This window comes from Trachinotus anak, unplaced genomic scaffold (assembly GCF_046630095.1).
Source record: "Trachinotus anak isolate AG129_WGS33_773 ecotype Australia unplaced genomic scaffold, CSIRO_AGI_Tana_v1 ptg000026l, whole genome shotgun sequence".
Lineage (NCBI taxonomy): Eukaryota > Metazoa > Chordata > Actinopteri > Carangiformes > Carangidae > Trachinotus > Trachinotus anak.
The window spans coordinates 2,682,446-2,928,994 of NW_027273877.1; the positions used below are offsets into that span (position 1 = coordinate 2,682,446).

The window sequence follows — 246,549 nt, forward strand, 5'->3', positions numbered from 1 at the left end:
CATTCCCATCCAAACTGGATATTTTTAGATCTATGAACCAAATCTTAAACATTTGTTGACTGTATGACTTTTATTAATGACTGGTAGCACTGATAGTGGATGGATAATGCAGTTAAAACCTGTATCAGATGGTTTCTGTTGTGGTCACTCCCTCCTCTCTTTGCATGTCACCTAGATGTTCAATGTAAACTGGAACCTGGCTTGTTTTTTTTTTTTTTTTTTTTTTTTGTTTTTTGCACATTAAGACAGAAAGCGTTTGCTATTTATATGAAGCAGGAGTTGATTCAGTATCTACCTCCAGAGCTGCAGACCGATCATGTCTGGATATGACTGAGCTGGTCTGCATTCATTCTCGAAATTGAAATGAGCCTCTGGTGTACAGAGTGAAATCAATTTTGTATGTCCCCTGCCAAGAAGCAGATTGCTGTGCACTTCAGTTTGCCTGAAACTATTTAAAAAAAAAAGTCCTGTAAAATAAAGAATAAAAAAAAAAAAAACACCTTGACGTTGCTGTTCCCAATCAAGTTCATCACTACCTTTTGTCCAAGCTGCCTTTTTGACTCGAGCTGTTGTTTGTTTAAAAATTCATCTGTGGATTAAAGATGCAACATTTTTCTATCTGACAAGAATCTGAGGACCAAGGAGAAATGTGAATTCCAGTTTCGGGGGGGGGAGTGCATAAATGTTGCTTTGTGTGCATGTGGGTTTCACTCCGCTGCAGTCTCAAGAGCTAATGGGGTAGTTATCATTGCTGACTGAGCAGATCTGCACCCCCTGTCCTCCCTAACATACTTCAGCCACCCGGTGGAAATCTGCCCTCATGACCTCCTGCTGGCCCAGTAAAATGTCTAAAGCTACCACCCATGGCTAGCTAGTTACTCTAAGTCCAACCTGTCATTTGTAATGTGTAAAAGAGAAACTATGAACACAAATGGTGCCTGGTATGATCTTACCAACCACACTCGAGTGTTTTCACAGCCCAGCAACATGTACAGACTTACAACAGATACATTCACATTGATCTGCTCTGAGAAGAGCCACCCAATTGATTGGATTTGTGTCGTGTGTCTTCCTATGAGTCCGTCCGTGTCCGGCAGGGTAGAGATCGGCATTGAGACAAACATGTAGGGTCAGGAAGTCAGCAGGAATGTTTTTAGATATGCATAGGGCCAGATTAGGAGAGCTGTTGAACGCTGCTTTTGCTGGAGCTGCTAAATCGGAAGAGTTCAGCATGGGTGGTGCAAATAGGACAAACCTTCCTCAACCCAGTGTCTCGTTAGGTGCCAATCACTCTCAAAGGCCAAAGAGATCATTTCAGGCATCTACAGTAGACACTTGTGTTTTTTTTTTTCTTTTTTTGGCTGCATCCATTTCCAGTGTGTTCTTCAAAACGGTCTTTTCAATTGTTTTTGTTGAACAAATAGGAGAATCTTGTCTTAGAAACGATATAGCCTTTACATACATAGTCATGTTGTTTGCGTTCAGTGTGCTATCGCAGTCAGCTAGCTGCTTCGACTTGTGCATTTGGCTGTCCACGCCCCGTCAGGGTGCAAAAGCCAGCGTTTGGCGACTTCCAAACTGTCTCCAGGTTCAAGACGGTGGGGTATTTTTACAAAAAGTTTGCAAAGAGTCAATTGTGCAACAGTTTCTGACAACAAACCGCAAGAGCCAAGATCTCGGAGAGGAAAACCCTCTTAGAAGCCATCAAGCATCTCTCGAGACGCTCGGTTTCATCTGATAGTCTGGGAGATGAACAGTCTTTCCCGGAGTAGATTAGTTAGCCTCATCCAGTGTTAGCCCTCAATGGATGTTGTTCATAAAGCAAGGCAGCCCCCTGCATGACCTCAATCAGTCTTCACAGCACATCAGTGCAACACACTCCCATCTTCAAGTCTTCGGGAAATCCAATCTAATGTTCCGTTCAAACAAGTGCTCCGATGCCATCAAACCGGAAGGATTTATAAACGGATCCAGTTGGCAGATGTGACAGAGGTCAAATTATTGTCTCTCCTATATATATAAGACAATAAACCCTTTGGCGCATTGTAAAGGCTGTGGCAAGTTTGAAGGAGTGAAAGCCAGCTCTCTCGCTTGCTTATCCTGTGAGATGATGCCGTGAAGCTACTGTTGGAAAAGAACCGTTCCCCTCAGCTTAAGAGAAGGAACTTGTGAATATACAAACAGCAGTTCTGCAGCTAGCACGCTAAAATTACTGTACAACTGGTCCAGTTTGGCGACGGTGCACTTGCTGGCGTGTGGAGCGCTGCTGCATGACCAGGGCTGACGTTTTTATTTTGGAAGCGTTTCAGCTGATTGCAAAGGCAGCGAGGACGGCTGAAACAAAGAGCTGCCAACTACAGGCACGTGGTCCACCATTCATCATGTGACATCCCCTCTTAGACACATACGAAGGGTGGGAAGGAGCGTCTGTATCGTCCCCGTGACAACAGCGAGGGAGACATTTGTGAGGTGAGGACGTGTCATAGTGGAATCATGGACCAACTGGTTGAGCACGGATTTACACAGGATCCTCTGTGTGTGTGCCCTCCTGTGTTTCTGTCTGTAGTCAGCGTCCCTGTGCGGTGCCTCTGCCTCCAGTCCACGAATGGCCAAATCTGGTGTCTTTATAGTCCATCCCGCTCTCTCTCTCTCTCTCTCTCTCTCTCTCTCTCTCTCTCACATCCAAGGTGTTGTTTTCCTGCCTCTTCTTCCTCTCCGCCCCTCCATCCTCTTCCCCCTCTCTTCCACTCCCACTGACCTCTCTCGAATTCCTCAGATGTGCCTCTTCATGTGTAGCGCCAAGTGATCCGACCGCGAGAAACACCTGCAACCAAAGAGAGAGAGAGAGACAGAGAACAGCTTGTTAGCTTGTTGCCAGTGCAGGGGGAAAGAAGTTTGTTTTGTCGATTGAGCTAAATGTTGCTGTTAGCTAGTGAGTGCTGAGCCACTAATGCACACGCAATTAGTATATGTGTAACTAATTCATAATCAGCATTTTCGGGAGCACTCCTAATGACTTCAGCTGTGCCTTGAATAACTAGAGAGCCCGCAGATGGATCTGTTGAAACACTGTGGGGGGAGGAGGAAGCAAAAAAAAACACAAAAAAAAAACCGCAGCACGCAAAACATGTGCTGTAAAACGACAGCTAAATTAGATGAATCGAAGCCTCTCATCTGAAATCCGGCTCGTACGATTGCTGGGGCGTAGCTGCACGGTGGAAAAATAAATTGCTCTGGAAGCACACTGGCCTATTTTTATTTTTTTTAACGTCAAGGGTTTAAAATGTTTGATTATTTCAATCTGATTGCCACAAATTGACATAATGTATGCTTTCAGCTGCTGCTTTGTTTATTCCATGCATGCTTACATACAGATGCAGTCATTATATGAGAGCGTTGTTTTCATCACCACTTAGATCAACAGTGTTTCTGTTGCAAGCCAGCTGAACTAATATTACAGCTCCATTCCCAAGAGTGCTTTGCAAATTGTTGCTTTTCTTTTAGGTAATTGGAAGCTGCAAGTTCTAGTGATTAGTATGTTAAGAAACATTTGAGATGGAGGCTTCTTTTGTAGTTTCCCAATGTGGTTCAATTTAATAATGTTTAGGAGAAAAAGGCAACAAGACTCTTAAAAAATTGCTCCCAAATTGCTACATTTTCCGAGTGTTTCTGACATAAGGCTGAGAAATGTGTTTCTGAAAAGAAGATAAGTTTTATATGGAAGTTTCTCCGCTGCTCAATGTGGTTTCTTGCCAAAAGCAAGGTCGCTTCAGCCATCAAGACGAGAGGTTGGAGTAGACGCTCTCTGATGTGCACTACTTCATCCTCCCATGGCGAACTGAGAGCACTGGACACTACAATGAGATATAATATATTTTTAAATGACAAGATTTTGCACTCATTGGCTCTGGGTCTGACTCCCTCAAACTCACTTCTGCAACTGTTGATTTTCTGACAGCAGCTTCAGATTGGCTCCTTCCACTGAGACGCAGACAACAGTCTAAGGTGTCTCGATGAATCAGTGTTTGGCCAAGAGGGGGAGTTACACTGTGATGAGCCAACAGTCATCTGTCTTACTGTCACACCTGCACGTGTGTGTGTGTGTGTTACTCTCTTTGTGTGCGCGAGTGTGTGCACGCCGGCGAACACATGTGGGATCGACCAGGCTCAGGAGACGTGCATGGGTGTTTGTGTGTGTGTGTCTGTGTGTAAATGTGTGTGCGCACTGTGAGACAGATGGTAAAGTATGAGTCACAACTTGGGGGCACGACACCAGCTGGCACACCGTGGGTCTGTCTCCTCCTCCCCAAACCCCCCCACCACCCCCCCACACCCATCCTCAATCTTCTGTGTCTCCCCCGTTTCCCCTCTTCCTTCATCTCGGCAGGGTGTACGTGTGTGTTTTTTTGTGTGTGTGAGTTGGGCTGGAGGGGTTGGGCGCCTTGTGACACATGACGGAGGTGGGCCCGAATTAGGGATGTGCCTGCAGGGGGTGGATCTGGTGGTGGGGGGAGGTGGGAAATCAGGGGGAGGGAGGGATACTGTATTTACAGTCTGTCCAGCTGAGTCCTGATTAAGTTGACACTGCCTGTCCCTCTGCTCCCTCACACACACACACACACACACACACACACACACACACACACACATATATTCATACACTGATGACCAGGACACACACTCTTTCACACACATTAAGGCAAAGTACCTCAGGTGAAGAGGGACTTCTTTTTGTCCTTTCATAATGAACCTATACATGATTCAAGAGGTGACAGATTCTGTATTGTGTCCTTTCCTCTGGCTGTGATAGATGCTGCACTTTTAAAACACATATGCACATACAGAATATTACATCAAACATTTTTTGACATCTAAACTTTCAGCTTCATGAATATCTTAACACTTTTGTATGTAATTTACAGATACATTTAACATTATTTTTATTATTGACACAGCTATATCTATACATAAAAAAACATAAAAATGAAAAGAAATTTCATACAAATATTATGTGGCAAGAAATAGAAATAACATAAAATTTTATAATACACAAATTTCACTTTTTGTAAGATGAACAAAATAAAATAAATTAAATGAATAATAAATCAAAATAAAATGTAATAAATTACTACTTGATATTGAAAAAACATAAAATGAAATTTAAAAAAATGAAATAGATAAAACACTAATCTGACTTTTCTATGTTTTATATGGTAACAAAAATACATTGAGAATGTAGCCACTGCATGGATAAAAATGTGAAATGTATTCATGTTTTATTAAACTATAGATTTGCAGTATAATAACTTCAAAATGACCTTTTCACCTAAATTTTCACCTGGGGTCCCTTCTCTTAAATACTGTGGGGGCTCCTGGAGACAATATTGCTCAGAGATCCCAGAGGTGTCAGCGAGGGATGGACGGATCACAGACAGAGGGATGTAATTAAAATTGAAGAAAAGATTTTTGCGTCTCGAGTCAAGCTGATCCTTTTTTTTTTTTTTTTTTTTTTTGTGAACCGAAATTAACATTTTGCTGTGACTCATAATTAAACAGAAGCCAGGGCGACTAATTAAGAAACAGAGGCAGAGTCGACTCTTCAAGGTGACAAAGGCATGCACCTCTACACCTCAGAGGCTCTTTTCTGCTTTATTGGATGCTGAATGTGAAGTGTCGAGAAAGGTTGGAGGAGGCAGGAGAACAAAGAACAGGACAGTTGACAAATCAGAGATCTATTTGTGAAACCCTGTGAAGGCAACAATGCTGGGAATGATAAAAAGAAAAGTAAGGACATTGAACCGCCACCGCTCTGCTGGTCTGTTTGTGCTGCATAGTTTAGAAATGTTGAAAAAAATACATTTTACAAGCTGGAAACACAAAAGCTGTCCTTATTAATGGGCTTTAACTTATCTATGAGGCTATCTATTAACATGAAAAGAACTATAAACCCTTTACCAAGTGTGATTTACTACAAAGCTGTGCCCAAAAACTTGAGTTCAAATTAAAATTCCACACCAGTGACATGTGGTGGTGCTAATGAGTTCTGAAACCATTTTACACCTCTGTCCATGTGTGAAAACAGCCTCCAAATCAGGGCCGCGTGTCAACATGTGAGAAGATTCACTATTAATATGCTGCACGGGGCCTGATGTGGGCATAGAGCAGGATGAGCATTGCTTTGGATTCCCACTGAAAGGCTGAGCAGGTTGGGTCTTGCGTGTGTTGCAGAGGAGCATACATTAGTAATCCTGCCAGCACACTTTCAAACTGGGTCAGTACCAAACATGTTTGGGTGTGTTGCCAGTATCTTGTAGCTCTTCTTCACTAAACCAAACTGTGTGCACACAATGGGAAAACGTAGCTCACTGTGCAAGTGGAAGTGCTTCAAATAACCCTTGGAAAATGGAAGAAAAACATATAAGGGAGGAAAGGAGGGAAAGTTGTGTTTTGACAGACCTGTCACAGTGGTTGCACTTAAAAGGCTTGGCGCCGGTGTGTTTGCGGTAGTGCCTCGTCAGCTCGTCGCTCCGGGCGAATCGCCACTCGCAGCCCTCCCACGAGCACTTGTACGGTTTCTCCCCTGGGGAATGAAAGCAACAAAAATAAATAAATAAAAACATGCAGAAGCACCTGTTTCATCGCTCATCAACCAATCACACGCCTGTTTGTCTTCTGTGGTTTTGCAAAAAACCTCTGTGGCACCGGTGTGGAATCGTGAACACAAATGTTTGGTGCCTTCGAGTTGATGTTTGATGTTGCAAATTTAAGAGGTTCGATTTAAAAGATTGAATCTTGCATCTTTTTGATTTCGTTGCGGAGGAAAGAGAGCAAAGCAATGTTTAACACTGGGATGGCAAAGCTCCCACTGGTCTCCAATCTTGCTGAACATGCAGAAGAGGAGTGGAGGCTAGAGAGGGAAGAGTGGAGTAGGAGAGAAGTGCTGCAGAAGTGGATTAAGGCAGAGGAGGCTGCAGATATGCCGGCAGGAGTTGGGGAGGGGGTAGGTGGTGGGGGGGCGGGTGATAATTAGGCCAGTCACACGGCATAATGGCAAGGAAGCCACAGTCTGCCAGCTGCGTCCAGCTCTGTAGATGTCACCTGCATCAGTCACATCCCATCTGGACCACTGGCTCGTGGTTGAATACAGACACACTGACACACTGACCAGCTCTGCTTGAGTGGCTTTGGCACAAAAACTGGCTTAATTTGTTGAATGTGATTAACAAAAGGAACACAATCAATGGCTCAACAGCTTTGTGAGGACAGTGAAGACTGAGAAGAGTGCTTGTATGAAGACAGGAGTGGTATCAGCTGTTGCAGAAATCTGCCAGTTGTGTGCAGATTTGTTCAGAAGGGGCAGAAGCTAAGAAAAAAAAATCAATAATGTATACAGTACTACTGTGTTCCAATTAAATATACATTTCTGTGCTTTCAGTGTGTTAAATGCCACCAACATAAATGCAGTTTCATGTCAAAGTTGTCCTAAAATACAAAGCTGAAAGGCACAAATCAAGGCAAATAAGAGAACAATACAAATCTCTCCATATATAACCTGCGGCGTCACATTTTCGATCAAAATCTACTCACAGAGCAGCCTTGTCACAGAGCGCTCCATTAGCAGGAATCATGGAAGGTTTGGTGGTGAGAAACAGAGGTGCATTAGGTTACAGCTGTGATGAGGTGATAAATGAACAAGTGAGAAAAGAATGATTTCCAGTCATGAAAAAAAAACCAACTAAAACACCAATAATGAATTAAAATCAATGACATTTAATAGATTTTGACTTGTTAGCATCACACAGATCCATTCCACACTGTCAGGATTTATTTCACATAGAATCATATTTATGGCAGGTAAACCCTGTTCAGTAAACATTGAAGTTTAAGTCCCTCTAGTTTATAGACCTAGGAATTATCCAGGTCCAGGTCTAAAACCCTGCATGCATGTCCCCATTGTGGACCTGTATCCCTTCATACTGCCTCACTTCCCAGAAACACCCAGAACAGCAGGTCTGGGCCATCCGGCTTTGGCCAATGAGATTCCCGGGAGGCAGGGATGCCTGATTGTGTTGCCTAGCAACGGGAGCAATGGGGGCGGGGTGTATATGTGTATGTGTGTGAGATGGAGGGGGGTGTGTGTGTGTGTGGGGGGGGGAGGCTGAAACATGAGGAGGCAGTAGTCAGTGCAGCCGGCTGGATCTGGCAACGGCGCGCCGCCATGCCACCGGCCAATTACCGAGCACGCTGGTAGAGCACGGAGGCAGTTGCCTAGCGACGGTAACTGTAGAGCTGTACTGGGCAAGAGGTGGGAGGGAAGGAGGGGGGAGATGGTGGTGGTGGTAGTAGTGATGGTGGTGCAGGAGGAGGGGGAGAGGGGCACTAAGAGACCAGAGCCTGCAGCTGTACATAACCACTCAGCTACCGACTCCTCCAACGATATGCTGCCCTCCGTCGCCTAGCAACAGACCCCCCCCACCCCATCCCCCTCCTCCTCTGCTCTCCTCTCCCTCTCACAGGTACACACTTGCCTTCTTAAACACACACACACACACACACACACACACACACACACACACACACACACACACAGGACTGGAACTTTTATAATACAATGCTACATACAATATGACTGATTGGCATCTTAAAATGGCAATCACTAACCTAATCCACTGGATTAGTCCAAACTCAGCAGCATAATCAGATTATGCTCTGTTACTTTTGGATTACTTTGCCTGTAAAACATATAATGTAGATTATGAGGCTAAGTGGATTATTTCCTCTGATTTAAAGAATCAGGGTTTTGGACGTTGCTGCTGCTGAAAACCATTATTTACTCTGCATTATTTAATACGTTTGCCATTAGCTGACACCATTCACTCATTTCAGGAAAAAAAAAAGACAAGCAATCAAAATGCTTTCCCCTCTAAAAATGTTTTTTTTTTTCTCTCTTCAGTAATCAAATAAGCAATAACATATTCCTCGTCTGTAATCTGATAACTGGGTGTTTCCTGAGTCACTGTAATCCCATTATGTGTAATCTGTTACTTCCGAATGCTCTTTCTCTCTCTCTCTCTCACACACACACACACACACACACACACACACACACGCACGCACGCGCTTGCTATAGCCTCTCAGGTGCCAGCGTTGAAGTTAATTGCATTCCCTCCATTAGTTGGAGCTGAGGCAGGGCATCCGGGTCTCAGAGGTCATTAGAGAGGCTCTTGGAGAACGCTTTATAGGCTCCTGCTCACAGCTAACAGAGGCGGCAAGCAAGAGGGAGATGGAAGAGAGAAACAGGTTACGAGAGGAGGATGATAGATGAAAAAGTAAAGTGTGTTCGAGAGAGGTAGGGCTGAAAGATGAATGTCTTTATATCCAAAGTGAAATTTTTTGTTATAACATTTATAGTTATAAGAACCAATGTGACTTTTTAGCCTATATTGGGCTAAATTGCTCACTTTTCAAACAGAAAACATCCTATTCAACATCCACTCAATGGGCCAAAAGTGTTTGGACACCTTTGAATTACACCTATATGTGAAAGCATGAGCATTAATCTGCTGCCGAAACTGCCTCCACTCCTCTTTTCCACAAGACTTTGAAACCTGGCTGCAGGGATTTGCTCCCCATTCAGCCACAAGCGCATTAGCGAGGTCCAACACTGATGCTGTGTGATAAGGCCTGGCCTGCAGTTTGGTTTAGTCCAAAGGTGCTGGATGGGTTTAGGGCGCAGGCCACAGTTCTTGCACACCAAAGGTCAGTATGTAAAAGCATATGGACAGGGATGTTTCAACAGATTCAGTCATATAGTGCAATTCTGTGATTAAGGTGGCAGAGAAGATCAAAAACAGCACAATATTGGTCAGAAAAATCACTGTAAGACATTTTCCTCAAATTATTCAGCCCTTGGAGAGAGAGGCAAAGAGCAGAGAGATAAAATAAGAGCATGAGAGAGAGCCATACATACACAGAAGGGAAACACTGATATACAACAGAAGGAGGAGAGAGCTAGAGAGAAAGATTAGAAACAGAAAGAGTGAGAGAGCAAGATGGATGAGAAACAGAGAGAGGGAGAGAGGGAGAGAGAAGGCAGAATAGCTCAACAGTCCTCGTGTTTTACCCGTTCCCTCACCCTGCCCAAAATCTAATTGTACCATTCCTTATCTGCCATAAGCCTATTCACAAAAAGCTCTACAGGGCACTGTCATTTCAACTCAGCCCGTCTAATTCCAGATTAAATCGTAGCCTTTTCTCCGTCTGTAATTTATGGAAATAACAACTAAGAAAAAGAGGATTTGAGTAATGACATCTTTAAACTTGTCAGGATAATGGCTCACTGAATGGGGGAGCCTGTGGCACTGCTGTCTTTTGCTGAAGAGGGTCGCTCTACTGTACCTCCCCCATTCCTGTCTTCTGTCTTCATCTACTCTTTGTTTCACTCCACGTCAGTCTCTTCCTCTTCCTCTGCCTTGTTCTTCAGCTTTTGTGTTTTCTTTTGTCATCTGATGTCGACATTTCCCCCCTTTGTGATTCTACCTACCCCGGTATGAATAACGAGACAGATGCTTTTTGGGTAGATGCTTTTATCCAAACCACCTTAAGTGACAATGATAAGCTTGAGGAGGAAGGGTTCCTCAAGGAGCCTGTTATGGCGTTATCTGTAACATTATATGTCATTAAATCATTATTAAATGTTACTGGATACCGAAAGAAAGGATGCCTCATTACCTTACAACTATTATAGTTTTTTAATGGTGATATTTAGAACCATTTCTTCTTGTCGACTCGTGTATTCAGATGTATGGAGCAATGTAATGCTGAATCAGAGGCGGAAAGAAAATGCAGACATGCTAAATATCCTCTGGTGGGCAGTAGTGCAGAACCATTTTCTAACATAAAACGAAATGATTATTAATTGGTTACTTGGATTAAAAAAAAAAAAAAAAAAAAAAAAGATATCAAGATAGAAAGAAAGAGAGAAACCAGTTGAGTTTGTAGCTGCCCTAGTGACCCAGTAGTACTTTGAGCTAAATGCTAAATATTATCATGCAACGAGGCTGAGGCTGATGGGAATGCAGGTATTTGATGACAAACCAAAGCACAGGACGGTGTTGACATTTTGTCCTGATGATGAGTCAGAATGATTCATCTTGAGTCTTCAGTAACACGAATTTAGTGTCAAATTTCATCGCAACATGTTCCATAGCCTTTGTGATATTTAACTCTGGATCAAGGTGGTTGACTGACAGACCAAGTCACAAGTTGCCACCTTGATACTTCCCCCCATTTACTCTTCATTTTGGCCATTAAGAGGGTTTTATAAATCTAAGCACAACATAGCATCGAACTTATATTCTGGATCTTTTGGTGATTTTAATGCTGAATACAAATCCCAACATGGGATACTTGAGATGATGAGTGAGTTTCTGTTTTAGCCTTCCTTGTATCATAAGTGGAGTGCATCAGTGGCACTGGTCTCCCAGAGTTAACCCAGTTGGCATGGCGTTTAATCACAGGGGCTGCAGACACGCCGCACTGGGCAAATCAATGATCGCGTGTCTGTGCCCTTTGTTCCAGCCAGGCTGACGCGTAAACCTGTGGTGTGCACCACCGAGGGTGTGATCACACATACAGCGTGTTCTCGTCATCCTGAACATGCAGACATTGACAAGTTGACTTTCTTCAAATTCACACCTGCCCCCTCCCCCCCCCCCCCAAAAAATGAAGAAAAAAAAAACCAAAAACACACAAGTAAGCCAGAGCTAGTAAACAAGTCACATGCAGCATCTTTGTTCGACAGCTTCGGTGATCTGTCAAACAAATAGTGTCGGGTTTTAGATGCTGGGGAGCAAACAAATCTAATTTCAGTCGCTGTAACTTCATTTAGCATGATGGACGCTGTTTGCTGTAGCTCCACCGGTTAAAGCAAGTAAAGAAAACAGCTTTACATTAGCATCAGCCCAGATGGCAGTCCACCACACATTTAATCATTATTCCAGGCATGAGCCACGGCTGCCTATCAGGTGTCAATATTCATCTCATTACACCCCTGAATGACTCTTTAAAGAGAGGAGTGGTGGTGGGGGGGTCTCAGACAATGCAGCTCAATTATTTCCACCATTGTTTAAAAGACATTGCTCTCACCTTCCAAACCAAACCAAAACAGGAAACGTTCAAGACTTCAAACATGTTTGGTGTGAACATGAACATGAGGCAAAAGGTTGCTCAAGTCTCTGCTGATTAATAATGGTGAACACAGACACCCAACATCCACCCGCCCCCTTCATTAAATGGTTTCCTTCATGACCTGCCTCCTCAGATTATAATGCATATATATTTGAAATGTTTCTTTCTTGTCTTTAAAATGATTTTGTTTTATTACTGCCACTGCAAAATCAGACAGTCTCCAAACCTCGGATTGAGAACCACTGACCTAGACTTATAGAACGCACAGAGGACGGGAGGGCCTGAAATAAACCGGGGAAATGGTGGCCTATCCAGGTCAATCCATCCATCACTGTGCAGTTACTCAGACGGAGGACAGCTCCCCGACAGGGGTCTGAGTGGTTTGGGATTGAGATGGAAGAGCGGGAGAGTTATAGCTCCTGAACCCTCCCCCCTTCCTTCTTGAGAAGAACCTTGACAAGGAGGACCTGTCCTGGTTTGGCACAGGGAAGTACTTAGGTAGAAAGAGTGGGATAAGAAAGGTGGGTTTTTTCTTAAATCATCACATTTTTATCTTACATGCTGGTATTTCAATGCGGCACAGAGGAGACCAGGTTTTAAGTCTGTTCTGTGATTACAGAGCTGTTTCTTTTAACATTTCTTATCACTTTATGTGCATTTTGTACGTGTTCCAAGAATGTGGAGCAGGTGGATTTTCCTCAATTATCTCAAGTCAGGTTATCTAGGAATTCAGAGACCAGACTAGCTGGAAGGATGGATAGATGATGGAGTGCTCACATTGACCATAGAGATTAAAAAAAAAAAAAAAAAAAAAAAAAAAAAAATGGTTGATACCAGTCTACTCTGAAAACAGCCCACACTTTATATCTGTCTTATCTCTCTTGTAGAAAAATGCTTACACTGTTTATTTCCCATCATAGACCAAAAGAATAATCCATAAGCAAACTGCCCCCCCCCCCCCCCCCCCGCCCCCCCCCCCCCCCAATATTATAGAGGCTTGAAGAAAACCACTAGTATAAGAAAAAACATCAAAGGCTGGAGTTGGACTGCGTCTAACTCCAGCAAGTAGGAAAAAAAAAAAAAAAAAAAGGGAGTCTGCTTTCAGTTCCAGTCTTCCAGTTTCTATGTGACGTTCTGGCTCTTGCCCTCTTCAGTGTGCAACAGCCATTTAGCTTCAGGATTGAGTCTTTTTAACCTGTCACCAACAATGAGCGTCAATCAATTTCATCACCAGCAGGTGCAATAAGCAGCTACCTCTGGTGACAGAGGCGTCCTCGGAGCCGCCTGGCTGAAAGTCACTTAGGGCCACTTACTGACATTATACCTGCAAAGTGCACCACGTAATATGCTCATATTCACAAACTGTATTGAAATAATGTAACCCTGTGTCTCTGTGCAGCTCCTATCCATATGCAAACATGCACATTTATACAAATTGCTGTATAGTAATGTGAGCTGTGTAGGCAATTCCACACAATTATATCAAACCAGTCCTGAATCTAAACGGCTGTTACACACTGAAGAGGCCTGTGCATTTTATTCCCTCGTGCGGATCATGCAAACGGAGGCATTAAAATTAAAATGGCATTCTGACTAATAGCTGCACAGCTTCCTTTTCAAAAATACATTTAGTGCTTCATCTAAAATCAAATCAATGTCTGCAAACTCCTTCAGGCTTTTGACTAATTCTCACCTGTGTGTGTCCTCTGATGAGCCTTTAGGTGGGAGCTCTTGGTGTACACCTTCCTGCAGCCATTGAACTGACAGCGGTGAATCCTCTTCTTGTTCTCCGGTAGCTCCCCGACCCCGATTACACACGCAGCCCCCTCCTCTTCGTCCTTCACTCGGACCGGGAGGGCATGCGCAGCCACCAACCGGGCCGCGCTAAGCCCCACCTTCCTGGCCACCAGCTTCAGGGTGAGCGTCCCATCAGCTGAGGCCGTCAGCGTCTGGTTGGGCTTGACGAGGTGACGGCCCAGTTCTGGAGACGACGGGGGCGTCAGGGAGGTGACGGCGCTCAGCTGGGCCTGGTGGACCCCCTCCATCCCTTCTGCGTTTTCCAGGCCCTGGGTTTTGGGTTTGAGGTCCCTTTTCATTGCACCGGTGGAGGGGAAGCTCTTCCGTGTTGGGCAGAGGATCACTGGAGGTGGGCTCGGAGGCTCGGGGAGGCTGGGCAGGCTGGGGAGCAGAGCATCTGCCAGCTCTTCCTCGCCGTCCTCCTTCAGGTAGGCCGGAGTTAGGAGACCATCCAGGTCTTGGTCGAAGAGCTCGGACAGACGCTTGGGCTCCGTCTGCAGATAGCGCTCCAGTTCTAGGCAGGTCTGTAGAGAGAAAGAGGGAGAAGAGACTCAATTCAGATTCAGCTCAGGCAAGTTCACACATTTGGGCAACTGCACTGAAAATGCCCATCTTCACTCTCAAATCCCACTTGACCATTTCTACAGCCACCAGATCAACCGATATGCCTTTACACGCCGTGGAGAGCAAATCTGCATGGTGCCATCCTCTCACCCAGACAGGAAACTTAGCAGCTCTGCCAGCTGTCACATGTGCACATGCACAGATAGCCTCCAAGACAGCCCGGATTACCTGGCAGCTCCGGCAAGACGCCTGATTACACACTGATTGATTGCAACCGCTGTAGCGCGGAACGAAAGCGAGGTGAGTGGATAGCGAGAGGAGAAGTCCTAAACTGCAGAGAAGTCCTATCAAACAACATTTTATAGAGCTTTGACAAGCCATGTGTGCACCGGCTTCCACTGAGCCAAGATAGGAAGATTTATTCAGCTGTAGTTATGGTCTGCTTCATCCTTATTACTCCAAACACCTCTCCCTGAGGAGGGCAAATAAAAGCCTGCATCCCCGATTTGTGTGAACTGGCATCCTGAGGAGTCTATTACTTTGCTACAAGCTGGCAAGGTTCTGAAAGGGAGGGAAAGAGATGCTCCATGTCCAAAGATGATGCTATTATGTTTGAATGGACGGCGCCAGCTTGATCCCGGGGATCGTCGTGTTTCGCTTGTAGCCACTAAACCGTTTTGACAGCTGAGATGGAGGCTAGCAGCTCCACTGGGCGCGTGCTACTCGCCACTTCATTTGTGTGTAAATAGGCACTGACAGACAGAGGAGCTAGTTCCATTATCAGGAATAAGGTTGTACAGACTGAACACATCAGAGACATTTACAATCTTACAACCCCCCCCCCCCCCAATCCCACCTTCCCTTGTTTGCACTTTCTAAAAATAAAACTGCACATTTTTTTTCTTTTTTGGAGTGGGTGTCTGTTGCTAAGGGAGTGTGATTTCTCCTCTAAGTCGTCTTCTTCCAGGAACAAAAAAAAAAAAGGGCTTTGGAGTTGTTTTTTGACTGTTTGCGGTATTTGCATACTGACATCAAATTAAAAAGCGGCTCGAGACCGCATCTACAGTGAGAAGTGAAGATAATGTGTTGTGCCTCCTCCCTCCGCTGCACGCCTACGTTTTTTTTTTTTGTTTTTTTTTGTCAGTGATGCTTTAAAAAATAACTTCTTTCATACGCTGTCTGAGAGGTCTCTACTGTCTCCTTGATGGCTGCAGCCAGTGAATTGTGAATTAAATGAGAAGGGTTTTTTTTTTCCTTTATTCTTTCATTCAGAGCTAAATTAAATATCGAAGGCCTCGAGATGATGAAGGGAATAGCATGGCACTGCTGAAGAAAAAAACACACTCTTTTCACTGTTTGCAATATCTCAAACCTCTCGCACCCCCCACACCCACTCTCCTTCTCACTCGTTTTCACCACTACCCTTCTCTTTCTGCTTCATCCCCTATCGATTCCCTAAAATCACGCTTTTTCTCTCCTTTTTCCCCCCTTTTCCTCTCATTGTGGTCTCCTCCTCTCCCAAGGTGAGGACTAATTATCCACTAAAACCAACCAGTTGAAGGGGACTTTATTCAGCCAAACGCTGAGGACTGCACACCAAGGTGAGTGCGCGCGCGCGTGTGTGTGTGAGGTAGAGATAGTTCAAGAGAGCGGAAAAGAGGATAGAAACGGATAAGTGGGGTGGGGGGGTGGGGGGTGCTGAGTGGAAGGAGGAGGAGAGTGATGGAGGGGCAAGGTGAAGGAGAGAGGAGAGGGAGACAGAGCGGAGGAAGGTCTTGACTTCATTTTCTCTGTGGGGGGTGAATCCTTTTTGGAAGTGTGACATTTGGCGTAACAGGATCCTGTCAGCGGGCAAACCACGGGCAACACACACACACACACACACACACACACACACACAGAAAAAGGTTCATGCACACTAAATGTTAGGTTACGACCCACGGTGATGTGCTGGGATGTGCTCAGGTGTCAGCTGTGACACGACAAGACGCAGAGTGTGTGTGTGTGTGTGTGTGTGTGCAGGTTCATGCATGCACCCTGTGAGTGTGTGCATGTGCACACGTGTGCGCTCACAGAATATGGTTTGTTTGACAAAGTAAGACGGATGAAAGAGGCTGCAGGTGAGGTGAGAGGGGGGGTGTCAGGTATGACAAGCTTATCGTGCGCTCTTTCTCTCCATCCTTCTTCCCTGCCATCACTCCATCATGCCCCCCTCCACCGTCACCACTAACCCCTCCTTCCTTCTCCCCCCCTCCTCCCCCAGGTGGTGACATTAACATTGTTAGAGAGAAGGTCATGCAGTTGATCAGCGGGTCCTGTGTGTGTAGTGTAGAGTAGTGTGGGTGTATTGTATGTGCTGTATGTGGCTGCATGTGATTATGCTAGTTTGCATGCGTGTGTGTGTGTGTGCACATAATTTTGCCAGCGCACGTGTATGTGTGAGCCGCATAATTATGCTGCTCCGTGTGTAATTACGCAGCTCTTGTGTGTGTGTGTTCGTGTGAACACCTACGCACATGCATAAACACGTCTATTTCCCGCTCTCGTGGGCTTAAGTGAATGTGCGACTTGTATTTGTGTTTGTGTAGGCAAAGAATCAAGAGCCAAAAGCATCGTCGCACAATAGCAAAGATAAAGGAGCGCTAAGGGCCTGCCTCGACTGTCTGGACAAACGCCAGGTCCTGGCTCTGCTGCACAAAGCCAGGGTCCATTTCCTAAAAGGCTTTCGGGATGATTCCTTCACCCAAACCGGGATAAGCTGAGAGAATCCAGAGGCTGATCCAGCAGCACCACCTCCACCTTCAAGCCTGAGAAAATTGCTCCGGTGGCACAGGGTGGTGGGGTTGAATCTCGAATATCGTCAAGCATCTCCTGAGCAACACAGTCAGTCATCTCCAGCGCTTCTGAGTGACAGCGAGCCAGCAGCAGCAGCTAAATGGAATTCAGCCATCATTAATTCTAATATTTACAGCTGTACATGTTTTCCTACACATCAAGGTCAACCCCGACGTGTTGGGTGTATGAATCCTATTTTTGTCCATCACAAGTCACTTCCAGGTTATATCAGGCGATGTCTCATTGAGCAGTGAAACTGAACTAAATAGGGTCAAAGTTGAAACTGAGGTCTGACTGCAGTGCTGAGGCATAAAATCCAAACTGCAAGGTTATGGGATTATTGCCCTTTTCATAAGATTAAGATTAGTGTGACCCTGCTGGCTGCACTGCGTCATTTTTATTTATTGTCACCAAATGGTAGCAACTAATTTCATTATCAATTAATGTGCCAAAATGTTTTCTGATTAATCATTTGATCTTGTAGCCTAAAATAACAATAACTGTGACAACAAAAATTCCCAGAGGCCATGGTGACAACACACAGTGACAAACTGAAGCAACAAACAAATCCACATACTGCAGATGCTGGAACCTGCAAATGCTGATTATTTTCTCTAAATTAACTGAATTAATGAAAGTAGTTGAAGTTTGTTCTCAGCTGATTTACCTTGTTGATTTTCTGCATGTTGAAAATACGTCGATATATGAAGGGTTTAGGTGCACTTTGATAAAGACAATGCAAATAATAGCTCTGGAACAAGTAATGAGAGAATCTGATCTAGGTTTAAATACCTGGAAAGTGTGTATGAATAAATATTCATCCTATTTCTAGTAGATATACATAGAACAGTCACAGAAAAGTGTTGTAGTGGTGGGGTTAGAGGTCAGATCACTTGAATCTTGTCCTTCTTACCCCAGTAGAAACCCATACATATAAAAAAAAGCCAGTGAAAAGGGGAAAGTGACAATGCACTTTGAATCTGTTTTCTGTACAGACACAAAATCATGACACTGAATCACACGTACTGAACACACCTCAGGTTAGTGTGGCTTAAAATACAGCAGGTGTGACAAATGTTCGCTGATCACAAGACACGCTTCTCGCCAAAGTCAAACAGGCTGAGAGCTGCGAACCGCCCGCTTCTACTTGTCGTTCTCCGACTTTAAGTAAAAACAGAGTCTCTCTTTCTCTCTCTGCTCCTCTCCGTCTCACCCTCTCCTCCCCTCTTCCATGGGGCCCTTGGCCTGGCAGCTGATCCTCTCTCCCCACGTCACCTCCCTCCACATTTGGCCTGCGCCGAGCCGCCTGCCATCACCATCAAAGCGCAGGCTGCCTCCCAACTGTTAGCACCCCACTACGTTGCTAATAAAAAGCCTGGGTTATAAATATGAACAGAAGAGCATGCATAATGCCCTAAAGGAAGGCCCAAAACACCACTAAACAGATAAATGTAATGGGGTGGATACGGCTCATTAATTTTAGGATGATCGTGTTTAGTTTTTACAGATGCCGTGATAGAGACAAGGTGCTATGAATAATATTCAGCAGGGTTGAAAAGGGCAGGACTATAAGGGGGCCCTGAGCTGGAGGGGGTGATGCAGCACTATTGTTAAATGCACTGAGGTTGGGGGGGGTGGGCTGCTGTCACATCCTTTCAGATATGACCCATGATTCCCGGCAGCACCATCCCTGTTGGGTTGTGTGATTCTGGCTGAGTGGAAATCATCTTTTGTTAAGAACTGAGATTTTGGTTCTTGATCTAAATTGTTAGACGCAGCAATTTGGTAAAATAAAACAATTATTTTGTGTCACAGAAAATATTACGATGTCTTGGCAAACAACTGTATAACAGTGGTCATTTGATGGTCATCTGGAAGGGGATGCATTAGAAATGTGTTTTTTATTTTATTTTATTTGCTTTATTTCCAAGAGTTAAATAAGTATGATCTGACGTTTAGCTTAGCTTAGCATTAAGACAAGACATGGGGAAAGCTAACTAACTGTCGAAGCAAAGCTAACAAAATCAACCCACCACCAAAACTCATGTTATATATTGTTTGTATAAATCCAAACAAAAGCCAAAATGTTGTCATGTGTAGCTGTTTCCCTCTGTTTCCAGTTTCTATGCTAAGTTAAGCTAACAAGTTGCAAGGGAATCTCAATTTTTTTCTTTTTTGTTTGACAAGCAGAAATAAGTTGTGTGTTCACCGTCTGTCTCTCGACTCTCTGTCCTTCAACTGATGAAATATCACAGTGATGAAAGGAGTTTTGAATCATTTGAATTGTTTTTAAAGACCTTTTCATCTTAAAACATCAAAAAAAATTATTTATATTTATATTCTTTAATAATCAAGCCATATTTCTTCACCAGAATTGTACTGTTTTGCAAATGATTTGTCAGCCCACTTGCAGTACCTTGCCCACAGGTTTGGGAGCACTGCTCTATACATTTGTGATGTTGTCCTTGAATGCTTTTATAGAAACACAAAAACAGCATAAAACGTGCTTTTGATTGTCATCATTCCACAAATTGGAAAAAAAGAATCCTTTTCAGCGCCGACACGACATTTAGATTACAAGGCTGGGCCATTTCAATATCTCTCAGAGGTTTGATTACTCATTTTAAAAGTGAGCAACATTCATGTCATGGATGACTTCACACCGGCTCCTCTTTTGTTGTTCCACATTCAAGTGACAGTTTGCATATTGCATGTTGCATGCTCTTATTGAAATTGCACAATGCCATTGGTCACAGAAAAATAAGAGGGCCTTGCTTTTAATTCACAGGGTGCGAATGCAATACCGCTGCAACACCAGCTCTGATTAAAACCCTTCTGAGAAATTCATCACGGACAGTTTTACCCTACAGGTAAGGCTGCACCGCAATCACATCGGTTCTGCCATCAACAGGAAAATCTGGCCTGCAATGATCCAGGCAACCAAGAGGTCTTACTCTGTTCATTTTTATGGCACTCTTTTACTTTACTGACTTTATTTACACCCGTCTTTGTTGTTGCTGCTTGTAATTCTGCAACACACTTGGCACTTTTATCCAAAGAAAAGTTTGGGCAGGCATTTAATTCAGAGAGCAGTCGTTCACAAAGTGTGTACGTGCCGATATGTGTGTATGTGTGTCTATGCACATGTGTGTGTGTCTCGTCCTGCCATAGTGTGTTATAGGGCCTATGTCTCTCATTGATCTGCTGAGCCGGGCCGAGCCTTCACTTTGAGGTGACAGCTAAATGACCAGTGGCCCCAGGCAGTGGCCATCTCGCCAACAGCCGCTGTGTGTTTGTGTGCGTGTGAGTGTGTGTGTTTGCGTCGCAGTGCCTAATCGATACGAAATGATACCGTGCAGGAGCTCATCAGCGGTGGCCATCGCAGCTGACAGAGACGGTAATCTATAGCTTGGCTGAGCAATACTTGCACAGCAAGCCCCCCCCCCCCCGCCCCATCCACACACATACACACACACAAAACAAAATCTCCAAAAAGCACCCCCCTCCTCTCTCTAAGCTCCCCTTCAGGGCTTTTAGCTCCTTCCCGTTCACTCACTAAGAGCTCCGGCCCCCAGATTTCAGACTCCTTGGAGAGCAGCATGGCGTCATCGGCGGATCCCAGCTGAGCGGGGAACCTGCCTACGGGGCCGGGAGGAGGGGAAGGGTGGGGAGCGGGTGGGGAGATAATGCTTCATTTTCCTCGACACTGATCTGAATAGCAGAGCGCCCTCGCGTCACCCTGTTATTCTCAGTGGAGAGGGCGGCAGGGGGTGCGGTGTTTGGCCAGGAGGGATCTTAGAGCTCCCGGTGCCCCAGCAGAGAGCAGAGGTGGAAGGAGTAGAGACACAAAGAGAAAAAAGCTAGAGGGGAGAGACTGAGCTAATTTATCAGCCTTCACAGAGAGAAGAAAGAAAGACAGGTGAAAGATGAAGAAGCAGGCCCGTGTACAAGCTATGCAAAGAATTACATTTCATGGCAGGAGAGGAAAGTTTGAAGGGAGTGAAAAGATGAAGGATGAAGATGCATGAGCAAAAATAAATAAATAAATAAAATAGCTTAAGTGGAAAAGAAAGAGAGGGAAAGATATGAAGCTTGAAAAGCGGCAGACAGGAGACAGGAGACCTCCTCCTCCTCTTCCTCCTCATTGACTAACAGCTCCATCTCTGCAGGCAGCCGAGCCTCACCTAGCTTCAGATAACATGCCACGGAAACAGCTTAATTACACACGCGGCCTTATCAGACGACATTAGCCTCACAGTAATAATCAGAGCTGCCGTCAAAGCCTGGCAACGCAGCACCTTGAGGCAGTTTTATACAGTGTGGGCTTCAGGCTGATAACAGACACTGCCAGTTGTTAAATCACAATTTGCTGACGGAGTTTGAGGGAATAATGCACATTTGGTTGTAAACCTGACACCTGCTTCACACACAGTCACTTTTTGTTTGGATGGTTGCACTAATGGACTTGAAAGAGCATTCAAGCAGCATTTTCTTTTTTTTTGGGAGGGGGGGGGATTAGATTTACACATTTTTATTTCAGTATTCAGTATTTAGCATTTCACTCTTGGACACATGATTTGAGTGTTTTCTTTTACACAACAGCACAAGGTTCAGTGCTGGTTTTCAGGGGAGGCGTCTCCCCCACCACCAAACCCTCTGTTGCTGGAGGTTTACATGACACGTGTATGTGTGTGATGGGGGATCTTCAAAGCACCTTTCATCTAGCAGGAAAGCCACAATGATGGAGCACTCAGAGCGCAGAAACCTGGTGACCTCTGCTTAATGGAGTGGAAAGACATTTCCCATTGCTTTCTCAAAAGCAGACACAACAGAAATCGCACATCCTCCTCATCCCGACACCACACCCCACAACCACCCCCCCCCCCACCCCCCCCACCCCCCCCCCCCACCACCACCCCTCTGTCTGACAACAGAACTCGTTTGCAAAATGATATATTTAAGGAAATGCTACATCTAAAACAAAGGTACCTGTCCATTTGTGTTGGATGAGAAGCCCACAACGATTTAGAGATACATTTCCATGACAACTAGCTAACTCCAACCACTGAGGAAGACTGTGTAATGTGATCAAAAGCTCCAGATTCACTTGCTGAATAAATAAACTGAATATTTCTTGCTTTTTTTAAAATGTTGTTTGGACAAAGATCTGAAGCCATTTAAAGATGTCTTATTTTGTTTTAAAAACTGCACATTATTTTTTTTTTTTCTGAATTAATCCGAATAGAAATGGCTAATAATGACATCACCTACATTTTTGAGTGATAGCAATCTTCTCGTCACATGACAGGAGGTAATTATGTTTCATATCCTCCCAAAATGTAAACAGTTGACATATCTGTGTTCTCCGCACACACACACACACACACGCTCACACACACTGCTGCCACATGTGGGTAATCCGTTGCTCTGCGCAGACAGCGCTGCACATGTATCCTCTAAATGCTGAAAGAAGCTTGACAAGTAAACAGCCTGAACTCATGAAGATCTGCTGACCTTGAGAGTGATACAGACATTATTAAGAGGTCTTAGTGCTCGGGATACAACAAGTGAACGGCGTATAAAGACCTCTGCTGCTCCATCTAAATAGCTTGTGACAAAGTGTGGAAAATGTCTTTGTTCTGGTATTAAGTCGGGGGGTAGGAGAGGTGAGGGTGAAATCGGATAGAGGAGAGGAGAGGAGAGGAGAGGAGAAGATGCACCTTGAGACTGAGGAGGGTGAATGATGGAAAGGAGGATGAGACTGAAGAGAAGAGGAGAATTGCAGGGCATGGAGGATGGGTGGAGAAGGAGGGATGCTGGAGGGATGGGGGAGGAGGAGGAGGGTGGGGGGTTATAATCCCGACGACTGGAGCAGTGTTGCACTCGCTGGGGAGGGGAACTCTGTCTCTCTTTAACTGGATTTGGGTGAGCTGCTGTTTATCGGCGTATGAGTCGCCAAGCGCTCCCTCTCAGCTGTCAAAACCATCCTAATCTAATCAGGAGACATTTCAGCCATTTGCTTTCAACACGGCAGAGTGCAGAGTGCATATTGGACGTGTGTGTGTGTGTGTGTGAGCCAGAACATGTACATGTGTGTGGGTGCATTGATAGAGGGGGAGGAGGGGGGGTGCGGCGACAACAGTGGTTTTACAGGGGGCTAGCAGCTTGCAGCAGGATTTGGGGGAGTCTGTGCTCCGGATGTGGGGACCCCATTGTGTGCGGCAGGCTGGCTAATCTTCATTACCGCACACAATGACGGGGCAAGAGAATGGGGCCTTGGCTGGAAAAGGCAACAGAGAAACAAAAGAGTGGCGAGCAGCGAAAAGAGAAAGAGAGAGAGGGAGAGAGAGAGGGGAGGAGGGCCGAAAATAACAGAGAGGGAGAGGAGAGAGGGGAGAGATAAAGGGAACAGTGAAGCGGAAAAACTGCTTCCTTCTCATACAGTGCCAGTCAGAGAGGGACGCTCGGCACCCCAATCACGTCCACAAACCGTGAAGTGCAACTGTGGCACCGTGCCTGCACTGATAAGAGCCAAAATGGTTCGTTCTTACATGCCTCTCGATGGCCGAGGAAGAAGCCACCTCTGCTTTTTGCCTGTCATCTTGTCCGTGTTCACCCCGCTTCACCCGTGCAGGTGCTGTGCAACACTTATTGTCTGTTTCAGGCTTCCTCACTCATTACAACACCGAACCTCAGAAGCAAACGGTGGGGGAAGTGTGTGCTAGTCGCGAGCGGGCGGCAAGAAAACAAGCACGAGCAGCGAAAAAGCAGGTCAGTGGAACAGCCTCGCAAGGCCAAGGTGGATTAGCTCAGGGTCGCAGACGCGTTGGAGTGTGCGCGTGTGTGTGTTTGTGGGGAATCTGTGCAGTTATGCAAGAGGGTGTGCATCCTGGTGACTTTATGTGCGATTTGAGGCCGTGCAAACAGGAGGCGTGGCGCTGTCGTTCTGTCTATTATTCCGGCAGCGCTTTCAAAACCAAACCTGAGCGACAAAGATTAGCCCAAGCTGCTTAAAATATTGAAAGACGTCTTGCGTGCCACCGTTACTGCTGTGGGCTCTCCTCCAAGAGATAGGGCAGAAAGAGAGAGTGCATGGGAGTTTAGGTTGTAATGCAGACGGGCGGATGCAGCCGAACCCGTTCACCCTGCAGTGCAGAGTGGCTGGCACAAGCGGAGTGTGAGGACTTTTCACCCCAATTTACCCCTCACAATGTATGGCTGCTCAACGGAGAGAGGAACAGGGTGGTTAGATGCACTGAGAGAGGTGTTAGGAACTCATTGACTTTGGCCTTTAGCTCTGTGCGAGCTGGTGTGTGTGTGTGTGCGCTGTGACGGCTGTCCTACAAGTAAAGCATTCAGGCCTAAGACGCGGCTGATTACAGGGCAAAGGCTGAAGCCCAGAATAAGAGCTGCATTAAGATTTGGGGTTAAAGTTTAAAGGCTGGCAAATTAACGTGTTTTTAAATTAATGGGAGGTCGTGACAGTTGCAGTGAAACATGTGCAACATAGGGACTAGTGCATGTGTTTGTGTGCATAAACACACACATACAGTACACACACCACCTGCTCCACTGAATATTCAAGGGAAAAGTGCCACTTTTCTTCCTGGTGCACACACGAGTATAAACACACATATAAACCCAATAAACTCTGTCTGTGAAGCCCTCTCTCTTTCAATTTCTTGCTCAAACACGCTCACGCACACACATACACACACACACCAATGAAAATTATTGATGTCCTCTCTTATAAAACAGTGGCTGCTCCCTGAAGTATTCCTGGCAACATCACAGGCTGAAAATAGCTGCCGACCCAAATAACTTTCCCCGCCGGAACAGAGAAGGAGCCAGACCACAGCCACCGGCGACTGGCTTTACTAATTGGCATCATTTTACAATGAAATAATATCTGGGGCAATTGACTGAATAACACATAGCAGTAAACTGGAGAGCGGGAGGATGTGCTGTCTAGCCACACAAATGCTGGCATAGACGAGTGATTTGAGGAAGGGAGGGCTTGGAGGGGGGTAGAGGACGAGGACGGGGATGCCTTCGCTCTTGTTAGCATAAGTTATCAAATCCTCCTCCCTGAAAAAAAAGCAAGGGGGAATTGGGTAGTGAAACATTTATGTGACACCATCAGTTTAGTTAAAAGATGGGAAAAACATCAGCAGCGGGGGCTCTTGAATGATTTTAAGTCACAAACCAGTATTTGTATCACACATCCCCATTTGCTTTTATTTGCTTAGTGCTGATTCATTTCTTGCACATGTGGAGATAAGAGAAAAATCTATGAATAGATGTAGATTCTGTTCCCGAAAAGAGTTATAGTAAATTAATTCACAGTATAATTACAAAGAACTCATTTCTTGTTCATTTTTTGACTCGACGGGCAGATTTTATCTCACTTTCCAGGAAAAATGTGAACAATTTTTGCACCTAGAGTTGCTTGAAACCGCTGCTTGCTTTTGCCCAAGGCTTTGCACGTACATCCACCCACGAGACACCACCAAAACTCCTAGTTTATACCAAAATACCAAAATCACCACCGCTGTAAAAACACATCCCGCGAGCTGGTCCCATACGCTCACGTGCAAACGCATCCGGGGAAACAAGAGAGGGCGTAAGGCATAAACACAGATGTCTTTTGGCAGCCCAAATCTTAATTAGCACCAGGAGATTCATCTAATCAAAGGGTTGCCAGCCCATCATTAAGGCTAAAACACACACTGCTCTCCTCACATACCAGAACAGAACAATGGGAAACAGAGGTGTGCTGTCACGCTGATGAATGGGTCTCCCCACAGGTCTCATTAAATCACAAGAGGGCACTTCCCAGGCTGTTGGAAGAGTTAAGCAGGGTGCAGAATCTCCTCTGTCCCCTCTTTCCATCTAAGTTGACACTCGCAGCCTTTTTAAAAAAAAAATTAAGGGTGCATGTCAAAATAATATTTTTCATATTGAAAATTTGTGCTTTAAGGCTTTGACATGCAGGCTAATCCCAATTCAAGATGAATCTGCCTGGTTTTGAGGATACAAGTTGTGTCTTATTCAGACAACTCAACCCTGCAGGGGCTTGGAACGACTGAAACTACACGACGTACCCAGTTGGCTGGAGACACCAGTGTCTTTAGGGTAATTTGGGGCCCAGTTTAATCTTCCAGTGAATTTAGCATCAGCTGCTGACAATGGAAAACATTCTTCATCTGTTCCTGACCACCAATCTGAGTCCTAACCTCTGGTTTCAAGCAGCAAAATCAGATGTAATACACTGGAACTCAGCTTTGTGAAACAGAAGGAGCAACAAAGAAGTAGACTGAAACTTGATTTCATTGTAAATTTAAATTTTTGTTTCAAAAGAAATAGAAATTTGTTATATTTTGTGAAATATGACCCAGTCTATTCATCCAATTTAGTCTATCCAAGCAGTAAAGTGGAGATCTCCAAGGGCACCAGAAATATAAGGTATTGATTTGTGATAATTTGATTAATTGAGAATTTGCATAATTAAAATGGGTCCTCCTTAAAGAGCTTATATTGTGCCCCTATAAGAAAATTAAAAGCAGGGAAAAGAAGACAAAACAATGATGAGTGATGATGCCAGAAGATACGAAAGGAAAGAAGAAACAGAAATACAAAGAAATGGAGAGGGGGAAGAGGGAGAGGAGAGAAGACAGATGGACTTGATGCAGAGAGAGAGAGAGAGAGAGAGAGAGAGATACTGATGGAAGAGAAAGGCCCTGACTCACTGGCCAACCAGCCGGACAGCTCTGGAGCAGTGAGCCATAGCAGGTGGAAAAACACCACTGGCTTTGCATGTCGGACGACCGCAGCTGAGAGTCGGGGCCCGGCATGCAAAGTGCACACACACGTGACTGCATATGCTCCGACAAAGACACACAAACTTCCCGGCGCTTACATAACACAGCTAAAAGTCGAGCACACACCCCTTCGTCTTACTGTTACTGTGCAAACTTGATGCACTCTCCTAAAAAGTCAACAAGGCCCGATCTGCGGCGACTCAGCTGTGATCTTCACCAGCCACTGCTTTATAAACTATCCAGCCGGTTTCAGAGCGCGCCGCGTCCTTGCTGCTGTCACCACCAAGAGCTTAGGGCCGTGATTGATGGCTGGCTTCAGATGACAACAACAAGCAGCGGTGTTTACTCAGGGCAAATTGCCCTTGTCTCTCTCTCCCCCTTCCACCTTGTCCTCCCCCTTTCTCCCGCTCAGTCTTCGGAGAGAGATGGTCCACATGGCTGGATCCGTGGTTCTGGATGGCTAGGAGCCCCTCGGGGTGGGATTAGCCTCCCAGACTGACAGCTAAACAAACAAATAGGCCAAAGCTGGTCTTCCTGCTTGCCAAGGCTGCCTAGCAACAGGTAGGCAGGAGGATGGGATGTAACGCTTATGTCACAGCCAACAGTGGCTATAAAATGCCTGGACATAGTGTGAATATGTGGCCATTATCAAAGCCGGTGGATTTCCAAATATGTGAGCAGGCTGGGAGAGTAAACAAACTGGATCCAGCAAAATAATCAAGACAACCAGCAGTACTTTCTTTACTAAGTGATCAGTGGTGATTAGTTAATGAAACGATACACACACAAGGTAAAATTAAACTCAGATGAGGTTCAGCCAGTTACTATGAGCAACGTGCCAACAGCTACAGGACAATGCTGTGGTGAATCACCTCTAACAGCAGCCAACACTCTTTGCCAAAGCCAGCTGCTGTATTAGCACTTTGGATTCAGTTTATTGGGGAAATCTGAGCTCATTAGATTATTAAACATCTACACGTGCATGACCGATGACAGGCGGCCGTTTAAAGGAACTGTGTCATTTTGGGAAGTACTATTTCTCCGCTGGTTACCTGGCAGTGTCACAATGACGAGAAGATTCCAGGAAATCACTGCCCCGACAAGAACATAGTCCCACATGTATAAAATAATAAATTGTTGATTTTACCCTTCGTTTTTTGCACAAATGAAAACAAGGTAAAACATGTTAATTCCTGAGCTTTAGAGCTGTAGATTTTGGTACCTTTGGACACAGCCAAGCTAGCTGGCTCCCTCCTTTCAAGTCTTTGTGCTAAGCTAAGCTAACCATCACTTGGCTGCAGCTTTATATTTAACAAACAGATATTTCTGGCTGTACACTTGATCCACTGAAGCAGGCCTAACAGGAACATCTGATATTAGAGCAGCTCCCCTCGAATGCAGGCCTCACTGTCGTCTTGCACTTTTGTGCTGGAAAACTTTATTGAAATAACTGTCTTGAACGAGATGTAAATACTTTTGATGCAACAGTTTCTTCAGCAAATTTTTCTCCATGCCTTTTATTCATGTTGTGCTCTGTAGAAAAGGGCTTGTGTTCAGCATTGTGCCAAATTTTGATTGCATAACTCTCCCGAGTTCAACTTTCTGCAGAGAGACTGACTTTAAATAGGGGTTAGAGCAGGGCAAATCAAACAAGGCAGCTGTGACTTCGTCAAAACTGTCTTCTCTGAATTTGTCAAAGATAGAGCGAGCAAGAAAAAGTCATGAGATAAAGAGAGAGAGAGAGAGAGTCAGTAGTGATTCCAAAGCATAAAATGAGTCCCTGAGACTTCTCCTCTTTTCTCTTTTCTCCCTGCGGTTGCCAAGCCGGATGGCAGAAGCGAAGCATGTCGGATCACTGTAAGGTGCTGTAATGGCTTCCCGATTTCGCCTCAAATGATGTGAAAGTCATTGCCAAGCCATGTGTGCTGGTGTGAGGCAAAAAAAATGACTGTCTTCCTCTTCTCACTGTTAATCAAACCTGGGGTGGCAGAGCGTTTCACAGACGGAAGCCATACATAAAGATGTGCTTGTTCACCACGCTCCCTCGCCCACCCCCCCCGTCCTCGCCACTGCCTTTCTCTCCTCCACCACCTCCCCTGCCTCTCCCTGACGGGCCAGTCACCAAAGCATCAGACAAATGAATACTTCCTCCACCGTCCTGTCTTTCATCAGCGCTTCCCACCTTTTCATCAACGCCCATAAAGCAGTAGCAGGCACCTATCACTGGCAATCGCCTCTCGGCTGCCTGAGTGATGAGACAGAGGTGGCAGAGTTCACTAAGCGCTCTTATGGCAGAATGGATGTTACTGGGTCAGGGGGTCGCTCGCACATCTCGTTACACAACAAACACAGACACACAAACCTGTGCACCTGCATGCGGCCATGTGTGCGTACGCAGGAAATACATCCCGGTCTCAAGAGAATATCCTGAAATGATCAAATTCTGGGGCTGCAAGGAACAGCAAACACTCAGACCTGTGCATGTGAGGGTGCATGCTGCAGAGACAAATGAATTCAGAGAAAATAAAAGGTAAAATAAGAACTCAAATGCGTGCAAAAGTGAAATACGGAGCTCCTAGACAGCAGCGTCTTGTTAAGATAACTGCTGCTGCTCAGGAGCCAAATGGAGTTTTAGCAGTTACAGCTCATTTATCTGTTTATACTAATTAGATGAACTCATAGCTCTTTTATTACAGTCTTTGAGATGTGCATCTCTTCCCAGAATCAATGCATTGATTAATAACCTTGTGTCAGAAAACACTTAAAAGCAGCAGAGATGCTGCATTGTGCACCGGTGCACAAAGGCTTCCTTTCATGCCTCGGTGCGTCACGGGCCAAGTCATGTCAAATAGATTCTACGTGGCATCCATCTTCAAGATCTTCTGACCGCTGTCGGGTTAGAGGTGAGCTAAACAAGGCTGCGGGAAATCACTTTCATATTCGACATGACTGAGTGTCATGAGGTGGCGGCGGCTCGTTGGAGCACTTTGAGGATATCTGTAAATTAACTGCGGCTAGAGGAGAGTGCTGGTGTGTTGTTTTAATACGAGGAAACTATCAGGAATGGCTGTGCTGTCCCATCTGGGGTGATGCTGCAACGCTACTCTCCTACCTTCCATCATATTTCGAGAGGCTTTTTGCAAATGGGACCAGGCATCAGTTAAACTGAAAGGGAATTAACTAAATTTTTCTTTGGTGCATGTCCAAACTTGATTTCAGGAATCCCACGTCTCATACTTACAGTTGATGTGACATTTTAATAAAGCCACAGGCGAGGAACGGAGACACTACCAGGAGCTCTTTGGAGACAAATAAGATTAAGTCCCAGTTTGTCCTTCCTCCTCCTGCATGCAGAATAGTGAGCTGTGCCTGTTACAGGATTGATTTAATTTTAATTTGCATAAAATTATATCAAATAGCAGCCGGGAAAAGGTCACGGAGGAGATACGAGGTGTGTTTTAAGAGCAGTTTGCTTCCTTTTGCTATCTAAACTCATTTGTTCCCATTGCTGCTGCTCCACAAACCAAAGCAGAGCGACTTGGGGAAGATTGTTACCTGGCAGCCACTGTGTTTCAACACAACTGAGCAGCGTACAGCGTGGGGAAAACGCACAACTCCCGCGCTTACACAACAGCCCTGCAGAGATCAAAAATCCATACTGTGCTAATTCTATAAGAGGAAAAAAAAAAAGAGGGGGAGAAAGAGAGAGAGGAGGAACGAAGGATGGAGGAAGACGCAGACAGGAAGGAGGGGGCCAGTTGGCTGCGCTCCCCAGCATGCCTGCTGTGTGTGAGAAAGCAGCTGTGGCCTACTGAGGATTACATAACATACTGAGAGACGTACGCACCGGCGTGCATGTACACAGACACACACGGCTGCGTATGGATGCATATGGATATTCACAGGTTTGCTGCAGATTCTCTGCTCGATCTTTTATCACTTCTTCTTCTTCTTTTGTTTTTATCTTCACCACGGCCTCTCTGGAGGCTGACAGAGATGTCACCATGGTGATGTATCTCTCTGGCCCTGTCCTCAACTTTAACAGCCCAGTGCTGAGTGACTTTTCTAATGGAGGCCTCAGCCAAGATACAAAATAAATCCATCTATCTGCTTCCTCCTGCTCCTCAGGACACTGTCTATGTGCCTGTGCTCGTCGCTCCTGGGGGGTGGGTTCGAGCCCACCGGACTGTGAAATGCGAAACCCTGCAGCGGGGAGAATGTGCATGCTCGGCAACTTCCCCCACTTCTACGCTCGCCCCTACACCCCCAGATGGAGCTGCCACTGCTGCCACCGCTGTTACTGCTGCTCCTGCTTGGGAAGTGTGTGTGTTACTGAGTCGCAAGCAAGAAGTGGATGTAAGTGGCTGCATCTGAGCAGGCATATGGAGGTCGCGCCGGAGTGTCCGGCTGCTCCTTCCACATTTAGAAACACTGAAGCCGTGTACAATCTGTCCACATCCACATATAGAAGCCCATAATGCACCGTGCAGCAACATACAGACATTTCGCTTGGGTAGGCATCAGGCACTCAGTATATATATGTGTGTATATGTGAGTGTGTGTGTGTTGAGTCCCTAAGGCATAATATATGTGTTGGAGGGTATGGAGTGTGTCCTGAGGTCAATGACAGGCAGCCATTTGTGGTGTCCTGTTACGTCCTATCCATCAGGGTCAAGTGCTGTGGATGAGGGCACGTCATCAGCGGAACATGAAGACGGCTGAAAACAATCTATGGCATCAGGCTGAAATTCAATCCAGATGCTTTGTTTTTTTTTCAGCATCTAAATACTCTGAAGAATCTGATAAATGTTTGACAGCGCCGCCAAATGAGGTTTTATCAGAGTGAATGCCAGTTTACAAAGGCGCATAACAAGCACTAGAAATTGCAGCCAAGATAACAAGCAATTTCTGTTGGTATAAACATGCAAAATAACACGTGTACTCTTTGCTTTGAAGGAAAGTGGGTTCTGCGAATAATGAGCAAGTTCTGATCAGCTTTGCTTGTTCCAAATCCAGCTCAGCGCTGCTGTTTGTTCCAACTCTGAACAACCAACTGTACTGGGATTTGGAAGCGAGACAGCACAGTTCAGTTTGGCACCATTAGGTTCAATAATGGAACAAATAGCAGCCTCAAATGTACCATCTGCAGACCTCCAAAACACTTTCCTCCTTTTCCACTCCCCATCCTCCAATAACCGCCTGAATCATCCCTCACAGACACTAACAGGGGACACAGTCTTCATTCTTGTCATCGCATCTCAGGGAGCCATTTAGGGGCCGGCTACAACAGCCTCCTATCTCACCATCACGGCCCATAAAAGCATCAAATTCTAAATTGTGCCTGGAACACAGAGGGGATTGCTCAAACTACGCGTCCTCGGCTGGAGACAGCGCTTTTAAGACGAGTCACTACTCATAATTCCTGTATTCAGGAGGCCTCCGTGGCATCTTCATGTCACTACAATGAACACACAGACCGCTTTGCCAAGAACATGTCTGTGCTGCGGGGGTTTCAAAGTGTGGGGCAACTCATAATCCTTGTGCTCAGAAGGACACAATGCAATCTTCTTACCCCGAATAAGGGTTGTTTCCAAAAAAACGTCTTTGATATTTACTCCAGTGACTTGTAATGGGACGCAAGGCTTCAAATGCTTTGAGTCAAAGCCAGAAAATTGGTGGAAAAAGTGTTTTTAAACCCTATTAATTATTTATTTTCTCCCTTTCTGGAGATTTCCTTAATTGTTGTCCCATTTTGAAATAGAATTATGATTTTTTCTTTTTTTAAATCTATGCATTCACAATGACATGGCACCTTTTCAGTCGCAAAAGTGGCTAAAGGTGCAAGAACTGTGTCAGCTTCCATCTCCAGTGATGTAGATGTATTGATGCAATCAGGCAAGAAATGTGTGGCATCTCTGTTTTTGCATTTACCCGCAGACTGAAGCCAGGTGCATCTCAAAAATCTGATATTTAACATGTAGCAGTGGCATTTTTCTCAGGGACACACAGCGTGCAGCTGCTAAATGAGAGCAGGTGTCTGCTCAGTTGACAGAAATTCAACTAAAGCCTCGACATGGAAGAGACAGTGACTGTTAAACTTGATGATGCTTTTCTTTCCATCCAAAATGGACGTTGTCTCAGTGAGGATAAGCTGCAGACAGTGATTCCAGTCAAAGAAAACTGACATTTCCAGAGCTTTCCCAGCCTTTTGCCTGCACATGCAGCTCTCTCTCTCTCTCTCTCTCTCTCTCTCTCTCTTTCTATTCCATTTGCATTGGGTATTGATTTTGATATGCAGGCTGTGGGTGAGAAACAGAAGAGAGACATGCACTGCATATGGTACAAGTGGGCCCGTGTAATTTAAAATCCACTGACAGGCAGGGAGTTGGGAGACTTGTTATGAAAAGATGCGTCGGTGGCTTAACAGTAGGATGCCAATTAGGCTGCTTGGCCACAACGAATGGATCCGTGGTCACGCACCGGTTTCTCTCTCTCTCTCTCTCTCTCTCCATCTCTCCCTCCCCCTCTCCCTCCCTCCTCCTCCCCCCATGTAGCAGAGAAGTGGGGGAAAACTGGAGCTCCTATTGTGTGAACAATACCGGCATCAAATTTCCATGCAATGATTTTTTTTTTTTTTTTGCCCGGTCAGTCAAGTGCAGCCTGGAAAGCATCATCATCACCACCAGCAGCAGCAGCAGCAGCAATGCAGGTGGGCTGACGGCTGCATGGCCCTTATTTGGGCTTAAGTAAGGGAAGTAGGAAGGTTTTTTTTTCAGTGAAAGGTGCATTCAAGGTGCAACTACACAGATAAAATGTAATAATAGGGTGTGAAATATTGCGTAAGAAGCATTTTTACACCCGAAAATGTTCAAAAAGACAATATTTCTACAAGTGGCAGCAACATTTGTAACAGTTAAAATGTGTGGGAAAATTCACAGCAAACATAAGCATAAAAATACACTTCCCACTGTGGACTGACATCAGTAGGAAAGAGACATGTGAGACTGTGCGGTATAAGAGCAGTAACGGCTGTGTAAAGTGCCGGTGCCCCCCCCCCCCCCCCCCCCTCCACCTCCAGTGCATCCATCACCATGTGGCCGCGGATCCCTCAGCTTTCCCCTCAATATTCATCCACTGAAGTTGGATGAAGGAAACGTGTGGGGGTGGAAAGGAGCATGCAGATGACAGTTCTCCTTCTCCTCCACTGCCTTCGCACATTTTCTTTTTTTCACCACTGCATTTAAAAGATGGTACAAAGCCAGACATGTTAGGATATCTATTATGAATAAGAAAGGGGACTTCTCTCTATGCGGGGGGGGGGGGTTTACAACTCTGTAATCTGAGGGATGTAGATGTATTATTCACGACCAATTCAGTCCCTATTATGGGATTCGGTTCTTCATCTTCCCAAATCGCATTTGACAGCTTTATTACGCGCCGGCGTGCGTTCTCATCTTATCCACTTTGCCATCTCTCGGAAAAAAAAAAAACGTCAGATACATGAGTGATAGAAAATCATTCCACCTCCTCATCTCTCCCTGAACTCCTCACGTCCGCTGCTGTTAGTGGGGTGAGAAAAGTTGACGCCTGCACCAAATCAACCACAAACCGGCGAGAGGAGGAATGTGCGGGGTGAAGCCGCCGCGGCTGAAGGATGCACAGCGGCTGGGATTGAAAGTTGAGACGTGAGCCTACCTGCTGCCAGTTTTCCTCCAGCGACGGCATGGCTGAGAAGTAGCCGGTGTCGTGAACGAGCTGAAGTTCCTGAAAGATACTGTGGTTCGCCAAGACATCCATGCTGACGCTCGGGGATGGAAAACAAGGATGATCCACAAGAAATATGCCTCCTTTCTTGGCTGTGTCAGACCTCTACATCCACTTCTTTCATATTAGTCCAGAAGAGGAGATTAATTGCTCGGTGTAGCGGCTGGAAATGTGGCGGTTAGGCTCCCTGTACCTGCGCGCATTATCGGAGTCGGTGCGTAAAAGAGACTGGAGGTGATGGAGGCTCCATGCGTATCCGTGTTGCCAAAATAGAGACTGATAGGGAGCCGGAGGAGGGGAGGGGCTTGGTAAACGAAGGGGCGTTGTTTGGTTTGTCAATCAACTCCCCTGCTCGTCCATTTAAGGCAAATGGGCGGCGGAGGAGTCATTAGTGCGGAGGTGGAGCATGGAGAGGCGGGGTTAGACGGATTGAGCGGGCCGGATTGGCTCCGGCGCCACGTCACTCATGCCAAATATGGGCTGGATAGGTGAGCTATTTATGGATGGGTATATTAGATTTGGAAAAAGGTCTGAAAGGCTAGTCTGAGAGCAGAAGCCGTGGTGTAAACATCATGTGCTCACAAACAGGAGCTGGAAACAGTAGTAATGGGTTGTTATATTGTTCCACCATGTAAATATTTAATTATGATGAATGCAGGATGAGGCATTAGGTTATAGGAAAAATATCCTCCTGTATAGAGACTCACAGCATGCTTTAATAATGACTTTACACCAAATCTATCATACTTAATCATATAATAACACTATAATGCTGTTGCAGTGTCCCTATATGGAAACTAGTGAGTGCATGTTTTCCATAATAGAGATTTATTTTGAATGTCCTCATAAGTTCTTCACTGAGGTTAAAAGTTGTATTTTTTCATATTAACACGTGACAGGCAAGAGGCTTATTATACTGACCCACATTGATAAAAATCTGCTTCAGCACTTCCTTTATGCAGCTCATGTGCTGTTAGTAAAGAGGGGTGAAAACAAGTCCAGCGTGTGTGTGTGTGTGTGTGTGTGTGTTTGTGTGTTGAATGATAAATAAGTAGCCAAGTCTTCCTCGAAACGTCTTGTTTGGTGGTGTGAGTAATGCTGCTTATTCGCTCGCCCCATGTAAAGCTATTGAAATTGTACGCTTCCACGCAGGCTCACTGTCTCACACACACACACACTTTCTCTCTCCCTCTCTCCCTCTCTCCCTCACACACACACACACTGTGTTGTAGAGGTCTGTAATCTCATTACAGTGCTAGTGGAGGCTGGCCGAGGGCCCCGGCTACGCGATTTACACATGGCATTTTGGGAGGGAGAGCTCAGCTCAGACAGACGATGAAGCTCCCGCTGACATTTATCCATTGGACACAACTCACTCTGTCTCTCTTTTCTTTCCCTGCTTCTTTTCCCCCAGCCTGTCTCTCTCTCTGCCTGTTGTCTTCTCCCTCCGCCCCTCCTCCCCCTTACCCTTAACATCTGCCCCTTTTACTTCTCATCTTTGATATCCTTCCTCTGTTTCTGCCACCCTCCATCCGTCCCTCACCTCCTCTCTGCAATCCTGTACCAAAGGTTTCACTATCTGTGTTTTCAGCAGGAATGACATGACAGAAAGACAGAGACACAAATGCAAACATCAACGGTTGCCATGTGCTTTGCAGGTCAAAAAAACAACAATCCAGCCCGCCTGTGTCCTCTTTAGCCAGCCATTGCGTGGCTGACTGAAGTGTAAAATATTTAAGAGATAAATCCTGTTATTTTTATGCATTGTTCATGCCATCCCTTGGATTATAGAAGAGGCAACAGAAAGGGGGAAAAGGCTTTTATTCCCTGCTAATTGTAACCATTTAAACCAAGTTGTCTAACAGTAATGATTCTGTCCAAAAGTGTCCCATGTGACAAAATCATTTCACTCATGCAGAGCTTTTCAAACAAGCATGGCAACATCTCAAATTATCCTGTAGCTTTGTGTTTGGACTGATGCTCAACATGGAACGAAAGCAAAGGACAGAACAGCAAAAGCAACACATACATTTCACTCATGTTATGATTTGTTCAGTCATCATCATATGTTGGCGTCAGAAAACAACAGTGTTGCATTTATATTTTTTCTCAGTGCATATTTTTTTTTATTTTTTATTTTACTGAAGTGAAGTGAGACTTCAGTGGCACTGTCAGTTAGCAACCTGCCAAGTCTTCACATTTATCAGTGGCAGAGTATGTAGAGTGTATATACATCTTTTTTTTCTATTTTCACCATAGTCCATAAACAGAAAATGACATTATTCAGTAAGAAACAGTTTGGATTTCTACTTTTAAAGTGAAAATTACCTAATATTGAGTATTGAAATTCTTATATTTCTAAACATATAAAGCTGCTTCTGTAGCATCTTAGCAATGTAACGCCACACTAAATATTATTAAGGTCACTACGAACATTATTATGGACTTTAAGAGACTTTATATGGTGCTGTAGAAGTGTTATGGGTACTTTTTTCCCCATTTTGTGCCATAATCTTCCCATTTAAACTACTCTTCCCTTTTATTTTATCACCCACATTCGTTTCAGGCAAGTCCCTGAAGTTGGCGAAGCTGCATCGACAGAGAGGCAGACGAAGAAGTGTTTTCACCCTGAGATATTTTGGTTTGCAGTGTACCACCATCACCACCTCACTGCCATCACCGGGAATTAGCAAAACTGAAAGCCTCATCTTCGTGCCTGTTCTCTGACGCCCCCCCCCCCCCCCCCCCTCCACAAACCTCCTCCTCCTCTTCCTCCTCGGCCTGAAGCCCCATGCATATCATAGATAAAAAATAAGTGCTCACCATTATCCATGGGCACACAGCGTTATATTGTGGATGCTGACATTGCTCTTACCTGGCAGTTGGTGCTTTTACTGTATTAATAATGGAGCAGGCATCATCCATCATGGGGATATGAGGCTGCTAATCATGTCAGCTCCCTGCATATTCACTCCTTTCATCAAAAGAGGAGGAGAGGTAGTGGGAGAGAGGCAGAGGGAGACAGAGGGGAAAGGAGGAAAAGCAGGAGAGTGACGGTGAGAAGAGGTGATAAACAAAGAGAAGGGAAATAAGGGAGGAAAAGAGAGGAAGAGGGAGATGGAAGGGGACAATATCAATGTGCCGAACACATGACAGATGCCCTTGGCCTTTTGCTGAATGGCTTCCCAGTTGGCAGGAGTTAACCAGTGTATTTAAACAGGACAAGACGAATGGGACCTCTGCTCCCCCTGCTCACTGAACCAGCCCATTTCTATTCCAACTCACAGCCTTCCCCCATGTGGGAATGCTAATATGGTTAGCTGACATTGCCAGGGTTAAAACTTCATCATCGTATTCACTTCACTGTAGCGCTCCTATTCTTCAAACCTTTTTCCAAGTGACTTCTGCCGAGTGTGTTGGGTTGACATGGCACAAAAACATGGATTATTAACCCTGTTTGCAAAGCAGTTTCACTCGGTTTGAGAGCAAGACTCTCGTTCGACTCTTATTTTCTTAAACAGGTCTATTTGATTGAAAATGGCACCTCGTGTTTGCAGCAGCTCACCTCTGTACCCACCCGTCCCCTGCAACCGCAGGACCTTGAGTGTCAGTGCTCAGCTTTGCCTCATTCTGCCTCATTTGGTGTAATATGACATCCACATGCCCTGATGTGTTTGAGCATAACATTTACACAGTTATGGTGCATTTTCTTCCAGTTCAGACTGCCTCAGTGGAACATTGTGATAACCTTTACATTTAGAGAAAATAAAACCAGGCAAAATTCGCCTCCAACATCTGTCCTCCAATGTGCCTTTCGCACAGCCATCAGCACAGTGGAGGAAATTTGCTCGTGATTGATGGGCCTGGTTAAATAAAGATAAGATTTTAAAAACGTGGCCATATGTCTACCGTATGCACTGTCTCTTTTGGCTCGGAGCCTGGATGCAGAGCATCTTCAAATATCCTGACGTCTTCTTCCATAAGGGAAGAACCAGGGGAGCGGGGAGAAGGTGGAGGTGGGCGAGGAGCAGGGGGAGCGGAGGGGTGGATTTCAGAGCGACAGGCCGACTGAGAAAAGCGATAATGAGCGCTCGGGGCTGTCTGGGGTGCAAACTCCTTCCCGCGTGAGATAGCTGCAAGGGAAGGGAAGGGAACAGGGAAGGGGGAGGGGAGGGGTTGAAGGGAGTAAAGGGTGTATAGGCAGAAAGTGCCCTCTCAGCTGGGTGATGTTTGATGCGGCGATGCTGCTTCCTACGCCAGGAAAAAGAGAGCGGAAACACAGCCAGTGAGGAGGCCATGAGGGGCAGCTGTTAAGTGCCAATTAGGCGACGACGAGTGGGAGACGGAAATACCCATTTGCACACACACACTCCTGCAAGCAGGCAGGGAGGAGTCCTCAAAAAGTGAGACAAAATGGCCTAATCCTTGTCAGTTTTCCCAGAGTCGCTCTTCTTTTCACCCTCTATCTCCTTCCCACTGTTAGGTAATGTCACATCAGTGTCGGCTAAAAATGTGGGTTATGATTTACTGTTCCATTTAGGTCTGGTCTCTTCTGAAGACCACTTTGTAAGTGTTTTGTAAGAGCTTGTCACACTATGCCAAAGGAGAATGGCCCGTGTCAGGCATCCAATTAGAGAGCGGATTCACTCACGTATTTAGTCTGTGACATAGAAAATGATAAGGTAAGTGAGGGAAGTGTGGCTTTTTTTTTTCTAGTCATAGATAAGCTATTCAAAGGGAAGCATCAAGTTCAGGGTCTTTGTCAGTGAGTCAGTGTGTATATATTTGGGAGTGTGTATGTTTTATACATGTTTATGTGCATGTGTTGCTTGCTCAGGGAGTAAAATGAGAGAAAGTGAAGATTATACAGCTGCAAAATCTTTTATCGTCAAGGCCAAAATGAGAAATGAATACATTGTATTTAGGAAAATAAAGCAGGAACTGAAGAAAAGTGAAGTCATAGTAGTAAACTACTACATGGTAATAAAGCTGCTAACAACACAGCTGCATCATGGGAGCAGGTTTGTGAGGATGTGTGTTTCCAGAAGGTGACTTGGCATCAAACAGGAGCCGTGAGGTCAGGAATAACACACCTTTTCTATAGGAAGCCATGGCAACTGTAGCTATAGTGAAGCAATGGACCGTGTTCTCAGCAAAAGGAGAATTTACATGATTTGAATCCATCACCTACGGGTCCACACGCTGACTCTCTTTCTGCCAGAGAAACATGTAATCAAAATGCTTTTTTCACCCTTTCATACTTTGTTCACATGAAATTGTGCAGCAGTCCAAATTACCTCGATAGATTCACACAATGTAGAAGCGTCATGCGTCATCAGGGTCACTGACGGTGAATGAGCCTTTTCATGTCCGAGCTCCCAGTCAATCTTGTCTCTATGCATGCCGCACATCTGAGGCCGCGGTAATTTTCCCCCGGCTGCCGCCTCAGATCTGCCCGCGCCATACTGTGTTTTGTATATTCATGTGTGTACCTTCCTATCTTAATCCTAGCTATTACTCGCATGGCTGGCCATGTCAGGGGGAGATTTGCTCACTCACAGTGAATGGGCCAATATTGACAGCACGCCCACTGCATCAGCGCTCAGTGTAAGGGCTTAACGTGCACTAGAGTCGCAGGTTTGAAGCTGAATTCAATGAGGAGGGTGGTGTGTTGGAAAACAATCCTCACAGGGAATCTATGCAAATGCTAAATGTTGCTCTTAGACTGTCAGAGGTGATCATTTGACTGGGGATGCTGTTGACTTAAGTGGTGTCCATGTGTCACTGCTTTCAGTGGTAATGCACTGTTAATTATTTCTTGCAAGTGTAGGCAAACAAGCAGGGTAGTAAAGCTATAAGCCAAAATGCTTAATGGTCTTTTGGTCTTATCCCAAGACGTTTCTGTGAATGTGAACACAAATATTTGAGCCTATTGATGCATGATGCCCCAGCACTGGCTCCAGTATGCCTGTCCAAGTCCAAATCCCAAAACTGGTCCAAAGTTTGCCTGAGTGCTGCAAACTACCCAAAATCCCACCCCCAAAAAAATGCTAATTCTGCAGCCATATATAAACAAGAACTGGCTGATATTTGGTTCTTCAGCGCCAGAACTAAGTGCGCCCACATTCAGGCACAGTTAGCCTGACCTGTTCAAATAAAATCTAATTTTGAAAACGTGCATTTTACTCAACCAAAATATCACAGATAAAGTGAGTCCAAGTGATAAAAAGCCTTAAAAAAGGTCAAAGTTCTCCTGTATTTTCTGCATCAACCAAATATCAGGTATTAAGTCTCACAATATGCATCATTTTAATTTCAGTAGTGGTTAACCTGTGCTCAGACCAGTCTTTATTAGTGTTATCCACAGGAGATATTTCCTTGAAGTGGACTCTCTGAGGGTTGATACCACTTGCCACAGAGCTGCAGCTTAGCAGTTGCACCCTGCACTTTACGAATCCCACTTCAGATGAGATGTAGTTCATACTGACCAGTGCTGACAGATGTTAGGGGTTAACCAGGATTAGGTCACTTCATCTTAGGCCAGGTCAAGTGTTTTTTTGGAATAAATTTGGGACATTTATCTCATGGATTACTGGGACAGATGGTAGGGTCAACTGTTCTTCACACGGAAGATCTGGCTCCCCATAATCCACCTTGCTGAAGTGTCCTTGAGCAAGGCAAACCCCTCCCAGTCGCTGCTCTAACCTCTGCGACCCAGCCGAGATGAACTCATCTCCAGTAAATGGATTTCTGTCTTGATGTGATTCAGTTCTGTTTGAGTTTAGCCCAGATCATCTGAGTTCATTTTAACTCAGTTTACTTTTCCTTTTCTCCGCAGTTCGGCTCAATTTAATAAAGTGGGAGAAAACTCTTGCTGTCGTTTATCAAACACGGCAGCAGCGTCTGGAGCAGCAGCTGGCCCAAACCCCAACTGATCTCTCCCATTTAGAGGTCAAAAGTTGACAAGACGCTGACTCCCCTTTCATCCCGCAAACCGGGAGCTTCTCGCTACATTTTCCAGAGGCATGTCATCACTTCAAAGGTGTTCGCGAAATGATTTGCAGACGAAAGCGTCGCCGCCTCCCTCTCCCTCTCTCTCTCTCTCTCTCGCCTGGTTCACAGTTGTCTCTGTCGCACTTTGTTTTGCTTAAATGAAATGATTGAGTCCTGGCTCTGTGACGCCGTTTCAAGGAAAACCAGCCTCACATCATTACCGGTGACATTAGTGGGTGACAGCAGCAGCCGCAGAGCCACCAATGCACTGAGGTTCAAAGCACCTGAGCTGCGTAAACAGATGAGACCAAAGAACGTCAAAGAGGAGAGAGATGGAAAGAAAGCAAAGAGCAAAGTAATAGTTGGCTGAAAGATGATCACACATCTCCAAAATAAGATTCAAAATCAACAATAAAAAGTGAAAATGCATCTTCTGTAACCACAGTACTGTTAAAACCGCTTGATTTTATGCTTGTAAATTAAAGTTATTTAGCCTTAGAGGAGAGCGTTTTACATCAGAAGAACAAAGAGCATCATATATTCTCCCCTGTTTTGTAATACCCGACTTGAAAGCTCTGGATGCAGAGATCAATACTGTATAAAAAACCATGTAGGGTTGCATTTCCTCTATACTTCTCCAATCTCCCAAGTGCAGAGGCCATGTAGTCAGATACTGTAAATTCCCTTAATCGATTCAGGTTGCAGGTCACAGAGTCCAGCTCTTCAACAACAAAGCAAACTGACCTCAGGGCAGGCAGTAAAGTAAAGCCAGCGCTGCTAAGTTGGACGTGAAGTGCTTTAAAAAGTCATACACTGCTGAAAATGTGTTGCGGTAATATGATTTGCTGCAGAACAAGGACGTTGACGTGGCCGTATGATAGTCATATGATACTGAGGTTGCACAGTCAGATAATAACCCTTTGGCTGTTTTGAAGTGATAAATAGTGCGTCTTTTGTGCAAGGGGTGAATGGTGCATTCATTGAAGAGGAGCGAGGAAAAAAGATGATCTTCTCCAACAAGACGGATGCGAAGAATGAGAGACATGTTTCTGGATATCGTCGCTGTGTTTTTTTTCCGATGACGATCGTCATTTTAAGGCCTATTTTCCCAATTAAACTCATTTCATGAAAGCACCTTTCATCCTGTGAGGGAACGGTTATGATGCACCAATGACGAGGAAAGCATGACGCTTACACGGATGCAATGAATTTGTCATGGGGCTTTGGGTTGAGCCAGCATCATCATACAAACAGTAAACAAACTCCTTCTTCTAAGAGCGGGGCGTCTATTTATTTTGCAGAAAAGCGCTCCCCATTAGCGTTTAAATTACTGTTGTAAATAGAGGTAGTCCACATTAACAACCCCGTCCTCTGTGCATAATGCTCCCGGCGTTAGCGTGCCTTGTCATTATGGCCATTTCTGCTCCATTATTTCAACACCAACTCACCGAATCCCCCTTTTCGAATTTGTTGCCCCCCCCCACCCCCCTCCCATTTGCTTCAGTACAGTGGGGCTCGCACTTCAAACTGCTCTAAAATGAGCTTGCTTTGCCAGGCCGGCAGCGAGCCAGACCAATCATCCCTCTGCAATAATAGAAATCTTCTGGCTGATGATAGACTGAGGCAATCACTGGACAGGCTGAGTGGGCTCTTCAGTCTGGCCTCTCCACCCCTGCTGTTGGTTGATAGCAGGGGAGGGCTGGCACGGGTATGTGGTAGAGGCCTCTGAGTGCCCTGGCTGGCTGGCTGGCACACTGTATGAATACACATGAAAAACAACAAAAAAAAAAAACAATAACAAAAACTAGCTAAAAATACTCAGGTCAGGGGGGATGGAGCACAACATGTTCATCATTTAAAGGGACAGTTTGTTTTCCCATAATATACTTACCTGTTAGACATTTTTATTTCTTCTTTCTTAGTAACCTAAGAACTTACTGGAAGTCAATGCAATAGCAGCTGTGTTCAAAAACACCTTTAAAGTTCTTCAAAGGCCCTACAGTAATCTAACTGTCCAATTTTGTCTTGAAAATCCTGGTGTGTAGCTTTAAATTTTAGGAACTAAGAAAAAGTCCCAGAAAAAAAATGGCTTGGTGTCAGTTTATTTCTGACAAACACCAATGTGGTTTGAAAAGGTTTTTATAGGAGGAAAATTCTCTCAGCCCGCTGAAGAGCAGGTCATCCAGCTAAGAGGCACTTGAGTATGATCTAGTATTGCCCTTTCATCATGTTGGAGGACACACAAGAGATATATTTTTTAAAGGAACGGTGAAAACTGTGGCAGCAGAGGCTTAGATATCCTGGCTTTTAGTCCCTAGTATGAAGTGTTCAGGATCTAGCCCTCCACAAACATTAGATCCTACATTTCCCATAGTGTAACTGGATAGCATCTTTTGTTAGACCTTCCCTGTATGGTTAAGACCAAGCGACTTCCTCCAAGTATGAAAAATGAAGCCAGTACAGAAGTGCCAAAAGCTTCAGTTCCTCTAATGGCCACTAGAGTCTGGCTCCAACAGTGAGTCAGTCCCCATAGACTCCAATGTTAAAATGTCCAACTTTAGAAATTTTTATTAAAAAATGTTTTATTAAGGCTTAAAGTTATGCAAAATTTTTATGCAAAATTGAGGGCATGGCTGCTTTGAGTGACAGTGACTTCACCTCTTCACCTCTTAGAGGACTCTGAATTAGGCGGAGTCAGGGACTGGCAAGATGCCGATGGTGGAGCAGCCCACTCTGAGCTTCTCACAAACCTGTGAGTGATGTCACAAAGGTTACATCCAGTCCCACGTCGTTCACTCATCACTTTCCCAGTGGACCTCCATTCAGTTTAAAATCAGTGCAGTGGCCCTTTAAACTTAATGAAAACAGTCAAGTACAAAACCACACAACCCTAAGAGTTGGAGAAACTGAGGTCTTTGATTGACATCTAGCAATCAATTCAGCTAATCTTTCTGTTTGAGTTCTGAGCCCAACAGCAAACAAACTTCCTCAAACAGATCCTGGCCTGAAGTTAATATGATAAAACATCAAAAACCTTTCCCACTCTCCGTTTCTCCCCTTCTATTTTCCTTTCTTTCTCACCCTAACCCTGGCACATTGTTCAGAGTCAGACTGTGAACATTAAGACATTAACAGGAGCAGTGTAGCTCTCCCCAGCTGCTGGTAAACCAGCCGGCCATCAGGCACACAAACAAGATCTGTAAACCTCTCCCCACTCATGTGCATGTGAAAATGGTTCTGAACCCAGCCTGCGTCTAATCTGTCAAGCCCATTGGTCTTGGGTGAGGTTGCAGACCTCTAATTACTGCACAACAAACTAACAAACTGCACACAGGCATTAAAAGGCGTTCAGAAAAGACTTTGGATAAGTGGAAAAATTCCCCAGAAACTGAACTTCTCATTTAAATATTCCTTCTACACATGAGCAAATCCTTCAGAAGACGCAGTAAACTGTAATGTTTTCATGGAGACATAAAGAAATATTTCAACTGCTGCTGCGAGTGTTCGTGGCTGCTTGACTGGAAGGCCATGCAGGCCGGATCGTCATCCAACCACCAAGGCTTCTTCACTTTCTACCACCCTTCCTCTCTTTCATCCCCTCATTATTTCTCTCTCAACCACCTTCCCTCCCACCGCATCTCGGCTCTCTTCCTGCCCCGAGCACCTCTGTCCCTCAATCATCCAGCACTTCCCCAGCTCTCCACACCTCCGCTTCGACCCCCCCCCCCCTCCACTCTCCATCCCTTCATCCATCCTTCCACCTCTCCATCGCGTTCATCTGCATGGAGAGTGTCTCATTCTGCCTGAGCTAATTGGCTCTAATTAGAGTCATTCAGCAGGGGTTAATCAAGGATGACTTACGGAGATTATGACTGGTGGGGGGAGGAATCGGGGGCAACAGACAGCCTATGTGCCACGCCGGCAGGCACGTATCTCTCCTCCCAACGTGGCCTGGGGACTTAGCACAGATAAATCTATGCCATGATGTGACGTTGTCGGGCATCCACCCACTACATCTGTGAAGATGTGAGTCTGGAAAACTTTGGTGATGTATGTGATACGCCTCAGAAACACAATATTATCTTTCTGTTCCTGGATGACACCTGTTAACGTTAAAAAAAGACTTAATACTGTCACATTTCCACCCAGATGTATACTTCTGCAAATGAAGCGGGCTTGTGGGAGATGAGATTTGAAACGCGTGATTGCTTCACAGCTGGGCAGTTTTGTCAGAAAATAAGTTATTGGTGGAAAAGAAATTAAAATCTGTAAGACCAATATTTGATGTGTTTGATTAATCATAGAGTTCCAGGCACAGGTAATAACTAGATTAAGTATTTCAGTGGTCATATTTCAGTGTGGAGCATGTCCAAACCACACCTCAAAAACCAGTCATTAAAATGCTGTAGACTTGGACTATATGTCTCTTTGACATCAACTTTAAAACCAACTTTAGCCCAGATATATTACAGATATTCAAAACTTCAAAAAGCAGAGTTTTGATATAGAGGAGGTAGAGTGTCAGCTGATAATGCCCCTGAGCAATCAGCTGACACACCTGGAGCCTGTTACCTGCTGAAACCCCAACATCCCCCCCCCCCCCCCTCCTCCTCCTGACATAAGATTTAAGCTCTAACCAGAGGCCTCTTCCCTTGTGCTTTCCCTCTGTACAACATTGAATTACCTGTCACTTCATTCTGGAGAAAGGAGACTCAAATGTTTGTCCAAAAGGCAGACGCAGCATGTGATGATACACCGGGCGCAGTCATTTAACATCGCTTCCATGTTTTCATTTCATTTCAGTGTAATTACCAGCTGACGTGTTTCTGGGGCGTCTTCTTCACACTGCTCATATCAGTGCAGCATGCACAATGCAATATCGCAGGTCTCTTTATTGCCTTCCCCTGTTCTTATATAAAGAGGCCTGTGGTAATTATTTAGGACGGCCGTACTGTACTGAAATCCCTCTGGGAATGGAAACATTATGGCTGGGTCTCTCTCTCACACACACACACACACACACACACACACACACACACACACACACACACACACACACACACACACTGGCATACTGGACAGAGAGTAATGGCCCAACCCCTGGTGGTAATGGCCTCTCCTTCTGCGTGTGAGTGTGTGTGCACGGTGGCATTCGTGCACTCATCTGAGCATGCTCCTACCAAGTCTATTTGATGTGACTAGTCCATTAGATTTTCAATGGGCTCCTACACCATAATCCTGAATACACCGAGGTTTTTTTTTTCGATAGGCTCTTCATTGGAACTGCCCCACAGTACAGATTGCTCTTGTCACTGCTGAAGCAGACAAATTCCCCCTCATATCCTCTGCATATGGGATGGGATTGTCTCGTTATGGCCCTGTTACACTCCCCCACGGCAGCATTAGCCAGTGGCTGTAAAAAGACTATTAGGGCCCAGGGAAGAAGACGTGGAAAGAGATAAAGTAAGAGAGCGGTAGATTAGGTGGTTTGATTTGAGAGGGCTTCTTGTCAATGCAGAGACCTCCAGTGTAGCTGTAGCTCCACGTGCACACATGAACCCTCACATATCCTCACATATATAGATATAGATATAGACATATACATGCACCGCACGCTCACACTCTGCAGCAACGTAGCCATCCTAATCCACCGCAGCCAATCAATAAGCACTTGACAGGTACTGAAATACAATATAGAGAACAGCACTGGCCTGCTGGTTCCTCTGCTCCATTTAAACTGCAGTTTGACAGCTGAGGAGGGAAGCAGGGGAGGGGGGGCGGAGGGAGGAGTGGGTGCATTTGGAGATGTCTCGATTGGCCCAGACACAAGGCTCCAAAACATTTCAGAAAACCTCTTTTTAAAAAGTTGGTTTTGTCTCTTGGAAAGCCACAATAGTGATTTTTTTAAAAATATGGCAGTGAGCAACTTGTTTGACAAGCTTGTAGAGGAAATGGGTTAAAATTATTAACTGTGCTGGTAGATTCTTCACTGTGAAGGAAAAAACCCAAACATTTAGGGCTCAATAAGATTCAAAATTACACGAGACAACAGAGAACACACACTAATCTATCTGTGTACACCTGTGTGGACACCAGGTTATCACCAGTTTGGTTTTGAAGCAAGAAAGGAAAAAAAAAAAAAGCAAAAGAAAAGCATCCCTAATTGTTTTTCCACCCTTTCCTTCCCTCTGTCTTCTGTGGCAGATGAGGATCCGGTGCTAATGTCCCTCTTCCATCACAGCGCCTCTCCAGCTGCAAAACGCTGATTGGAGCTAGAACCACCTCATGATTGCACTCTCTTATTGAGAGCAAAAAAAAAAAAAGAGTGAGAAAGAAAAAAAACCTCATTTAATTCATTCTGCCTATCTCTCCCTCCCCATCATCTAGTGTTTTGCGAGGTGGAAATTGGAAACGCCCAAACGGCAAATGCACCGAGGAGAGATCCCAAACTGAATCGAGGTGCCATTACCCCGACGGGTGAAGCACAGTGGGGCTGAAAAATCTCCGGCTTGCTCTCTCTTGCTCAATGATTGTCTCATCAGCAGGAGTAATTTGGGTTTCTGGTTATCACGTCATTTCTGATGCCGATGAGGGGGAGAAACGGGCAGAGACGTAATTACTTCTCTCTGCAGACAGAGAACAGATGAGGAATTGGGGAGTAATTAATAACTGGCTGGTACCCTACTGGAGAAGATGCTACTTCCCAGCCCCGCCGCCTCCTCTGAGAGAGACTTTACTCACTGTGAGAAACGAGTGGGAACATACTCTAGTAGCAAGCCTGATGGATCAGCAACAGGCATTTCAAAGGAGAGAGAGAGAGAGAGAAAGAAATGAGATAGCAGGGTGAGAGTGAAAGAGGCGGGGGAGGCAGCAGAGGGAAGAAGATGAGATGGAGGAGTGATAGGAGCTGGAGGAGAGAAGAAAGAGTGGAGATGGGGGATGAAGTGGATGGCGAGGGGACAGATTGGCCCCGGCTTTAGTGCACCTGAGAGGCAGGAGGAAAGAAATGAGGGAGGGTGGCGGCAGGCGGGGGAGGGGGGAAGGTAGCAGAGGAGGGGGCTTGTCGAGTACATGCATTAAGCAAAAGTGAGGCTAACAAATGGGCCTTTTCACAGTCACTTTCCAGCTCGTGTGGAATAAATCAAGAATGTATTACAAAAGGATACACTTCTGCTTTTCTTACTGACCGTTTTCATTTCCTCACCTGCGTTTGAATAATGTTTGGCTCTTCCGCTCCCGTCTCCGGCATGCATAGATTATTTCATGAAGCTCCCTGGCAACCGCATTCACAACGCTCCCAGGGCTTTCCCTATCTTATCTCCTCCGTCTGAGGCGTGTCGCTTCGGCCTTGACAACATATTAGCCTGCACTTTGCTGTCGAACATGCATCTCTTTCTCTGTTTTTCCTCACAGCTAAAGTGTCACCAAGCAACCCTCAGCGAAACTGACCTCCTAGTGTAATTTTTTCTTTTTTTTTTTTTTTTTTTTTGGTATTTTTATTAAAATCTACTCTCCCCCTGCCATCTCTTGTCTTTCAGTGCTGATGTTGAAGTCTGTTCAGTTTCCCATTTTCATTCTACACCACTTCCTCCTCTCCATCTCCCCTTCTATTTAATAAGATCTCGGCGGCGGCAGCGGCGGCGGCGGCATCATGTCTGGTGTCAGGGATGCTAGGAATGGAGCAAGATGATCGGCGCTTGTCAAGGTACAATCTGGAGGCTTAGGTGAAGTCAACAAGATGAGAGACGATATCTGAGCGGAGGAGAAGGACCTCTGATGATGTTTACCTGCCTGTCTGCGGTGTGACACACAAAAACCCTGCACGTGCACACACACATGCAGCGATAGTGATCTACAAACAAGCACAATTGCATGCACACACACATACACGATGATGGTTATCTTCCACAGAGCAGCACAAACAGATGCTGATAAGGATCCCAGGCTTGCACACACACACACACACACCCTGACTGTCCATGTTCACAGGAGCTGAGTGTGATACAGTGATGAATGTTGTGTTAGGGCTCCATAGCTGCACTCTCATATTCAAAGACAATACATGAAGGATTGGCGCGGGCAGCCGGACAAAGAGGAATTAAAAAGGCAGAGCCGGTGAAAGGTAAATGAGTTTGAGTGTGCTGAAGAGGCTCATATTGTTACAGGCCAGTACCAATCAATCACACTCATCAGGGTCTCTGAGAGGGTTTATTAACAATTCAGCAAGCAGCCGGCCCCATTTTGACCATTAGCGGACTCCTGCTCTGGCTCTGTGTCGTTCTACATCTAGTTTTCCTGCCTTGCTCTTTCGTTCTGTTGCACACGCAGCAGTCTTTACAACCCCCCCCATCACCAAATCCTCTCCACCAATCAGAGGGCCTCCTGTAGATGGGAGATGATGGAGCGAATACGATCCTTTACTTTCTGTTGGTCCTGCGCTGCATCACTTCCACAGATATAAAAAGCACCCACTGGCCCTTTTTTTTTTTTTTTTTTATATCCTGCAATTTGACTGTATCTCAGGAATAAAACTACCACTCAGAGATGGTTTCTGGTTGATGAAGATGCTATCCTGCTGGGGCTTTGAGTGAGTCTTCCTCACCAAACTGTTTCCTTTTACTCTCAAAACTGCTGATTCAATCTAAGTCAGTCCGGTGGCTTCATAGCTGTTAAGCCACCGCTTGTGCACAGCCAATTCTCCTGGGCCATGATGATGATGATGATGATTATGCCAGGTGTGGTTGCTAGGCAATTTGTGACAGCAGAGCCTGTAAAAGTGAGCAGGTAGGAGTTTTGGAGCCTTGCTGAAAACAGGCAACCATCGCGGGGATCTGCAAACCCCAATGAGCCGCACTCCGTCAGGTGAGAGGAGGTCTGTCTGTTTGTTTCTCTGCCACCTCCTCCTCCTCCTCCTCCCTTGTATCCTCTATCTGTTGACAACACCTGTGGAAAGCAGCTGGCTGGGTAGCAGGGTGCTTTGCATGGTACGCGCAGGCAGAGGGGGCTGGTTAAACCCGCTGGGGTTACAGGGATGTTACGCACCACGACAACAGTCGCAGGCTCCCGCTGCTGATGCAACTGCACACATGGGACACAGAGACAGGGAGAGGGAGGGCGCACAGAAAGGTGTTTGCATGTGCGAGTAGGTGTGTGTTTGCATTGTTTTTGTGTGTTATTGTGCGCTGGAAGACGTGTGTGTGTGTGTGTGTGTGTGTGTGTGTGTGTAGGTGATATACCTGAATCTATTCAAAGAGGAGAACTGGTTGTAGCCTCATGCAAATAAGGAGTTTTAGAAAAAGAATATGTTTAAACTGTGAAGACAGTGCAGGAGCAGTCTGTTGCTGTTTTTTTTTTAATGTGATTACCATGAGGGTCTCAGCAGCTAATTTGTGCTACCTCCTCATTTTCGTCTTCACTTCCCCATTTTTCTAAGCTGTTAATGTTGCAAGTGCACCCTGTTTGCTATAAACTGCAGTGACTTCTTGCAGCAGGAAACACAACTTTGGGGTAACTGGGTGTGTAAAATCTGTAAATAGATTGATAAACGGCTTTAACCTGCGCTCCTAAATACAAATCACCCGACTCACTTTCATGAGTGTGACAGGACTTCAGCCTTTCCCAACAAGCCCACGGTATCTGATGTAATATTGCTACTTCACCAGCGCCATTAGCCTGCAGATTTAACAAGTGATTTCAGTGGCTCCAGCTCTTACCGACAACATGAGCCCAAAGCTGGTCTCTTTGGCAGGTAAATCAAAGGCTGTTATCAGGTTTCATATGCAGCTTGAGGATCAGGGGTATGTAATGTAATAAAACAGGTGCTCGGTGGGAGAGCTCTGATGGTATTACCACTGGTGCACTGGGTCAGGCATAAGCCTCACGGGCTCAGACGCATAACTTACTCGCATGTATGCATGTAATAATATAGATGCTGATACACTGAAACGGACACACACATGTAAACATACACATGATCCATATAAATCCACCTACATGCGCGCACACACACACACACACACACGATATTGCTATAAGCAGAAAATTTGCCATGATTTATTAGATTTTCTTGAAAAAAAAATGTAATTCATGATGGTTTCCAAAACTCTGGAAACAATCCTTCTGAATCCTGCTGAAGTATCGCTCAATTGCCCCCCCCCAATCCCATGCACCCCCGCACAACACGACAAATCCCCCCCCGGCCAGAAATCCAATCCTGCCTCTGTGTGACCAAGGAGGTACCATGACGGATAGCTTGTAAGCATCCCACCATGTTTCATCAAGCCTCCTTCTTTCTTTGTCAGAGCCGCAGACTGAAGACTTCCATGAGGCGTCTCACCTTGGGGACGCTGTGGTGTTCAATAATTCAGCGGCTGTTGCTCCAGTCCTGTGGAGAGCGCTCATCAGTGACCGATGAACATCCCTAGTGGGTCCTGGCTCCATCTCGGAAAGGGTTTTTTTTTTTTTTTTTTTCTACAGTAGGCCAGAGTGGGCAGTAAAATCTACCTGTAATTATCATTTATTTGAGTGTTTTCCACTTATTTTGGCTGGTTATACCTCTCAGACCCTGTTTGATTGACATCTTCTCTTTTACCTTCCTTATTCATCATTGCAACAACACCTGTGCAGATTGTGTTCTCTTGGTTTGCTTGAGTCATTGTCTCTCACTCTCTTATGTTTGGGCTGATAAGGGGAAATTTTGTTTGCAAATGTGCAATTTTGGTTTGACAGCAAAGAGTCAATCACCCAGCGATCAGCGATCGGTATGCCTGCTCTCGGAGGTTTTACGCTGACGGGTTGCCAAGCCTGACAGTAAGCTAAAGTTCATCCTCCCCATCTCTTCTACTCCCTGAACCCCCAGCAGCCTGATTCTCAAGCTGCAGGATTTGGTTTTTGTGGGAAAAAGCGCTGGAGAAGGGAAGGCATCAAAGCTGACAGGCAGCTGGGGTGGGGGTGGAGGTAAGACCAAAAAAAAAAAAAAAAAGCCGGGCAGACTGGCAGAGGCAGTACGACATAGAGGTTGACCAATTAATCGCAACTGGTGAGGTTTGAGTCCTCTGGGGTTTAGGAGTATTTCAAAGAGAGCTGGAGGTTAATGTGCATCTGTGGAGAACACAACAGATAAAACCTCACCCACTGGGCACATCCTAAAAAAAAAAAATCAATGCTCTCCTTGCATCACCTCCGGTGAATTCCTCCTTCATCACTGTTTGACTGGCAAGGTGGTCAAAATTTCTCCAGAAAAAGTTTGCTATACGTTACACCTTATTCCCACTGCTGGGATATTGAACATGCATTACATATGGGATGGGAATTGCTGGTGGCTTTGAGTTATATATATTTTATAAGTCTATTGGGTTGTTTTTCCCTCCTCAAGTCTTCAAAATGGCCACAGTGGGAAAAAGATTAATTCTTAATGATAGTGTCTTTCTTTCTTCATGCACATAGAAGCTGTACATTTTGTGATCTTAGCAGTAACAAGTCCTCCTCATTCTCCCAATGTCCTGTTGGGGATTTAGACAGCAATAACTTCTACCTCTGCCACAGTTGTATGCCTTCCCTTTAACAAGGCCAGTGGCCAGGGAAACAGCCATCGAGGGAAGCAGTCAGGAGTCCTGGATGACATGTTGGTGGTCTGCTTCTGGCATCATTAGCAGAGAGGGAGGGGAAATGGGAAATAATAAGGAGAGACGATGAAAAGGAGGAGGTCTCTGAAGGGTATAACAAACCAGGGTTGAAACCAGCAATAATCAGCCCAATCAACGATGAATCCTTACAACTTGGATTCAAATCGTGGCTCAGTGCTAAAACTGTCCACCTTAACACGGAACAAGACAGAGCAAGTTTAAGAAGAATAAACTTCTTTTAGGTTTTAAGAGAATCATCCCACCTTTCAGGCTGCAGAAAATCATGCAAAAAATAAAAAATAAAAAATTCTATGAAGCTGAGGTTTGGAGAAGCATGATGTTTTGTTTTTACTGGACAGCACTGAGGACTAGAGCCAAATGATGTGGCTGCTGCAACGCCTGAGCAGCACTGCCCATAGCATTACAGCAGGAGTCAAAAAAAAAGCTTTGTTTTCACATTACTGGGCAGAGAAAGGGGTTGCGACCCATGTCAAGCATTTGCGCCGAACAATGCGTGAACAACTGCACGCGCATGATAACCATTTTCCCCCGCTTTGTTCCTCCTCAGCTGCCAATCTCCCTCTGCAGATCTATAGGAGACACATAAAGCACATAAAAACACACAACCACACAGGCGTGGGGGCTCTTTTCTCCCTGGTCCAGCAGAGTTTTCTCAGTAGAGAGCAGAGGAAACAGCATGATCTAAATAGCTCATTAACTTTTGATGACTGGGTCCTTTGGCTGTAGATCTTGAAAGCAAACGGGAGCCAGACTCCTTATGGCTATTGATTCAGCAACAACCCCCCCTGCACGTCCCAAAGAGGTCTGCCAAGGACTCCAAATTATTCATGCCAGGATCTGTGCGTTTCTTAAGGACAGACTGGGACAGTGTGTGTCCTGCTCTGTCATAAAAGCACAACATCACAGCAGTAACACATCATTCATATGGTCGCACTGATCCTAAAATAACCAATAAGGGCAAACTACAACTATTACAGAAGGATATTAGAGTTTAAAGTAGAGTAAAACCTGAACTGAGGACACCAACAGAGAGATGAAGAGACCATCAGCTTTGAAGGATGATATGTGGCTGGGAAGTAGGCCTGCAAATGTGGGATTTATTCTGGATGCACGGGGCTAAAGTGAGTCATATTATAAATGCTACACAGTCTAGGTAACTTTTTTTTTAATGCTTTGTTAAATTACTGAAGCGGAAACTAGTGCTGTGCATTTGCAGAATCAGTTCCCTTCTGCTCACTCTGATAGCAAACAGTGAACACAAGATTTGCACAGGAAGTGGTTATCTCTGTGGCTGCCTTGTACGGCGGCCACGTGTGTCGTCTCATTAGCCATGCGGTAACTGCATGATGCACTAAGCTCAATCGTATCCAGGGTTTCACAAGAAAAAAAAAAAAAAAAAAGCAGGATTAGAAACGTTTTCTGTACTAATCGTGCAACCCTGCACATTTATCTTGTGAACCCGTGCATCTGTGACCCTGATGTTGAGCACCATTGAACTATGCTACTGTTCTCCTTCCTGCATCTACATTTAGCTTTCAGCAGTTCCACATCTTAGCCCTTTAGTGCACACACAAAGCCCCACCAGTAGCAGTTTGGACAATGAGGCTAATGTTGAGGTTATTTGCACTGCAGAGGGAGGGGGTTAATGCTTTTGTTGGAATACCAAACGGAAGTGGTGTATGTAAATTTGGATTAAGCGGATAAGGCCTCTGTCGGCTTCAGTAAGTATTGTTGCAAATGTGTGTGAGTGTGTGTCTGTTTGTGTGCATGTGTGTCAGCTAGTGGCTTTAGGCTGAAGAAATGCATATAAATGAGCTCTTTACCTGCGAGCACCACTTCAATTAATGGCTTCACTTAGGCAAGCTCATAACTGTGTGTGTTTTCACCGGGGATGGTGAAGTGTGTGTTTGTGCACGGGTGTGCTCTGTGAACATGTCTGTCTCTACACGCCTGAGGGGCAGACCAGTCCACGCTTTTAAATCACACCTTGAATTGCTTGATGACTGTGGGCCAGCCGGCTCCGTGTCCGAAGCTGATAGTGCCGCTCTATGACTCAACCTATATCTGGCGTTACGTTCCCAGCGTCACGTTCCGGCGCGGCACCGGGGGGGAGACAGACCGAGGGACCAAGGAAGGCACTGATAAGGCGTGGAGCTGGTCGTGTAGAGGGTCAGTGTGGCGGAGAGATAGGGCAGCTACGTGGCAAAAGGAAGCCAAGCATGACCACTTTCTTACTCTTTCACTCATCCGTCTTTTCCTTTTCGTCTCTCCACCCCTGCGGTCATCCTCAATATGGCCTTGTTATCTCACGCAGCACTGATGGCTGTATGTGTGTGTGTGTATGTGTCTTTAGTTGCTCCTATTTTTGTATGAATGTGTGCACGCCGGCCTGCCATTTTGTCATCCCTGTGTTCAATGCCCCTAAACATCATTTCAGCCCCTACCACGGTCCGCACAGAGCCGTCTTTTCAGCATGAACAAAAAAGTAAGGATGAGACGAGGTAAAGCCCCTGCATTGATTTTACACCCACTCCTTGGCTGCAGCTGTCCTTGAATATAAATGACTGTGTTTCAGCCCACTCCTCTCCGCAAGGCTCCCAGAATTCTTTATGGCTATCATAGCGAGGATCTCCCTCATTTTCTAAGCTTAGCCAAACCTGCTCTTCTCATATCCTCACAGCAACCGGAGGATAGACCTCGACATCTGCCTCATCACCGAAACTCATTTTGACACCCAAGAGGGGGGCAAACTAAGAGAGAATTTGATCTCTGGGTGCGAGTTCTCTAATCTTTCGCCGACCAATCCGGTGGGGCAGGGACACTTACTCTACAACTCACTCATCTCCAGTGGCGGCTTTGATTCTCTCGCTCCTCTCTGCTGATTTCGCATAATCACACGGTAATGAGGTTGGCTGCGGTGCGCTGGTGTGGCCCCGGTGCGCGGCCGGCTTGCGCTCACACGTTCAGGGGCTGCGAGGAGGTTTTAGTTGAGAGGAGGGAGGGAGGGAGGGAGGAGGAGTTGGAAGGAGTGGAAGGAGAAAAGGTCTGGAGCCCCCTACTTTGCGAGCACATTTGTTAGAAATACAATTACACCGGCGCACAGGAGCATACCGGGCTCCACAATGATTTCTCCATTCTCCAGCCGGTGGAGCGGCTAATTTCCTTAGCGGCTAAGTACTTATAGATTGCCCTGTAACAGAAGCTCTCAACGATGGAGCCCAGCTCAACGGACGAGGCCAATGTATCGCATGATTGTTTCTGCCTCATATCTGCCACATAGTGAAGCTTGTTCTCGTACAGGGGCCACACACGGCGTTACACACTCAGTCGGTAAATTCAGGCTGTTTTCAGTGCTTCCTGAGCAGAAACACAGAGGGCTGGATGAAATGAAATGACAGAAACACCTCACAATATAACCTTAGGTCTGTTCCATTGATTTTCTTTGGCACTGACAAACTGGCTAGAGACTGTAGATTTTAGCAAATGTTACTTAAACTAAATGAAGTAGTGCATATGCCTGGGACTATTTGCATCTGCAGATAATTACACATTTGGTACAGTGGTGACACCACAGCTCATAGTAATGAAGGGAGATGTTTCCCAGCGCAACAGCACAGCTCAATGATGAGTTTTTAATAAATCAACAGTGAGGTTTTGGTCTTGTAATAGGATTTGTTGAGAAGAATAAAAATATAGAATCCATAATATCTTCAGTAGGTTTGGGTATTGCAGCTGATTGATTCAATATCGAGTATCAGTTATAGCTATTTTTATTTAGCTTGGATATGAAAGAGATTCTCAGAGAAGTAATGCTGTAAATTGTCCCTCTAACCTGGGGCATTATTAAAAGCAGCAACATTAATACACTTTCTGTTTAACATGACATGACAGTGTGTGTGAACAGGTGCAGACCCTCTCCTGTGGGCTTCTTCTTGCACATGTTGCATATAGATTTGCTTTTGTCCGGCTCTTCTCTGCCTTCATGGTTCTTAAATCATCTGCCTTTAGACTTTCTGGTGACGTCACTGGAGCAGCGTCTGCCATGTTTTTGTGGTCATATGAGAGGGGCGACGGAGTGGCAGCTTCACAGGAGAGTGTAAAAGACACATATTAAAAGACTGATGTTGGGATTTAATGAATCGATATTGGATTATTCGAATGGAGATCAGTTTAATTCAGAGTATTTATCGCCAGCATCACCTAATCGTCAGCCATGTCTTTCTTTAAGTGAAGTCTTGACTGATTATGAATTATGAATGAGAAAACCATGTCTGTACACAGATGTATTTTAAGAAAACATCATAGTATTAAATGATCGCTTATGTAGGTAGCTTATAAATAAGTATTACCTCCATGCCAGCCTTTATTTACTCTGCGTCCTATTTTCCAGATGGTGGCTCTCTTATTTCATCAACTGGACTTCAGATGCACTCTCATCAGTGGAACCAGCAGTGTACGAGCCTGTGCAGGCCTGTGGGTTTTTGTGTGTGTGTGTGTGTGTGTGTGTGTGTGTGTGTGTGTGCATATCCCATAACATCACAAGTGCCAGGCATCACACTGAGAGTGGACATGAGGTGACGGACCGCTGCGAGCTACTGTCAGACTCTGCGGGGGGTGTCGTTTACCCATCATGCAAGCGAGGCATCACCAGTCGTGTCATTAACCCTTTACGTGTGGCTGCGTCTCGACAAGCAGACGTCGAGCTGCATCTCATTCCGACCCCTATAGAAGTTATATTTAATACGACCATATGTTCTAGATTCTTAGCAAAAATGTTTATGCCATGTAGTGTTATCAGATTCATACTGGTCTATATTTAAGTATTGGATTTTTTAACTTTCGAATATCAGTGTGCTTGAAAAATCCAGTATCATTTGTGATCTAATCACATTTTAACTTTATGATTTCAGATCATAGAAGATTGTAGGAAGTTAATTAACTGAGATTAATTAATTTTCATCAGAGATTGTTTGAGCCTTCATCACTGTCACAATCCACCAAATGACTCTGAGCATCACTGACTTCTCACAAACAAACTTTAATTGACTGATTCAGTTGAAAATGCTGATTATCCATCTGTTTTTCTGGCTGGTTTGTGATGGTTTCTGAATGAAACAAGCTGTTAATGATAAAAAACAACAACTTGACTGCTCTGAGAGGATCTATACAAAACCAACTACACATATAGACACATACTGTCCAACCCACCCCACTGACCTGCTTTCCTCAACAAAGCAGATGCACATGATGTTCCCTCTCCCGTCTTTCTTACCCTTCCCTTCTCTCTCTCCCTCTCTCTCTCTCTCTCTCTCTCTCTCTCTCTCTCTCTCTCCACACACACACCCACACACATATATGCACCAATGAGGGGGTGAAGTGCAGAGAGGTCTTGTGGGTGCTCATCACACACACTTGACAGAAGCAGTGCTCTTGGCAAGGAGGAGCTACATGATATATGAAGATGGCCACTTTGAGCCCACTGTCACACACACACACACACACACACACACACACACACGCTGCTCATCAGCGCCCTGCCCTACAACCAGCTCTTGAGACGCTGATGGTGACATATATGGAACACATGCAGACTGAAGCCTCTTAAATATTCATGTCTCGTCTGTGTGGCTGTACATCGCCATGTGCATCACAGACAGTGTGTGCATGTTTGTGTGTGTGTGTGTGTGTGTGTGTGTGTGTGTGTGCATGTACACCTTTGCAGACAGTTGTCAGTCTCGACTTGTGGGTGTATGTGTGTAGATGATTACGTACTGACTGTGCAGCTGTCGTCTATCGTCCTACATTTCGACTGCCGGCTGTAAAACCAGGCAGTCTACTGGAAACACCATCTCAACAACAGAGACATCAAATCTGATTTTTGCAAACTAAAACTCTCACATCACAGCAGCCATTTTGAACAAACATCATCTGACAGGTGCACTAAAAATCCTCACTGAAGATCATAACAGAAACACATTAATCTCCCCACTTGATTTAAGCTTAAACTTCATTTTAAGCAATTTGGCATGAGCTCACTTATAGAACAGATATCCTTCTTTAAATCTGTTATTGAGACTTAGGGATTACCAAAGTAGCTACAGCTAAGCTAAGCAAGCACTTAGAATCACCCTGACTGCTCATTTAAGTGCTCGTGTGTGATTTAGGTGCTAAAGTGTGGAAGTATGAACATATATTCACTCAGTTTTCAGCTGTCTTGAGGATAACACTGGTCACTATCACAGTGACCCATCTCTCCTACAGGATTGTAGGACTTTAACACATTGTTATGACTCCAAGAGGTGACAGCCAAACAGCCATCGGCTTTGGACATGAATACCCCCACTCTAACTTTTGCTCTTTCCAAAACGACCTCTGGGTCCATCCGGGTTTTTACAAGACACCATTTTAGTGAAAGCCTTGGATTGGAGGTCTATCTCGATGCTGTAATGTATGGTCGAGTGCCGGGGCCTATTTGCCATTATAACACTTGAATCTAATCAGAGGATAGGCCACTTTTAGAGTGTTTGGAGAAACCACTTGTGCCCACAGGCAATCAACACCTCATCAGAGGCCTCCCTCTCACATGGAGAGAAGGGGGCACGAGGCCCAGCAGTGAAGAGCACAATTTTACCTCCTTGTCCTTCCTCCCCTTTCTTCTTGTTCCTTGTCTTTTTTTTTACCCTTTGTTGCGTTACTCCTCTCTTTAACTGTGTTTTTCTTGCTCTTAAGTATGGGAGACAGATGCAAAGAGGGAATCTTTCCACGGAGTAAGATGCAAGAAGCAGATGCGCACATTCACACACACACACACACACACACACACACACACACACACACACACACACACACACACACACACTTACTGGAAGTTCACTCACTTTATCTGATTTTAACCACCGTCATTTCCTCATTTATTACTTGTCATGAGGCCAGGAGGAGTCGTCTGCAGCCAAGAGTGCTCATCAGCAGCAAATGAAACGCCACAACTTATCATCATTTGCTGAAAAACTACTCCTTGTTGCTCAGAATTAAAGTGGGATCAACAGACAGAAAACAAGAAACTATTTGCTGCTTCTGCTTCAAGAGGGTAAAGCACACGATAGCAGCTGCATCCGAAAGGTTAGACATATGGTTGACATATGGATTGTTGTTGCGTATGCAGCCAGTAAGTGGAGGGCTAGAATTAGCCACGTCACATGTAACATGGCAATAAGATGCGTGACTGAAAGCAGCAGACACTGCCTCACAGTCGTGGGATGAACACTTAGTGTGAGCTCCACTGGGGGAAAACAGTGAACAATCTGAGCCCTAGACTTCGATTCACTTCTCTTCTGCACAGGGAATAATCTATCTACGCTTTCCCCATTGTCACCCAGTAGCGGTGCATATCTCCACCCCAGCACATTGATCTGCTTCTGAGACATAACAGAGGGAATGTATGATGTCTGTTCTCTGTGAATACTCTTCCACCTGTTTCCCCACGATTCCCGTCAAGAGAGACAGACAGAAAGAAAGCGTGGGGAGAGGGTGAAAGAGGTAAGAGAGAGAAGAAAGGAGACATAATACACACAGACAGAGACACACTAATGATGTTGTCAGACAGCCTTCTAGTCTTTGAACACACTCCCAGTTGTGTTTGCGGGTTTGCCTCTGCGTGCACATGTATGGACTAACACATTATTGTATTAGACAGGCACTCCATCACTGTCAAGTGGCAAATTTGGAGGGAGAGGCAGCTTCCTGCAGTTGCAACAAATCTCAAAAAGCCCTTTTGTGTCTGTCAGTCTCGAAGCCTTTCATTTTGACGGCAGAGAGAACCAACAACATCAGACTTAACAGCGTTCTTTTCATCTTGCCGAGGATAAAGGAAGACAAACAAACCAGTTATGTTCTCCTCCATCTCTGCGTCACATGGTCCAATTTTTATAGGAGCCACATAGAGGTACAATATTAGGTTGGAGAGACCTGCTATTTGGATCAAGTGGGATTATCCAGCTTGTTTTAGCATCTAAAGTGGCGCTTAGTGGTCATTATTCAATATCATATCACCATCCTCGTGTGGTTCAATGACACAGTCAATACTAACAGCAAAAGATTAGGACATTCAGATGTAGTGTTATTGAATACATGTTGCATAAACACTGTTTTTCTGTGATACTTAAACTGCTTCAGCAGCCACCACCAACTTTATACCTACACGCTCTCAGTAATGTTATTCATGGCCTCCCTGACTGACACATTAATCAAAAGCCCAATCTACTGTTATCCGACATGATCAAGTGCATGGCTCTTTGTGTCAGATGCCCCGACCGCTTAATGTAGATTTTATAGTTTAATAGTTGCACTGAGGACGGGGAGAAGTAAACACAAAATCAGTTATGGTGATGGCACACGGCTCATACGCTGACAGATCTGTATCTGCTGAATGAGATAGTCTGATTCTGCTGCTTCTGGCACACCACTACTGCTACTGCTATGTCTACTCCTCATACTACTACTACTACTACTACTACTGCTACTCCCATTGCTGCTGCTGTTCCGATGATCACAACTATTACTGCTACTGCTATTCCCACTACTACGCTAGCACGCTGCTAATGCGACCATTTCTATACCTCTATAACTCCGTTGTTGTTGTTGTTGTGCTACAACTACTGCTGCCACTGCCATCTCCACTAGCATTAATTAACATATTAAAAAGAATCACTAAATAAATATGTTATGATAGATGATTTGATGATAGATCAAAAACATACATACTTGCACTCACACACTCAGACGTGTAAGTTCAAAGTATCACTAAACAAATAATTGAACTTACATCTCGAAGTGTGTGAGTGTATGTGTTTAGAAATGTGGGCGTTGGGTCTGTGCACCCAACACTAACACAGTACAGTTCACAGCATTGGCTTCAATCCATCCAAACCTTGTAGTCTCATTACCTGAGATCTGTCACTTCACCTAAGATCCACTCTCAAGTTGTACAAAATATAATGTCTTATGAGTTCGCCAAAAAATTATGCATTACCACATATTAAACTACCAAATCAGTGGCAAATAAACTTGGCATCACCTGGACCAGCTTTGACACAACAGATGAGGGTTACATAAAACCCACCAGGTCACTGGTGACCCATATACGAAGTTCTTATGAAGGTGTAAAGACTTAACGACTGCTAAACCTTTGTCAGTATGGACATGCCATACCTGGTTAGATCAGTTAGAGTCTCCACAAATCATTTTGCAGTAGCCATGAGAACATAAGTATAATTAACCATGTACCAGCACTGTGACTCCCTACCTGTGAGGAGGTCATGAAGTCCTATTGTCTGTCTTATTCCTCGATTATATAAACATATAGAAAGGTTGGGTTTTAGTCTCAAGCTGAACTAGCAGATTTTCAGAAACAAAAAGATGTTACTTTTCAAAGTCTCTTAAATGCATTTTGGTCTTACAGTTCTTCTGTTATTAGGTTTTTCATTTGAACATGCAAATGTAGGCTAATTGCATTAACAAATTTTTCTTGTAATGATGTAATTTTTTACTTGAGTGCAATTTTGATTTTCCGCTTTGTGGTAATGCTACTTTTAGTTTAGTAGAGGATGTGAATACTTCTTTCTTCACTGACTAATAAGTACATTAATACCACAACAATAATGTACTCATTTAAGCACAGCTGCTGTTGCTGCCACCTCTGCGACTGTGATAATGATTACTGTAGGCTACAACAAGAATAAAACAGACAGGAGGTAACACATTATGTAAAAATATGCTCCAAGAAGTGATTCCGGTAGACAATGGCACATTGTTAAATTAGCCTTCAGTAACGCAGCAGAGCCGTTAGCTAAGCAAATGTGCTACAAACATGTTAGTGCAACAGAACAAAGACAGCAAAATGCCAAGATTGCAATACAAATCAGCAGTGTTGTTTCTTTGGGGATGACTTCTTTGACACCCCCCGTCTCCTCTTCATCATGCTCACCACCACCCCACTCCTCATCCTCCTCATCCAACTTGAGAGACAATTCTTCTGTTCCTTAATGATGTCTGTGTGGGAGGGGCTTTTTTTTTCTACAGCATCAAAGACAAGACACTCAAAGGCGAGTATAAGAAATGACTTAATCATTGCACCAGTCCACAATCTCTCTGTCTCTCTCCCTCTCTCTCTCTTTCTCTTTTTTGCTTCACTGACACACACACATTCACACACTTCTCTCCTTCTGTGCAACTTCGCTACAGGCGGCAGCTTGGCACCTTCTCTCTTTCTTTAGAACATTCTCGAACTAATCAGTGGAACCCAACATACAAGAGGACTGAATAAGGCACCAGGCTCAGAGCCACATCAGCCATGTTCTCTTTTTCTAGCGATCACCCTCCCAAAAAAAAAAAAATCCCTCCCCTGTGAGCCCTGGGTGAGACTTTCTGGAGACAGCACCCTTCTTTTTGATGTTTGACAACTGAGGGAGAGAAGAGAGGAGGAGGTGGGGGTGGGGGTGGGGGACTGCACCTTTCATCCAACGGATGCCATCCTAAAGGGAAAGAAGGGATGTGAGCCTGTGTGCATATTTTGTGCTTGTATCTGTGTGGGCCGATGTCGTCAAAAAAATTTACACAACATTACACCCAAATCACAAAAATACAGAAGGTAGATAAAATCTGTTCGCATCCAAAACTTGGCTGTTAATTCTTGATCTACAGTATATGATAAAGAGAATGTAAGCATCCATTTACTAGATTTACAAGAGCAAGGTTGATTGAACACAGGTGAAGCACATTAGGGCGGGGCAGTCAATCAACAAGGAGGGAAACAGGGCAAAGACAGGGAGTAAATTAACTTGAGACAAACAAGGGGAGTGATTTCAAGATAAAAAGTCCAAAACATAAAGTGTCCATCAAGGCAAATCATGACAGTCATTGGCCCTTTTGCCATATATTCTCTTCAACATGCAACTCAGAAACAGTTTTCCAAAATTTACCAAACAAAGTTGAAAAAATACTGAAACTGAAATCATCTGCATGGCAAAATACCACAGAGAAAATATGCATGTGTGTGTGTGTGCATGCATACCCACATGTGTCACACTTTGAGATAAGTAGGCTATGTTCAGTAATGAACCTCATTTCCATGCTCCATGCTATGTTCTTTGCACAGTGCGGGGTAAAGACATGCCGGCTGTGTCCCTTCACCAACAGAAAGCAGGAGAGAACTGAAGTCACATGTGTCCTTGTCCCTGCGTGCTGGCTCTTGTCATTGTGCTGCAATAGGCCTATGATCTCCCTCGCTCTCTCGTTCACTAACATAAAGCCCCCTCAGGCTCCTCTCTCGCCCACCTAAGGTTTCAAGGTTGCAGCTCCGCTGTCACATTCTGACTATTCGTTTCTCATTTTTCTTTCTCTCTTCTGCTGTGAATAGAGCATTCACCTCCCCCTCACTTTCTTCACTGTAAGCTGATCATTATGCTCAAATCAGGCTTTGGTTATGGAGCCGTGCAGTCACTCTGTATATACTGTACCTCTCTTTCTACTGTATGTTTCATGAGTGCACATTAGACACATCTTCGCTGCATCTTATCCTGCATTTTATTTGTATTCTTCAGTGTCTTTCCTTTGCTCACCTATTGGAAACTATTTACTGCACACTACACATACATTCATATATCAATCCACTCATAATTGTTTCATAAAATGCACATACTGTACATTTGCAGCACAACCATGGTATTTATTTGTGATTAACTACATAAAGCATTTATCTATTTATATTTCAGAACACTTGATATTGAAGTATACATACAGCAAGACTTGCATTAGACTCTGCAGACTCCAATGTGTCAGCATGTGTATACAGTGCAAACTCCATTAAGATATATATCAGCTCAACAGAGGTCACTCTGCCTCCACTGTATTGCTCAAAACGTTGTGTTGCACATCAATCAAAGAAACATACTGTGAGCTCATTAGGACAATACACAGTTTATGAATTATTACTTACATAATACATTATAATCTTACTGCAAGTGATGAATTTTAAAGCCAATACTGCCAATACAGTACATTCATTAAAGGTGCCCCTGTCGAGTTTTCTTATCAACATTCAGTGTTGCTCACCAAAATGCATTGTGTGTGCCCTGGAGTTCCAACAGATGTGTTAAATGCATTTCATTCCTCATAAAACATTTACAACGCTTGAAAGTTTTGAACCCTGTATTGCTGACATGTTTACTTGCTACCAGTTTTCTTCTTCCCTGCGTTTTGCTGGAGCATCGCTGTGTTTCTTGGTGTGTTACCACCACCAGTGGATCAGTGGAACAATGTTAAATCATTCGCTATTTGCTTGTATGTGCATGCACGCCAGCAAACAAAAATCATTGGCTATTTGTTAGCGTGCACACACATACAAGCAAACAAAAATGTTGCTTAACATTCTCATGGTGAAAAGCTCCACAGGGCACCTTTAATGCATAAGTTTACATCCAACTGTGATGTCAATCATTTTCAGACACTGGCTGAATAACCATGTCAATCACCATGAGTGTTTATAGCAGTCACATTCATTTCCTCCTGACGCCTCTATTTTTCATAGCATTATTGTTACAAACTGGCGAACTTGTTGACTCCTTGCACACCTCACACTGGGTACAGAGACATGCTGGCGCTGTGTGAAGGAAACACACTGACTAAATACACTAGGGAGTGAAGGATAATGAGGGACAGGTGCGAACACACACAGGCAGGGAACACACAAGGGCAGGAAGTGAAATATCTGAAGCCAGAGGAGAGGTATGTATATCAAAATAAAACAGGAAACAATGGCTGACTGAATGACAACTGAAAAAAAAAACATGATCTAAAGGAGCTTTAGATCAAAACTTTAATATCTAAAATATAATTTATCTAAATGTCATGATTTTGCCGTTGTCTGAATCAAGAGTGAGGACTTTTTTGTAAACTCATTTTACACCAATGTTCAGCACTTTTACAGCAAGAAAATCTCTGCAGAGAGAGAAATTGGAGGCATCAAAGAATGAGGCTGTGGCATTTAATCACAAAATAACTCCTGCGTGCCTTGAAGATCACGGATTTATGATTTATTGCTGTGTAAGTGTCTGAGAGCAGATCTGTCCTTTAAGACCCTCTTAAAATGTCTGTGTGTTACTCCTCACTTATATAAACCCACTGGAAATGGCAAGTACCATTGCACTGAATGAATTCAAACACAGTTTTTAGGAGTTTCACAAGGTCGGCAGTGAAGTTAGGACACTTGCAGTCTTTACACACACGCACATTACACACGCCCGTGTCCATAAATCCAAGCATGTCGGCCTTGGTGCAGTAAAAGAAGCAGCGTCTCTCTTTCTGTCTCTTTATCATTCCTTACAGAGTCGTCACACACTTCAACACATTCGTCCCCCATCCCCTCTACCATCTCTGCTCCTTACCTTCGGCTTCATTCAGCCCAAGCAGACCTTGGAAAAGTTGTAATTGAATGCACTTAGAACACCAGAAGAAAAGCACAAGTTGCACTCAGGTCGTCTTTTCATGACTTGTCCTGCACGCCTCTTGCAAGATAACCAAGCGCACTCTCTCAGACTTTTGTGTGCTATGAAAACTTTTGCAGAATAGTTGCCATGCTTTCTTTTTTTTTTTTAAATAATACAATGACTTTGAGGAGTGTTCGTCAGACTAAAAACACTTGATTTTTGAGTGGATACTATTGTTCCACAGTGCAATGCATGGAGAAAATGGAGGAGGTACACACAGCTGCAAACAAGTCAAATGAATTGTGGTAAAAACAGCACAAAGATCTTACACATGTGCACAAACTAATTATTATATTTGTGAAGTGAACTGTACATACTGTATATCACAGTATTAGTATGCACTATGGCATGAGGACACAGATTCACTTCTAAAATTACAAGAGCAACATTCCTATCTAGGTCTTTTTTCCCTCTCACTCCCTTCCCCCTCTTGTCCTCTTTCCTTCCTTTCTTCATCGTATATCTCACCCCATCGCTCTTGTCCACACTTGTATATTTACGGTTTTATTTTTACAAGGACATATACAGGCAGGATGACGTACTGCCAGCGATGGCCTGTTGACTTGTATCACAGTATTCCTGCTGTTGTTGCCCAAAGTGGTGGTGCTCCAGTATCTGTCATATAAACATGGATTTAAGGTGCCATTTGATCAGAAAAACTGTGACTTTTTTTTAATATCAGGTAACCTTTCATTGACAAGACATCGCCCTCTTCTTCAGCACCTGCTCTGTCAGTAAAAGTGAAAAAGATGTGGTGCAACAGAGGAAGAAAAACAGAGCGCAGAAGAGCTTGAGGAGGAGTTTATCTATGTGTAGTACATGATATTTTCTTCACTTTAAGAGTCTCGAGCTGTGCTGCTGTCAACATGATGGATAATGTTTTAGGGCTAGGTCTCATGGGAGTGATCTGTTGTCTGTACCATCAGCTGTGGAGAGCGGAGACAGAAAGAGAAAGAGAGAAACAAGAGAAACTGACAGAGGGCAGCAGACAGAAGGAGCAAAACCAGTCCTCATTACAGCCGAATCCTGCTGGGGGTTGACCAAACTGGGCCGATTTGAAGTTTAAAGTTTAAAGAATTTCCCCTGTCTCTTTCTGGCGCTATCGCTCTGTACTTTAATAACAAGGAAAGACACACACATACACACCTTCATTCAACACGCACACACTCGCCGCCCTATCTCTGGCCTATGGGAACTCATTATCTTCCCAGACGAGCGGTGCCATGAGTCGCCAGGTCGGTCTCCTGCCACCGTGTCATTCTGTGACGGCGGGTTCAAATATATAGGTTGTAGACACTTGGGGGGGAGGGGAGACAGAAAGACAAGGCAACGGTGGACACGAGGGGCCTGGTTATGGTCTTTGGGGCATCACATGGTGTGTCTGTGGAGGTTTTGATGACTCATTTGTTGGGTCACTTCCCAAATACCAGTATTGGAAAACAACATAAGACTGAAGTTGAACTTGTAATAGTTTAAATTAATAAATAAAAGGCCTTGATGATTATAAATGAATACACTGAAAACACTGCAACTGCAACTTATTTGAGAATTTTTGTGCCATAAAGCAATAATCTTGTGATAGATTATACTTTCAGATGCTATTAAACTGCTTTATTAATGTTAGATTCCTGCACATTGTGCTTTTATTTTACCTGTGATCCTTCAAAATAAAAAAAACAGCAACATTCACTGAATTTTGTCAGAAGATGCTTAAACAAGAAGCTCCACTTTTCTCTGTGCTTGGTGTCAACAACAGCTAAACCTTCTATTTCAGGCGCAGTTGATGCAGTGACCCTGGATGGAGGTTAGCGGGGCATCCACTCACCGCTGCACAGATGATCTACGCACTGACTCCCAGAAATAGGTCGATGGCATAAACTAAATCCAATAGGAATATTGCTTTTCATTGATTTTTTTATCCACCTTGGGATAATACTAGTATTTCAGGGAATGGATGGGCCCTTGTATGTGTGTGTGTGTGTGTGTGTGTGTGTATGCGTGCACATGCATAAACACATGATGGATAAGCCCACAGATGATTGGTCGTTACAGTAGGTGTTGACTAATGCTTTCATCATGGGTGCGAATGGAAACGTAGCTCTTATCGGACATATAGGAGACATAATACAGTATAAGACTATAACTTAGAACGAGTGCGTTATTATTAGTGTGCCGGGGCTCGTTCGCCCGGCCGGTGCAGAGAGAGAGAGACGGAGGGGAGAGTTATTTGTTAAATGCCACTACGACCGTACCGGGGTCCTAATTGGATTTCCTCTCTCGCTCAAAATGTCCCCTCTACTTTTTATGAGAATGACCTCTGAGTCGGTCACACACACACACACACACACACACACACACACAGACACACACAGACGCTCTTATGTACACACATAGTTAAACACACACATTCAGGTGTAGACGCATTCAGAATATGTGAAAATGCACTTAATTGTTAATGCACTTTATAAGGGTTTCTATTTGTCCTCCAAATAAATGTTTAGTCTGTGAACTTCATTATAACCATTATAATCAAGGTCACATGACTGAATAATTATGAGTCTGAGTGCTTAAGTGCCTCCTGGGTTAAGGTCTTTCTGTTATATGTGAGAAAAGGAAAACTGAGCCAAAAATATTTGCTCACATCAGTGCCTGAGTTTTCCATTTAACAGGATGTTGCATCCAAGCTGCTTTCCACAGATCTTAGTATCATCGCGCTATAATCCAAACATGACCGTAGATTGTCACTCAAGTTTAGCTTTAATAGCAAGTGGAAAACTGAGAAAATGAAAATGAAGTTGTGTGGTGCAGGGGCCACAGTGCCTCATGCTTGTAAGGGCCTCACAATTTTTGTGGTTTGTTTTCTACAACTTTTGTGCATTCTTTTACTTTCTTTTATTTCCATTTGCAGGAATTGTGCAGGCTTTACATTTGAATTTCTGTTAACATAAACATCATTTAGCTTCATGGAAGCTACTGACAGTATGAGATAAAATGAACATAGTAACTTTACTTAGTGCCGTCTTAGGTGTGAATAATGCTGCTGTATAAGGGCCTTAAGTTGTGCACACAACATGCACTTGTAATCTAAAAAGAAAACATGTTTCTTGGTCCTTTTGTTCTAACGTTTTATCGCAATATAGCACTTGGAAGTGTACACATGCTAAAGCTGTGACTTGAACTAGTCTGGCTGCATTACAGAACAAGTTGTGTATACCCACATACTGTATACATGCATGCTGAAGTTCCGAAGGCAAAAATATACAAAATGCAATCGTTCTCGCTCTTTCACACACAAGCAGAAACGATTTTTATTCCCTCCTCACATACAAACCCACAATTTACAAGTAAAGAAGCACAATCATTATTCTCATCTAAAGAATGCTTTCTGCTGACTTTAACTGCTTATTTATGCTGTTTTACTTGCTCTGTCTCATCATTCTGGAAACAAACCTGTCCGCCTGTTTACAGATGGCAAAGCTCAGAATAATCCTCATCCACACCCACACACCCTGGCTTCATGCATACCTTTTTATTTTTTCCTTCTCTCATACATTTTCTCCTCCTACTTTAATAACCGCTCCTGTATACAAACTCCCACACATGTGATTATTACAGGTTTGCCATATGTATGTGGAGACTTTCAAATATTCGTGTTGCAGATGCTGGATGCACCGAATCCACAAGACATGTAAGAAACCACAGGTGTGTTAGATTGGCTCTTTTTCCTAATTAGCGCTAATGAATGCTAACGAGCCTATCAACGAGGAATCATGTGTGTCGGCAGTGTTTAATTACCGTATGAATAAATAAAGTGAAACGTTGACATGAAGTCAGCATATTGTTTACTGTTTGTATTTGGCCAACATAGATCCAGCAAATGTGTTCATTTACATACATGATAAGAAAATTGCCCTGCATGGCTATTAGCATGTAAATGGCCTCATTCACCATCGAGCCTATTGAGGCAATAACCGAACCCCTCTCAGAGGACGTAAGGAAAATGCTCTTTCCATGCTGTGAATGCAGGTTTCAAGTGATTTAAAGTGCTGCAAATTTCAACAACAATTCAAGGAGAAGAAATTAAATGCTACAGAGGAGTGATATCATCTCCGGAGGAAATAAATGTTGGCCATTTTCACCTCAAATTATCATTCCCTCGATCTCTTTTCTTCTCTGTCTGCAAGTGAAAGGCAGAATGTCACATTTAATATTCACAACAAGCTCCTCGCCAATCCCCCAGAGTTTCCCGGTGCCAGATGACGAGCAGGCTGTCAGGGGTCACCCGGCAACCCGGTCGCTCTCTAAACACCCGCCGGTCCTCTGCGGAAGTGACCTAATAGCTGTGCCAGGCCCTGCCGTCTCTGTCCCCGCCGCCCGCTCAGCGGCCACAGATCGTGATCTCACCCCCGCTGCCTTTGAGGATTACTCCCCCGCCGCCCGCACCCCCCTCGCCTCTTGCCTCAAGGAATCCTCACTTCTCAGATCCGCTGAACAGTTTTACGAGTTAGGGTTTTATGAGCTTCATCTACTTATTTTGTCCTTTTCTTCTTCTTCTTTTTCTGCAGACAACTTTCTCAGCTCATTTCCATCGGATGCCCTACAGGGAATCGCCGAGCGTAAAGTCATGTCTCTCCCTGTCTGCCGCTCAACTTGTGCGCCCATAAAGCAAAATAAAAATGTGCTTTAGTGATTTGTCAACTTCTGTCCTGGAGGAGATATAATGCAGAGATGGGCTATCCTTGAAATCTGTTGTTTGGAGACGCTGCGTGAGTCATCTGTCAAAAGTGTGCACTGTTGTGTTGGTGGGATTGCGTGTGTGCGCCTGCCACACATGGACTTCCTGTTTGTCTGTCACTGTGATATGATCTATTAAGTTGTTACCGTTCATGTGTGCACCGCAGACAGCTCATCCATGTGCTTTCAGCAGCCAACACATGACAGTCACGTGATGACTATCAGCAGCCACGCCACTCTGCCCTTTCTTCTCTCTCCAACTCAAACCCCCTCAGCTCAACACTTCATATCTTTTGTCATTCAAACACGACTCCACCTCTATCCTTTATTGTTCTCCTCTTCCGCCTTAACTCTCTCCCAACGTGCGTCCAGATGAAAGACAGCTTGTGACCTCCTGTTATCTTCCATTCCTGCCTTCCTGCCCCGCCCTCTCTTTCCCTCCATTCACACCCAGCCCATTACCATCAGACAGGCCGCCACGTGCTGCTTCCCGTCCCTCGCCGCTCAGACGGGTGGCAACAATAGAGACAGCAGAGCCAAAATGGCAGCCGCCTGCCCCCGTCTGGCCCGTCCCCGGGGGCCCAGTTGCGTATCGGCCCAGCCAATCTTAATGCACGTCTTCCGCAACAAATTGGCCAGTTTACTTAAGAGTCTGCTGTGGCCCATGAATATTTGATGTGGTCAGGACTGTGCGGTGGAAGGATACAATGACAGGGTCTTATCTTATTTAGCCAGACAGAGGGGGCCGGTTCCCAGCCTGACCCAGAACACTCCACCGCTCTCCTGAGATCTGGAAGAGCCCAATCCAGAAGAAGTAGACACTATGAAAACACTTTTTTTTCATTTGTCCACACCTTTGAAGTGTGAAAACCCCAGGTCTTGAAATGGTACCAATCACTGCTGTTGGATGAAAACCAAATTGAGAGCAGAAAGCCTTTTTTTTTTTTTCCTTCTCGTGATTGGGAAATCATACAATGGGCTTTTAACACGTTTAATGGACCCAGGAGTGACACAACACACCCCAGCAGGCTCAACACAAATAACAAAAAGAACACATGATATATATAAAGACAGGAATACTGAGGGACTGCGACGCCGAGAGCAATGCGGCGCTCATGTTACATCTTCTGTGTCTTCTTAAAGATGTGGAGATTTGATCGTCAGTGTTGCAAAACGAGAAGACATTGCTCAAGAATAAATGTGAGGAGAAATGTGAAATGTTATTTCTCTCTGTGATAAAATCAGCGCAACGAGGCAAGGATGGCAGGGAGGGGAAACAAAATAAAGATAGTTTTCCCAATTATCCCTCCGCCCCTCCTCTCTCTCTGTGCCTCCTCTCTGTCCCTCTGGGCTCGGGGTGGCTGTGATTTAAAAAAGGCCTCTCATATTGCCTTGGCTGTGATGGCTAGTAATACTGTAGCCTCCAAATCAATGGAGCCTGTCCTACATTTCGCTGCGGTCTCAACTCTCTCTCTATAAAGGGATCTGGAGGGCACTCTATATTTTTATTACCTGCAGAGAGAAATGGAGAGGCCAGGACCTGGATCTCATTTCATACACACACACACACACACCTACACACATACACACACTTGCACGCATGCTCAAAAGCAGCCTTGCATGCAAACATTAAAAAAAAACAAAAAACTGTCACACATGAACAAGCACCCAATCAGGCATTCAAGTGAGCACCGGCACATACACCAACTGTCCACCTACTGTACCTGAGACCCCTGGTGGCTTGCAAAAATTGGACCCCAGCAGAGACTGTCTCTCTTCATTAGGATCTGAACACACACACACACAGAGGGGCATGATGCAAATGCCACAGTGGGTTACACTGACTACTCTGCTGACTGTGCACGTTGGGAGGCTGCAGCAGGAAAGGCTGCATCCAGTTTCTAAGCGTGAGGGGAGGATGAGAGGAAAGGAGGCCAAGAGGCAGAGATGAGATGGGCTGTGTGTTGGGTGGTAGCACAACAAGAAGCATCCGAAAAGTTTTACAACATCCAATGAGCCACTTTTAATTCCTCAGCAGCAGCATCTTCACTCTACTGCTCCATATGTTCAGGCTGTTCCAGGAATCACTAACTACAACAACAGTTAAATCGCCTACTTCTAGCAGAGCTGAGACAGTGTGGTGAGGGTGAACACAAAGATCATTTAGACTCTACAGCTGGTTGTATTATATTGGTTGTTTGTAGGGATGCAGCTAATAATTATTTTCGTTTTCAATTCATCCGATGATCATTTCCTCATTAGATTAAAGCTAAAGCGCCAGAAAAAAGTCCATCACAAATTGTTTTCCATTGTCCAAAATGACAAGTTATTCAATTTACTATCACATGAAACACATAAACACAAAATGTTTGTGCAAATGCATGCAAACAAAGATGGTGAACATTTGCTTTGCATTCAGTTTTGTTTAGGAGGTAGAGGAAGAAATAGTGAGTGTTTGCTCTTAAGTGGAGATTGTTGGGAACTTAAATGAACAACCTTTTAGACCAGGCCGACAATATTTGACCCTCTCACTGTAGATTTTGATGGATGTTTTTTGATGGATTTTGATGTTCCTTTAAGAGCGGTTTTACTATAATGCACACACAGTAGCAGCGCATGCAAAATCTGCACCGACCCCTCCGACATCGGCGGGTTAAAGGCAAACATTGCGAGTCTCCCCCTGTGAGCCTCTGCACCCCATCCACCCACCCAACTGCCAGCCAGCCAGTCAGCCAACCTTCGTCAGCAGCTAATTAAATCTACTGCTATTCATTTGGCCTTAATGTGCTTTTAATTGGATTACAGGGCCGGTCATGGGGAGGGTTCAGGGTGGGGTGAGGAGGACGACAGAGAGCGGGGAGTGAGGTGAGGGGATGAGGGAGGAGAGGATGTTTGACATAAGTGTGAGCGAGGAGGCCTTATCATTGTGTCCAAGCAGAGGGGGAGAGCAGGGAGGGAAAGATGGAGGGAAGGGAAGGGAGACGAGGGAGAGGGGGGGAAGAAGCTTTTATAACGATGCGATGAGTGTTTGTTTTTTGCAGTCAGCAGGATTCGTGTTTTAAGGGAAACTCAGCTCATCTGTAATCGACGGGGGGGAGGGACAGAGAAGGGCAGGGATGGTGGGTTAGCGTTCGAGAGGAGACGAGGCTTTGATGGGGTGATAAGAATGTTACGGTGTGTAGGTATGTTTTGGCATCTGTGAGTAAAATAAGAGCGGGAAGGAAAGACAGCACCCGGTGATAGCCAGAGAGGGAAGAAAAGATCAGAAGAGCAGGAGGAGTGACGAGAATACGGATGGTGGAGAGAGGAACTGATGTCTTGGAGTGGCAGAGAGAAATGTATGAGTTGTTTATTGTCAGAAGAAGAAGTCCTAAGGGTTTGGGAGATGCAGCAAAGCAGGAGTTGAAGTGTAGAGCTTTTAATAGTCTCGCTTTTGAACTCCAAAGCAAGAGGAAGAAAGAGAAAGATGCGGCTTCACCACAACTTGTGTAACTTTTTGGAATAAAAGGCCCCACATTTGACCGCTTGCTTGGTATTCAAGGCACTACGTACTACAAGATTAAAAGGGGGGATTTTCAAAGAACGAGGTCAATGTTTAATTTTTAGTTGAATTGATAAATAAATTACAGCCGGATCGATGGAGTTTTAATCTGCGGCTGGTCTTGACAGGCAGCCAAGTCTCGCTCCCCCTCCCGCCCACTGTTTGGAGCCAGCGCTGGCTGCCTGATTATGAATGAAACTTGTGGCTGACCCTTCATCTCCGGTGCCCGGCCCACTTTGAGCCTGACCTCGTGCTCCACAGGCGGACACAAAAATGCTCACACTTTTCTACACAAACATTTTTTTTGTACATTTGATACTTTTTAAAGCTGCTATAATAAATATTTTTGAAAATTACAATTGATCAGATGACTATGTGTAGCGTGAAAAGTAGTGCTACTTCACCCGACTCCAAAAACCATTGTGTACAATCTGCCTTTCAACAAAAGTTAGAAACTAGGTGAGTAACTAGTTAGCTAACTAGGTGAGCACAGGGAGGCATTTTGTTGCTTTTTGTTCTGCAGGAGTTGGTGGAAACAAAAATCAAGCTAAAAGGAGAATGGATCTTGGTTTTATCTTGTCAATTTGCCTGAAACACAATTTCTCATTAATGCTAATGTTACTTTCTGTCTGTTGGAAGCACAAATAGGCAATTGTTTGGTAGCACATTTCCTATATCAACTTTATAAGGTAATAATAATATCTCAGTGTTATATTTACAGTTTACTGGACTGCCCCCAAGTAGTTAAACATAAGCTAATGTAAACTGCATCTTTTATCAATGTGATTATTTGTATGTTAAAACAGCAGAGGCTGTTAATTGGTCTCATTTGTTTACAGTAATTAAACTACTGTGTCAATTAATCAATGGATTAATGATTTATTGATATTTAAAAGATAATATTGTTGTAATTTATGTTTCTTGCCTACACTATACAAATTCTAAGCCCACCAATGGTTTTGCTTGTGTGTGTTCCTCTGCTGGTTTGTCTTACCTCCCAGAGCTCACAGCCACCCATTGTTTTAAAAAAATCCATTAATGGGCACTGTTCTCATTTTTTCTACAACAGTGCACTGTTGCATACTTCTCCTGGCTGCAATGAAGTGTCAAAACACAAACTTAAGACAGAGTGGCACGCAAATTTAGGTGGAGACGTGCATTGATTTCTTCACTTTCAGTTCCAGTAGAACGGAGCTACTTTCAATACAAATGAAATGATTGTGACTTCATGGAGCGACAAAGCCATGTTTGGTAAAATTAAAAGGGTCATCATCCATCAAGTGATGAATTACGTTCGCCAGTGCAGCAACAACTGCTTTAATGCAGTTTTGAAAACAATGGGGGGCTGTGACCTCTGTGGTGGGAGGCAAACCTGCAGCAGCACAAACGTTGACATTAAAGGGGAACTCCGGCAAATTTCAACAACAGGATTTGAAAAGTCTGCAAAAATTATTAATATAACATCACCCAGGTATCTTCTAAAGAACCTGAAAGTCTTTTTCTTACACAAACACACCATTTTCTGCAGTGTGGGGTATTTCACATGAGAGATTTCTGTATTTTTGTCATGTCTGTTAAAAATGTTAACTTGTTGCTCATTTGCCCATTAATATTTAGTGCCATGGAGAAATGCTGAACATTTGGAAGCACGTTTTCATGGGTTGTAACAAACAAGCTTTCAAACTCCTCAAAAGCCCACTAATTAACTTGTCATTTCTTGTGAATTTAATCTGAACACAAACAGAAATGCAAAAGTGACAAGCTGAATCTTCCTGTATCTATTTGTTGACATACAGCAGCCGCCACAGTGATTTGGAGTCTCGAGGTTTGCAGAATCTCTTCTTCTCTTTCTTCCATAAAAAGTGTTGACAGTGTGATTCTTCAGAGCAACAAGTATTTTCAGAAATAAAAATTTCATTTTTTGTGATAACCAGCCTTTAAAGCAAGACACAACCTCAGCAAAGTAAAGCTCATGGACGTAGAGTCGGGACCGCGGTGGCCCTGTAAGCCTGCCGACACAAACAAGGTGACATTCTGGCCGCCTTGGTTTAAGGCCCAGCCTCTGAAGCGCATCCCAACCAGATGATGTCAAAATCAATATGGCAATGTCATCAGGCCTGCTCCAGGAGTAATGATGGGTCCCTCAACCTGCTCTGAAGTCATGCACATGCACGCACTTAAACACACCCACATCGCTCCCCCACTTCTTCATCATATCATCAAGCCCATCAGCAGGCTTAATGGGGAAGGGATCAATACATCGCAGGGGTCGAGGTGAGCGAGGCGAGCGCACCGGCGGCTCGTGACACTCGTACTAATGGTGCCATGAGCCGACGCCACTCCACCCGTCACTGTCAAACTAACTGTCCTGAATGAACAGCCCACTGTCCTTATCATCACCATCTCCACCTCTGTGTAAGCCACTCACTGTCTCTCCGGGAGACCAATGTGTTGGACGATAGCAGGCCGAAGGTCAATCCCTCTTGATACTACTAGGTCTTTAGTGAAGTGTGGGAAACAATGTTGCTCCTGACATCCAAATGAGATCTCGGTAGATTAGAGTCGGTAGTTTCTGGTGGTTTCAGGGAGCGTGTTGGAAGGAGCATGCCCAGTTTGCGTGTTGGCTGGAGTGCAGGTTTATGTTTAGTCTGTCCCCTCGCCCTAACCCCTCATTACAGCCAGTTTATCATGCCAGGAAGAGAGTGGCAAAAACAAATTAGTCCACAGGAGAGGAAAATAGCCGGGGATATCGATTTCGCCTTTTCATGCCAGAGTGGAGCACAGAAAATATTGGGCTATAAAAGGGAAACAAGGATATAAAGCCATTACGGTGCGCACTTAATTGATCCCACTTCCCATAACAAATTAATTGAGCGGAAAATGGCAGATGGCTTTGATGAATGTCATAAAAAAGGCTTGTCAGCAAGCCCAGTGTGTGCGACCCCCTTGCTCACTGGCTGTATCACATGAAGGAGCTGCTTAGGAAGGAGGCTTGCAGGAGTGCAGTGTGTGTTTCTTCCAGTATTTACATCCCAGTGATCCTGATGTTAATCATGTTGACTTATTGACATCATTGCTAATTGTGCACTGCTTCTTGGTGTTTTTTTTTTTTTCTTTCATTGTCTGGTTTCTCTCCTTCCGCATTTCTTAACAGTTGGTGCACAGGACAGGTGTGTGTTTGTTTGCCTGTGTGGGAGTGTGTGTCTCAGTGCATGTTTGTACTGACAGGCTCCTGCTCCAGTAGCAGAACAAATGCTAATTTAATCAATTGGCTATAAATCCTACTGGCCGCTGACTCATGTGTCTTCTGCCCTGGGGACTCCAACAAAAACCCTGCCAGTGCAGTTTGTTCAGCATACACACACTCACTCGTGCCCACACACACACACACACACACACATTCACACACACATACATACGCATACAAGCATCCATCTTCCATTCTCATCTTCTCCCACTTCCATCACTGCAGTATCAGAATTATTGTGGAGCTACCAGTGAATACAAACACACATGCAGATGTTGACATGCTGAGATAATTGCTATTTTTTTCCTTCAGCTAAAATTGTTCAGCTGTGCAGACAGCTCAGAGGCTGCGATTGATCCAACACACACACACACACACACACACATGCACACACACTCTCACAGTCATCCATCTCATGTTAACTTTCCTGCTACCCATCTTAACTAGAGAATTATTTATTGAGTGCATATTCCTTCGCACTTTTGCCCCCTCTCCTGCACACACACACAGACACACACACACACATGATGCTGACACACCTGCAGTTTCATGACATCCAAATCTGCTGAAGCTGCTGAGACAGCGTATTCAAGGGGGGGCTGTGAGACTGGTTGGGGGGCACAGTGGGCCGATAGAGTGACAGAAAAACAGAGATGCAGAAAGGGCAGAGTGACAGAGAGGAAAAAAATCACCAGGAAGAGCAACAGAGCGATGAAGAAAAGTCAGAAAAAAGATAGAAAAAGTGTGACAAGACAGAGAGAGTGGGAAGGAGAGGAGTGTCTGTCTGCTAGCAGCATGGCTGGTACCCACAGGCTCTGTTCAGAATTCTGCAGGCCCTCTGTGGCCCCCGTGTTCCCCATCAATCTCAGCCTGCTCTGGCAGCCGCCAGTGGCTGCATCTTAATCTGCTGGGGCTGGACGTGAGGACGGACAGGTCGCCTGGGCCATGCAGTAAATAACCCTTCTCCTGACTGTCCCCTCCTATTCCCCTATGCATACACAGGCATGGAAACACACACACTTACACACACTTACACACACACACACACATTCTGGCTGCTATGTCTCTGCATAAATATTTCTGCACCTTTTGACTGTGGAGAGACAAGTACTGTGTCAAGATTTAAGCGTCTAAAATGCAAGTTATGATTAGAAAGTTTCCACTGTCAAGAGGGAACAAAGTTTAAAGTAAAACATTTCTTCTCACGTCGTGTGATAAACACACTGCAGAAAATGTAATGTACTGTAAAATCAAGTCTTAAGATTGTGAATTGGCAAATATAATATAAGAAATATACAGTTGTGCTGCAAACAAGTGGCTTTATGCAACTTGACAGATTCTAAGAAAACATCATTTGAACACCCAATATTAAACAGTATAACCTGTTCAGATAGATAGTTTATGTCAAGTTATGCAGAATTAAAAATGAACAGCATTGTATCAACAATGTGTACCTGCTCCACTTGTTCTACTTCTGTTCTACTTATGAGCTTTTTCTGGAGCTTTCAAACTAATCATCAGCAGATGCAGTGAAAAAATAATCATCTGAAAGCAGATGAAAGGTCCAGGAAAAAAAAGCTACTGAATGGACAGCTGGTAAAAGAAATTCCCTAAAGCTCAGCTGTTAATCAGATGGATCATTTCTGTAAAAAGATGTAGAATAAATAATAAAGAAAATGTAGAATAAAGCAGAGAATTTGTTGAATACCCTGAATGCCCTGATGTTTCGAATAAATCTTTCAAATTTACATCATATTACGGGGTGTGGTTTATAAAGGCACCTCTAAAATCTACTAGTTTTTATGTGTGTTCGTCTGTGCCTCTGTCTCACATTTACACACACACACACACACACACACACACACAAAGCCAGCATCATCCTTACAAGCAGCAGCGGTGACAGCTGCAAAGATCTGACACAAAAGATGCACTATCTGAGAAACACGGAGGAGGCAAGGTAAGAGAGACTCGGAGGATTAGAGGGCGGCTATCTCTCTCGCCCAGGGCCCTCTGAAATCCAGGAGGCAGCCGGCACGAGTCACTGGGCTCAGAAGCAATAAGGCCACTCCGCCCACAACCCTGTGCCTCTTCTCAGTGAGGATCAGTTGAATTTACAACCCGGCGCAGCTCCGTTCCTCTAACCCCCTCCCTCCAGCTCCTGCTCTCCAATGGTAAGACCTTGACAGGTCAGAGGTCAACGTATCCTCCCCACCCGCCAAGCACGCTTGCTCCGATGGCTCCAGGGCAGAGTGCATTGTGTTCCCACTGGGACGCCGGTAGCCATGGCAACCTTTGAACTCAGCAGCAAGAGGAGGTGAGGGATGAGAGCAGGGTTTGTGAGGTAATGGTGATCTGCCTGTGTGAATGACAGCTTCCCGTGCTCGTTGTATAAATCTCTCTCAACACACACGCACAGGCACACGGTCAATTAGAAGTATATACAAGTTGTAAAAACACCCAAAAAACAACAATCACAAATCAAGCCTAGATGTACAGGCGCACACACACATTCTCATTCTGCATAGAGACACACAAACACACACACTTCCCTTCTCTGTTTGACAGATGACCTTACGCTCTGAGTCACTGAGCCGCAGTGTCTGCCTCTGTTGGGAGTAATAGTGTCCAGAATGACATGTTATGACGGGAAGGAGCACTGCGGCAAGTCCACACACACTCTAGCACATAGCCCATCATGTGTGTGTGTGTGTGTGTGTGTGTTTGTCTTGCCCTCCTACTAGATCACTAGGAGAAAAAAAGGCAACAGGGGGGATTGTGTGTGCTGAAAATATGAAAAATGCACTTCTGTACTTAAAGTGTCAGGATGTTCTTTTCTTTATATTTTGCATCAAATATTTTAATATTGAACTGATGTTAATTACAAGATACCTGTCTGATATTATTTTTTTTTCCTTTTTACTCTGCAGGATCACACAGTATTATGAAAGTGTTGTGCTCACTGGGGTAGAACCTCCATGTCCATCAAATTCTTGCAGGGTTTGGACTACATGTTTCATCTCAGGCCCAAACAAGCAGTTATCTCCTTCCACAGAATACACTAATTCGAGGACGGATTCTGGTATCGGTCTGCACCTCTGGTTTATTCACCAGACGAGATGGCAGAAGCTGGAAATGAAATCGCTTCGCCAAACACGGCGCAGTGTAGGAAGAGCTCGTGCGAAGCCAAACACGGCCGATAAAGAAACGCCGGAGACCAGCTTCAAACTCATGGCAATCAAAGAAGAAAATTACAGAAGCTGCAGTAGCATAAAAAAAAAGAACAGAGAGCAACAAGATGGTGCTTAAAATGAAAAACTGAAATTGGAAACCTTCAGTGCTATGTTTGTAGAGTTTTCTTATTTGTATTTGTTAGTTGTATTTGATATTTGTTGGAAAGAAAACCCAGCAGCTACACAAAGAAATATGATGATTAAAGAGTACAGAGGAACATGATTATTCCTGCACATGCCTCGTAGGATCACAGCTTCCGTCATAAAACAGGTTTAGATTTATTCAAGTCTACCAAATACAACACTCACATGCCTTATGAGTTGTTGATAACTCAACTCCACTGTGAAAGATAAGTGATAAAATCCACAGTCCTCGTTCAATGCAAAACTTCCTGCAAAGTTTAGCCCAAGCTAAGCAACATTCATTCTGCATGAATGTTGATTTTTGTGATGACACAGTGAAAGAGACTGGATTTAATGCGGGTCGTTTACATCTCAACTGATAGCAGTCTCGTGCATCAGATCTGTGCACCCTTATTAAAATGAAGTCAGCATCTATGTCCTGGCACTTTGCATTTAGATGTACTGATGCAGAGTTAGGAAACACGGTCTATGGAAATACTAACAGGGAGACTATGAAAGATCCCTGCTTGATTTGTCTAATTCATACCACTGATGGTTCCTATCAGCTTTGCCTGATCAAGGACTGTGGATTTTGTTGGAGGAGGAATGATAATTAGTATGTGAGTATTGTAATAAGACGGACTTGAAAAATTCTACGTCTAACCTTAAAGAAAGAAAGGATGGTCAGATCGAAGAAGCAGGGGGGAGGGAAGTGGGCAAAACAATCCATGCCGGTCGGAGAAGATAGAGAGGGAAGGAGGAGCTGACACCTTGACGGATTGATTGAGATCGCCCAATACACGGTGTTGCCTGCAGCCTAGATTAGCAAGAGGTCTGGGTCAGCACAATCTGTGTGTTAGATAACATTCCTGCCTTGCAGCTGCAGCTTGATACTGCACCTCGGCGGCAAAATATTTCACTGGATATCTCTGAAACTCACATCTTCAGATTTGAGAACCTTGCTTATGCGTGTGTGTGTATGAGAGAGAGAGAGAGGGGAGAGACAGACTGTGGGGCCCAGTATCCATGGCAACCCCAGCCAGGTGCATTGGTTCATATGCGATTCAGGTAATTCAACCTACGATGAAAAGCATGCATATAAGGTCAGCGGTATTCAAATGCACTGCATGTTCTCCCCCCTCCGTATTCATATTCAGCCTCTCTCTCTGGATGGTGCCACATGGCCTCATGCATGCCCATATGAGCAGATATCTCCCACAATGCCCTGCTTGACTGGCAGGTATGATATTTCCACTCGGTTTGATTGAGGACTGCGTTTAAAATTCGACGACAGTGTTGACAGAATATATCAGCCATGTTATTAATGCACTCAATATTGCAGCGCCATACGGATAAGACATGCCTGACACCGAGGTGTGCTTGTTACATACACTGCCTCAGGCTGAGATTTGGATAGGGTCATGAGTTTTCATACAGCTGTGTCAATTAAAAAAAAATACACACACACACCCCAAAAAAGGAAAGCAGGACAAATAAATTGTAACAGAAAGAAGAAGAGATGAAAAAAAAGGGAGACGCAAAAATTTGGGGAAATAGAAAGTGTCATACGGTTTGCTGTCGATGGGGTTTTGGAGGCTTGTGTTAAGCCAGGGGCTTTGACAGCTGGGTTTAGGGAGAGAGGAAAGGGCTATGGATTGGAGTCAGGTCTTTGCTTCATATTCTGAAGATTAAACTCCTATCCTCCTCCTCCTACACCATTTTGGACGTCTGTGGCATCATTTTTCTCTGCTGTTTGTGGGTGTTTCAGCAGTGATTTGCAGCCAGGGTCGTAGCTGTGGTGGGCTCGCTGCAGAGCGCTCTGTTAAACCCTGTAATCAAACATTCTGCGCAAGAACTCACCAGCATCAGCTGGCTTAAATCACCGTGCACACTGACCATGCTGCTGTACACTCAGAAAATGAGATGTTGAGTGATAAAGAAGTGAATAATGCAAAGATGGTCTGATTGAGTTTGTGGGTTAACGTGCTTTCAACAGTAAATCCAAAAGGCTCTGGTTTTTAGTGACAGATAGAAAGCTGAGAAAATGAGTCGGACTGCAATGATTTTAATAATTGGTTAATAGTTTTTAATTTAAAAAAATCACGAGTCCCAGTTTCTCAGATGTGAGCATATGGTGGTTATTTTAGTCTATTGTATTAATGAAAATCTTAATAGTCACATTATTGTGTGAAAGCCTGATATAAATATATCTGGGGAATAGAAACTGGTGTCTAACTTTTTTTCTTTCTCAGTATATTTTGTTTATTTATGTGCAGAACAAGAAGAAATTGACAAAATATGCACAACATGCATACAAATTGTGGACTAATTTTCACAGAAACACTGCAAATAATCTGAACGTGCACAGCTTGCTAAGTGCGCATTCAATGGCAACTGATGAAACCTCTCCTCCCATGTAGGGAAGCAGGCTAATTATGGTTTGCCAAGGCTACCCTAGCTGGTGATCATTATTAAGGGAAATCAATGAATCAAGTCACTGACATGGACTCAGGAGCAAACACAAAGGCTGCTCTGTGACAAATATTTATTATATTTGCTATGTGATGTGTGTGTGTGTGTGTGTGAGGATGAATAGGTGACTGCACAGTTCATTATCTGTGGTTCACTTTGACTAGAAAAGTGCAAAATAAGACTTTTGCAGCAGGATACTATTCAGCCAGATTTTATAGTAAAGGACACGAGATTGGTTGGGTCAGCAGTGAATATGTTTGCTGCACTGGTGCAGTCAATCACTCGATAGGTGAAGATGGGTATGTTTGACATTTGTGTGTGTTTACGTGTGTGTATTCAGAGGCCTCCGAAATGACCTCGCACATAGAGATGATGGTCATAAATTGGTCTGAAGTCTCATTTTCCCCGCAGGATTTTGACCAGCTGCCACAGCTTGAACCCATTTCACTCCTACCGCACCAGTCCTCGCACGCTGAGTGACAGAGTTAATGAGTACATTTTATGGCCGGAGTCGACAACCAAGGAGGAGAAAATGTTATGTGAATCACGAGGACCGTAAATAGTACACAAAAAGTAATAACCAGCCAGAGCCCACTGGTTTCTCATTAAAATCACAATCTGGTTTGCCGGTACAAAGCCAGCCAGTTCCACGTCTAAGACTAATCTAATACACAGATAAGTGATCATATCAGACCGGCATAAAAGAAACATGTGCTTAAACACAACATAATGGGACAGTGTCAGTGTGCTGGTTGTGATGGTGGGAGGAAATAAAGAGGGATTTTGCTGCCACCATGTGGACCACATTAGCCATGCAGCCAATGAATTTCAAAAACCATCTCAACAATGTGCCTGATATTTACTGAAAATTCAAATGTGTTATCAGACAAAACTAATGTCTTATTTAGAACAACTAATAAGATAATAGTGTTTTCTTAAATGCAAAAAAAACATTTGATTATAAATGTGAGGTAGATAGATAGATATTATTATTATTAGTATATTATCTTGTAATTTCTTCCACCTCTGCTGTTAGATAGATTTGTAATTACACAACCCGGCGCATGCTCAGATAAGGAAAGCAAGCACTTCCCCTCGGCTATGTCCGTGGTTTCCCCTCGGTTCCTCGCCAGGCTTCGTGAATTTCCGGCCCTCTCCGTGCTCGCTCGGCTGCTGTCGATAGAGATGATTTTCTCTGTCGTCGTCTCCCTCGTCCTCCTCTCAGTGTTGTTGTTCTCGGTGACGCGACGGAGGTGTAGCCTGACGCGGTCTCTTACGTGTCGGTCTGAATAAAAGTGGAGCTCCGTAGACCCGGGAGTGACGAAGCGAGTCTGTGTTGGTAAGAGGATACGCATCCGATGTTTGCTAAACAGATAGATGGCTGCCCAGAGAAGTTATTTGCGCCTAATATCCGCACAAAGCCAACAAAGAGATCATGGCGGCGGTGTTGCAGAGGCTCACAAAATGAGTCAGTCCCTGCAAGGCTCGCTGGCTCTCAACTCAGCTGAGACATAGGTATTAATATGGGAGTGGGCTTGAACATTTTATTTATATTAATAAAAAATCTAGACATAAGTTAGAGGACGCAATTAGCCACGTGCAGCTAATTAATGTCAACATTGTGTGTTAGACTAAAATTGAGGCAACAAACTCGCTAGTGAAAGTGGGGTGTCCCAGTTTCAAACATACAATGCATGCAGACATTTCCCTCCATAAAGGCTCACAGCTAGCAACCCACCGTGATCAGTGTTAGCCAGTGCTACATCCTTCTGGACCACAGTCCAACCGTAGAGAAAAGCACCAAACTGCGAGACGGGCTGTTAAACACTGAAAATAAAAAGGAGTTGAAATAATAACAGCCTGAATAAATGTTACTGCTAACTGTGCTAACATTCAGTGCATTGCTATTAGCTTGTTAGCATGCTACATGCTAACTTCAAATTGGTGATTATCAGAAATACTAAGGAGTTAGCTTTAGCCTTTGGCGTTTTCAAAGCATGCAACAGCATATTTTTATCTTTATATGAACGTAAGTCTTGAAAATCGCAACTGTCACATGCTTTTAGATGATTGTTGTTGGAAAACAAGTCCTCATGTTTCTGCAAGGAAACTCGTTAACGATGTCTCATAAATGAATTATATGCTAGCATGTTTAGCTAGGCCACACCCTCCTTAAGGACATCAACAAGCACTAAAGTTGTTAAGACACAATACCAGTGTCTCCTGTACATCACAGAGCACTTTATCACTGTTTCTGCTGAGCACTTCTATTTAAAGTATGATGATACATGTACAAACAAGCAGCTTCTTACTATTTGCAGATTTTAAATGACCATGGAGACTGGTGCAGACACACAGCAAAGTGGTGAAACAGCTGTCTCAGAGTCTGAGGCCCAGCAGATCACCCTGGCCCAGGTAAACCTTAACATTACTTTAAATTTACACGCTAAAATATAAGTTGCACAGTTACTGTCTGAAAAGAACTGAAACAAAGAGCAGTGGCTGTTGCTCAGAACTTTTTGTAACTTTGCATACAGACAGAGCGTATGTTTGTGGTTGCAGGCATCCATAGCTGCGGCTCAGGTGTCGTCCAGTAGTCCCACAGTCACGCTAGTGCAGTTACCCAACGGTCAGACAGTCCAAGTGCACGGGGTGATCCAAGCTGCACAGCCCTCTGTCATCCAATCCCCACAAGTCCAGACAGTACAGGTGAGAGGAGAAAAAACTATTTTTGTGTCTGTTATTGTGTTATGGCAGAAACATTAATAGTAGTAGTAGTAGTTCTGTTTTCTTGATTATTTCCTTTGTGTTACATATTTACAATGAAAGTAATTGTTGTATGTAACTGAGTCAGCTGATGAAAGAATTATTGTTTTTGTTAATTTGCAGATTTCGACTGTTGCTGAGAGCGAGGACTCTCAGGAGTCTGTGGACAGTGTGACAGATTCTCAGAAGAGGAGAGAGATCCTGTCCAGACGACCTTCTTACAGGTCTGTGTGGCATCTTATCAGCAAAGATATGAATCAGTTTTTTGTTTGGAAGAGAATAACTGATACTTCCATTTTATAAACTGTTGTCACTTTTGAGCAAAAAGCTTAATTTCCAGCCGCTACCAAAGTAAAGGGTTGCACTTTCAATGTAAATGAGAGAAGGGTTACGTAACATTGGAGTATTTGTAACTGTGAAGTTGTCTGAGTTTGCTGAGATTTTGCTGAAACTGTTCCCCTTTATAGGAAGATTCTGAATGACTTATCGTCAGATGCTCCAGCAGTGCCTCGAATTGAGGAAGAGAAGTCAGAGGATGACTCAGGCCCTGCCATCACCACAGTCACCATGCCCACTCCCATCTATCAGACCAGCAGTGGCCAGTATAGTAAGTAATCTGGACTGTGATACAGGAAACTGATAGATTTTGTTGAAACATGTGGGATTTCCTGTTACCTAATGGCACAATTTCCTTGTCTGGTGCGCTGGATTATGAGAGTATCAATTTAGGTAATTTTAACACATGACAATGTCCCTCTGTAGTTGCCATTACCCAGGGTGGGGCCATTCAGCTGGCCAATAACGGCACAGATGGAGTGCAGGGCCTGCAGACACTGACCATGGCCAATGCTACTGCAGCCCAGCCTGGTGCCACCATCCTGCAGTACGCTCAGACCAGCGACGGGCAGCAGATCCTGGTGCCCAGCAACCAAGTGGTTGTACAAGGTGGGGAAATAATTCAGCATAATTAATGAGTTCTGCCGTGCAGTTTGAAACGTGACACAATGCCAATTACAACAGGAAAAAAATCAAAGTGTGTCATGTGACTTTGTTTGAATTTTTTATTTACATTTTTTTTATCTCTAAATATTCTCTTTGCCTGTCAGCGGCCTCTGGTGATGTCCAAGCCTATCAGATCCGCACAGCCCCCACCAGCACCATCACACCTGGGGTGGTCATGGCAACTTCACCTGCACTTGGCACAGGAGGAGGCACAGAGGAGGTCACACGTAAAAGGGAGGTCCGACTTATGAAAAACAGGTATGTGTCAGTTTAATTCAGTGATCTCTGATACCACTAATCGTGGTAATTAACAAAATCTATCACTTAGCCAGTAGTCCCAACATTCTGGACCTGCATCAATAATGACTTTGAATTAAATTATGTGATGTGTGGATCCTTAAACCATTTTTTCTTTGATGTTTTTGTTAAAATGATTCTCAGCTACACAGTTTTATCTACAGACACACTCACACATGGTCTTTATGTCACACAGAGAGGCAGCCCGCGAATGTCGCAGGAAGAAGAAGGAGTACGTCAAATGTCTGGAGAACCGCGTGGCTGTACTGGAAAACCAGAACAAAACCCTCATCGAGGAACTCAAAGCCCTCAAAGACTTGTACTGCCACAAATCTGAGTAGATTCATCACCAAACGTGTGCCAGTGGCTTGACAGGTGCCCTTCTGTCCCTGTGTACAGAGACTCAGCACAGAGCCATGCATCTGGATTCTACTCCCCCTTTTCTACTCTTTTGCTTTCTTTTTAAAGACTGCTGAAAATCTGTTGAGTGACTCACCAGGAATAGAATAAAAACACTTCCCCTCCCACTTCACCGATTTTAAATCCTAATTCTGTTCCCATCAGTTTCCCATAAAAGGGCGAGGAAGTGTAAAGAACGGATGTGGTGGAGACTGCAACTATACAGGGTCCTTGTGGTGAAGAGGCTGTTTTTTGTTTTGCGCCACCAAAGGGAAGCATTCCAGTCACTGGTGCCTGGACAAACTGGGCAGCATCACCAGCAACAGGAAACTGCTCCGTTACCATCACCACTAACGACAGAACTTTTTACAGTTTAATCTCCCTGAGACGCTTGGATCATCTTGAGAGGTTACCTTTGTGTGCAACGTTTGTTATCGTAACTGAGCTCTTGCATTAACATCTGTTATTTACTAATGCTTTGAACTGTAGATGGGCTGTGTCATGGATATTTTATCTTTGAGCTGTATTTTTGTTTATGTACTAGATTATATGCTCTGAGATAATGCCATTTACTTTTTGTTCACTTTTATTTACCTTGCCTTGATAGGACATGAACAAAAAAAGCTAACGATTACGTCAGGTTGTAAAGTTGTGTTAATGGTAATTGCAGCTTTAAAAAAAAAAAAAAAAGGTGACGATAAATGAATTTGGAAACTATGGGTGTCAAAATCTTAAGACACCGTGTCTTTTTGAAGACCTTGAGAAAAAATTCCCACAAGTGGAACATTTATGATTACTGATCTCTTCAAATGTTTAGGGCTCTGTGATGTGTATTCCAAGTCATATTACTGAGGTTCATACATTTTTCCCTTCTGAACAAAAACATCCCCAGAGTTATAAAAAGGAGCACATGAGTTTAAACAGTTTTACAGTGGTGAACAAGGTCCTGTTACAGAATAGTATGCCTCCAGTAATTTAAAAAAATTGGAATAAAATAGAAATGAGCTGTTGCTCCTGCACCAGAGCATATAATACAAACAGAAGAAGGTTAACCTACAGTGTTTGGGCTAAAAGTGTTTGTGTTTTTTATTTTTTTATTTGTTTTCACCCATATTTTTGTATTCTGTCAATTCATTTTTTAAAAGTTTGTTTTTATTAATTCCTGCATTTTGAACAAAAACCAAAAAAAAAAAAGAGCCTTACGTGTTATGCAATGGAAGAATATCTGCATATTTATAAACAAATTTTGGAGACACAGCCTTTAACTGGAATCATGGATTGCCTGGTATGTCTGTGTATTTTACTGTCTTTGAATATCTGTATAAAAATCCTGCAGTTGGAGTTTAGTAAAGTGCTAATAAGAATCTGAGATACCAGGTTGCCTCCATCAAGTGGCACCGACGGCTGTTAAGTCATCAGCAGAGGCGGTCTCCAAAATTCTGTTTACAGGATTACAAAGTGGCATGCGCACTTTCCTTGCATATACAATCCTACTACATTTCACATGGTTTAACAGGAAAATCTCATGCAGCACTGAGAGGCAAAGCCTGCCGCTGCAAGGTGAGATGCCTCGAAGATTTTACTTGAAAGTAACACTGCTAACCAGTAATTAATCACAAAGTGTCTGAGAGTTTTGTTGCTTATTAATTTCCAAGGCATCATCACACATTGATCCTGATTAGACGTTTCTAGTTGTGTGGAGCATCTAATCTCACCAAGTACAACACGATTGCACCCATCAAACACCCTGCAAAAGGATTGCAAAGTGCGACCAAATCAAAAACAGTGAACAAAATGGATATTTTCATAATAACGGAATGTCATACTGTATTCTTTAGGTATTATGTATAGCCATGACATAGTATGCTTTTTTTTATGTTGCTTTTCATGAATTTTGTATTCACAATTTCTAAATGTCAGCATCAACTCGTTTAATTCAGTGCATTATGTCAGAGCTATTCAAATATTACATTTTTTGGCAGCTGGTAATAAATGTGTTTCTGGTAATCTTTGATGATTTTAAAATGTTTTATTTTAAATCTTATGCAAAACCAGTACATTATTACAAAGAGGAAGGCAGTCAGTGACAGAAAACTGATAAGTTTGTGCACTCAGTTGTCACAAATCCCTCCTGGGTGGCAGTTTCCAAGCTTTATATATATGGATGTCCCTTTGTTTCTCATAGCGGACCTCTTCAACTCTGAACTTCTGCTTTAACATGCTCAGAAAGTTTGTATCTCGCTCATAGCGGATCTTGCAGGCCAGTAACACCACAGTGGTGTCCGAACACAGGTGCTCCAGGGTCTGCAGAAGCGGCACAAATGTGTCCTCCAAGTAAACAATGTCTGCTCCCAGCACCAGATCAAACCCCCCAGCTGGGTAAAGGTCAAGGCGCTCACCCCAGGTCAGCTCAGACACGATCGCTGACCCCTGGGAATCTGGGGGCAGGTTGTCCTTCACATTGGCAGAGAGGAAGTCCAGGGCAGGCTGTCTGTCAGTGATGGTGACTTTGGCACCTAGACAAGTTCAAAATAATAAGAACATAATAATACATAGATATTTATGTGCCAACACTATCTTATAGTAAAAATAGTTAGTAAATACACACTCACCCAGCAGGGCTGCTACAATCCCCACCAGTCCAGTTCCAGCTCCCAGTTCAATTGCCAGCTTCCCCTGTAACTCCACCTGTCCCAGCTCCAGGTACATGCACATGACCACTGCCTGGAAAACAGACATCATGTGCACTTCATCAGATGCTTAGAAATAAATGGCGAACAGTAGTAAACCTGCGTTGCAACTCATGCATCACCTACTGCATCCCACACAACTGCTGCTACCCCAAGCTTCTTCCAGTCCTGGGAAAGACGGAGGTTGTGGTTGGCAAAATAAAACTCTGCTGATGAATTGTGGAGTTTGGAAAGCGCAGGTAACGGATTCTCCACATACGGTACGAGAGCCATGCTGCGAGATACACAGACACCACACAGTGTAATTTTAATGTACCTATCGCCCCATGCCCTATACGCATGCGCGGTGGTGTTCTTCTTCTTCGAGGTTTTAATACAGTTGGCTGATTTACTTGATTCGTTACTGCCATCTTGTGGGGTTTATTATCTCCTCTGGTGTCCATTTCTTCCTTTAACTCCCTCCAACATTTATGTTTTCTCTAAAATATTAAACCGCTTTTTCTGCTTCATCCCTTCAGGACACGCTGCTTTGTTCGTTTGTTTTTGTGCTATAAAAGGTTCTCAGCCAATCGTGTAACAGCTTTACTAAAAGCGACCAATTGGAAAGCCTGGTTTTGTGGTGGGCGTGGCTTCGTGGGTTTTTCTCAACGGCTTTGATTTTCTCTGGGATGGAGGGGGCGGGGCTGAAGATGGATCCCACTCGGTCTGTGAAGTTCGCTACACACGGCAGCGACGTAGTTTCCGCTTTATTCACACTCAAAATAAAAGCATATAAATTAACGGACGGGGAAATGTGCACAGTTTTTTCTTAAGTTAAAGCTTAAACTATGAAAATAAGCTCACAAAAACAACAAAATTTATACAGAGGAAAGTACTGAGTTTTCTACTTGACCTTCATCGATTTTTCGTTGGAATTCCTTTCTCTGGTTACTGACTTTTTTCCCCTCAGAAGTGTGATTTGTTCTCAACTTTTATTTTAAAATCTCTTCTCAAGGTTTAAAAGGTGACTGTATGAGTGTGCGAGTGGTTGGAGATATTTGTATCGATTGCTCCGGTGATGAGGACTTTTAATTTGAAAAGCAGCGGCCGGAAGTTGCCTCTGTACCTAACGGCTTCGGTGGATTTGACATCCAAGACGTGTCTCCTGCAAATGCGACGAGATGAAAGCTAACGTTGGCTATATTTTAAAAAATCCAGTTCCAGTTACCTTTCCGCTTCCTTAGTTATCTCTAGAATTTTTCCCCAATCAGTGAATTTGTATATTAGTCTGGCGGGAAAGCCTTTAATTGTGACAGAGACTTCAACTGCAGTGAAAATGGATTGATCCATGCTGTTGAAGAAGCCAGGAATGGATTGAGGTGCGGAAGCTAGCGTTAGCCGGCTAGCCATGGAGGGGGATAGAGGAGCTTGTGACTTTGTATTGTTGGCCTCCGTTCCGTAAAATGAGTTGATATAAGTCACTCACCGTCCAAAACTATTCAGTCCACGCATGTAATTCTTATTAAGGTGCGCCAGTGCTATGCTGCGCACACGCTGTGAATATGTCAGCTGTCCTGCACATACCGCAGATACCCAGCTGGCTGTCATTACATTGAGCCCATCCTACTCAGAAGCTCGATTTTTCACTCTGCAGCCAAACACACAGGCTTGACCGGTCCTTCATACACTAAACTGTAATTAGATCATTTTAAAGATTCATATTATATATTTTATGTGAGACCTGCTGCCACCAAACTAGAGAACAGATTGAATTAGTTTCAGATTGACTTTGATTTTGCATTTGTTAACTGCCACTTAGAAGATTTAGATTACGCTTTAAGTAACTTGGCAGACACGCTGCAGCCTAGTCAGTGTTGACAAGTTAGACTAGTAGGTGATCCCTCCTCAGTTGTATGGGAAACGGTGCTGGCTGTAGCAGGACTGTTGTAGGTCAACGATGGGAGGTTCGGTGTCTTGCTGCATCTCTCCTAGAGAGAGTCCCAAGATCCACAGGAGAGAGGTGGAGCTGGAGGAGTGTCCCATCACCACCACAGAGGACGTGAGTGAAGATACTGGGACCTACCTGCAGCACATCAGCGACAGGGAGCTCCCGGACGGTGGGTTTGCCCAGTAGTGTGTTTTTCATTTTTTTTTTTTTATTTATTTTGAAACAATGACTCCCACTCTCATCTCTTACCTGCAGTTCAGCACTAAATCATACTTGCATTTTACAGAACTGGCCCAAGAGGCCAACCCATCTGACCACCCCAGAGCCAGCACGCTCTTCCTCAACAAGTCGCAGACTGACGGTATCAATTGTTCTGTTAAACATGTCATCATTTGATTTATTTATTTTTTTTAACTCTCCTCTGGATCTCCCAGTCTAACAAGCTTTTTTCTCCACATTCAGTGCGTGAGAAAAGGAAAAGCAACTACATGAATCATGTAAGTGACAGGTTTTCATGGTGTGGTTTAGGCTGTCTTTTTAGCCTGTCTATTGTAGTTGTGCCTTTCAACATTATCATCGTTTCTGTACCAGATGTCCCCGGGGCTCCTGTCAAAAAAGTACAGCTCCTGCTCAACAATATTCATCGATGATAGCACAGTCAGCCAGCCCAACCTCAAGAGTACGATCAAATGGTAAGTGAGTCGACCTCTGTCTTCTAAACTCCTTCACAGGAATGGTTTGGATATATAGTTTGCCGGTTTCCTTCAGGAGGCAGCGGTCATGAGACGAGGGAAGAGTTGAGGCATTTGTCCTTCACTTTGTGCGGACTGCAGACAAAATACCGAGATACCCTTAAATACTAGTTGCAACAGATTTGATCTGCATAGCAGTCGGTAAATCTACAGATGCAGGAAGAAGACATTATATACAAATGCACCATTGGAGCTCCTGTTTGGTGCAAAAGAATAAAATCACATCCAGTGGTTCATTGTTTGTGTCGATTTCTCTCTGTTCCAGCGTTGCTCTGGCCATATACTATCATATAAAAAACAGGTAGGAAAAGTTTGATATATTGTCATAGATGTCACCTCTTATAGGTGTTTTTACACTGTGGTTCCTTCTGTCCTGTGTTTAGGTATTCAGTTCGGAAATAAAGTCGTAATTGAATAGGGTTTATTTTGAGTTTATCAACCTCTGTTGGCAGAATATACACTTCTTGGCGGTGGCCAGTAGTTAGTCAGTCTGTCAATTAGTTAGTTAGTTAGATGGATAGATGGATAGATAGATAGATAGATAGATAGATAGACAGATAGATAGATAGATCTTTTTTCATGGCTATTAGTTATTTAGGAAATAGAAAAAAATCATCTTGGAATTTAATCAACCTCTGTTGGTAGTGAGTAGGTAGATAGTTGCTTTCAAACCTTTATTGGCATCATAGAAACTTTTTGCTGATGGCCAATAGTCAGTCAGTGAGTGAGTTAGTTGGTTGGTTAATTAGTTAGAAGGTTATTTCCACCCTTGGCATTATAACAGATGTATCAATACAGTCTTACAGAGGTTTTTACTGGACACTGATAATGTCAAGTCTTTGCCAGTGGAGAAAGGTCAGCTAGCTCATCAGGATATAAACTCAGTAGAAACTGTGGTAAGAGTTAGTGAATCACTGTGCAAATCAGTGTTTGCCTAGATCAGATGTTTTACTTGTAGATCAGAACTCCATGTAGGATGGATCAGACTGAAGAGAGCAGTTTGTTAAAACACTGGTATTGATCCTTGACTCTTAACGTGACAGTCATTTTGTACATTGGGATAAAAATGATCTAATCTGCACATTTAACATCAGCTTGTAAATGTTCTTCTCCTGCAGAGATTCAAACCGCTCGCTTGAAATATTCGATGAGAAGAAGCACCCTCTATCTGTGAGTTGAGGTCTTTGATTACATAAGTTTGCAGTATTTACTATTTGCTCTTTGCTGATGCACCAGTGATGATGATGATGATGATGATGATGATGATGATGATGATGATGACGACGATGACGATGACGATGACCCTCTGCCTGACAGCGAGAAAAGGTTCCAGATGACTATTCTGTGGTCGACCCAGAACACAAACTCATCTACCGCTTCATAAGGACTCTCTTCAGCTCCGCGCAGCTCACTGCTGAGTGCGCCATCGTCACTCTGGTAAGTTTACACCAGACGAACCAGAGTCTGACAGATGCTAATGACACACAGTCTCTTATCTCTGTCACTATTATGTGTGTACACTGCGTGTGTGAACGGATGGCGGTGTGCTGTGTTAGGTGTACCTGGAAAGGCTGCTGACTTATGCTGAGATGGACATCTGCCCTTGTAACTGGAAGCGCATCGTTCTCGGTGCCATCCTGCTGGCCTCCAAGGTCTGGGACGACCAGGCCGTATGGAACGTCGACTACTGCCAGATCCTCAAAGATATAACGGTGGAGGACATGTGAGTGTTACTTTTGATCCATCAAATATCTGAAACATGTTGCAGCCCAGTTTTGTTCACTTTTGCTGAACTCTCTGACCGACCCTCTGCTTTGCTTCATGTCATGTAGGAATGAGATGGAGCGTCACTTCCTGGAGCTGCTCCAGTTCAACATCAACGTCCCAGCCAGCGTCTACGCCAAATATTACTTTGACCTGCGCTCGCTGGCCGACGACAACAACCTCAGTTTCCCATTGGAGCCGCTCAGCAACAAGCGGGCCCAGAAACTGGAGGTGAGTAGGGATGAAAGTGTCCAAATTCAGATTGTTTTGCTTTCAATGAACTGACGTTTCCTGTCAGTAAATACAGTAAATGTGTTGCTCTGTTGCTTGGGTACTAACAGTTTTATGCATATGATATTGTCTCCAGGCCATCTCCAGGCTGTGTGAGGACAAGTACAAGGACCTGAGTAAATCTGCTATGAGGAGGTCTGTCAGTGCAGACAACCTGGTTGGTGTGAAGAACTCCCAGGCTGTGCTGTCTTAAGTCTTCAACAGCCACCTTAAATGTGATGAGGAGCTGGAATAACAGGTTTAGAGTCAAGCTACGGGATTGCGATGCCACGCTCAAGAAGTTTATCAAGAGACATTTCCATAGTAGATTATGTTAATATCAGTAACTATAAAGTTCCATCACAAAATGTTGAATGTCAATTCTGGGGAGGAAAAAAAAGAAAAACAAAACAAACAAAACAAAAAAAACAACAGAAGTTTACCATATAGTATCTCTACAATATAATGAATCCAGTCTCTATGTGTTCATTACAAAGAACTTCAGGTATCTGCCTTTAAAGCATGGTAATTTGGTGAAATATTTTGCAGACTGTCACGTTTTTATTTTAAATTGTGGACGTCTACCTTTGGATGGAAGAAGCACGAAAATGTTTCCTGATGCCACACAAATTGAGGACATCATCTTCAGTTTTCTTTCTTTTTTTTTTTTTTCATCACTCAGTCCTTTGGAGAGAATTTTCACTGGCTCTCTTCTCTCCACCAGCCACCAGTTTCCCCTCCCTCCTTTATTCAGATGGTGACAAACTGTCTTGAACTACCCTGTGGTGTAGTTCTGCACATGGACAAAGAGTAGACTTTGTTTTGCTTACTATGTAGGCCCCTATAGCTGTGAAATGTACAAGACTTTATTTAATTCAAAAATAAAATTCAAGTCGCTGTTTAAAGTCGAGGCTGCTTAGGTGGGAAAATGTGTCCTGGTGGTTTTTGTTTGTGGGAGCTGAAAGGTCTTTTTGACAGACGATGTTTGGAAACACAATGACCATGACAGTTAATTTCAAGGCGTCACTATGATATGAGATCTATGAAGTCTTGTTGGTAGAAGAGTTCCACAAAAATCTCATATACAGCACAATGTGATAATGATCTTCTATAAAAGAGGTAAAACATCACATGTGTACCCTGACATTATACAGTTAAGCAGAATTTAAAAGCTTGTATTATTGTATATCTCCAGTGACCTCTTATATTAAGTTACCTCTTGTAGGTAAGTGATTATTGATTATGCATAAGTGCTGTTATTGCATGTGTTGAATATTTTACAATTAATCACTCAATCAATTCAAGGTTTCTGATGATTCCCATTCCAGATCTGATTCCAGTTCTCTTTTTTTCCCGCCACAGAATGAGTAGAACCCACGGGGATCATTTTTATGTGAGGTAGAGATGGTTATGGGATTAAAGTCGGGAGCACACCATGATTTAGTTAAGGCAGAAATAGTAAATTTAATAATGACACTGACAAAAAAAAGAATTTTAATTGTTGATCGTAACAATAATTGACATGGTATGATTGGATCCTTGCACCCCTATTAAAAACATCTCCAAAATTAGATCTTGCCGCCCTTGTAATCTTTTATTTTAATTGCATTCAAAGGCAATGTTAGCTCCAACATACTGCTACATTATGAGCTGTGTGTCAGTTTATGCTGTCTTCTCCATCTTAGAAGGAGAGAAAGATTCCACCTGGTCAGAAAAATAAGCGTTTGTATCACTGCACATTGTGCACATTATGTTAAGACTCCTGCTGATGTTCACCTATAGTGCAGTACAATGTCTTAGCAGAGGTGAGAAGTATATCTGGAAGAAATTGCTTCCAAATTTAGCTCCTCTCGAAGCAAGAGCAACAAGCATGACCTTTCAGTCCATCGCTGCTCAGTGAGAAATGACTTTTTTTCTTGGCTTTATAATGTAGGAATAATTTGCAGGCATGTTTTAGAATAAGTGCCCAACACAACATAAAATCAATCTTCTAATAAAACGTCTATGCATAATAAAGCATTCATGTCGAATAGATAACAAGCTCTTTACTGGTGCATTATGAATACACTGAATATGTAAATGACAGAAAAGTAACAAGTCAGATATGAAAGATTTTCCCCTTTTTAATCTCTTGGGATACGGATGTGACTTGTAGGAGCTGATTGCAGTCTGGCTGCTGGCCTCATGGGGCACCATGTGAGTAATGTTCCGAGCAGAAACCCCATCACTCTCTATTGTCTCTCTGGTCTAAATGCATACTTGACACCTGCAGGGTCATGAAACTACCTTGGAAAGTGGAAGGGCCACAAAATGAGCAGTTTGGTAATATGTACTCCACAAGTGCTCATTATGCTATACTGTACTATGCAGAGTGATAGGCAGCCAGATTACACCTGCAGTTCCATTATTCAGCGTTTCCATTGCCCACGGACTTATTCACACCGAATGCCACTAAAGCACAAGATAAACAGAAAGAACAACACCTAGGGTTTAATATTGACTCAAAACATATTTTTAGCAAATTGAAAGTCTGCAAAAAAAATTAGAGAAGTAAAATGAAATGACACCACAAATTATAAATTCAAGTGATAATTCTCTGTAGGTTCATGAGTGCCCAGTTTCCTACAACAGCTGGACACTAAGCACACATTGCTAAAACAATCATAAATCGTCCATTTTTGTCGGTATATTTGATGTGTAAATTATATTATCTGGCTGCAGGAATGGAGTGATTCGCCTGGTATTTCTTGATTTTGCTTGACCTTTGTCACAAATCTTTTTTTTATACATTATTTGAATGAATGAATTTTTCTCAAACACAAAGAGAACATACAGGAATGATTCTTAGGGGAGGAAAACAAAAACTAGTACATTGTGTAGTAATTCAACTATACATGTCTACATAGATGCACATGTGCATTTGTCAAATATATCTAGTTGTCTACCCACATCAGATGGTGAAATATTAGCCATGTAGCTCCTCAAATCAGACCAGCTTTTATTAAAGAGATGTGAATAATGAGGACATGTCTTGAAGCCATCTGCCCCTTTTCAAAATGCATCATCACCATCACACATAGCCATTGTAAATATGTTGCCCTGTCAACCCATAATCTTTAAGAATGTCACAAATGACCTTGTCTTTCATTGTTATACATTAGGACAGAAAATGAGAGGCAATAGATAATAAAAACAGACAATAGTATACACACATAAGAAGTAACACTAACAGTAATTGTAATAACAGGCTGCAAAATGCAAAATGCTACTCACACAGCCATGCATGACATGCAATTGTTGATGATTTAATGACTTAAATATTCCGTTCTTGCTGTCAGTCCAGCATTGCTGGATTTTTTTTTCTTTTTTCATCTGCTGATTAAATCAGAATCACATCAGGAGCACCACATTGAGAACCTGCTGGCCCCTCCTCTCCACATATCATTCAGTTGAAAAACATTATATCCTCAGAGAGCAAGCAGTGCTCCCCACTCAAGCATGGAAATGCAGCATTTGCATCAAATTTCTTCAAATAGCTCTTTCTCTGATCCATCCAACAAGACAGCCCCAGGTGACTGGGACTTTTCTTTTTCAGAGGAAATGTCCGTTGCACTTTTTCTTGCATTTCTTTGCTGTGTCCTTTTTTCATCTATAGCAAATGGATTGCTGTTTTTTGTGACAGTGAGATATAAGCAGCAACTGTGGCAGCCACAGTACATTCTGCTAAAGAATATATCAGCATGTGGCTTTGGCATGACTTTTATAACTGCTCTCGTCGTGTTATCCGCTATAGTGCAGAAGCAGACTCAGATCTATGGATGCTGGTGCATCGTACAGTTCTGTATTTTGCGTTGCTTTTTCCTGATATCTCAGATGACTTTGGCTGTCATGGCTGTAGAACGCTACATTTTCATTTGTCATGGCATCCACTACCTCAGGATGGTCAATACCGGCAACGTTCAGATTTCTTTGGGACTCATTTGGCTGGTCAGTGTGGGATTGAGCTTTCATGGGGGGATGGTACTGAGCCAGATTCAGTGTGGCTTCCAGCAGCAAACCAGTGGGCTCCTGTGCAATGCTGTTACCATCAAGGAACACATCAAATTTTCTCGGGAAGACAACTTACTGGCTTTTGGGCCCCCATCTGTCATTACAACTTTTTGCATATTGGCCATCTGCTACTGCTATGGGTGCATGTACCATGCAGCACTCAGGGTGAGCAAGGCTCTTAAGTGTAATAACCGCCGAGCCAACATAACTGTGGGACTCTACTTTTTATTGTTTTTGGTGCAGCTGGCCCCATCCATATTTTTTATCATCCTTACAATGATGGATGGAACAAAAGCACCCTCCTTTAGGAGGATTACCCCCATACTGACGCCACTATTAATAATAATACCTTCATGCATCAATACAGCTTTCCTTCTCATCCGGAATCCGCAGATCAGGAAAATGCTCCTGTCTGCCTGCTGGAAGAAATACCATTCTACAGAGGTGGAGGTGCTTCACCTGAGTAAAGAAGAGCACACATATCAGCTTGAATACAGACGGCCAGTGGAGAGGGAGACTTTGGCAACTACACCTCCTCCTTTACCAGGAAATGTTTTCCCTTCTGGTTATGAGGGCTATCAGTAGACACAGATGACTTACTGCTCCTCAACGTCTCCAGCTTCCTTTCAGCTGAAGTAAACACTGACGACCACAGATGTGCTGTCAACACCTAGTTACATCTTCAGATCTGCTGAATGGTTTATCACAATGCTGGATTTTTCTGTAGATATGTTTACAGTTGTGGCAAGAGACATTTTGTGGCTAATATGAGGAGTGATTTTTATTCCTGTAGTTATGTTAATTGTTTTTAAGACAGCTTATCTCACACACACATACGCATACACACACACATACGCACGCGCACACATATGCACGTGCACACACACACCACTCTTCAATGGTTTTCACTAAGCTGGTATGTGTAATAGAATAAAATATTGTTATTATTGATCGATTGATTTCTGTTACATTCAGTGTACATTTCTGATGCACAATATTTCATCCCGGCTCCTCCTGAGGTTTAAGTTTAATATGACTTTGAATTTACTTGTTCCTGATGTAAACAATGTGATTTGGTGTTTGTTGTTGCCATTGTTGCTTGCGTGGGTTAATTGACAGTGATACATTTTTAGATCTCTAAATGTAGTCGTCAAGGTTGTGTTGTGACCAGGGGTGTCGTGCTGTACCATATATTGACAATAACTGTGATATTTTAAAAATGAAGTATTATATATCATGATACACGTATGATAATATTGTGATGGAGGATGTCAGGCTTTGTGGATCTTATGTTTTTCACGTCATCTGGTTGCCGTTTCACCATTTTTTCAATTAAATGTAATTGTTCTTTTTGTTTGCTTTTAAACAGTTATGGTTACAGACTCTCTCTCGACCTCCCTACACTTGTATTTGAGTCTAATTTATTTGCCAAAAATAGATAAAAAACACAATAAACAAAGTTAAAGATGAATTTCAGTGGTAGCATTATTATTTTTTCTTTTTACAAAAGTTTTATAGATATTGAGATAATATTGTAATTGTGAATTCTTTTGGCCATGATAATCATGTATTTCTTTTTAGTCTGGACACCTGATTTTGGTTTGGTCATAGCATAATGTGTTTGACAGTATTAAAGGCATATCAATGAATGATAATCTCACTTGTCATTTCTGGGAAACAGTGGCTTCTTTTTTATGTGGTTGTTACAATAACTGATACCTCCAATTGCTATGGCACAGATAGCGCATTCCTTATGTTATTCAACTGAGAAACGAGAAGAAGAGGTACTGTGTCACCTCCCACTTCCACTGGTGGCCTGGCTTTCAGAAAGGCTGTAATGAACTCTGTGGTTTTTCAAGAAAATCACATAATTACTTCCAACACAAACAATTTTCGAAACTGTGTACCTTGACAAAGTATGTATGTACATAATATGTATGTTTAAAAGTCATTTCCTTTCCTAAGTCGAATTCAATTTACTCCTAGGAAGAAACTGGTGCAGTATTTCCCACACATTAACCATAATTTCAGCATATTTAAATGATGGTGATGGTGAGGTGAGAGCAGAGAGGAGAAGAAAAGTTGTTACTGCCTGAGAAGGTCAATCTAACAGAAATGTTGCATTGCCAATCTTAAGTGCTAATTGACATTATGTGTATAATCTTTCAAAAAGGAAAAACACAGGGTGTCCAATTATCATCATTAAATTGGGGTGTTATTCTCAGCTGCAGTGTTGGAATAAGAGTGTATCCTAACAGGAATGACAGACAATTGATACGTAGATATTATTGTGTTATCGTTAACTCTCCGTCTGTTTATTAGAAAGTCTGTTTTAACAGGAGAGTGACAAATGGACAGACATATTTGTTTGTTCCTTTGTGCTTTTATTAAATATTTTGTTTCACTTTAGTTCACTTTAGAGAATGGAGTTTGCCACTTTGTGTAGTTGTGGTCCTCAGCTGATCCATGCTTGGGCCCTTCCTTCACTTCGCTCACACTTCATATTGATTTGGTTCAAAGATGTAAAAATAGCTCCGCTCCACAGGTTTTAACTTAACGCGGTCTCTCAGCTGCGATGAATCTTTTCGCTGAGATATTTTCTTTCCGGTAAATCACAGGCACCTACAGTATATAGCAATCTGCAGGATGGATACTCATCATTCGTATCGAGTCAGTGAAAAATTGTTAGCAAAGGATAATAATAAAAGGAAAGCAATCCAGAAAATAAGAATATAATAAAATGACATATTATTAAAATAGCCTAAATGTGTGAAAAAATGGACAAATATATAAATAAAATTTATACATAAGCCAGACTAAAGCGAGTTTCTCAAGATCTCAGTTTAGTCCTGATTGAGCTGTAGATAATTCCCTGCCATCCATAACTTGATATCTACAATCCAATTAAAAAGGACAAGGAAAAGGTCTTCAGGAGACACGGCAAAGTAAACCTGTGAGTCAGCATAGCTATGGAAATTGATGCCGTGCCTCCTGATGACGTTTCCAAGTGACAGGATGTAGAGGTTAAAAAAAGTGTAGCACCTAAAATTGAATCTTGAATCACGCCAACTATTGGATTGATTGCCGTGAAATTTTCATTACCTCCAGGGGATTCATCTGACTGACTTTGGCAGTCCCCTGACTTTTCATCTGTCACCACCAGCAGGTCAAAGTTCACACTTCACCAGTGTAATATATCAACATTTATAGGGTGGATTGGCTCTCGTGTGCAAGGGGTGCACTTTTTTCCTGGGATGAAGAAAAAAAACCCACTAGTGTCATAGTGCCTCTGGCTTGAGGTTGCTGGTTGCAGAGTTGCAGTACCCATTTGTAACCACAGAGGGGCAGTGTTGCATTTTTTTAAGATAACCCGCCTGACTGCAGGTGTGAGATTAGCCCGTGTGTTAATGCGACATCCTCCCGACTCTCCCAAACTCTGGTGCAGCTTGCTTATATCATCGTCAGACTCAGGGATGCAGATGGACTCAATCGGGCCGCTTTCATCTCAGGGATGATTGACGGCTGAGTGTATGTGATTGATGATGTAATGCTCAAATTACAGTCATGACCAATAGGCAGAATACCATTGAATTGCATGTTAGATATGACCTTTCTTAAAATAAATATTCCACTGAAGGCAAATATTACTGATGGGAGAAAAGCACGTTATGAATTTATTTAGACTATCCGATTGAAATTTATCGTGCCTATATTTTGGCTCAATATGCAGAAATAAGTGGTTTGTATTCATCTATTTGAGCACAGGTTTGTTTGTGAGAGCAGTTAACTTCTGCCCAGTGTGTGTACCCCCCTCAGTGTAATAATTACCCGCATCCTGTTAAGATCATGTCAGTGCAGTTCCATGAAAACTGTGATAATCTGAAATGAATAGTGTGTGTGCACATACGCCTGCGACTGTGTGTGTGTGTGTGTCCTGTAGGGATCACAGTGCCAGTGCAGCTTCATTAATCTCTCAGCATCATGGGACTTGTCTGAACTCTAAAAGAGGGCTAGAGAGAACAAGCTGCCCCCCCGAGGAGTCACTCCGTTTACCCTCCACACACTCAGGTCACTCCTCATATCACATACTCTTCAACTATACAATGTCAAATCCTCGAGTAGGCCTGAAAAAAACCGGAGCCGCTGCTGCTGCTGATCTACACAGAATGTGTGTGCTGTGTGTATTTGCGTGTGCATATCCGTGTTTGTCCATGCATGAAGAGTGGTGGAAGGTGAGATTAGACAGTGGGACTTTTTCAGTATATGTGGGTCAAACTGCATGTGTTGCATGAGTTCTTCAAGTTGGAAAAGGCAAAACTGTCCCACAACTGTATCATAAATATTCAATCCCCCTCAATAATGCATGGGAAAGCACATACGCTGATTACATTACAAAACATGCTGCTATAAATATCTCACACATGAATAAGATTCACACTAAGAGCTCGACCAAGAAAGACATCAACATTTTTAATAAACCTGGATGGTTTTTCAGTGTCACCCTGGTCAAAAACAATGAAAGGGAAAATTATTTTGCAGCTTTGAATGTGATAACTGACAAGTTGAGATTCAGAGGAATACACCAGTAGCTGCAGCAGTCCTGGAATCAGTCATTAACCAATCAAATATAATCAAATCCCCTATTTTCTTATTCTTTTAAAGCAGTGCATGCTGAACTGAGCAGTCCCGAGTGGATTCACTGCAAAAGCTTCTGCAAACAGAAATGTAGTTTCCCTTTGTGGAAGATGAATGAGAAACTAAATTGCACTTTTAATTGAATTATCCTGGGAGGATGTAACACGTTTGGTGTCCATGTTTCTCTGATTCACTTGCCAGTCCCTCAAAAGGCAACTCAAAGGTTCTCTCTTGGTGTGTCATGTATACCGGCTGCTCTTTGTTGAATGGCATGAGCATTTTATCAAAGGAAATATTGTGCACAAACTGTACTGTGTCAAACAAAGAGAGTTGGATACAATGACTTCTGAAACAGACTCTGCAACATGCACATCCGATCTGGTCTCAGTTCATGGTGTGGTGCAGCCATGAATCCCTGTAATCATTGATATGAAGATTGCACTGTCCTCAGAACTTGCCACATAAAAGTCACTCTGCCTCGGCAGTGGACATAAATTGTAAGGTGCAGAATCGTCCAGTATGGATTCGTTCCTAAGAGACTAATTGAGTCTAGCTGGGGTTCTGTTCTCTTGCCGCAGGTCTCGGTCTGTGTGTCAGTGTGTCTAATACCAAATGGATCCATCCAGACACTATTAATTCTGAACATGTTGTGTGTTATGACGTGTTGTAATTTTTTTTTTTTTTTTTTTGAGGTGAGATGGAGAGTGTGACGTGCATTATGCTGCTGCCAGTGTTGGTGTTCTCACTCTGTTTGAATTGCCTCCATCTGACTATCCTCAGGTCCCTTTCAGACAGGGTGTCTTTTTTTTTAAAGTTCAGGTAGTTTTTCCACTGCTCTTTTCTCAGATTGTATGTCTACAGTGCTTTTTTACCCTTGTGTTTGCATGGAAATGGTCAAACATGCAGCTAATGTCCAGAGAAGTCACACCAAAATACGCTGGTGCTTTGATAGCTAATTTAAAAAGTAAAGAATGTCTGTGTATTTGCTTAAGTTTTTGCTTTTGCGTGTCCATGCCTGGGTCTCTGATCCAAGCTCCTACCGTCTCATGGAACAGCTTCCATCACAACTTCGCCGCCCCACTGTCGCTACCACTGAGCTGGCACAAAAACGGTGGTCGACTGCTGGTTCGTCTCTCTTCCAACGAGCTTGGTGTACGATTTAAATCTTGTTTTGCGCCCCTGGCCTCTGGCATCAGGGAAAAAAAGATTCAGGATAGTCACTTTGTCAGTGTTAAACCACCATTAGGCAGATGCCAACAACCAGTCTGGTCCAAAGAGGGGCCAAATACACTTTGACTTTTAATGGGAATATGAGGGATGTTGAAGTAGTGAAATGCTTTCCCTTTCCCTTCCAAAACATTACTGCAGGCTTCAACATTAAAACAGAAGATAAAGGACACAGGGTAAATTATAGTGCATGTCGTCATGATGTTACATGCACCTCTTCGATTGGAAATGTTATACATGACTGAGCCGCTGTGCTGTGCTGGCTGGTAAGAGTCAACAGTCCTTTGCACAATAGCTCTCATAAGTGCTTATCCATATACATGTTTTCATTTGCACAGCAAATGAGAAAATGTTGGCTGTGCTGAACGAGTGTGAAGGCATTCCAATGCAAAATGAGTTTTTATCGCGCAGAGCACAAGATTTAACCTTGCATTGTTGTCCAGCCCATGACATGTGTATTACATTGTTGAAGAAGGTAAAATGATTTTTACTGTGAATCCACTCACAAACATAAAGACCAAAAAAAAAGATTAAAAAAAATAATAATAATGGCCAAAAATTTCTTGTGTTATAGCAGATCACACAGACGGTAATTTGCTCTGATGGTCATGATGGCCCTGTCAGAGTGTGACCTAGCCTTTAGAAAAATCTGGTTCTCAGAGTATGAGGTCAGATTGCCCTGTTCAGCTATAATCTTTGTGACAACTTACATCAAAATACCTTTGGAAACTTTCTGCTTTCTTGTTCCTGTATCAGACGGAGTCCAACTGGGCAGGAGGTGTGTACAGGGAGTTACGAAGGGAGGAGGTTTGAGATGTGGCTGAGGCCCTGTGGTCACCTGGCAACCAGCAGAGCCTGGTGTTTTAATGTTCCTCTGCGCGCTGCGATCAGCAGATGCATTAGAATGATGATGACGCGCTGAGTGGAACAAAACTGTGTTTAATGGGCTAACGGCCCGGCTGCTGTGCAGTGCTGACACAGAGCAAAGAGTGAAGGCAGAGGGTGAAGCATGTGTGTGTTGTTTTTATTCTCATGTATGTGTGTGTGTGTGTGTGTGTGTGTGTGTGTTAGTCAGTATACAGGGGGGGTTTGACCACATAAAAAAAAAAAATGAAGTTGCATTATGAAAAGTTTGAAAGAGTCCAGCTTTTTCAGAGCTAGAACTATACAATCGTTTTTTTTAGGCACAGCTGTGTTTTAAATTAAATGCTCACATCAGCATTTTAACAGACATACATTGTACACACATACAATACTGACATGCTAATGTTTAGCATGTCTTATGTTTACTATGTTCATTTTCCTAACTTAGTGTGTTAGCATGCAAACATTTGCTAACTAGCGGGACTAAATACAGCTGAGGTGAATTGAAAATTAGTTTTTCAGTACACCAACCACCATTGAACATCGTATAAATATGACCTGCTGATTAAGATTCATCCTCATGGGACCTTGCATTAATGTCTGTATTAAATTTCACAGCAATCCATTCAATATGAGATACATTAATGCACAGTTATTGCATTAGTTATGGCTAAAAGCTCGGTTTTCCTCTGTGGTCCTGAGGCAGGAGCCGCCAATGGCTTTGGGAAAACCCTAAAACTGACTGCAGAACAGTGTCAAAGCCACAGTGGATCTAATGTTGACCTTCACGATCAGGTAACTGTACAATAGCCTGATTCCACTGCCAAGAGACTGTAATAAAGCTAATGGGGCAAAAGAAAATAGAGGGAATGGGGGGAGGAGACCAGAAGGCCGCCGTGCATAGGTTCCCTGTCCAATCTCCTCTGTGAGGTGCATGGTCCCTATGTATATGACATGTCATCATCCGCGTCTGCCTTTACATGAGCTCCTCCATTTCCCTGTTGCTCTTCCACTCTCTCTTCTTTCATGTCTGTATAATCCTCTTTTGTGTGACTCATTCATACTCTCTGCTTTTTAATCAGGATAATTAGGCTTAGACTTCTCCCATGCCACTCCTTTCCTACAGAAGATGGTGGAATACGTGTGCTAAATAATAGTCCTATTATTGAAGGATAATCATCTAAAAAATGAATTAAAGGTTATATTTTTATGACAGTGGTGAAGGTTGAAGATAAGCCAGTGGGGTTGGGGTTTATGGTCCATGATGCTCTAGAACATCCAGAGCAAAATCCATTTTCGTGACAGTGCTACGCTCTGCAGCAGGAAATGAGATGAGGATACAAGGCTGCATCACAGGGTCCTGCTCAGCTTTGCATGACTTCTGCCTTGTCTCTTCTCATTGTCTCTCCTCCTCCTGACACAAAAGATGATCTTTAATCATTAGTACTGTGGGTCAGTAGTTTTAGAAATGTCTGGAATATCATGTCATTTCAATTGTGCAGGCACATTTTTGCAAAAATGTCCTGCTCATGGAAGGGGGATGTTTTGAGAAGACAGATGAAAACAGACGTTGTAAGCATCAATTTCTTTTCATCAGGCAATGATCCAATTTTTCTTTGACCAAAATCAGATTCTGAGACATGCAACCAACATTTAACTGGTATACTCAAATTAAGGTTTCTGACTTGCACAACAAGTCTTTATATGAAATTACCATGGCATGTTACACTATTGTTAGAATGAGACAAATGAAAGTTTGAAATGTTTTGATTCTAGCAAGTGAAATTTACACTTTGCTATAAATGCAATGAAAAAGACTTGATAATACCAATATATATCTATATCTATCTGCTTCTGTTTTCCCCAAAGTCCAAAATGATCTCTTCCCATTTTCCTTTTCCACTTGTTTCAACGTAACGTTCTATAAAAGGACTTATAAGCTGGACGTTTTTTGCAGTGCAGCATTGCCGAACACTTATGCTGCTCAGCAGCTGCAGTAACAGTTAACAGGATTAGGCACGGCTTACATAAACATCTCCCATGGCAACAGTGCACCGGTGCCAGGCAAAGGCAGGGAGGGGAGGCATCACCGGAAAACATCGCCGTTGCTCTGGTCAGCTGAGTGTCAGCTGGCTTTGATGCATGATGTTTACAGCCATGCGTTTACTATGCATGCAAAGTGTGTCCATCTTAGCACATCCTTTTGTCAGCTATTGAGAAATATATACAGTATATAAATATATATAATATTTTGTACAAATTTGTCCTTCATGTTTCAATAGAAAACCAAAAGACTGCAGCTCACATGCTCTTCTGTATGTTTGTATAGCTCGTGTACAGTCAGTGTGTCTCTGAGTTTGTGCGCGACAATGTGTTGTGGCCTGCCAGTGTTGTGACAGTTTGTCAGCGACGCCTGAAGTTGTGTCCCATTGGATATACTAGGCCTTTAGAACGGTTCATTTCCCGTAATTCCCTCAGGAGAGACACATTGCTCACTGCTTCTCATGGCTTCGACTCTGAAGGAGAGTAGAGGTCTCTGTGTGGCTCCCTGTTTTCCTCAAAACGTTTCTGTGAATATCTAGTCGACATTTTCTGTCCACGAAAGAGGTCAGGTTTGCCAGAGCTTTTAAGAGGACGAAGGAGAAATTTGGCATTTTCACTTCTTATCTTGCCTGCATAGTTCTGTGCTAAATGTTCATCTAATGTGATGGCATAACTGGCTGTTCAGAGAATAGATAACAGTTTAAAACTTTATATCAAAAATGAAAACTGTCCTATGAATCTGTTTAAATCAATTAAAGGCACTACAATATGTGCAGCAATTTGTCAACTGCAACTCATACCTATTTATTTACAATAAAGGCATACACGCATTTACCCTTGTAAGCACACAAATGCACATACACACAGTTTGAGGCTTAAGGGAAGGTTGATTGGGCGTTCCAAAACAGACCGAACCAATGAATAATAATAAACGTGCTGTCACCCATGAATGATGCATTTCCCATCACCTTGTTTTGTAGTAGTGAGCTGTGCCCCCTTTGGTCCAGCAATGTAATGTAACATTGCGGCGGGACTCATTTGAGGGGTTCTGCTGACATTTAGAGTGATGTGAAGATATGCAGACACTAAATTTTTGTATTTTTGCCACATAGAATTATATAGTGGAATAGTACCCCAAAGAAAATAACAAGGTAACAACATGGAAAACGTCTTTTTTTTTTTATGGGACCTTTAACATCTTATCTCCTCCACCCAACCATTGCAGCAACTCCTCTCTCCTTGTAATCGTCTCTCTACATCCACCTTCGGTCTCTGCTGTTAATTTGACTCCCTCCCTCCTCTCTCTCTATGTGTTTCTGTCTGCTTTGCTCTGTCCTTTCCCATTTGTCCTTTCCTTCCTCTCTGCCTCTCAGCCAAGATAAGGAGATTTAGAAGGAAGGGGGGAACTGCTCCAATGCCTTACGGGTGGGAAGTGTTTTGCCTTTGCTCATTTGTTTTGACCATTTACTGAATGTTCTTATTTCCTTAGGAAGCAGACAGTGTCCCTATGTAAATTTAATGTCACTAACTGTGACAGTTTAGTATTGGCCAGATCCAGTACGTCCTCTGTCTCTCCTGTCTATATTTTGCACCTTTCGTGCTTGTTCTCCTTCAAGGCCACTGGGTACTTAATGCTGAAACAAATTCAAGTTCTGTAGATGTGTCCACACAAAGGACACAAAGAAGCAGCACACTGGCTTTGAAATCATCCTTGTGTAGTGCAAAAGACTACTTTGGAAATTAGGCTTTTCCTTAAAGGTCTTTATGCAGCAGCCCAAACTGTATGACCATCCGTAGTTGATCAACAACTCATGCAATAGGCAATAACAATATCTTAAAAGAGAAATGCCAATAGGTGGTCTGAAACGAAATGTGTCCTCGTTAAGGTTTAGTTAATAGTGACTAGGTAATAGCACAAACTCTTCCAAGAACATGGAGTCAGATTGTTAATTTCCATCTCTAAAGCCCAATAAGTCTACTCTGGATTGGTCCAGGTAGATCTCTGTATCTTCCCGCTGCACAGTAATTGCTGGTATTACAGCATTTTCTTGTGAAGGGCTTGAAGTGTGTGAAAGACTGCGCTCCCCTACTCTGCCTTCTCTCATGCAATCTGAAATGCATGTTCTGTGATTACCCAGAAGACACTCGGCCTCTTCTTTATGTCCCCTCCCTCTGGTTTCATGGTGTTTTTCTCTCATCTTTATCCTCAGCTCTGCAAATTGCCCCTATCCCTGATATCACACTGCTGAGTCTTGCTTTACGGATGAACTGGATGACGCTGGACTGTCACTTGGCCTTACAGTACAACAGAGTCTCGGCGGTCAGTATTCAAATCCAAGGCTGTGATAGGTGATAAATGTGTGTAATCAGACTGAGTAAGGGCCTGTAGTCTTTCCTATTGATTGATTGGCTCATTTCGGGAATTAAGAGGCCTGCAAAATCCTAAACACAGCAAACAGGATGAGGGGGATTAAATGGAGAAGGTCCCATCTTTCAGGGAGCCAAACTTGCTTTCTTACATGTGCTTACAGTTATTTGTAGTGTCTATGTGGTTGACTGTTGTCTTTGTCCTGTGCCACTCAGCTGAAACATGTCTCCGACATTGTTGTTCCTGTCCTATTTACTGTTGCCGCCACCTCTGAAGGGGGTGTATAATCTGAGCACAGTGTTCACCTTGAGATGTCTCCCCTGGCACTGGTGTGTTTGTTGACCACAAGGGGGTCTTTAACCTACATAGGTAGCTACATTAGCGGGGCTAACAGCAACGCCACAGAACAGCCAAGTCAGCAGCGGGTGTGAGCTATGAGTTGGATGTTCGGATATAAGTGTGTGTGTGTGCGAGAACTTCCCTCAGGCTCTTTCCGAGCTTGCTCCAAATGAAATGGCCACAATGCAGTGTCCTGCTTCTGTGTTCCAGGCTCACATCTTGTGATGACCACAAGGAGATTTTATAAACACAGTGCTGATTTTTTTTTTTTTTTTTTTTTTTTCACATATTGGAAACATTCCACTGACAAAATGACATTGAAAATGACATTCATTTCATTGCTCTGTGCTTGCTTTGCTTAGACAGCAATGAGGTAACCATGGAGGACTTTGATGCTATGAGTGAGAGTGATCATTTCATGGCATAATTTGAAATAATATGAAAAAAGGTCTAGTTGTGAAGAAACTAAACAAACATGTGTCCCGTCTGTGATGTAAATAGTTGGTAAATTTGGCAAAATATATTGTTTTGCTTTGTTACATTTTAAAAATGTGCATGTAGGACATCTTCTGTTCTCTGTCTTTCTATATACTCTCCTGATAAATGCATTTTAATGACAATTATAATTCTACTGTGCTGTCTGTATTTCCATTTTTGTCAGTTCTAAAAAAGCCAAACAAGAATCAACCTCTCCCACTTGCTTAAGGCTTATTTAAAGTGAAAGCTGCATAGCGCATGATTTAGAGGAATCAGGGGTCGATTCTAATTTGGCCTGGGACTCCAGCTGATTGCGACGATAATGGTGCTGTTGAGTTGCATTACGCTGCTGTCGTCTGGCTGATACCTGATTGCATCTTATCAGGGGCATTTACATCGCTGATTACCTTCCTCCTGTTGCGGCTGTACCCAGATCAGCTGTCCTTGTCCAGACTGTAAGACAGTAAAACTGAGGAAAGTCCATATGGAGTTCTTGATAATGACAATTATGTAAAAGCATAAATTAAATCTGTTAGCATCTGCAAAATGCCAAGTGTCAATGAGAATAAAAATACAAATAATCCGTAGAATGAAGTAGAACTGTAGTAAAGACAGATTTCAAAATTAAAGGTTAAAAACATCTCTAGAAGAAATTATTTATGAGATTGTAGTTAAGGTCACTTTTGGTTACATCTAGTCAGGAGTTTATTTGCAACCTCTAGCATTCAAATTGTAATAATCTCAAATTGCCCTTTAACAACTTCACATCCAAATTTTGCACCTACAAATTAAAGTACAAGTACGGGTACAAAGAGGATCATGTTGTAGCTAAGAGAGCATATATCACCTTCTCTGTCAATAGCTTTATCATCACCCCTTCCCTCCCTTCTTTCCTTCTCCCCTGGGGTCTGAAAAAGAAAGGTTGGAAGTCGCCCTGTGTGTGAATGTGTGTGTTTGTGTGTACCAGGGGGAGGGGAGTAGACGTCGCTGGATAACTGAGTTTCCCTTGGCAGCGTGCCCCCGAAGTGTCACCGCTCATAGACCTCCACTCTAAGCGCATCCAAGTGCTTCCCCCGTCCCTGCACATAATTTGCTCCTGCTAACGATGAACCTGTCACCTGGAGCAGGGATGGACTCCATACTCCATGATCCATATGAGTGAAGAACAAAAGACCTTTTCTCTTGATTCATTTTAAGAAAAAAACCATTGTTATCATTAGTATGTTATAGAAGATCAAATTCAGCTTCAGTCAGCTGGTTAAAGTACTGAATCCTTTGGAGATCAAGTACTATGATCCAGTGTCATTGAGAACTACTGATCAAAGCACCTTCACTTAATAGACTGAATCATTGATCACAGGCCATAGGGGTCACCTCTGTCTCTGCGGTGCTTTCTCATGGATTAGATGTGATGGAAAGGAACATTTCTGATACAGCAAGGTGTTGTCATTGTTATTTATATTATGCATTATATATTTCACCCTGCACCCAGGAGTCAGTACTGACATGCCTGCAGTGCAAGAGAAAGGCAGGCTTCATTATGTGTGTGTGTGTGATGACGTTTAATATATGTTTCAGATTTTTAGGATTGATCTTAGATTTAGGAAAGGGGAAAAATGTGGGTGGATGTGCTGCTAAACCAATTTTAAACCTGTTGTGGACAGGATTTGCATGAGCGATGGAAGACAAGAAGGAGAGTAAGAGGGTAAAAACACAAATAATGCATCTTTGTATTTTAAAAGGGAGGCTATAACTGAGGCAGAAAAAGAAAAGGGCAAAAGAGTTGATACAGAGGAGAGGTGAAAGTGGAAAAGAGGGAATATAAGGATGGGTGGGAGAGCAATGGAAGGCAGATGAATCTGCGTGTTAGTGAATGATGAGGTGTGTGATGGGACCTAATCTGCTGTCTGCTCAGTACAGTGCACACTCTGTGCACTGAATGTGAATGGGATGCTGGTGCAGAAAACTAAACTGTGCACCTCCTACTGTCTCCTGCTTCTCTTGCAGCTTGTGTACCCGGCTGTCCAGCTTGTCCATCCCAACCATGGCTACCCAGTTTCCACTGTGAGCCTGTGCGACATCACCGCAAGCCTGCAAACTCCGGCGGTGAGCTGCTTTTACTAATTATTTTGATTATGTGCATGGATGGCACAGATTTTTTTCACAGGTCACATTTTCAAACCACTATGTGAAATTGTCCTTGGGTAAACCAAGGAATCCCATTCTGCTTCCTGTTTCTAAATCATCCTCAATAATCAGCTACATGCCTGAAATGTAATGAAAACCTACATTTATTTTCCTGCCGAATCTCCAGTCTTTATGCTAAGCTAAGCTAATCATCCGCTGATGGTTTAGGACACTAGAGCGGTGCCAGTCTTCTCATGTATCTCTTGGCAAGAAAGCACTTGTCTGTCATCTCATCCAAGTGGGAACAAATGAGTGTAACTCCATTCATCTATGATTAGACCTTAGAATCAACAAGAGGTTTAATAGAAAAGATGCCCTGTACGTAGAAAACATTCATAAACAATCTTTGTTGTGAAGAGCATTACCTCAGATTAGGTTTACTCAGATTTTGTTTGCATGTGATGAAAAATTTACATGAACCTTGCAAGACGTGAGCGTGCAGGTGAGGCTTTACACCCAGAGGAAGGGTCATCATAAGTTAGAAACAAAATTATAAGCATTACACAGCATTAAGGGAAAGGTTTTGGACGTTAATAAATAGCTAACGATTGATAAATATTGATAGACGATGTTACTTCAAACCCGTTGGTGCAATAGAGGATAAATCGTAGCTGACGCTGTAAAGTCCCTGTTTTTGTGCACTTGGTGAAAAATGATAGATTCTGATCCGGCTGCAGATGACAGGGGAAAGTCATTGAGGGAGAAGTTTTTTTGGCAGGCTGCTCTTTTTCACGGGGTTTCCACTCAAACGGATAGGCAGTGTGACAGGCCAGTCAATAGAAGTCAGCAGTGATTATGCAAGTTGCTTATGCCTAATGAGAAAGGTCAGCGCATTGCCAAGAGAGTGGGACACATGCCCAGTCTCACACTGAGATGTACAGCACACACTGCTGTAGAAAACTGTGCTGCACAAAAACATACTCCTCATTCATCTGCTCTGCGCAAAGTGAAATGTCCTCTTTAAAGAGAGATATTATTCCCAGCCGATATATTTTTTATTCTTACTTCAAACCTGCCTGTTTCGCATCTAAATGGTTCACATCTCGGGAGGAATGCTATAGATGTGTTAGAGCCCTTGCAAAGTAAATCAGGGGACCAGCTCAGTGCAAAAGGAGCAGCTCCACAGAATATCATCAATATTGTTGACCTGAAGGAGAAAAAAAAGAAACACTGTCTGCTTTGCATTTTTGGTGGCACATTTTTCTTACTCCTGCAGACAAGTAGCCGAGCACAGATATGTCATGCAGCTAAAACATTTAAGGATGTGCTATGTCAGGATTTGCTGCTGGTCCTTCAGCTTGAGACAGTGAGGAGCTTCTTTCTGTAGAGCTGCCATTTTACATCAACATCATCGTGACATCATACATCGACTGTTATAGTAAAGGGAGATATTTCTGTTGTTCCTCCAACTGTAGCCTCGGTGGACCAAAATGCAATGAGACATCATGTGCTTTACATGTATGACAGCTGAGAATCAGTGAGCTATATGCCCATAATCTCACCTGTGATAGAAAGCAACAAGTTCAGATACTGAAAGGCATTCTGGTAAATGTAGGAATGTGCTATGATGGTATCATCCCGATCCCTAAGTATTCCTAATGTAAGGTCTGCTTATTTCGGTCTGCTTAATTCGCTTCCCAGAGTTTAGACTGGGTCAGGTTTGGTCATGTGATAACAGGTGGTTGTATATTTATTTGGGGGTGGGGGGGGCAGCTGTAACTCCTTTCTGTGTTCAGAGATGGTCTCTGGTGTCTTCCATCATCTTCTGCCGGCCGACAGCTGCTCACAGTGGACGCTGTGACCAGTCGTGGCCTGTTGTTTGCAAACAGCTGATGTTGTCTGCCGCCGCTGCTCTTTCAGTCTTTTCCCCAGGGTCGTTGCTATTTCACCCATGTGGTGAATACACTCAGTACAATTCATTCCCATCAGTTATCTGACCAAAGAGATATGTGTCTCAAGGGGAATCACAAGTCTCCAAACTTATCTTAGTTTCTCTGGGGGAAGTAGAAAATGGACTAAAACCAAGCATTTTTTTCCTGAATTATTCACTGTGTATATCTACACGCTGCATTTTGCTTCATCATGAGCTGCTAGTGAGACAGTGCCTTGCTCAGTGTCAACTGCTGTTCATTGGTTTATGCCAGGTAAACCAAAATTACACTTTTTTTCATTCTTTCATTCATCATTCATTCATTCATTCAGTGGCTGCTGAGCAGAAGCAATGCACAACATTGACAAATAAATGAGATCATACACATTATTGTGAATAAGAAACAGACACAGAGACAAGATACTGTTCATTCAGCAACATATATGGACACATTACTTACTGTACATTCTGTATATGTGTGTGTGTGTGTGTGTGTGTGTATAGCATAGTATATATGCAGACGTGTACTGCAGAGCAGATTTTCCTTTATATAATAATATGAAGAGTAGCTCTTATGGGAGCAGCTCTCTGTCATCATTGGAAAGATTTGTATTTTTTATTGCCTGTGCTTTTCCATATGGCCAAACCATTTGTGTTATGCCCCCCACCCCACCCCACCCCCCCACGCTCCCTCCCCTTGCAGGCTAAGCTAGCTTTGGTTGACAGAACAGCATCCTCTCTACACTTTATCTCCCTCGCTCATTGCTTTGATGTGTTGTGATTGTGTTGGTGTGGCGGTTGTGTGCAGGGTGGGAGGGGTTGGAGATGGGGATAGGGACGGGGATGGGGGGTGTTGGTTGTAGCAGAGAAAAGCGTTCTGCAGTGAAAATGTGCTCCCACTGAAGCATAGAGAGACTGCAGCACAGTGAACGAGCCTGTGCACCACCTGCAGTCGTGTGTGTGTGTGTGTGTGTGTGTGTGTGTGTGTGTGTGTGAGAGAGAGAGAGAGGGAGAGAGGGGAAATAATCACCCAAGACACAATGATTCAACACCCTGCTCCTCTCCTCTTCTGCCATCCTCTACCCTTTCTTTCTTTCCTTCCCTCCTTCTCTCCTTTCGACCCAATTCTCCACACACTCCACAACCATCTCACCCCGTGCCTGCCTTGTATCAGCCTTGCACCGTGACGGCTGCTGCTTCGCGTCCGTTTGTGCGTGTGTGTGCGTGTGTGTATGTGTGTTGCGCATGCTGGTGTGTGTGTTCGCCTGTAGTCTCTGCTCAATATTCTCAAACACATACTCCCCTCCTGCCTCTTTCCTCCTCCCGCGATTCGCTGCCTTCCTTTTTGTCATTCTTCTCCTGATGTCTCTCATCCGTCCATTTTCACTCCTCCATTCACTCTTTCAGTCCATTCTGTCACTCCTCCACCTCTCCCAGCATCACTACTTGATGCGCACTTTTCGTTTGTACACACATTGCTGTCCCCTCTTGTGACACTGGCTTCAACTCTGAAATATGAACACAGAATGAATACACTGCATCTGTCATTCTCAATACAAGCCCCTTCTATTTTCCATCTTTTTTTTTCTTTCTCTTTCAGCCGTTCTGTTCCCAATCATTTCTCCCTTTCTCCCCCCTCCTCACTCTTCTGCTCCCCTCCTCCCGCGCTGGCTGAGTAAGTGCTGCAGCATCAGTGTATGTGTGTGTGTGTGTGAGAGAGAGAGAGAGCAGCACAGAGCAAGAGAGAGAGAGAGAGAGAGACCAGTGTGTGTAAGCTGAGTGTGTGAGCGCGAAGCACCGGGGATCCTGAGCTTGGAGGGGAGCCGTGTGATGAGAGGGGGGCTCTTCTGCCTGTGGATGTATGTGCCAGGACAGCTTTTTTTTTTTTTTTCTTCCTTTTGTAGGCGAGTGTATGTGTGCATGAATGTGTGTGTGTGAGAGACAGTGAGTGCGGGCATGCCAGCGTGCGTGTGTATGTGTAACAGTGTCGTCGATCAGCGACAGGCTCTTCGCATTATGCAGCTGACGGTGCTCATCACACTTTGAAGACTGACTCATCTAGACCGGGCTGTGGAGACAGAAGAGACGAGAGAGAGCAAGAGACAGATGGATGGAAAGACAGGAAGACAGTTTTAGGCTCTTGATGCTCTGGGTCCCTCTAGACCGTCCAAGGGTCTAGTCTGTTTGTGGGACGCCAGTAGCTCCACACCGGCCCCCCCTTGTTCCCCCACAAATTGGGATTGCAGACACACATCCAGACAGGTAGCCAAAATTTGCAAAAAAAAAAAAAAAAAAAAAAAAAAAAGCTCTGAAAGGAAAATAAATCCTCAGTCGTCGTCTGACTTGAAGGAAGGTTTTCAGTTCATTTCTGCTCCACGGACTAGGACAAGAGGGTCTCCTGCCTCCACGAGGTCTTTTTTCGCTTGACATCGTTCTTTTTCGGGGGTTGCAGGATCCTAACCCGGAGCCGAGGGGGGAGATAAGAGGCTGGCAGACGAGACGGGACAGACGCAGGCATGGCTCGCCTCAACTGGTGCCTGGCTGCCGTCATCAGCTGGGGCAAGTTCCTCTTCGCCTGCTTCTTCCCTCTGCGGGGGGCCAAGCGAGACAAGGTAAGACTTCATGGAGGTGGGGGCATGGGTGCTGGGACTGGGATTCAGTGGACTTAGAGGACGACTTCTGCACATGTCATCTTTCATGCCTCACTTCAGCCCATGCAGGCGACTTTCTTTGACAATAAATGGCATAAAACATACCTGGGATTCTCATCCTGCATGAAATATACATCAGGACGGGCCTTGTTCCCAGTCATACCACTCAGCCGTTACATGCATACAGTCGGCTTTACCCACACCACCAAATGACGTAGCTGTGAAAACAAGCTTGGCTGCTGGTCATGGACCATGGGTTCTGGAAGGCTGGTTGGCGTCCCTCTTAAGTGCTGATTCAAGGTCAGTGTTACATCTCCAAGTGGTCTCCAGGCAGCTGCTCCAGATAAAGATGGTGGGGAACCATGGGGATCGGATTTTGGATTTTCCACTTGCAGCAACCACCTGGAGCAAATGATAGTTCCTCCTGATGCATAGGGTCACCTTGCTTTCCCAACTGCAGAATTGTAATGCACCATTATTGGGGGTTTGCGTATTCCCAAGAAAGAGCTCTCACCTACCCCCCCATTCATCTCCTTCCACTGCATGTCATGCTGTATTTGCTCGTTTTTGATGAGGGGGTTGTGAGTCTTTCATCTCTGCGCCATATTCCGACGATCGAATGGCACATGTGTATGAGCACGAAAGGCCAATCTGAGTTCATTGAATGGTATCAGCTGAATGCACGCTCTCTTTTTTTTTTTTGTCTTCTTCCCCCGGAGCAAATGTTATTAGCAAAACCCGCACTGCAATCTTTGCCTTTTTCCTTTCTTTAGCAGATAATCAATCATGTGTAACAACTCCGGTATTTCTAAATGGCACTATTTCCTCTCGCACACTCCAACGTGCGCACTTCCACACATGCAAGGAACCCAAAAACGGTGCCTGAGGTGATCCTCTAATTAATGGTGATGTGTGGGATCATTTTTGGAGGTGATTTTATTTTTTTTTCTCTGCCACATTTTTAAACGGCACAAGCACCTCTCAAGCACAGAGCCCTTTTTTTTTTTAGAACAATGGTCCTAAGGCTAGAAACGGTGATCAAATCAGTGTAATGCACTGCATCCTCAGCAGTTTTTTAAAAAGAATGTGTTTCCCAGTGAGAAGTAAAAACACCTTTCGGGACTTTTCATCTCCTATATTTTCATCCTCAACTTTGGCTAATTTTGCATCATGAAAAGCTTCAATCCTGGGCATGAATCTCAGTCGAAAGGTTGGAAACTTGAGTGTTGCAGTGCTGTAACTCTCCCTCCACTGCAAGCTCTGTGCTGTTGCGTATGAGAAGTGTTTGGGCAGCCGTGGTGTTATAAAGTCTGGTGATGATGGGATTTGGCTTGCGGTGAGTGACGCCGTAGCGTGCAGTGCTGCAGCCGCCCGTCTCTCCGAGCCCCGACACCCTCCCACCAGCACCAGCACCAGCAGCAACCACCACCGCCACCACTGCCGCCACCCCCCTCCCCACCCCACCCCATTGCCGCAGCTCCTTATCTCTACACCCGCGCTCAATCCAACCACACTGCCCCTGTCGCACTCTCTCCTATGTGTGTGTACATGTGTGTGGAGCCTGTTAGTGATTGCGGACACACACCATACAATGAATCCCCAACCCATTATGTTCATTCAGTCGCAGCTTTTGTTCAGCCTGTGCTTTCAGCATTGGCCTTTTTTCCTTCAATCAAGAAAGACAGTTTCCTTTAGATTGAAATTTTCTCACTCGTAGAAACACTCGTGAAAACTGTCAATAAATCAATGTGGTAGATGACGGCTTTTTCACCATTTCTCAAACTGATCCCAGCCTTACTATTACAGAGAGGGCTAGTTTAGCCACATCCTCAACCCTTGTGCCTGTACTGTCAAATAGGACAGATGCTCCGCTTGCTCCACTACGTATATATATATATATATTGTACCCTTTGGCATGCTCTACATTTGTATCCTTGTTCCTTAGGAACATTCATGTAGCCCTCATGATGAAAATTTTACCTGATCTCTGAAAAGATCTCATTTTTCTCTGTATTTGACTGATTTTACAAGAATATTTCAACTTGTTTTAAATGGCACTCCACTCAAAATTTCAGTTTCTTCCCCCCTCTATGATCAACTTTTTGCTTTTTTAATCACAGATGAATGCAACATAATATATAGCTGTTAAAGTTGCCACGATGTATTGAGCCGATTATTGCAACAGCAGTTTGGTAGGTCACGGGTATATTTGTTAAGTGACCAGGAGAGTTGCCCTCCAACCTCTACAGCAAGTTTTGGGACAAGTAAATGAGATTTATTCCTCCAAGCATCATCCTTGGTCACTTTTTGCAGTGTACGTGACGACCATTCAGTCTGTTGCTGCTCTGTCGCTCCAGCTGCAGCACCAGAGCTGCTCACGTGACCGACTGGGAGGTGAAAGTGGAGAGGTAAGGCTCTGTGTCTTCCCTCCAAGGACCGCCTTGAGGTGTTCAGTTTCCATGGCAACGGGGCTCACGCGGCAGTTCCCGCACGATAGGGCCGGGTTACTACAGGAGATGGGCTGGGAATGTGGTTGGTGTGGCGTGTGCTTGACTGTGAATGGGTGGTGGTTCGGTAAGACAGAGCTACGGAAACAGAGAGGGAGGCAGCAGGATGATGATGCGTGAAGGTTTCCTCCATGTGTGTTACTATGGTGACATTATTGTGCTACTATGGAAGGGTAACAGTCTCCTCTCCTCTTTTCACATCCTCACATCCCATTTCCTTGTCTCTACAGTTTATCTTCCTTTCTGTTTCTTTCCTTTAAGTTCATTGATTCTTCTCTCCTTTCCTCGTATATCTCTGTGTTTCCTTTCTTTCCTTTCCTTTCCTCTCCTTTCACCTCCTCTCTCCTCCTCTCCTTGTCTCTTTTCTCCTCTTTCGTCCTGTTCTTTTTCTTTTCTTTTATCCAACCCCATCCCTTCATGTCTCCTCTCCTCTATTTTCCTTTCTTTCCATTGACATCTGATTTCCTTTTTCCTTTTTGTGTCTCCTTTCCTCCTCTCTCCTCTCCTCACCCTTTGTTTACTCTCCTCTCCTCTGTATTTGGTGTTTACTTGCTTCCCTATTCATTTAACTAATGTCCCCCCGGGCAGTAAATTCACATCAGGCAGTACTGCAGACAGCCAAAAGAGAAGAGGGTGATGGGAAAGCTGTCCACTGAATGGCTCCTTATTCTCTCCCTCTAGATTGCCTCTCCAGCATATGCATGAAAACCTCATTCATTGCTCGTTGTATTTATCACATGCTCCCAGCTTACCTTTCACACTGAGAAATATTGGCTGGCCCTGGCGAGCGCTGTGCAGGTACCGTGCCCAGAGAATTGCAGACTTCTACCCTGAATGGCTCAGTGTATTCTGGGCTGGCGTTCAGTGTGATGGATGCTTTGTTATTCTAGCATTAAAGCTTTAATGTGATGGATTCTCCAGCGACAGAAGAGGAGACTGCAGAGTCAATGTGGAATACTTTTCTTCAACTTTGCTCTTCTCTCTTCCTCTCCCCTCTTCTTTCTGTTTAAGCAGTGTATCTAATACAAGCAAAATATTTGAACATCTTGTCTAAGGCGTGTTTGCATTGGTGGAGCTGGTGATCAAGTATCACTCTCTATGTGCATTTGTCAGTGCATGTACATGTATGTGAACTTTTAAATAGCTACAGCAGGCTGCTAACATCATTAGTCTGGGCTTTAATGGAGAGTTTTACTGTCCAATGATGGTCCAAATTCATTTTTCCATGAGTACAATTCTGTTGGGGGACAACGTGAATGCATAAGTGTATGTGTGTGTGTGTGTGTGTGTGTGTGTGTTTGTGTGCCCGCCTGTGTGTTTTCAGTGAGGTCTGGCATGTTGCACTGGGAATAAGGGAATAAGAACCTGACCTCACTGTGCAAAAATGTTGTACTGAGAAAATACACCCCTCCCAATAGCAATGCAAAAATCAATGCTTTTTGCAGGTAGTAAAGTATCACTTAAATGGCTATTCTGGCTGCACCCAGAGACAAAAAAACAGCATAAGCTGCATGCTCGAGCACTGCTCACCATCTGCAGAGCGTCTGAGGGTTGGTTGGAGGCCACTAGAGGCTGCTAGCAACCCAGTTTAGACCATCTGGCTGCAGGGAAAGACTGGCTGTCATGTTTCAAACACTGGCACAGAATCCATTGAAAAACCAGTTCAGGAGTTAACATGACTGCCTCTGACAAACCAGTAGCATTTCTCCAATGTGTTGACACTGTGCTCTTTGCTTACTTTATGTTAATAGAGTTCCCACAGAGGCAGACACACACACACACACACGGATTATGTGTCAGGTTACCCTATGGATCGAGGTAACTGTTACAGTGGAAGTGATGGAGTGCAGCAGGGATCAATAGAGGGTGTTTTCTCAAAATGAATTGGCTCTTAGCCCTTTATGGATCTGACTGTGGAGTGATGTAATGTGTCCGCACTGCTGATATAATGTTGATTCAGTGCTGTACTTTATATAGATGTACACATGCATATAGCAATCCCTCACGCATGTGCTCAGAAATGCATACATGCATGTGTGCATATTTAGCATATGCAGACGCAGAGGACCTGGGGAGATTGAAAAAGCACACATATAGAGATTATGCGGGAATGCAGGGAGGTTAAAAAGTTAAAAGTTTAAAAAATAAAAGTTATCTCAAGGGAGATGTTAGTCCCCTACCTGCTCAGTCAGTGTGAATCACTTCAGGTAATTGTTTCATTTAAATGTATAGAATGTCAATATTGACCTATATGACGTATATGAATAAGAAAAGTATATTTCACAATACAATATAGTCCTAATCAATGAAAACTATATGAATCCTGATTTAACATTGTGCTATTAGTGTACAATGTAGGCCAATGTAGGCCACTAAGTTGGAAAGACGTGGGCATTTAATGGGCAGGACAGCTCTTAGGAAAGACACTGCTGATTTGCATTGTGGGAAGTGTAGGATCCAGGGGTTTTACACATAAGTCAAGATGTCTCTGCCTCCTCTGCATCTATTTTGACCTTTTGTAATGTGTCTCTGGCAGGTTTTCTAATGTTACAGGTAACACTAAATTACTTGAATATATGTGCACCTGTATATGCAACATCTGTAAACCAGCTCAGCTATATTTTCTAATCATCCCATCGGCTTCTACCTGTTAGTTTTTCATTGTTTGTCCATCCACATTTTTGAAGGAGGAGAGGAGCTCTGGAGACAGGAAAGAGTTGCTGATGAAAAATTGAAGTGACATTAGTGCAGACATGAGCAAGCATGCTTGCAGAAGATAGGTGGAGGGAAAGAGAGGTGAGGTATGCAATGCAAGGAAGCCAAAGGGGTGGAGGGTGGTCAATGAATAGAGTGTGTGTGTGTGTGTGTGTGTGTGTGTGTGTGTGTGTGTGTGTGTGTGTGTGTGTGTGTGTGTGTGTATGTGTGAGGGGTGAAGAGAGCGAGGGGAAAGGAGGGACTAACAAGGATCATTTGAGGAGAGGGGAGTTTTGGAAGGAAGAAAAATAAAGGCCAGGTCTCACCACCCCCTTTCCTTCATGGAATAAAGTTACCACACTTGAACAGGGACGGAGAGGAAGGCAGAAGAGAGAGAGTGAAGGAGCAGCAGTGGAGGAGGTAGAGCAAGCAACCAAGAGAGGGAGGGAGCTCAGATGAGGGAGACTGACTAAGGCCATCAGAGAGAGAGAGAAAACGAGAGCAGCATTCCCTTTCCCACCCTGTGTGCACCTCGCACGTCTGGCATGGATCTGTGTCACCAAAGACTGTTTGGAACCGCCGGGAATTTCTGGGAATACTGTGGATTTCTGCCGTGAGCCTCTGGTGGCACCTTTTTTTTTCTCCAGGATGCCCTCTGTCTCTCTGTCTCTGCCCTCCGCTCTGGCAGGAAGGGCCAGGACGTGGGTTTGCCTCTCCTGCATGTTCTGGGTAAGAAATCCTGGTCAGGGATGTGTGCGAGTATGAATCTGGGTCAGTAATCAGCAAAAGGTCAAGATCAGAATTTTTTCATGTTGTCAAGTAAAGAAGTATGACACTAGCTACCTGCATTTGTCAAATTTATGAATGACCTGATGGCTTTTTTTTTCTGCTCACAGGTTTCTAAATAACCATCCGTTATGATGGCAAGTGGGCGGTTATGTTTGTGAGTGAAGTGTAAAGAGGTGAACAGTTCATGGTCAAAGGTCTTGTCTTTTCAAATCACAACACAGCAGCACCACTGTGGCCTCCAAGCGCAGCATGTGTTTGATGTTTGTGGGATTTAAAGATTTGGCTGAAAGTTGGAGGTTTTTTGAAGGAAGTCTGGCTCAGAGGTTAGAAACTTAACACAGGTCTAATACCAGTAAATCTGGATGTTAGATTCCTTCCTTAACATCTTTCATATTTTAGTCACAGAAGGTCAAGTGTGTTTGGTCCTTTCTCATTTGTCCCACCGTGGATGGAATAGCTTCAAGAGCGTGATGTGCAGATCTACAGTAGTCGGCTCCGTTCCGTGATCCGGGGAAGACTAATCTAGTTGACTGCTCTGTGGCGACTTGCATCGGTGTGTTCTTGCGTCGAGTCCACGCGGCCTCGGCTGTAGAGCTATTTCTGGTTTCTCCTGTATAATTTAATCTGCTGCTGCTCACTTCTTCTCCTATCTGGGACTGAGTGAGTGTGTCAGGAACAGGGGGCTTTCCACACAGCATCTTGGTTAAGAATGAGAAAGAAAAAGTCAGGCACGCCAACACACCCCTGGACACGCATGAAGTTGTGTGTGGCCTTGGGAACGTGAATATGGACCGAAGAACGTGAAGTTTTTTTTCTTGTATTGTCACATTGTTTATGACTGCTCTCTTTTGTGTTTCAGAAACCCTTCTTCCTATACACACGTTAAATGCAAAATGTGCCTTTTAAGATGCTCTTCAGCCTCATAATCATACATCAGTGTGAAAAACCGGGGCCTTTAATATGTTATCATGTTGTCACATTTCACATTACCTAGCTCTTTATGCTCTTAGCCACAGCATAGCACCGTCTTTACTGGAGAAGTACTGTAGATTAATTTATTGCTTTTTTCGTTGTATAATATACACACAGTGTGTAATGATCACACCCAAGTGTTAAATGAAGCATCTGTCCTACTTTCCTGTAGCTTGCAGTGGAGGAGCGAGCCATTTAGATGTAAGGGGAAAGAGGCAGGGTGCAGGAAAAGCTCTCACGCAGTTCATATGCAAAGTAAGACATTGAGTGGTCCAGATGCAAGGCCTCCAGTCCAACATTATCACCCTTCAGATCAAGAACAAAAAGAGATGAACGCCGAGGAGGAAAGAGAGGGAAAGACTCATGAGTGTTGTGAGGTGTGACATCAGCAGAGAGAGGAGGAAGAGTACCGAGCAGAGGCTGAGTGACGTGCGAGGAGTGGGTTCTAAGAAAGCTCCTCAAATACATGCTATTAATAATTTATCAGCCCCACGCACAGAGAGAGAATATTAGATTTGACATGCTGACGGAAACAGCCACAAATGCAGGCTAGTTCCCTCAGCTCTGGCCAAATACTTCTGTGAGCTCATTACCGCTCAACAATATGCTAAGCAGCTCTGCCATGAATAACAACAACCGTTATTTGATGCAACACCGGCAATATGATTTTTTACATAGTCACTGAAGAATTTCCCGCTAGTGTTTACCCGAGTGCTGTCAGGGTGCTCCATTTAGACCTGGGATTACGTTCATGCTATCCTCCAGGGTCAGACTACAGACTGCAGATTTTTCATCTTTTCTGTCTCTCTTTAAAACAGCAAGGTGAGCGTGAAAAAGTGCAGTCAACTGCCTCAACAGTCAAATAATGTGTTTCTCTATTGCTTTGACGTTTGTCTTTTTTAACATTGCAGTATTATGAAAAAGGTCACTCTGCACACTCTGTAAAGGCCCCATCTGTTTTTTGAATTTTGGCTACCCTCTTGTTTAAATTCTGCTGAAGGTTTGGGCCTTTATCAAGTGCTACTTATGTAGCATTAACCCAAAATTAACTAAAAAACCCTCATATTACTGCATATTAAAGGTGCATTCCACAGATTTTAGAAATAAACATCTGTTTATTTGTCATAGGGAGAAGAAGGATGATAAAACATCCTCAGTGATGTCATCAGGGTCAAAGATAACCCTGATGACATCACTAGCAGATAGTTATTACTGGGTCTTGGAGATGGCAAATCTTTAACTGAAAGACTGTGTTTAAAACGTGTTGTGGAGAAAGACGTGGGCATGAGAGCGTCCAATGAAGGATGCTATGTTGTCGAATTATGGGACATTTTTTTAACCCAGCAACTTTATGGAAGTGCAATACCACATCTTTCAAGGAGCTCTTTAAAATGACTTCAGCCTTCCCAGCCACTCTACAAACACTGATCTGAAGACTTTCAGTAATGATTGAGTTCACTGTTCATTAATTGTTACATGGTATGAAGAATATTTATAATAAGATATAACATTGTGATATAGTAACACATAATGACTCTGGCATGATTTTGAAGCTGCTCAAAAACTGCTTCTGCGTCGTAGTCCAGCACAAGGCAGCTGAAACACTGTAAACCAAGATGTATTTTAGATCCATCATGTCTTCAGTTGTCTAACAGAGTCCCTTATTGACTGAACAGAATCCCCCGAGAGCTCTGAAAATCAATCAGGCTTTGATTGGCCTGTTACTGCCTGCCACGCCTCTGTGGGTGTCACCTCTCTATGAGTGGGTTTCTTGTGTGTGTTTGTATGTGTGTGGCCCAGTGTGTATTAGGAATGCCATTTCCCTCTGCTAATAACAGTGTATCTGTTAGCCATGCCTGGTGATTAACTCACGTTGAGTGAGGAGATTCATCTGAGTAATGAATCCGTCTTGGCGTCTCTTAGTGCAGCCGGGTAGCAGCAGTATCATTACTGTCCTTATACTCTCTATATCTCTATATCTCCAGGTAACTTGTGTTTGAGTTTTTGGAAACAAACATCTGAAAAAAACCTAAAGGATTCATCCTGGAAATGTGTTATTTTGTCAGTCAAAGATTGAAAGTGTGTCGCAATATTTGTGCTAGAAATCGAGTTATTTGAAAGAGGCAGCATTTTTCTGTCCGCAGAAGAACCACTTTTTTCTTTTACAGGAATAGAGAGAGGCAAATCTAAAAACAAAAAAACATTAAAGAACATCCTCAACTTGTCTCTACATCCAATTAATGGGCTATTTTTGAAACACTGGACAATGTCAAAGGTCAAATACTCTCACGTGTCTTCATCAGGGACTGCTGTTTTTGAAGTTGTGACCTTCTGGAGTCAGCGTTGTCCAAACTTTATTGCTCAATTTTATTACTTCATCCTGTTAACAGAGTGTTGTTGATGTGGATGTTTTGGGGGAAAAAAAATAAATAAATAAGAGAAAAAACTTTTCTTTTTCCAGGATGTAATGAAAATGGTGATGATATTTGTGGCTGTGATGATGATGTCCACCTCCAAGTGACATGAAACTGCACTCAGACCTAGTTTTAGCTTACAGCGTCCAGAGGGACCTCATGTCCTCCTCAGCTGCCACACAGGCTGTCTGTCCGCCGGTAGAGATCCCTCCAACTCCCACCGGAGCGTCCTCCATGCTCTCGTTCCTCTAACCGGTGCATTTGTGGATGTGTGTGTATGCATGCATGCATGCTGCATGGTAGTGTATCTTGGAGAATCAGACTGTCCCCTGAGAGTGTAGCCATCGCTCTGGCTAAACAATGCTCTGTGTATCTCAGGCCAGGTGATTTATATGCGATGTGACCGGATGCCTCCCTGCAGGCCCCCCGGGCCACCACCAGCCGGCCTGTGACCCAGCTTCAGCACACTTCCCCTGGGCACTGTGCACTGCTCTACCCCCGCTTCTCATGCCCAAGTCTGGATCTCTGCCCGTGTAGTTTAGTAGATGTTGGCTAGGATGCTGCAGATCTGTCTGCAGACACTTCAAAGATCAAAAAACCTTATCCTCAAAATCAAGGGTGACCATTGGAAGTAAGATTGAAATAATTACTGTAAAGCTGCAACAAATCTAACTTACATTCAATGTAGGGCTGCAAATAAGGATTAAGGATTCATTGATTCAATGTTTAGTCTGTAAAATGTCAGAATATTTCTCAGAGCTCAAGGTGACAACTACAAATTCCTTGTTTTGTCAGAGAAAACAGAGAAAAAGGAGTAAATGCTCACATTATGAAAATTTGGAACTTGTATGTTGTTGATGGTTTTTATATCCAATCAATGACCTCAGAACAAGTTAAACTTTCTTATTGATGCTATTTCAATTTGAACCCTTAGGTGTGGTTCTGTGTATTTTCTTTCCTGTTATTTTCTCAATTAATCAATCAGCCTGAAAATGCCAGTAAATCACAAAAAATGCTAGTGTTGTGTCGTGTCATGTCCTCTTTTGTCCAATCAACACAAAAGATATTCACTTTATTGTCAAATAAGTCAGAGAAAACCAGCAAATATGTACATGTAATAAGCAGGAACCACTCTAGCTTGAAAAATAACTTTCCCGGGTGTTCCTGTTATTTTGTACTATACCAATGTGCAAATCAGCAGGATGAGCAGGAAGCTGCAAACTGAAGAGATGGTGTGCAAAAGTGCAGCTTATGCATGTAAACAAAGCCACACACACACCTGAAAGCATAAAGTTGTAACATGTGTATTAACATGTAACACTGGGGAACGCGGACCTGCTTACAATCTACATTTCAAAGCCACATCTTTGTTGCGCTCTCGTCCTGTGCTTGTGCGTTGTTTTTGTCTTCCCTGACATGGACTCAAAGAGACGGGAGCTCATTAGCAAACATGGCATTCTAAGTTCATTAGCAGCTGACTAATGATCATAAGCGAGCTGGACTTCATGATCACAGCTCATTGATCTTTGTGTCTCTCTGTCTGCATATGGTATTGATCATATCGCACGCTCGCACAAACAGTACAGCACCTGCACACTCACGTACACACACACACACACACACACACACACACACACACACACACACAGACAAATGTACATGTTTATAGGTTGATTTGATGCATCCATAGGTATAATATCACAAACACATAAGTTGTGAGGTAGTTACAGATACACATGCAGTGTGTCTCAGTTTGCTGATGCTTGGAGGAGGAATCTACTACAATCTGGCAACCAGCCCATAGTGTCAGACCCCTGGGATATGTTCTTGTAGACTGATCCATACTCCCATGATGTATGGATGGAGAAAGGGAAAGAAATGTGTTGTATCAGTGTCTCGTAAATTGCAAAAATTCAGGTTAATGTGTTAAATATTTTTTGGCTTCTTTTGATTTGTGCTGTGCTTCATGTTTGTGATGCTAAATTGGATTCCTGAATGTGTTGAATTCCACCAAAAGTGAGTGTGCTTGTGGATTATACAGCCTGCTTGACTTGCTTTACCATGATCATGGGTACTTCTGCTCTGCCAATCATGATGAGCCCATAATCACAGTGAAGAAGGCCCCTCGGGGGTTATAACCAGAACAATGACTATCCTGATAGGAGCTTTCACTCTCCCTCTGTTATTTTCCCATCTACTGTAAAAATGTTCATAATTGGAGGGCCATAGGACGGCCCCTCAATCAACAAGGGAGTCATGGTTTAGAGTTTCTAATTTAAGGGTCTCTGACATGAAGAATTTAGGATACCCCTCATTTTTGCACTGAGTAAAGCCGGTGAAACAAACATGATTTGGGAGCGCAGTTCCATTGAAATCGTCCTGCAGAGTGATCGTAGCCACTCTGCTCATTTCAGCCGTTTGATATAACATCTGCGTGTTGACATCACAGATTCAGAGAGAGTTCAGGAACGGAGGCTGCCAGCGAGAGCAGAGTGTACCGCGAGGTGAAGCAGACTCTTACAAAGTTCAGTAAAATGCGCAACAGAAGTCTGATGTGGATTCAAATAATCTGAAGAATTCTGTCATTACAGGATCATTCATTTGATTTTAAACCTAATAGATCATTATAAAGGATCCAGCTTTTTCTGATCATATAAATGGAGAACCGGACAGTATAGAAGAATTAGACAAATAAGCACAATGAACAATTTGAAATCGAGAGAATCTGTCTTGCAGGACAGTTCAGACATGTTTTTTACTGCATCCCCGTCTAAGTTTCTTTACCTGTAGACCACATGGAAGTACGTCACCATGCCATCATTTTCATGTATCTATAAAACTGCTTTATAGAATGGGAGAAAGTATGAAACATGGAAATGTTGACACTTACAAATTTTGCAAATATCATCCAGATTCTCGTTTCCCCTCTTTATGTGTTTCTCGTTCTCGTTTTCTCTCTCTCTCTCTCCCTGTCTCACAAAGGCGCCCATTGTTCCTGACAGAATTTCAATTTGGTGGAAATTGAAAGCAGGTGTGGCTCAGCTTTTTCATCTTGGGGGGGTGCAGGACTTTTCTCTTTCCCCGTCCTGTTAGTTTCTGTGGGGCCTGTTCCTCATGCTCGACTTCACTGAGTCATGGCGTCCAGTGTTCAGGCTGGTCTTGGCATTCTTTGTCTTTGTCCTTTTTTATTTTTTTTTCCCTGAGTGACTCATTCGCTCCCTGTCTTCATCTCGTCCATCAGCCAGGTAGTCCCTCATTCAGAAAACTATTCACCTCTTCAGGTCACCCCCTCACTTTCTTTCACACAGAGTGAATCTTCAACGGTGGAAATGCTTTACATGTAAAGGAGGAGTATTTAGTGCAGCCTCTAGGATTCCTTTGCAAGAAAAAAAAGCCCAGATTTTATTTTTTAAGAGACAAAAAAATTGCACCCAAGAGAAAGATCATGTGATCCTGCAAAATTTTATAGAGAAAAACACAAATTCAGCTAAAAATGTCCTCAACCTCTAACTTTAATCTCCAAAGGTCTGTATTTACTGCACTAATTGTTTCTGTGAGACAGTTATTGCACATCAGGGGACACAGGGTTTGTGTCAAATTACATCATTATGCAAAATGATACTGTAGCCTACATCTTTACTCCAACATGCCCCTCGTTGTGTTTCTGAGCCACTCTTCCAATTCATGCAGAAAGACTTTCCTCTCACGGAGCTTTAAGTGGAGCCACATGTGGTGTTTTACATTAGAAGTGGCATGTTGGCCATGCATATGGGAACGAAGCTGGAAGTTTGCGTTGACACATGTGAACGAGCGAGAGTGTGAGTGTGGATTTGAATGTGTGGGCCTTAGTTCCAGATGTAGCAGCTAAAAATGCACCTGGCAAAAACAGGAGGTCCTGACTGCAAACATTTACCCTCAGACTGAGGCTCTCCGCTCTTGACAGGGTGGGTACGGTGGGTTTGTTTGTGCGTGTGTGGCTTTAGAGGACTTTTGTTTTGGCGGTCAAATATGTTGTTGTTGATCGGAGGATATGCAAAGTAAAATTCGGCTAAAAAAGTGCAGAAAAAATATTTTGAGCTGTTCTTTAAATCAATGAGCAGCATGAAGAATGAACTATGTGTTTTTATTGATGTATTTGAATTTATTAAACAACCAATCAAATGGCTCTGGAAGGAGTTCCATCTTTTTTGGATGAAACAAAATATTTAAATTTTAGTTAGTTTAGCTAGTTAGTTACTGCTAGCTACTGAGGCTAAATTACAGTATAAAGATAACAGTCAGCAAAAGAACGACCTTAAAGTTTGAACCTCTATGTATATCATCAAATTAATTAGTAGGGAACAATTTCTTCAATTATTTTCAATATTTAAGAAGCTGTGAATGCAACACACACATCACCTGCTCATGTTGCAACTACAGTATTTCTGTCTTTGTCTTTCTCTGTCCTCATTTTGTAAACTTGTGAAACACAAAATGTTGTCTGAGCATAAGCAGAGCTATAATTGTGTTTATACATTGTAGCGTCCCCCATCAACATGACTCCATGTATTTAGCATATGTCCCTCGTGCACGTGCATGACTGGATACACATTTCTGTTAGGATCATTTGTCTGTGCCAGGACTAATTTGTGTCCATGCGTCATCTCTGAGCAGAAGGACAGAACGGTGCCTTTGAGAGTTGTCCTCCTCCCCTCCCTTCCCCTCTACTCTCCCTCCCTTCCTTTCACTTCCCTCTTGCTCCCTCATCTTAGCTCTAAGTGGGGTCGCGGTCGAGGTAGCGTAGTGATGCTTTTCATTAGCTAAGTGCAACTGGGGGAGAGGAGCACAGAGCCTTGATTTACTGGGCCCGCTGTCTATATGCCTGGACACACACACACACACACACACACACACACACACACACACACATAGACACACACACACTCACAGAAACACCTTCTCTCCTCTTCCTCAATCCATGGCTCTTAGACTGTACACTCTATCCCTTTATCCCCCCTTTTTTCTCCATATACACCAATTTCCCTTCCCCTCTCTTGCTGTACTTCTCTTTCTGTTTCTCTGCATAACTCTCCTCTCCATTTTCTCTCTCCAGCCTCTCCTGGGAGTCTCCCTCTAACACGACACAGAGGACAGGGCTTGTAATTTTGCCGTTTTCTCTGTCAGTTTGTCTTGTGGATGACCGCTTTCAGATGTGCACTGCGTATGTAAAAATTTCAGTATTTCAGATGGACACCCTTAAGGTGACTCCAAGTTTCCATGATTGTAAATTCTCTGATTCAGACAGCTTTAATGATGAACGACTGATGATGTATGATGTATTATTTTGAAAAAGAAATAATCTTGGCTGAACATTAATGAAGTTTTCAGACAGGTTTTTTTCATAATACACCATACTGTACTGATAAAGATGATTGCATTTCTTCTTCCAAACAATCTCACATCAGCTGTAGATTTTAATGCTTAGTTAGTTTGGAAAACAGATGACTAATATTTGTGGAAAGAAGAAAGTTGCAGATCACCTGGTCCTGAATGTTCTTTGGGCTTCTTCTTGATGTGAAGATTAGGGGGACAAAGTGTTTCGTACCAGATGATAATCTGTCACGGATGGTTTAGAAATGGGTGGCATTCATTAGTGAATTGCTTTTCTGTTTACAAGCCTAATTGTGAGTTTTAATAACATCTTTACTCCCTGAAGAAAAAAGTATTTTCAGAAACCAGAGCCAGTGAGAGCCGATGAAACTATGGGACTCATTTCCATTGTTGAAGGCAGAGCCTGAGTATGATCTCTCTTTCTCTCTTTGTTGATTACCTGCCATTTAAGCTGCTGAGGCCCTTTTCCCTCTCGAATCCCAGATGCTGCGTGGCAGCCATCCAAGAACCATTTGCACTCCTGTTGTGGCGATACTCACTGTGGGCCTGTGTGCCAGGGCATGCATGTTTCTGTGTGTGTGTGTGTGTGTGTGTGTGTGTGTGTGTGTGTGCAAACTTGTGGTTGTATGTTTTCTCTCTTCTGTTTTTTTTAAACCTACCTCATCCATCATTGCTTGACAGGACACACTGACCCAAGTTGCCGTGGCAGCCAGGTAACCATGGCACCTGCCTGTGACACAGCTGGCTGCGTCTGATTGGTTTAACCGGCGGCTTTCTGCCAGGTCCTCTTTAACATCGAGGCTGTAGAGTGGCACCAAAGTGCTTCACCTGCTATTTTTAAACCCAGCCAAGCCTTAACTACAAAACTACATCTTATTAAGTCATTTAGTCTCAGGTTTAGTCTGAAACCCTTTTTCTTTTGAACAATTAAAGATGTACGTCTTTAACATCAATGAATATCTTGCAAGAATACAGAGCAAAGCAGGTGATCCCATTAGCATTTTTTCTTATTATATATTTAATTATTTGTCATAAAAAAACATTAAAAAAATATTTACCTTACTCCACTCTCTCAAAATATTCATGAATACTTAATTAGATGACTTGCATATCAGAATACTGTCATGGCATGTTTGTCTAGCAGGAGGAGATAAAAAAGCTTTTAATCAGTGATCAATGGGAAACTGCCAATAGGAAAACTAGGGAAGCATCATATTTCCTTATTTTATATAATATACTCCCTCTTGCACTCAAACACTATCCTTTAATTTGTCTGTCTCAGCAGTCCTCCAATCATCCTGATGCTTATCAGTCAGCTCACATTACCTCCCCTCACTTTAATGAATGTGTGTGGGAGAAATGTCTGTGGTGTGACTGTGTTTAAACCTGAGCTGCTGTTTGGTACATCAACAAACACATGGACGAAGCAGGTCATTAATGAGACGGATGGCAGAGCGGTTGTTAATTAAGTCTTTTGCAGGAATTATCAGCATGCCTGTAGCATATTGTTGGTTGGAAAGCTACCTGTTGTGATATGTTGTGTCTGGCCCTGTGCAGCCAAGGTCAGCCATGATTCCTCTGGAGCTTATTGCGAGCGTGTCGCACTGTGACAAAAGCCATTAAGATTTAGGGAGATAGGGGAGCGAAAATGCTGAGAAACACACTTCTGTAAAAGCTTTGAGCCAAATTGACTGCAGCACATGAAGAGAGAGAGAGAGAGAGAGAGAGAGAGAGAGAGAGAGAGAGAGAGAGTGAGAGAAAAGAAAAAAAGCAGTGCAGCTTCAGAAAGTCGCCAGAAAATGAGCCAGAGGGCAGCGAAGCAAAGGATTAGACAGCTTATTCTTTCTTTCATCAGTGAGCCTCATCACACCTGCAAACAGCATTAGTAGTAGTAGGCTGTGATGTGTGTGAATTGGAGGCACATTGTAAAGAGCTTTGGATAAAAGTTACATAAATGCAGTCACTTTGCTTTGGTTGCACTTTGGTTATTGCAGCCAAAAAAAGTTTCTGCGTATGTAGTGCAATCTAGAGTTTGAATGCAGCAGGCAGTCCAGAATTAACATGCAACATACGCTCAGACATGAGTGTTTGACAGTTTGTAATGCCTGTGATCTGTGGGAGATTGCATGTTGTATAGTTATTTTTCATCACCGCAATTGTTCAATTCTAAGTTTTTGTTTTATGCTAGATGCCCATTTGGTTTCAAGTGCAAACAGAAAATGCAAGAAACCTCTATGAGAAAACCCATAGTCCATAGCAGATGACACCTTGGGTCTCAATGTTAGGCTTACTACCTGTATCTGATTAGAAATGGTGAAACCTCTGATAGTAAGAGCTGTCAGATTATGGAGGAAAACATGCAACGTGCACACAGACATTTTATTTGTTTCACCTTTGTTTGACAGTGGATTTTATGGGAAAGTGACATATGGGACATAAGTGGAAGCACTCATAGATAATTTGTTGGATTTGCTGAATTAGTGTTAATTATTCCTAGAGGCTCAGTCACTTCAGTCAGTCTTTCTAAGGTGATAGTTGGAACAAGGTGTCTATAAAATACTGTTTTCACTAAGGAACACCAAGATTTACAGTCCAGTAGAGCCCAACCCAGACCAGCCCAGCTGCACAAATACACAAAGGAAATGACATCATCATTATGACTCAGTGAGGAGGGTGTTCAGATAGAGGGATGGAGAGGGGAGCTCAGGAGAGGGGAATCCAAGAGGGTGTTTGTTCTCCTTGGCCTGACTTTGAGCTGCCAGACGAAGAAATGGGAAACGAGCAGATCTTGAATTTGCTGTCTGTCCCTGTTGTCTTTGTTTTTTTTATGTTATTATATTTGACCTTCAGATTTGGAAAAAGAGTATTACTCTAACCCAGACAGCCTTGCACAATAGCATAGAACCCGATCAAATCACATGTAATCTCAGGAAGTGGGAGGGAAAATGCATGACCAGAAAGAGAACTCTTACAGAAATGACTGTGATTTTATGGAGCTCTCAAGCTTTCACTGTCACATTTAGCTGCTTTAGAGTAAAGGCACCTTCAAATGTAACACTAGTGACCTAGTTACAGTACTCTTGGCTGCATTTTGCATGCTCCTGGTTAAACTAATGTTCAGCTGTTTGGATGGAAAATCACATTTTAGCACAGTGGTGCTTTGAAAGTGTTGGAAATGTCAGATGTACATTAGATAAGTCATGGAATTAATTTCACAGAGATCCTCCTTGTTGTTATTCTGCCAACGAGCTGTATGCACACACCAGCTGCAGTCCCACCTTCATCATCGTCATCCTTGCCTTTAGAGGAAAAAAGTGTATGCGCTCCTTCTTTGCTGCTCTGCTCGGGTTTTGCTGCAGTTTCTAGAGCTGCTGTGTCCTCAGGCTGCTATGAAAAATATTCCATCACCGCCAACCCCCCCGCATAGAGTACAGTACATACACTCACATAGACACATATGCACAGATGCATACACACACAGGCGTACATCATTCCTGGAGTTTTTGAGGTTGCTGGCTGCTGTGAGGCTTTTTTTTTCTCTCTCTCTCTCTCCTCTTCATCATTAATTAGTCATTTAATTAGAGAACTTCAAAGTGAAAACATCCTCTGCTGGTGGGCGGACTGTGTCAGCGCATGTGTGTCGGTGTGTGTGTGCATGTATTTACCAAGTAATGTCAGTTATGAAAGTACATGACCATGCAAATTATTATTTTTTTTTTTGTTAAATGATGGTGTATGGTAGAAAAACATGATAATATGATGTTTACGTCTGAATCATTTTGCCATATTGCTGCTTTTTGTATAAGATTGCGAAACTTTGCTTTTGATGGTTTTAAGTGTGGCTGCAATTAGTGATTATCCATCTATCACACTGTAATTACTTTTTAAACCAATCAAAACAAAGAAAAGCTGAAAAATTCTCACATTGTGAAGAAGAAACCAGTGAATTTTTGGCATTGAAACTTAGTTAAAGAATTAAGCAATTCTAAGTATTTTACACTGAATACAGTACTTTCTCAATTCTTCATAAGTTCTATGTAACAGTAAGTAAGTACTGGATGTAACAGCCTGTTCTTTTGCTCTTTAGGGAAGAGAATTGTTCATTTTCTCACATATGAAGAAAGATGTAAACTCAGCCAGAGTGAAAAAAAAAAAGTAAAGGAAAAATATCCAATATAACAAAGACACAAGTGAACCGGTCAACTGAAACCAAATGCCATCAAAGACTGGATCAAACCCCCATGTGCAGCCGTAGACGGATATATCATAGCTGAATTCCAAATGTGTTTCCATTGGCCGTGGACCCGCTGGCATCGGTTCAACCCACTCACTCCCAATCTCTCTCTCTCTATCTCTCTCTCTTCCTCCCTCGTCTCACCTCAGCCCGATGAGCTGGAGGGCGTCCACACACACACCTTCAAGCTGAAGCCATTCAAGAAGGCCAAGAGCTGTGATATATGCAAGCAGGCCATCACCAAGGAGGGCCTCATCTGCAAAGGTGAGTGTCTGGGATGTTCTCCTGAATTCATGGATTTTACAGAGCAACATTTAAAAAATGACATGAAATAAACCTGCGTTAAGCTTTATGACCTTACAGCCTTAATTAGGTTGTGAATTCAACTGTGAATAGTTGAACATTTTGGGAGACATGTTTATTACCTTTTCAAAAATGAAATTAGATCATTACCAATTTAAAAAAAAACAAAAATTTTAGGGGTGTTAAGTGCCATTTTTTTGCACAGATGTGGAAGGGTGAGGTTGAATTATGTCATCTCACTTTCAAAACAAAGGGACTAACAAAGTATTTCCAAAGATGTTAAACTGTTCCTTTAATCTGTGAAACGGCTTAAGAGTTTAAGTGTTCTTATATTTTATGTTACCATATTTAATGTCCATCGCAGTGTCCATCACAGCACAAGGTGAGGTCTTCAGGTCCCTTGTTTGCTCCAACCAAGGGAAAGTCTAAAGATTGCAATGATAGAAATTGTTTCTGGCAGCTGTTGCTGCTAGAAACATAAAGCTGCATCAGTTGATGTGAGCAGAGGATTTTTCCCAGGAAAGGCCTCTCAGATATCAGGTCTTTAGAACAACAAATGCAGGTTCAATCACTGTTGTTTCATTTTTGATAGATTGCACCACAATCCAAAACCGCTGCATCTTTCCTTTCAAATTCCATATGTACTTTACATGAGTCTCTGTCAAAGTGTGTCTCCCTTTTGTTTGACTGCTTTTGTGCATATACAGTATAGATATAAGTACAGTATGTGTCTGCTGTTTCTTTCCCTTCCTCCTCCCTCCCTTTAAGCCCCAGCCTCCCGTCACTTCCTCCACAATCCAGTCACATGTTTTCGATTCTAATTTTAGAAGAACTTAAGGTTTTATTGTCACTCCAAGAAAAGTCCAGGGGACATTAACATTAGTGGACTCCTGGGCAGCCTCACATTTTCTCTCTTTCTTCCTTCTTTTCTCCCTCCATCTCTCTTTACACACTTTCACCCCCTCTCCCCTTTTCTTCCTTTTTGAACTACAAACACAGCTTCTTTAGCAGAGGCAGAGATGACAAACACACAGAAGCCCGGCAGTAGGGGAGCAGGCTTGTATAGGGCTTTGGCTGAGGATTTGCTGTTAAAATTAGCATGGCTGCTGCTGCTGCATTAGCCTAGATAAGAGGGAAAAGGGGGAGAGAGGGATGAGGGGTGGGGGGTAGAGTGAGGCAGGATAAAGAGAGAGAAATTGGGGTATAGGAGGATTGGGAGATATACATGGAAAACAAAGGAAAGAGAGTGCAAAGCGGAGCATAGGAGAATTACTTTCCCTTTCATCCCTCTTTTGTTCATCCATGCACGATGTTAAAATACAGGAGAGGGCATTACGCTCTCCTTGACAAATGGTAAATGTTAAAGTCATCCAGCTAAAAGCCCAAAACTCCCTCCTTAAGTCCGACAGTAGCAGAATGTGCACAAACCTGCGCTTGTGCATTCAGCAAAAAATGATACTGTGGTGTATGTTCACAAGCAGAACATCTGGACACATGTTCATCTGAGCATCCTTCCTGTCCTTCGCGGTTACCAGGAAGTGTTGCTAGGTGCCCCGTGAAAAGGCCACGTTGCTAGGGGGCTTGTGGCCAATAGATAAGATATGACAATTAGTCAATGTGCTGTGCATTCATACAGATGTGTGCACACATGTTCTAACTCACTGGTTTCCTGCAGACACTGAATCTGAATTCACGGGGCCAGACATCGGCATCCATAGCCATTTATTTGAATTCTCTCCATGTCAGTGCAGTTTTTACATGTTAGCATCTTTCAGAGTTAATTGAACACTGTTACACTGGTTTGGACAGCTGCCTCTCTGATTGGACAGGCAATTATTCACTTACCATCTCCAAATAATTACCAATCAGCACTCCACAGGCAAAATTACCAAGTGATCCATTTATCACCATTACACAGGTTTACCTTAATTAAGCAGAGAGTGTTTTTCTAACAGTCTCCTTCTCTTTAAGACCACCCAGAGCAGTCTTTTACCAGGCACTGCACCACCACCACTTTTTTCTTCCTCACAGGTTCTGCTCACACACACACACACACACACACACACACACACACACACACACACACACACACACATTCTTGTCTTACATTTGCTGTGAGGACACTGATCAACATAATACATTCCCTAACTCTAACACTAAAACCAAGTCTTAACCCTCAAAAAGCCTTGTGAAGTTGTGAGGACTGGCTAAAATGTTCCCACGCTGCTAAAATGTCCCCACAATGCCAAAATGTCCTCACAAGCCTAAAATCTTCACAATGCCAAAATGTCCTCACAAGAATGGTTTCAAACCCAAATTTGTCCTCACAACAATAGAAAGACATGGACACATACACACAAACACACACACACACTCATACCACCTGGGGACCACCTAGGTTGACAGCAGGTGTGGAGGGTCAAGTGTCATAACTGCCCAGACGTCAAAACATGACCTGGAGGTTGACATACTCTCGCTCTGTCTCTGTTTCTCATGTTCAATTCATATTAAACCTCTTTGAGGAAGCATCCACTCATAGTTTTGATCTATTTTAACATTTTTTATACAATGTTTTTACCATTTTGAAGCTCTTACATAAGGAAAAGTTCAATTAATGGACGGATGTTTGCTTTATGTGACCACTTGGGGGCAGCACCACAGCATGTTAGGACACAGTCAGCAGAAATGATCCGTTCAGACAGAAATATCATAGGATTTTTCTTTCCAAAAAAAATGACAGTGTGTTTTTCTTTTCTTTCTGAGCACTTCACTTGTAAAATGGATGTTTACTCTCCCTCTTGCATTGATCTCATATGGAGATTATGTGCATATATGTGTGTATTTTTTGACCATTCAGTGACATTCAGCTGTGATTCTTCCGTCCACTCTTGTCTGTTTGAATGACATTGTCTCTTTTCTTTCAGCTTGCCGGTTGTCCTGCCATAAAAAATGTGAAGTAAAGGTAAGAGAGAGAAGGTCTTCTACTGCAGATTACTCCTTGTTGCCATTATTTATGCAACATAAAATTGTTGAGCAAAGTGATGAGCCTCCAAAAACAGAATAATGTGAGACCTTCATGAGAGGAAGTAAAGCCATCATCTCTGCTTCCTCGCATCGAATCTCATATTCCACGTTTCCACCTCTTCACAATCAGTCACCATCATTTGATCCCAATCTGCAGTGGAAAGGGGAAGAACGCACAGGGGAGAGTAAATGAAAAGAAAGGAAAGGAGGGATGAATGATGGAAAGAATAGAGGAAAAGGGCGGAGGGGAAGAGCGTAACAAGTCTATTCTTGGTGGTTTCAGTTGAGACTGGTTTCCCGATTCTTACTTCCGACTTCCTTTCCTCAAAAACATCCACAAAGCTGTCGCTGTACCCAAATATTACTATAGGAACAAAAGCTGTGTGTTCCCAAACCCATCTGAGGAAAAATCTGCCAAATACCTCTAAAACCAGGCAAAGCCATTTGTGGTGGCAGTTGGAGGAATAATCAGGATAGCCAGAATCCTGAGTCATTCATTCTGGTGGTGACAGACATTGGACAGGAAATGTTTTGACAGAGGAGGAGCAAGAGGTGTGTGTGTCTGAGATGATAAAATGGTACGAAGGACCGATAATAGGAGATAATAATGGGACATTGTAAATGTCACAAATTCTCTAATCCTGCTTATCCCAAAATTGGTTTATGTGGGACCAAACATTTATGTTGGCTTCATCCAATCAAATGGCCCTTGAATAAAACATAAACAGGATTGTTTCAAGTCGTAAACGTGTGGAAAAGTACATTCTTTGTGCAAATACAAGTGTGGATTTAGGCAGACGGTGATGCTTTCTTCAGCTGACTCCATGCTGACCTTGAATTGTTAATTTGTCAGGAAGCACAATGAGGTTGTCGCCAGCGGTTTGCAGTTCACCACACTTGAAGATAACCGCTGCGCTGCACTGATTTCATTTCAGTGTTTATTATTTCAAGCTGCCACAACTTACCTTTTTATTCTGTACAGTAACCAGGACATTAAAAGGCAGTTGTCTGAATGTTTTAATGGTAGTGTTATTACATTTTATGTAGCATCTCTGTGTTATTATGTCATTTTGAGTCTGATTTTAATGAGGGGATGATAAAGGTAAATGTTTTTAACATATGATGTAGGACAATAAATGTGTAATTTATTTATACTGTCTGCACCACAGCCACCATAAGTTCATGTCTACATATGCTTCACATAATTAAGTCATTTTATTGCACTTTAGGACGAACAAAAGTAAAGGGCTGCGATAATTACTTACTATTACTATGATTTATATGGATTTAAAATTAAACATGTTTTTTTTATGATCATATATCAATTCAGTGAAAGTTAGGGCCAGTTTACATTCAACATTTACAGTCACATTACACATGTGTTTTCAAGGCAGATCCTGATCAAATAAAAGTGATTTAGTTCACTAGAATAATATTCATACAAAAAATGATTAGAAATTTTTCCAGATTTTATTTTTATTTATTTTATTTTGTGGTTTGAGTTTTTGGCATAAAGAAGCATTTAGTGACATTCACTGACATCTGTTGGTGAGCAGAGAAACTGCAACAACATGGAAAGGTCTTGTGCACTGTAACTGACATCAAGAAACATCCAGAATGGGTAACACTGTTTATCACCCTGGTAAATATTAGACTGCAGCTACTTTTTCATTTATTTCATCAAACTGAGGTGGAAATAGAGTTTGATGTATGCTGTTCATTTCACTTGGGCAGTAAAAGAAACTGATTTATTGCACCTTTGAAGTCCATTGAATATTTTGCCAGCGTCCCTGTAATCTTGTTGTCAGTGCAACGATCAGTGATGTGTTTCCCCTTCTCTGCTTCATCCTGCTAAACTTTGAATATCTCTAACCACATGCGGTTCCATCATTAAGTTCTAAAGCTTATGAAAACGTCTTTGCAGAACATCTAAAAGACAAATGTCCAGTAATGTGCCTTGATGAAGAGCAGATAATAGTTTCTGGCTAGTCTTCATTTTTCAGTTTTCCTTTCCATCCGACCATAACCGTCTCTGCGTGAACGTGGGTTAGTGCAGCCCTGAGAACGCTCGAACTCGGCAACAGATGCGTTCTTGTCCCGCAGCGTATAGGAGACAGACTGTGGTGCCCTCAATGTGCTTCTTATGGGTGTCTGTTTAGAGGTGGAGGCTCGTCTGCACAGGGGTGTTGTGGCTGGGATACTGCCTGAAGTCTGGCTGGACACCCAAGTTGTGGTTTGGAGACAGAGGCCTCTCTGTTAGACGGGAGTCTGGTGTGTGGGGTCTTCATACCTGACTCATAAGCTGTGGGTTCTCTGAGGCCTTTTCAGTCATGTAGGGAAAGTTTGGTGTAAGAAATGAGATTTACAAGATTTTGTGGAAGAATTTAATTTTTTCAGAGGAAGAAACCAAACAGTTTTTTGACTTGCTAGTGTTTTATAGGCTCTGGACATGTTAAAGTTAAAACAAATCTCATATAGTGTAAGTGAACAAGTTTGACTTGTACATTATGTATGTATGTCATCACCATGACAACTTGCCTATATGTCATGGATGTTTTCTACAGTTTTATTAGATTAACCCTTTAGGGTCACATGTAGATCCATACACTCCCAGTGCCTGGATTCAGGCTTCAGTTTGGAACTATTGCATCAGGAAAATGCAAACACATCCACCCAATAACACACCATCAGTATCCATGTGTGCAAGTATGTCTGTTCTGATGTGTTGGCTGGATAGCACAGTGTCTGTACAGCTCTCTGTTCTCTCTCACCCTCCATGGAAACAAGCCCTCATTATTCCTTATGATTTATCCCTGCCATGTCTTGGAGGAGCCTCCTGGAATGAGGCTGCAGTGGTTTGTGCTGGTCGGGTTGGAAGACACAGGCGAGGTTTGGCAGGGAGAGGCAGGGCCAGAGAGGAATGATGGGAAGAGGTTGGACAAGATGAGTGAGAGCGCAAGAAGTCTGAATATTCCTCATGTAAATAACAATGCTTGACAGTGTCTTTTGTCTTGTGACTTCATTTTATAAAACACTGTTTACTTGTTTGTGTGTTTTTTGTTGGCTCTTGTTCGACATGCCACACGTGTGGCTGCTGCAATTTCTACCTGTCCAACAAGACAGATTTTTTCTAGTATTACAAAACAGTCTGTATCTTGCAAGCGTGGATTTTGCTTTGAGAGTTGAGTCTGGAACACATTGCATTTAATTAAGGCAAATCAGATTGTTTATCACAAAAATGCTTATATGTTCAGTGCTTTCCCAAAACTCCAAAACCACTTGAAAAGGTGCTTAAAGTAGGTGTAGTTGTAGACATCAAAAACAGCGTGATTCAGTATTTCACACGCCAAATTTTCTGATTTTGGAGATAAGTCTCATTTCCTGCCCACTTCTCTTGTCCAGTGTGAAAGTTGGTAAAAAGCCCAATGGATGCAAGTCAGGCGTCTGTCAATCATCTGTAGCTGGATCTGTCTCCAGCAGATTTTTAAATGGTCTAGCAAAACCAAAAATAAGAAGTGATTTTGTTATGATACGCTGATTTGTTCGAATAATGACAGTAAAGGTCAGCAGGCAAGGCCCGGACAGGGTAGGGAATCGCTGACCTTTCACCCAGATTCTTCTCTGGATTTAGAGACCGTTTCTAACTGCTACCACCCTGCCACAGCATTCAATGTTTTCAACACTGGACACTGGCAAGTTTATATTTAAAAATCTCACGACTTGTTTACTTATCGCTGCAGTCAGCTGGAGCCGAACAAAGTGCCCTCGTAATCAGGCTTTTCCACTTCCTGTAGTTGCAGATGTTCACAGATCTTGGAGCAGCAGCAGCAGCGAAACAGGACGACTTGGAAGTGAGTCACAGTTGCAGTTCGAGAATAAAATAACAGAGGGTGTGAGAAATGTTGAAAACAAATCCAGCGTATTCCTGTTGATGCATTTAGACTTCGCGATCTCTCAGATAAGGAGCAGTTTTTTTCTGCAGGCATCATATTTTTATGCTCTAGTATGTCAACCAGTGGGACGACAGGGCAGTTAGTTATTTTACCTCATCATTTATCTTAAAAATAGGGGAAAAAAACAACCTGTTGGGCGTTGAGCTTTGAATGTGCACCCTTGTTTTAAGGCTGTTAACATTCTGAAGCAGATCTGAAAATCCAGTCACATGCTGAATTTCTATTTTTAGAAGATCTTATAGCGCCTTTGTCAAACAAAGGAAAATCCTGGGGATATTATTGCTGTGAGCAGACTGAGATGGTCTCGTTTAATCTCTGGTGGCCCGAAATCCCTGTCTGTCAGCCGGAGCTCGTTCGCTCCTTACATAACACAAACACTGATGTGCAAGAAACAGCTAAGCATTTTAAAGAAAGGAAGGAAGCACTGGCGGGCTATCAGAAAACTCGGGCTCTGCATCTGTAACAGCATGCCGCCTTTACACTTACAAACTGACTTTAGAGCTGATTTGTTTGTCTCTGAGTCCACTCATGCACATTCCAAACTCCACTAAGCCTGACTTGAAATAAGCAGGGCCTCCGCTGGTGTAGAATTTGGAGGTCAAGCGTTTTGTGGGTTAGGTTTTAATCCTGGCTTCCTAGCATTTTAATCCACATCCCAACATCTGTGCATGTGTGAAAACTGGGAGAGACCTTTAATTAGACCTCTGGCAAATCACATGCTCTATAAAATGCAACCCAAAAGTTCTTTAATGTTGCAAGAGGCACGGGTGCAACCCCATTTTATCACCCACTGTAAAACTTAGGGCTATTTAAGTTACTCTGTCTAAAGTGATCAGTAAGTGTGATTTTAGTTGCTAAATTTACTTTCTCCTCACCACACTTCCATGACTCTTTTTCATAGTGTTGTCGGAGCTTTTTTCCTTCTAAGGTTCTGTGTTTTTTCTGCTTTATCTCCCAAAAAGAGAAAGTGCATGGAGCAAAACCAAAAACACAGTAAGACGTGCTTAGAAGCAGGGATGAGGAGCGTTCAAGAATGTTGGCATGGAAAAGAGAGGAACCATCCAAGCATGAAAGTGAAAAAGGTAGAGCAAGAGAGAGAGGTAGAGGGTGAGGGAGAGAGAAAATGATGGGACACACACACACACAAATTTGCAAGAGCCAAGCCTCCTCATTCCTCAGCGGCCCTTCACAGAGGCAAGTCTGTTTCCCCGACGCAAACACGTCACATCAAAGAGCCATCACAGCATGTCTCCATAGCGACGCCCTTCAGTGGTATAGATGCAGCGCAGTGGTCGGGAGATAGCACTGGCAGACAAACCGGACGGGCGGCCTAATAACCGGGTGCTAGCAGATGACTGATGGCCCAATTTTCCTCAGTCCTGGTCTGGAGGTCAAGAGCTAAGTTCACCCCAAGTTCCCATCACCCAACGGGAGGTTGGCAAATCCTTTGCTCCCAAGTATCGGGTATTATCTGTTGGCCTCATGTTTTTGCTCATGAGTCAATATGCATCTTATAGATTGCGGCTGTCAATAGGCAAAATTAAAGCTCTGCAACTTTCCTCCAACTCCAAGGTACAGACAGTCACCACTTCATGACTTTTCTACTTATTTGTCTTTAAGTAAGGTCAGAAAAAATCATCAGCGGCAATTATTGTTTTTTTTACACATATAGCAGTGCAGTCTGTGCAGTCAGTGAAGGTAACTTTAGAATTCATTACTGGCAAATATGAGCTGAAGAGTTTTTGCAGTGCAGACACAAGAACAGAAAAGTTATTCTCTCTCTCCCAGTTCCCCTCTCCCTCTCTCTGTCAAGCCTGTGTCAACAGCTACAGAGAAGGCTGTGAGGAAAAGGCAGGGGGAAGAGAGAGTGAGAGAGAGAGGGAAACAGACAGAGAGAGAGAGTGAGAGAGAGAGAGAGCGCTAGCAGAGGGAGGGATACAGAGGGATACAGTTACTGTCTGCCCCCGGATGGCTTTTGCTCTCTCGTTTTGGGTACCGGAATCGTAAGGAGCCCCAAGCCACTTTCTTGGCCTTATATAGCGTGTTTCAAAACTTCTTGGCAGTTGACAGGGGGAACTAAAGCCAGCAGTATAAAGACTGTATCCTGGTCCAGTGCAGAGGCTGCACAGACATCCACATGCGCGCACGCATTTACACAGAATCGAGTTCAGTAGCTCTCTGGCACGCGTTTGGGATTACTGCTGTTGTTTTGAGTGAGAGGGGTGGAGGAGGAGGAGGAGAGTGTCTGTATTTGGTAGGCCCACTCCCTCTATTGCCCTCTTTCTCTCCTGGAGGGGGGTCTGAAGGCAGGGAGAATGAAGAGGTAGAAACAAGGCAGAGGGGGAGAGAAAAGAGAGTGTGAGAAAAAAAGTGGCACCGGTGTGCAGGTAAGAGAAGATTTTCAGATTCATAGAAGATTTTCAGATTCATACTGGGGTTTTTTTTTGAGTGGCTGGAAATGTTCAATAAGTTTTTCTAAACTTCCAATTCTTTGCATTCTTTCATGGCTTAAAACGGGTCTTCAGAAGGATGACCTCAGGCTGAATTTTAGTGTTTTTAGCTCATAAAAGCTGTTGGAGCTTGGAGTTTTGCAACTACTACAAAAAGGGATTTTTGGATGTCATTTCAGCTGAAAATGCTTTTCTCTGCATGTTTTGGATGTAGGCTAGTCCACCACACACTCATGGGAATGTTGCTCCCATGGGAGCGGGACAGTCAGAGTTCATTTGAGTTGCTGTTTGAGGCCCGGGAGCCTTTTCATGACCCAACGAGTAGTGATTTGTGGCGGCAGAGAGATGCAGAGCAACTGGGCAAACACGTGTTTTCTCTCTCAGCGTAACCTGCATCTGCCTTGGCATCACAAGAGACAAAGTAGAGCAGTTGGTCAAGAAGAATGTTTGCAGGAAGTGTCTTTTTTTTTCATATTTTCCTTTGTGCTGTCTTTACTTTCCCCTCACTTTTTCTCACACTTTCTCTTTCTGACACCTTTGAGAGAGGATGCAGACTGATGATGGCAATCATTCACCTCTGACCTTGAGCTAACACAAGGATGGCAGTTAAACATGAATGGTCAAGAGGTCACAAAGCTTGTATGTCCTGTCTCCAACTAAAGAGCCAAAACAACAGAAAGGAATGCAGCTTCATTGCCGTACCCAAAATTCAACACTTTTTTGACTTCTCCAAAGCACTTTCTGAATTTCATTTGAAGATGTTACATAACTTTGAACCTGATGCTCTTGCCCTGGCATCACACTTTTCAAACTGGTCATGAATCTCAAGGGAAAACGCTCCACTGCTTTCTTCACCTTGTCCAGAAACCCTATTTCACTGCCAAAAGAGCCCTAACTCATGTCTCCCTCGTGTCTCATAACATGAAGATGTTCTCTAAGAGTGATGCTTTTGAACGGCTGCTTTCCCTGTAGATCCATCCCTCTTAAACTATTTGTCTCTTCCATCTGTCCTTCCCGTTCCTTAATAACATACCTACTCTCCCTCTGGGCACTTTATCTTTTGACACATCAGAGAAGTGAAACCTTGGCAGCCTGAAGAGAAATGTTGAAAAAAAAAAAAAAAACATAAATCGCAGAAAATCATCTTGAAAGGTGCAGTGTAGAAAGCCAAAAAGAAATTCCTCTCACAAGTTTGTGCAGATAAGCAGTTTGTTTTCTTATGTCATGCACCACGCTTTTTTTTCCCAGATTGAATTTTACGTTTTTTTTTTAGTAAGAGCACACAAACAGAAAGTGTGACTGTGAAAACTACAAGAACCCCCCCCAGCTGCATCAGCTGCAAAGTATGTGCCAGGAAGTGTTATAAAAGCAGTAGTGACCAGGGGAGGATGGCATTTAACGTGCAACCACCCAAGAGTCTAAGCTCAAATTAGTAGACTACTCACTAACTTATTCTGTCAATAAGTGACTGGCTGAAGAGGAAAAATAAAGAGCAAGTTCAGATTAAAAGGAAATTTAAATACAAGCCAACACAAAAAATCTGTTTTCAGATTCACACTCAAGAAAAATGCAGACAAAAGCAAAAAATTGAGGCCTTTAGAGAAGTAATTGCAGCAAAAGAGCATTCAGGAATCCTCTTCTGCACATGTTATGTTCTCATAAGCCTATACTTTATTGCACTTTTCTGTGTGTATAGCGTTGATTTTGGCTTGGCGTTGTTTCTTTATTCTCACTTAACTGTGCTATTAGTGGTCAAATAAGAGTTAGCATCCTGTTGCCACCCCTAATTAAACAGGAACTGATAGGCGAACGCAATCCGGAACAGACCCATCAGCACCGTCCGATGTCTGCTCCATCCAGTAATGATGAAAACATGCTCGTGTTTAACTCCCATAGAAGCCTGGCCTTTGAAGTGTTACAAAATTACTCACATTTTTTTTTCTTTTTTCTTTTTTTAAATGCAACTGTTTCCCACAAGTGGAAACCAAAGACCTTGCAAATCAGGTGAGCTTTGGTTTTAGACCTGTGCCAAATGTTAGACTTCTCCCACAATTGAATCCGCAATTAAATGACCTAACATTTATGATATGCAGTCATGCCCCTCTCGCATAAAACTCCAAGGCAGGCTTTCAGATTTGGAGGTTTTCAACCTGTGTCCAAAGTGAGCCACAATTGCACATCTGATATTCATCATTTCTTTGTTTAATGGGGTATTTTGTCGTCTGTAGCTCGCAGTGATCTGGTTGTAACCATACAAGGGGTGAAGCAGCCAAGCCAGAGCCCACTTACCACTCAATGTGGCTTGACCATGATCAAATAGCTGCTTCCTCAGTGATCCATGGTCTTTGGCCTCTTGCACATCCACTTGATGAAGTTCCTCTGGGCCTCAAACCCAACATCGGCATGTTGGTTTCGAGGTGAAGTAATGTCAGTGCCTTTGTAGGACACAAATCTGAGCTCACTGCCAGTCAGAATTGTTGAAATAAGAAGGCAGAACATGATGATGATTCTCATTGTAAATACCCTCCTGTATGTTGTGGCATATTTTGTCTGAACCATTTATGGTAGAAGCAAACATTTATGCCTGTCGGCCAATTTTTATTCTTATTTATGGTGTGTTAACCATGTGGAAGCAATTTTCTTCTTGTGTGAAAATATATAAGCCCTTCTTGTTGTATCCACAGGATTGAAACGGTGAATTCCTCATGAGAAGACTTGGAGCGTGTCTCTTGGGAGACATCATTTCACTGAAGCGTCCAGAGAGCTTCAAAAGGTGTCCTTTGTCCAGTAGCTGTCTTGTCATTAATACGGCCATCACAGGATGGTTTTCATGCTGTGGGAGGACCCTTTTTGTGTTGCGACAGTGGGGGCTGATGGATGCCAGTGGAAACAGCTGGCGGGCAATGTGTTCTACTTTACACAAACAATTATTTAGACTTTCTGTGTATACACCAGCCCTTTTCCATCCTGTTTGGGTCCAGCAGCAGTTAGCCCTTCATGGTGCAACCGAGACTGAAAGACATGTTTCTCAGAGTTTGGTTTTAGATATCCACCAAGTAGCTCAGACCCTTGACAGAACATGTTTGCAGAGCTTATTCTCTGTTTTAAAGGATATTGATTCATGAGCTTGAATAACTGACTCTTTAATAAATGATGGATAGCATTTTAGCGGTAAAACTTTCCCACACAGTTTTCTTTGTTGGCAGCATTCTGCATGAGTCATTTATTTAGCAGTTATCTTACTACTCTTTGATTTGACTCTCCTTTTTAAATTCATCAGGTATTATTCAACCACTGACAGCATCACTCGACATCGCGCTCCTGCCAGCGACACAATGCCACATGGTCAAACACGGTGCGTTACATGCTTGACATTATGTCAAAATGTCAAAGTGGGAAAGGAACACGCTGTCCGCCATCACAGCATTCGGCGGATTTATTAGTCCTCCAAGTAAAACAGAAACCCAGCCGATGTTTAAATCCCTCCGAAGGGGCTGTTTGAGCTTCAGTCCTTATTTGGCCCCCGTTTGGAAAGTGAAGAATTTACTTTCTCAGGCAAACTGCCATCAGCACGGCAGTGGCTCTTGTGTGGGCAGGAGGAGTGCTTGAGGAATTTTGAGTGTGGTTGGACCAATGGCAGGCTTATTTATTGGAGCCAGTGAGATGATTTATGCACAGTGGCAAACACAGGCTTTCTCCCATCAGTTAGGCTGAAGTAGATGAACTAAGATCAGAGCGATTAGTGCTAAGTTAGAGGGCAAAAATTTATGGAAATACTGCAGCTTTCTCAAGTTAAGGGGATCAAAAAGAAACTCATCTACTTATAAAGAAATCTGCAAACTGTAGAAAAAAATAAACTTCCATGCCTCCACAATGCAAGATATCAAAAAATATGTTTATCTCATCTGCAAAAATATTAAATTTCATACCTTTTTATGTGTCAAACAGCACAAAACCAAAAGAATAATGGCACTGAAAATGCCCCCATTGTCTGAAAGAGTGCAAACCAAGCATACAGAGGTTGCTGAGCAAGCTGGTCATATTCTTCCTCGCTTATCAGAGGATGCTTGTTCAAGCCTGTTTGAAGTGTGTGAGAGTGAAGAGAAAATGGTTCATCACTACCCCGGTTGAACTGCAGCGTGTTAACTCATTATTCAGTGATTCAACTCAGTGGACCAGGCTCCAGAGTCATGCTTTGATATTCTGTGCTCTCCATTTCCATATAAACCCACTTGAGCAGCACTTTTTCTGAAATCATTAAAGCTCTCGCTGATCCACGCTCTCAGTGTGAAGAGGATGGAGGGCATCTCCGTGAAACTGTTGAGGTTCACCTGACTCATTTGACCCTTGTTGCGGCAAATTCAACAATGTCCCGCCTCAGCTAACCTCTGTTTGCCCCCTAATGAGGCCCCTCGGCTCGGTTGAGATTGCGGAGGGGCCCCCCCGCCAGTGACTCGGTTGACTCCTTGTTCTAGTTCAGTGGCTTCCCAGACACCCCTCGTGACTGGATGAGATTATAAGCTGTCTGTTTTAAAAGCTTAAACCCACTATGACTCTCTTTCTCTGGCTGGAGAGTTTTCTTTGCGGTCTGCTGGTCACTTTGCTTGGACGAGATTTGGGAGACGCATTAAGAGGTCAAACAAAAGGTCAACATAAACTTCATCCATCCGATTAAATCAATTCTCAGGCATCATATGTGCATTTTTGTGCATTTTGATGCAGAGATTTTGACAGATGGCACAGATGCCAGATTGCACAAACAATCGGCGGACGGATGAAGTTCAGGTGCTGAAGCATGTGGCCGAGCCTCTGAGTGGGTTAAAACCATGTATTAGTCTGGCTTTCAGCTGCACCCACCATATATGGATGAAGACAGGGTAGCTGTTGTTCTCTCGCTTTGTTGCACAGTGATGTAGTGAGGATTTTTTAGTTTCACTGAGACACTGTGTTTGATGGAATGTAAGATTGTGTGATGTAGCTGGTGTCTGTATTATATCTGTCCCGCCTCAACAATAACAATAGTTGGAAGCAATATTCATGGCTGGTTGCTCAATTTTTATTTGCACAAATGTGTTCTTAAAGGAATAAATTCAGACTCATATGGCTGCTGCTACATGCTATCATCTGGTTTCTCTGGATGTGAAGTGTTCAGTAGCCACTGAGACTCACTGTACCCCTCTGACCTTTAGATCAATACTGGAGGGAGTCATCATCGAGGCATTTGCAGGCGTATGCTACAGTACAGTGCACACAACAGCACTTCCTGTCAGCTGTGATAATAAAGGCAGATGCTCTTGCTACAAGGCCCCAGGGCCACTGGGACCGCCAACACTGATATATGAATGTCAGTGTTGGCCCCAGGTAGTGTCGGAACAGTAAAGAGCAAGCGTGAGCTGACTCGCCTCTGGGTCCTGATACTAGCAACTTCATGTACTGGTGGCCTCTGAGAAGCTCCAGTGCAGTGGTTGGGTTTTAGCTGCGTTGCTAAAGGGCACTTCAGATACAGCAGCTGAGAAACAGAAAAGAATTATGGCTGTATTGCATTTGTTTTAACTAAGTGTATCAAATAAACTGGCAACCGAGCGCATCTTTTTGCAAACAGGCATGTTTATTCACGCATCCTTGTCACTGGATACTGCATCTTGCCTGAATCCATTCCACTGTCCCGCCCGCAGCAGCAACACTTCACTCTTTCACTTTATACCCAGAGATTCAAAATGACCCACAAGTTGCCGTGCACTCTCACGCATCTGCATATGCACTTAACAAGAATGAGTTTGGACAAGCCTTTTATTGACTACCGGCCACTGATGGTTTGAGCCACATAAATTTGGTCTGTAAAATCTAAAGTGACATTTTTTTTTCTGCACACTGCCTTGAGGGGAATTTTTGACTGAATGCTTGTAAATTTTAGCTCATAAAGTCCGATTTTACAGTATTAAAATGGCACTTAAACATCAACTACTGGCTGATTTTATAATGCAGTGTTCATATGCATATCAGAGGCAGAACAAAGCACCAGTCCCCAATAGTGCACCATTGAAATTACCTCAAATATTTGCAACATGTCGGCTCTCTTAAACTATGATATAGCCATATCAGCAGTGATTGGTGGACTGAAGCCATCACACCGCGTATCATCATGCAGTAGGTTTGGATCTGTTCTGCTGCGATGTTATCCAACTCCTGTATTCTGATACACTTGATGATAGCATTACAAAGTCAATGAGTCTTTTGTTTTCCCAGAGCAAACTAATTACAGCGGCTTCCTTCCTCGCCTGCGTCTGTTGTGTGCTGATAGCGCACGCTCTCATCCCGCTGCCCGTAAACATCCATCAGCTCACAACACGTTAGGATACTGGCCGCTGCACGCACTCGTTTAACCATGCATGAATGTTTATGTGTACACACTAAAGTAAATACAGTCAGATGGAAGTGGCTCAGCTTGCCAGAGAGTGACTGTTTATGCATCGTAATGAGTGATTTGCTGTGCAGAGGGTAATGCAGACTAATAGGAGCCACTCTTGCCTGTCATGGATCCTATGAAACTTTTTTGAGAGCGAAATTGTCCCATGATACCCTAACTGCTATTTAAAGATGCTACATGCAGCATTGCAACATCAGGAAATCAATACCACTCTAATTTTGAGGTGATATTATAATTAGAAGACAAGTGATACTGTTGCTGGGAGGTCTGGCAACAGGTACTGGCTCAGGACTCTGCATTTTATAGTACTGTTGTGCCACCCAGCTGCATTTGTTGGGAAGCCTACTGTTGTTTTACTGAAAAGAACATGTTGTTGCAAAGCACAAAGTGGGGACAGGATGCTGTTTCACAAGACAAATGGAGGTGAAGTTTTCAGTTCACTGCAAAGACAGAGGTGGATGGTAAAATAAGAGTTGAAAGGCAAAACTAGTGGGTAATGAAGTTACACCCAGGGTTACTCTTGACCTTAAGGTGGCTGCTGGGAGTAAAAAAAAAATAGAATTTTAACTTGCAGTCAATTCATCTGTAAATCAATATCACCCAGATGTCAGTGTAACGTCAGAAAGACGTCGGACTCTAATGATCCTAACATCGTTAAATTTAAGTTGGAAATGAAAATCCGGATGGCTAATGGACATTGTGATGTGTAGCAGGCATTGGGTTTGGTCACCATACCTCACGATGAGAATGATGGTATTTTTGTTCCGTTATGCCTGGATTCTCTCACACACTGTTTTGCAAAACCATCATGCAATATGAGTTCCAAAGTCATAGTCGAATGCTTCAACCCGTGTGTGAACTGATACTGTGAACTGTTTGATTCAGTGGTGAATTGTTTTCAGACTTTTACAGGAACCATTGTGTTTCAGTGCAAATTCAGTGCCAAATGTGATTTTGCCTGGAATGGCCCCGACATGTTTCCCACACAGAGGAACAGTCAAAAGAGCTTTTTTTTTTTTTTTTTTTTTGAGGCAGTGGTTATTTCTGTACTTTTGAGGGTGATTTTGGGAATACTCAGGCATTCAGGAGGAAAGAGTCAGAGATGTCTCTCCCTCCCTTTTAAAACACAGCACTAAAGTACTTCACATTTGAGAGGATGCTACTAGTTTATGTCCTTCAGTCATGGTTGAGTTTTACTTCTCTCTGCTCTCTCCTCATTTACTTTCCCAGTCAGATGTAACAGTCGTCTCTTGTCTCATCTCTGTTTCTTCTTCTGCAGGTCACCACATCATGTCAAACAACTACCAACTATGAGGTGGTGAGTATACCATGTGCACGTCTGTGTGTTTGTGTAGTATGTGTGTCTGGATTTGTGCACAAATGAGACCATAGAGGAAACTCTTAAAGATCTTGTTGACCTCTGAAATCCCCGTCATAATGCTGTGAGCCTTCCTGTCATTGTGGCAGAACCACACACAGGGAGCACTGTGAGGTTGTCGCTGGAGGTCAAGGGTCAGAGGCTATAACCACAAGAGCTTCCTCCTTTTCCTCAAGGGAAAATCCTGTCAGTGCAACTCTAACAAGACACCCTCTGCGTGCTGTTTTTATTTGTAGCGGGGATAAGAGTTTGATGATGATGAAGAGGATGAGGGTGATGTTTTGTGGGGCAGCAGTTTCATTGAGGTTATTAACTTTTACCTGCTGTCTGGCAGTTCAAATTGAACCAAATGTGGAAAATGAACTATGCCTTCTTCTCAAACTGTTCAAGTGCTCACAACTGTTACATAACATTAAACTGACAGTTCACTATTTAAACAATCACAATCATAAAAAAAATCTACTCAGCTCATTAGTACAACAAGTAACCATTCAATCAAACAACAATGTTTCTGTGAGGACTTGAAGGTGCCCATGTGGAGTTTCCTTGTAAACAAACAAAGGTGAATTTGTTTGTCATTTACATCCATGTTTACTTGCTTACAGTCTTCTTTTTTGCTGCCACTCTTCTGATTTTTGTATTTCTTGGTGTGTTATCGCTACCTGTAGATCAGTGGAAAATCAACCATTCATTAAAACATCGCTACCTTTAGGTACCTTTAACATGTACTGTTTTTGTTTTCTGAGCTGTCAATTTTGTCATTTTCAGAAGTTTTGCTTCTGTTACGCATTGAATTTTGGGCTGGGCACACTGCAATTAAGTGATATAACTCTAACACATCTTGATCGCCAGGATGGACCCCTCCCCACCCCTATGCTGTAAAAAATGCTTGTCCTACTTCAAGTGTGAATTTAGTAGAAAAAAAAAAAGAAAAAGTGTACTGTCAGTTGGGATGCAGCAAGAAAATTGTCCAGTATCTGGAATCACGGACTTTCAGGATGCATTTAAATGTTGCACGAAGTAGAGGACGACAGATACTGTGCTGCAGTCAAACTGATAATGTCCCTCTCCCTAGGGTTTGCTCTTTTTCAGGACAAAATGTGATTCATGCACTGCGACACCGAGGCTTGAGTCATTTTCTCTTTATTGAGCTTTTAATAGGAGTTTTCATTCACTTCCATAAAGGTTGCATAATCGGCACATGATGGGCAAGTGAGTGAGTGTTCAGCAGGAATAGCAATTTGAGCATTCTCCAGATTTCTAGTTAATATTCATAATGTCAAATAAAAAGTCGGTGCAGTCTGTCCTGTTTTATGTTTAAAAGATTAACCACCGATGATATGACCAAGTTAGGAACATTCCAAGCTACTTTTCTCTTATTTACTTTGGATGCTGGCCTTTTTAAATGACGGCTGCAGCTTGTTAAACAGCCCCCGGTTTTGTTTATAGAGCTCACATCAGCCTAAGACGCTGTACTTAACTCAGTTAAGACATTTTCCTGAACACATGGATCCCTGTCTGTCTGTGCGTTATGTGTGTGTGTGTATGTGTGGACATGCAAACACACTTTCTTTTGCTTTCTCACATACTGTCTCTCTTTTTCCATCCATGCCTCCTTTCTTTGATTTTTAAAACACTCTACATACCTCTAAATCAAGATGATATTAATAAAGAATTTTCACAAAGCAAAATTTAAAGACAATAATTGTCTGAATAATCCATTAAAATGGTGAGAAACAATAGGAGAGTATGTATATTTCTGCATATGTATGACAGACAGAGTGTGTATAGCTCAGGGAGAAATAAATAGAGAGTGTGTTTTCCTCAAGGTTAATAGAATGACTGTGTCTGGTGTGTCACTGACAACCAGACAAGGAGAGAGAGAGACAGAGGTCTATAAAACAAATAGTCTCTCCATCTTCTCTCTCCCTCTCTTTCTCATCCTTTCGCTCACCATGTTGTTTCTTCCTCGGTGTGAAAGAAACAATGACTAACCCACTGACTCTGTCTGGCTTCTCTCTGCAGCCTCCCACTCCTCAGCTGCCATTAAAGCATGTAGATACACCGGTAAGTAACGCCTCTTCCTTCTCAGTGTTAATGCCAAGGAGACATGCTTTAAAAGCTCTTCATTCATAAATGCTGGTATTGTTATTGCAACTAAGTGCTGGAATAACAATCCTTATATAATATGGCTAAATGTATATGGACACCCTTGTCCACATACATTTGTGTACTGTTGGCCATGATTTGTGCCAGCCCCCTTAGTTACAATTACAGGAAATATCAGTGCCACAACATACAATATTTTAGACATAAATGTGCTTCCAACTTGGGGTGGAAGAACTTACAGGCCTGACTTAAACCCCATCGATCACCTTTGGGATAAACTGGAACACTGACTATAATCCAGGTCTTATCACCCAACATCAGTCGGCACCGTCACTAATGCTCCTCTGGCTAAATGGGAGCAAATCCCTGCAGCCAGGTTTCCACAGTATTGTGTGAAGAGGAGCGGAGGCTGTAACAGTAGCAGTTTCATGCTCAATCAAATATGAGTGCAATATTGAGTGTGCACATACGTTTTACAGTAAAGAATGCAAAGAATGACCTGTAGGTTTATGTGTAACCATAGTATTATTCCACGTTAGCTTTGCACCCCATCCTGTGTGCAGTCTATTCAGTCAAGAGTGTGTCACCAGAATAATTATAGGCTTCTCCGGTTTTTAATTCTTATCCATTAACTCATAATTAGTTACATGATAATTTAATAAGTAATTAAAACTGTTGAGCTCTGACCCCAAACACAGCTCACGCCTGTTCCTGCATACTGCAGAAGGTGGCAGCACCATGCAATACATCAACATAAATAAGCTAACCAATCAGAGCTTCTTCTGCTGCTGCTCTGTTGGTTGAACCACATTTGGTTCTTACACATTTTTAATTTGTTGTAATGAATATGATGCATAGACATATTACTGTATTGTAAATGTATAATTTAAGGACAAACTACAGATATAATTGGGTTTTTTTGTGTGTGTTTGTTTTTCATGCATCATTTGAATGCAAATTGAATTAAGCAAGTGTTGTAAGTGTTTTTAAATTTATCAATCTATTAACTGATTGTGAATTAAACAGTGAACAATGCTCTTATTATTCTAGTGGCACACTCCAGAGTCCACACAACCAGGTGGCCTGAGCTAAATGATTTAACCCTCTCTCTGTTCTGTGCCAGTCTAAAGAAATATTTGGTACATACCTTACAAAATGAGAAAAGCTGCCGTGACATCTGTTTTTGTTAGCTCACTGCAAATTACGCCCTTGTCTGTGCCAGAAATCACTGCCAAGGCCTGGCCTGAAACTAAGCATGCATGTTTAGCTTGACATTGCTAAACCATGAAGGGTGCAGGCAGAGGTGGTGAGTTCCAAGAAGGCATGAATCCAGAAAAATAAGAGAGGAGAGAACCACTTCTAATGCAAAAAGAAAACTGTTTATTCAAGCCAGCAGTCACAAAGGCAAAAATTTGTTAGCTTGTTTAAAATGTTTCAGAAAATAAGGCTCCCACGTAACTTTTCCTGAAACCAGAAGCAACAAAATCAATCAAAAGATGAAAGCAGCACTGATGTCTTGCATTCCTGTTTTTTTTTTCTCCCTTCTCTCTTTTGTGAGCCACGATAATGAATAAGGAGTGTTTGAATCAGTCATCGTCTGAATGTTTAGCTCAGATTATAAACACAGATCGCTCTGTGTACACCAGCTTGTACGGAGATAAATTCACATGCTGTTCACGCAGAGAAAAAGAGAAGAGAGATGAGTTCGGGTTGAGTTTACAGAAACTGATGGGCAGACAAGAAGGTGGGCGGGACTGGGATGATGTCTTCCTTAGAGTAGGAGAGAAGGGTTTCATTAAAGACTACAAAAATTAGGAATTTTAATATACCAAAACATACACTAAAATCTTTTTAGGAGACCATTATTATCATCATTATTATTATTATTAATGCAACAGTTACTGCTCAGTGGATTCCAAATTTTCTCTCAAAAAAGCTTAATTGTGGTTGTTGCCTTTCATCAAAGCATTCTCTGCATTATCTCATCATATCATGTTGCTTTCATTTCAAGTCTAATAGAAATCATTATCCTGGCATCCTCTGCTTTCTGCTCTGATGCTTAACTCAAGGATTGTTGGTATTTGGTTAGTCCATAGAGGAATTTATCCATGGTGGTTTTAAATCGCAACACCCCATCATGACCACAACTGAGTTGGTGTGCCTGTTTGGGGTCATTTAAGTGCACTGTGGGAACTTTTCTGAATCAGTTTATGGCTCAAGGGAGGATAGAGAGTGACTAGATACACGCATGTAAGCTCCAGACACAGTAAATCAAAAATGATAGTCAGACAAAGAGATAAAGTTGTGTGACTGCGCACAGAGCATACGAAGGGAAGAATGGTTTCATCCAATTTCATAACTCTTGTAATGACTAACTATTTTATTGCTTAAACCGACAGGGAAATATCAAGATATTAAGTTTTCATTCCATATTTTATGCCTTCCCTTCAGTCACTAGATTCTTGAGTAATTAAGGTCAAACACATGCATACAGCACACAAATACATGGCTTGGGAAAAAAGGAGTCGAGACAAGAGAAGCAACAGGGAGAGTCAGAAATAATGAGAGATAATGAGACCAAGGGAGGAGTAGTTCCAGGGAGAACAAAGTGGGTGGGAGGGAGAGGACAAGAGAAAGAAGGGAGAAGGCAGTCGAGAGGGAAACAAGAGAGGGAAGATGTATCATGATATATTACATAATTGCTCATGAAGCATCTTTTCCCTCATGATGGTACAATGGGAACGTCTCGTTTGTAGCGCTTGACGGTGAAGGTCGCAATAACCTGGATGATGCTTTGTGATTTAAAAACACGAAATAGGTTTAGTTGGGAGTAGTTATTGTGCCAAAACATGCCTCTGGGCAGCTCCATTCGAAGGCGTTTTGCCCACCTGCGTTCATCCTGGAGGTGGAGCACTGGGTACCTGTTCAACAAGGTAGGCTCCTCCCACACAGGGAGTCCAAAATGCCACAAAGTCTTTTCCTTTTGTAGGTTGTACTTTCTTTGTTAAAATGTGTGATTTTTAGTTGGGGGAAAACCCATTCACAACCATTAGTAGCTGTTGTGGGGCTTTCAGTCATATCACCTGGTCTTCCTCAGCAGATTGTATACCTTTCAGCATACATTTACAGTTTGGATACTGGTAATTACAGTATCTTCAATATAACATGAATGGTGTTAGCTCCAAGCCCATTTAATGCCCTAATGAGTTAGCACTATGGTGTATGTGTGATTGACTCAAAATACACTGCAGTGCCCATGTTCATGGTAATAAAGGAACGCATCAATCAGTGCAGTGATGTGGTTCAGTGATGTTACTTTAATAGTTCTTGGACAACAATGGTGTCTGCAGCACAAAGGAATAAACTGCATCATGCGTTGGCAGGAGATACGTTAGAAGGGTACATTTATTGTTGGTTTTGGCCTTTTCATTTTTTCATTTTTTTTTTTTTTTTAGACAATGAGAACCAGCCTTTTATTGTGAATGCCAGCTTTCTCATGTGAAAAAAGTGCATTTAAACGGACAGATACTGTAGCATACTCCACATTACATGCTGCATTGATTTTCATGAGGCATTCCTCGTGCACCCATGTCGCTACAAGACAACAGATTGTTCCTGCGATGTGAAATGTTCCGGCGTAACACCCCCGAAGCCCCATGTGAACAGGCTGTTTCATTTTGCAAACACCAGCGTCCGCGGTCCGCCTGGCATCTGGTTCCTGTCAAATCACAGAGAATTATGCTTCCCGTTTTGGCTCTTGGGGGTGGGATTAGCTTCATCTGGGAGAAGCCGCTCAGCAGCAATATAGGGAGCTTTGGGCTGTGTGTTTAACCTTCTGCGATGATTAGAGACCCTCTTTTCCAACATCTCTGTTTAACCACTTGACCAGTAAAGCTGAGCACTCGCTCTTTATGTGATATAGTATAAAATGTTGATGCCTGTGAAGATGAACTCAGCTGTCGTTCTATCTTTTTGGGTGTCTTCATCTTTTCGATGGCGGCTGACTTCATACAGGCATGTTTTTCCCTGGGCAGACAAACAGTAAGAGGAAGAGCCAGATCTCGTATCTATTATGTAGAGATTCCTCGACAGTACATATTTAGCAGCGTTTTCCCTCCTCAGTCCTGTCACAGTAAAACAACCTGACTTCACCTCTTTCCTCAGTAAATAACTAGATTCAGGACAAGATAATTAAAGTGTGCACTGAAGTCCTGACAAGACCTGAGTCAGGATGGTTTTCTCCTGGAACACACTGATGTATTGTGACTTCTTTTCCCCCTCCTCCCCATTTTTGATTGTTTTTTCTTCTTCTCCTCCTTGATCTCTCCTCTCTTTCTTACTATACTTCTTCTCTTTCTAATTCTTCTTCTGTTTCTTCCCTTCTCCCTTTTGCACCTTTGTTCTTTTACTTATTCCCCTTTTTATCTCTTGCCTTCCTTCTTCTCTCTCTCTCTCTCATTTGTCTTTTACATTTTCTTCTCCTTATTCTTCATAGGAAAATTTAAACATTTTCCTATTTTCCTCTTATCTTCACCTTCTTTGTCTTCTCCTTTTCCATCTTTCATTCTTCTTCTATTCCTTTTCTCAATTTACTCTGTTTTCTCCCTTCTTTTTGCTTTAGTCCCTTATGCTGCTCCTTCTTTTTCTCCCCCTCCTCCTCTTTGTTTTATCTTGCTCTTCCTCTTCTTTTCTCTCTTTCTTTCTCTTTCTCCAAAACAGTTTCAGTTTTGCTTCTTGTGCTCTGACTTTTCTCTAACCGGTTATGTCAGACTGTAATTTAGTAACGTCATCATCATTACCAGATGAAGTATGCTGATGAATCATTTCCCTGTCTCCCCCTCTCTCTGCATGTATGTGTGTGTGTGTGTGTGTGTGTGTGTGTGTTGTGTGTATGTGCACTCTACAGGGATCTACGAGGTCCTGCAAGAGTGTGGAGATAAGGCGAAAGCAGTCACGGTAAGACTCAGCAGTGTCATGCCATCGTGTTATATGCAGGTGCACAGATGTCTACACAGGAAAATGGAGCTGATATAGAATAAATTAAGAATAGATTATTTTACCTCCAGGATAACCCTCATGGCAGCTTAACCAAAAAGCATCTGAGGATCTTTCTTCAGTTTTTTCTACAACACGGTCTTTGAAGAGTTTTCCCCAGAAACACATGACTCTTGGATTACAAAATGATTGTTGGGACAAAAACTGAAAAAAATTCTGCTACTTTTCTTAAGTAGTAAGTCCTTTAATAATCCAGTTTGATCCCCAACTGAATTTTATTTTATGATGAACATCAAAAAATGATTGTTTAGCCTTGTTTCTTGGAATGTAAATTCTCATTCCACCCTCTCTGTTGTCTGTTATTCTTCAAGCATGGTTATTTCTCATGCAGGGGATTTACTGTATGCTCACCAGCCAATAAACCTGATCGTTGTCTGGCCAATGAAAGAGATTACATAATATCAGCAGAGGTCGTGTCAACAGTCGGCGAAGGATTGCAAACCTTTTCCTCTCCAAGAAATATAAGAGTGAGCTGCAGGAGTTTACATTTGATCAAGTGGATGTTTGCGATGAACTCTGAGTTTCAGAAGTGTGATGATAATCTCTGAAATGTGGAATTCAGTTTTGAGTGAACAAAGCTGATGATCATGACTTTTATGTCAACTTAATGTGAGACGACTGTTCTGCATTTACGAGGTAAAAAGGTCAAACCCTGCTAAAATGTTGTTTACACCAAATCCAAACTTCTAACTCTATGTTGATCCCAGTTTGCACGAAGCATCTACAATTATAGCTACTAGCAGTGTATCAATATGACATGAATGTGGTATTAGCTCCAACTCCATTCATTCCCACAAAAAAAAAATTAGTCACAAATGCACAGTTTTATTTATTAAAAAATCAGTAGTTTCCTAAAACAGCAGGGCACTGTAGGTTTTAGCAAACAGAAACGAACAGAAGTAAATAGCAAATTTGTTAGGGACTATTTTCAGCCGGGGATTAATACACATTTAATGCACGAGTGAGTAGCACTATGGTGTGATTGACTCAAAATACACTGCAGTGCCCATGTTCACGGTAATAAAGGAACGCATCACTCAGTGCAGTGATGTGGCTCAGTGATGTGACTTTAATAGTTCTTGGACAACAATGGTGTCTGCAGCACAAAGGAATAAACTGCATCATGCGTTGGCAGGAGATACGTTAGAAGGGTACATTTATTGTTGGTTTTGGCCTTTTCAATAGATTTTTTTAGACAATGAGAACCTTTTATTGTGAAAGCCAGCTTTGTAAAACTAAAACTTTTTCTAACCACACAAAAGGCGTCTTTCTCTCAAATTTTCTTCACAAATGTGTTTAAATCTGTTAGTTAGGATTTCTCCTTTGCCAAGATAATCAGTCCACCTGACAGGTGTTGCACATCAAGATGCTGATTACACAGCATGATTCCTGCACAGGTGTGTGTATCTGTGTCTGTGTGTGTCTTCTGTTTATGGAAAAACAAAAGTGTTGCATTTATATTTTTGCTCAGTATATCTTGGCTTTATTTTAAAAAGCTAAGTGTTCCAGTTTGGTTATATAACACACACCTTTTCCTATGCCAACCTTCATGAAATCAGGACTCAGGTATCTTTGAGGGGAGCAGGGTAGATGTTCGCCAACAAAAAGTTTGAACCTCAGCTGTGTGGTTTAAAGATGTTCAGTTTGACCATGAAGGTATCCCCCCCAGCTGGGATACAAAAGCTCCAGATAAACATGTCTTGCTCTCTCTGCCTCTCCAGGAGTCAGAGTGTGGTTCAGGCCATGGAGGAGAGCTATGAGGTGGACCTGGTCTACATCACAGAGAGGATCATCTCCGTCTCTTTCCCCGCTGGCGCCGAGGAGCACAGCTACACCACCAACCTCAAGGAGGTGGCGACGATGCTGCGGTCCAAACACGGCGAACACTATCTGGTGAGATGCACTCCCCCCTGTGAATCCTGGACTTTCATCCCATATCACTTCCTGTTTACTCAACTTTGTCCTTTTGATTTTGATCAATGCGGAAATTTCAGCGATACTTTTTCACAACACAGTTGTTTACTTTACTTATATTTCTTGTTTTAGAGCAAGAAAAACATGATGAATTCAAAATGTCACACATGTTTATCACACATTTATTTATATTTGTTCTCTTTCTGATTTCAGATGCTCAACCTGAGCGAGCAGAGGAATGACATATCAAAGTTAAACCACAAGGTACACAAACAAACCATATCTAATAGGTAACCTCATGTTTGAGGGGAATGAAACCACAAGGATGAAAAATGAAACCTCCTTCTGGTCTGGTTACCCCCCCAGGTTCTGGAGTTTGGCTGGCCAGACCACCATGCACCAGCGCTGGACAAAATCTGCAGTATGTGCAAGGCCATCGACACGTGGCTCAATGGAGACCCACACAATGTGGTTGTACTGCACAACAAGGTAAAGTAGCAATGGCAGGAAACACAACTGTCCTGATGTGAATTTGTTATACAATTAATTCTCTCTCATTTAAACATGCACAACTATACAGTATTTGATATCCAGTACATGCTATCCAGATGAAGCAGAAAAGGAAGAAATGAAAACAATTTCCCAGCTTTCCTGCTTCTTTCCGCAATAGATTTATTGCTTTTTAGAGCCTGACTGGTTAGTCTAAACAAGTACAGTGATCAAACATGTATTTATGTTTCCTCCAGCATTTGGGTTTTTAATGTTGATCTGTTTCGTGATATTTATGACAAAAATCTTTGATCTCTTTGAAATGATTCCTGTGTCAAACAAACCTTTCAATCATCAACAGTCAAACTCAAAATCATATTGCTGAGAAAGTTTTCTCTCTCCCCTGTTTGTGTGTCACAGGGGAACCGAGGTCGAACAGGGGTGGTGGTGGCTGCGTACATGCACTACAGCAACATATCTGCAAGGTATTAATCATGACGGATGACGAATTTACTTTAAATCTCCTTTTCACAAGGTTTTGTGAGGACAGGGGAGCCAATCTATCACCTCAAGGTCTGGGATTTGAGTAGTCTTGAAAATTAAACAGTGATGTGATTATTATGGCAAAACACTGAGGCCTGGTCAGCTTATTTTCTTCTTCTGGCTCTGTGAGAAGAAGTGCTCCAACAATGTCATCAGTCTTTAATGCAGCCAGATGTTAATAGGTGGGATGGAGCCAGGAGGATTTAAAGCAGCTTTGTTAATAGTAAAGGCCAGGGGATATTTATAAAACCGAAGCAGTTGTTGATACGTTATAATTTGTGGAACAACAACTTGTAACAATGCCCGTCTAATTTTGTGCCACGCAGTGCTGACCAGGCGTTGGACAGGTTTGCCATGAGGCGCTTCTACGAGGACAAAGCACTTCCTGTGGGTCAGCCATCGCAGAAAAGGTTAGTTATTACCTCACTTCCTGTTTGCTGATATCTGCTTGAAGCTTTATGAGTCCTCTCCTGCTCTTAATGTATCCACACATCATAATGTCGTAAGAAATGCTCCTTGGCCTTTGGCTGTAGCTCTCCTACTGTAGGTAGTAAGCTATTTAGCTGAACATGCTAACGTTTGCAGCTTATTATAGCAGATAAACAGGTTTACATGTGTTCCTTATACTTTTGGGTTTAGCTAATGGTCATTTGAAGAACTGGGTAACAAACAAACTGACTGATCAGTGCTGTGGCCCAACTCCATCTTTCCCATTTAGTTTCAGAAACAATTTGCAGAGGAAATTCTTTCCTTTTTTTTCTGTTTATCTCCAATTTAGTTTTAATTGAGATAATTGTGAGTAAATGTCACGGCATGGAGAGAAGTAATCTGTCTTGTCTGTCTGAGGGATTCCACTGGTGTCTCTGGGGAGGCTGCAGGGCTTAGTGGCAGTTCATTCCTGTCTTTTAAACATATCAGAGCATATTTTCCTCCAGTTCTTCTCCACATTTAGCAATGAGCGTTTGGAGATAATGTCCTTTCCATGAATAGAGAGCAAAACAGCAGAGTAAATTCCAAACCAGAGGAGTCAATCCAATCCAGAGTGGTTTAAAGGTATTTAAACTATTTCTTATTTTGAATGCAGCTCACTCATGGCAGACTGTCTTCTGAGACATCCTCCTTTAAGTCATAAATCTGCCCCTACCATATTATTAGCCCCTTCTGCATTATTATTATTCGGCTTCTTAGGCCTGACCCCTCACGTCTACCTTCTTCACCTGCGTTGAGAGGATTCTTGATCTGAGCTTTTTGGAAAGGATGAGCATGAAAAAGGTGACGGAGAATTAACAAAGAAACACAGGAAACACCAAGGGACTTAACACCACTTCATTTCAGTGAGTGAATTAAGCAGCCAGCCATTCTCTAACAGGTCTATAGGCTTGCCCTCTGCCCCGCTGCTATTTCCTGCTTCGGATATAATTATCTGTGCCCCAGGAGTCTGCCAGTATTATGGTCTGGAATGTGTGACATTAACATCAGGAGTAAAAGATGAGCTCAGTCTGCTGCTGCTGTTATGAAAGCTTGTAAAAGTTTGGATTAAAGGTGTTACATGTAGCTTTTTAGTATCATTAAATCATTACCATGGTTGTCGTGAAAACTCTTGTTGAGAGGATTGGCTGCCCTTTGTGTGCCACTAGGTCAGATTCAGTTGATCTCATCAGTTAAGAAGTTACTATTTTAATAAAGAAAAAACTGTAAATAGATGATGGAAAGAGATAGTTGACATGTGTTCCTGAGGTACAGTCTTGTTTCCATCTGTCATTTCAATAAGGAGAGAGCAAGACTTCACTGATATGAAGCATCTTCATCAAGCCCATAAGAAGATACTTCAAGAGATGGGACAGGATCACCCAGAGTCTAGATGCTGCTGGTTATAGAGTAAATCCAGCAGGTAGCTGATAGAAACTCTCAAATGGATCTCATAGAAAACCTGGTTGTAATAGTGGTGATAGACAGGTTGTGGGTTGTGTAGTGACAGGATCACATTTTTTACTGAAAGAAAAGTATCTAAAGACTGATACATGATGAGATACTGTAAGGTGACGTCAGAAATGTGATTGTAGGGACTTGGACAGCGCAGGAAAGTGCAAACTTTAGTTGGTTCAAGAGGCATAAACACAATTACAACATACACTTTCAGCAGCTTCACTCTTTATGTTTAATTAATATTTTTTGACCAAGTTCATTCTTCTCTATAATTTTACTAGCTGCATTGACTGTTTGATGGAGGGTTTGTGGAGGGAAAGTCTTAATTTTGAGCCCGACACTCACAGCTTGTAATATACAGTCATCTTATCTCAATCAGTCAATATCCACGTGTACATGTTTCAGAGGCTTCACGTGAAACCTTTAATATAGTGTAATTTCTTAATAAAAGACATTGAAAAACACAGTTACGTCTCCTATCGCACACAAATGTTCTGCAGCTACAAGTCCCTTCCTCCTCTCTGCGCTGCTTTCGTGGCATCCCGGCCCAGTCTAATTGAATTTCAGAGAGGCGAAACCATCTGTCCACTGACAGCAGAGCAAGGGGGGTGTCTGCATGTGGCGACCCCACGGTCAAGGTCATGTTTGGTACCATCATCATTATCATCATTTACAACCAGACCACACTAACTCAACAGACCCCCAACTGGCCTCTGTACACACTAATTCACTCTGACGTTTCCCGTAGTGGATAACGGCTGTTTCACAGTCAGAGCGGAATTCAGTTGTGGCTGCTAACGGGCGGTAAAGGTGAATCACGCAGGATCGGGGTTTATTCAGTGTGGATTTGGTGTGTAATCTAGCCAGAAGGTCCTGACATGCTTAGGGGTAGAATAGCCGTGTAGGATCTTGTATCTCAACTGCCATTGATTTTGGTGGAGATATTCATGTTCCCCAGAGGATGATTCCCAATAATCTTGGTGAGCTGACCTCTTCTGCTGCGATCATCAGGTCAAGTCCCCTTCATCCACAATCAGTTCAGTTAAAATCCAGTGGCTGGACATCAAGGAAATTTGCTGTGAGATCCAGCAAAAATGCACACTTAATATGGTAGGTGATAAGGACATGTAATTACCAGATTGAAGAGATGAAATTTACTGGGCACATTCTATCCATAAATGCACCACATTCAGGCCAAAATATCAATTTCGCACCCAAGTTATCCCATAAACTATTTGGGAAAGTGACCTGAAATTTCTGGCACAGGTGATGCTGCCAAGGGGATAAAGTCCTGAAAGTAAAACAATATTCCACCACTTAGAGACTTTGTTTACTTTCCTTTGTCTGCAGGTATGTGCGATACTTCAACGGCCTTCTGTCCGGACACATAAAAATAAACAACAAGCCTCTGTTCCTGCATCATGTTATCATGCACGGCATACCCAACTTCGAGTCCAAAGGAGGTGAGTATCTTCCTCTGCCAAAATCTACAGAAAGAGGCTTTTTTTTGTTTGTTTTTTGTTTTTTTTTTGTTATTTTATTTTGGTGAAATGTTTCAATGTCCTTGTTTATTTCCCCTCACAGGCTGTCGTCCTTTCCTGAAGATCTACCAGGCAATGCAACCAGTCTATACGTCAGGAATATAGTATGAAAACTCTTATTCCAGTTCAGTGTGGCTTGTGTTTGAATCCAGGGCAAAACTGACCCCATGAGGCAACCAGTGATTGACTTTTCACAAGTTATTGTTGTCTTTTTTTTTTTTTCTTACCACAGCAATGTGCAGGGAGACAGCAACACCAGTATCTGCATCACTATTGAACCAGGCCTGCTTCTGAAGGGAGACATCTTGGTAAGATTTCAATAACAACACTGGACTTTCCTCCTCCTTTTGCCCTAATTTCTCACCTGATTGATACATCAATTTATATATTGATCTTTCGCAACCTGTCTCTCCCTTTCATGCTCCCCACAGCTGAAGTGTTACCACAAGAGGTACAGAAACCCGACCAGAGACGTGGTGTTCAGGGTGCAGTTCCACACTTGTGCCATCCATGACCTCGGGGTGGTTTTTGGAAAGAATGAGTTGGACGAGACCTTCAAAGGTAACGGCTCTCTGGGTGGGTGTGTTTTTACAGTTCTCAGTATGTTATCCACGTTTGTGTGTTTGACAATGCTTTGTTATCATTTTGTAATCAGAAGGAAAAATTCAGTATTTGTCTATATATGTGAGTCTTGGCTAATGTGACAAGTTTATTTTACAAAAAAAAAAACAACAACATGTTTTTACTGTGTGTCTCTGAACAGATGAAAGGTTCCCAGAGTATGGGAAGGTGGAGTTTGTCTTCTCATATGGACCAGAAAAAATCAAAGGTAAAAATCAGATTTTAAAACTTGACTTAATCAGATCTAATGTACTGGCAAAAATGTCATTTCTCCCAAACTATGGCTTTTTGTGTTGGGAGTGACACTTCCTGTGCACTCATCCATTTGAGCCAATACGCTCTGTTTAAGGACCCCCATTACCCATCAGGCCTTGTGTTCCTCAGGTCTGGGCCACCTGGAGAACGGACCGAGTGTCTCTGTGGACTACAACACCCAGGAGTCTCTGATCCGCTGGGACTCGTACGACAATTTCAGCCATCGCTGTGAGGACACAGCAGAAGGCGAGCACGGTTCGTCCCTGCAAACACACACACAACAGACACGCACAGTTTGATTGATGGTTGTCTCCACTCATACACAGTTACTAATAGAGACTTTCAGTCTGGTGCTGCTGTTCTAGTGGTTTTATTTTTTCCTTAATAAAAGGAAACACATTGAGGATACAGTTTGTGTTTTGATTGTATCTTCTAATATCCACAAAAAGAAATACAGAGTCAACTTGAGTACACAGTCGGTCAACATGGTTGAAACAAAACCCCAAACTGAAGTACACAGAATATTCATTTTGAAGGTTTTGTAATACTAATAGTAATAGTTTTGGATAGAGTTCAGCAGCATGGAGGCAATATGCAGAGGCCTCACAGACAATATTTGCTCAGAGGAAAAAGTCATTTCTGCCTCAGAGACTTGCAGTAATATTGGGTGAACGGTGTTTCAACCTTTGATACTTGCCAGTTTCGAATAGATGAAAACATACACAGTTTCCTGAATGCAGATGCCAGACATTGCATTCAGTTTCACTAATTCACAAACAAGCTCAGAGCCCACGATTAAAGTCCATGCAGCCCCCCCACCACCACACCCTCCTCCCCCAACCTGTCAATTAGGCCTTTAAATAGCTGCTGCAGAAATAGGGGGGCGTCAGTCGCCCTGCTACTGGCGCTGCCCCCTCCCCGGGAGGGGGTTGTAACCTGAACCACCATCGACTCCCAGCCTCAAAAGTGCCCAAACCCACCTCCATCCAGTGGCTCGCTTTTGCTTCTGTGCCAGAAGTTTAGGAATTTGAAATGTGGGCACCCTATTTAATACACTGTCTTCTTTCCATTCCCTAATCCATAGACTTTTGTGGTGTAAGTTGTTGGCGCAGATACACTTTAAAGAATTGTCGCTTCTTTTGTACCATTTTTCAACTATGCAGTGACCAAATCAATCGCAGAAGAGGCAGAAATGTAACATTTCACCATCTGTAACATCAAAGACTTTCTTAATGTTGTAGAATTATTATCATTATACTATTATTGCTGCATACATGTATTAGTTTGTCCCCTTTGAAGTATATGAATGAGTAATGGAAAGTGTCTCAGTGGGATCAGCAAACAGCAGACCGTAACACATCGTTACAAGACCATTTCTGGAATCAACTGAACATCACGCATTGATAACGTCGTAAAATATCCTGTCTTGGCGTTTTTAAGACACAGTGTGGCCACTTACGCTGACTGACAGTCTTGGAGAGTCCCTTGGATCCTCTCAGTGATGATGAGATTCATGATTACTGCTGTTAATCTGGGAAGTTTTGCTCGAACAGGAGGATGCACTCGCCCTCAGTTGAGTCAGGACTTGGCAGCCATTGTGGTGCTGCATCCACTTTTATATATGGGATTTTTTTTCTCTCCTTTTATGGCTTTGCAAAGACCCATTTCATTTTTATGAACATCCCCAGAGAGCCGTTGCGGTAATTGCTGTATTGCAAGAAGGTCAGTGTGAATCGCCAGGATTGCAAGTTTGATCCTAATTGAATGGGCAGCAGTGTTCTGAGCACTCAGCACAAAAACCTCTCGGCCAGTTTATTCGTTTCTCTAATTGCAGCCTTCGCTCTTACACTTGGACGTGACAATCTGACTCACAGGAAGCTGGTGCAGGATGACAGTGTCTGTTTATAGAGGGTCTTTGTTGTTTTGAAATGATGAGTATCCAGTCATTTCAGGAGAAGACGTTCTGTCAACAGCATTTCAATTATGACCAAAAAAAGTTTGGAGTTCTATTTCGGTGTCATAAAAAGTGGCTGACTCCCACTGGGAGGAAAAGTGATTGTGTAAAAGATTATTAGTAGGCACTGAGAGAATGTTAATCAGGTGTAAAATACATATTTGAGTTGCCAAACCTAGGTGACCTCATACACTAATAACCTCCATGACAGAAGGGCCTATTTTTACACGCTGCAGCACAGTGGACACTGATCACTCATCAGGTATCGTTTGAGGAATCCACACTTGTTTATTTGCCCGGGCGTTAAGCGAAGTTTTCATCCTCAGACGGTGATGTCTGAATGCATCTGGGGATCGCCTGACTCTTCCTGATGCCATTTTTAACACAGTGCCAGCGACCTTGGGAATCCAGTTGAGAGGACTGAACGAAAGATGTGTGTCTTAAAAGGGTCCGCGCGATTAGGGAGCTTAGAGTTGTGTGTATTTCATCCTGATGCACACGCTCAGGGGGGACGTGAGGAGAGGCGTCTCGAGCTTTCTGTAACAGCAGGAATTTGCGATGAGTGTTGCACTTGTAAAGAATGGAAACATGAAGTGTGTGTGTAAAGTTATTTATGTATATAGTTTGTGTTGGTGTTACACAGTATTTTTGCACTATATAGGGATGCATAGCTGTCTGTCAATGCCTGTAAATTTTTGTATATTTGTATAAGTCTTTTTTGTGGTATGTGTGAGGGTGTGCAGTGCACCTTGTGTTTGTCAGCTTGCCTTTGCTCCACTAATAGCCCTAGGGTTTGGTGGCAGCTGTCGACCCAGAGGTCAGACCAGTCAAAAGGCTACTGTTTGGGCCACTGAAAGGCAACACAGCTACACCAATGCCATTAGCTTTAGAAAAAATGACACACAGGTATTAGTATGATCACAAAGTCTGATTTTGCAGGGTGTCTGAAGGATGTAGTTATATGGCACAAACTGAGATTGCTTTATGACATAAAACAACAGAGATGTTGTTCTCCAGGTGCAGACACAATGCTTGCACTTATAGTGTGCAAGCATTGTGCTATAAAGAAAGCAGATCTTTGAAGAGATGCCAGGGAAGAAAGTGACACTAACAATGTCATTTGGTATGAGAGAGAAATTGTATCATTTGTTGTCATTAAACTAGAAATGACATGATTGAAAACACTATCAGTCTATGCTGATATTTACTAGTGTTTCTTTATTGTATTAAATGGATGTTTTTCAAGTTTCTAATTTGACAAAAAAATTCAAGCAAGACAGCAAATGAGCATGTTGTAATAATAATGTAATGTAATTGTGATTATTAAAATATTACATATTTAAAGTTGCTGACTTGAATTTACTGTAAGAAAAATGAGAATAACCACTAAATGTAGTGTCTTGCCACAGGAGAACAGTGTGTGTGTGTGTGTGTGTGTGTGTGTGTGTGTGTGTGTGTGTGTGTGTGTGTGGTGTACAGTAGGGCAGCAGGCCCAGTGACAGTGGAGGCTGTCTTCCTTGTTTACCGCCCTCCTCCCATATTTGGCTGGGACTGAGCCCTGAAACATGTCTGGAATAGCTGGATAGAGACAGACAGACAGAGAGACAGAGACAGTGAGACAGGCACAGAGAGACCGAGAGGGGCAGAGAGGACCAGACTGCTGGAAAGATTTGACAAAAGTGTAAAGCGAGTGAGGTATTTTTTTGTTTTGTTTTTCTTAATAAAGAAGAAAGAAAAAGAAAGAGAGAATAAGATAAGGGATGAAGTAAAGCTGAGGAGAGGGGAGCAGCTGAACAGCGCTGACTGGTGAGTAGCACTGTAAGGCCAAAGATTAGAAACTTGTCATGTGGAGCTGCCTGTGAAATACAGCGAATTCAAATGTTATCAAACTGCATTTAAAAATGTGCAAAACTTATATTTTGTTTTTGCATCGAACAAATTTGTCTGCAAATTTATTCAGCCTTTTCCTTTTTAAACCCCAGATAACATGACTAGAATACAACCTCTGGTCTGCAGACATGAGGAGTCTGTTTGTCTGTTTATTGCGTTTCCATGTCAACATGGTTGCATCCTGTGTGTTTGGCACCTATATGGCATAAAATGAGTCATGGAGCGAGCAATTTGTGTGTGGAACATTTTATGAGCAGGCTGCAATTTGGGTACACCAAAACTATGAGGGACCTTGGTTGGTAACTTCATGTGATTTCCAGAGTTTGGACGGGGATACGGTGTATGTGTAGGATTTGTTTTACAATCTGTCTTTTCGTTCAGTGAAGCTGAAGGTCCAAGATTTAGGACTTTGTTGTTTTCATTTGTTAATATTTTGCGTACTTCTGTATTTTTTTTCATCTGAGTGAAGTGGATGAGATATGATTGACAAAAGTGCCATCTTCTGGTGCAAATAACTCGACAGCAGGTAACTTCAGTAAATATCCGATGAAATATTTACCTTACAGACATGATTTTTAAATCATTATTTGTTTTCAAAGTTAAATATTGTTATAAATGCAGTAAAGACATAACTTGCCATATGCACACATTAAACATTTATCATACTTGGCATCAAACCTATTACAGTTGTGTTTTAAGTCAAGCACATCTGAAGTCTCCAGAAGCAGATTTCAGATATTTGAACAGAGGCCTGTGTGTGTCTTGCATGAGCACATAATGCTTCTAGTTAGACCTCTTGCTGACAGCACAGTGAGCTGTAGCAGCAGGTTCAAATCCCAGCTCTGGAAACCCAGCTGAGCCAGTCCTCATCTCTTAATGCCGCCTTTCTCCTACTGTCTGTCTAGATGTCTCCATATGGCTTTCTTGCTGTCTCTTTGTCTGTCTTTCTGTCTCTCAGAGTTTGATTCGCTCTCTGCTTTTGTCTTTTTTCTGTTTGCATACTATTGCTTCTGCTTCAAAAGCTGAAAGTTTCAGTGTCAAATCCCTTTTGATTTTGTTGTGCATGTGGTGTATGTATACACCAGTACAGTAGGGATACAAATCCTAATTCATTAGATTGTTACAGTACAGAAGGAAAAAGTTTTCTGTCTCTGAGTGTTAAACATGGCACAGCCAAAGCTCTAGATGACAGACCAACATCGAGGTAGAAAGCAGGCACTTTTATTACTGCTACTGATCCTCGTAAGTGAAAGACAGATGGACGGACAGATGCACAGAAAACCAACCCACCAGTCAATAGACGGCGAGACATACAGAGGCAGACATGCAGAAGCAACGTCTCGACACACTGGCAGTTTAATTTTGTTCTTGTTCATATGCAAGGATGCTAACTTGACCTCGCTGGTTTTGAAATGATGTCAAAGTAATATTTTTGGGCTGAAGAGGCTTTAAGGTCATATTTTGTTCCAGTATTCAGTTGTGCACTCAATGTTTCTGACCATTAAGATTTCAGAAAACAGTATTTAAGATATGGAATATTAAAACTCCACCTAAATCCATGGTGATGACGGTGGCTGCAAATTCGAAATATGAAAGGTGTAGATGAAAGTAGATTAAAACATGAACGCTCATTTCCTCACCAGTTGTGATTTGGGGTTGTTGTTCTTGGTGTGACCCAACTCAAAACAAACTCCCCCCAAATAAAAAATCCCAATCTGCAGCTTGAGCTGACATTTCCTCCCCTGCATAAAGAAAAGAGATGACGTGAATCTGGTGTGGAGAGTAGCTGGTTGTCAGTCAGATACACAGACAGTCAGACAGGTAGCTTTTTATGACAGACACTCAGCTGGTAGACAGGCAGCTGGATGACATCACCCTGAAAGTAATCTTGGAGACAGACACTGATACAGTCACGTTATCTCAAACTGTGACAGCTGGACACTGAGTGATAGATGGACTAAGAGGCAGACATGGCAAATATAAAACCGCGACAGTTTTCCTTGTGCCAGTCACTGATACACCAACCATGACACCTTTTCCACTCATGGACTGTCACATCGTCCCTGATGAGGGTGCCTCTGTTTCTCTCTCAAGCTCTGCTGCAAGGAAATGACCGATCTCAGTGGCCCATTTGCAGCTGAAACTTATTTCTTTATAATACATCTCACAAAAATGTTCCTGATTTTCAGACTAAACACTGGATTAAATGGCATGACAAGGATATTTTTGCTGTGTCTCATACACGCACACACACGCAGGACTTAAGACAAGTTAGTTGTCAGTCAAACCCAGTCACCCACTGTTGGCATGCAGACTGGCCGTCGTCACGGTGATATGAAAGCTGTGAAAGTGAATGTCACATCCCGCTGTGAGATACCCGATGGCTTGTTGACATCACCACCTGTGTGTGTGTGTGTGTGTGTAGATGTTTGTGCATGCACATGCCTGCCTCTGCATGTCAGTCTGTATAACTGTGCATGTAAGACTCAGCAACTGAATGTGGTGAAAGGTACAAGTTTAGATAAACTGAACACACATTGAAACACTGAAAATAATCCAGTTGACTGAGTTAACTTCATTTTTTTTCCACCAGTTTCTTTCATCTTTGTCAGCCTTGTCGTCTTTCAAGCAACCTCCCAGTTTTACTGCTCTCACACATGCACACCCACTTTCCCTCTGACCTATACCCCTCCAAAGAGACCTCTCTAGCAGAGGTCCCCTTCCCACTCTAAATAGCTCCTCTTGTGGATACGTGCATCTGAATGTATGTGAGTTCATATTTGCATTTATGAACCTTCATGAAATCATACACCATATCTAATAAAACCATCAGTGAGAGACCCACCTCAGGACCCTTTAATCAATGTAACGTAAATGTTAGGTGTGTTTCTGTATTTATATGTGTCTGCGTTTGGAAAAATGGGTTTGGCCCTTTTTATAAGGTCATCGTGTCCCATATAAGAGTTTCAAGCCCATCTTCAAGTTTCCACCACAGGAAAAATGCACATTTACCCAGTCCCTGCATTATTTGCATGGTTTTTCAGGAATAGAAACATTTAAAATGGTATACATATAAAAAAAGAAAGTTAGAATGTTTTACAGATGAAAAATATCTATAGGGAAATCAGTCCTGTGGAACCCCTTTATGAATCCTTAGGAAATCTCTTGGTCAAGTTAAATCCTAATCAGGAAACATCAGCGTTATGTATTTCAATCATCTGAATGCAATATAATATATCAAGGAAGCAAAGATGATCACCAGTTTAAGATGGCTCAAAGTAGCACAGATTTAAACACCAAGAACTGAGGGAGTAATTCTGAGCCATAAGTAAAACTTTCAGCACGAGTGTGCAGCACTAAAATGATGGACCAGCCATGTTCTCATTGCTCTTGATAAATGGGCCTCCTCAATCACTCTGCGTTTGGTAATCTCAAATGTACAAACTACACTCTGTATATAATCCACATCCCAGCCGGTCCATTTGATATAGCATTAACAGTGGTTGTAGCACATTGTCTATTTATAATAAACCATTGGCCACAGGTGTTTAAATAGCTTTTTAATGGCTTTCAAGGCTGCGATGTGGCAATGAGACACTCAAGCAAACACTTAAGAGAATACAGCCAAGAAGCAGGTGCTGTGTGTGTGTGTGTGTGTGTGTGTGTGTGTGTGTGTGTGTGTGGTGATGTATGAGCAATGCCTGTGGCACTTTCACAAGAGACGAAAGCACCTGTCACATGACAGAATATAGAGGACAGGTGTGGGTTTGTGTGTGTAAGCGTGTGTGTGTTTGTGTGAGAGAAAGAGAGAGGTTAACATTAGTGATAAATACAATATATTTTTCCCAGTACTTCATGTACAAATACCTCTTCAACCTGATTTGGGTTGTATTGAGAAGTGAAGAGAGAATGGCGTGTTAGACTGGTTTACCACAGTAGGAAACAAGTTGTTAGCTATTTGTGGTGGCCAGGCCTCTGTGACTCAACTGATCTAATTTGAGGTCTGCTGCAGCTACAGTATTTATTGACACCAGAAGAAAGCTATTTGTCCTGTTCAGACAGTGAGCTGCTTGTTTGCGCCATGATCACTGGATTTAACACCCGACCGAATCGCTGCTGTTCACATCTGAAGCTCCTTGACATTGATGCTACTGTGCAGTCACCTGGAGCACTGTGTTTTAATGCAGAATCCAACATAGGATATGTCTTATCTTATTCATTTAGCTATGAGCTGCATTGGGTTGCATTTAGGTGAATTAGTTGGATCTTGGAGAAAAACACCAGTCAAAAGGACAAGTAACTGGTTGTGCGTGTTTTAGCCTAAAAAGCTTTAAAAGACTGCTGATCTTTTTCTGAAAACCATAACTTATTGGACAGATTTCCTCCTCCCCAACAGCAATTACACCATTATACCATTAGACCATAACAGCCTTATAATATTATACTATTGCCATGACTGCTTTGATGCTGATTGTTGCTGAAGGAAGCTCTGACATTCAGGACTTTTCAGCCTAACAACAAGCTTTGTAATGAAACTAGCAACCCTAATAGACCTTATAAATGTAGCTCCACTCAGTACATTTGTAGTTAATGCGATAAAACATACAGAAACTTTAACCTGATGACACGAAGTGTACCAGTGCTGTATGTGCAGGATTAAGAGAAATAGCATAACATTCAGTGTCCTGCTCAAGGGCACATCAACAGGTCAGACTGCAGCAGCTCAACTCAAGGTCAGCTGGGTTGAACAGAGAGCTGGTCGCCTCTGTTGCAGTCGCACATGTACTCGTAAAAAACTGTATGTGTGTGTATGTGGTTGTAGTGATGTGTACAAGCCCGTGTTTGTTTCCCAGCTGATGCACATACCAAGAGCAAGGCAAATGTAAAGGTTGTGACCTTGCGACGTTTGTTCAGTTAAGTTCCTGTCATGCCCAGCGTTGTTTGTCACTTCCGTCCTTTTTCCAAGTCAAGAGGGTTACTCTCAGGCTTTTCTCACCCTGTTGATGAGCGAGAGAAAATAGCAGGGAAGGTGTTTAAGGAGACTCACTCATTCATACTCCACGTGTGAGTCAGTCACTCCTCTGACTTTTGCGTCTCGACTTTATCCCACTGATTTACATTTAACTGAGCCATTTTGGGATGTAGGACTTTAATACAATGTTTTTTTTGGTTTTTTTTTGAGTGTTGGTGAATTTGCAAATCACTTTATTACTTTTTTTGAAAATATACAGGCACTTTTTAAATGGATTTGGATGATTTGAATTTGGAAGAACAGCTAAAGTGGGTATTTGTGGGTCTGTGAGGTTGGTGATTCAGTGGAAACTTTTTAGGCAGCATCCCCAGAAACAAGCACCAAACTGAGACACTAAATCAAAAATAAATCACAATCTTTCCTGGTAATATGAGCGTAATATGAACAACATTGAGCACCATTACCCAAAAATTGTGGCTCTGTACATTTTCAGATTGTCTGTACTTTTCTTTCCTCAATGAGCTGTGACATGTGAAATGACACTGTCTGCTCTCCTGATTTAACCTCGGGATGGAGTCAACCAGCAGCTGGAAAAAGTGTCACCCTGGCAAACTTGAGTTGTTCTTGCCACAGAGCAGTGAAAGATCATCTTTTATGTACTAGAACAAGGGAATTCCCTCTTCTGGTAAAGGTCAGAGAGTAAAAGACAGAAAGAGCTCAGTTGGTGGAAAATGTAGACCACTGTTCCCTGACATACAGAATACGGTTATTACGGATTTATGTCATGCAGTGGCAGCTTTCTCTGCAAAATAGATTCAACTTTGCTTTGTAAGACCTGCAGATTACTCTGGGTAAGGATAGGGAGGGTGACCCTAAGTGAGGGGATCCCTCCTAATGATGTCACCAGGCAGGGGTGCTGCAGTGCGGGGCAGACAGATGGCGTGGGAGCTGTAGTTTATTTGAAATGACATCTCTTCCCAGGCAGCAGGGTGGGGGTGGAGGTGGTGGCAGCGGTGGAGGCCCTTCCCCCGCTGCCGGGAACAGTCCAGAGATCGTCCCAGAGTGCCAGCTCACCCCTTTCAGCAGCTTCAGTGGTACAGCCCCGCCTCGCTCCAGTAGAGCACATGTTGGATGATAGGAGGACATGAATCAGAGAGGGCAGAGAGAGTGAGAGAAGAAGCCCAAAGGCAGAATGTTCAGTCACTCAAAGGCTGCTGAAGGACTCTTGATGTATGGACTGAAATGTGGACATGTGGCTTTTTAATCTCAGTTTGACTGGCTAAAGAGCAGGAAATATTTCATCCTTTCTGGGATTTTTTGAGAAAAGAAACTAAAAGAAGAAGAGGTTGACCACAGGTAAGGAGGATGCTTTCACTGAGTTTCTCATACCATGAGGTAGAGATCTGTATTTTCTGTTTTATGTCTGTGAAGCACTTTGTAAACTTATTTTTGAAAAGTTCTATACCAGTAAACTTTATTATTAGCCTATATATAATTATGATTTGGAGAATTTTCTAAATAGAGCTAATTTAATATTCAAATGTAAGAAATTAAATATTCAGGATCTTGAAAATCTGGTGCTTAGTCATATTATTTTCTTCCAAATAAGATTTTTGAACTAAAAATGAAACTTGTCTCTTCAAATTATGTGTGTAACGATTTGGACTGAACTCCACATGAAATCTAATACTAAACCTTACATCATACTCCCATGATGTTAATGCCTGTGTCATCATTAAAAACTACCACAGGAACAGTCAGTGTTTACAGCTTCCTCGCCCGCCCGCTCGCTCTTGTTGCTACTGTGCCCGTGAGTTGTTGTTGACATGGGTTTTGAAATAGCTGCGGTCCGAGTGATCCACCATCTGTCCCCAGGGCTCGCTCAATTTGGAACACCCCACATATGAGCCTGCCGCTGCCATGTATATGTCGTGTATCGCTTTGCAAAAGCCAGTGTTGGTGTATTACTTTCTTCTTGTAAGCAGAAGTGCTGCCACAGAATGAGCTGGTGCACGTGTGATTGTTGTGTTTCTTGGAAGCCAGAATAATGTTTTACAGTTTGAAATGTTGCCCTGGCCTGTAATTGCAGTGCACATTATATCTCAACTGCGTGAATTACACTACTGCACACACCCATGATTATATGTTCAAGTTTTGAAACTTTTGGGGAGTGTTTCCACCATGTTGTTCAAATATTCATATTCAAAGGACAAGGGCTTATTTAAGCAATAAAAATCACTTGATGTTGCCACTAAAACAGCCAATACTGATTTGAACAGAGGTGTCTGTTACTAGAAATCTTGCCCTTAAATCAAATGTGATGACATGAGCACAGCTGTGTGTCCAAGAAATGTCAAAAAAAATTTCTACGCAATGATTTTAATTGCTGTCATCAGGAAAATAAAATAGCTTTGTGACTTCACTTGATTCCAAAATGAGGCTCTTTTACAGACACACTACATGTCATTCTGCATTTTGTGGAAGCATCACGGCTAAAGTCACTCTCCGTTCCTTTATCTGAGGTGCAGCCAGGCCAAAGGAATTTGCTTTAGTTGTTCCATTCAAATAAAGTAATGCCCTGCACAATTTGCTACAAGCTATGTGCAGCAGAAATTAGATAACTAATATAACCCACACTTATTTTTATATACATATTTGTGAAATGTTCCTGTGAAAAAATGTTGTGGAGACTGTGATTTATAGCATTGTGCAGCATGTATGTAATCACTCTGGCTTGGTAGCCAGTTCCATGATTCAGCAGCCAGATATCATCTTGAAGAAGGCAGTTTGTCTTCTCTGGGACCAGCTCTGGGCTTTCAAACTGGCACTGCTGCTCTTCTCTTTGGCTCACACAGACCAGCTGTTTTCCTGTGTTGGACAGGACCCACCCTGGGTCACGTCAGACCATGTGGGCCTGCACTGACGCAACGTGACAGGGGCTTTAGCCCTGCAAATTGGCTATTAATAGAGCTGGAGGGGCTATGTTGCTGGTGGCTGGGATACACACTGAACCTCAGGTCAAATAGAATGGGTGCGGGGGGGGGTCACTCTGCTTGTGGTGTGAGTGACCCTGTCCTGTGCGAAAATGACTTGATGATGGAAATCAGTGAAATGTAATGAAAGAATGAAGACAAGATGATTTAAATCACCTCAAGCAGGTTTTGTACTTCATCTACAGAAAGAAAAAAACAAATGTGTGTCCAGTTTTGCTCTATGTTTTGATTCTGTGTATGCTTGGAACTGCATGAAAACATGGATATAGTTTAATAACTTTTGTCTCTTTATGTCTCTTTCAGATGTTGTTCATACCCAAGGTCCACTTGATGGAAGCTTATATGCCCGGGTCCGCAAGAAAGACTCCCTGGAGGGAGTTGTCACCATCAACGGCCTCCCAGTCCATGAAAACCCCTTGACCAATGCCAAGAACCCATTGCAGCACACCAACCATCCCCTTCAGACCACTGAGCAGACACTTCCTGTGACAGGCCACGCCTCCCTCCCTGCTGTCGACCACACCCTCTCCGTGAGCAGCGATTCAGGCAACTCTACCGCTTCCGTCAAGACTGATCGCACTGATGAGCACAGCCAGTCCGTGCAGAGCGCTGTGAATCACAGCAACCCGGCAGCGACCCACCCACCACTCAGCCCGCAGGAGAAGAGAGAGCTTGATCAGCTTCTCAGTGGCCTTGAGGCACCAACTCATCAACGGCAAGCCTACCTGTCCACATCCACCAGTCCAGGAGGAGGAGTACGACACCTGGTCCCAGCGCAGGTGCACGTCAACGGGGGCCACACCAGGCTAGTTGGTGCCCCTTCAACAGAGGAGCGGGAGACAGATATTCTTGACGACGAGCTTCCCAACAGCCAAGAGGGCAACAGTGTGGACAGCTTGGGCACAATTTCTTCTCTAGAGGGTCAGGCTACACCAGCTGACCTGTACTACCAATCACAGACTCCAGTCAGTGGACAAAACGACGGGCCATACCTTGAGAGAGGTGTTCTTGGGGAAAAGTTGACCGAAATGCCTGTGCATGGAGTACGAACTCCCACGGCGATGCAGGAGAGGTCTGTGGACTCTGCATCACCACAGGGGGGATACAACAACTACCAGAACGGAGGGGGGATGTACCGCTCACAGTCATTTGGGAATCCGCCCCCCAGCAGCCCTGAAACCAATCCTAAACTGATGCCCAGGGCCCCTGAGAGGAGCACTAGTAGCCGAGAGGCCGTTCAAAGAGGTCTTAACACTTGGCACCAGCACAGCCTCCCAGATGATCCGTTTGGTCCTCCTCTTCAGTCAACCCATAGCTTGCCCCACTTCCCCACCCCAGCCTCGCAGCGGGACATTGAGCAGTCTATCGAGGCACTCAACATGCTCATGCTGGACCTGGACCCAATCAACTCCCACATGTCAAAGTCCCACAGTGCACCCCCTGGGGAGAACAATCTGAATTCATCACAAGCGCCCTTCTCCCAGACCCTTGCCAGACCCTCGTACCAAGCGGACTCTGCCATCCACGGCTACAACAACTCTGGGTCAGTCAACAATGCCTTTCACCAGCCCCTACGATCGGCTGGGAGAGTGTCAACATTGCCAAACCAGAGCCCAGTTATGGAGTCTCCAGTGTATTCTCCCCAGAGGTCCAACGCCAGCTACCAACACCAAAACACCACCCCAATACACACCCCTGAACCCTATGTCCACCCACGCGGAGCACCCCACCACTACCCCACTGATCCCTCTTCTAATTTGAACCAGCAGGCACCACTGAAGCCTGTGAACTCATACCCAAGCGGTGGGATTTCCCACACCCCAGACCTGCAGGGTTCCTCTCCTTACCCAGGCTACAGTGCCTCTTCTTCTCCTCTCCCCACTCTCACCCCCCAGCCCAAAGAAACCTCCTCTTCCTCCCTGGCACGAGAACAAGATGCAGAGGAGGAGACGCTAAACTTGGAAGGCCTGGTGGCTCACCGCATCGCTGGTAAGACTTATTTAGAGAGATATTGCTCAGTTACTGTATGCGTATGAGAAAGAGGGAGGGAAGGAGTGGAGAAAAAAAAGTGAGTGGATGAATTTCCAGTGAGGTACAAGGTTAATTCAATGATTATAATAGACATGGGTCAATAAAAGCACTCACAAATAAATACAGTGTAGCTTATGGGTAAACATATTATCATCAATTGTGTGGGCTTTACTGTAATGTACTTCAAAGGACCATAGCTTTTTGTTGTTGTTGTTTTTTATATGATATTATTTCAGATCTTTAATTTTAGTATTTCCACCTTTCAGACCGCCACTGGTTTGGATTGATTTTCATTTACAGTATGAAAATGAATGTGCAGAGATCTGGAACAGTGCAAATCAGGCATAATTATTTTTATTTTTTTTTATATTACACTAGTGTTCTTATCAGAATGTGACTTTCAAAGTGACATGATGTTCACTTTGTATGAAAAACAGGTTTCAGATCAGTATAATTTTTTGAAACAGTGACTCTGCAGGGAGGGAATTTAAACATTTTCGTATGATTTAAAAGTATTAAGCTGGAATGTAAATAGGCTAAAATTACTTGCATGATGCTTAAAATTATACATAGACATCGTGTGTGACTCCAAAATGCTGTCAAGTCTCACTGGGATGGTCACAGAATTAATTTAGAGCTTTATTCAATAATGTTACAATTTCAGCTGGAAGAATATTATAGTGTTCTTCACCAAACAGCACGTGAGCGGAGCAGCTTTCAGCAGTTCCTGTTACAGATTTATCATGGGGTGCCGTACCGCAGGAGTGACCTGTGCTCATAAAATTAGTTCTGCAGCATGAAATACATCAGCGCTGGTGAGAGGGGAGATGAGAGTAAGAATAGCCAAGCGTTCAAAGGCTCCTGCTTCCATGCATTGTCTGCATTCATGTTTACCTTCATGTGAAACCATGTGGAAGCTCCCAGGCGCCTCCCAGTGGAACACAGTTGTAAATTCCTCATTTTAAAGTTTGACAGAGGTGGATGTGATCCTGCAAAGGTTTTCTGCCGTGCACTTTTTTATATTGCTGTTAACATTTTGTAATCCTGAACATTGTCTCACTTAATTGGACTATGAACAAGATCTCATCTCATCTGATCTTTTCATTTTCTCTTCACTTTCATTAGATTCATTTCTGTTTTGATTTTCCTTCTCCTTTTCTGCACAATCCATTTTTTCTGCTGTATGGACAACCCTTTCCACCATTTGCTTCCTCCTCTACACCTCTCTCACCTTGCTCCTCCACCTCCTGCCTCCCATCCACCACCCTGACCTCCCTCCCCCGGGAACAGAGTACAACGCTCGTATTCGGGGCATCAGTGAAAGCATAACACCGCAACAATCTGACCGCCACCGCTCCTATTCCTTCTCTGGTTTGTCCACTTTCCCTCGCTTTTAATTTCTGGCATTTTAGTTCCTGCATTTGTTGAATTTCTCTCTGCTTCCCAACCATTTTTCAAAAGATTTTAATGTTTATGTGTTGTTGTTTTCTTCATGACTTTTTATCACTTTCTGTTTCTGCCCTATTTGTCCCTTTCCACTGTTTCTTTTATTCCCTGTACATCACTTCTTTACACTCTAAACCTCTTTCTGTCATGGTGTGGCTCTCTTGTGGTTATGTTCACACTTTGCCGTCAAAAGTGGAGAATCAGAATCTACACACCAGCTAATTAGTACCTGAAGCAACAAAAAAAGGATCATTAAGAAGGTTACTTCCACTTTTGATGGTGTATTTCATGGAAAAAAAATAGTGAATGTTAACGCGCTACACATAAATCATTCTTAGTACGTTGAAAGTTCCACACAGTGAATATTACGGGGTGTTGCAGGAGTTCGCTCCAGAGGGATGACCCCAGAAGTGACGCAAGAGACGGGCCGGCGTCGGACCACCAGCGAGGGACAGTACCAGAGCAGCCACGAGAGCACGCCAACGGTTCACTCACCGGATTTTGCCAACAATCTGGCCCTTAACCCAGGAGGAAGACCCAGAGAGGTGCAGATGCTGTTCAACCTTTTACACTGTGCATCCGCAGTCATGTCATTCAGCTAAAAGCAAAGTGCACAGCTGTTAAAAACAGACAAGACAGGATTGTACCTCAGTTTTTTCATTATTCTCTGTTTGAGCTCAGAGAAAGTCTTCTTCACTAATAGAGATGTTGTTTTGGAGACAATCGAGTTTTATAAATTTTGAATTTAGTCTCTTACCAGCAGAAGTATCTGTTCTAAATATTAGTGTCTTGTAAATCAGCACCACTTTGTGATTTAGATATGCTCTCACATAAAAATCTTCCCCTCTTCAGTTTGAAGAAGCCATTTTTTTGCTGATTTATTACATTAACTTTTTTTTCTCTTTGTTTCAAGGGTCCCATGCACAGCTACAGGGAAGCGTTTGAGGACGACAAGGCGGACGGGTTTGCCAACAGTCCCACTTTTGGAGGCGGTGGTGAGAATTCTCCACAGACCCCCAGCTTCCCCGTGTCGCCACAGACTCCTTACTTCAACATGTGTAGGTCCACACTGCCTGCAGACAGGGGGCACTCTCAAATCCTCCAAACACTGACTTTTACCTCTCTAATGTCAGTCTTTAATCGTTGAGAAAAGATGATCAAACTAGTGAAAAGACAGGAAGGAATTACACAATGACAGCAAGACTTACTTTTACTTATTTACTTTTATTTGGTTTGAATTTTTAATTTATCTATTTTCAACACCAGTTTATTAAAAAAAAACTAAAAACCCCACAATAAATAAGATAAAATACAGCACAAAAAAACAAAACTGAATGGGTTATGCAAATACACTGGTTCCCACCTAAAAAACAAGTGCATCAAAGATTAAGCAAAATTAGTGCCTGTGACAGCAAACTACTTCACAAAGCATGTCAAAAATGTATCTGAAGTTTTACTATAAAAAATTAACGGCATTTCAAATACACTTTACATGCAAGGTAAACTCTCAGTAGCAAATAAAATGGAGTCTCTCCTCACAGTTATGAGCCTCCCATACATGTCGATTTACACCTGCAGCTGCCTGACTTACTCCAGAAATATCCAGCCCAGTATTTGCTGGAGTATCCACGACAGATGCCGTGTCATCAGTGTGATCTGGTCCTGTTCCCACTGTGTCACTGGCATGAGTGAACAGAGGAAGGACTGTACTGTTGCTCTGTGTCCCTGCTCTCACCTGTAAGGCAGCACACTTCAGGCTGACGTCAGGACATGCAGGCTTGTTCTCTTGACCCCAGGCCTCATAATGCAGCGGCCGCCCGTCCACCCACACCCAGCGTCCGGGGAGGAAGCGCAAGCCGATCCAGACGTGTTCAGCGGTGACGGTTTTTTCTAACTCTTTCTGGATCAGCAGCATCTCTGCCTCTGACACCGCGCTGGCCAGGTCGTGGTGATGCTCCCTGCAGTACTGCAAAGCTTCCTCCCACGTCTTCCTCACCCTCACCACAACCACACTGTAGCAGAAGAAGGGGAGTCTATAGAACGCCTGTGAATCATGCCACATGTAGTGACGAATCACACCGTAGTCTTCATGTGGTCGGTTGTCGGGCTGACTCGGTGCCCAGAAAAACGTGGACACCTCGCCCCCACCTGACCACATCCATTTCTTGTTGTCTGTGGAACTTCTTTTCATTCCGATCCAGAAGAAGTCTCTGCTGTCACCGGCAAGCCTCCAAAGTTGCCTGATGTCATGTTTATTACTAACAGTGGCCAGGTCTGTGTAAAACATCCGACAGTACGACTGAGCTTCATGCCAAGTCATTCTCTGCTCGATGTAAACGTACTTGCCAAAGGCTGCAGACAAGCTCAGCAGGAGCAGGGCGCAGGTGAAGGTTTGATCCATCACTGTCTTGAGAGGATACTGAGGATGCAAAGGGATTTTGCTGCAGTTTGTAGAGCATTTGCATGGGGTGGACCCTCTCCCTGAACAAGCTGATGACTGCTACAGCACTTCATGTTAACATTTTCAGCCTGCGAGCAGAGCTGCAATTGTTAGCTAAATAATGAAGAAGGGCAGAGCTGTTGTAAAAGAGGCGGTCTTTTGAGGGTCCCAGTGTTTTGGAAACCCATTTAAATGACTCTGCACCTTTCACTGTGCTCAAAACAAATTCTGAATTTGCTTGGCAAGCAAACGATAGCACAGAGCAGGTGTGTGCAAATCATGTTTTTGAATGGAGAGGAAATAATTTGTCAAAGTGTCATGTTTCTCTTTAGGAAACAAATTTAGAAAATACAAGTAGTAGAGTTTTGCATTCTCTCTTTATTTTCTCTTTTCTTCCTCTTTTTCTTCCTTTCTTTTAAATGCATATACACATCAGATTTATAGAAATATGTACTTTAGATTGTATATATAATGTATTTTTTCTTTCACTCATTACTGCAGTGTGTTGTTGATGGCTTATCTAGAACCAGGAAAGATTCAGTTATTTCTTATGGTGGCAATATTTAAAACAAGATGAGCATTAATGGAAGTGAAAAGAGCCATTAGATTTTGAGACAGCACCGAGCGTCCTGTCCAGCAGGTCTGTGAGGACACTTCAGTGAAGCCGCCCTGCCCCCTCTCCTGCAGTCAGTCCTGAACACACAGCTGTTGCAGTAACAATCCACTCTGTGGCACCAAACTTCATATTTACCTCCCCCACCCTCTCCATGAGTTCATTCCACCTCCACTAAGAAAAACGCATCAGTGCGTTTAGATCCATCATTTCATTTTAGAAATAACTCTTCAGTTTCTGGACGGTTTTCAAGTGTCTCCTCCACCGCACATGGAAACATTATCACAGCCCCATCCTCGGCCTTGATCCAGTGTCGCTGACTCATCGGGCCACAGTCGAAGAGAAACCCAACCATTGTTTGAGTGGCAGCATGCTGTAAATCCTCCAACATTTTCATCACTACATCCTTGTGTTATTCTTTCTGCTGCATGTTTTCAGTCAAATTCCATTTTAATTATGGGAGTAAATCCCTCTTAGTCTTTTTGAAAATGAAATGATTGAGGTTTATAGATGAGGATCCTGATACTGCACCTGAAGCAAATGCAGCAAATAATACATTATTAGGAACACATGAAATAGTGAGTACTTTTACTTCAAATACGTGCTCCTTCTTATTCATGCATTTCTCTATTTTGTGGAGATGATTATACCAGAAATAGGAAATATGTGAAATTGGCTGTGAAGCTGAGAAAAGAAGTCAGTCTTAAAGGCATAAGTCCTTAAGTGAATACATACAAGAATGTACAGTACAGTGGGTACATATATTTTCCTGTGACTTTGTAGCTCTTGTACTGTGTCAATTTGTGCAATTAAAGAGTGAATATCTGATGAATAAGCTCTTTAATGTTCATTAGACTTATACCACTATTTTGCTTGTATATATATGAGTGTAAGCATCAGATGAATATCTAAAAAACACGCCTCACTTCTTGAAATAAAAATACATTAAATAAGTCCACCTCAATCCACCATCCAATGCATTCTCATGTAGCATCATATTGATGCTTACTTGAAGAATTGTGTCTTTTCACACCTTGAATTGGTCATTTTACTCTCTTCCATAGCTTCTCATCTTCCTGTCATCTTGTTATGTCGTTTTGTTTGTGATATAATGTGATGTATTTCACTCCTTTTTGTTTGTGTGTCTGTCTGTAGCTCGCTCTCCTCCAGGTTTGGCCAAGACTCCTCTGTCAACGCTGGGACTGAAGCCTCATCAGCAGGGTGGATCAGGTCAGTTTACACACATCAGATCTGCTTTTCTAAGCTTTACTGATACCAGGTCCTGGTCATTTCACGAGTAAATGTGCTGTTTGTTTTCCTTTGGGTGATGCAGTTATTATCCATAACATTTTCAAGGTGCAATGTGGACATATGCTCCAGCTTGTTCTTGCTCATTCTTGATGTAAATTTTTAACAAGCAGTTATTTCTCTGGTGGAGATTTTCCAGAGGCACTTAATTATGAGCATAATTACATCATAATGATCTAAATGAGATCATTTTATCAACCTTAAAACTGCTCGAGGGAAAACAAAAGGAAGCCTAGTGAATATACAGAAGCTTTGACTTTGCTCAGCTGCTGCCGGTGCAGCATCACTGCATTATGTCATACTGTAGCTGTGTCGCTGACTGAGCAGAAAGTGGCTCTGACTGTTGGTCTCTGCTGCCCCCTGGTGCTCACGTCAGCCAGCAGCTGACACACACCCCTCAGTTCTTGCTTTGCACTCAAGTTTGTCTTCCTTGTCTCCTCCTCTTCCACACATCTTCCCTTCTTCTTCCCTCGCTTTCTATCTCTTCTCACTGTTAGACTCTGATTCTAATGATGGAGAGCAAGGTAAGGGCATTTCTGTGGAAATATACCATAAGCGCCTCTGCACCCGACGCCAGCACAGTCTCCTGACCAACACACATTTATTGTTTTTTTGTTTTTTTTTAATATGCGTGTGTTTCACTGCAACCAAATGTTTTCCTTTTCAGTTCTGCATCCCAGCTTTCCACAGAGTGTTTGTTCTATTAAGACTGACTTTTGAATCATTTTATATTTCTGTCACTCCAACTCCAACGCCTGATAACTGCATCCCATTAGGTTCTGGACCAAAAAAAAAAGATGTGTGAAACACTAAGTTGAGACTGACTGTGTTTCGCTGTTTTGATGCTTTGTGATCCTTAGATAATCGCAACTTTGGGGACTGTAGAGCACAACAGTTCAATGCTCCTCTCTCCTCCAGCAGTCCAGTTCACAGCACTGATGGGTGAGAGCATTTTTCCTTTTTCTCTTTGTTTAAATTCAACTTTAAATTATTATTAAAAAGTCACAGAGTTGGTTGAAACAGGGTAGACAAAAAAAAATTAACACAGCATTTTAAAGAATCAGGAGCAGATACAGGATGCAGATGTGAAACTAATAATTCTTTCCATTTTTGTTTGGATCTGCAGGAGGAGGATTGGATCTTCAGATGGCCCTCCTCACAGCCCGGCCTTCTCGCATTCTCACAGACCCGCCTCCCCTGAAGGCTCCCAGGTCAACATCATGGGCGTCCATACCATCCCCGGCAGCCCCAACACCCTCCACCGCACGGTGGCCACCAACACGCCGCCGAGCCCCGCTCTACAGAGACGCCTGGGTCAGGCCAGCCCCTCGCTGGCCAGACACCCGCCTCCAGCTGGCGTCCCCTCCAGCTCTCTGATCGGCCGAAACCCTAAAACAGCAGCGGCCGGTGTGCCTCCCAGCCCCCTGATGGGTTGCCGCACAGCAGCGAGCGGCCACAGCACACCTGATGAGCTGGGGGCCGCTTCTCGTCAGGGGAGCGCCCAGCCACCCTCCACACCCGCCTTCCCCGTCTCCCCACAGCTGCCGGAGAAGAGGCACATGTCAAGTGGAGACGCAGAGAGGATGGACAACAATAACCTGACACCAACACCAGCCAGCGGAGGCAGCACGCCAAATCTGTCTGGCACTCACACGCTCCCAGACATCTCTAAGTCCATCTATGGTGAGACGGGGGAAGGAGAGATGATTTTTCTCAAGCCCGCAGACGCTTTGTGTCCTGTCCTGTAATCACGTCACTGTCTCCTCTCATCCAAACAGATGGTTATCCAGACATTAAGATGAATGTCAAGTTTGTCCAGGACACCTCAAAGTTCTGGTACAAGCCAGACATCTCCAGAGAGCAAGGTGAGCGTTAGATCTTTCAGACCCACTGCCATGAATTTATTGAACCTACCGTAAAATGGAGTAAAATGACAATGACTGTTTCTAATTTCGTTCATCTTCTTTGCCCTTTTCTTTACCCTCCTTTTTCTCCTCTGGTCCACTTTATTTGATCAATGATTCTCCTTCCCTCTCATCCTCCTGTTTCTCCTTCTTCTCCTCCCCTCTCCTCCTCGCAGCCATCAACCTGCTGAAGGACAGGGAGCCCGGGGCCTTCATCATCAGGGACAGCCATTCCTTCCGCGGGGCCTACGGCCTGGCCATGAAGGTGGCCTGCCCCCCACCGACTGTCCAACAAAACAAAAAAGGTTAAAAGAAAACACTCTTTTTTTTAACCAAATATCTGAGTTTGATTTTGATTGGGTTGAATATTTATTTATCTCATCGATTCCAGTTGGCGACCTGACTAACGAGCTGGTGAGGCACTTCCTGATTGAGACGAGCCCTAAAGGCGTCCGTCTGAAGGGTTGTCCCAATGAACCCTACTTTGGTGAGCTTGTCAGTCTCATAGCTCAGCATTTCACTTGATGTCAAAGTGATCCATTTTAACAGAGACATGATTTTGTGTTTGTAGGTTGTCTGTCTGCCCTGGTGTACCAACACTCGATGACTCCCCTGGCTCTGCCCTGTAAGCTGATGATCCCCACCAAAGGTCAGCCCAACCCTCCTCTTCACAATCACTCAGATAACATCCATTTGGTTCTTGTAATCTTTGTTGCAAAAATAGTTTTATAACATAAATCTTTTTTTTTTGTTTGTTTTTTTAAATCCGACCCTATTTTGTTTTTTTCACTCGCAGACCCAAACGAAGAGGCGCTGGAACTTGCCACGCCCACTGATCCAGTGGTTGAACTTCTGAAGCATGGAGCAGGTAAGCATGAAAAGGTTCTCACATTGTAGAGTCACAGTTCAGCGTCCAGCAGCCCGTCAGACAGCATCCTTTAATATTCTTTCAATGGGAACATAAGCTGTTAGAAGTTCCATTAACAGGGTCATTGTAATCCCAAACACATTTGTATGGTTTCTACATAAACCAGGTCACTCGCTCACACATTGTCACCTTTACCTTACAGTTCAGAAGGTTCCTGAGGAAGCCCATGGTAAATATTGGTTTGCACTGCTCTGCTCCATCATGCACTTTGACTGAATGTGAATGTGGTGATGCCTGCTCTCACAGAAACAAGTTATTCCTCCATTTTTACTCGCAGCACAGACCAACTTAGATTTTGTCTTAAAGAAAAAAAAGGACGTGAAACTAAATGTAGTTTTTTAGGAAAGGGTTTAAAAGCATGTGTATTATGCAGAGAATGGCCACAATGGTCATTTCTAAATGTGGAAGATCTTAATAATATTTGCTTCCAACTGTGCAGTGCATGAGAAACACCGTAAGCTCGCTCCATCCTCTCACACCAAACTGCATGCACGCGTTTCCCTCCTCTATCTGTTTTGATTCAACAGTGACTCTGTGTCACTTCTAGCGTGCAACGTCCTCTACATCAACTCTGTCGACATGGAGTCTCTCACGGGGCCTCAGGCCATCGCCAAGGCGATCAGCCAGACGCTGGCGACCAACCCTCTGCCTGCTGCGACCACCGTCCACTTCAAGGTGTCCACCCAGGGCATCACGCTCACGGACAGTCAGAGGAAGTGAGTAAAATCTGTGGATCATATATTAAATCTATGTGAGGATTGATGAGTACACACACGACACAAACACACAATCTATCACTACCTATGATAATGTGTGTTCTGAATTTCTCCCACTGCAGAATTTTCTTCAGGCGACATTATCCCATCAACACAATAACCTACTGTGACACTGATCCCCAGGACAGGAAGTAAGAACCTGCAAGGCCCTTCTTCTTGTGCAAATATCTCAACAGAAGGAATTTTTTTTTTTTATTCATTAAAAATATTTCTTTTGTTTTCTTTCCACAGATGGGGCAAAGAAGGAGGTGGCTCAGTGAAGTAAGTTTAAACACTCTATGGTTGACATTGTACAGACAGACCTTGGTTGCCTTTTTCAGGTTACTCTGTTGGATGTATTTACCACTATTGTGCACCAAAAGTACTAAACACAATTGTTCTGTTTTTTAAATTCCAGGCTTTTTGGATTCGTCGCAAGAAAACAAGGAAGCACAACAGACAATGTCAGCCACCTGTTTGCTGAGCTGGACATAGACCAGCCTGCCTCCGCCATCGTCAGCTTTGTCTCCAAAATGATGAAACGGTGAAACCCCCGATGTTGAAATGGCAGTGGCCGTTTAGAGATCTCCGTCTGCATCTTCTTCGCCGGGACTCGATGAAGTCCTTTTTTTTTGTTTCCTGTTGGTTTGTTTCTGTTTCTCTTTTCTCTTTTTTTTTCTCTCTGCCTTGCTGGTTTGTCTTGACTTTGGTCTTTTTTGGAGGATTTGAAGGATCTGGTGTGATCCAAAGTGGCGCTTAGAGGATGTGTGGTGTGGAGCTGTGAACGTGACAAACATGGAGGCCATTGAAGGCAGAACATGTATTCACAGGGTCACCTGTACTAAAAGAAAATGCTAGCTAAAGACTAAAGGAACAATGCTAAGTTTAGTCAGGAAACATGTAAGGACTCGTATGTTTCAGGGTTTTCTGTTGTCGTTTTGATTGATTTGATTTACCAAAGGTAGTTGCAATACAAGTGCAAGAATGATGTAGCTATTAAGCCATTATTATTTCCTCTTTTCAAAAGATGAAGTGTTGAACAAAACAAAAAAAAAAAAAGAAAAGAAATCCGTTTTCTTCTTGAACTTGTCTTCAGGAAAAAAGTTGGCCTTGATGGCTTTTAGCAAAACAGTATCTGAAGACCTTATGCATGTTAGCTTGATCTTTAAGCTTGGTTCTTCTACCTTCCACAGAAGTCATTGTGAAATCCTTAGAGTGGTCTTTTCCAGGTCTGTTGTGTGTTGGAAAGGGCTCTGCAGTGAAACAATGACTGATCTAAACTGCGCATAGCAGACCAGACTCAGAAAAAAAAAAACAAAAAAAACCCACCACGCTAAGGTCACCGCACTTCGTGTCAGTGCAGCCACACTTGCATCACCTCGGCCTCCGGTCCAAGCCTGGTCGCCTCCCCCCACCCCCACCCTCTCTTTAAACTCGCTTATTGGATTGCTCTCACCTGAAATCAGCAAGCTCCTGATAGCATGGCAGACGGAGAGAGGAAGACTGTTTGTCCACAAGATGGCGCCACTCATTCAGGCTTGGACCCTGCCCCCTCCTCCCCCAGCGTCACATAGACTTGCCCATCACCAACTGCTTGCAGTAGTGGATCTGTTGATAGACGCTGCCACTGAAACACACTGGAAATCACCAGGGACTGGCCCAGTGACCTGGACCTATGCACTGTTCTTTATGCATGTTGTTGTCCCAAAATGTACCCTCCCTCATTGCTACATTCAACATCACTGAAAACATTCTATGCTGTGTGCTAAAAACGACTTAAAAACCTTAGACAAGTACACTGAGGTTGTATGACTTGTCAAAGACTGCATGAACTAGACAACATTTTTGTACTCTCCTCAGAGTCCTGAAAAGAAGTAGACAACCCATTGTTGAAGTAGTCACATGATGGTGAGATGTTATATTTTTACTTTCGCTTTTTTTTTTTTCTTTTTTTGTTTGATTTTGGTCCATTTGAGCCAGGGTTACCTTTCACTGTCTGGACAGTCCGGTCTTTGTTTTTCCACAGTGTCGTCAAAATTTACATTTAGATACGATTTAGGGCAAAAGGAAAAGAAAAGAGAAAAACAAAAAACAACAAAAGAACACATGGAGTTTCCACACTGTGTGCAAATGCCTGCTTGTTGAACACACGCTCAACCATTCACAATAAGCTAAGGAAAATTGATATTGATATAAATGTACATAGATATAATACTTTGAAAGGTGACATAGCGAAAAAGTATTTATTTTTGTTGCTTTGGTCCCTCATGATTACTCATATATACATATATTGTACAGTCTAGATAAAGAAGATTACCTAATGGGTTGAGAAAAAAATATATACTTATTTTGGCTAATGATTTCAAAGTCTGACGATTTTGAAATGTGTTTGAATATATGGTGTACATTACTTTGTACATGTATATGTTTGTTTTTCGGCTCGTCATGTTTTTCATTTTCGCGTTCTCTCAGAACGAGGTAGGGCATGAATGAGATAGAAGCCAAGAGTCTGAATTGCATGGACAGAAGCATCTGAGTGCGTCTCGACAGCGGAGAACACACTCATAGGAGCCAATGCGTTGTAGCTGGTAGATATTAAGGTAAAGACATGCCCGTTTTAGAAAAAGGGAAGCACGAAAAAAAAAAAAAAAGTTCAGAAGCCAACCTCAAATGCAATATGAAAACAGCTGTATGCACCCATGACATTTACAATTATGATTTTGCCAAAGATTCAGACACTTCACATCTATTCTGACCGGATGCATGTCGCTTTTTATGTTCAGCTGCTACTCAGTTCCCATTCTTGTGTTTCACACTTACACACACCTTGCTCAGCTTTAGCAGCAAATCTAAGAAAGCTGAACCAGCCAGGACACGCAGGAATGGGTGTCAGAAGCTCATGTATGTAACACAGGGGCCCTTGCATTTATACAGCGAGACATTCAGCTGCACATGACTAAAGGTTTTTTTTTTTCTTTCTTTTATTATTTGTTTTTACTGGCATCTCTGCTAGAAAAATGTGTCCACCTCTGTTGCCTGTTCAAGAGAGAACAGGCCTGCTGTGCCCCAATTGGAAGTGTGTAAACAAAGCACTTATATTCACTATACCAAAAGAGGAGTGACATAAATTCCATATGGGTGCCAGTGCTGGAGGTAAATAAAGTTAGACGTGTCTCACACCGTGATGCTAAAGCTCGACAGCTGCAGCTTTGTCAGACTGCCAAAGGTGTCTTCTCCAGCCCTCTCGAAAGTCAATGATTTATTTATTCTTATTTATTCTTTTTTTTTTTTTCTGACATGTTTTTAAAAAATCTTGTTTCATTGTTGCATTATCACCACATTATCGCAGTTTTTAACCGTCGGTGTTAACGAACGGGGGAATGTACGGTGGCGCTTTATTGAAAGCAAAGAGGTACAGTGCACTTGAATCGACTACTAACGAGCTTAATTTCATTTTTAGTTATTTGGAAAGAAAAAAGTTACAAAAAATAAATGTTGTCTAGATAAAAAATGAAAAGAAAAAAAAAACTAAACATGCATTGTACCTGTTGGCTTTGAGTCAAGAGTTACCTTGTTTCAGTGAAAAGAGGTTTCTGTGACCCCTATGTACAGATGGGCTTATATGAATGTGCTACTATGGATGTACACAAGGGTCTCAGATTTTGTTTGCGCTTATCATTTACATTATATTGTCATGGCTTACCTGTTCCTAAGGAGAAAAAAAAACATTAAAGCAATACAAATCAGTTACATTAAAGCTATGTGGGTGTTCATTTGGTTTTTGTGACTCGAGAAATGAGTTTAGAAGAATCTGGATTCATGATTTTACTGCCCAAAGCTTACTTTTGATCATTTCCTTGGTTCACAGTGTTTGATTTGAATTAGTTCAGACATCACACATCACTCTCAGTCTCTCATCACTCAGCTTCTCTGTCAGCTGTGCAGCTCCAGGCTCCAATCACCCCCGTTAGGGTGAATGGGCAGCACCTTGGGGAAGTTCATTTAGCTCTGCATGTGCTCTCTGCATCGGGTAGGTGGGGGGTGAACTCCAGTGAAAGCACTTCAAATGTGGCTTCAGATTAAAGCAAGGTGTTGGACACAGTCAAATAAGAAAAGCCTCTGAAAATCAAAACCTCCTCATATGAAACGGATTTGCATAAGAGTTGAAGGCACATGTGACCGTTGGTTCACCCGCTGCCCTCCTCACCTTTACTTCCCGCCACGTCATTTTACTGTCAAACTACTGCCTGTTTTTAGTCTGTGCTTCCTCCAGTGTGATCCCTTTGTGACAGGGAAGCTGATTTACCTCTTTAATTCTGTTAATTATTTGCATTTTAGCGCATATTGCTCATGAAACCAAGCTGCAGGTGACCAGGTCAGAGCGCGCACACACAAGCCACAGGACCTTCTCACTTGTCACAGGAGGGAAGGTGCAGGTGTAAATACTAAAATGAATCATGTCTCACTTCAATTTCACAGAGCTGGTGTTGTGCAGGCTGGTTCGCTCTCACACAAGTCGGGTTTCCAGCCAAAATAGTGAGGAGAAAAGGTCAAATGATGCAAAATGTGGCAGGAAAGTGACATTTGTTTCATGAATTCATTTGAGGAGTATTTTATGACTTAAGTCTGTTTCCATTTGTTGCATGAAGTTTCAGTACTCCAACTTTTCTACCTCAGCCAAGTGCAAAAACTTTTTCTTTTTTTTTCGATTTTTGTACTTTTTTCAATTTTCCAGCATTTTTTTTCTTTTTTTTTTTTTTTTTTTAAGTGCAAATTGAAAAGACAAAAAATGAACAGAAACACTCAAAGTTGTGGCCTGCTAGCACACTCAAATGGCACAGAGCCATTAATATTATGAAACAAGTGCAACATGACATCAGTCAGTCATCAATAATTTAGCAGTGCTTCAAAGAATATGCAGCTATTTTTATTATTTATTGATCTGAGGTCGAATCTTTTTGCCTTCAAGCTTCCAAGAAATCAAATCGTGCATCAGAAAGTCCGAGTCAAGTTGCAAGTCCTCATTTTTCAAGTCCAGGTGTGAAGCCTGCAAATCTGGTTTTCTCCTTGATTGGTCTTTATCTATCAGTTATTGTTATCTAATTCCTCATCTGAACAACATATTCATTTTGTAGGAGGTAACAAAATGAGTTTGAACCGCAACCAGAAAATAAAATACTCCAGAGCTACTCAAATAAATTGACAACAGGTGTGTTTGTGGCTGAGCCACTGAGCCGCTGGGGGAAATCCAGTCCTTTAGAGTCAACAAGGCAGTTCTCCAAGCAGTAGCCCAGTGTGTTTGTTTGCTCGGTGTTTGTTTCTAAGTTTCAGGCCCGAGCCCCACCTCGTACGACACGTACAACAGTCAGAGCCAAGAGAGACGGAGGCGGGCAGTAAAGGAACATAATCAAAACTCTGTGAGGTTCTCACATCTGCAGACAGTGTTCAAACTCTCAAATATGCATGACACACTTCCCCTCTGACAAATTACATACACGCTGTCGCTCTCTGCTTCGCCACGGCACATTATGAGCTGTGAGGGAGGCGCACGCTCCCACCTAGTGCATCATGGGTCACGTGGCTGAGTTCATACGCAAGACATATGCGTTCGTTCGCCTTCAGAATGGACAGATGTAAAGGTAAGAGGCTGCGGACAGATTACACGGTCTTGGTTCTGTCTGCAGACGGTGTGATCTGATTTGATTTGGCACCTTTATTTGAACAAGGAAATCTCATTGACAGCAAAGTTTTCCTCTACAGGAGATCCCCTGTGCGCAGAATAAGTTTTGCATTTCAATAACACGAGACAGAGAGAAAACAAAGCAAACTAAAAGCACAGAATCTGTCAAGGCAATAAAAACACAGCTCGAGTTCAAACGTCAGAGCAGCGGCGCGGCGGTTAGCATCCACCCTGATACCGGCTCTTTTGGGGTTCGATCCACAGCCAAGTCATTGAATTAAAAATCAGGACCATATGCCTTTCAGCTTTGAAATCTGCTTTGAAGGAGGGCCGGGAGGTGAGCCGCTGGGATGGAATGACGTCCAGTCCGCAGGTTGACGCGTTCAGTTTAACGCCAAAGAACAAGCGGCAAGAAAAAGCCGAAGCAGGAGTTCAGCTTGGAGCCTGTGACCCAGCAAGGTTCAAATCCACCTGACGGAGCAGTTTTACTAACTCCCCATGTCAAGTAAAACAAGGTTTTCTCCAGCTTGTCTTCACTTCACATCTCAGCAAGAAAACTTCAGAAGCAGATACCTGGCGAGATGAATGTCTTTCTTATACTTTTAAACAGTAGATTCATGTTTAAATTTAATTTATTTACTCAGTGACGGTCATCAGATATTCAAGTTTAACATGCACCACGGTTGTACCATTGTATCTGTGACTAGACTCATTGTTTCTGAAGTGTCAATCCAGCATTTTAGCATTGCATTTATATAAGGTGGGGGTGGGGGGGGGGGGGGGGGGGCTTCCAACCTTGTTTTCAGTCTCTGTCGTGCAGGACATGGCCAAAACATGAACAGGAACCTCTCAGAGTGTAATGGAAATGTGTACAGTCTGTGAGAGGCATCTCACCCAGGTATGACCTTCCCACTCAGAGTCATTTTGGAAAAACCTGACCCCTGCACATGTAGATGCCACTGGACTGTAAATATTCAAACAGGGGAAAATTCCCACTACGCTCTTATCAAGTGGAAAAATCAACCTGCTTGTTTTGGTTTTCACTCCACCTCCTTCTTGTTCTACTTACGTTTTTTTTCACTTCCCAAAGAGGACTGAGTCCTATTATTTTCTTAGACAGAAAACAGATTAAATGAGAGCGATAGGTTTAATCTTCTGTTGCCGCTCACGAAGCAGAGCAGCAGGTGCTTATTACCAGTGACGCTCAATGCATAATTGCCTCTTTGCCACCTCCAAACACCCATGACATGACGGTATCGTCAGCAGTCCGGCTGATGATGAAGGGGAAATTATTAGGAGATGATTAAAAGCTCATCAGTGATGTTGGTGAGCAGTTTCTGCCAGTGATAATCGGGATTTAGCCCATTTGCTGCAGGAAACCCACCTAGCTCCTGTCATATCCACTGTTTGACCGATTCACAGCTCCTGAGGGTTTCCTTAAGATAACAGCGCTGAGTTCAGGCTAATTAGGGGTGGAAACGGTACACTGGGCTTCTCCTCACATCCACATGTTGGTCAGGAAGAAGGCCGGCGAGTGTTCGGCTCTGAAACGGGCCAGCTGTTCTCCCGCCAAAGCAGCAGAACAGGCCCTGCTCAGACTCTCGCCGTGTCCCCGCAACAGCTCACTGACTCCCTTTTTTTGCTTCACGCTCGTGTGAAATCTCTCCGGAACAACGAGCGTGCATCAGAGGGCTCATCAGCTCTCATATCTGCCCAGCGAAGAAGATTCAAATCCAATTCAGCTTTTAAAGGGTCAAGTTCTGTGAGACTGACTGGAGACTATGAGGAATCTCAGTCAAGCGCAGATTTAGATTTGGAAGGAAACAAGCAGGTTTCTTCTCGCCAGGATCAGGATCAGGATGAATGTGCAGAAATTGCACTTAACAAATCAAACTGTATTTTACTGAACTTGGAGGAAAAAGTTCAACTTTTTTTTTCTTATAAATTTTCTTTAAAATTAGGGGTCAGAAACTAATGATAGCTGAGCTGCTTTTAGGCTATTTTACAGTCGGATAAAGTCTGCATGATTTGCTGTTTAGAGTGTAACCCTTGTGAAGTTGAAATGAACCCCACAATCTTGCAGGCATCATAAAACAAAGTGGTAAAGCAGCGCACAGGTTAACACCAAGAATTCAAACCTGATGCTCCAGAAGCAGGTCAAAGGGTCGGGGGGGGGGGTTCACCTGCTTCAAACAAGACCAATGCATTATGTTTGAGAGAAAACACAAACTGTCATAAATGTGAATACTCCCAAACTTGAGTCATGGCGGGGCGTAAGTGTTGCTTTTTACGATGTGGCCCTCGAGGAGCCTCGGGGCTTTGGGAAGGGCCTGTCCTCAGGCCAGCTCAAAGAATCCACAACATGTGGTGTTACCGGCGTAATTTGTTTCATCTGCTTTCATTAAAAACTTTTCTAAAGTGATATTATTCATGTGACATGTATATACAAGGCGCCTTCTTGTCTTCACATCATTTTCGGAGATCTTGTTTCTGAAAATCTTTCCCAAGTGCAGAAGGGAAAAGAAACCTTTAACTTGAAGATTCATCTGGCTGGAAACTGCCTTCTGAGGCGCACACACGCTCCCAGAGCAGGGGCGATTTCTCCTCAGTGGTTGCCCAGTATCAAAATGTCGAGTGCACCAGACAGACACACACGAGTGGTTTTTAAATTTTGGATCAATGCAACCCAGTCAGTGTGTTTCCAAAGTTAATAATTTCTTTTGCTTTGAGGGGGCTTTGCCTTTCCTTTTTTTTTTCCTTTTTTAAAAGGCAGTGATAATTACCAGCATGAATGAACATGACCACCACCATTTATTTCCTGCGTTTTAGGCAGCACCGATTCCATTGCACAACCATTATTTAGTCTATGAATTCTGCCAACGGCAATAAAAATCGAGACGATCTCCTCCATGGTGGAACTTACACCCCTCGACACACTCATTCAGAGATGAAGCTGCCAGAAAGCTGCAAAAAATGTCCATCTTAACACGCCTTTTTTATCTCCACTTCGGTCTTAAAACATCATATTTTTTCTCAGACTTGGATGACTGTTCTGCTCTTTTTCCATTTCAAATCAGTCTCTTTGAGGAGTCAGAGACAAGTATGAACATCCACACACCCTGCGCACTGTATATGCTGTAAATTCCTTGATCTGTAAACTGCAAACGTCCACCAGCTTGTAAATCTGTCAGACTCCAGCATAGCAGGAATTCTTTCAGGGCAGCAGGAGTTCTGCATTAGCAGGCTATCTTATACACACTGCTGTGCCTCCACCATGGTATGGCTTCTTTTTTTTTTTTCAGCATTTCTCACATCATTTCTTCTCCTGTCTGGTCACTCTTTTCCATTTGGAGTGCAATACCAACTTTACCAATTATATTGCAGGACATTTTCTGCAGCGCACTGAGTCATTATTACATCTCTGCATATGTGAAAGGTGGAGCCTCCATTGCTGCGAACTGTGAAGACTATTATAGCTTTATGTAATGGAGAAATGTTGCTCAGGTTTGGTTGTTTTCCAAGTGAAATGTGCTGGATACATATGTCCGTCCTTATACATACACAGATTATTTTTATTTTATAGAAATTACCTCTTATCAACCTGCGTCTTGGGCTACAGAAACCTGTAACTGATACCAACAACATTAGATTTTCACCATGGAAGCACACTGGGCTACATGTGGTGAAGAGGTAACAATATATCACCATGCATAACACTGTGATCATGTTACTGATCTATCACTTGCTGTTTTGACTGAGGAGCACAGATTTATGGCCGAGGGATCAGACTGCACAACATTCGTCTCCTGAAATGTCAAATTAGGCGAACATGGTGGATCAAGTTTTTCGGAGAGACAGGCTGCAGCACACGGAGAACAATATCACATTGTTGTCTCCACCTGCGTGACGCGTAGAGGGTGATCAGGCATGAAGAGCCAGAGACAGACCTATGTGATCAGGAATGTCAACAACGGTGGAGTGTGAAGTGTCAGGAGGGATACTGTAAAACAGACACGACCAGCTGTCTACTACCATGACACGCTTTTTTTTTCTCCTATGTTTTTATTGCAGGTGCAGCTTCCTCATAGGTTGTTTGTGCATGCAGCTTCCCCGTGGGGAAAGTTGTCTTAGGCATGCATGTGCCACATTACAATGGTGACCAGTCACACGTACATATATGCCCACAAAGCATAACCCCTACAAATCACACATCCCTGGAAAGTTATAAAACCATAATACAATAGAAATCATAAAAAACATAAGAAGATTAAACTGTGATGCCGTGACAGAGGCCACGTATGTGGTCTTTTAATCTGGAGCCACCGGGAGGTTTGACATTTGTGGTTAAGGGTGAGATGTCTCAATAAATATTGAAGGCTGCAGATTGCCAGGATGAGCTGTTAAAACTTTGATCCCTTAACCTTTTTTCCAGCACCACCATCATCATCATCATCAAAATTTGTCTGCAAAACTGACAACATTCCCATCAGCCTCTAGTTTCTTCAACTAGAGCCGTCCGTCTACATGTATACATGTCTGTCTCTGTTTTCTATTCATTTTTGAGAAAAGCACCAAGAATGGCAACTAGTTCTTGGTGCAAATGTCAAAATAACTGGAATCTTGAATCATCAGTGTTCAGCAGAGACGAAGACGCCGTATTTCTTGATGCAAACTCATTTTCTTGGGAGGAAAGCAGTCGTATCGCTTCCAAAAACAAAGCATTAGAACAGGATTTGCAGGCCAGCAGTCTCAGCACCTGGCAAAGTGATCAATGAACAACTGGCATTGGTCATCAATCCTGTCAGTCCCCCAAAGGTACATGATACAAACTCCCACTGTAGCCTGGAAACACACACACACAGGCTTGTGTCTGCTAAGTTCAACCACTTTAAATCCCAAGTCTGCCAGGAAAACTCTGGGTAAAGGAAGTCAAAAAGCATAATTCACCCCTCTCTCAGCAGTGACTGTCAGAAGTACCCTTGAGCAAAATACTCAGCCCACCACTGCACCAGTGGAGCTGCTCAGCAGTAGAAGAATGTGGTTTTACTGAGCAGCTCCCAGGTGTGACGCTGTGAAACTTTATGAGCGAGGTAACGCAGCGAGGAGAGCGCGCCTGCTCAGCAAAACTCTGCTGGGTAAATAAAGGTGAGAAAAAGACACATGAGGGGAAGAAGAAGAAGAAGAAGATCCCAGAACTTAGAGACCGTTTCACCTCTTTTGTTCATCACACCTCTGGACCTGAGCTGAACTGAGGATGTTTGCCTGGAGGCACCTTTAAGTGTGGTTATCTGACAAAGAAAAGGAAGAGCATGTAGCAGTGTCTGGAGATCAGGGTTGACAGCAGGGCTGGGTAGCGTCCGAGAACTGAGAGGTCACCAGCTAACACACTACAACAACAGCCAATGTGTCCGTCAGCAGCCGTTTGAACTCCATCTTCTTAGCCCGGAGCAAAGTTACGGTCTGAATTGAGTTTGGATGAATGTGTCAACATAAGGCCATAAAAATTCCCCTGGTATCATTTTTCTGAGGTACACCTCATGTGGAAATAAAGTGTGAAGCAAAGAGACTGAGGAGTTCAGGAGGTTCAGTGTGGTTTGACTTTACTGTGGAAGATGTGCAGTTTAAGTCAGTGATTCCCAATCCTTTTGCTTTTTGAGCCTCACAGGTTTTGTCCATAACTTGAATGTCTTTTTAGCCAAAGAGTAATTTTTTCTTTCTTCAATTTACTTATTTGCACAGTTTTAAAAGCTGAGGTTATAAACTTATCAAGTAATTTACAAGAAAAACCAAAGATGAGAGCACTGAGGGAAACAAAACCAAAACAATCAGCTGAAAGATGCTAAAATGCCCTATAGAGTCATTTGATCCCTTGTTATAAAAATATTGATTCATGCAGCTTTAAAATGCCTCTGACCTGTATATGTTGCTCAAAGGGAACTATTTTTTTCTCTAATTAAAGACACAGGAGAGATTGTTCAAAATATTATACTTTAAAATAAATAAAAAATCTTGGTTTTTCATGTCCTGCAGGAGATCTATCAAAATCTATCCATTTCTAGACTGAGGCAGTGGTCACTTCTTTTGATTCTGAGCTTCTCTCTTGTTTGGTCCATTCCTAATGTTAGTGTAGCTGCGAAGGCTGCACAGACCGAGCTCCCTGCTCGTTTATGCAGTTGTTTACAACCACATCTGCCACATCACTTACGTCTGCAGGTTGTTGGAGATGTAAACAGAAGAGTTCCGGTGTAAATGCAGGAATCAGATATGGAGTCACATGAAAGAAAAAAAAAAAAGTTGGTATAAACAAGAGGTCAACGAAATCAGACATGGGTGAAAAAAGATTCTGAGTTGAACAAGTTTTGGGTATGGGATGAATTTATCATGTGCAGTCCGGCAGTTACTGTAGTATGATGGATTTTTAGCAGCGCTGTTACCATCAACACATCACAGGCCCTTAGAAAATTGCAGAGGAATGTCTTAATGTCCCTGATGATGTGAACATTTGTCTGTTTTGTCTCCCCCTGAGCCTCCTGTGGACAGAAACTGATGATGGAGTGTTTGATGACAGTGCTGCAGTACACACACACACACACACACACACACACACACACACACACACACACACACACACACACACACACCTTGGGAGGCCCTGTTTTTTAGTAAGGATAACAAAGTCATTTCAGTCTGGGCTGGATTGCAGTTTTTCAGTTCCTTATTTATGTTGGATTTCATCATCAGTGTGGAAACAGTAAATGTATACCAGTGTTTTAAGATTTCAGCTACAGTTGCCCTTACATCTGCAAAAATATGGATGGCCTCTATTTATTTATATGACCTGACCCATCAGTTATTGATACGATAATTTGCTGATATGTTGTCTACGGTTTACTTCCTGTGCATCCCGGCTTTGATCCACTGGCTTTAAGGGTTAGGGTTAGAGATCTAAGACAAGTTGTCCTGCATATCAAAAGGTTCTGGGAAATTTAGTTGCATTAAGTTGTCGTGGACATTTTTACAATTTGTTCAAGCAGCAGCAACGAACAATGTTAATTAGGTTGTGTGATTTGCTTTCAGTCGGTGCTGCTCTGGCCAGCAGACGCTACAAACAGCTGTGTATTTTCAAGGTTTAGGGAGTAGCATTACACCCACCTTTCTCTTATATCACTCATCCTAATAAAATAACCTGTTAATGCTTTTTTTATAGGTCCTATGACTTCTTAGCAATTTTCTGATATGTTTATTGGAAAGAATGATATAATAGGTGCTAATTTTACAGTTTTCTTCGAAAGTTTTCCACTAAGGTCCCGTTTACACTTGGTATTAACATGTGATCTGTATCTGGATACATTATCTAGATTAACACATCCAACCACAGGCCTTTGAATCTGTACCTGGTGTTAGTAAGTGTTCACATCGTGTCCATTCCGGCCGTCAGATCTCAATATGCAAATTAGCATGGTATATTTATCAACAAACATGGCGTTTTCTTAGGCTATAGTGGGAAGAGCTTGAACTTGATGTCCTTTCCATTTGCTGAGACCTGGCTGAAGTTTTTAAGCCGTTGTTATTTCCAGAGAAAAATTCCTTGACAGAGATGCTGAAATCTTAATACTTCAAAAAAGCTGACAGAGATCCATTTGGACTCACGGAAATGTTCATTTATTCTCCTGGAGTTTATCCTCGTTATTTCTCAACTTGTGCGCTCAGATTTATGCCTGTTCAGTTTACTACCTCTGCTCTGAGTAAAAGATTTTCTAGACATTTATTGGAATTTATGAAATGGACATGAACCAGTTGAACGCTGTCTCAACATTCACATAATACCATATTACATCGTCCTTTCCAGGAAAATTCCTGAAAATTACTTTTTTTGTTTGTTTGGTTGTGTTTTTGTTTTTTTTAAAGAAGATTATGAGATAACTATGGGACAAAGTGTTACCGAACATGTGCTAATTTATAAAATTAACTTCATGTCTAAAAGTTAAACGTGTACACGGAGCCTCTGAGCCGCAGCTGTCATCATCATCGTGTTGTTCAGTGTAGCAGCAAACCACAAAGAGTTTCTCCCCTCAGGTACAATCCCGAAGCCCTTCTGCGACGCACAACTTTACCATTCACACAAAAACAGCACCTCTGCTGTCACTCAAACAGCCCACTGGGCACCATCTCTCTCACACACATACACACACCAGCACATCCACAGACGGATCTCCCTCCACATCTTTCCATCAAAACAACATGGCCTGGCCTCATCCATCATCCTGACACTGAGTGTTCTCCCTGTGACTGCACAGGATGTCCTCTCCTCGCAGTTTGCAGGTAATGTCAAAGGAATAATGGTTGTTTACTGTGTGTTTATGTGCAGTGCTGTGGGACGTTGTCGAGGGGCCCCTAGCTTTACAGATTCAAACTGAGCTTAGGTAATGCAACCCCTTTCTAGCTAAATGAGTGTGAAAATACTTTAAGCACCTTGAATGCATCATGGTTTTAGTCATATGGTATTATGGAAGGACCACCTGACATGTTTTATCATGACATCTCAATGGTTCTTGACCTTGGAAAGGCTTTTTTACAACAAAATGTAACATCTTGAGTGTAATGAATGCAATTTTCCAACTTCCTCCCGTGCTGTTTTGCTGGGCTGATATGGTGTTATGCATGTTTAAAAACTCACAACCCTCCCACACAACCACCTGCTCTCACGCTGCATGTTGGAAAGTATTTCTCATGCAATCACATTCCTGTGATCCCGGAGAAGTTTATTTGTCAGATAACTTGTCTTGCAGCAGATTGTGAAAGTCACAATGAGGGAAATACAGTGAAATGACTCTTGCATGCTGCCATCCTCTCAGTCTCGAAGTCGAGATGTGAGGATGAAATGGGGAATTATGATGCTGCAGCATGCATGATAACAAACCTCCCCTCCTCCCTGTCTGTGATCTGCTGTAAGAGGATCTGTGGGCCTGGATTTGGCATGGCAGCTGTACAAGGCACCAAGCTTCCAAGCACACCGTATCTGTTTGCTTTGGATACTGGTGTTGTTGCGAACCTCCTGCAAGAGGATAATATTTCTTTGTAATTAATCGCAGCCTGCTCTGTCTTTTGGCCGGGGAAGGAAGCTGGTTTGCAAATACAGACGGACGGAAACTTTGCTTCCTTGCCGGCCGTGGTTGAGTTTGGATCAGCTGGATGGAAGTGGCAGGGAGAGCATCCCTTGACCACAAAAACTCAGCTTCAGGCCCCTGTGGTGTTGAGGATTTGCCCTTTTGTAAAGGACTGAACCCCTGCCATCTCTCTTACCTGTGGAAAAGGGAAAAGTAAAAAATAATAAAAAATAATAAAAAAAAAAGACTGAATTTCCCAAACTTTCCCCTTTACTAAACCGATTTACAGAGTTTCCTGGTTCCTGCCGCCATAGATCCTTTTAGACTGGAGATGCAAAGTAAAAGTCCTAATATCAGTCTGACATATCAAGCTTCACTGGATGCAGGGGATAAATGATTTCACAAAGCCTAAAAGGTGTGAGGTGAAATTGGCTCTTGTATTCAGGTCTGCGGCCTTATCTCATGTCAGCGGGTTCATTAACTTGGCTTGAGCCCTTCACGAATTGGCAAGAAGAGTACAAGCAGTACATGCATCATAATCCCCGAGAAATGCCACTGTCTAAAACCATAATCCTGGAGAGCTTTAAGACTCTCGCTTTGCAAATACTCTACAACAAAAAGCCCTCTAAAGATATTAGTTTAGCTCTAAATGCAGACATCTCACGCAGATTTGGAGGATCCAGCTGGAGATGTCACGTATGAATTTGGGTGAAATATCTCTGCACAAGTGCAACGCAGACAACTTCTCACTGTAACTGAATAAATTTCAGCCTTGTTAAACCTTGTAGAAAATTACACAATAGCCAAAAAACATCCATATGCTCCGGCCAAAAACAAGAGCGTCTCTGTGTGTGCGCTGTGAGGAAAGAGGTGCATCCCTCTGACAGATTTCCATCAACCCCCCTCCCCCCCAAGTGTGATTGTAAGAGCCTCGTCTCTGCCAAGAAGAGTGACTCAGGCCGCACTTCTGACATGTCATTAAATCAAGACTGTAGTGGGTATTAAGACGTGTCAGTGACAGCTTCGTGACAGGTTTGTATTGCGTTGTTTTTCTTTACAGGTGAGTGCCGACTGTTGTACTTCAGCTCTGGACGGATCGAGGAGTTAGGCCTTAAAAGTTGCAGGTGTGGGAGATTTAAAGTGTAGCGCTAGAATATTTTAAATCCACAAATGCTAAGTTAAGCTAACCTGCTGCTTGCTCTAGGTATATATTTATTACCTCCACTGGGGAGGTTCTGTGTATTTATCAGGAAAAATACTGAACCGATTTGCACTGAACTTGGTGGAGGTATGGGCCATCGGCCAGGGAAGAACCCTTTAGATTTTGGGATGGATCTGGATCACTTACTTTGAATTCTAATTTATTTTCTGTGAAGTCTGGTGTATGTTGGTCAGCACTGGCCTTGGTGCCAGAGGACTGAGCTATCTGCCCTTCTAGTTGAAACTAATCTTCAAAATCTTTGCAAGACAGTAAATAAGTGTTGTTGTTGACATTTTATAGTCAGCATTCTTTGGAACATGGTTCTGAATTTTGTATTCTTAAACACCAACTTTGTTTTGTCTAGTCCCATTACTCATCATTTGCATCTGCAGAACCATGCATCACTCCTTTCCCTCTCTTTTTAAAACACGTCACCAACTGAAAGTATCTATCTCCTCACATCTCTAAGAAGCCAAAACGACAGTGTACCTTTTGAATGCACGCCCACTCTGTGCTTCTGAGTTTCTGTCTGTGTTAACACAACACCTTCTGACTCATCCCAGCCTGACAATGCCCTCATGTTATGGTATTGCATGTCCTGCAGAGAGACAGGGCTCTGGCAGCAGCTCACAGATCACCAAATATGAGAACAAGAGTGTCAGTCCAGCTGATTTTTGGAAGCAGCTGCGCTGCACGAATCTGATACTTGACAGATTTCAAGAGGAAGGGAGGGCGATAGCTCAAAACCAGAAAGAGACAAGACAGGAAGGTTTTTTTAATTTTGTTTTTGTTTGCAGGAGACAGTGTTCAGCATGCACATTTCAATGATTCTCATCAGTGTACAAACTCGGAATGCGGAACTGACAAGCTCAGCACCTCTGATAGGAATCTGCAACGCTCACGGAAAACCTTTTTTTTTTCCTCTCTTGTCTCCTTATCATGCTGGTCTCCTTGGCTTCTCACATTGCCATGATATGCAAGATCTCCAAGGACACTGACAAAAGCAGGATTTCTTGAATTATTGCGATGACTTACCTGATGCGAGCCGCACCAGCGTCGTAAAACAAACCCCTGGATTGTACTCTCACCGCAGGTTCTCCACACATTGACACGTTATTATACACAGGGCATAATTGTTGAAGATCGTTTTCCTCCAAGGGTGTAAAACCACAGTGTAGCAGTGTTTATACAAGCCCACACACACAAGAGATGATTTAGTGCAAAACACTGAAAAGAAATGTCATCTTATCAAGTCATTATTGTCTAAATTTTCATAAAATGGATAAAAAAATCAACCAAAGATTGTTTCAAGAGATGAGTGTCTGACTCTATCAAAGAAAAATGAAGCTTTTTTTCACTTCTTTTGATGAAATACATCTTTCAGAACCTCAGATTATAGATTTTTCAAATGTTTTTTCAGGGTTAAGTGTGATCAGGACAAAGACCTTCGTGTTGCATCTACCCCAAAGTGTGCTCTTCAGTTTGAGGCACATTCTTTTCTTTGAATCGAGCTGAAGGATATTCCCCCCTTCATAATGCCACACTGTAGTCAAACAAGACTAAATTAGGGGTGTTGCTTTATGAGCGCTCAAACCTGACATATTTACTGCTTGATTGAAGGTTGCTGTGAGGTGTGCGAGCTTTCCCTCGTCAGCAGATTTCAATGAATGATTCAGCTGTTTCAAAGCAAAATTAATCGAGACAGGAACCAACCTGATTAACCTGATTGCACAGTTGCTTTATAGCGCTGGATGGGGGACACAGTGTCCTACATTGTGAAGACACAGCCTCTGGTTATCTATGGTTGGGTTTGGTACGACGGTCGAGGTGTTAGGGAAGTAAGGCGCAGGATTCTCATCGGAAAAAATACACAAGTGAAGAATCGAAGAAAATTTGGAAACACTGATGAAACCATTCCTTTCAAGCTCTACAGACGCCATCCTCAGGATTATGAACCAATTTTAATGAAAAATTAATTGATTAAATTGACTTTGGCCCTTGGTCAGTTGTATGTTGATGGTTCATCCCCGACACATCTGCTCAATCCCTAAAAGAAGACACTGGTGCTCAACTGAAGGCTGTTTTGCTGACACAACACACAAGATATGAAAGGATGTCCTAAGGTCACAGCTTCTGTTTGTGCTCCAGTTTTAATTTTCAAAAGGAAAAAAGAATGAGTCCAAATTACTCCCAGCTTGGCCACGGACATGATCAGAGATTGAGCCCGTCCCACGCACGCAGAGAGTTAGAGATTGAATGTCAGCCAGGTCATGTGTGTGCCTTTTGTCATGCCTTTTGAAAGCCAGTCACCCATATTGGTTGTGTTTGTGTGTGTGAGCATGTTACATATCCATGAATACTTGGGTATTTTTCATCCCTGTTTCTGGGAGCAAGCCATCTTAAAATGAGGATGTCAACTAGAGGAAAAATGTCTCTGGCACATGATGTGTAGACACGCTGACACAAATGATGTACGAGAAATGCAAGCAAGGCCAGATGAAGTTAGTTTAGCATCTCCAAGTCACACTGACCCCGAAAACCACAGCAGGACTTATTCTGGGAAAGCTCCTTTTACAAAAACCTAACCATCACTCATTGCGTTGCGCATCGACGCCAGTGGGAAAGCAACAAAGCAGAGGACAGCGTGACCGCAGCTTCAGACGGTTCAGGCCCACAACAAGGGCTGAAGCCTCGGAGCAGTAAATCAAAACGATTCCTCGGAGAGCCTCCTCTCGCCAGATTCATCCATCGTTTCTTGGGAGATCTTCTGCATAACACACTGCAGGCGAGTAGCAACCGCAAATTCTGAGAAAGCATTTTCATGTGACTGATGGCAGTAACAACGAAGCCAAATTCCTGTTTTCCAAGAAATGTTTTGCTAGTTTCTGATTTTGTGCTTTGCAGGTGCTACAGCGTTGTTGCAGTGCATCGCGGCCCAACTCTCAATTTGGTTATTAGAGAGCCAGTGTACACTTATACTTTTAGTAAAAACACGTTAGATTTAAGAGTATGTTTTTGTATGTGGGATATTGGAAATACAGGGATTCCTAAGGAGAGTTAAAGGTCGGTGTAAATCCTCTTGCCACGTGTCAACATACTTGTCATGGATCAAATTCGTGCGGCCTCCCTCTGAGAGAAAGACCGCCTGACAATTTGTCTTCACTGAAATCCGTTTACATGCAGCTCACTTTACAAAAGACAAACGATTTGCCAACAGATTTGAATATGCAGGTTCCATGAATTCATAGAAAAAAGCACAGAATCGGAAAGGCACAGGCACACCAAAGCTTTTCCAACATCTGGATCCAATGAGCTGCCTTTGTCCAATCCACGGTTGCCAGGGCCACACAGATGTGCTGACAGGGTTTTAGCCAATCTGCCATCTCACGTACTGCTTCCTATAATTCTTCTGCTTCACCAAACCCCGCAGCCTGCAGAGCTCCTCAAACGCCTTCGCTCCTGCTTGTTTTTTCCTCCTCCTACCTTGCGCTACGGTTTTGTATGCACATCTCGGCACCCTGCTGATTTTGCGGTTGACGATTCCCAAACAAAGCTCCCTGATGTGTAATTTGGTGCTGGTGACTGCAGCTGCCGTGTCATGGAAATAAAAGTGCACGGTCATCTTAACAAGTTTGTGAATCAGAGCAACCGCAGCCACACGGTTTACAGTAAAAGGCCAGTTTTGGCTGAAAAGATATTGATTGGCACAACATTTGTTTTCCAACTTTACTGCAGCCTGTAAGCAACACATCATGTTGTTTTTCTTTTTTTGTTTTTTTTCTGCTCTTTTTTGATTCAGATACCATCACTGATGTGGTATTGTTGCATTTCACATCCCACACATGAAATAGAAATCTGCCAGTGTGGCCGTGACCCAGACATCTTTTTTTTCCTGGGATTTTCCCTTGGTGACACATGAGGAACTGTAGGTAGCGCCGTGCTTGATCGATGCTCCATCTATTTACTCCAAACAAACACTGCTGCAGATGCCAGAAACACGAAGTACACCACTTCCTGTGCAGCAGCGGATAATTCTCCAGAAAGGGCCTGAGAGTTCAAAAATGGACAATTATTCTTATGAAAATGTCACTTTGTTGCACTTAAACAGTCATTAGCCATGCTAATAATACAAAAAAATACACTATATCTAATTCATTAGGGTTTTCTCTTTGTGGGAAAGTCACCATCCATGAGCTCCACCTGTTTTTCACTCAGACAAACACACGGTCACTGCTTGGAAATCCAGGCCCAGTTTATCTCTCTAATTCTTGCAGAAAGGCAAGTGCTTACTGTATTCTGGGAATTGTGTGAATCTGTGTGTGAGAGTGTGTGTGTGTGTGTGTGTGTGTGTGGGGAGGGGGGACACATGCTGCCTCAGCACATTTCCAGCGGTTTACTCAGCTTTTGTCGCTTACAGTAAGCTCTGACTGTGTCATATGGAACACACCAGTCACATAAACGAGTCATCTGCTGATCTGCAGCGGGTTGAATACAGTCAGAGTCACAGCCAGCAGCAGCAAATCAACGACCGGTAGAAACGTAGTTTGTAATGCGAGAATCTTATTAGTTTTCTATTCACATTCTGGCAGGTAGCCATGTTTCCTCTTGGCCATGGATGTCATCAATCCCCCAACAGACGAGATGGGGTATCCAGTTTCTGTTGAGTGTTGTGGGTCCTCCTCTGGGTTTCATGTCCAGGATCCCTCCACATCCAGGAGGCATTTATATCAGATGAAAAACCACCTGCAAGGCAGAAACTCATTTTATGTCAACTGTGACCGCAACCTTGTTTTTTCACCATCAAACACTCATGAACCTCAGTACGTACGTTTTCTGGTGAAACATTCGCTTCACTGCAGATGCTGCAACTGTCAGTTTCAGGCTCATTTAGGCTCACTCACTCACAATTTAACGGTTAAATAAAGCCAAATTTCTTGATCGCCATCATTACATGCAACCCACTGGTGAGAAGTGTTTGATATAGAGAGACTATGAGGCCTGATACCACACTATTTTTTCTACTTGCAGCTGTTCTTGAAGCTGAAAGCTCATATGTTGTAGTGGTTCTTCATAAGTCAAAGGTTTTTGAAGAGCTAAATGGCAAACAGATGGCAAAGAAGGATGCAAGTAATCAGCTGACTAGCTAAGCTCCATAACTTGGAAACATGGGGATGGAAGGTACTGATACTGTACAAGAGGTGATCAGATAAAATCATTAGATAATAAAGACGTAGGTTTTTACTGACCTGATGCGTGCAGAAAGAAAACATTGTGCCTCACAGGCTTTCAGGGTGTCACTTTCACATGGATTACTTCATTGTGTGTCAGACTTTTTCCTCCCCTGACTCTCTCCTGTAATGCAGCATGTTAGCCCGGGGTCCTGGGGCCGGAGCGAAATCCAACTATAAAGCGCCGCTTCCCATCGTGACCCTGAACCATTTTGTGCCGAGGTTGCTTCTTTTCTCCGCTTTTGATCATCTTCTCCGCTCAGATTGGCTCCATTATCTCCTCCAGAACAAGTGCAGCAGCAGCTTCAGCGTCTTTTGATAGATAACTAAGTAGGTCAGGATATGAAAGCCAAGCTGCGGACAGAAGCAGAGGAACAATGGTGGAGGAAAAGGAGGGAATCACGCATGAACTTGAATGCTCCTGCGTGTGGACTTTGGAGGGAAATAAACCTCTCAAACCTCTTGTGCATCCACAAGCAAATCCCTCTTTATAGAAAATAACTTAAACATGTTTCATAATGTTCTTTCTTTCATGCCACCTTGCATATTATCAACTATTACTGACCCGCACTTTGGACTATAGCTCCAGTTACAAAGAGGAAAGACAGACAAAGGTTAAGAAGGGCTGTTGCTGGAGGAGATGAGTGTTGATAAAGTCTGTGTGTCTGTCTATACTGCTCCTCTTTAGCCTGAGGGCCCTGCTGAGGCCCCAAGACTTACGTTTTGGTGGGTGGTATCTGTCACGAGCCTCTTGACGCAGACAGGTAGGCCATGAAATGCATACATCTCTTTTTCTACCACACACATACTCTTTTTTTTCCTATACTGCTGCTACATAGGAGTTGGAGGCGAACCAGCGCTGCAGGGTAGGGAGTGTCTAAGCATGAGCAGCATGACATCATTTGGCTGGTGGATGGATGTTTTACTTCACACTACCTTTCTGTTCCTGGCTGTGGTTCAAGCGACTGTCTCCTCGGTTCACGACACGTTTTCTCACTTATACAGTAATGGACACGGAGGCCAAAAATTATAATCAAACACATTATAAGAAGAGGTTCGGGGTCAGCTCACAGAAAAACTGATGGTGCATTCAGGTGCACCTTGACAACTTAAGTCAAATTTATCACCAGACAAAATGTAAACACCAGAGTTAATGGTAAAAAAATGAAACAGAACTGCAATGTTTATGTTGAATACATGCATATAAATTAAAATTTTCTGTAACATCCTGATGAACATTTCCAGCGTCCTTCTTATATGAACAAACACAAAGTTCAGTCTTAATGCTGGAAGAAGCACAATGTCTATTTAGTGGTTGTTCTGGAGCTTTCGATCGTATCACATGATCTGCATCGTGCCATGAAGGTGGTAGCAGATGGAATCAACATGGATGAGGAATGCAAACTTGAAATATGATCGAAAGCTCCAGAACAGCTACTAAATGGAGCATGTGGTGAGATTATCTCAACTGTTTGATGCCTGGTTGCCAGGTTTGTTTTGGTGGTATATTTAGAAGTGACCAAGGCCTCATGAATATAAATGCCTGGTGAAGCAAGAAGTGTTTTAAATTTCCCCATATTGAGTCTCGAATTGTGACCCCTGGAGGATTCAGTCCTTGAGCTGGAACACAGCTCAGCTTGTAAAAATATGTTTATTTGTCCTCTGAACCAGTCTCTACAGGACGTATGTCATGTGAACCAAATCAAATTAGCTAAATACATTTACATGTCAGCATTTACAAAGCCACACAGGTGTTTCCAGTTAACATGGCTAATTAGACCTCCCCTCAGGATTACCAATAAGAACGGGAAAGGTGTCATTTGGCCCATTTTAACAGGAGCACCAAAGCTAACAGGAGTGTCAGGAGTCCTCACACAGCACTGAGAGGAGCTTTTTCAGTGGTTTAGCTGTTATTCTGTCAGCTAAACAAGGGCAGTCTTTTTAGCCCCTGGCTATACTGTAAACTAGAGTTGAAGAGTTGTTTTATAGCATCACACTGGACTGAGTGGTGCAATGGATGGAAGCTGCGTGCTTGCATTAGTGAGCTGAAGTTGAACAAACCAAACTGTGAAGCCAAGTTAAGAGTCTGAACTGTGTATTTGTGCACCATTGCTACCCTAACAGCTAGTATGTCGCTGATATAGACACCGGTCTGACATGGAAACCTCAGCATGTATTTAGTCCTTGGCTTGATTCCCAAGGAAATCCCAAACTTTGCATCTGTATGCAGAGCAGCTACATCCACCATCTGTGCATCATATGGCCCTTATAGACCGACTGACTCAGGCCCAAACTATACAGGAAGCCCAACGTTAACAGACCTAATGGAGGGGTTTACGAACCCTAGCAGCACTTGGACCACAGTTCCTCTGTGTCTCACATCTGGATAAAACAAAACAAGCGTAGATATATTAACATTGCCAATATGCCTCTGGGTCATAAATCATCAATTTATGAATCATAAACGTGCAGGAGAGCTTTTTTTTTGTTGTTGGAACCTGTGAAAGACAGATGTGTCGTGCAGGTTTTAATCTGAATGGCGGTCTTTCTTCCACTCCAGACAGGTAGCGGGGGGAAATGAAAGGGTTGAGTGGGCGACACTGAGCTGACCTTTCCGCCAGGCGTGACGTCATATGACACCTGATACGGCACAAAGGTCAATGGCAAAGGCAAACAGGGGTCAGATGATCTGAATAGAGCTCAAAGTCTCACAAAGTTGGGAAGGGAGAAAAAAGGAAGTGAAACCCGATAAAGCGAAGGAACAAAAGCTTTGATCAGTGTGGGTTTTTAAAGGTCAGTTTCAGTCACACATCCGAAATTGCATTTATGCACTTGTAGGACACTTAAACTCCATTTAAACAGCAAAATCAACATGAAGAATAACAGGATGTGAGCAAATAATCAAATCAAACTAAATAATCAAGAAGTTATACACAGCAGCAACAGCCCACTTCAGGAAAATGAACATGAAGAGGGTCAAAAGCATTAAATTAACTTATCCTGGACTCTGCCGGGATTCTGTTTACTACAAACAAAAACATGCTGACCATCTACAATCTTCAGACATATATTGCTATCTGCCAAAACATCAAGTGAATTATGAGTGTTTTGTCCTCAGCTCCACTCCATGAGAGTTGACCATTTATCTCACTGGACACTGACCTCACTGAGCCATAAACTAAGGTCAGTCTGAGTGCAGTTTGCCCTGATCTGGACCTTTTTTTTTTTTTTTTTTTAATAGTGTCTTCACAGAACACATTTGTTATGGCTAAGACAGCATCGCACAAATATTTAAAGCTACAGTACTTTGGCAAAACAAGAGACATCCACAGATATCTGAGGGGAATTATGAAGCTTTCTTGTTTCGCATGCATGAACCCACCCTTAACTTTGGAAGAGTCGAAGCACATTTGGTGCCATTATACGGTCAGATTTCACCAAGTCGTTTCTGACAAAGAACAGATAACACACACACACACACACACACACACACATGAGTTTTTGGGGTATGGCGTGGCCCATCTGGCAGCTCTTCAGCGGAACAATGAAAAACATGTTTGTGGTCCCAAAACTTTAATTGCATCTGAACAAGTATTTCGATTTTGGTGAAGATTAAGTTCCGGGCTGTCGACTTTCTACAGAGACACCAGCAGAGATCAATACCAACCCCAGACCTGAACACATTATCTCTGTAGTCAAGAAATCAAACTGGGAATTGAAGTATTGTGTGCAGAAAAGTGCAGAATCAGCAAGTCTGCTTATGTCTTGTTACAGATATGATGATAAAAGATCATTAATGTCGAGTTTAACCACAAAAAACCCTCAGTCCCTGTAAAAACGTCAATCTGAATGAGAGCGAGAAGTTAAGGGAGTCTTTTGTCTTTTATGGTCTCTGTGACCAGGGGAACAGGCAAACATCACCACATATTTATTTAGAAGCCAATTTGAAAGAAAGAAAATCACACTGAGGGACCAGTAATAAACTGGTTGTAATCTCACCACTGAAATTTGGTCCATAAAGGCAAGTTTTGAAAAAAAATTGACCACAAATCTTAACAAGCCATTCAGTCTTCTTGACCCAAAATTTTTTTTTCTTAAAACCACATTTTCCACACCACAATCAGCATGTGACATGAATTCTGTTCACATTTTCTCCCTTTTTCTGCCACATTGTTCCTGTCTTGCTTGTACTAATGACACCATTTATATATTTGACTGTTTATTCTGGTTGGGAAGTTCACTGACTCTCATTCAAACAGCCTCGTCAAAAATGTAAATGAAGTTTCCTGAATCTTCCTGCTAACCTTTTAAAGAAATGATCTGCCTTGTTCTTTGGCATAAAGAACTAGAATATAACATAATGTGTCTTTATAAGGCTGGGAACACTGGATGGCCTCTCTGCAGCGAGAGAGAAAAGGTCTTATTCAGTCGCCTTCAGGAGCATCGTCTCGTATCTGGCAGATCTGGAGACATGCCAGCACCCGCCCTGTGAAATCAGCATCTCAGCGCACGGAGTTGACAAGTGCGCCTCCCCCTCCAAACGTTGTTTGACATACCCATCGTTATAGGCTTCGCCTCTGGCAGTTTCTTTTTTAAAAGGCAAGCTCAAAGCCACAGATTATACATTCTGCTCACAAACCGTGCGGGTAAAATAACCTACAGAGAGAGCGACGCGGGGAATCTCGTTTGGAGACGAACGGCTTGCGCGCAAACGGCACCGGGCATCACTGAGGGGAGAGATACGTGGTGTCTGGATATTTTATTGTCTTTTTTAAAATATATTGGTGACTGCAAGGTTAAAGGACAGCGCAGGGGGGGGGAGCAGTGTGTGACTCTCTTTGTGGATTGCGAGCATCGGATGCGGTGACATTTGGGACCTTAGCGCGCAAGGCACCTGTGGATGCAGCAAACACCCCCCTGATGGTTGGACTCAAACCTTTCACCAAGAAAGGATTCGCCACAAGATTGAGTTGATAATCGTTGCGGTTTCGGTCAAACAAACCCCGCAGTTACAAGACGAGAGGCGCACCATGCTGCTGAGTGTTTCCCTCCTGGTGCTCCCCCTGCTTAGCTTCCCCGGCTGCGGCTCGTCGTACGTGCCGTGCGAGCCGTGCGATCAGAAGGCCCAGTCCATGTGCCCGCCGGTGCCGATGGGCTGTCAGCTGGTGAAGGAGCCCGGCTGCGGCTGCTGCCTGACGTGCGCGCTCGAAGAGGGCCAGCCGTGCGGCGTGTACACCGGGCCGTGCACCCGCGGGCTCCGGTGCCTCCCGAAGAACGGCGAGGAGAAGCCGCTGCATGCCCTGCTGCACGGCCGGGGGGTGTGCAGGAACGAGAAGTTGTACAAACTGCTGCATCCGTCAAAAGGTAGGCCTGCAGAGAGACGACTGATTGGGATCACAGGGACTGTAGTCACACTTAAACAGGTCACTGACTTTAATTTGAACATTAATTAACTGAATGAAGTGAATCATCAATTGACGGCTGCAGCTTTCTTTTTTTTAATCATTCATTTGTTTTTGCTCCCATTATCCCATATTTTAACCATTGTATTGCATCACTTAGGACTAAATCTGTAGTGCTCTGCTTGGTGAACCAATAATTTCAATTCTCTTATGATATGCATGTCAGCTCTGATAGTATTTCTATTGCATTTGCATTGCAGAAATCATGTGTCAACTGAGGATCTAAAGGGCTCTGGTGCAAAGAAATAGCAAACAGCTGGACAAAGATGTTACTCCTCCCTTGTCAATGCAGGAATTTTAATGAAGCCCACAAGTGACACACACACACAGAGTCAGCCAGTGATGCAGTGGCAGGGGAAAATAATGACCTCTAGACTGTAATGACCAGTCCAAAAATCAATTTCACACCCAGCCATGAGACTAGTTGTGCTCTGACGTTTACTAAAGCTGGGATGAAACAAAAAGAAAGAGGGTGATTGGAGTTTGGATGCTCCTATGTCTCTATGGGAGCCAGATATGGGTCAGCCCCTTAAGACGAGCTGACACCTGTCATTACCAAGGCACACGACTCAAAAGCCCCCGTGCGTCTTGACCCTGTGAACTCTGTCAACAATTGGTGCCGAGTGCCGATCAACCTGTCATCTCGGTTTGAAAGGCCCTTGTGTGGCTGCGAGCTGTAAATCAGTAGGTTTCGTGTGAGTGGCCCATCGCCTCGGGGCCCCCAGCTGACATAAAACAAGGGAGAAGATTACAGGTGGTGCTCTGCGAGGCTCCTTGTTGGCTCCTTTGAATGGCAGTTCAGGGACAGTCGCTGTGTCTGCTTCAGGGAGCACTGAGGAGAGCTTTGTGGGAAATCTTGGCTTGTGGCCCTCGAACTCACTCTCTCCAAGGTGTGAAATCATATTTTACCATCTTCCCTCCGTCTACAGTTTCTTGTCTTTTCTTTTTCCTTTTTTGTCTGTTAGCCTTTCTTTTGTCAGCTCCACTGCACACAGGTACCTTTCCTCATCTACCACCTGTACCTTTTCCCACACCTACCCCACCTTTTTGTCTCCGTCTCTTTATTCTCTCCCACCACACTGCTTCTTCTCCTCTTTCCCTGCCTGGCTACTGTCCCTCCTCATCTTTTCCACCCTATTCTTCTTCTCCCTCCCATCCCTGGTTTCACCCTTTCCAGTCTGTCTTGTGCTTTATTTTCCTACAGATTGGAGTTTTAGTGTTGAGGCAAAGCTACTCTGGAAACATAAATAATCTCACTGGCTGAGTTAAACCTCAGTGGGCTGAGCCAAAAAGCCACAGTTTTTCTGGCTAAGTAACATTAGCATGAAGTCCAGTAACAAACGGCGGAAGATAAGAAAGAGGGAAGCGTTGAAATATTGCCATACAATATGTATCAGTGTCACTTTCAATTTTAGCTCAGGCAAAAATAAGTGTGTAGCTATCGTTCTGACATTTATAGTCCATTTTTAGTCAGTTTGCACTAAAAAAAAAAATCTTTGGCTGCACTCATTCAACCAGAGGAAGATCATTTCAGGCTCGAGAGCAGATCTGCAAAAAAAAAAAAAAAAACTCCATCCAATGTCTATTCATCTCCCCTTCCCTTTTCCTCCGTTTCCCACACTATCCTCTGCTCCCTCCCACCACACTCTGTTAGTCCCACCCTGGTCCCTTCATCAGTCTGCCCCACTCCTCTACCTCCCCCATTCCCTCCCCTCCCCTCCCCTCCTTCTCCTCCCTCTCTCGTCTCAGCACTGCAGGCAGGCCCAGGCTGTGCAGTGATTCAGCAGAATACAGGCTGAGCGTGGGTTACTGATCCACCCCCCCACCCCCCACCCCCCATCTCCCTCCCTCTCTTCCCGTCTGTCTGCCCATCAGCTAGCTTCTCCATTAACGCCACATCTCCTGCTGGGCGCTCACTCCGCACATAAATTAAACAAAACCCATATGCACACTGATAAACACACACCTCATATAAAAATGACATTTTACACGCAGTTGAGAGGATTTACTACAGCGTACATTCACAATGTGCATCAGGAGGGGATTTTTAAGACCTCCCCAAGTATGATTTTTGCGCAGCTACCTTGATGCACCACAATGGTGAAAATGCATTTTGAGCATTTCGAGCATTTTCAGCATCTATCACGCTGCAAAGATCAGAATATTTAGTTGCCTTTTTGTGCACGTGGCACCATGAAACTAAGTTATAGATGGGAGCAAAGGAAGGAAAGAGTGGGTTTTCTGTCACTAATTCCTGCAGAGATCCAGCTCTCCAGGATCACAGTGTCCCTCAATTCAAACATGAGGAAAAGAGAGAGGAAGAAAGAAAAGAGGAAAGACGTGATCACTCAGCACAGGTCAGATTAGACAAGCTGGAGGATTAGCAAGTGAAGACTTGATTGGACTTAGAGTGGCTGCTGATCTGCCTCAGCTTTCGCTGGAGAAAAAAAAACTGTGTCAGCAGGAAACTGGAGGGAACCTCTCTTGGTTTTTCCAAGAACCTGTCATTATGGGCACTGATGACATCATCATGATCTTCATCATCATCAGTGCTGGGAGAGGGGGCTTGGGAGGTTTTAAGCATCATTTGCAACAAGGCAGTGACCTTGTTTCACCGCCCAGTTAGCTTAGTAGCTTAGCGATCACGTCAGTGCAGAGATGGAGGGGTTTATATGCAGAGTTCGCAATCTGCCAAAATGCAGCTGAAACAAGTGCGTGAGACAGCAGTGGAAATGGGCCAGCTGTGGCTCAGGACACATACAAGGCTAATGCATGTTTAAAGCTATAAATGAAGGGAAATATCTGTTTAAAAGGCTTTTGGGAAAGAAAGATCCGGCCTCAACACAGCCGTTGTGGTCGTATGAATAGAGGGTGGGATGAGGGAGAGGGGCGAGGGCTGAGGTTTGTACAACTGTGTGCGACTCCCCAGAATTTCGCAAAGAGCTGTATTTTTGCACAGATGAAAGGTGCATGTACATGAGGGCTCCTGTGGGGGTTGGGACCCAAACTGGGTTGCGGCTGTTTGTGGTGGCTTGCCACATGACAAGTGTAATAGCATGTTTTCATGGGCCTGGGTGCCAGGGTGAGACTAAATGTCTCATTTAGGTCACTGGCTATAAAAGTTTTAAAACCCCTGGTCTACATATACCCCAAACTGGCAACCCACCTTGCCATAAATGTAGGCTATGTTGTCCAGTATGTCAACACATCCAGTCTGAAACTGGCCAGTAGCCACGAACTGTGCTAAATAAGCATTTAGCTGGTGCAGTGAAATCATCGCGTTGTGTTGTGACGTTTCCAAATTTCGACACTCCTGCCCTGTGCCCTCATGAGTTTAACTTTGCTTTTTAATTTTAGCCACTCAAATAGGTACATTTCCAGGTGGGAGCCATCATAGTGCTTTTGATTTTGACCCCTCTTCAAACGGTCTCTTGAAAGCAACAGAAAAATGCTTTGAAGCCGTGTTCGCACAGGACTAATATTACACCTGTGGACATTCAGTTGTTCATAATAATTGGTATCAATGGGTATTTTAATCCTGCAGTGTCTGTAATTTGTGAAGTTCCGGTGTAAATTACCGACCATACCATGGTGAAGACACTTCTCTGATAATAGTAATCCTGCATGAATCAAGCTTCAGATAACTGCAGCTGCACATTCTTGTTCTTGCTTTTGTAATTGTGTTTGTATTCTATAATCCCGTGCTTATAATACAATTCTGCAGTTTTATACCAATTTAAAATGTGAGTTTAATATAAGCAATAACAGGGGTCATTTTGGAAGGAGTTTTGAATGCCTTTTTAGGGCTTTTTCTTTTTTTAATTATGGGATTTTTCAAAAATGAAAGCACATGTTTGGCAGAGACTTTATTCAATTCTGGTGCACAGAGAGAGAGTGGAGTTTCTGACCACTAGTAGCACCATGGGGTAATGTTTTGATTAGTTTGTATCTCACGCTCTGCTAGCACATGCACAAGTACATGTATGTGCGTTCACGAGCATGCATGTGATAAATTCACATGCAATGCAGAGGGCTGCATGCAAGGTTTATGATGGCCCTCAGATAATTCACTCAACCTTTTTCATGATACCTCAAGGATAAACACAATGTATCTTGGTGAGAAATACTGAATGAAAATATAACTGGCCCCACAGGGCACCACTGATAAACCTCAAACATGTCTTCTTCCTCTCGATCAGACGAATCTCACGATGACACCCTGCTGCCCGTCCCTGAGTCAATGCTGCCGCAAACCAAGGTGCCCTTATATGGAAGAGACCACATCAGCAGTCGGAAGGTCCACGCCATGAAGCAAGCCAAGGACCGCAAGAAGCAGCTGGCCAGGTTGGGACCTGCCAGCAACCTGGACTTCTCACCGCTAAGCCTGGATAAAATGGATCCCGAGTTCGTAAGTGAAGTAGAGATTACAAAGATGCAAACCAGAGTCAGAAACTGACTCAGCTTCGAGAGGAGTTTTTGCTTAACTGATTGGAGCATTTTTCTGGATATTGGCAAATGCAGCTTTACTTTGAATCAGAGAAATCGCAGATATTGCATCCTACTGCTTCAGGCTTTATTTGTCTTGCACACTGGAAGGAAACCAGTTCTGACAAATCAGCCAAGATGCCCCGTAGGGGAACTTTCACACGTGACAACATGGTGTGAACAAAGTGAAATGTCAAATTACTAAAGTTGTCATTAGTGGAGGTATTTCCCGCTTCCTTGTTCTTGATTTCTGAGGATTTTTTTTACAAACTTTCAAGGGCATTTTGTGTCATAATTTTTAACTCTGGCGTACAAATACACACTGTGATCACACAAGCACTCACACCTGTGTCTGTGTGTTTAGGGGCCCTGCAGGAGAAGATTGGACAATCTCATCCAGAGCATGAAAGACACCTCTCGGGTCTTGGCTCTCTCTCTGTACATCCCCAACTGTGACAAGAAGGGCTTCTTCAAGCGCAAACAGGTATGGATACCATCTGGTTTGTAACAACATGAAACCTTTGTCAATACCACGAAAGAAATGATATAAATATCAAGAAATGATATAAAACAAGCATCTGATCCTTTTCTACCACTCTCTACCTGCAGTGTAAGCCGTCTCGTGGACGAAAAAGGGGCATCTGCTGGTGCGTCGACCGGTTTGGTGTGAAAATCCCAGGCATCAACTACGCCGGCGGAGACCTGCAGTGCAAGGATCTCGACAGCAGCAGCAACAGCAATGAATGAGAGTTGAAGCGGCCGTACTCGTTCAAGACCCTGTTCCTCTAAAAACCTGCCAATCAAGCTAGCACACATAATGACTGCCAGTCAGGGAGATATGGCACAAATGCTTATATATGGTCAGGTGTGATGGACTGCGTTATTGTTTTTTTGTTTTTTTTTTTAAAGGGGAGCCAAACTGAAAAGCTTGCTTAGATGAAAATCAGCACATGTGGGTCTTAACTCTGGCTCCCCACTGACTGTGTACTACGTTTGAGGTTAGCTATCACCTCTTCTCTTTATATCCATAGATAATAGAGAATTATATATATTTGTATGATACTGATAACATCATTGTGTACTGAGTCTGAGTGGCAAGTCAAATATTCCTAAATTTACAACAAGAAATAATGACACCAGAGATATTTTAAATGAGTCAGTTCTCATCTAAATTAGCAACGTTTTACTAATTGTCATTTGTGTGAATGATATCCTGAGTAAGAGGAATTTTATATAAATATATAAAATAGTGACTTCTGCCATTTAGTCCTACCCTCAACCTATTGTCATTGAACACTATCCTACTTGCAGGAGACCAAGCAGGAAAACAGGGGGGAAGGGTTCTGCAGGGTTCCTGCAGGAGACTGGGTGTATTATACTGTCACTGTGGGCAGGAGACAGGCAGAATCAGCTGATAGCCAGTCCTTAGCCAGCTCAGCATGATAGCTATGATTATTTTTGCAACATAGATTCATAAAAACATGGGCCGATTCTCACCACTTGGAGCCAAATCAGTGGATCTACGGTTAACAGAAACCCACAAACTCAAAGGAATAGTTTGAGATTTTAAGAAATAAACTTACTTGCAGAGAGAAAGCTAGAGTTAACTAAGTTAGCTTAGCATAAAGATGAGAAACAAGGGGAAATGACTAGCCTGGCTGTGTGTAAAGGTGACAAAATCCTCCTGTCAGCACCTCGAAAGATAACTAATTCAAACGTTACATGTTTGTTTAATCCAAAAAAATCTAGAAATCTGTGCCCAGAATTCAGCATTCATTTCTGGGAAATCAAATCAGACATTAACAACAGTATGAGAATGATTTATGGAAATGTCTTTGCCAGTTAGAAAAGGCTTATTTTCACAGTTACTTCTGGTCTAAAACTTTGCCCTCACAGTGCACTTAGCCGTAACTGTAGCTCGTTATTTTGCCTCTCAGATGAGCCTTGTATGCTTCTGCATGTCAAACTTGACGCTCACTAGTGAAGCAGGTTGTATTTTGGCCAATCAGACCTGTCTCATTGTTGGATTCATGGCAAATTTGTTTGTATCCACTGTTGGTGCTGTCTAATTTTCTTGGTCTAAGCTCAGAAAGGCCCATAGTACTTTCACTCATAAACAAGTATACTGTACTGTAACAGGTTCGATATTTGACTTTTGAAAGGCCGTTTTCAAGTCCTGACAGCTGCGTCCACTGTTTGTAAATGTAATTACAGTGTGAGTGTGAGTGTGTGCATGCTCCTGAGTGTGTATGTGTGTGTCTGTGCCATGCCCTTATAGTTCTCAACTTTAAAAAAACTCTGGTTTAAATTCTTACAAGCCCAGCCTACCCAAGCTACTGGCCATCAAATGCTGTGCCGTGCTTTTCCCTCCACAGCTCGCACACAAATCGTATGCAAAGGCCGCAGGTCGTTTATTTTTCCATGCATAGGGTCTTCACTGCCACCACACAGGCAAATCCATTGGCCGACGGTGACTTGCTCTCAGGACTAATCAGGTCCCTTATCCAGCGAGGAGCAAGGTCGCTGAGTTTGTATGTAAATTCAAGTGCCTTCTGCCCCACGCCACTTTGAATTTAGATTTGCATGTGGATCCATTGGGTTGTTGAATGCGCGATGCTCCAGCACAAAAGAGGAAAACAATTTCAGGTGTGGATGTGGTCTGAAAGAATTTTAGCCTTTATGGTTTTCAGTTGGTTGCTGACAAAGATTATCATGATCTTCCAGTCAAGCGCTGCTGAACGTATGATGACGGAGGACAAATATCTTTGTTCTATAGTTGATCCTTTTTGTTGTTGTTGTTGTTGTTATAATCTTAATGTTCAGTTACTGACTCTTATAATCTCAGACATTCCTAATGTCTAATCACTATATTGTGATGTTAGGAGAGCTTTGACAGGGGCTCATCAGCCTTTTCTTCCCAATACAACACCTCTCTTATGCTGTTGATTCTAGCGCACATGTAAACACAACGCAGTGACACTTTGAACATTTCAGAATCTCAATTTTAAAAAAGATTAATGTGAACATTATGGTGAAATATTTATCAGGCGTGTAATTGATGTACTCGTTCTTTTTTTTTCTTTTTTTTTTTAAAATGACAAATCACTATTTAAATAAAGTTCCTGTACTCACAAAAATGCACATCTGCACTTATGTCTTCAATGTGGAAACTCTACTGAGATGGTAAACTGATGAGTCAGCTGCTGAGCTTTTTTGAGATAGCCATCTCTGTGACCTTGACACTGTTAAAGACTCAGGTGACACTCCATGCGGGTCAAAACCCACTGTGACATCAGTGACGGGGATGTTTCCACCCATAGTTTTAGCTGTATAGTTCGTATTGCTGGAGACACTAAAATGCTCCAAGGAGCTGAGGGGAACATCAGTTCAACACTACAAGTGACTCCTACACACCATCGTTAACATAAATACAAAGGATAAGAGCAGCTTTAAGATCTTCTGAGTCAAATTCAACAAGAAGTTAATAAGAAAGGCTTCAGTTTTATGATGTGAAGTTGGTAGATTCAGGATAAATTACTTTAAAATTGCTGCATGTTCATAAATCTTATCATAAGGTTTTTCCCAGGATTTTTACTGCACATTTCAGGACGACTAAAAAGCTAAAACACACTGATGATTCTGGGTTCTGTGTTTAAATTTTGGCCAAAAAAACTCCACGCATTGCATTTTCAAAAGTTTTATTTAGTTTCTTCTAACTCTTAGACTCCCAAATTGTTTTTTAAAGTGCACCAGCAGAGGTCAGTTGTCTTCTAACAAGAATCACGGTTGTATGCCTCCACCAACCAGCCAAGGTGCAGGAAATATATTCGCCTGAGTTAAAATGGCCAGAGGTGTTTTTGCAGAACTTAATGAAGTCACAGTGAAGTTGACCTTTGACCCTTTGGATATAAACTCATCATCACTTCATCATTTTATCTGATTAGACACTTTAATTGTTAAATTATGTCATAATTAGCGTATGACGTTATGGCCAAATATCTGTTTTGTGAGTTCACAGTGACCTCTGACCTTTGACCACCAAAGTCTAATCAGTTCATCCTTGAGTCCAAGTAAATGTTAGTGCCAAATTTGAGGCAATACCCTCAAGACGTTACTCAACTTAGGAGAATGGGATGGATGGACAAACCAAAAACAGGCAAAAAAACAGGCAAAATAAAAACACAGGCACAAATTGAATTTATTAACATTTTAATAGCATTATCTGTGTATGACTAGGCAGTCTAAAGTCATGTCTTTCCTAGCGTTAAACATTTAATGCACGCTACTGCCAACACATACTACGTTTCATCTTTATCTGTGTATTAAAAGCCAAGTGTACTCAAAGCCTACAGTATAGCATGAGGCGCAACAGTAGTCTGCAAGCTAGGACACGAAAACACACCTAAAAACAACAAATATGTTGAAGGCTTTTTCATTTTTCAACACATACAGTACAAAACACTGATAACAGAGCAAATCTGAGCAAAGTCACAATTAGTAAAGCAAAGACGCTGATACTCCAGCTGACGTCTACTGAATATCTATGAGGAAAAGGAGTCTTATCTTTAGTGCTCCCACTAAAAGTAATCTGCACTTACATCCTACGCAGCAAGCTGGACTCTATCATTTCATCCTTTTTTGGTGGTTAAGATTTCAAATGTCACTGTCATCAAATGAACTAGAGAAACATACACACAGAAAGATAATATATAGCTTACTCAGATGTTCTTTGTTCCCAAGTACTTTACAGTTTGTTTGGTTTTTTTTTTTTTTGTTTGTTTTTTTTGTTTTTTTTTAGTTTAGTGCCACACTATATCTGGGCCATGTCAGGGAGCTCCAGCTCCAGCTCTCTGAGGTACTGGCTGCAGTTGGGGTCGCCCCTCACGGTGGGGGCTGATGGGATAGGTCGGCCGGTGTGAGGGTTGACGCACCAGCACTCGCCCCTCTGACCGTGGAGAGACATCTTGCACTGAAACGTAAATGATTGTGTTTTAGTTAATTGGTACTTTAGAGGGTGGTGACAAGCCTTAGCTATTGTTGACAGCAAAAGTGTGTATTATCTGTTTTTTTCTTTTCTTCGCACCAGTATTTAAATGGATAGCTTTGAAATAAGATGCTTTATTGGGCGTTTCGACGAAACACCTATGAAAAAACCTGTGAATCCAACACAGTTTTGTTTAAATTAGTGCCTGTGATGCTTTACCCACCTTTTATCCTTTAAACACTTGCATATTATCAGGTGGGTACACCCTCTCCCTCCCCCACCCTTTTACCACCCTCTTTCCCAAAATGCCTGGAGTCACCTGTTTGAGGTTATACTGCCCCCTCTTGTCACAGTTGGGGATGTGCAGGGCATACAGGTCTTCAAGGGGACCTCTGTTATCTCTGAAGGGCATCTTGGATATCCGCTCCAGGACCTGGTCGAGCTCCTGCTGACACTGAGTCTTGAAAACAGCAGAAACAACAACAATAGTCATGTTTACAGGCCCGTATAGCCACACCTGTGTCAGAGCCACGCAGTTTCTGTGACACATGGTGGCCTACGTCAAACACTGTTTTATAACAAAGAAATAGGATCTTTTATATAACCTTTTTTTTTTGTTTTTATATTTCAAAAAAATAAAATCTAATTTAAAAAATATTCAAAAGTTCAGTAAAATCCATCCACACCACAGAAAACTGTTCCAGGATACATCAACACTAAGATGTGTTTGCATGGCAATCGGCACATTTTTGACACAGCACATAAAATCCAATAAAATGCACATAAACACACACACACACACACAAGCACACACAAACACACACAGTAAACCTAGAAAGCTGAAGGGCTTTCTGTAATGAGCGTATGAATCATGATTCTTGCCAGTAATGAATAATAACTCTTGCCAGTGACCTCAGGTTTACCCCACAATACAGTGAAGCCAAATGTCTTGTTGGGACACACGAGAAATAAGGTTTCTGGTAGAGCAATAACCTTTAAATGATTTTTATGGCGGCTGGAAAATACCACAATGCTGGTAAGAAATGCCCGGGGTTCACCCATGAGTCCCAGCTCCAGGATGCAGAGCAGATCAGGTGTATTTAAGGTCAGTAAATATGTGCCTTTTGATTAAAGGGCAGCGGTTGGTGTTGAATCAGAGCTGAATGGAAGGAAAATGAACTGGGGAAAAAAAAGCCTTTTCTTTGTGCCATGACAGTTTTAATCCCCTTAAAATTATGATTTGGTATTTCCCTCTGAGCCTTGAAATGAATTCAAAGTGCAGTACTAATATTTACTGACAGTTTCAAGTATTAAGTGCACTTTGAATCGTCTTCAAATATGACGATAAAACACTTGTCAAGGAAATATCCAAACATGAAGAGCTGCTGCGCCAGAGGGAGGCGCTGCTTTTTTCCACCCTCAGCAGTCTGAGGAGCGGCTCCCCTACACTGACCGACTTTTAGAAGATTTAAAAAACACCTGTATTTACACATTGGTGGAGTTTAGCTGACTGCCATTGTGATGCAACTTATCGCAAAGAGGTACGGTGTTGTCAGATTTTTTTTAAGAATAAATGAAATGATTGGTCAGTTAATCAACAGAAAATGAATCAGCCTCAACTTCCGTGAAAACTGCCACAAAAATCTATTAATTTCAGCATCTCAAATGTGAATTATTTCCTGGTTTTCTTGTCTCCTCTGACTGTAAACACAACTGGTTTCCCACATACAGTCATTGCAATTACTCAAACAGAATTGGAGTCTATTCGTATTCATGATTATGACACCTAAGATATATCTTTCCAGTAAAATACCCTCATGATTGCCTGCCTTAAACAGGAACACTGCGAGAGATCTTTACTTTAAAATGGAAACTCTGCTCTGCCTCACCTGCTTGGGCCGAGTAGGTTTGACCTCTTCCACCTTGTTGGTCTTCATCTTGGTCTTCATCTCCTGTCTGTGCTGGCGTACGGCACTCTCTTTGGGTCCTAGCCAGGGGGTCTCTTTACTGGGCTTCCGGACGGCCGGGATCTCACTCACGCCCTGCTCTGGCAGTGGCTCCACAGCTTCACCTGCAGTTGAGGAGGAGATGCCACGTAAAATTAAAAAAAAAATCAAACTGTAAGCATCCCAGAATTTCGACTGTATCAATAAAATGAACTGTCACAGCATAAACAAAGTCACAAACATGTTTCCAACAGGAATGCATCACAGAGTAGAAATTAAATTGTGCAGGAAAGAACTTCAATTCTTGTTCAAGGACACTTTGATGGACACATTTGATGCTGAAAGCACTTAACCCTTGACTTCTCTGGACCGTCTCCCTTTGCACTAAGCCACCCTGCTGCCCTCCTGCCATCATTTTGGTAATGGATTGGGCTTTTTAGAGGCTGGGAGTGGGGCGAGATAAGCTCTGAATTGCACAGATCATTTTTCAGAGTGACAAAGAGTGTGGGCTGCTCTGCTAAAAAGGTTTGTGGAAATGGATAGATGGACGTCAGGCAGCTGCAGAGGTGATGCTGACCCTGCAGTCTCAGCTCCTTGAGGAGAATAAAACGACAACTTCTGCTTCTTATTCATAGACTGCAGAGAGAAATGCAAGACTCTGTAACAAACAATCCTCTTTTCTCTCCCTGTAGTCCATGTTGAAATGTTTGATGTGTCCAGGAGCCACATTACATTCATCAGTTAATGTATTTTGGGCTTTTGCCATTTTATTTAGGTAGGGTGTTATGTCCCACTGTGTCTAGTGATTGGTCTTAAATAAAAGGAGGGAGGTCATCAACTGACCCAGCTCACCTGGGTCCTCCAGGATATAAAAGCTGGCCCATGAGCTCAGCTCTCTTTCAGCTGGCAGCCACTCTGCATCTCTTTCTTTTCATTTTGGCACAAAGTGAGGCCTCCACGGCGCAAATCACACAACCATGCATCGCTTTCATTGCTAACATTTACACCCGCTGTTGTTTATTTAGGTTCACATTTTGTGCGAGGGTACTTCTTTTGTGTTTGTCACAATTTTTCACATTGTCACAACTGACATTTTCGTTAATGATAATGCTGGGGGGGTCGGCATCCAAACAACTGTTAAAGTGCTCTGAAATGCATCAGCACAATCAATGAGTCACCAGAATCCTTTCCTTTCTCATACAGCGGGGGAACCACATGCAGCTCCATTAACAAGCTTGTGGGCTGAGAAATGTTGGCCACCGCTGAACTTTAGTCACAGTCAGGTTTCCATGGTTGCCTTTTTCCCCAAGTTATGTGATTCAGTTTCATAAGCAGATGTTAAAAGTGGCGATAAATGAACACAACAGTTGATATCATCGGAGATTTCAAGTTTTACACAGACTACATGTAGCATCTGTGTATCATTATATCTAATACCTGAGAGAATTCAAGCCTGTCAGCTCTGATCATGTGGTGCATCAGATCCAAAGGTGAAAATGTGTTTTGTGATCCAAAGCGAATGAACGAATGCTGTTCTGCTACAGCGATTAGACGACCGCTGATTTGAATCTATTAGAATTACACTTGAACAACGAGGGATTGAGATTGAGTCATGTGGCAAACTTTCAACACACAACAAATAAACTGTCACTGAAACCATTGTGTTAAATAGTCCCAGAGGCCATCCAGTGATTCCTCCAGGCAGCTTTCATTGACTTTGACCATCTCCTCTCTCCTTGAAGTCTTGTTAAACATCAACCTAAAAAAAAAAAAAATCCTCTCTTCAAACAGATGGAGAGAGCAATGTGAGAGGCCATCAGGTCCAACCCAACTTGTTGTTTCTGACAACAGAGCATACTTTGCGGTTGGGTTGGGGTTTAGGGTTGATGGGGAGGGAGTGGAAGAGGAGTGTCACTCCAAACCAGCTGACTTTAGATGAAAAAAAAAAAAACAGCGAAATGATTCAAATTCCTCAGAAAGCAACATGATCACATCTCCGCTGAGTTTAGCTACTCAGAAAAATGTCTCAAATAGTGACTATACGTGCTTGGACACTGTTTATTTTCACATCTCTCACTTTTTTTGCAGGAGAGCATGTATTTCACGTATGCAAGACTTCACTTGACACCTGAAGGAAAGAAGGGAAATAAGCACAGACAGTGGAGAAGGTCAAATAGTCGGCCAGTAAGTGAATAGTTCACAGTTATGCAAGGGCCAAGCTGTAACGTGCAGACTTGTGGAAAGGCATTTGTAGGACAGAGAATGAAAGCGAGTGTGTTACTGGTGGTGGCGGTGGACTGGAGAGGCATTCTCTGCACTCTGCAAGAGGTAAATTTGACGTCCGGTAGTAGAATATGATTACAAAAGGCCTAAGAGAGAACGGGAGAAAGGAAATTCCAAACGAAGCAATAACAAGGTGCTGGCGCCTTTTGCCATCAGATAGATGTGGTGTTGTTGGACTTCAGTTCCCCCTATGACGCTCCACCGTGTTCTCTCTGACTTGTCTTTGAAGACAGAGTTTCTTCGCGAAAAGGGGCAAAAGTCAACTGAAATCAGGTGTGCGCTCGTGCATGTGTGTATGCACGTGCAAGTCGTGCAGATAAACACACAACATGCTCAGGAATATTGGCAGCTGGGGTGACTTTTGTTTTGCTGTCTTACATAATCCCCACAGTATCCAAGTGCAAAACCATCACTCCCTCTCTTCTGAGGAAACCTGAGCTGTTCACTCAAATACACAGTGTGAGCGCACTGAGACACACACACAGGAATGGACAGTTTATAAGCAAGAAAAGAGTGATCTCCCACTTGAATGTACACGCACACACACACAAACACAGAGGGTCAGGACCCCACTTTTAGGGGGCACTAGGCCTCTGCAGAACAAGCCGTCCCACAGCGGTGGGCTGGGGATCAGCAGTATCAACAGAGCAGCAGGCCTACTGTCCAGTCTACTGCTTGAATTAATCCTCACACAATGGCCTGAGAGGCTTCCTTTCTATATCTGATCCATGTTGAATTCCCAGATGGCACGTAGGCCAGAAGTGTCATGTCTGATTGTCCAGATTCTGGTCAACTGAGCAAATGGCAGACTTGGCCGGGTCGTGGAGCATGGAAGGGTTGGAAAAGGAAAAGCTCTGAGCGCACCAGCGTTCTCCCGCTCCATCGCGTTTCCATGGATACTAATAGACCCTTGTTTGTGATGTGACGTGAAGGGATGGCGACTGGTTAGCTTAGCTTTTAAAAGTTGGTGGAGTCAAGAAGCAGCTTCTCTCAAAAGTATGAAAATAAAACACTGAGACTTTCACCGCACATCAAAATGAATTAATTCCATTTAATTGTTAGCATAAGCTTAGAGTCTTTTAGTCAGAGCTCATAATATGGAGTTTCACATAATAAATAAATACTGTTTGAATATTTACTTATATTTCTTTTTATGTTTCCTTGTATAAATTTAACAGTTAACAGTGGCAAGAAAAAGGTTGGTTTTCTCCATTAATTAGTCATAAAACATGATCTGATCCTCATCTAAGTTGCAAGTGTAGGCAAACACAATATGCTTGAGCTAATAACACACAAGCAATGATAATCTTTTGTGTCTTTATAATGTTCAGGGTCATGGCCTGCTGCATCACCCAGCTTCTCCTTAGCTTCAGCGGGCGGAAGAAGAGACCTTTGTAAACTTGGAAATTCATATTTTCCGGGATGATGTGGAGCTGTCCAGGTCCAGAGGCAGCAAAGCCCCAAATCATGATGTTTTCATGTTGGTATGCAGTGCCCTTTTTACCATACATAGTGCTGCGTGTCCTTCCCAAACAACTCAACCTTAGTCTCATCAGTCTACGAAACGTTTTCCCAGTAGTGCTGTAGAGAGTCAAGCTGGTCTTTGGCAAATTTCGGGGGTGCAGTGATGCTTTTTTTGGAGAGCAGTGGCTTCCTCCGTCGTGCCCATGGCAGGACACAATGCTCCGTGCACCATGATCCGTGTATGGTAGACTCATGAGCAGAGATGGACGCCCACTTCTGTGGAGACTACAGAACTAAATCTTCTCCATTTATGGACAATTTGTCTGACAGTGGACTGATGAACATCTAAACTCTCTGAGATGACTTTCTAACCCAGCTTTATGCAAATCGAGTCTTCTGAGATCTTGGTTTTGAGTAGAAGTCAAAGTGTCTCTAACCCACACCTCCAATCTGGTTTCACTGACTGGACTCAAGGTTTGATAACTCCTGACTCCAATTAGCTTTTGTGGATGTAATTAGCCGAGGGGTTCAGATATGTTTCCAAGCCTACACTGTGAATGTTTAAATGATGTTTTCAATATGTGCAAGAACAATCCAAGCATTTGTTTGTTATTAGTTAAAACAGATTGTGTTTGTACGTAATTCACAATTTCAGACATAAATTCAGGTAACTCCAAAGGAATCAGTTACTTTTTCTTGCCACTATATATACATACAGAATTGACCCAAAATCGAACTATCCCTTTAAATCCAGGAATGTAGAAACATGAGAAAATGAAAAGAGAATTACATCTCCTCAGTAAACCTCTTAACACGCTTCTGAAGTGTGAAATAGGTCATGTGCCACTTAAGACGATCATGAAAGGCGCTGCGTAGAGTAGCCGCGGCCCATCATCCATTACAAGGCCTGGTGGGACTGTTTTCCTAGAAACACAAACTCAGCAGAGTGCAGATGTGTTTACCTTCCAGGCTTTCTGGCCCGCAACAGTCATCGACAAGGAGGCTTTGGACAGGCTCAGGCATGTACGCACACACCGCGGCATCCAAGACCAGGCAAGTCGCTCACTACCTGCACTGCTGGGTGAACTCTGGGGTGATTGTACGGGACCTAAACTGGCCATTTGTAGGTTCCTCAGGTTGTCCTGCAGCCTGTGAATCATCATTCAAAGCCAAGTACAATTTAACGTGATGTCTGAATCTGTAAATGTGCATTCAAATATGTCTTTTGAAGAATTGAAAAGGTATTTTCTCATTTCACCATCTTCACGATTTGGATAATAGATATATAGAGAGGAAACATAATGTAAGATTTTCCCATTTCTTGTCCCTCTCCCCTGCAATGCCCTGTGTCCCCTTCCCCTCCAGTGTCAGTAGCATTTCAGACAGTGTTTGTATTGTCTTTAATCACCCTTGACCAAAAAGGAGGGTGGGAAGTTATTCTGGATCTCAATAGGCACGAGGAGATTCTTGGCACGGGTACATGTGAAGTTGACGCCTGGGGGGGAGATGGCACAAATGCCCCTGTTTTTGGAGAAGCCTGGGGTGGGGAGGGGGATTATCTCGGAGCTATTTCAGTCCTGCGGGCTCCGTCTGGACGCCCCCGCAGGTACACAGGAATGCCCCTTGTTAGCTAACAATGTTATTTCAGCGACCAGATGGCACAGGAGGTTTTTTCCCCCTTTTCTTTTCCACCTCATTTTTTCCTCTCCATAACGACTTTTATAACAGTACAGAGAGAACAAAAGGTTTGTATCAGGTTTTCCCTTCTCATTGACAACACAAAACTGACTCTGATAGGTTTGGGTGAAATTAACACAAAAAAAAGAACTAATAACCAATTAACTGGATCTCATAATGAAGAATGGACACCGTTGCTTTCGTTCCACTTTTTCTCATTCAGGTGACATTAAAGAAACCAAATATGGGCCCTGCGTGGGCTTCGTCAAGCCACTTGCTCCCTTTCGAGGTCATATATGGTACGATCCCAGTCAAAACAACTAAACGCCCGTCCAATCTGATTAAAGGAACCTTTATTTGGGTCCAGGTTTCTGTGGGAACGGAATATCAAGTGATACTGTGCATAAACACAGAGGGTGGTGGGAAACTTGTGTGTGTTATTTTTGAATAGGGAGAGATTTCAAATATAGACATTTCAGCTCAAAATTAATGAAACATGGAATCTTTTTGTTATTAGTCAAAGTCTAAAATTGAAATAAAAATATACTTTTTGAGATTTTATCTTTATTATATCAATGAAATCTTGGAATTACCCATTGTAATCAGTTCTTGGGTTCATATCCGACCTGTATTTACTGAACTCAACAAGAGGGAGTACCTCCTTTCATCCTGCTGGTGATTTCACTTTGAAATTTAAGATCTTTTATTAAACTTCACGGTGTCAAATTGACAACAGTCGTCCCTGGCTCATCACTACCAAATCTCATCTTCCTGAATCCATCCCGGGAGACTCTGTAGTCCAAGAAAACTTGGAGATATTAAGTTGCTTGTTCACAAAAACACAAAGAAATGCCATTACAGTGTGCAGATGTCTGATAGCGATACCGAAACCAAAACTAGAAGAGGGCACAGCGGGAGAGATGTACCGACATGTCGCCCTTCAGTTAGCATTGTTATAACATGTCTCAGTGGCTTTGATTTAAAGCTTGTATGTTCTCTCTCTTCATTTATTTTTAGATGTGGACATGATTTGAGATACCTCTGGTACCGAGCTAAGACTTTGCTTGAAGTGGTAGGACTGTACATGCCAATACAATTTCTTCAGGTTATATTAATGAAAGCAGACTTGCCTGCAGTGTAACACATGCAGACAATCACTCATGCAGCACACACAAACAAACAGATCAGGGATGCTAAAGGCACAAGGGGAGGAAATAAGAGAGCACAGGATTTGGTTTTGGTCTTATTCAGCTTAACTGAGTGCAATGCATGTTTTCAATTCAGATGATCAGCTGAAATCAGTGGATCCACATGTCTGCATGATTTTAAGTTTCGTCTGGGCACCACAGAAACAGCACAGGCTCTTTGCTGAATTAGTGTCACAGTGACATGTTTAAGATTGTGTCATCTGAAATATGACCCTCAAGGTGCATTCAGAGGTCTTTAAAATACTACTCATGCTGCATGTCTTTGTCAGATATGATTGTAAACTGAGCATCTTTACGTTTTAGACTGGACAGAAAACGAGATAAATGAAGACATCAACTGGGACGGTGGTAAATTATAGCAGGCAGTTTTCACTGTTTTCTGACATTTATCAGACAAAACAATTTATCAAGAAACTAGGCATTAGTTTCAGCCCTTCTTATAATAAACTATTTACTAAAATTAATATGATAAAAGTTAATTTCCTTTCACATTCTGTCAAACGCCTCACGAATGATTTTGAATGTGAGTCGATCACAAGTGACTTTTCAGTGTGGCCCAAGCCTGAAAGCTTCCTGCTGAGGCAAACATGACATTTCAAAATACTTCTATGCCCCCTGTGGAGGTTATTTATGAGAGATTCATGAAGCAATATGTGTTAATTAATTACTGAATTACTAATACACTGTAATTAGTTGCTTCGACAGTTTAAAAATTCCCTTTGGTCTCGACCAGATGAGAAAATGAGTCAGTACCAGAACATTTTAGCCAATCACCAATCAGAGAAAAGGCAAAATGAGTTCATCGCTCCACTTTATTAAAGATTTATGCTTTATTTAACAGTAATTTAAGCAATTTCCTTCATTTTTGGCCTTGTGTTTTATAGGCCTTGAGACATTTTTATATGTATTTAAACAAGAAATAATATTGTTTTTTTCATATTTAACGATTCATCCTGAGCCTGAGTTCATCTCCTCCTCATGTTTGCAATCGTCCATTCACTCTTCCTTCCTCTGACTGATTTGTTTCCACCAAAAACAATCCTCTCTCCCTCTCTTTATCTTCTTCTAGGTCTCTTACATGATAATTCTAGGGTCAAAGGATTATTGGCCCTGACCTTTAACCTCTTTGCTGTTAAGTGTAGTGCAGATTCCAGGACATCACATCAGAGATTCGACTGTTGCTGTCAGTTCAACTCCAGATCAGATCAATTCTTGCTCTGACAAGATGTAGTGTCGTATTCCTTGGTGTTCCTTGTTAGAGGTTTACAAGTTAAATTGAGGGACTGGAATAAAATAAGCCAGAAAAACAGGATGTTGGGGTTTGTAAACATCCAAATAAAGCAGCTGCAGTATTTCATCCTTTGATTCTTTGCCCAGGGTGTCAAATCAGCTTAAGAGTCACTGCTCCCCCTGCTCAGCTAAATACAACCACTTCATTATTGTATTATAATCAGCCTTTTTCTCCAATATACAGATTAATTCCTGGAACAAAGGAGATGCAGCGATAGTGCCCAGAGCGTTAAAGTTTGCTCTCAATCTTCCAAAAGAGCCTGTGAGCTGATTTCTATCAGGGATTTCATTACTTCCTCTTTTTTGCTGCGTATCTGAGAAGAATTTATTACAGGAAATCAAGTCAGTGGAGTCTCAAACTGGGCCAAATGAAAGCAGGAGACTGACAGTAACCATCTGTAACACCAGCAGTAAATTTATCATGTCTTATTACAAAGACCGAAGGGCGTTAATAGAGCAGAATCGAACGGGAAGCCTGTCAACTTACTTTGAGGCTGATAATCTGTGACTGAATCTGCAGTTTTGACTTAAGAGGACAAAATTTTTGAGCCATATTCAGCCTCACTTTGATGAAAAACATCTTCCTTCTTTCATTTCACCTTGAGAAAGCTGCACACTTCGCTTGGGCCACTCACCGTAACACTCTCTACGTCTGTCTTTGTCAGAAATCACTCTTCCATCTGCAGCAGAAAAGGCTTTTATCCAAAACAACTCCGCATTCAGCCTTTGGAGCCAATTTCTGAGCTTTTACTGTTTTCTTTTTTTTTTTTTTCTTTTTTCTTTTTGAACACATCTAACCACATCTCAGAGCTTTCAACTTGCAAGCTGAAGCATGGCCTGACCCAAAACGAGGAAAAAATCTGATATCTAACAAATTGCCATCTTTCAAGCAAGCCTTTACATGATGAGTTCATGTATTTTGTTCTCTTGTTGTGCTCTTATGTAACGCTGCACTTCATGCCTGTTTTAGTACTTGTCTGTTATTGCTTGAGGAGGGCTACAGAAATAAACTTTGCTGCATAAGGCAACATAAATGTGGAATTAAGTCATTATAATAGCTGATTATGAAATCACAAATGTGTCATGAAGCAGTTCTGGCCCTTTGTCAGCACGCTGGAGAGTCCTTACAGAGAACAGGGTTACTCTGAATGGCGTCTCCGGTAGTTTCTCTACGTTCCAGGAGTTCAGTGCCAAAATAAACACGTGTCAGTCTGGAGGTAAACTCTGACAAAGCATGGATTTGGAAATGAGTAGAAATCACACCCCGGCTGGCTCCACTGGACCCTCATTGACTGTGTGCCTTTGCAGCCTTGAAATCAGCCAATTAATGAGGCTGTTTACTTTTCTTCTTCCCTGTGACCTGTCTTTGTTTAAACACAAACCACATGAGCCTTGCTGGCTCCGGGCCACACGAAGCTTCATTGTGATCCCCCTTCACATATATCCAACTCATTTTCCTGATAGACAATGCAGTTAATGTAGTCACTGTCAACAGCAGTTTATAGTTACTTCTGGTCAAAGCCTAAAGTCCACTTTTCCAATCAATGCAGCATTCCTCCTGCTGTCTCTCTCCGTTTCTTTCTCTCCACTCCCCTGTGGAAATGTCAACATCAATACTATGATGTTTTCTGTGTCCATCCCACCAAGTACAACTTCTGGGAATTTTGCAGGCCACTACCTCTCTTCTCTGTTACACTGTTTTAAAGGCAAATTTTTTGTGGGGGTGATATTGGGAAAGACAGGAGGGCCAGCTGTTTGGAGCATAGCTGCAGTTAACTTGTTCTTTTTTTGTTTCTCTCACCCCATGCAGGACAGGATGATTCACAGCACTTAAAACAGGTCTATGCAGCACAGGGATTAACAGGAGTGTAAGAACACCTCATGCAACATGCATAAAATAGGTCATTACTCTACTTGAAGTGGAGAAATTGCACATCTTATAAAGTGCTGGCAGTACAAACTTCTAGATTATTATAAGTTTGTAGAAAAAGGGCTTCATAAGGGGCTTATAATTATCAAATAAACGTTAAAAGGCTGAAGACATCAAAGCAAATCTGTGTGTAGGCTATGTAGTATAAGAATATTTTAGGAATATCATCCACCAGAACTCCTCTGTTGAGTAACAGCCCCTATTTTTCACAGATTTGGGCTCAGCCTTCATGACAATGCAATATTTCTACACTATTCCTCAGGCTGCAGTCTAGACAGTGTCATTAAAAATTGATAGAAGAAAAGCAGGTTTCCAGTAAACTGACTGACCGCTGGTTTGCTCCCGGTGTTCCTGGCTGAAAGTGGTCGTCTCGGTGTCCACTTTGCGCCGGCACTGCCCCTGGCCCTGCACCAGTTGCTCCAGGGGAAGCTCCGAATCGGGCGTCGGGTAGCATCGGAGACCGGTGGAGCACCTCGGGGTGTACACGCCGCACATCTCGCCCTCTTGCCGGGCGCACACGGGGCAGCACCCGCAGCCCGGTTCGCGCACTATCTCCGCGCAAGCCTCGGTGAGCTTTGGGCACAGCGCCTGGCGCTCCGCGGTGCAGCCCGGGCAGCGGAACACCATCTCGGCCAGGGAGGCACCGGCGAGAGACGCGGAGAGGATCAGCAAGCTGCAGCCCACGTACGACAGCATCGTTATAGGCATGAGGTTTTTGGTCATTATCAGGGGGCGATGGAAGGCAATCCCAAGTGGAAAAAAAGGGGAAGAAATGTGCATGCGAACAGGTGAAGCCGGGGGCTGGGAGGTCTGCTGGGTCCTACAAATTCCCAGGTTTGCTCTCGGGGCCACATATGGGTGTGAATTTGGGGGAAATAAGATTTGGCCCAAATATCATCTTTTAGCTCTCAGAAAATGTTGGCAGCAATTTACACAGACTACCCAAGAGAGGATTACGTCGTGCCCATCTTATTTTCTACTTCAGTGGATTTATATGGCTCAGAATGAGTTTTCAAAGTTTGACTGAATGCATTTGAAATTCTGAGAATAGACTACTTATAGCCTATGGTAGACATCACCAGCAACTATACTGACTGGAGATGAAGTCTTAATGGCTTTCCACTTTCTAAAACTGCCCTCATGAGAACATACACACATTTTAACAAAAGAAAAGTCACTTTTCATCACATGTAATCAGAGAAAATCTTCTAGTTGTGCAATATGTCACAATAGAAGTCCCACTTTTGAGCAGATCTATTGCTCCAGAATAAAATATGACTAATAATAAACACATCATCTTATCTGAACACAAAACCAATTGTTGGAAAAATGTGAAATCTTAAATGTGTCATATTTACAGAAGCTCAGTATGTGCAATCGGCATGCAGGGCCAAGGTGCCTCTAAAGAGACAGTCACACTATTTTTGGCTTGACTGAACTGAAGAGCGCCCCAACAGGATTGGGCTTCTTGTACAAGGTGTTTATTGAACTTTAACCCCAATCTACAATAACATCTTCATTGTGATCATAAGATAAGAAAATATAATGAGGTGCTATCATTTTGACCATCTTTCCACTCTCCGGATGACCCTGACCTCTTCAAGGGAGATAGAACTTCCAAGAGGTGATTATAATTAAAATTGCTTTCTCAAATGTAAAACAGCATTCATAAAAAAAAAGAGAAGATGTGGAACTTGAAGTTGTGCTCAAAAACAGCACAGTGAATTACAGCTCCCTGGCTCTATTACTATACATACTGTGGCCTGTTTGTTTCAATCAGCACAGCCTGCCCCAACTCCCAGAATGCATAAATAAACAAACAAACAAACAAAAGGACTATGTGCAGAGCATTCCTTACATGGAACGACCTCCCCACTGTGGCTGACATGTCCATTGACACTCAATTAAAAGTCACCAGCTGCTACCAACTTATATGCCTGTGCACAGTAATGCTACTGTGCACGTATACAGCAATGTTTCCTATCGATCGGCGAGGCCAAGCCTTGAGGTGTCGTGCTTGCCCACCGAACAAGCTCCTATTAACCCCGTCCAGTGTGGTAGACTAATCGGTGTTTATCCAAGGGCCCAGAAATAGAAGTGGCATGTGTAACCTTACTCCGCAGATATAAATGCAGATTATTTTGTTTTGTGGGTGCCCCCTGATTTAATGCTATTTGGCCCCATTCACGATCGGCATCCTAGCTCACCTTAGGAGCAGAGGGAGGGAGAAAGGGGACATTTGAAGCTGTCTTGTATCTCAGGGGTGTGAGTCAGGAGGATGCCCAGAGGGCTGTTTGCACATAGAACCTCATATGTCATTTTATGAAACCGTGGATGGAAAAGCAGCAGGAGAGAAGGCCTGGCATTTTATAAATATGAGCCTGGGGGTGAGGATTTGTGTCTGGGATGGCCACTAGCTAATAGGCCTAACAGGCCGCAGTATCTGCCCATGTGTGCAAAGTAATCCCCACCAAGGTCAGTTACTTAAATTCCTCCCCATGGAATTGTTAAGCAAACACAAACTCTGGATAAACTCTACATTGATAGAGGAAGGTATGGGATCACTGATGGGCTGAGGACACATAGAGTACATGTGCCTCAGTGAATATACAGAGAGAGTTTTGTATGCAAGTGGTCATCTCCTTAATTACAGTACAGTAAGTCCCCAAAACTCTGCACGTCCCTTTAACCATATCATAACACTTTATTTTATCCCCCATTTAGCATTTATATTCAGTATACAAACACCTAATTAATACTTCATAACAAACCAAAATGTAGTTGTAGGCATAAATAGTGTTTTATTCATAATCAGTAACACAACTGTTATGCACAAATAATTCACAGATGGGTGTTCACTCATGAAAATATATCGTTACATATGATGACTTCCGTTATCATCATCAGTTATGGATGCCACATGATGAACTGTAGTTACCGACAAATACATTATGTTACAATCAAAAACATACTTAACCATTTATGACTTGTTCATACACACCGTATAAATGCTAAATGATGGATGTTAAATTACCATCTTGCCCAGTGAGGACTAATTTAGCGTATAAACGTGTAATATATATGTGATGTAATTCGTATAGACTGATGCTGATCATCCATTTTTTGTGACTGCTAGTCTTGACTGGGAGGTAAACTACTGCCAACAATAAGTGACTGACTACAGACTGATAAACACCTAAATATCTAAGTGGAAACACTTTTCAAGAATTAACTTTCCGAGAAAGGCTCAGTCCAAAATAACTTCTCGGAATGAGCCAAGTACGTTAGTCCTCGGTGATATAAACCACTAACTAGGCAATTAATGTTTGTAACGCTACACTTCATCCAACTAATTTTGAGCCACTAAGCCTCACAGCAGGCCGGCTGGAAGACTGCTGCAACAATGGCAGCAGCCTGTTTAATACTCAGAAAGTTAGAAAGACTGTCATGTCCTTAAACCCCATTTTACATTGTGTTATAAGACTTAAATCATAATTTCGGTCTCTGAGTCCAAAATGCATATTCCTGAAGCAAACAAAGTATAACATTACTGTACTTCTGGCTATATATTGTACTTATCTACCGAAACATGTCCCTGAAGACATCCTCGTGTTCATTTTTCAGACTTTGATAATGAATGTGTGCACTGTTGAGTGTTTGGTTTTGATTATACTTGATTAAGGCTGCTTTTGCTTGGACTACTGATTGGATAAGTAGAGCTAATGGGTAGGGGGATTGGAAAAGTAATTTATCACCTGATTACTGGGTCTGTATAAAATGAAGTTATGTAAGTCACACTTACAGCAAGTAAACAGCTGGATTATGTGTTTGTTCCACAACTTAAATGTTAGAAATTCTGAACATAATAGGTTTTTAAGGAATCTGAGTATTCAATGGTGTTTCAGCGATAGACTTAATTTTAAAGGTTTTTATTTTAATGCAATTCTGCTTGAGAAAGGGGTCCTAAGAATAAGGGAATTGTCAAAACCAGTTTTGTGTGTGTACAGTTAACCAACTGTGCACGAGATTCCCTTTAGCTGGTGCAATGTGCAACATCTCTCTGAATGGAAATGTTTACCAAATTACACTACATAAATCCTTACATGGAAATGTTTGCATCACAAGTCCCAAATGGAAAAATGCTTATGCATGTGTTTTTTGTTTTTCTTCATATGTGTGCTTCTGTGTGTGTGTGTGTGTGTGTGTGTGTGTGTGTGTGTGTGTGTGTGTGTGTGTGTGTGCCCAAGTGTGACTGTGTTTGTTTGCTGCCTAGCAACCAGTGATGCATGTGCAAATTAGGAAAGTTCTTGCTTTATTTGCTCATGCAAATCTTTGTGAAGTATCTGTTATGGAGCCACAGTGTTATGTATTCCCCAATGAAACAAAATAAAGACCTACTGAAATGTTAATGTTTCAAGTAAATGCGTGGGTTTACAGTTTTAAAGCCCAGAAGTTAAAGCTCTCACCCAGGTTATATGCTGATGTCACCATTACACCATACACTGACACTGTAAACCCACTGTTTTTCTCTTAACAATGTTGACATCATCACCATCTTTGTACTAATGTTTAATAGACGGGTTTTGCATGGCCTCTCCCTTAAAATCGTCTTATTCTGTAGCAAACCCATTTGTCACAACATCAAGTTAACACAAAGTCAAAAGTTTTCTTACAAGTTGGTCAGTCAGTTATTTTGCTTGATAGTTCAATCAAATCAAAATCAGACTTTGATTTGCTTTACTGAGAAATCAGTACATTTTCTGCAGCAATGCAAAGTAAGCATTCACAGCACTCATATTCCTTGGCCAACCAGCTACCAAGCCCTGTTTTTTATTGGTGCCATGACTCGGATATGGTTTGACCAACGTCTGCCAACAGGCAGATGTGGTGCAAGTCTCAGGTTGGCAAATTTGACAGCTGGCATTTATTAAAACCTCAGCCACCACGAACTCTGTGCCTCTTGGGTCTTAAAAACTGGGAAGCACAAAAGGTCTAGTCTTGACCTTTAAAGGGTCCATACATGAACGATTTGTAATACTGTGTCTGGTTTTATGGATGAAACTTGGACTCTACATTTGCTTTTGGCTGAAATACACATATGTAAACTACCAATGCACAGTGCTGCAGTTTGCATCTCTAAGATCTGACTGGGCCTAAGTGGATGGATTAAGTGTCTTTGCTGGCTGTAGTGAGAGCTTACACTGACATATTCATTTGCACTCATGTTATCATGTCTGCTGAAGTCTGGCGACTCCTTGCTAAAGTGCTCCACCCAGTGGCCCCCTGCCGCAACATCAACCTACAATAAAAAGGGAGCACAGAAATGTA

General features: G+C 43.0%; 8 protein-coding genes across 23 annotated transcripts; 4 read left to right on the forward strand and 4 right to left on the reverse strand.

Moving 5' to 3' along the window:
* Positions 1-201: 201 nt before the first annotated feature.
* Positions 202-35,251, reverse strand: LOC139609793 (Krueppel-like factor 7). Its single transcript, XM_071464765.1, has 4 exons — positions 34,902-35,251; positions 13,883-14,510; positions 6,457-6,580; positions 202-2,824 (listed from the first exon to the last, which is right to left on the reverse strand). The coding sequence occupies exons 1-4, from the start codon at positions 35,001-35,003 to the stop codon at positions 2,773-2,775; spliced, it is 906 nt and encodes a 301-aa protein (XP_071320866.1). The 5' UTR covers positions 35,004-35,251; the 3' UTR covers positions 202-2,772.
* Positions 35,252-85,697: 50,446 nt separating this feature from the next.
* On the forward strand, positions 85,698-90,972 carry LOC139609568 (cyclic AMP-responsive element-binding protein 1). 2 transcript variants are annotated; one of them, XM_071464319.1, is made up of 8 exons: positions 85,698-85,835; positions 86,818-86,911; positions 87,059-87,205; positions 87,386-87,486; positions 87,730-87,869; positions 88,025-88,207; positions 88,369-88,522; positions 88,758-90,972. In XM_071464319.1, the coding sequence occupies exons 2-8, from the start codon at positions 86,825-86,827 to the stop codon at positions 88,900-88,902; spliced, it is 957 nt and encodes a 318-aa protein (XP_071320420.1). In that variant the 5' UTR covers positions 85,698-85,835; positions 86,818-86,824; the 3' UTR covers positions 88,903-90,972. The 2 variants fall into 2 exon arrangements, with proteins under 2 accessions (XP_071320420.1, XP_071320421.1); XM_071464320.1 differs by having other exon boundaries at positions 85,764-86,011.
* Positions 90,953-92,015, reverse strand: mettl21a (methyltransferase 21A, HSPA lysine). Its single transcript, XM_071464321.1, has 3 exons — positions 91,777-92,015; positions 91,573-91,684; positions 90,953-91,476 (listed from the first exon to the last, which is right to left on the reverse strand). The coding sequence occupies exons 1-3, from the start codon at positions 91,921-91,923 to the stop codon at positions 91,079-91,081; spliced, it is 657 nt and encodes a 218-aa protein (XP_071320422.1). The 5' UTR covers positions 91,924-92,015; the 3' UTR covers positions 90,953-91,078.
* A 760-nt stretch (positions 92,016-92,775) lies between these two features.
* On the forward strand, positions 92,776-97,292 carry LOC139609566 (cyclin-Y-like protein 1). The gene is made up of 10 exons (XM_071464318.1): positions 92,776-93,746; positions 93,864-93,938; positions 94,040-94,074; positions 94,169-94,269; positions 94,595-94,630; positions 95,448-95,499; positions 95,647-95,766; positions 95,886-96,052; positions 96,162-96,324; positions 96,461-97,292. Exons 1-10 carry the CDS (start codon positions 93,587-93,589, stop codon positions 96,575-96,577), a joined length of 1,026 nt encoding a protein of 341 aa, XP_071320419.1. The 5' UTR covers positions 92,776-93,586; the 3' UTR covers positions 96,578-97,292.
* Positions 97,293-118,226: 20,934 nt separating this feature from the next.
* On the forward strand, positions 118,227-197,037 carry tns1a (tensin 1a). 15 transcript variants are annotated; one of them, XM_071464149.1, is made up of 35 exons: positions 118,227-119,035; positions 138,204-138,318; positions 141,282-141,319; positions 155,491-155,529; positions 157,615-157,656; positions 162,605-162,654; positions 164,475-164,646; positions 164,881-164,931; positions 165,034-165,156; positions 165,577-165,641; positions 166,026-166,109; positions 168,976-169,088; positions 169,210-169,270; positions 169,399-169,474; positions 169,598-169,742; positions 169,930-169,995; positions 170,172-170,297; positions 182,155-183,840; positions 185,173-185,253; positions 185,710-185,873; positions 186,242-186,323; positions 189,537-189,611; positions 190,187-190,213; positions 190,550-190,631; positions 190,816-191,372; positions 191,468-191,554; positions 191,770-191,898; positions 191,985-192,080; positions 192,165-192,242; positions 192,390-192,461; positions 192,664-192,690; positions 193,069-193,237; positions 193,360-193,428; positions 193,529-193,558; positions 193,695-197,037. In XM_071464149.1, exons 1-35 carry the CDS (start codon positions 118,940-118,942, stop codon positions 193,822-193,824), a joined length of 5,103 nt encoding a protein of 1,700 aa, XP_071320250.1. In that variant the 5' UTR covers positions 118,227-118,939; the 3' UTR covers positions 193,825-197,037. The 15 variants fall into 15 exon arrangements, with proteins under 15 accessions (XP_071320250.1, XP_071320247.1, XP_071320258.1 ...); XM_071464143.1 differs by having other exon boundaries at positions 118,228-119,035; positions 186,242-186,386; XM_071464144.1 differs by having other exon boundaries at positions 118,228-119,035; positions 169,598-169,727; positions 186,242-186,386.
* On the reverse strand, positions 186,533-187,804 carry LOC139609487 (macrophage mannose receptor 1-like). The gene has a single exon (XM_071464159.1). The coding sequence runs from the start codon at positions 187,727-187,729 to the stop codon at positions 186,836-186,838; it is 894 nt and encodes a 297-aa protein (XP_071320260.1). The 5' UTR covers positions 187,730-187,804; the 3' UTR covers positions 186,533-186,835.
* Positions 197,038-218,988: 21,951 nt separating the features above from the next.
* Positions 218,989-227,580, forward strand: igfbp5a (insulin-like growth factor binding protein 5a). The gene is made up of 4 exons (XM_071464809.1): positions 218,989-219,856; positions 224,154-224,362; positions 224,804-224,923; positions 225,049-227,580. Exons 1-4 carry the CDS (start codon positions 219,523-219,525, stop codon positions 225,184-225,186), a joined length of 801 nt encoding a protein of 266 aa, XP_071320910.1. The 5' UTR covers positions 218,989-219,522; the 3' UTR covers positions 225,187-227,580.
* Positions 227,581-228,631: 1,051 nt separating this feature from the next.
* Positions 228,632-242,027, reverse strand: igfbp2a (insulin-like growth factor binding protein 2a). The gene is made up of 4 exons (XM_071464838.1): positions 241,551-242,027; positions 231,313-231,494; positions 229,743-229,883; positions 228,632-229,408 (listed from the first exon to the last, which is right to left on the reverse strand). Exons 1-4 carry the CDS (start codon positions 241,999-242,001, stop codon positions 229,250-229,252), a joined length of 933 nt encoding a protein of 310 aa, XP_071320939.1. The 5' UTR covers positions 242,002-242,027; the 3' UTR covers positions 228,632-229,249.
* Between the last annotated feature and the right edge of the window lie 4,522 nt (positions 242,028-246,549).

What these genes read in the sequence shown, in the direction of transcription:
- LOC139609793 (XM_071464765.1), bottom strand. Translation starts at nt 35,003, where the DNA reads ATGGATGTCTTGGCGAACCACAGTATCTTTCAGGAACTTCAGCTCGTT. An exon ending in TGGAGGAAAACTGGCAGCAG is followed by an intron (nt 14,511 to 34,901) that starts GTAGGCTCACGT and finishes TTCTCTCTACAG; the next exon opens with ACCTGCCTAGAACTGGAGCG. An exon ending in TCATCAGAGGACACACACAG is followed by an intron (nt 6,581 to 13,882) that starts GTGAGAATTAGT and finishes TTCATTCCCCAG; the next exon opens with GGGAGAAACCGTACAAGTGC.
- LOC139609568 (XM_071464319.1), top strand. Translation starts at nt 86,825, where the DNA reads ATGACCATGGAGACTGGTGCAGACACACAGCAAAGTGGTGAAACAGCT. An exon ending in TCCAGACGACCTTCTTACAG is followed by an intron (nt 87,487 to 87,729) that starts GTCTGTGTGGCA and finishes TCCCCTTTATAG; the next exon opens with GAAGATTCTGAATGACTTAT. An exon ending in GACCAGCAGTGGCCAGTATA is followed by an intron (nt 87,870 to 88,024) that starts GTAAGTAATCTG and finishes GTCCCTCTGTAG; the next exon opens with TTGCCATTACCCAGGGTGGG.
- mettl21a (XM_071464321.1), bottom strand. Translation starts at nt 91,923, where the DNA reads ATGGCTCTCGTACCGTATGTGGAGAATCCGTTACCTGCGCTTTCCAAA. An exon ending in CAGCAGTTGTGTGGGATGCA is followed by an intron (nt 91,685 to 91,776) that starts GTAGGTGATGCA and finishes TCTGTTTTCCAG; the next exon opens with GCAGTGGTCATGTGCATGTA. An exon ending in GATTGTAGCAGCCCTGCTGG is followed by an intron (nt 91,477 to 91,572) that starts GTGAGTGTGTAT and finishes GAACTTGTCTAG; the next exon opens with GTGCCAAAGTCACCATCACT.
- LOC139609566 (XM_071464318.1), top strand. Translation starts at nt 93,587, where the DNA reads ATGGGAGGTTCGGTGTCTTGCTGCATCTCTCCTAGAGAGAGTCCCAAG. An exon ending in CAACAAGTCGCAGACTGACG is followed by an intron (nt 93,939 to 94,039) that starts GTATCAATTGTT and finishes CTCCACATTCAG; the next exon opens with TGCGTGAGAAAAGGAAAAGC. An exon ending in AGAAGAAGCACCCTCTATCT is followed by an intron (nt 95,500 to 95,646) that starts GTGAGTTGAGGT and finishes TCTGCCTGACAG; the next exon opens with CGAGAAAAGGTTCCAGATGA.
- tns1a (XM_071464143.1), top strand. Translation starts at nt 118,940, where the DNA reads ATGGCTCGCCTCAACTGGTGCCTGGCTGCCGTCATCAGCTGGGGCAAG. An exon ending in CAGGAGGAAGACCCAGAGAG is followed by an intron (nt 185,874 to 186,241) that starts GTGCAGATGCTG and finishes CTTTGTTTCAAG; the next exon opens with GGTCCCATGCACAGCTACAG. An exon ending in GAAGGAGGTGGCTCAGTGAA is followed by an intron (nt 193,559 to 193,694) that starts GTAAGTTTAAAC and finishes TTTAAATTCCAG; the next exon opens with GCTTTTTGGATTCGTCGCAA.
- LOC139609487 (XM_071464159.1), bottom strand. Translation starts at nt 187,729, where the DNA reads ATGGATCAAACCTTCACCTGCGCCCTGCTCCTGCTGAGCTTGTCTGCA.
- igfbp5a (XM_071464809.1), top strand. Translation starts at nt 219,523, where the DNA reads ATGCTGCTGAGTGTTTCCCTCCTGGTGCTCCCCCTGCTTAGCTTCCCC. An exon ending in ATAAAATGGATCCCGAGTTC is followed by an intron (nt 224,363 to 224,803) that starts GTAAGTGAAGTA and finishes CTGTGTGTTTAG; the next exon opens with GGGCCCTGCAGGAGAAGATT. An exon ending in GCTTCTTCAAGCGCAAACAG is followed by an intron (nt 224,924 to 225,048) that starts GTATGGATACCA and finishes CTCTACCTGCAG; the next exon opens with TGTAAGCCGTCTCGTGGACG.
- igfbp2a (XM_071464838.1), bottom strand. Translation starts at nt 242,001, where the DNA reads ATGCACATTTCTTCCCCTTTTTTTCCACTTGGGATTGCCTTCCATCGC. An exon ending in AACCTACTCGGCCCAAGCAG is followed by an intron (nt 229,884 to 231,312) that starts GTGAGGCAGAGC and finishes GCTGTTTTCAAG; the next exon opens with ACTCAGTGTCAGCAGGAGCT. An exon ending in GGCAGTATAACCTCAAACAG is followed by an intron (nt 229,409 to 229,742) that starts GTGACTCCAGGC and finishes TTTACGTTTCAG; the next exon opens with TGCAAGATGTCTCTCCACGG.